This window comes from Myotis myotis, unplaced genomic scaffold, assembly GCF_014108235.1.
Source record: "Myotis myotis isolate mMyoMyo1 unplaced genomic scaffold, mMyoMyo1.p scaffold_m19_p_19, whole genome shotgun sequence".
Taxonomy (NCBI): domain Eukaryota; kingdom Metazoa; phylum Chordata; class Mammalia; order Chiroptera; family Vespertilionidae; genus Myotis; species Myotis myotis.
In genome coordinates this window covers 30768069-31027840 of record NW_023416323.1, presented here as the reverse complement: position 1 = coordinate 31027840, position 259772 = coordinate 30768069, and the positions used below count along the sequence as shown (strand labels likewise).

The 259772-nt window shown below is 48.8% G+C and overlaps 13 protein-coding genes, 2 long non-coding RNA genes, 1 other non-coding gene and 1 pseudogene across 44 annotated transcripts; 10 read left to right on the top strand and 7 right to left on the bottom strand.

Annotated features, from left to right (window-relative positions):
* Positions 1-19713: 19713 nt before the first annotated feature.
* Positions 19714-36948, top strand: RIPOR1 (RHO family interacting cell polarization regulator 1). 6 transcript variants are annotated; one of them, XM_036346510.1, is made up of 23 exons: positions 19714-19857; positions 28204-28330; positions 28449-28601; positions 28745-28823; positions 29991-30014; positions 30111-30164; positions 30303-30455; positions 30557-30620; positions 30716-30759; positions 30838-30963; positions 31376-31524; positions 31599-31728; positions 31810-32838; positions 32889-33518; positions 33603-33724; positions 34468-34600; positions 34836-34971; positions 35095-35256; positions 35524-35682; positions 35821-36017; positions 36106-36189; positions 36301-36391; positions 36529-36948. In XM_036346510.1, the coding sequence occupies exons 2-23, from the start codon at positions 28227-28229 to the stop codon at positions 36624-36626; spliced, it is 3921 nt and encodes a 1306-aa protein (XP_036202403.1). In that variant the 5' UTR covers positions 19714-19857; positions 28204-28226; the 3' UTR covers positions 36627-36948. The 6 variants fall into 6 exon arrangements, with proteins under 6 accessions (XP_036202403.1, XP_036202406.1, XP_036202409.1 ...); XM_036346516.1 differs by lacking the exon at positions 19714-19857 and adding an exon at positions 26401-27379 and having other exon boundaries at positions 31810-32706; positions 32847-33518; XM_036346511.1 differs by lacking the exon at positions 19714-19857 and adding an exon at positions 26401-27379.
* LOC118674570 lies at positions 24818-39566 on the bottom strand. 2 transcript variants are annotated; one of them, XR_004973667.1, is made up of 3 exons: positions 39528-39566; positions 38153-38483; positions 24818-25611 (listed from the first exon to the last, which is right to left on the bottom strand). It is a non-coding gene; the product is annotated as an uncharacterized LOC118674570 (long non-coding RNA). The 2 variants fall into 2 exon arrangements; XR_004973668.1 differs by lacking the exons at positions 38153-38483; positions 39528-39566 and adding an exon at positions 27687-28206.
* LOC118674571 lies at positions 39562-40114 on the top strand. The gene is made up of 2 exons (XR_004973669.1): positions 39562-39666; positions 39774-40114. It is a non-coding gene; the product is annotated as an uncharacterized LOC118674571 (long non-coding RNA).
* A 13503-nt stretch (positions 40115-53617) lies between these two features.
* CTCF (CCCTC-binding factor) lies at positions 53618-96971 on the top strand. Of its 5 annotated transcripts, none has more exons than XM_036346521.1 (13): positions 53618-53815; positions 57864-57980; positions 59494-59605; positions 76367-77156; positions 77445-77615; positions 80622-80755; positions 83260-83380; positions 84449-84598; positions 88329-88489; positions 88997-89179; positions 89828-89963; positions 94148-94309; positions 95463-96971. In XM_036346521.1, exons 4-13 carry the CDS (start codon positions 76376-76378, stop codon positions 95639-95641), a joined length of 2178 nt encoding a protein of 725 aa, XP_036202414.1. In that variant the 5' UTR covers positions 53618-53815; positions 57864-57980; positions 59494-59605; positions 76367-76375; the 3' UTR covers positions 95642-96971. The 5 variants fall into 5 exon arrangements, with proteins under 5 accessions (XP_036202414.1, XP_036202413.1, XP_036202412.1 ...); XM_036346520.1 differs by having other exon boundaries at positions 94145-94309; XM_036346519.1 differs by having other exon boundaries at positions 53619-53815; positions 95457-96971.
* A 3637-nt stretch (positions 96972-100608) lies between these two features.
* CARMIL2 (capping protein regulator and myosin 1 linker 2) lies at positions 100609-113206 on the top strand. Of its 2 annotated transcripts, XM_036346060.1 has the most exons (39): positions 100609-100759; positions 101018-101112; positions 101203-101253; positions 101495-101557; positions 101667-101791; positions 101903-101994; positions 102182-102252; positions 102366-102439; positions 102577-102652; positions 102731-102819; positions 102924-103018; positions 103096-103182; positions 103261-103373; positions 103493-103570; positions 103723-103799; positions 103912-104016; positions 104213-104282; positions 104397-104478; positions 104578-104674; positions 104764-104821; positions 104961-105133; positions 105301-105463; positions 105545-105646; positions 107214-107342; positions 107426-107539; positions 107709-107869; positions 107940-108027; positions 108194-108343; positions 108458-108524; positions 108992-109221; positions 110085-110185; positions 110272-110635; positions 110719-110841; positions 111770-111806; positions 111935-112006; positions 112101-112316; positions 112474-112554; positions 112865-112942; positions 113028-113206. In XM_036346060.1, exons 1-39 carry the CDS (start codon positions 100720-100722, stop codon positions 113171-113173), a joined length of 4233 nt encoding a protein of 1410 aa, XP_036201953.1. In that variant the 5' UTR covers positions 100609-100719; the 3' UTR covers positions 113174-113206. The 2 variants fall into 2 exon arrangements, with proteins under 2 accessions (XP_036201953.1, XP_036201954.1); XM_036346061.1 differs by lacking the exon at positions 112474-112554.
* On the bottom strand, positions 113150-116569 carry ACD (ACD shelterin complex subunit and telomerase recruitment factor). 3 transcript variants are annotated; one of them, XM_036346052.1, is made up of 13 exons: positions 116448-116569; positions 116133-116293; positions 115909-116051; positions 115694-115787; positions 115532-115608; positions 115114-115158; positions 114972-115006; positions 114685-114836; positions 114511-114607; positions 114353-114436; positions 113820-114199; positions 113594-113685; positions 113150-113341 (listed from the first exon to the last, which is right to left on the bottom strand). In XM_036346052.1, the coding sequence occupies exons 2-13, from the start codon at positions 116229-116231 to the stop codon at positions 113263-113265; spliced, it is 1377 nt and encodes a 458-aa protein (XP_036201945.1). In that variant the 5' UTR covers positions 116232-116293; positions 116448-116569; the 3' UTR covers positions 113150-113262. The 3 variants fall into 3 exon arrangements, with proteins under 3 accessions (XP_036201945.1, XP_036201944.1, XP_036201946.1); XM_036346051.1 differs by having other exon boundaries at positions 114685-115006; XM_036346053.1 differs by lacking the exon at positions 116448-116569 and having other exon boundaries at positions 116133-116390.
* A 380-nt stretch (positions 116570-116949) lies between these two features.
* PARD6A (par-6 family cell polarity regulator alpha) lies at positions 116950-118770 on the top strand. Its single transcript, XM_036346059.1, has 3 exons — positions 116950-117078; positions 117463-117685; positions 117911-118770. Exons 1-3 carry the CDS (start codon positions 117016-117018, stop codon positions 118660-118662), a joined length of 1038 nt encoding a protein of 345 aa, XP_036201952.1. The 5' UTR covers positions 116950-117015; the 3' UTR covers positions 118663-118770.
* A 182-nt stretch (positions 118771-118952) lies between these two features.
* On the bottom strand, positions 118953-122425 carry ENKD1 (enkurin domain containing 1). 3 transcript variants are annotated; one of them, XM_036346055.1, is made up of 8 exons: positions 122262-122425; positions 121984-122158; positions 121693-121887; positions 120967-121139; positions 119907-120032; positions 119644-119807; positions 119408-119544; positions 119170-119330 (listed from the first exon to the last, which is right to left on the bottom strand). In XM_036346055.1, exons 2-8 carry the CDS (start codon positions 122066-122068, stop codon positions 119170-119172), a joined length of 1041 nt encoding a protein of 346 aa, XP_036201948.1. In that variant the 5' UTR covers positions 122069-122158; positions 122262-122425. The 3 variants fall into 3 exon arrangements, with proteins under 3 accessions (XP_036201947.1, XP_036201948.1, XP_036201949.1); XM_036346056.1 differs by having other exon boundaries at positions 121984-122083; XM_036346054.1 differs by having other exon boundaries at positions 118953-119330; positions 121984-122425.
* On the top strand, positions 122413-124446 carry CUNH16orf86 (chromosome unknown C16orf86 homolog). Its single transcript, XM_036346062.1, is given in 4 exon segments — positions 122413-122638; positions 122845-123074; positions 123344-123594; positions 123717-124446. Coding segments are annotated over 4 exon segments (996 nt in total). The 5' UTR covers positions 122413-122533; the 3' UTR covers positions 124127-124446.
* A 4453-nt stretch (positions 124447-128899) lies between these two features.
* Positions 128900-170885, bottom strand: GFOD2 (glucose-fructose oxidoreductase domain containing 2). Of its 2 annotated transcripts, none has more exons than XM_036346242.1 (2): positions 170706-170885; positions 128900-130475 (listed from the first exon to the last, which is right to left on the bottom strand). In XM_036346242.1, the coding sequence occupies exon 2, from the start codon at positions 130417-130419 to the stop codon at positions 129577-129579; it is 843 nt and encodes a 280-aa protein (XP_036202135.1). In that variant the 5' UTR covers positions 130420-130475; positions 170706-170885; the 3' UTR covers positions 128900-129576. The 2 variants fall into 2 exon arrangements, with proteins under 2 accessions (XP_036202135.1, XP_036202134.1); XM_036346241.1 differs by lacking the exon at positions 170706-170885 and adding an exon at positions 143624-143913.
* On the top strand, positions 136586-137039 carry LOC118674433 (40S ribosomal protein S20-like). Its single transcript, XM_036346243.1, has one exon. It carries the CDS (start codon positions 136586-136588, stop codon positions 136925-136927), a length of 342 nt encoding a protein of 113 aa, XP_036202136.1. The 3' UTR covers positions 136928-137039.
* Positions 143847-228974, bottom strand: RANBP10 (RAN binding protein 10). 9 transcript variants are annotated; one of them, XM_036346231.1, is made up of 14 exons: positions 228629-228973; positions 227730-227841; positions 209733-209785; positions 191894-192061; positions 186221-186243; positions 184431-184615; positions 181360-181472; positions 179802-179910; positions 179543-179691; positions 179141-179348; positions 178328-178449; positions 177686-177831; positions 177290-177401; positions 173335-176823 (listed from the first exon to the last, which is right to left on the bottom strand). In XM_036346231.1, exons 1-14 carry the CDS (start codon positions 228861-228863, stop codon positions 176693-176695), a joined length of 1866 nt encoding a protein of 621 aa, XP_036202124.1. In that variant the 5' UTR covers positions 228864-228973; the 3' UTR covers positions 173335-176692. The 9 variants fall into 9 exon arrangements, with proteins under 9 accessions (XP_036202126.1, XP_036202124.1, XP_036202125.1 ...); XM_036346232.1 differs by lacking the exon at positions 228629-228973 and adding an exon at positions 228017-228114; XM_036346236.1 differs by lacking the exons at positions 227730-227841; positions 228629-228973 and adding exons at positions 207020-207136; positions 222174-222638.
* LOC118674908 lies at positions 147129-147234 on the bottom strand. The gene has a single exon (XR_004973752.1). It is a non-coding gene; the product is annotated as a U6 spliceosomal RNA (small nuclear RNA).
* Positions 228975-228999: 25 nt separating the features above from the next.
* On the top strand, positions 229000-242992 carry TSNAXIP1 (translin associated factor X interacting protein 1). Its single transcript, XM_036346230.1, has 16 exons — positions 229000-229520; positions 232695-232794; positions 236656-236771; positions 236919-237045; positions 238228-238321; positions 239062-239258; positions 239887-240022; positions 240446-240615; positions 240695-240854; positions 240941-241071; positions 241233-241361; positions 241510-241659; positions 241756-241865; positions 242063-242189; positions 242295-242401; positions 242610-242992. Exons 1-16 carry the CDS (start codon positions 229474-229476, stop codon positions 242848-242850), a joined length of 2142 nt encoding a protein of 713 aa, XP_036202123.1. The 5' UTR covers positions 229000-229473; the 3' UTR covers positions 242851-242992.
* A 40-nt stretch (positions 242993-243032) lies between these two features.
* CENPT (centromere protein T) lies at positions 243033-249771 on the bottom strand. Of its 5 annotated transcripts, none has more exons than XM_036346748.1 (13): positions 249423-249770; positions 248300-248390; positions 248093-248180; positions 247887-247983; positions 247621-247757; positions 247458-247506; positions 247112-247260; positions 246297-246479; positions 245054-245380; positions 244476-244566; positions 243717-243929; positions 243528-243632; positions 243033-243446 (listed from the first exon to the last, which is right to left on the bottom strand). In XM_036346748.1, the coding sequence occupies exons 1-13, from the start codon at positions 249533-249535 to the stop codon at positions 243323-243325; spliced, it is 1767 nt and encodes a 588-aa protein (XP_036202641.1). In that variant the 5' UTR covers positions 249536-249770; the 3' UTR covers positions 243033-243322. The 5 variants fall into 5 exon arrangements, with proteins under 5 accessions (XP_036202641.1, XP_036202643.1, XP_036202642.1 ...); XM_036346750.1 differs by having other exon boundaries at positions 243717-243893; XM_036346749.1 differs by having other exon boundaries at positions 245063-245380; positions 249423-249769.
* Positions 249772-250175: 404 nt separating this feature from the next.
* LOC118674854 lies at positions 250176-250698 on the top strand (annotated as a pseudogene).
* A 6046-nt stretch (positions 250699-256744) lies between these two features.
* On the top strand, positions 256745-258619 carry THAP11 (THAP domain containing 11). Its single transcript, XM_036345807.1, has one exon. The coding sequence runs from the start codon at positions 257019-257021 to the stop codon at positions 257922-257924; it is 906 nt and encodes a 301-aa protein (XP_036201700.1). The 5' UTR covers positions 256745-257018; the 3' UTR covers positions 257925-258619.
* The last annotated feature ends 1153 nt before the right edge of the window (positions 258620-259772 follow it).

The window sequence follows — 259772 nt, the reverse complement described above, 5'->3', positions numbered from 1 at the left end:
ACGCTGTAGAGCTTCCCACCCATTCGTAGCCAGTGTGGTGTTGCAGTGCTTGTGTTCGAGTAACCCTTATTTTATTTAATTATGGTCCAAAGCGCAATACTAGGTGTACCGGTTAATAATGCGGATTTTGTAATCCAAGAAAACATGATAATTTCAAGAGAAACATCAAAACTGTTTTCTTCAAATTAAAGTCCATCGCTACCTACACATTTCCCTCATCTTTCAGGTAATTTGTGGATACCGTCCCAATAGAGCTTTTCTTGTTTTGAGGCAGACCGTTCAGAGACCCAATTTTCCACTTCTTTGTACATTTTGAAGTGCTGCTCAGAAAGTGCGTGTGCCATCGATAGGAACAAGTGGTAATCTGAAGGAGCAAGGTCTGGTGAACACAGGGGTGGGTTAATACTTCGCAGGCAAGATCTTTTAACGTGTCTTTAACTGGTTTTGAAGTGTGTGATGGTGCGTCATCATGAAGCAAAACTACTTTGCCGTGTCTTCTGGCACATTCTGGTCGCTTTACAATCAAAGCGTGGTTCAAATTGATTATTTGTTGTTAGTAGCGATCAGTGTTAATGGTTTCACCTGGTTTTAGAAGCTCATAATACACCACACCTTCCTGATCCCACCAAACGCAGAGCATTGTCTTCTTTCTGAAGCGATTTGGCCTCGCAGTTGATGGTTGACCTGGATCAACCCATGATTTTGTGCATTTGGGATTCTCAAAATAAATCCACTTTTCATCGCCAGTCACAACTCAATGCAAAAAAGACTTTTCTTCGTGCCGTTGAAGCAATACTTTACTGATGACTTTTCGGTTTTCCATTTGTCTTTGGTTCAATTGATGTGGCACCCATTTTCCTTCCTTTAAAATCTTTCCCATTGCTTGTGAACGATCAGAAATTGTTTGCTGAGCAACGTGTAATCTTTCTGCAAGTTGTTTTTTAGTTTGACACGCGTAATGCTTGTAATTGTTGGTCTTCAAACTTTTTCGGTTGACCTGGATGTTCTTTGTCTTTCACATCGAAATCATCACTTATTTTTATTTTTATTTTTTTAATATATTTCATTGATTTTCCACAGAGAGGAAGAGAGAGGGATAGAGAGCTAGAAACATCGATCAGCTGCCTCTTGCACACCTCCCCACTGGGGATGCGCCCGCAAGCAAGGTACGTGCCCTTGGCCAGAATCGAACCTGGGACCTTTCAGTCCGCAGGCCGATGCTCTATCCACCGAGCCAAACCAGTCAGGGCAATCATCACTTTTAAAGCATGTAAACCAGCGTTCACAAGTATCTTGAGATGGAGCATGTTCACCATAAGCTTCCCAAAGTATACGATAACTTTCAGCAGCACTTTTCTTCAAAATAATGAATTAAAACTTCCCGCAAATTCTTTTTCTGGCACGAAATTTGACATTTTTAAACATAAAAATATCTATGATGTTAACACCTTCAGAAAATTTGACATATGAAGTTTTGAAGCTTGTTGTCAATACAACAAAATAGTGCCCTAACTGGTTTTGCTCAGTGGATAGAGCGTCGGCCTGCGGACTCAAGGGTCCCAGGTTCGATTCCGGTCAAGGGCATGTACCTTGGTTGGGGGCACATCCCCAGTAGCAGGTGTGCAGGAGGCAGCTGATCGATGTTTCTCTCTCATCAATGTTTCTAACTCTCTATTCCTCTCTCTTCCTCTCTGTAAAAAATCAATAATATATATATATTTTTTAAAAAAAATACAACAAAATAGCATACACATCAAATCGCATATATATCAACTTATGTGTAACTCCATCTAGTGAAAAAAATCCACATTATTAACCGGTACACCTAGTAGTAGTGATGCTGACAATTGGTAATCGGAGAAGCTGTAAAGTGCTTCCTGTAAGTGAAAAGGTGAGTACAGTAGAATAAGATGTTTTGAGATGGAGAAACCACATTCACTTTTATTACAATACTAGAGGCCCGTGCACCGGTGGGGTCCCTCAGCCTGGCCTGCACCCTCTCACAGTCTGGGACCCCTGGGGGGATGTTGGAGAGCCAGTTTTGGCCCTATCCCCACAGGCCAGGCCGAGGGACCCCATCAGTGCACGAATCTGTGCACTGAGCCTCTATTATGCATATAAGATCTTTGGTTAATCTCTTCCCACCCTCCCCCTTACCCCCTCCCCTCTGAGATTCATCAGTCTGTTCCATGTGTCCGTGCCTGTGCGTTGAGCAACTGCCCCCCGGTGGTCATTGCACATCATAGCTACCAAACAACGGCCGGTTGCTTAAGCTTTTATATATATAGATATTGTTATAATTGTTCTATTTTATTAGTTATTGTTGTTAATCTCTTACTGTGCCTAATTTATAAATTAAACTTTATCATAGGTATGTATGTATAGGAAAAAAACAGCATGTGTAGGGTTCGGTACTGTCCCTGGTTTCAGGCATCCACTGGGGGGGTCTTAGAACCTATCCCCCATGAATAAGCGGGAACCACTGTATCTTGATCTGGGTGGTGGTTGCACTAGTTTCCTTTCTATTGTGGGTTTTTTCCTGAATGTGGACTTTGGCATGACTCTGATTCATACTTGAACCTTTCTCATTGCACCTTTCCTCAAAATAGCTCTTGTGTTATTTGAAAAGAGTTCTTCAGACCATAGACCAAAAATCACCCCCTTGAGGTGGTGGCAGTGGGTGTCAGGACAAAAAGGGTACCTATTGTCTGGGTCAGTGGCATTGAAAATGGTCTTCTCCCCAGCTTGCTGTCCTTATCTTTGCTTGACTATCTCTTTCACTTTTTAAAATATATTTTTATTGATTTCAGAGAAGAAGGGAGGGGGAAAGAGAGATAGAAACATCAATGATGAAAGAGAGTCATTGATCAGCTGCCTCCTGCACACCCCTTCCTGGGGATTGAGCCTGAAACCCGGGCATGTGCCCTAACCAGGAATCAAACTGTGACCTCCTGGCACAGGTCAGTGCTTAACCACTGAGCCACACTGGCCAGGCTTGTCTGTCTCTTGTGACAACTTGTTTTTCTTCCCTGTTCCTGGGGATTGTCTTTAGGCTGTTGACTTCCGGGATTTGAGATTTCACAATGTGGTACTAGTTTTTTGTCTCTAGGTTATTTCTCCAGGGAAAAGGCAATAATTTCCTAAAATCTATACAAATGTGAAGAGAAGCAGTGTGTTAACGGTGTTGGTTTTTTTATAGTGCATAATAAAAATAGTAAAAGGAAAAACAGATGGTACCAGTGAAATGATGTCAGTTGTAATGAACAGAAAGTTTGGTTCAAATTATATTAAATTAGAAAAATAATGTATCACCTCATGCAATTCAAAAATTCAGAAGTAGGGTTGGTTTCAGTGCCTCTTGATTTTATAAGGACTTGGTGTGCCAGACATCATCATTTGTACCTTACTGACCAATAAGAGCAGTCAGGATGCATGATTCCAAGATCAACCAAAGGACTTGTATGCATGCATATAAGCATAACCAATGGACATAAGACACTGGGGGATAGGGGAGGCTAGGGGACTGTCAAGGGCGGGGGGAAAAAAAGGACACATATGTAATACCCTTTGTAATACTTTAAGCAATAAAAAATAATAATAATAAAAATAAAATAAAAAGATAATAATAATAATAAAAAAAAAAAGGATGCATGATTTCAACCAATCAAGCCAGTGCTATTTGGACCAAACTGTACAGATTTGGGTTCCTCATTTGCATAGAAATGGACCAATCAGAGACCAGGGTGGGAACTTTCTCTATAAAAGTGGGCCTTCCCTTTGTCTCTGTGGAGAGCACTTTCAGTTTCCTCTGGGAGGCTGTCTTCTGTTTGCAAACTGTTTACCTGAATAAAATTTCTCCTTTTACTGCACCCCAGATTGGGAACTCCTATTGGCATTAGATTGGTGACAGCAGCCTTTTGTTGACACTGGCAGAGGCGCCTCCCCTTTTTCTGCTGCTTTTCCCTTTGAGTTCCTGCCCAGAATGTGATTATACGCCTAGAGCTGCAATAGCCAACTTGTGACCATGAGGAAATAGTCTTGGGGTGGACTAACTTGCTAAGGGTGGCAGACAGGAAAAGCACAAAGCCTTCACGATATTGTAAAGCAGCTGCACCAACCCGGTCTGCCCACCTCCTGAAACTGTATTGGATGAGACAAACATGAAACAAAAATGTGTTTAAGCTATTATTAGGTTTTCTCTTACTTGCAGCTAAACACACACTCAACTGATAATTTCTGGTTTTTTACATCTCTTGTGCACATCGTCGTGTGATACATGCTTCCTTCCCAGGCTTGTTCCCCTTGTAGACCCAAACTGCCTCTGTAACTTGTTTCCTGAGCCTACACAGCCCAGCTGGCTCACTTCTACTACCTCTGTAACTTCCTAAATAAACTTTCTCTTATAAAAAAAAAATGGGGGGGGGAGGGGGCTCAAAAAGAAATGCTTGGAGAACAGGAGTGATTTCTTCCTTCCCGCAGTCCTGTTAGATTTCCTGAAGGAGGTGGTATCTAAGAGGGGGGTTCCTAAAGGTGGAGGGAGCTTCCTGAAAGGAGGAAGGTAGGGAGTGACTTCCAATACAGCCTTTGCACAGTTGTTCACCACAGGAATGCTACCCGCCCTGCCATTTCCAGCCTCACAACCCCCTGACCCCCACTGGCCCATACCCTCAGCTTCCTGGGTTCCAGGTTCGAGGGACTCTGCCCACTTCTGTCCTCTAGTTTTCTTCCTGGGAACCAGGGAACAGCAGAAACCCAGAAGTCCTTCCAGCTTCTCTGTGATAGCAAAGGGAATCCCAGCTCTTGGGGCCTTCCCCTTGACCCTTGAAGGTGGGGCAGCAAAGAGGAGGGAGGAGGGCCTGAGGATTCCCCTGGGGAGAGGCATCCTCCCCAGGCTAACCCTACTTTTCAGAAAGGCTAAGCCACCCAGGGTGGCACCTGCATGCCACACGTGGGTGGGTGGGGTGTGGGAGGCTGCACCTGCGCTGTCTCCTGCACTGCATGATCATGCAAGTCCAACATCACTAATAGCACAGGCACCTCACATTACGGGCTTCCTGGTGTGATGCAATAATCACCAGTGTCCTGTTCTTGCCAAAAATGTGTAACATGAGTCTAATCTTGAGGAAGCAATCAGATAAATCCAGAATAATATGATGCTATAAAATTGGCCTGAACTAAAAAAAAAAAAAAAAAAAAAGATACAAACAAAAAAGGCTGAATGTGGGACAGAGTTACTCTTCTATATCAAAAGCTACTAAAGAGATATAACCAAATGCAATACATGAACCTTGCCTTATGAACTAAATTTTAAATGCTAGAACGACATTCTTGAGACAAGTGAGAATGATACTTGAATTACTGTTGATTTCCTTAGATGTGCTAATGGTCCTATAATTGTGTAAAGAGGGTTTCTCAACCTCAACACTTAACCTTTTCGGCCAAATAATTCTGGGATTTTAGCAGCATTTCTGGCCTCTGTCCACTAATGTCAGGAGCCCCACCCCTTCAAGTGCAATAAGCAAAATATTTTAGACAGTAATAATGGTTGTATCCTGTTATTAATATACAAAAAAAAAAAACAAAAACCACTGGCCGGTACATTTTAAAATGATTAAAATTATGAGTTTTATATTGCGTTAATTTTGTCTCAATAAAAATGTAATTTAAAACGGTTGACATACTCAAATGTTCCCTGGGGGACAAAATCATCCCCAGGGGTGAACCACTGGTACAGAGAGTACACTGGGCGAGGGAGTGGGGGGAGGGAGCATGCAGGCTGAAGGATTTGGGAGAGAAATGTCTTGTTTGTAACTTACTTTCAAATGTGGCAAATTATTAACCATTAGTGAAACTAGGTGACAGGTATGTGGGTTGTTTATTTTACTACTCTGTCAACTTTTAATAGATTTATTTTTTTCAAAAGCAAAAGGAAAGAACTCAATTTCAAGTTTTCTATTTACAGCAACCCAAGGAACCCATGGCAGGTACCAACTGTGCCGCCTCCTTTCAGATGAGATTAATGTGTCTTCATTGAGTTGCTCGGAGCCCTTCGGCCTTCAAGGGAAGATTCCTGTTTCTCATCCCCTCCCTCACTCCTCTCTATCTCACTCCAAGACTGCCCAGAACACATTGGTCCAGTGCTACCCACGGACCTATGGAGAGAAGGCATTCTGTGGACCATCATTCACCCAGACTGGGTGCAGATGATGAGCTATATCAATTCCATTTTGTGAGTATTATCTCCTGTGGAGGCTTTAAAACATGGTCACAAAATTATTTAACACTTGTCCCAAGAGATGGGGCCTATGACCCCTCTCCTTGAATATGGACTCTTAATCAGGAGAATATGGTAGAAGTGACACTGTCCCAGTATCCAGATCCAGGGCTGTGAAAAACTAGCATCTGCTGTTTCCTGTCTCTTTTAAGATCCTTGCTCTTGGGACCCAGCCGCCATGCTGTGAGGAAGCCCAAGTCACCCTATGGAGAGGCACATGTGGAAAGAAGCAGCACACAGCACCCACTCGAAAGCCATGTGAGTGAGTCATCTTGGAAGTGGGTTCTCCAGCCCCAGCTGATGCTATGTGGAGCAGAGACAAGCTGTCCCTGCTGAGCTCTGCCCATTTTTCAGATTGGTGGGCACACAACATGACTGCTGTTGTTTTAAGTCATTAACTTTTAGAGTGGTTTGTCGGCAACGATAGATAACTGATGCATCCCCATCCCCCAAACTGGGGGCCCTAGGCTTGAACGGCAGGAAGTGGGCCAGCTCTTGATCCCTGGAGCTAGGACCTAGGTCAGCACTTATCCCTTTAACAGGCATTTACTGAGTCCCAAACACTCTACCAGAGGTTGAGGAATTAGCAGTGAATGAGATAGACCACCCTGCCTGGCGGGCCCAACTCAGGCACAGTAATGAGAGGACTGGGACTGTAGCCTCAGCCTGAGGGAGGGGAGAGAGAACTGTCTTCCTGAGGGAGGCTATTTCCAAGCTGAGACCTGACTCAGGAAAAGGAACTAACCAGGCAGAGTCGCAGGGAATGGACAGATGGAACACCATGTGCTAGTTCTGGGCAAGGTTGCCAGATTTGGCAAATGAAAAAAAAAATGTAACACCCAGTTAAATTTGAACTTCAGATAAACAATGAATATATTTAAAAAATATATATCCCTAGCCGGTTTGGCTCAGTGGATAGAGTGTCAGCCTGTGGACTGAAGGGTTCAGGGTTTGATTCCAGTCAAGGGCACATGCCCAGGTTTGCAGGCTCAATCCCCAGTAGGGGGTGTGCAGGAGGCAGCCAATCAATGATTCTCTCTCATCATTGATGTTTCTATCTCTCTCTCCCTCTCCCTTCCTCTCTGAAGTCAATAAAAAATATATACCTATGTCTGTCCCGTGCAACACTGGAGACATCCTAAAAAGTTATTCATGATTTCTCTGAAATTAAAGTTTAACGGGAGTTCTACATTTTATCTGGCAACCCCAGTGCTAGGGCAAAAAAGAGAGAGAGAGAAACTGTGTGATCTCAAGGGACAGTTCAGGAAGCTGGATGCAACACAGGGGCAAACAGGGCATAATGTGAGAGGTAAAGGTGAAGAGAGCAAGACCTATCATGTGGGTGCTCAGCAAGCTAATGGAAGGGGAGAAAGCCCACACCTAGTTGAAGGATGCTTTGTCTTGGTATGAAGGAGACAGAATGAACTGCTCTTTGCTACACCCCCAGCCTTGGGGGGAATCTTCCCAACGGACAAAAGTTTGAGCAATGAGCCTAGTTACTCAGAGGTGAAAGCAGGGCCTGAGAGCTGTGCAGTGACACAGGGCTCCCTGTTCAAAAGTGTTCCATGGTTCCATGGATGCTCCACTGTAGCCATCTTGAGACTCACAATAATTTTGGACAGAGTTCTACATTTTATTTTGCACTGAATACCACAAGTTATGTCCTGGGTAAAAGATTTCCAGCCCAGGGCAGAGTAGAGGACCCACAGGACGTAAGACTGCCTTGACTAGCACCTGCCATGTGTGTGTATCTATGCACGTGGGTAGCTGTGTCCGGTACATATTAAGTCCTCAAAAATGATGGCTGTTGTCACTGTCTATCATTGATGATGGTGATGATGATGATATCATTAGCCTCATCCAGCTTTTTTTCAGACTTCATTTAAAAGCCTTGTTATTTCACTACCAGCCATCCTTCTGCTTTGTTTTACTGATCCATTTGCAAAGCACTTCATAAAATATATATATTTTTTATTGATTTCAAAGACGAAAGTGGGGGGAGAGAGAGGGAGGCAAAGAGAGAGAAAGAAACATCAATGATGTGAATCATTGATTGGCTGCCTCCTGCATGCCCCCTACTGGGAGTAGGGCCTGCAACCCGGGCATGTGTGCCCTGACCGGGAATTGAACTGTGACCTCCTGGTTCATAGGTCAACACTCAACCGGCCAGGCTGCAGAGCACTTTTAATTCAAGCAATGCCTATGACAACCCTGAGGAACTTAACACAAATACATACCTAGCCTTTCAAACACCCACTGAGATATTGCACACCTTGGTTTGGTTGATACCCGCATTCATTCAGTTGTATCAATTGTCCAAAAAATCCCACACACTCCCAACCCAGCTGCCTGATTCTCTCCAAGTTCACATGGACACACACTCACCCACTCACACACTGGCTGAGTGTGGTGAGGTCTGCACAATTCCCCTCCTGTTAGACATGAAAACCTCCTGCCAGGGACAGCTGATATGAAGGCTACGCATGTGCAGGCTGCAGACTCTAATTTGTTTTTGAATTTTTAAAAATTATTAAAATAGAAAAGATGTGCATGTGTGATATCTGGTGACTAGGAAGGATGAGAAGGTGTGGCATCTTAAAAGTGCATTAGAGTCTGGAAGTGTGGCTCAGTGATTGAGCGTTGACCTACGAACCAGGAGGTCATAGTCCGATTCCCAGTCGATTCCCGGTCAGGGCACATGACCGGGTTGCGGGCTTGATCCCCAGTAGGGGTTGTGCAGGAGGCAGCTGATCAGTGATTCTCATCATTGATGTTTCTATCTCTTTCTCCCTCTCCTTTCCTCTCTGAAATCAATAAAAATATATTAAAAGTGCATTAGATATAGTTTTCTAGATTTCCAAGGAGAGCAGAAGTTGTCATTGTGTGGAAGCTTAGCAAGAAAACAAAGGTGATTTTTGTGTCCTTGCCGGAATCTAGGGGTTGGGGTGAGCCCCTGGGGGTAGAAGGGCCCTGGTTTAATGAGGATTAGCTATGTCAAAGGGAAAACCAGTAACTTCCTAGCCTCTCATGACACAACAAATCTGGGATTTTAGATAAGAAAAGCCAGGACAGGAGGGGGAGGGGGTGAAAGTGATGTCACCTGCTCCTCTCATGTTTCCTGCAAGCAATCACTGCAGGAAAGACTCCTGGCTTAGTAAATGAGTCACTGGCTTTATAAGCCAAGAGAGATGGAAAGCAGATTCCAGGAAATAAGCAAGGAAGAATCTTAGAGGAAGTTCTCGGCTTTAGTGTGAAACTGTCAAGCCTCTGTGCTCTTGGGGGACGGAGGAGAGAACTAACAGTGAGAAAGGCTAGAGAAATAGCAAGGAACCAGAGGGAGCGCAAGATAGAACCCGTGCCCTTGGGCGGTTTTGAATAACCAACTGAGATGGCGCTGGCTCAGAAAACCACGACGCTGCTTCCGAAAGGGAGGAAATATCCCAGTGTTGCAAGGTCTGCAGTCATTCATAATTCAGCAGATACTTAGATATTTATTGAGCATCCTTCAAGTTCCTGTGGTGGGCGGGGTGTGGGTATGGAGTAGTGAATGAGGCACCATTGTCCCTGGCCTTACAGAGCTCACAGCCATTGAGCAAGTAGTGATCACACTTTGCTAAGTGACAAGGAAGAAGTTGAGGGGTAAGGCCACTGTGGGGATCCTAGAGGGCTTTTAAAAATATATATATTTTTTATTGATTTCAGAGAGGAAGGAAGAGGGAGAGAGAGATAGAAACATCAATGATGAGAGAGAATCATTGATGGGCTGCCTCCTGCACAAACCACACTGGGGATGGAGCCCGCAACTCGGACACGTGCCCTGATTGTAAATCAAACTGTGACCTCCTGGCTCATAGGTCGATGCTCAACCACTGAGCCACAATGGCCAGGCCTAGAGAGCTTCTTAACACCTAGGGTAGGATTGTCTAGACCAGTGGTCGGCAAACTCATTAGTCAACAGAGCCAAATATCAATAGTACAACGATTGAAATATCTTTTGAGAGCCAAAGTTTTTAAACTTAAACTATATAGGTAGGTACATTGTTATTAACTTACTTAGGGTACTCCTAAGGCTTAGGAAGAGCTACACTCAAGGGGCCAAAGAGCCACATGTGGCTCTTGAGCCGCAGTTTGCCAACCACGGGTCTAGACACAAAGAAGGACAGGCTAGTGCCAGGCCTGGAACAGAGGAAGCGAGGCTGTTTGGAAGGAGTGAGAGGAGTGCAGTTTTGGGAACATGGGCACAAAAAAAGACTGGATGGGTCCTTTCTCTTCTTCAATTTTGGGTTATTTGTTTGCTTAGCAATTGGGGAGGCGCATCTCCGAAATGTCAGGCAGCCTGTTCGGCACTTTTTGTTTATTTATAGAGCAATTCAATTCGCCAGTGTTTACTAAACTCCCTGAGCAAGTGAGCCGGGCCCAGCCATAGAGCAGGCAGAGGTCACAGCAAGAGCAAGGACCCAAAGGTGGGACCCCATGGAGCAGTCTCAGGGGAGAGTCAGGGGTCCCTTGGGCTGGAGTCGGGTGAGGGACCTGAGGCCTGAAGGAATGCCCAGTGGATCTGCCAACCTCAGTCTGGTGGGGATCAGGACAGTCCTGGAGAGACCCGCGCTCTGAGAGGCCGAGGCCAGGTCTGGGAGGTCCCACCTCAGCACATTCTCTTCTGTGTGACGTGGGAGATAATTAACTGGGACCCTAACAGCTGCCACCACCACCCTTCAGGAATTCTGGCCCTCCCTGCATGCCATCTAGGCTGCACAGCTCTGTGGGAGAAGGAACTCCCATTAATCCTTTCTTCAGATGTGCTGGCCCGGGTCACCCACATACCGGTCCCTTTGCTGAGAAAGTCTCTGCCAGATCCCTGGGCTCTCAAGAGCCCGAGCTGATGGGGGCCTTCCCCACAGGCCAAGAGCCTGCCAACTCTCTGCCGGTCAAGGTCCTTTGGGCGCTCAAGGATCCTGACTCAGCTGACAATGGCATCCGGGGGAACAGGTGAACCCTGGAGGGGAAGGTAAGAGTCCTGGGTCCCACCCCAGCCTGGGCACTGTGGTGACCTGTGGGCATGGCCTTGCTCTCTCCACACTCAATAACTTTTGAGATTCAGGACCTCTGAGGCTGAGAATCAGGCACAGTGACTCAACCTGGATCTGGCCTTGGTGTGTGGAGCCCTGGACAAGAGTGGGTGGCCCTGCCCTAACTGGTTTGGCTCAGTGGATAGAGCGTCGGCCTGCGGACTGAAGGGTCCCAGATTCGATTCCGGTCAAGGGCATGTACCTTGGTTGAGGGCACATCCCCAGTATGAGGCGTGCAGGAAGCAGCTGATTGATGTTTCTCTCTCATCAATGTTTCTAACTCTATCCCTCTCCCTTCCTCTCTATGAAAAAATCAATAAAACATATTTTTTTAAAAAAGAGTGGGTGGCCCTTTCAGAAGGGGTTGCAGACAAAGGCTATGATGCGAGAAGCAGAGGACATTGTGAAAGCAAAGAAGAGGCTCCTGACCTAGCCTGGGTTCCAGGGAAGATATCTCACAGAAGTGGTGTCTAAGCTGATGCCTAAAGGGTAGGCAGGCGTTAGCCAGGTGAAGGAAAGAGGGAAAAGATGCCCAGAACAGCCTGTGCAAGATGTGAAGGCTTGGGAAAGCAGGTGTATTCAGGGAACACAGAAGTTCTGTCTGGCCCTGGCCAGTGTGGCTCAGTTGGTTGAGTGTCATCCTGTGCACTGAAAGGTCACTGGTTCAGTTCCTGGTCAGGGCACATACCCAGGTTTTGGGTTCAATCCTTCGGTCGGTTCGTATACAGGAGGCAGCCAATCAATGTGTCTCACATCAGTGTTTCTCTCCCTCTCCCTTCCTCTCTCTCTAAAATCAATAGAAAACATTTTTTTTAAAAAAAAAAGAAGTTCAGTCTGGCTGGAGCTAGGACCTCCTGGGGAGTAACTGGCCAGAGATAAAGGGCCAAGGGGAAACTGAGAAGGGACAGGGTCAGATGTGCAGAGCCCAGCCTGCTGCCTGTGCAAGATGGACCAGTCCAGGTGGAACCGAGGACCCTAAGAGGCCGGACAGAAGGTGCAGGTGGTACCGTGGCCAAGGATGGGATGGTGGGGCTGGGGAGGACAGGGCAGACCTGGTGGCTGAAGGAGGTTGAGGGGAAATGCCACCCAGACCAACTTGAGGGAACATTCTTGTGGGGAACAGTTCTGAGGAGAGGAGATGGGGTCGACTTTACACAATGAGTTTGGGGTGCCCAGGGGTCATTTTAAGGGGGAATGAAGTGAGAGATAGTGGGCTGAGACGCAAGCATCCCTCTGGGGATGAAAACAAAACCTTGGGAGTTGTCAAGATGGTTTGGAGAAAAGTGTCAAGGTTGAGGGAAGGGGCCCAACACCCCGAGGAGCCGACGAGGGGCATGAAGAGAGCCAGAGGAGCAGGTAGAAGTGTAAGAGGAGCAGCCAGAGAAGCCAGAGGGAGTTTCGGAAGAGGGAACGGCTCTGCCTCTGCATCCAACACTCCTGCAACAGGCAGAGGAGGGGAGGGCTGAGAAGCGGAGGTCAGGGAGTATTTACAAAAAGGCTTGAGTGTGGAGGTTTTAATGGTGGTGATGGGATCCGCCACCGGGAATGAGTGTGAGCAGGGCTGTCACACAGGGCTGAACAGGTTGTGCACTGCACACTCCAGTGACCATCCATTAAGGGAAAAACGGCGTGGGGCCAGGGCACAACCCCTGGAGCGGGGGTATTTTGTGAAGCCTGTAACTGCAGTGTGGATACTGCACACACGGTGGCGCCAAATGCCAACGCTGTACTGGGGCTTGGCTGAGGCAGGGCTGGGGCCAGTTTGGGGATCCTCTGCCCCAGGGTCACCATTGGGTGGTGGAGGGTATTGGCAGATGCCCTTGGCTAGAACCCTCCCCACCACAATGCCTTCCAAATCTCTGTCAGAACAGTTCTCCTAGCGGTAGGAACTCAGAAATAAATCACACACCACACACTGTAGCCTTTGTCAGGAGGCCCCTCCCCCATTCTGAAAAGGTCCCAGGGGAGCAGCTCATCCCATGACCTGGGAGGGGCACCAACGTCCCTCCCACTTGTCCCTTAGGAGAAAGGAGTCAGGAAGGAAGGAAGGACGCCTGGCCCAGCCCGTGGGACACAGTCACCCCACACCAGCACCGCCCTGCTCAAAGGTCCCCCTGGAGGCCAAAGCTGGATCAGTCGGGGCCAAGGAACAGGCCCAGCCCAGCCTGGGGCAGAGTCCCCAGGGAAGTCACCTGTTGAGCCTGTCGACCCTGGACCAGTGCAGGGACCAGCCTGGAAATGCCTGAATAAGTCCGTAACGGCCATGTTGTCTTTGAAGACAATGACATGTTCATTGCAAACCACTCTTTAGTGTAAGTAAACACAAAGAAGAAAACAAAACCAGGTGAAATGACAGTGCTCAGAGCTGGCCACTGCTGGCCCGGGGATCAGCCTCCTGACAGCTCTCAGGGTCAGACGATGCAGATCTGACCTGAGGAGACTCCTGCTACAGAACAGGCAGCCCTTCGGGTGTGTTCTCCTCTCTGTCTCTACTGTGTTGAGCACCTTCCCCCACTCAGATATAAAACCCTCTCTCCCTACCCTACCTGACCGGACCCTGCCACCCCTGAGACCTCCTTTCTTTCCACATGACTCAGACACAGCAAGCTCATCTTCGAGATGTTGTCCCCTGCCCTTGCTGTTCCCTCTGCCCCTGCTGTTCTGGATTATTCAGTGACCGTTTCCTTCTTGTTATTCAGGTCTCAGCTCCAATATCACCGTCTCAAAGAGGCCTGCCCTGCCCACCCTGACTAAAGTGGCTCCTCAGCCCCATCACTCCACGTCACATCACCCGGCTTATTTTCTCCACAGCTCTTCCTCTCTCTGAAGACATCTTACTAATATGTTAACGTGATTATCTGTCTCCTTTGGCTGCAGTGTGAACTCCTCAAGAGTAACCTTGCCTGTCTAGCCTGCTTCTGTGACCCCGGCACGCAGAATGATGCCAGGCAGGCACAGAGTAGGGGCTCAGTCCATGCCTGCCATCCATTTTCAGTGCTCACAGAGCATCTCAGGGTATGCACGAACCTCCTTCAGCCCTCTGTCTCCCGCTGATGGTCACGAGGGTTGTCATCCCTTGATCCCCGATTAAACAAGCCAATAGTCAACACCCTCAAACACAGATCTTTTCTTGCCTGTCTAACTTTTTGGAATAAATTTCTTGAAGTGGAACTGAAGGGTGAAAGGGGAGTTTGCACTTGACATCCTGAAAATACTACATTTATTTATTTATTTATTTATTTATTTATTTATTTTTAATCCTCACCTGAGGATTTTTTTTCCCCGTTGCTTTTTCAGAGAGAGTAGAAGGGAGAGAGGTAGAGGGAGGGAAAGAGAAAGAAACATTGATGTGAGAGAGACACATCGACGGGTTGCCTCCCACACATGCCAGTGGTTAGAGCATCAGCCCCATGCACCAAAGGGTTGATTTCCAGTCAAGGGCATGTACCTCGTTTGCAGGTTTGATCCCTGGCACCAGTCAGCACGTGTGTGGGAAGAGGACCCACATGTCCAGCTGCCTTCTGGACACCTCATCCTAGATGGATGGTCCCCAGCCCCCTCAGATACCACCTGCCCAAACTGACCACTCACCTTCCCCTAACTTGATCCTCCAGACCTCCCCACATCATTGAAAAACACCAGCATCCGCCTGGCTGGTGTAGCTCAGTGGTTAAGCGTTGACCTATGAATCAGGAGGTCAGGGTTCAATTCCCAACACAGCATATGCCCGGGTTGCGGGCTCAATCCTCAGGGGCATGCAGAAGACAGTCGATCAGTGATTCTCTCTCATCATTGATGCTTCTATCTCTCTGTCCCTCTCCCTTCCTCTCTGAAATCAATAAAAATACATTAAAAGAAAGAAAGAAAACCGAGGCCGGTTTGGCTCAGTGGATGGAGCGTCGGCCTGCGGACTGAAAGGTCCCAGGTTCGATTCCGGTCAAGGGCATGTACCTGGGTTGCGGGCACATCCCCAGTGGGAAATGTGCAGGAGGCACTGATCGATGTTTCTCTCTCATCGATGTTTCTAACTCTCTGTCTCTCTCCCTTCCTCTCTGTAAAAAATCAATAAAATATATTTAAAAAAGAAAGAAAGAAAGAAAAACAACATACACCCATCACCCAGGCCCCAAACCTTGGCATCATTTGGGCTGCCTCCCACTCCAGACCCCACATCCCATCAGTCACCCAGCCCTCCATCTGCCTCCTGGACATCTCTTAAATGTCTCCTCTCTCCATTCCCTCTCCAAGGCCACCATGACCTTGGCTGGAAAATAATAGCAGCCTTTTTCTGCCCTACCTGCCCCCTCCATGCACTGCCTGAGTGACCCTTGCAAAGCACACATGTGACCATAAAATTCCCCAGCTTAAAGCCCAGGTTCCTCATCACCGAGGGTAAAATTCATGTTCCTCAGCCAATTCCCAGGGCCTCTCGTGACTGGCTGCATCCCCAACACAGACTCGCACAATTCTCCAGCCACAGTGAGCTCTTGTTCCTGCCAGCAAGAGAGGCTGCTGCTCGCTCCCATGCCTTAAACTCTACTGCACTCTCTGCCCCAGACACTCCTCCAAAAATCTATCCTCTGACTGCCTATGGTGCCCCAACAACTTGCCATGTTAAGGGCTCCTTCCCTACAAAGCCTTCCTAACCAGCACACTCACTCTCTCACACACACACAAACGTGCACGCAGACACAATCATGATCTCACACACACTCATTCGGTGATACAGGAGGTGCAGAGACTCTGGGAGGTACCTGTCTTGATCAGTGAGCCCCCATGGGCAGGGTCCAGGTGGCCTCACCTCTGTCCTCCCACTTCTGATCCCCTCAAGACTAAGCAAACAGCAGGTTCCTCAAATGCTTGCTGAATACCTGGTGAATGAACGAATGAATCCTGCACACTCTATCTGAGGCATGGGCCGCAGGCACAATAAGGGGCAGGCTTTATTCTCTCCCCTCACAGAAAGCTGGGGGTGAAGTTGCATAGCAGAGGGCTGTAGCCACAGGGCCTATGGGTGGGGTGTGGGAGGCCTCCATTTTTTGGGGATTTGGGACTTGAACTGCATTACTTCCAAAAATAGAACTAGTTGTGCCATAGATGAGGACCCAGGGTTCTCTATGGTTCTCACCACCCTCTGCCATCTAATAGAGGAGTTTTTTTCAGGCCAGAGCCTATCCCTTCAAGAATATGAACTGCTCGAGGTAGGAATGGTGATGACTGGAGGTCTGCCCCAGTTCCCAGCCCAGCGTCAGGCGGGCTATGTGCTCAGGGAGTGATGCCTGGCTCAGAGCTCAGCTGTTTAGGACTCAGTGAGCTGAGGAGCTCAGACACCACCCCTTCCTAATGACAAGACCATGGAAAGGCCCTCCCTTCCCTGAGCCTCAGGTGACTGTTCTGTGAAATGGGTCTCAGCTATGTCCTCCCTCGCCTGCCTCATAGGTTGTTGGGGAGAGGCCTGGAAGGTCTCCAGCACCCTGTGGGCCTCAGAGGCTGTCCCTCACTCAAGGCCTCTGGGGAGGCAGAGAGGTAAAGGCTCAGGTGTCCCATCTGCTCACTGCAGCCCCATCCATGCCTGGCCCTGGTGTCACAGGTTGGGGAGCCTGGCCTGGTTACAGAGAAGGACAATAGGCAGCAATGGGTGCTCAGAAGGGGTGAGTGGGAAGTCAGAGGACACAGGTCTTTTTTAAAAATATATATATATATTTTTTTTATTGATTTCAGAAAGAAATGAAGAGGGAGAGATAGAAACATCCACGATGAGAGAGAATCATCAATTGGCTGCCTCCTGCACGCCCCCCACTGGGGATCGAACCCGCAACCCAGGCATGTGCCCCGACCGGGAGACGGGGAGTCTAACCATGACCTCCTGGTTCATGGGCTGACGTTCAACCACTTAGCCACACCGGACGCCTCTACGTCCTTCTTTTCCCCATGAAGCCCAGTGACTCCCACTCAGGCCCAGGTATTCGTTGTGACAATGCAGAGACGTGGCCAGACACAGGACAGAGTGATTAATTGACTATGAAAGGTGAGGGAAGCATCCATTAAAAGTGGGAATTTTCTGGAAGTACAATCCTGGAATTCCAGACTGAGAAAGAGTTCCACAGTCAGCACAGGGATGGCACGGGGACAGCTATGCCACAGCAGGGGCCAGCATGCTGCCCAGCCCTGAGTGCTCAGTGGCTATTTGTAAATAAATTAATAAACAACAGAGTACTGGTAGTGGGAGGTGAAGGGGGGAGGGAATGAATTTGAAACATATTAAGGAGGCTGGATCAACAGAACTAGGAGGCTGAAGGAATGTGAGGGTCAGGGAGGAGGACATCATGCATTTACTCATACAACTCACTCATTCAAAAAATATTTATGTTTTAATTGAGAAAGAGGAAGAGAGGGAGGGAGAGAGGAAGGGAGAGAAGAAGAGAGAGAGAGAGAGAAACATAGATTTGCTGTTCCACGTATTTATGCATTCATTGGTTGATTCTTGTATGTGCCCTGACTGGGGATGGAACCTGAAACCTTGGCATATAGGGACCATGCTCTAACCAACTGAGCTACCCGGCCAGGGCAAAATATTGCTTAAACTCCCATTGTGAGCCAGAAACAGTGGTGACTGGGATGTCCATTGCTGTTGCCCCCGCACAGCTTAGAGACCTGCAGGGAGGTAGGTTTAGGCATGTGAGCACACATGGGCATGCATGCTGCCTGGTGGTAATGACTGACACGAAGGCGTGAGTCCACAGGACATGGGGACAGATCATAACAAGGAGAGGCTGTCTTCAGAGACAGTGGTGAGAGGATGCCTTGCTGAGATGATTTTAGAGATGGCAGGAGCCAATGGGTGTCAGTTCGGGCAGCTCTGGAGAGGTCCAGTATGTGGCTCAGCAGTGCTTTGTAGACATGAGGACAAAGGAAGAAGAGTCTTCTGGGGAAGGTCATGAGATCCAGTGGGTCATCCAGAAGCTCTGGAACAGAAGAAGGCTCTTGGGCACACAGGAAAGCTTTGGGTGGATGGAAGCCCTGAGACTGGATTATACTAGTATCTTGCGGGCGGGGGGGTGGAGGAGGGGGAAGAGATAAAGAATCCAGTCCCTGGAAGCAATCAATCCCCAGGCTTAAGACTACAGGGAAGGGAGTGCTGACAAGGGAAAAGAGGAGGAGGGCCTGAGAGCTGGGAGAAGGTGAAGTGTGTCTCTGGTAAGAACTGGTGAGGGAGAGGATCAGTGCTGAGGGCCTCTGAGGTCTCCCCCTGCCCCCACCTCTCAGGAGTATATTCAGGAACCTCTTTTTTCTTTTTAAAGGATAGTTTATTCATTTTTAAAAAGAGGGAGAAGAGAGAAACATCCCACACACCTGCCACCAGGGATCGAACCCACAACCCAGACATGAGCCCTGACTGGGAATCAAACCAGCAACCTTTGGTGCATGGGACAAAGCCCAATCAACGGAGCCACACCAGCCAGGCTATTCAGGAACCTGTTAAAGTCCCTCAAACCACTCCTGGGTGTGTCTGTGCTGCCTCTGAAGGTGAAGGACTACAGAAGTAAAGCCTGAGTGGTCCAGGGGCCCAGCCCAGAGCATCCAGGTTGAAGAGGGCCGGTGGTGTCTGATCGATGGGAGGGGTGGGGGAGTGGAGCTGGCCCTCTGACACCAGTGTGGGTCAGCTCTCAGCTCCACCTCAGCCCGCTCTGGTGGACAGCCATCAGTGTTGCACACCCCTCATGGGAAAGGACTGGGCTCTGGCCCCAGTGGCCAACATGTGCCCCAAGCCCGGATAACTCATCCATGCTAAGAGCAAGACCTAAGACTCCCTAGATGTCTTACCCAATGAAGGGTGACTGCCTGGCTTGGCTCAGAGCCCAGATGGCGGCAACCTGCCTCCACAGCAGGGAAACCGAGGCTGGCCCAGAAGGCATGGCTGAAGGGGTCCAAGGCTAGGATTCAGGCCTCCCTGTTCCCCTTTTGAAATTGGCCCTGATTCCTTCCTCTAACCAACCCAACCCAACAGCAGCCGCCCCAGGAACTGTTTCAGGCGGCCACAGATTGGGGGTTGGGGGTGGGGAGAAGAGGTGCTGAAAAGTCTCTAGAGGCCATGGAATCTGAGGCGGGGACCAGCAAGTGGGGCTCTCGGACGAACCCGGTTTGGGGGTATGAGTGGGAAGCAATGGGACTGCCTTGGCCAGCGGTGCCCGAAGAGCCGCCCTGTTCCCGCCGATCCCGAGCGCTCTCGCCACCCTGACGTCCGCCAGGGTCCCGCCTACCCGCAGGCTGGTGGACTCCGCGGGCCACCGGCTGCCCCGTTAGCCCAGAGGGCGGAGCCAGCAGCGGGCGCCTTCGGGGGTGCCCGAGCTGCGGGAGCGCAGTGGGTGGGGCCCAACGGGCCGGGGGAGGAGCGGGGCTGCAGGGCGGCGGGTGCTGGGAGAGGCGGGCGCCGGCCGCGGCGACAGCGGCAGCTGCGGTGCGACCAGGCCAGGCAGCGGAGAGCGCGAGGTCCGCGTAGCCCAGCTCCGCCATGTGAGTGTCCCCGCCGTTTCCGGGAGCCGTGGTCCGGGTGGGGGCTGGAGCAGCGGGTCCGATGCCCTCCCTCCTCTTGCCCCCCAGTCCCCAGCCAGCGCCGTCCCGTAGGTCCCGGATCTATTGCCCTGGCTGCGGCCCTGTTCCCCATACCCGGGCCCCGGGCCGCTTGGTGTCTTTCCTCCCCTCCCCCTGGGCGCGGAGGACGCAGCTTCACCCCACAAAAGCCGTCGCCTGCGGCCCTACCGCGCCCGGAGCTGCCTCCTTCCAACCCACAGCAAGTCCCAGGCGGCCGGTGCCCCGGGCTCTGGAGTGGGCCAGGCCTGAGGGCGGGCCCTCGGCGCCAGCCTGGGCCCTGGCATGGTCGCTTCCCGGGAGCCCCGCTGCCTTCGCCACTGGAGAGGCTGAGCTAGGAATGGGGAGGAGGCGAAAAGGGGTCCAAGTCGGCCTCCAAGATGAGCTCATCTTCCCGGCCCCACCGACCGACCTAAGCCGCTTTGGGGCCTGGCCCGAGGTGTCCGAGCCTGGCCTGGGCTTTCCGCCCAAACCCGGTGCGGCTGAAGCCGGAGAGGATCGCCCCTGCGCGGTGGGAGAACAGACCCTGTCCCTGGGAATTGGAGGCTGGTGTGGGGTCTCTGCAAGCAGCCAGGCCTGAACACCCTGCAGAACTGGTTTGGGGAAGGGGCTGCTCACCAGGGATGAGTTTGGTCTCAGCACCCTCCTCTCCCGGTGAGGCCTGAGTGCAACTTCTGGGATTGACCCTTCCAGGCCAGTTCTACCGGTTGCTCCTAAAGGATGATCAGGCTGGCTGGTGAGCACATTCTAGGTGCAGTCTCATATAACAATAACGGTGCCCCAGGCACCATCAGTGGGGCCTGGCCCGGGGTCTGTAGTATTCAGCGCCCCCACAGCCTTCTTGGAGGGTTCTGGCAATCTGGCAGATGCAGAAACAGGCCCAGAGAGGTTAAGTAGCATTCTCAAGGTCACACAGCTGGTTTGGAGAAGTGGGAATTAAAATTCTTGCCTCTGCATGTACTATCCACCTCCGTGGCAAGGAGGGGGAGAAGGGGAGGAGGGAGGAGGATGAGAACCAGAGAGTGAAGTACAAAATACTCCAGCAAGACACTAGGAGGCTTGACTTAGCTCCCACTTCAACCCTCACTCTGAGTCCTGGATCCTGTTGGGGCAACAGCCAGAGAGCTGGGAGCCTGAACTTGAGTGGGGGAGGGAGGAACACGCAGGGTGCCAGGATGGTTCCTCCCGGGTGGAAACGCTGGCGGGTAGGGTGCCGCTGAGTCAGGGCAACCCCTCGCAGAGCCTGGGACTCCACGCCGCTGGCCCCAGGAAGCCGCTAGGCTTCCAGCATGAAGCCTGCCGGCTGGGGAATGTGACCAGCTGACTAGGGAGGGGGCCGGCAGGAAGTGAGGCCACCGGGCTGCCTCCGCCTGGTTCCGGGGTGGGGGGTCCCAGGCCGTGCTGCGCCCCTCTCCCTCCCTGCTCCAGCAGTTTGGCATGACGTCAGCAACCGGGTTTGGGGCATTGCCATGGAGACCGGGGCAGGCCCAGGAGGGACCCCATTCTCCCTTACAGCCCCCCTCGCCCCGGGTTATTTTTAGCTTCTGTTTACCTCAATCGGGGCTGTCGTGGCTGGGCAGTGGGGCGGGGCTGGACTGGGACTTCCAAAGAGGCGATTGGCCTGGTTTGATTGGCTTGGCAAACCGCTGAGCTGAGCCCTGCAGGTGGTGAGACCTCCTGTCTCACACAAGTGCACCAGTTTGGGTGTGTAGAGGGCATTGGGGGTCGCAGGATCTGGAGTCACGAAGGTGGCCAGAGCTCCACTGCAGGCCCTGTCACCTTTGGGACCTGGGTTCTTTCCCACGTCCAGAGCAGACTTCAGGGCTGGTGTGAGTCCAGAGAATCCACTGGCTCTTGTCAGCCAACCCCCAGCTCAAGGGATTCAGTTCTTTCCTTTCCCCGCAGCAGAGGGAGATCCTGCCAATCCACCCCATGAAATGGTCACTCAGATGGATATGCCGATAGTCACTTGGGAGGAGTCTGGACCAACAGTAATACATCCTGGTCCCTGTGGGACGACAGGGTTGGGTTGGTGGCAGCAAAGCCCGAGTCAGAGAAAGAAAATCGATGGGACATTCAGCATGCTCTGATCCAGCCCACCCACTCAGTTCCAGAATTCCAGGGGACCCCTACCTTGCCCCATCCCAGGGAGTAGAAACTTACTTGCTGATATGAGAAAGTGGGGAAGGGACAGGGAAACTTGTATGTGGGGTATGGGAGTTAGGGTAGGCCAGACTTGAAATCTACCCCTCCAATAGCTCAGGATCTGCTGTTCCTGTGTCTCGGCAGCTCAGTTCACTCAGCCCCTCCCCCCACCCCACCCCCCACTCAGCTCCCTGCCTCCTTCAGGCCCAGAGGGTACTGCAGTGAGCCAAACCGACAGGCCCCAATCTCCAGAGTTCACAGTCTGGTTGGAAGACAGACTCTAAAGGAGAAATGAAGACCTAGTTATGTGGCCTCAGGGATCAGAGGGAGAAGTTATGAGATACCTAAAAGGGGAACCAACCCCGGGCAGACTTCCTGGAGGAAGAAGTCATAGGGTAAGACTTGAAAAAGGAGAGGGAAATTGGTCAGGGCGAAAGTAATTGGAAGAGCGTATAGGAGCAATGGGGGATGCTGCTCAAATGCTGAAGAGCCTTGCAGGTATTGAGAGAGAATCTCAGTAGCTGGAACAGAAAGACTGTGGGGGGAGCAGGGGACTGTGAGGGGAGGAGTGATTGAAGGTATCTGAGGAAAGTGTCAGTCTTGTGGGTCATATTAGAGAGTTTGACTTTATCTTTGGAGCAGGAAGTTACCCATGGATATTTCACAAGAGTCAGAATAGAGGGACATTAAAGATTTAGAGTCCTGCGGTCTGGCCTCCTGAGTTTGAATCCTGGCCCTGCCATTTACCAGCTGTGTAATCTTGGGCAGGTTAATAATTGTTAATAACAACAATATTTGTGTGTTTTCAGTGTGGCAGTGTGTCCACCCCAATTTCCCTACCTCACATGCAATTCTGCCTTCCCCAAGCACCCCTTATGGAGGAAAGTATATCATTTCATTCCCCCAATAGCCCTGTGACAGAGCTGTTGTTATTATTATTGTTACCCTCGTTTAACAGAGGGGTATCCGAAGACCAAAGAGGTGAAGGAATGTCTTGCCCATAGCCAGTTAGCCTCAGGTTTCTCATCTATGAAATGGGACTAATAAGACATACCCCATAAGGTTGGTGCTAGAGCCCTAGCCGGTTTGGCTCAGTGAATAGAGCGTCGGCCTGCGGACTGAAGGGTCCCGGGTTCAATTCCGGTCAAGGGCATGTACCTTGGTTGCAGGCACATCCCCAGTAGGGGGTGTGCAGGAGGCAGCTGATTGATGTTTCTCTCTCATCGATGTTTCTAACTCTCTATCCCTCTCCCTTCCTCTCTGCAAAAAATCAATAAAATAAAAAAAAAAAGGTTGGTGCTAGAATTAAATGAAATTATGTTTGTCAATTACGGTGTAGTGCAGTGATGGCGAACCTATGACATGTGTGTCAGAGGTGACATGCGAACTCATTTTTTTGGTTGATTTTTCTTTGTTAAATGGCATTTAAATATATAAAATAAATATCAAAAATATAAATCTTTGTTTTACTATGGTTGCAAATATCAAAAAATTTCTATATGTGACACAGCACCAGAGTTAAGTTAGGGTTTTTCAAAATGCTGACACGCCGAGCTCAAAAGGTTCGCCATCACTGGTGTAGTGCCTGGCCTATAGAAAGCACTAGGTAAAGCACTGTTTTTGGCATTGTCAGGTGACTGGAATTTTAAGGAGAGCACTATTGTTATTGAATAAAGAATAGATCAACTTGGCCCATGTGACTAAGTGGTTAGAGCGCTGGCCTGTGCACCCAAGGGTCACAGGTTTGATTCCCTGTCAAGGGCGTGTACATTGGTTGTAGGTTCACTCCCTGCCCCTGGTTGGGGCACTTGCGGTAGGCAACCAGTTGATGTGAGAGAGACACATCAATGTTTCTCTCCCTCCCTCTTATCTGCTCTCTCTGAAAAGGAATGGATCATTACGGGTAAGAGTGGAGACGGGGAGTTCATTAAGATGCTGCAGTAGGGTTCTAGGTGAGAGTTGGTGTAGCTTGGACCTGAATTCTACCTGTTGGGGTAGAGGAGAGGGGGCAGGATCCAGAGATGGCAGAAGGTGGTGGCTTGGTGGATGTGGAGGGTAACAGAAACTGAGGCATCCAGAATGACTCCTAGTTTCTGTCTCATGGAACTGGATCAATAGACAGTGGAGGGAAGTGGTGAATTCAGTTTGGGAACTACCAAGTCAGCACATCCCTATAAGCCCACTCCGCACTGTCATTCAGCTTCGGGGAGACAACAGGCAGGCAGTTGGAAACACAGGCCTGAGGCTCAGAAGAGCAGTTTGGACAAAGAAGAGATAAGGAAGCTGGCAACATTTAGATGGCATTGAACTGTGGGAGGTGTACACAGCCCAAGGGTGGGAAGAATGGGCCCCAGTTGGGGATGGGGAGAAAGACAGATCCTCTGTGGGAAAATAAGATGTGCAGCCAGAGAGCGGTGGTAGACCAGGGGCATGTTGCCTCTTGAAATTCAAGGGAAGGAAGGGCTTATGGAAGAGGAGGAGAGCCACAGAGTGAAAAGCTTTGCGGAGATCAAGCAGAATAAGGACTAAACATTGGACACTGGATTCAGCAGCAGGGAGGCACTGGTGACCTCGCCCAGACCAGTCAGGGAGTGGTGGGTACAGAAGGCGGTCCAGGACGAGAAGAGGAGGGGGTGGTGTGGAGAGGGAATGGAAGCATACATCTCTTCCGAAAACTTGGCTCTGAAAGGGGGTGAGGGGTGTGGTTGCTAGAAAAAAAATCATGGGTCCACAGAGGGTCTCATTTCTTTGGGTAGTTATTTATTTAAAGACAGCTTGATTTGAAATATAATATGCATACAGAACGGGCACATTCAGTGGTACAGCTTGATACATTTTCACAAGGGAACACAACTACATAGGATTAGGAAATAGAACCCAGATTAGGAAATTGAACATCAGCACCTCCCTGGAAGCCCTCAAGGGTAACTACTATTCTCAAGGGTAACTACTATTCTGATTTCTATAACCATAGATGAGTTTGGCCCATTTCTGAACTTCGCATCAGAGGAATCATACCTATATCCTCTCTCGTGGTCTTGCTTCTTTCACTCAGCATCACATCATGTCTGTAAGATTCATCCATATTGTTGCATGTAGTTTATTCTTTTTGTTGTAGAGCATTCCGTTATCAACTGATGGCCATTTGGGTAGTTGCCAGGGTTGTTTTCATTTTTTATGTGGGAGTGACTTGCATTTGTTTGAGGCCTGTGGAGAACCATCTGAAACACTCCTATGAGAAGGGAGAGAGTTGACTAGGATTTCTCCAGCGGGAAATGAGAGCCCGGCCGAGGTTGAGAATTGCTCTGTAGTTCCAGCTCGGCTGCTGGGCCAAGGCCTCTGGCAGCTCCTGCCAGCCTGTGTGCAGGTGCAGAGAAGTCAGGGAGTCAGGTTGTCCAGGGTTGGCTTCTGCCAGGTAGGAAGAAGCACAGAGTGCTGGGGATATTAGCAGCAGGCGAGTGACGAGTCATGGCTGTGGATTCAGGCTGGGAGAAGGGTGTGCAGGGAAGGTAGGGAAGAGAAGGTAGGAGGGAGCTGGCAGAGGGAAAGAAAGCAGAGGCGGATTGTGAGCTCTGTGCAGGGTGGTGTCTGTGCAATTCCGGCTGTATCTCCAGTTACTGGCACATGCTGGAGTCATGTGGGCCTTCTTCCCTGGGTCGGGGGCAGTGCCCAGGGTTGTCATTCAGTGAATAGTTGAATAAATCAGCTGAGAGCCCCAGAGGTCTCAGGTAGAAGCAGGTGAGGTGGGGGTGACGGAGAGTCTGAAGGTTGTAGTCAGTGTGGTTGTGATTTAGGAAAGGGGCCTTCCGGAGCCAGGTGATAAGGCTGGGGTGTTCCCGTGGCTGGGGAGCGGGGAGCTGAAGGATGCAGAGGCCAATGTTGGACAGGCAGTTCACTGAGTGCATATTTGCCGATGTAGGGTGCATAGCACCCATTTTTCAAGAAGGGAATAGGCAATAGCATTTCTCAAACTGGGGTCCTTGGACATCTGGCATCTGAATCTATAGAGGGCTGGTGGGCTTTTTGGAAATGTAGATGCCTGAGTCCACCCTAGCTTCTTGGGGAGAAAGGAAGCCCAGTGCAACAGAACTAAGCATCAAGGAGCAAGAATGTTTGAGATGGAAGAGCACCTGCCCCTCTGAGGACATGGGATGCCCAGTGGACCCTAGGCATGGTGGCCTCTATCCTGGTTGGAGGTGGACAAGGGGTTTTCTTTTTTTTTTTTAATTATTTTTTAAAATTGATTTTATAGAGAAAGTGAGAGGGAAAGAGAGAGATAGAAGTATCAATGATGAGAGAGAATCATTGATTGGCTGCCTGCAACCTGGGCATATGCCCTGACCAGGAACTGAACTGTGACCTCCTGGTTCATAGGTCAGTGCTCAACCACTGAGCTACCACCTCTAGGCAACAAGGGGTTTTCAAAGAAGAGTTACTGGACCAGGAAAGGGCTGGGGATTTGGCCCATGGGAGCTGGAGGCCAGAAGGACCGGGCTCCGCCCTAGGAAGCAGCTTCTGTTAGACAGGAGGCCCTGGCTGGACAGTGGGTTCTCTTGCCTGGGACCTGGGGTGGTGGGGAGGGAGAGTGCCCAGACTGAGCACCCCCTCTGTGGGTGATGGGCAGGGGTTGGGGTGCATGGGGCTGTACCCAGTTCTTTCTCTGCTTCCTTCTCAGGGCAGCAACACAGAATATCCCACACTTTTAGCTCCTTTGCCTTCTCAGCCTCTCTGACCCCTCATGGTCAGCGCCTAACTGTATGCCCTCCATCGGCACAGCCCCTCCACGCAGCTGCCACTCTCTAGCCTTCACACTCAGAACCCCAACTCTCAGCCCTCTGTGTGTTCAGCCCTTTTTCAACACGCCTCAACAGCCACGCTGTGAGCCCGCTATGCCAAACTGCGCTCAATGCAGCGCACTCAGTGTCCTCATTCTATTTATCCTTCCATATTCACGGCTTAACTCCCTTTACCCACACTGCTGATCCCACCCGTGAAGATCCCCGCCAGTCCCCTCTCGGAGGGGAACCTCCAGTCACCCCTCCCAGAGGCGGGGCAGGCCGAGGCCCGGGTGCCCCCCTGGTCCGCCCGTCCCGCCCCATCCCGGCGGGCTGAGTCAGGCGGCAGGAACTGGGCGGGGGGCGGCGCCGAGAAGAGCTGAAGCCCGAGCCAGTCACTGGGAGCGAGCGCGCAGCCCAGCCTGGCGGGCGACGAGTGGCCCTGGTCCGGCGGGGACGCGGGGCGTGGGAACAAGCGCGGGGCGTGGGGGGCTGTCCCGGACCCACCATGAACACCAAGAAGAAAGGTAGGACCCGGCCTGGGGTTGCGAAGGCTCAGGAGCTAGCTCCACGGGGTGTGGGCCGGATTCTGGGGGCTAGGGGTGCGTGTTTCTCCGGAGAGGGGTGGGGGTCCATGGCAGATCTCTTCCTGCTAAGGGCGCGGTCGAAAGCGTCTGTGACTCAGTTTCCAGGTCGGAGTCGCTGGAAAGTGAAGGGGGCGGGGCACTTCTCGGCACTGCCCCCCACTCTGGGAATCCCCCGGCTTTGGGCGCCGGGAGGGCCCTGGCGTCTGGGCGCCTGGGAACCGATGGGGGCTGGAAGGGAGCAGCTTACCCGGAGCGGGCGGGTCGCAGGAGCCAAACCCGCGCCGGCCGGGCCTGTCGGGCAGCTCCGCTGGGCTCAAAGCGTGCACCCCGCCCCGCCAGGTGACCTCCAGCGGCCTTACTGGGTGCGGGCGCGGAGCTCCTGGTCCACTTTGGGGGGAGACCAGGGGCAGGGCTGCGGAGTCTGCCCCGCCCCCGGGTAAACAGGCGCTTCCGCACATTCTTCGCGCGCCCCGCCCCTTTCCTGCCCCTTCCCAGCCGGGGGAGGGTCCCCGCGCGACCCCCCTTCCTGCCCCCTGCGGCGGGCGGAGCCTGCACCTCTGCAGGAAGTGGGGGCCGAGCCGAGGCCACGCAGAGTCCAAGGCCGAGACGCCCGAGGCAGCCCTGTCATTAGCGCAGTGGCCGGCGGGGTTGCTGGACTCCCGTCGTCAGGCCGTGTCCGGCAACAATAGGATACGAAGGACGGGCCGCGGGGTGGGGGTTCAAGGGCCCGATTGGCGCTGGACACCCGCCCTCGCCACCCCCAGGGAGCCCCGCGCGGACTCATTCCATGATGTCCCTGTCGGTGCGGCCGCAGCGCCGCCTGCTCAGCGCCCGGGTCAATAGGAGCCAGTCCTTCGCAGGCGTCCTCGGCAGCCACGAGCGGGGCCCCAGGTACGCAGCAGAGGGGGGCTGATGGGGTCAAGAGGGTCGGACTGGGTTGGAGCTGAGTGTGCAGTGAGGGTTTGGGGGATTCCTTCCTGGCCCTTTCTGAGTGCAGCCTCTTCTTCAGGAGCTTCCCGGCCTTCAGTCCCCCAGGGCCCCCGCGGAAGGCCCCTGCGCTCTCTCGAGTGTCCAGGATGTTTGCAGTGGCGCACCCAGCCCCCAAGGTCCCGCAGCCAGAGCGGCTGGACCTGGTGTACGCTGCGCTCAAGCGGGGCCTGACGTAAGCTACTCCCTCCCTAGCCCCCGTCCTCTTTCTGCTAGTGGGAACCTTCCCCAGCCTCACGCCCTCTCCCCACTGCCCGCACCCTGGGCAGCTGGAGGCTGTAGAGGTAAGCTAATTTTTGTTGTCACCCCTTTCCCCAGGGCCTATTTGGAAGTACACCAGCAGGAGCAGGAGAAACTCCAAGTGCAGATAAAGGAATCCAAGAGGAATTCCCGCCTGGTGAGTGAAGGGTTGGTGAGGATGCCCTGGACTACTGATGCTTTTTGCCCTTGTAGTGGTGGTGGGGGAGGGGGGGGACGGGGGACTGGGCAGGGCCAGCCCTGGGTGACATCAAGGCTGTTTTCTGGTTTGACTTGGTCTAGGTGTGACTAGAAAAGGGGATATTAAGAAAGGTTGGGGGCCGAAACCGGTTTGGTTCAGTGGATAGAGCATCAGCCTGCAGACTGAAGGGTCCCAGGTTTGATTCCGGTTAAGGGCATGTAACTGGGTTGCTGGCACATCCCCAATGGGGGATGTGGCGGCTGATCGATGTTTCTCTCTCATCGATGTTTCTGACTCTATCTCTCTCCCTTTCTCCCTTCCCCTCTAAGAAAGGTTGGGGAAGTTTCTATCCCCACATTCCCCAGACTGTGCACTTTCTGCCTGGGACCCAGTGCCTGCCCATGTGAGCTTCCAGTGGGGTGGGTGGACCCCCACAGACATGAATAACAGGAGATTATATTGTAGTGGTATTGAGGGAGAGCCATGGTTCTTCCTAGGGAACAGCTCAGGGCTTCCCAAAGGAGGAGACACTTCTGCTGGGTTTTGAAGGATGAATAGGAGTTCCCTGGTAGAGGGAACCACGCATGAGGCACAGAGCTCCCTTCCTAGGGGTTGCAGGGAAGGGAGTGGGCTAAGGGAGGGACCCCAGGGAAGAAATGGGGGGAAGGGTGCTGGAGGGGTCTTGGGGACCATATCTTTGTCACCAGTACCCAGCAAAGTTCAGGCATGTGGAAAGGTTGGTCAATTCCTGCTTTGACTGGAGTGGCTGTGGATTATGGTGTGAGGGGGAGGAAGGCTGTAAAGGAGAGGAGCTAGCCTGCCAGCCCTAGCCAGTTTGGCTCAGTGAATAGAGCATTGGCCTGTTCCCTGAAGGGTCCCAGGTTCGATTCCAGTCAAGGGCACATGCCTGGGTTGCAGGCTCGATCCCCAGTAGGGGCTGTGCAAGAGATAGCCATTCAGTGATTCTCTCTCATCATTGATGTTTCTATCTCTCTCTCCCTCCCTCTTCTTCTCTTAAAAAAAAAAAAAAAAAAAAGGAGAGGAGCTAGATGGGTTTGAATAGCAGGTGCCCTGCTGGAACACATACTATACCTTCTAAGTGCTCCCTCTCATCTTTCCCTGCAGGGCTTCCTGTATGACTTAGACAAGGTGAGTATATAGAGAATGGTGTTGGAAGAAGTTGGCTCATGGGGGAGGATAAAGGGCCCTGGGCTTCAGGCTCCTCCTGACACACCTCTCCCCCAGCAAGTCAAGTCCATTGAACGCTTCATGCGACGGCTGGAGTTCCATGCCAGCAAGGTACATATGCAGCATGCATGAATACATGTGCGGGTTTTGGGGTTGGGTGTTTTAGGGAAATGGGGGTACTAGGCCCTGGGTGAGCAACGCCAGTAGTGAGTCTCAATCCCCCCACTGCCACTCCACTCACCTGCCCAGATCGACGAGCTATATGAGGCATACTGTGTCCAGCGGCGTCTCCGGGATGGTGCCTACAACATGGTCCGTGCCTACACCACCGGGTCCCCAGGGAGCCGTGAGGCCCGGGACAGCTTGGCCGAGGCCACGCGTGGGCATCGAGAGTACACAGAGGTGAGGGATGGGTGCCCAGAAGGCAGAGGCTCAGGGTATGGCAGAGCTGGTGAGAGGGGACTTATTGTTGACCCTCTCCTGTCCTTGCCTGTCCCTCCCAGAGCATGTGTCTGCTGGAGAGTGAGCTGGAGGCACAGCTGGGAGAGTTCCATCTCCGGATGAAAGGTACTGAGTGGTGGGGGCAGACCGGTAGCAGGGAGAGGGAAGTGTGTGCCTGAGACCCCTCCCTCAACATGGCTCTTCTTTTCCTCCACTCCCAGGACTGGCTGGCTTCGCCAGGCTGTGTGTGGGTGATCAGTATGAGGTATGAGGATGTGCAGGGAAGGGCTGGGATGGCAGGGTCACAACACCAAGGGCTGCCTCATCCTGCTTGTTCCCTTAGATCTGCATGAAATACGGGCGTCAGCGCTGGAAACTACGGGGCCGCATTGAGGGTAGTGGAAAGCAGGTGTGGGACAGTGAGGAAACCGTCTTTCTTCCTCTGCTCACGGAATTCCTGTCCATCAAGGTTAATGTCTCTGCCCAGGACCACAGGACACATGATCCTGTAACTCCAGGACCCTGTGAACCCCTTTTGACCCTTACAACCCTGTGACCCACCCCTCCTGGCTCCATGGCCCTGTGAATATGTGATGCCATGATCTTCTGACCCTGTGCCTACTTGACCCCTAAGTCCCCATGAGGCTGTGATCCTCATGACCTCAATGACTACAAGGTTAGACCTCTCTGATCCCCATGCTCACAATGTGTTTCAGGCTTCCATGGCTCCATTACCCAGAGAACTCCCATCCCTGTAACCTCCTCATGACTCCATGACCCCGTGACCATTGCAAAACCTCTATGCAAATTCAGACTTTTGATGTCCCATGATCTCATGACCTCTACACTCTTGTGACCCTATGATGCATTCTTGGCTATAGGTGACAGAGCTGAAGGGCCTGGCCAACCACGTGGTTGTAGGCAGCGTCTCCTGCGAGACCAAGGACTTGTTTGCCGCCCTGCCCCAGGTTGTGGCTGTGGACATCAATGACCTCGGCACCATCAAACTCAGCCTGGAAGTCACATGGAGGTTGGTGGGGTTGAGGAGCTTGGGGACAGGGACAGGAGCCAATGGCATCTGCTAACAGCCTCTTTCCTCCCCAGCCCCTTCGACAAAGATGACCAGCCCTCAGCTGCTTCTACTGTCAACAAGGCCTCCACAGTCACCAAGCGCTTCTCCACCTATAGCCAGAGCCCACCAGACACTCCCTCGCTTCGGGAACAGGCCTTCTATGTGAGTCACAACCCAGGCTCAGGACCCACCATCCCCCAGGGGTCTGAAAATGGTCCTGAAATGCCCTTTCCTCTCTCCCAGAATATGCTGAGGCGGCAGGAGGAGCTGGAGAATGGGACAGCATGGTCCCTGTCATCCGAATCTTCGGACGATTCATCCAGTCCGCAGCTCTCGGGCACTGCCCGCCACTCCTCAGCCCCAAAGCCCCTGGTGCAGCAGCCTGAGCCTCTGCCCATCCAAGTTGCCTTCCGTAGGCCTCAGACCCCCACCTCCGGGCCCACGGATGAGGAGGGAGCCATGGCCCCAGTCCTGGCCAATGGGCATGCCCCCTACAGCCGGACTCTCAGCCACATCAGTGAGGCCAGTGTGGATGCTGCCTTGGCTGAAGCTTCAGTAGAGGCTGAGGGCCTAGAAAGCCAGGGACCTAACCCACCTGCACACCCAGATCCCACCCATAGGGAGCATCCTGGTCCCAACCCTCTTGCCCTGGACCCTGGACATTCTGCCACAAGCCCCACTCTCAGTGCAATAGGCCCTGCTCACACATCTACAGACCCTGTCCCATCTGTATATCTAAACTCTCTCCACAAGACTCCAGACTCTAGCTCTCCTGAACTTCCAGGTCCCGCCCACACCACTTCAAGCTCTACCTGTAGTGCCATAAGCCCTACCAGCAGTGCTCCAAGCGTCACTCACCCTGCCACAGGCTCTACCCACAAGCCCAAGTCCTCTACCCTCACTGCTACAGGCCCTACCCCCATTGCCATGGGCTCAGGCCAGACCACAAGTCCCACCCACAAGTCAGTGCTTTCTACCCTCACTATTGCAGGTCCTAGCCCCAACACTACAGGCCCAGTCCAGACCACAAGCCCCAGCCACACTGTCACAAACCTGACAAATATTGTCACAAGCCCCACCATCAAGCCCATACTCTCTACCCCTACTATAACAGGCCCTAGCCCCAACACTACAAGCTCAGTCCAGACCACAAGCCCTAGCCACACTGTCACAAACCTGACAAATATTGTCACAAGCCCCACCGTCAAGCCCATACTCTCTACCCCCACTACTCCAGGCCCTACACCAAGTGCCCAGAGCCCAGCCCAGCCTACCACAAGCCCACCACACCACAAGCCCCCACCACAAGCCCCACCCACACCACCACAAGCCCCACCCACACCACCACAAGCCCCACCCATACCACCACAAGCTCCACCCACACTACCGCAAGCCCTACTCACAAAGCCAGTATGTCAACTCACACTACTGTAAGTCCAACCACCGATGCTAAGGACCCAGTCCAGACCACCAGGAGTCCCACCCAACCTGTCACAAGCCCCACCCTTATAACTGTAAACCCTTCCACTTCTCTAGACCTTGCCACGCTCCCCAGCCCCTCTGCACACACAGACCCCAACCCACTGTCCCATAGCCATCCAGCTTCCACTCCCTGCACTCAGGCAGATCCCATAGCCCCAAGCCCCTCCCACCCAAGCCCTGCCTGCTCCAGTTTGGAACCCCTTACATGCCCTTCCCCAGACCCCCCAGAGCCCATCCTTCAGAACCCAAGCCCCCCTCCCTCACCCTTAACCGTTGGGCCCCAGCATTCAGACTTTAGCCCGGCCACGACTGCCCAGGCCCCAGTTCCAGGAGCAACGGGAGGAGCAGGAGACAGGAGGCTGGAGGAGGCACTGGGGGCCCTAATGGCTGCTCTGGATGACTATCGTGGCCAGTTCCCAGAGCTGCAGGGCCTAGAGCAGGAGGTGATCCGCCTGGAGAGTCTGCTTATGGTAAGGAGGGCCGGGTTGGGCTGTGGCAGCACAGGAAGGGCAGCCAGGCTGTGGCAACAGCTCTGACTCCCTTCACAACCGCAGCAGAGACAAGGCCTGACTCGCAGCCGGGCCTCCAGTCTTAGCATCACTGTGGAGCATGCCCTGGAGAGCTTCAGCTTCCTCAATGAGGATGAAGATGAAGACAACGATGGTCCTGGAGACAGGTGACGGGGGCTAAGTGAGATGGGGTTAGGTGAGGGGGAATAAGTGAGGTGAGTCCAGGTGAAGGAGTAAGGCAAGAAAGGAGAAAGGTGAGGTGGGGCCAGGTGGAGCATATGAGTAGTGCAGCCAGACTGGAAGTGGACAGGAGGGGTGGACTTGCTTGTGGGTGCATCTGTTTATCCCTCCCATGTACGCCTCATGTGTCCTTGATGCCCTGTTTCTAACCCCATCTATCCCTAGTGCTTCTGACCACCCTGCAATGTCTGCTTCCCTCACCAGTCCCCATCCGCTCGTGAGCCCTTTCAGGCGCTCCCCACGGCTGTCCTGGAGAGCCCGGCCCCTCAGCTCTCTGTGACCAAGTGGCCTTTGAAAATTCCAAGTTGAGGGTCATGCCCAGCCCCTCCTCCATCTGCTGCTGCCCAGGTCACAGCCCTGTGCCCTGAGCCCCTTGGGCCACAACCCCTTGCATTTCACATTGCATAGACCATCCCCTTGCAACCCCACAGTCCTAGCTGGATGTGGCACAGGGCAGATGGACTCTGAACACCACTGCTACCACCTGCTGGTCCCAGCCCCTTTCTCCTGGAAGTTCTCCGTGAACTTACCCATTGTCTGTCTGTTGTCTGTGCATCTGTTCTTCCCTTCTGGGATGGAGGGGGGGGGGGGGGGAGGGCTTAATGAAAATACAGTGGTGACCAGATGGTGATATGTACTCCTAAGATGGTTGCCACAATTTTTCTCTCAGGCCCCCAAGCAGCCTGGAGCCTAAGGCTGAAGACGGCCTCAACTCACCCAGTGCCCGCCCCCTCAGCACGGAGTGTCCAGCTCTGGACACTGCCTTGGTCCAGCACCTGTACTACTGCAGCCGCCTCCTGCTGGTGAGACTAGTGGCATCCCCCCTACACTCCTTTTACCTCAGGGAACTCTCCACACCTGCTCTGAGTTCCATCCCCAATGCCCCAGGTCCCTGGCATCTGGCTCTTACTGAATACCTCCCACACTCTGGCTCCCTCTAATCTCTCCTAATGCATGCTGGGACTTGTAGTCTCTGGGCTTCACTCTCCCCAAGTTCTACCTTGAGATCTGAGCTACTTGGCCACCCCTATTCTCCAGAAACTGGGCACATTTGGGCCCCTACGCTGTCAGGAGGCATGGGCCCTGGAGCGACTGCTGCGGGAGGCCCGAGTGCTCGAGGTTGTATGCGAGCTAAGCAGGCGATGGGAAATCCCTGCTACTTCTGCTCAGGAAGGTAAAGGCCCTGTGGGTTCTGGCTTGGTGACTGCCCTGAAGCTCCTTCCTTGTTCTACGCCACCTACACTTGTCTGCCCACCTGCCTACTCGGTTGCTGACGGTCTCTTGCACCTCCTCACAGTGGTGCAGTTCTCAGCCTCTCGGCCTGGCTTCCTGACCTTCTGGGACCAGTGCACAGAGGGACTTAGCCCCTTCATCTGCCCTGTGAAGCAGGTGCTCCTCACCTTCTGCAATCAGTATGGTGCCCGGCTCTCCCTGCGCCAGCCAGGCTTAGCTGAGGCTGGTAAGTAGGCTGCCTACCTGCCCCCTCTGCCCTCCCTTCTCAGATCCCCAGTGATGGGACCACAGGGAAAGCCAGGTCAGCTCACACAGACGTGCTGAGCTGAGCATTGAGAAGAAATAGCAAAGGCTTGTGCCTTGGTGCAAGAGGACCCAGATGGGTAGGGTTTGGACAAGGGGCCCCTGGAGCTGAGCCTGGGGTGGGAGCACTCTTTCCTCTAAGGGCTTGGGTCCATCCAAACCCTGAGGTCTTTGGCACTGCTTCCCACAGTGTGTGTCAAGTTTCTGGAGGATATGCTGGGGCAGAAGCTGCCCAGGAGGCCCCAGCCAGGCCCTGGAGAGCAGCTCACTGTCTTCCAGTTCTGGAGTTATGTGGAAACCTTGGACAGCCCCTCTATGGAGGCCTATGTGACGGAGACCGCTGAGGAAGGTGAGGCAGTAGCCCTGATCACCAAGTGCCCAACACTATGTGTGGGCCTTGAGGTCTGGATGAGGACATGAATGTACAGAAGATCCCACCCCAGGAAGCTCCTTGCCCTGCTACATTGTTCCAAGGTCCTTCTTTCAGTGTTACTGGTGCAGAACCTGAACTCAGATGATCAGGCTGTTGTGCTCAAGGCCCTGAGGTTGGCACCTGAGGGGCGGCTACGAAGGGACGGGCTTCGGGCCCTCAGCACCCTGCTCGTCCATGGCAACAACAAGGTCATGGCTGCTGTCAGCACCCAGCTCCGGAGCCTGTCACTAGGCCCAGCCTTCCGGGAAAGGGTGAGAGTGGGGCAGGGCTCCCTTGAAGGCAAAGGCTGGGGTCCCAGGCTCCCAGTGTCTGGCTAAGTGCCCTCCTACCCCTACCCAGGCCCTACTGTGCTTCCTGAACCAACTCGAGGATGAGGACGTGCAGACAAGAGTGGCTGGCTGCCTGGCCTTAGGCTGCATCAAGGTGATCCCTGCCAACCAACCCCTTTATTTCCCCTGGGGACCCCCCAACCCTGGGCCTTGGGCTTTTTCATCTGCTCCAGGGGGCCCACCTCCGTGCTTCCTCCTCTGATAGGCTCCCGAGGGCATTGAGCCCCTGGTGTACCTGTGCCAAACGGACACAGAAGTTGTGAGGGAAGCTGCTCGGCAGAGCCTGCAACAGTGTGGTGAGGCTGGGGGCTGGGAGATAAAGGTCAAGTAGAGTTCTGGGACATTTTGGCTGATGGGGGTAGGGGTGAGATGGGGTCAAGGGTGGGAGGACCAAGGCTAGGGCTACTCCTGATTCCATCCTTACTCATTGCAGGGGAAGAGGGACAGTCTGCCCACCGACGGCTAGAAGAGTCGCTGGATGCCCTGCCCCGCATCTTCGGACCCGGCAGCATGGCCAGCACAGCCTTCTAAACTCCCCACACACTGGCTCTCAGTGCCACATCCCCCCACTTTCAGGGCTCACCAGGTGGCAGGGAGGGTGAGGGCTGGTTCCAGACACCCCTCCCCCAAGTATTCCTATCCAAGAAAATCTAATATATTCTTCAGTTGCCCTTGGGGTTGGTAGAGTCAGTGCCTGCAGTCAAGTGCCTCCCAGCCTCAGCTCAGCACACTTGTCACAGATCAGTGCCCCGGGCCTGGCCATCCTGCCTCTGCCCCATCACCTCCCTTGGTTTTGTATTTTATTTACAGAGTTTTACAGAAAATAAAAAAGCAAAATGCCTTTCCTACATGGCCTGACCTAGTGTACTCCTGATCTTCTGGTTCCAGCACCCTTTGGCTGTGGCCTTCCTGACATGCCCACTCTCCAACTGTGACAATGACATGTGCTTTTGCCCTGGAAATCTGGGTGGAAGAGAGCCCAGGGGCTGGAAGTGGGCTTGAAGAAGAGGGCAGAGAAAGAGGGTGGTAGCGTGTTGCTGAGGATCAGCCTGCTGGCTGGGCATGCTCTGGGCCTGGAAGCTAGGGGCCCAGGCTGGAGCCAAACCACGGAGTTGGTCTAGAGAAGGCCCAGAGTGCCAGTCCTGGGAATGGCTCCCCAGCGGCTAGCACCCTGCTGCCAGGAGGCAAAGGGGAAAAAGCAGGCAGAGAAAAAAGGCGTGGTGGTGGCTGGAGCTCCTGGCCACCAGGGGGCAGCAGAACCCTGTCCGAGAATGCCAGGCTTCTAGATTTCCCCTCAGCCCTGGCAGCTTCCTACAGAGGGCACTGAGCACTAGGAGCTCCTTGAGGGCTGGGTAGTAGAGAGCAGATCCTTGCAGAGGGGAAGAGCTAGGGCCTGCGCGGCAGGAGACCAGGATGGCTGCCCAGTGACCCTAAATAACAAGTCCCTCCTCTACCCAAGCCACCTCCTCTCTGTAATAACAAACCTGACTGAACCCCGTGGTCCTCCGCAGCCAGCTGACCTGTTTTGCTTTGGGAAGCAGGGCTCCAGGGAGGGTTCATCTCCTCCCCAGAGGTGCCGCATGTTAAGTGTGTTAACCCCAGAAGGCAAAGAGCTCTATGGGAGGAACTGGAGGGTGGGGTGGGATTTCAGGATGGCAGGCCTGTTCTAAGGAGGGCCTGAGGGAGGCCCACACCCAAGGCTGGAGAAACTGGCCCTCCACCCTTCCCTTCTCACTCCAGAGCTTTCATTATCCAGGGGCAAGGGAGACGGTGCACAGGCAGGGCCTTCCCCAATCCTGGAGTCCACCGTGACACACGGGGGAAAGTGTGCACCTGCACTCAGGCAGAGCTAATGAGGTGCCAACAGTCCCTCCTTGTGAGGGGCGGGGGGGGGGGGGGGGGTGACCCAGATCCCCAGGGAGCCCCGCCCCCCATGTTTTGGAGCTGTGTATAAGAGGTTTGGCTGGCCCTTAACCACCTGCTGGGGAAGCCACGCTGAGCAGCAGAAAAAAAAAAAAAAAGAAAGAAACGGCAACAGGAAGGAGCACAGGAAACACCTGTGTGTGGATGCAGGTGGCTCATTCCAGTCGAGTGGGGTTGCGGGCGGGCAGACAGCCCTCAGCACTTAGGCACAGCTCCGTGCTCCCTCTGTAACTGTGAAGGGTGTCATGGGAGGGATGGTGTGTAGTTCAGCTTTTTGGGGTGGTAGCCTGGCTGGGATGGCAGAGGGTAGAGAAGGCAAACAAGTGGTAGAGACCAAGCCAGCGCCCAGAGCCGGCCACAGCTTGGGCCTGCTTCAAGGTCCCCTGCAGGAGGGTTGCAGTCCAAGAACCAACCCTGTGGCCCCACTGGTAGGGCAGGACTGTCCACTTGCATCCAAAGCACAGCCTGTGTGGTGGGGAAAGAGGAAGTAAACACTGGCTGACTGGGTTCTGGGAAAGTGCAGATGGCTGACTGGGCCGGCAGGAGTGCACACAGCTCAACCCACAGGAGAGGACAGCCTCGTCGAGAAATGTAGGGTGGAAAAATCATCCCAGTTGAGGGTCGTCTGGAACTGTCACAGTGGCCCTAGATCACTGCTTGCCAATGCTAGAAATGGATAGGGCTCTTAAGTTTCTATCCCCTATACGGAGAGTCCTCAGGCCACAGCCTAGCATCCAACCCTAGCCAAGGGTCAGGGCAGGTACTGTGAGCATAGCCAGGTACAGGTAAAGGACTGTCAAAGCCAAGACAAAAAAGAGCCTTAATCCTTTGCCCCATCAAGCCTACCTAGTTTAGAGCAGTGTGGATCAACTGCTCAATCCCTCTCCACCAGCAACCTGAAGTCAGACTGGATGGCCTCCTGCATCCAGGCCCATGCCCAGGTCTGCAAGGTGACAGAGGGCAGGGAGAGTCCCTGTCCACCCTCCTGTACAACATCCCCTCCCTCAACACACACAGCTTCACAGGTGCCTCCCACAGGGCAAAGCTGCTGCTTCAGGACTCCTCACTCCCCACCCTGCTGTCATACGGGTTCAGGGAGGCATTCATTCCTACTGCCCCACACTCCTTAGCGTCAGGAGCCTTCTGCCAGCTGATGGGAGGTTGATGATACCATCTGAGTCAAAGGCAGCTGGGTAGGGAAAGTCTGTGCCCGCCTGTTCTGTGTAAGCCTCTGTGGGGTGAACAGAAGGAAGTGGGCCTCCCAGGCCTCTGACACCCTCCCAGGACCCCATCAATCAAGTCCATCAAGGCCACAGCCATGCCTTGGCTGTCATCATTGGACTCTTCCTGGGAGGAAACTGATAAGAGTGCACTGTAGAAAAAAGGGGCCAGGCTGAGGTAGTCCAGGATCTGATTTATTGTGTTGGTGGTCACTGGAGGCTCACCCCCGCTCCCCACCCCACCCCACCGCCACTCTCCTCCTTTCCTCTTGTCCTCTTCCAACCTTACCTTTCCTCCTGTCTCCCACTCTTCTTCCTCATGTATTCAAAGCTGCAGAGAACCAAAAAGAAGAAGAAAAAAAGGCATGTTTGTGAAGGCAAAGCAGATGGGAAGAGGACTGCTGCTTAGTCTCACCCACAGAGCGGGGGTGATTTTCTTGTGTTTCTATGCCTGGTGTGTGGGTACAATTTGCTGAACCCTCAGCATATGACATGTTCCCTCCTTTCCTTCCTTATGCCTTCTGCCCCCTGACAGCCTTGAAGTATCCGGTTCAGGCCATACACCCACCATGGACAGAAGGCTTGACTGCTAGACCTGGGTCTTTTGGGCCTGGTTAATACAGGAGGGTGACCTTGGGAGGCACTCCAGGGCCTGTAAAAGTGCTAAGGAAGGACAATCTATCAGTAAGAAAATAAGACGGTCAGCGGCCTACAAGAAAGGGGCCTCTTGTTTCAGAAGACTGTACTGGGGTGATGGCCATGGTTTAAGTTTGATGTCAACAGTTAAGTCTCACTTGTCTCTGAATGCACCCAGGACATATGGAACCTCAATAAATGCTGACTTACAGCAGCTGAGTAAGCAGATGAATTGCTATAGCTAACACCTACGTTTCTGGTTATTTCCTCTGAGTCTCCTTAAAACCTCCTCCTCCTCAAGCATCATTATACAAACATCACTCCACCGGATTCCATTCTAGGCCCTTTTCTCCTTGCTCTTGAAACACACTCCCTGAACCACCTTCTCCATCCCCCTGCCTGCCATCTCTAAGCTGAGGCCAGTGATTGACATGGCACTCTCCTCCCCTCCAGACCCCCATATCTCCAAGTGCTGACGGACTAGACACTCCTTTTGAACAGCATGCTCCAAATCACTCAACATCTCAAACTCGTTTTCTCCTCCAGGGCTCTTGGGGTTACCAACTGCTCAGATATCCAAGCAACACAACTGAGCCTCATCCTTGACTTTTTCTTCTGTCCCCTCATTTCAGCCACTGGAATCCTCTCAATTAAATGCCCTAAATATTACTAAATTCTACCCACTTCTCTTTCTCGTCATTGACACCACTCAGATCCAGGACACGATGGCCTCTCATGTAGACACTAAAACTGCCCCCCTCACAGGCTTCCTGCCCCTGGTCTTGCCCCTCTTCCATGCATTCTCCATAGTGCAGTCAGAGTGACTTCTAAGACATAAACCACCACTACGGGCTCTCCGTTAGGGAAAATTCCAACACCCTCGACCTGGCTCACAAAGCCCTTTGAGTCTATTCCCCTCTCCAGCCTCACTTCTACCACCTAACTTCTCGCTCTGCACTGAAGACTCAGGGCAGGGCTTGCTTGCCCCATCGTGGTACACTCTTCCTGCTCCTCATCTTGCCTTGTTAATAAGCCTGTTCACTTGAAAGGCTTCAACCTAGACATCCCAGATTTCTCCAGGAAGCCGCCCCTCCCTGTGCTCTTGTCACAGGAGCCTGTGCTTCCCCAGTAGGATACTAATTCCACCCCACTGCAATTGCTCATTTACTTTGTATTTGCCAATGTACAGGGTGGGGCAAAACTAGGTTTACAGTTGTGAGTACGTGAAACAGTTTATCCTTGTATTATTAACTAGAGGCCCGGTGCACAAAAATTTGTGCACTCGGGGGGAGGGGGAGGTCCCTCAGCCCGGCCTGTGCCCTCTCGCAGTCTGGGACCCCTCGGGAGATAACGACCTGCTGGCTTAGGCCTGCTCCCGGGTGGCAGAGGGCAGGCCCAATCCCTAGGTGCAGCCCCTGGTCGGGCTCAGAGCAGGGCCGATTGGGGAGTTGGGGCGCCGCCCCCGTCATGCACAGAGCAGGGAGATTGGGAGGTTGTGATGCCACCCTCAGTCACGATCAGGGTAGGGCCGATTGGGGGGTTGGGGCACCGTCCCGTCACACTCAAGGCAGGGTTGATGGGGAGGTTGCAGTGCCACCCCGTCATGCACAGAGCAGGGCCGATCAGGGGGTTGGGGCACTGCCCCCTGTCACTCACAGAGCAGGGCCCATCAGGAGGGTTGGGGCTCTGTACCCTGTCACGCACAGAGCAGGGCTAATCAGGGGGTTGGGGTGCTGCCCCCGTCACCCACAGAGCAGGGCCCATCAGGGGGTTGGGGCACCACCCTCTATCACCCACAGAGCAGGGCCGATCAGGGGGTTGGGGCGCCACCACTCTCACACTCAGGGCAGGGCCGATGGGGAGGTTATGGCTCTACCCCGTCACACACAGAGCAGGGCCCATGGGGGGGGGGGTGCTGGGGAGCTCCCCCCTATCAGGCACAGAGCAGGGCTGATCAGGGGGTTGGGGCGCCTTCCCCTGTCACAAACAGAGCAGGGTGGATAGGGAGGTTGTGGCCCCGCCCCCTGTCACACACAGAGCCGCAGGGCGATCAGGGGGTTTGGGCGCTGCCCCCTGTCACGCTTATCCTGTGCTGGGAGGCCTCATGGCTCCGCTGATCCCGGTGCTGGGAGGCATATTACCCTTTTACTATATAGGATAGAGGCCTGGTGCATGGGTGGGGCCAGCTGGTTTGCCCTGAAGGGTGTCCTGGATCAGGGTGGGGGTCCCCACTGGGGTGCCTGGCCAGCCTGGGTGAGGGGATGATGGCTGTTTGCAGCTAGTCACACATCCTTCAGGGTGGGGGTCCCCACTGGGGTGCCTGGCCAGTCTGGGTGAGGGGCTGAGGGCTGTTTTCAGGCTGGGGGTGACTGAAGCTCCCAACTGCTCCTTTTTTTCTTTTTTTTTTTTTTTAAATATATTTTATTGATTTTTTACAGAGAGGAAGGGAGAGAGATAGAGAGTTAGAAACATCGATGAGAGAGAAACATCGATCAGCTGCCTCCTGCACATCTCCTACCGGGGATATGCCCGCAACCCAGGTACATGTCCTTGACCGGAATTGAACCTGGGACCTTTCAGTCTGCAGGCCGACGCTCTATCCACTGAGCCAAACCGGTTTCGGCTTCTTTTCTTTTTTTTTATTCTGGGCCAGCTTTAGCTTTGCGGCTTGGCTCCAGCTCTTAGGCCTCCGTGGCTGAAAGTAGGTTTCTGGCCTTTGCTTACAATGTTGCGAATCTGCTGGCTGAAGTCCAGCGGTATTTGTTACAACGTTTCTTAAACTGCCAGCTCAGAGGCCTGCAGCAGCAGGCAGGGAATGTTGGTTTCCTCCAACGATCCTCCTCCGTCACTGAGGCAAGCAAACCTCATGTTAGTTTCAAGCTGCCTGGCTGCTGGCCGCCATCTTGGCTGACAGTTAATTTGCATATCTCGCTGATTAGCCAATGAAAAGGGTAGCGGTCGTACGCCAATGACCATGTTTCTCTTTTATTAGTGTAGATTGTTGTATTACAAACAACTGTAAAACTACTTCCCCCCTATTCTGTATATATCCATAAGTATTTGCTGACTCTTCTACTAGATAACAGGCACCACCTAAGTCCCTTATGGAGGTTGGTCCAAGTTTTTTGTTTTACTTGTTTTTAAACAGCTTTATTAAGATTTAGTTGCCGAAACCGGTGTGGCTCAGTGGATAGAGCGTCTGCCTGCGGACTGAAAGGTCCCAGGTTCGATTCCGGTCAAGGGCATGTACCTAGGTTGTGGGCATATCCCCAGTAGGAGATGTGCGGGAGGCAGCTGATCAATGTTTCTCTCTCATTGATGTTTCTAACTCTCTATCTCTCTCCCTTCCTCTCTGTGAAAAATCAATAAAGTGTATATATATATATATATATATATAAAAGATTTAGTCCACATACCATGCAATTCACCCATTTAAAGCCTACAGTTCAATGGCTTTTAATGTAGTCACAGAATTGAGCAATCATCACCACAATCGATTTTAGAGCATTTTCATCAACCCCCAAAAGAAACTGCACCCCTTAGCTATAATCCCTTGGGCCTTCACATCCCCCTATCCCCATCCCCACCCTGAAGCAACCACTAATCCAGTGATGGTGAACCTTTTGAGCCCGGCGTGTCAGCATTTTGAAAAACTCTAACTTAACTCTGGCGCCGTGTCACATATAGAAATTTTTTGATATTTGGAACCATAGTAAAACAAAGACATATTTTTGATATTTATTTTATATATTTAAATGCCATTTAACAAAGGAAAATCAACCAAAAAAATGAGTTCGAGTGTCACCTTTGACACGCGTGTCATAGGTTCGCCATCACTGCACTAATCTATACCTATACAGATTTGCCTATTCTGGATATTCTTTTTTAAAATATATTTTTATTGATTTCAGAGAGGAAGGGAGAGGGAGAAAAAGAAACATCAACAATGAGAGAGAATCATTGATCAGCTGCCTCCTGCACGCCCCACAACGGAATCAAGCCCACAACTTGGACATGTGCCCTTGACTGGAATCGAACCTGGGACCCTTCAGTCCACAGGCTGACACTCTATCCACTGAGCTAAATCAGCTAGGGCTATTCTGAATATTCTTATAAATGAAATAAGGTTAGGTCTTTCCAACTTACCCAGTTCTAAGATTCACCTGAGAACTGTCCTGGAGATTCAAATTCAGAGGTCTGGGGTGGGGTCAGGGAATCTGTATTTTTAAAAAAATGTATTTTATTGATTTTTTCAGAGAGGAAGGGAGAGGGATAGAGAGGTATAAACACTGATGAGAGAGAAACATCAATTCAGCTGCCTCCTGCACACTCCCTACTGGGGATGTGCCCGCAACCAAGGTATATGCCCTTGACCAGAATCGAACCTGGGACCCTTAAGTCCACAGGCCGACACTCTATCCACTGAGGGAATCTGTATTTTTAAAAAATATATATATTTCTTTATTGATTTCAGAGAGAAAGGGAGGAGAGAGAGATAGAAACATCAATGATGAGAGAGAATCATTGATCGGCTGCCTCCTGCACATCCCCCACTGGGGATGGAGCCCGCAACCCAGGCATGTGCCCTTGGCCAGAATTGAACCTGGGACCCTTCGGTCCGCAGGCTAATGCTTTATCCACTAAGCCAAGCCAGAAAGGGCGGGAACCTATATTTTTAACACATGTTCCAGGAAATTCTCTATTTAATTAGGTTGCATCTGTCTTTACTATCCCCAGCAACCAAGGTCAAATACAGATAGATGATCAAGATTAGCTTTTGATGAATACCTCTAACACTTGTATCTAGCGCTTGGCTCCCTATATCAAGGCTTCCTAAGTGATGTCTTGGTCTTATCTCAAACACAACCTCAAAACATTTCAAGTATGTTCAATGCAGAATAAGCCTGGACACTCAAAACATTCCCCATGGTCCCCCATAAAACACAGCTCTTTAGAATGCGCTGTTACCACCCCATCCCAATTAAGGAATGGAAGGGAAGCCTGATCAGGGGACAACATAGAGGGAGAGCTGTGAGACTGGTGGAGGAAGTAAGCAAACTGAATTCATAGGAGCCAGAGGGGGTAGAGTTAAAGAGGTAAGCAGGGGCTTAGTCACCCAGGCCTTCTGGAGTAGTTGAGGAGTTTGAAATTTACCCCCAGGGCACTGGGGAGCAATCCTAGGGCTTGAAGCAGGGGAATTTTGAGATCCTATCTCTGCTTTCCAAAGGTCACTCAGGCAGTCATGTGGAGGCAAGAAGTTGTGATGACTCCGAAGCTGTGGTCAGAAATGATAGGGGCCCTGGCTGGTTTGGCTCAGTGGATAGAGCGTCAGCCTGCGGACTGAGGGGTCCTGGGTTCGATTCCAGTCAAGGGCACATGCCCAGGTTGCAGGCTCAATCCCCAGTGGGGGGCATGCAGGAGGCAGCCAATGAATGATTCTCATCAATGATGTTTCTATCTCTCTCTCTTTCTTCCTTCCACTCTGAAATCAATAAAAATATATTAAAAAAAAGAAAAAGAAAAAAAAAGAAATGATAGGGACGTGGGCCAGGATGGAGGCAGTGGGGATGGAGAGCTTAGCATGAAGAGATGTTTTGAAGGCAGAATAGACAGGATCTGGAGATTGACAGGATGTGGGAGATGAAAGAATGAAGCCCAGGTTTCTGGCCTGGGTGATGGATGGATGGTAGTATCTTTTATTGAAAATGGGGCGCCCCAGAGAACCAGGTTGGGAGGAGAGTAATAAGGCCCATAAGGGTGGCGTGGGAGCCGTCCAGGAGGAAGTATCCAGAAAGAAGCAAGAAGAGAAGGCTGTAAGCTAGAGGCAGAAGCTTCAAAGTCATCTATGTTTTACTGTGAAGTCTCGTATGCCTACTGTACAGTGACCAATTTTTGTTCCTCCCACACCTGTAGTCCATATCCTTTACTTGCCTCTCCACCCTTAATTTTAACCTACTAATGCTCATGAGGTTTAGTGTGGCCTCCCCAGACTAATATACGGCACTTACTAAGCACATTACCTATCTCTGGTATTATCTTGCCTCAAGCATAGACCTGGTGTCAGTTTTTTCAGGACATACTTACAGATTGTCATCACTCCAAATACCTCTGCTATCTGCCCCTCAAGTGCCTGAAATTTCCATCATTAAAGCCCATCCTTTGGGTTAAGACAGTAGTGTCCAACTTGTTTTAGGGATAGAAACCTTTTTTCTCCCTAAATAAATCACATAAAATTTGGAGAAGTAGGGAAAGATGGGTGAGCAGAGGCCTGGAGCCTGTCTGCTATACCTCCCTTCCCTTCCTTTTCCAAAGCAGCCCCTGAGCTAAAGAACCATCTCCAGAGGATGGCTAGAAACGTATTTGACAGAGTGAGGACCTCTGACCAGCCAGGTGGGGCCAAGAAGGTCTATATTCATTCTGGTTTTGCCAACAAGTTACTGGATGACTCTGAGCAAGTATTCATTTCTTGAGTTTGGGACAAAACTGTCTGGCTCTTCAAATAATGTTGTGAGCATCAATTAAAAGGACAGGCATGGCTCAGTGGTTTGGCTCAGTGGATAGAGCATTGGCCTGCGAACTGAAAGGTCCCAGGTTTGATTCCCGTCAAGGGCACATTCCCTGGGTTGTGGGCTTGATCCCCAGTGGGGGACTTGCAGGAGGCAGCCGATCCATGAATCTCTCTCATCATGGATGTTTCTATCTCTCTCTCCCTCTTCCTTCCTCTCTGAAATCAATAAAAATATATTTTTAAAAAAGGGCAGGCATCGCCGAAACCGGTTTGGCTCAGTGGATAGAGCGTCGGCTTGCGGACTGAAAGGTCCCAGGTTCGATTCCGGTCAAGGGCATGTACCTTGGTTGCGGGCACATCCCCAGTGGGAGATGTGCAGGAGGCAGCTGATCGATGTTTCTCTCTCATCGATGTTTCTAACTCTCTGTCTCTCTCCCTTCCTCTCTGAAAAAAATCAATAAAATATATTTAAAAAAATAAATAAAATAAAAAGGGCAGGCATGAAAAGGTGTTTTGCAAAATAAGATAAAGAATAATCAACGCATATCTGAAAAATGTAGATAAGAGCACACACAACAAAAGTAACCTACTTCCCAAATGTGGAATATAGGTGTAGGTAAAATCCTTTAAACTTTAGAAAGCAGTTATCTGAGCTGAGAGGTAAAAAATAAATACGACTTTTACAGGGGTCTGAAGAAAGCAGACATCAGTAAGGAAAAAAAATTCCTGTGATCTGGGTAGGAGATGATGTAGAAGGGCAGGTCTTTAAAGTGGTTGGCCTTGCCCTAGCCAGTTTGCTCAGTGGTTAGAGTGTTGACTGCCGGGTCACCAGTCAACAGGCATGTACCTCAGTTGCAGGCTTGATCCCTGGCCCTGGTCGGGATACGTGCAGGAAACAATCAATCAATGTGTCTCTCTCACATTGATATTTCTCTCTCTCTGTCTCTCCCCCTCCCTTCCACTCTCTCAAAATCAATGGAAAAATATCCTCAGTGAGGATTAACAACAAAAATAATAATAAAATGGTTGGCCTTAACAGTTGATAATGAAAGCTTTCCAAATGTCTCATGAGGTTTAGTACCAATACTCTGCAGACTCGTCAAATGCTGTGGGATGACTTGCTTTCCCCCTAATACTCTTGTGTCCTTTTATGCCCTTGATTATGACTTCACCTTATATGCCATCCAGCTGAAATGAGATAGTCCTAGGGAATGAATTGCTCCTTTATCTATGAGTCCATTTTACCCCATTATAACTATTGCATTACATTTTTTTGTTGTTTTCTAACCATTTAAACTTTGAGTTCAAGGGCAGAAAACACATCTTGGGTCATCTTTATATCCCCAGGGCCTAGAACAGGGAGAACACAGTAGGTGCTCAATAAATGCTGAGTTAAATTCTACCTCACACATGTCCCCATGAGATACAGAGGCATCGGGCATATTGAGGTGTCACTTTAGGTCTTTTCCCCAAAGTGGGCAGGAAGATTCCAGCCCACTATTACTTCATCTCTCCTTCATTTGATTCTCTTGCTTAAAGAGTTACAAAGAAACCCACAAACGATTATGATTATTGCAAGCTTTATGGGGCAACTTGTGGGAGCCAAGGAAGGCCTTGGAAATAGAATTGTTCTCCTGAGAATTTTAGCACAAAGTACACCTTCCCCAGAAAGAATGGCTCCCAGGCCAAGGAAAGCCTGTCAGTAACTAATTCTATTAATGAATCTAGAAAGATCATATCTTTCAGAAGTGGATTTGGGAGTGAAGGTAGATAAGAAGCATAAAAATAAAATAAATAATAATCATAGTGTACATTTACTGTATGATTACTGGTGCCTAGGTCTATACAAAAAGCTTTACTTGCATTGTCTCATTTAATTCTTACCACTGTGTGAAATACAATTCTCATCCTACCATATAGAGAAGAAACCTGCAGTTGAGTTGTTACTAATTCACCCAAGATCACACAGCTAATAAGAATCCAAGCCCTAGCTGGTTTGGCTCAGTGGATAGAGCGTCAGCCTGCAGACTGAAGGGTGCCAGGTTTGATTCCGGTCAAGGGCACATGCCTGAGTTATGGGCTCGATCCCCAGCAGGGGGCGTGCAGGAAGCAGCGAATCAATGATACTCATCATTAATGTTTCTCTCTCTCTCTCCCTCTTCCTTCCTCTCTGAAATCAAAAAACTTTTTTTTTTTTTTTAAAAAAAAGGAGCCAAGACCAGACTCCAATGCCTGACAATCTGGCTCCAGCATCCAGAGAGGGTGATATTAAACATTTCAGTTATATAACGAACATCTCTTAATCTAATTAACCATTCATCAACGCTTTCTAGTAACATGGCTTCCCAGTAGGCTTTCCAGTAGAGAGAGAACACCCCTTTTGCCAGCACAAAATCACTAGTCCACTCGCCAGTAAAATGGCACTCTGCTCTTTCACCAAGCTCCTGTAAACCTGACAAGTCCCTGAGGAAGGAACCCACTTCCAGGATACAGCCTACATTTCTGGTCCTAACTGTGAGGCTGAAGATCCTGGAAGGTGGTGACTGCCCCAGTGCCATGCGATCAGCTGACAGCCTTCTGCTGATAATGCCCTGAACTCCTGTGGACTACAAACCTACGAGACAGTCCATAGGAAGAACATATCCTTAGGTCACCACGGGGTTGTAAGTCACCCAAGTTCTCACTGGTGCAGCAGTCTGGTGTGGTACTGCAGGAAACAAACCTGTCCTTATTTTTATCATCCTGTTTTGCAGGTTCCATCACATTACTTTTCCCTCTCAGCTTGTTTCTGTCCAGCCTGAAACATCCTATCCTTCCAGTTTGGCTTTCTGTTCCTTGGTGATTCCTATAGGACACATCACAATTTCTTACAAGGTGAAGAAAACATTTCCTTTTGTTCCTTCCTAGTGATCCTCAGCATTTTCTCAACCCTGTGTCAGAGTAGCACATGGGATCTGTGTGTTCAGAAAGCAGGCTCCAAGGCCACTTAAACCCCATTCCTGGCTTCTAAGTGATGACTCAGAGGTCATATAGATGTAATTATAGTTGATATAATATAAATATAGTTGTCCTAGTTGCTATAACAAAATACCACTGACTGGGTGCATTGTAAACAACAGAAACTTATTGCTTATAGTTCTGGAGGCTGGGAAGACCGAGATCAAAGCACCAACATAGCTCTGGCCGGTGTGTACAGTGGTTAGAGCGTCGGCCCACATGCCAAAGGGTCTCAGGTTCAAGTTCTGGTCAAGGGCACATACCTGAGTTGCAGGTTGTTTCCCCGGCCCCAGTCAGAATGAGTGCGGGAGGCAACCAATGGATGTGCCTCTCTCACATCAATGTTTCTCTCTCCCTCTCACCCCTTCCATCCCTCCCTTCCACTCTTTCCAAAAATCAACGGAAAAATGTCCTTGGGTGAGGATTAAAAAAAAAAAAAAAAAAAGGCACCAACATAGTCATGTAGGCAATGATGAGAGAGAATCACTAATCAGCTGCCTCCTGCACGCTCCACACTGGGGATTGAGCCCACAACCCTGGCATGTGCCCTTGACCGGAATTGAAACCGGGACCCTTCAGTCTGCAGGGTGATGTTCTATCCAACTTAGCCAAACCAGCTAGGGCTCCATTGATTTTGAGAGAGAGTGGAAGGGAGGGGAAGATACACATAGAAACATCAATGTGAGAGAGACACATTGATTGGCTGCCTCCCGCACGCACTGACCAGGGCTGGGGATCGAGCCTGCAACCAAAGTACGTGCCCTTGACTGGAATCGAACCTGGGACCCTTCAGTCCGCAGGCTAACACTCCATCCAGTGAGCCAAACCGGCTAGGGCCAAGGATATTTTTTCTATTGCTTTCCAGAGAGTGGAAGGGAGGGAGGAGGCAGGGGGAAAGAGAGAAACATAGATGTGAGAGATATATTAATTCATTGCCTCCTGCACACACCCCAAACAAGGCTGGGGAACCTGCAACCCAGGTACATGCCTTTGACGGGGAATCAAACCTGTGACCCTTTGGTCTACAGGCCAATGCTCTAACCACTTAGCACCCCGGCCAGGGCTGTTTTTGTTTTTAATCCTCATCCAACAATATTTTCCCATTGACTTATTATTATTTTTTAAAAGCACCATCTCCCTTTATTTTATTATTTTTATTTTTGTTAATCCTTATCCAAGGATATTTTTCCATTGATTTTTAGATAGAGTGGAAGAGAGAGGGAAAGACAGAAACATCAATGTGAGAGAAACACATCAATTGCTTGCCTCCTGCACAAGCCCTGACCAGCGCTGGGGCCGGGGCCAGGACCAGGGCCAGGGCCGGGGAGGAGCCTGCAACCAAGGTATGTGCCCTTGACTGGAATCGAACCCAGGACCCTTTGGTCCACAGGCCAACCCTTTATCCACTAAGCCAAACCAGCTAGGGCTCCACTGATTTTTAGAGAGTGAAAGGAAGGCAGGAGGGAGGAGGGGGGGGGGGGGAAGAAAGAAAAACATTAATGTGATAGACACATCCACTGGTTGCCTCCTAATCCCCTACTAGGGGCCAGGGCCAGGGATTGAACCTGCAACCCAGGTAGTGCCCTTGACCGGGAATTGAACCTGTGACCCTTGGATGTGTGGGCCAGTGCTCTAACCACTTAGCACCACCGGCCAGAGCTATGTTTGAGCCTTAAGGTGTGTACATAAAAAGACAAATAGAGCCGAAACCGGTTTGGCTCAGTGGATAGAGCGTCGGCCTGGGGACTGAAAGGTCCCAGGTTCGATTCCGGTTAAGGGCATGTACCTGGGTTGCAGGCACATCCCCAGTGGGAGATGTGCAGGAGGCAGCTGATCGATGTTTCTCTCTCATCGATGTTTCTAAATCTCTATCTCTCTCCCTTCCTCTCTGTAAAAAATCAATAAAATATATTAAAAAAAAAAAAAAAGACAAACAGAACCACTTAGTTCCTAGAAAAGGGGTCACATGTAAATTCTCACAATACTTCACACATTTCTAGAATAGTAGCTAATCACAAAAGGCAAGTGCCTGAGATGAGGAATCAAAAAAATTGGGTCCTGGTGTTGAGAAACCAAATTATCCCTCTTTATGTCTGAACCCAAGCAGCTGAATGTTGCCGGAGAAAAACCACCTATTAGGCCAACTAGTTTATCTTTAAACTCATGATCATAAACTTCAAATGGGTACCCAATCCTGCCAAGGCTGTCCTACTAGCAAAGCTGTAAGTTTGCTTTCCCTCTCCCTTGCATTTGCATCATCTTCATCTTCATCAGTTACGCTGATTATCACAGTGGAAGCATCCTGCTCCTACCCAAGGTTAATCCTTCCAGTTTCCTTATATCCTCCCATGGATTTCACTCCTACACAGGTCAAGTAAACCTTCTCTCTACTGTATCACTCCCAATGGCACAAAAACATACTCTAGAACCCCACCATCTTTTAAACATCTCCTTTGCACCGGCTGGATAGCTCGATTGGTTAGAGTATGGCCTCCAATACTCCAAGGTTGAAAGTTCCATCCCCGGTCAGGGCACATACAAAATCAACTAATGAATGCATCAATAAGTGGAACAACAAATTGGTGTTTCTCTCCCTTCCTTTCTCTCTGGAATCAACAGATAAAAGAAACAAACATCTCTCGGATCCCCTATGCCTCCTAGTTATGCCTAAATTCATTTGCTCCCTTCACAGCAAAACTTCTCTCGTGTTGACTACATGTAGTCGGTATTTCCTAACTTTCCCGTCCGCTCTTCAACTCATTATAATCATATCCACATTTCTGATTTACCAACATGAATCAAGCCAGGGCCACCAATAATACTCTCCTCTGATCTCCAAGGCGACTGACTCAAACCATACCTCCAGCCCAAGTACAACGCTTGGCAGCACTACACACAGTTGACCACGTCCCTCCTACCTGAAACCTTTCCTGCCCGTAGATTTCGCAACTCAACATCGTGAATTTCCTTCTGCCCTCCTGGCCGCTCCCTCTCCGTCTCCACTACCCTGTCTCTAAAGGCCGGAGTGCCTTTCCTTTAAAGTCAGGTTAAACCACACGTATGGTTTCATCAGCGCATGCAGTTTAAAAACGCTTGATTTAGTTGCTAACGACTAAACATCTGGAAATTTTACATTTTAAATCATCCAAATTTCTGATTCCCTTAAAAAAAAAACACACACCACACACTCGGATTTGTCAATACCGTTGGTAGCATTCTCTTAATTAAAAGAACAAATGCAGCAGAAGCTGTTTGTTATCCACATCTAAGGGAGTTGAGAATATAATCCTGAGTCCGATTCCCAAAAAGCACCAAAAACTCTCTTCCCGGAGCCGCCGGAATATCCAGGCGGCCTTGCGTCAACTTGACGGCTGGTTGGTTAGGTCACGCCCGCAGGTGCGCCCTGGGGAGGGGGAGGGCGACTCCGGCACTCCGCCCGCCCCGAGAATGGAACAGCCCTCGGGGCAGAGACCAGAAGCGCACGTTTTGAAACGCAGAAGCACACCGCGCCAAAAACAGAAAGTCCTTTCGGCACCGGACTGCCACGATCCCGCAAAAGCGTCAAGTCTCGTTTCCCGCTGGCTTTCCCGGGCCGAGGTGACCTAGGGACAAGAGCAAGCCCTCTTCGAGGGCGGAGAGACTCCCCAAAGCCGCCGGGAAGAGACAGCTCTCCTCGCGGTCGCTGGATTGTTTGAGAGGAGAACGCGCCGGGACCGCACCGGCCTAACTCCCCGGCGGGATGCGGTGCGGCGCTAGGCAGGCGGGTCGGGCAAGGCTGAGGGTGGAGACTGGGGCGGGGCCTGCCCCAAGAAACGCCTCAGACCCTCCACCGAGCCCCGCACAGGCTTCTTCCCAGCACCCTCACCCCCTTCACGGGTTCAGGGCGGGAGGCTGCGGCTCAGGAACTAGGTTAAGCGGGCCCGTGATCGCGGACCGCCCAGAGGCGGTGACCTCCGCCCAAGAAACCCCACCCAGCGGGAGCCCGGACTTCACGGCGCCCGCGGAGCCCACGCGCGACCGGGCGAGAGCGCGGGAGGGCGCGTGCGGCGTGACGTGCCTCGCAGCGCGTCCCGTTACGCCATCGCGCCCGCTTTTGAAAGTTGGCGCCCGGGGCCGCCTCCCATGCTGCCCTGCGCCAACCCCTCCCCTCACCTTTCCTCCCCCGCCCTCCACTCGTCGCCGGGCCAGCCCCCCCACCCGTCCCTTCCCTTATCAGCACCCGCGGCCCCGGCAGCGCCGACGCAGGCGCACTGCACCACGCGGCCGCCATTTTGTGTCCGAGCCTGTGGAGCGATTAAACCGTGCGCGGAGCTGCTTCTTTGGCGGCAGCGGCGGCGCGGTGGCCGGTGCGGGTGCGCGGAGCTAGCCGGGGACGCCAGGTGGCCGGAGCGGTGGAGCGGCGGCGGAGCGGGCGCTGCGGGGGGTGTGGCGCGGAGGTAAGGGGGCCCCGGGTGGAGGAGGTTTCGCGGGCCGCCTCTAGGTGTCACGATGGGGCCGCTCCGGTCGGCGCTGGCTGCTGCCCGGCGCCAGCGCCGCCGCCGGGGGGTGTTTGTCTCCCTCTACCGTCCCTGCTGCGGCGCGGCCGCCGCCATTGCCCGTCGCCGCCACAGCCCGGCCGGCCCCCCCCAACACACACCCGCCCGCTAGGCCTCCCTCCTGGCGGCGCGCTAGGCCTCCGGCGGCGACGGCGACAGAGGCCCGCGCGCCGGCGACTCCATTTTCCTTCCTTTGTCTCTGCCCTCGAGACCGGCTCTTGGCTCGACCGATCACCCGGCCGCGGCCCGCCCTGTGCCCTCTGCCACTTCCGAGGCGGGTAGCCGCAGCCGACAGGCTAGCTCCTTGCCTCGGCTGCCGCGCCCGCTGGTCTAGGGGCTCCCGGCTCTGCCGCCTCGCGCGCAGCCGGGTCTCCGTGCGGTATGGGTGTCGGGCCCTGGCCAACGCCTCTCGGGCTGCCCATCCTCCAGCCCGCCCGGTCCCCGGAACCTACCCGGCTGCCAGGCTCGGCTGCTCGGCGGTCGCTGCCAGTCCGCGCGTCGCCGCCGCTGGTCTCCGTCTCCACCGAGTGGCGCAGGCGGCGCTGCTGCGAGCAGAGGGACCCCAGAGCTGCCGAGAGCTCCCTCTGCAAGGCTGGCTGAGCTACTCGCGCCTCGACGCCGCCCGAGCGGGCGGGGGGACGCGCGCTCGCCGCCCCCGCCGGGCCCCGCTGCGCCCCTAACCTAGCGCCCGGGCTCTTGGCGGAGCCCTGTCGGTGCGGCCCCCCACGGCGGGCGGAAAAGACAGGAGTTCTGAACCAAGTCGTTTTTCGGGAGCCAGGGTCCGACTCCCCTTGCAGGGAGCGATAGCCTGATCTTGTGCGCCCAGAGATCTCAAAGGGATTAAAACTGATCTCAAGTGATAGGACAAGTTCCCGAGTTCTGGATGATGGGCTGGCCGACTCCGGCGGGCGACCCTTGCGTTTCCCTCGCTCTTTCAAATGTCCTGACGCCAACTTAGGACAGTGTTTAGTACTTGGGGCTCTAGCACTAGGCGAAAGCGGTTCTGAGTTCGGCAACACGAACTAGAGCTCCAGTGTCCAGTGTACGGCAGAATGAATTATTTTGACTTGGCTGGTAATTTGCCCCTACGCTGAAATCTGAGGGTTGATGTTGTAATTGAATCTTGGGTCACTAGCTGCAGTTGGTTTATAAATATCTACGCCTAATGTAACTACTCTTTAGTAGCAGACTTCCTGTAGCCCCGAGTTCAGAATTAAGTAAACATTTCCGTACGTAATCTTGATGCTTTCTTCCGAATTTACATCAACTAGTCAAGTTAATTCCACTACCCTATAGGCTGCAAAAGAAGTCAAACGGGGCACGTATATGACTATACTACATTTACTCCGTCCTTAAGCCGTCTTGCATCGTAAAAAAGCTTTCTGTTGAATTGTCTTTTTGCTCTTCGCTCAAATATTCTAGTGCCTTAATATAGTATGGTCCGGCAGTTGATGTAATAATAACTCCGCCTGATTTGGAGAGAAGAAAGTCTTGGTTAACTTTTTTTTTTTTTTTTTAAGAAAAGTTACGTTAAGTTTATGAGGAAATTAAAACATCCTGGTGCTAAGCAAATTTGTCAGTCCACTGTGTGTAATCTCAATCTGTAGGCTTTTGCAGCGTTCTGCCTCCATAGGGGAGTCTTTCAACATCCCTTTTTGAACTCTACAAAATGTTCCTTCTCCCCCTCCTTCACAATAAAATTGCACTAACTAACTAAATGCAGTAGCATTGATGGAGTGTCAAGTTTGGGAATAGGACCACACTTAATTGTCTAATTTTGTGTAATTTTTTGCACTCTTGTGATTTTGGGTATTATTTTCCTTTTGAAATTCTGGATGTCAGGTGGCATGTTTTACTTATTAAATAAGCTCCATATGCATTAAAAATTAAAATCCAGCAGGTCTGTAATTGAGCCAGGAGTAAAGCTTCCCCCCCCCCCCCCATGCTCGCATTGTGCTCCACAAACCATATTTTGCTTCTTAATTCAGTTGTGCATATGCAGTCATTAACTTCTAAATCTTACACATCATTTATGCTGTTTTAATGATATAGAGCTTATCCACAGAGTTGCTATCCTTTGTGATTTCCCAAATGCCAGGATTCATGCTTTGTTTTTATTGGAAAGGAGATCTACAGAGAAGATAAATTGAGGATATAAGGTTACCCAAAGGAACTTATTATTTGAATCAGTGGTATGAGGAAGATTACAACAGAACTGTTTGTCCACATAGGAAAGTGCTGCTTATTTAAAAGTAGTTGTAAAAGTCATCTTAGAGATTTGTTCAACCAGCATAAAATGTAGGAGCTGTAAAAGTTATCCTTAAGATGCATTCAAATTCTACAGCCTTTAGGATTTTGCTTTAGAGAACACACAAAAATGAGGACACCCACCTAAGACTTAAGAGAGGCTTGGGGAGTTGCGGAGGCCATCTGTGGCTGACAAGTGCCCTGAGGAGGAATCCTGTGGCAGAGCCTTGCACCATGGTGCCTGCTGACAGAAATTCACCTCTAGAGACTTTTTTTGCTTCAGAGATGTTGCTGGTATTAAATTCACTCCATATCATCTACTTTATAAGCTCCATTTTATTTTTAAAACCAGAAACCTAGTTAACCACTTATCTACCTTACTTATCTATCTTGATTCCAGATGACTTTAGGCTCTTTTGCCAAAAATTAGGTCCTCCTTCAAACAACTAAGAATTGTCATAATTTAGTATTTGAAAAAGAGCATACAGGTTTAAGAAGTAATAATGGCAAGTAACGATGACTTTGCAGACCATGAATCATAACTATATATATAGATTTGGCATGCCATATTTCAAACATCCCTAAACTTGATCTTCCCTGGCAGTATCTTTTTTATTGTTGTTGTTAGTCCTCACATGATATTTTTCCTCCATTGATTTTTTAGGGAGAGGGGAAGAGAGAGAGAAACATTGATGTGAGAGACCCATCAGTTGGTTGCCCACACCAGGACTGGTGCTGGAGATGGAACCTGCAACCCTTTGGTGTACAGGCTGATACCCTAACCACTGAACCACACCAGCCAGGCTCCCTGGCAGTGTCTTTGTGCATTTTCTCAGTGATTAGTATTTGGGTGCAAAAATGTGGTATGGTATACAGACTGCTGACATATATCTCAAGAACAGTGATTTTTTTCCACACACAGTCTTCATTTTTTGTTGCCCTTAGAATATTCAGGGGCATAAATCCTCATTCCCTTTGACAGTGTATGGACTCCAATACAAAAGTTTCTTAAACTAAAAACACTAGTCCTCTATGTTTTAAATTCCTTCTCAACAGAGAAGACTTCAGGTTCATCTAAGAAAGATTATATCAGCCTAGTTTTGTGGGCTGTAGTTAATTATGAGTTGGAATCCCTCGGTTATACCTCTTATGCTAAGTTCTTTGAAAACTGTTCATTCAAATTTAGCTCTTTTCATTTCACTTGGGAATCCCCCCAAACCCCTTTCCCCTTGAAGGTAAATTCCACTCTACCACTGCCTGAAGCTTTTCTTTTTTATTTTTAAATATATTTTTATTGATTTCAGAGAGGAAGGGAGAGGGAGAGAGATAAAAACATCAATGATGAGAGTTGATCAGCTGCCTCCTGCTGGGGGGTCGAGCCTGCAACCCAGGCATGTGCCCTTGACCAAAATCAAACCCAGGATCCTTGAGTCCACAGTCTGACGCTCTATCCACTGAGCCAAACCAGCTAGGGCTGAGGTGTTATTTTGATAACCACAAATTTTTAGTCCTTTATATATTTTAGCAAATGTCTAAAAAACACTGAGTGTTTTATTATTGGCTTAAGATATTTATGGAATGGGCCAATTAATAAGGAGACATATTTTATCAGTCTTCATCTTGTCCTAAGTTTGTTTTTCATATTGTATGTGCATTTGTGTGTATTTAGTATTCATAAAAATGACTTATGCTTCTGTTTTAGAATGGTCACGGACCCGGGGCCAAAGAACAAGATGCACTAGTGGACAGACTGCTGACCAAGGGCTTGAGAGCTGGATTCTGTTTTTCCTTTTCAAACTGACTTTGCAGCCACGGAGAGGTATACTTCCATTTCTTGGTCTTAAAAATAGAAGTAATAAAACCGTCCTTGGGTTGGAGGATTTGCTGGACCATTCTTGGGTATTGGAGATACAAGAGGGTGAGTGGTTGAGGGCGTACAGGCTTTATGGTCAGAAAGTCCTCAGTTTGAAACTCTGTACTACCATATACTAGCTGGATGACACTGGGCAAGTTACTTAACCTTTCTATGCCTACAGCCCTCACTTGTGAGAGAATAACATTAATTACAGGATATTCTCAGAGTTGAGAATGTGGTAAAGCATTAAGTATCATTTTGGGACTACATAGAAAAAAGAACAGGAAATGGTGGCTGCTTTGCTGTAGAAAACTTCGGAATATATATATATATATATATATATATATATATATATATATATATATATATTATTGATTTTTTACAGAGAGGAAGGGAGAGAGATAGAGCGTTAGAAACATTGATGAGAGAGAAACATCGATCAGCTGCCTCCTGCACATCTCCTACTGGGGATGTGCCCGCAACCCAGGTACATGCCCTTGACCGGAATCGAACCTGGGACCTTTCAGTCCGCAGGCCGATGCTCTATCTACTGAGCCAAACCGGTTTCGGCGGAATATATATTTTTTGACAGTATTAGTTGAAGTCTTGGTAAATGACTTCAAGAGTCTGTTGTGGAAATTTGTAATTTTGAAGAGGAACAAACAGATGGAATCCTGTTCTTGGGGAATTTGATATCCTGGATAAAAATCGTCCTAATTGAGTTAGCCTAGCTAATGACCCATGCTTACATCAGAGTATTAGTTATAGTTGTTACCAATTTTTTCCTTAAAATTTGAAAGGGTCACTTAAAATTTATTGCGGCCTACACTTTCTGCTATAAAATATAATAGACATCAGAGGGAACTTAAAACAGGCTTCTCACAAATGTCAGGATCTACTAGGCTTTGGATCTCATAAACCATAAAGGTAAGGTATTGGGTGTGAAAATTCTATCTTCTCAGGCTACCAGAAAGCACTTCTTTCTTATCCCCTAGAAAATGTGAAAATTGTTTAATTTCACTTATGTAGTGGCAAAAGGAGTGTAGAGGTGGAAATTACAAATGCTGAGATTAGGTGAACATATGAATAAATCATCTAAGTGACTACTAAGATTTTTCTTACAAACTATGCCTGAAGCATATAGAGAGGAAGAAGGGGATGAAAGCTCTACTATTCTTCAGCTCTCTATTTTCCAAGTGGGCGTCTTGGTACGTCCATAAGATGGGAAGGACAAGGTCTTTGTGCTGGTTTTCTGTCGTTCCAGAAGTAACTTATACTCTACAGGTTCCTTTAGAAGTGTTGATACAAAATACACACTAATGAACTGCTGAAAAGAAAACAAGACTGATTTGAAAAGCTATTGAGAAAACTAAACTAAATAGTTTGGGGAATGGGGTTGTAGAAACATGTTGGTCACTTTTAAGTGCTGTGACTAGTTTGATCCCTGTTTCTCAAACTGGGATATAAATACCCTTAGGGTACAAAGTGTATGATTCCTCGTTACTTGAAGCTACAAGATAAGCATGACCCGTCTTCTTGGAGCTTCAGTTGTGCTCATTGAGGGGCCGGTGAGTTGAGTAATTTAATTGGTAAGTAATTAAAATATTTTTTACATTGAAATAGGTATATATTTTAGGAACAGATATGCACTCTGTAAGACTTGTCTAAGATTACACAGGTCATCAAAATGGGGCATGAATGGCTGGTGGTGGGAAGTGTTCTTTGTATAGGTACTACAGTAGAAACCTTTGAGAAGCAATACTTTTGAGCTATAGAACAGCTCTATCATCCAGCTCTTTAATTTTCCCCATAGCATCCTACTGTGAAATGTAGATGTTAAATTATATTAAATGGTGCTTGTTCGCTTGCATGCGTGTTCCTACACATGTGCGACATGCGCAAGAGCTCAGCACAGTTGATAGGCAGTTCTGGATAGCTAGACCAAGTCAGAAATATTGTCAAAAGAAAAGAGGAAGAATGAACAAAATCAGGTCTAAAACTATAAAATAAATTCTATAAAATTTTGAAAACATAACAGGTTAACTCAAGCATAATTAACAATTTATATAGATACCCCCTCCCCCCACTTTGATAAGTAAAATAAAAATAAAATGGCTAAATTCTAAGCTATGGACCTTGCAGTTCCTAAGATTATTCAGCAGCATCTATTCTTAACTTTTATGTATTTTGCTAATGTTACTTATGTTCCTCTTAATGTAAGTGGTATTTAAAAATTACATGATCTATAGTGATAATGCCTACTCTTTGAATATAGGTTTTATATTTGAACCTAATTGGTTCTAGACATACCAAAGTGACTTTCTCTGAAATGATGTGAGTTGGATCAATCCAGATATTTAGATATCTGCAGTACTTACTGAACACTTGTAATGTGTTTGATCATACTTTGAGAGGTTTTTTAAAAAATGCAATACAAAAAAAGAAATTGTTAAGGAATAAAAGTAAAGAAAAACCCAAACAAAAACCTGGCACATAGCAAGAGCTCAATAAGTTTGAATGAATGAATGAATGCCTAGGGCAGTGATGGCGAACCTCTGACACACATGTCAGAGGTGACACGCGAACTCATTTTTTTGGTTGATTTTTCTTTGTTAAATGGCATTTAAATATATCAAATAAATATCAAAAATATAAGTCTTTGTTTTACTATGGTTGCAAATATCAAAAAATTTCTATATGACATGGCACCAGAGTTAAGTTAGGGTTTTTGTTTTTTTTCAAAATGCTGACACGCCGAGCTCAAAAGGTTCGCCATCACTGGCCTAGGGAATAAAATTAAACATTAAAACAGTAGTCAGAACAAAATGAAAAAACTAGTATTGGTAGGGTGGTTAGGTTTGGGGTGACTTTTCTTCATTTTCTATAGTTTGTATAATGTAATTATTTTATAAATGCAAATAAATGCCCCCCCCCCTTTTAATTAGATAAAGCAGAATTACCAAAAATTGGGAATAACAATATTGGGCCATAGGGGACTGATTAAATTGATACATCTATATAATAGGTTGTGATACAACCATTATATTATGCTTAGATATATTATGTATAGGAATACATAAAGCAGCCCTAGCTGGTTTGGTTCAGTGGATAGAGTGTTGACCTGCTAACTGAAAGGTCCCAGGTTCGATTCTGGTCAAGAGCACATGCCCAGGTTGTGGGCTTAATCCCCAGTGGGGGGACTTGCAGGAGGCAGCCGATCAATGATTCTCTCTCATCATGGATGTTTCTATCTCTCCCCCTTCCTTCCTTTCTGAAATCAATAAAAATATATATTTTTTAAAAAAACATAAAGCAGATTGCCAAATAGTATGCACACTGTGTTCTCCCATGTGAGAGTAAATATGTGTGTGTATACAGGGTGTCCCCAAAAAATGTACACACACTTTTTCCCTGATAGCTCACTTGATGTTTCTTTTTAGATTTAACCCACTGGAATTAATAATATTCAAGTGTGTATACATTTTGGGGAGACACCCTGTATAGGGAGGGGACCATAGGTATAAATCAGAATGCTTATATAAAACCTATAGGTTTATATTCTGGCTTATCTGAGTTTTCTCCTATTATCTGTATTGTATTTTTTTTTCCTTGTTTGGGGGAGGATAATTGTAGCTGAGAACCAAGATATACATTGCTGCCTGAATTAATCTAAAAACTTTTAGCTGACGCAATATTATTGAAAGCCTGTATTTTCATTGGAAGAGCCAAGTTTTTGGTTTTATAGTTGTTGTTTTTTGGGAGGGGGGAGTACAAATTAATTCAGTAGGTTAAATAGGGAATGCTACATGCAGAGAGGGAAGATCAAGTACAAAAGCAAAAAAATAGATAGCAGAATGTGACCATAAGGAAAGAGCTAGACCATGATTCCTCTTGTGTATTTTGTTGTTGTTATTTTTAAATATATTTTTATTGATTTCAGAGAGGAAGGGAGAGGGAGAAAGAGATAGAAACACCAATGATGAGAGAGAATCATTGATTGGCTGCCTCCTGCAAGTCCCCCCACTGGGGATCGAGCCCACAACCCAGACATGTACCCTGACCTGGAATCGAACTGTGACCTCCTGGTTCATAGGTCAACACTCAACCACTGAGTCATGTCAGCTGGGCTATTTCCTCTCGTTTTTGGTACATCACAAAAGAAGGGCTCATGGCATACTTATTTTTTAAATTTTTTATTTTAATTCTTCTTTTACCAATATTTGTCATCTATTTGTTATTTGCTCAAACCCAGTATACATGTATAGTGGTATCAAAATTGTTAACCTGAACTCCATGGGAAACAACTTTATTAATTATAATACAATGCTTATCTGTAGTTCTTTAGGCCTTAATCTTATAATTTCTATTCATTTCCAAGTTATTTAGGTACAGTTTACCTCTCTCTCTCTCTAATGAAGATATATATCTGTAACAGTGAGATTCTTTTTATTTTTATTTATTGCTGACAGTATTATATTATTTTTATTTATTTATTTAAATATGTTTTTATTTATTTCAGAGAGGGAGAGAGAGATAGAAACATCAAATGATGAGAGAGAATCCTGCATGCCCCCTACTTGGGATTGACCCTGCAACCCGGGCATGTGCCCTTGACCGGTATTGAACCCGGGACCCTCGGTCCAGACTGACGTTCTATCCACCAAGCCAAACAGCTAGGGCTATCCTATATAATAAAAGGGTAATATGCAAATAGACTGAATGGCAGAACAACTGAACAACAAATCAAAGTGTAATATGCTAAGACTCAACCACTTGCTATGACATGCACTGACCACCAGGGAGGCAGACCACTGGTTGACCAGTCACTATGATGTGCACTGACCACCTGGGGGCAGATGCTCTGACCGGTAGGTTAGCTTGCTGCTGGGGTCCCACTGATTGGGACTGAACGAGATGGGCCAGACATGCCCTGGAGCCCTCCCGTGGTCACTCCCTGGCCCAGTTGTGTACTGGTGGGGTCCCTCAGCCTGGCCTGCACCCTCTTGCAATCCAGGACCCCTTGGGGGATGTTGGAGAGCCGGTTTCAGCCTGATCCCGCAGGCTACTTCCCTTGGGAGGGTGCCAGACAAAGGGCTCATGGCTAGCGAGCACTGCTGTGGCAGCGTGAGCCTCTCCCAGTTGGGACTAATTGGTTGTGGGGCCAGGATGAGCAGGAGCAGCAGGTAGGAGCTGCAGGTGGCATTGGACTGCGGGTTTCGGCCCAATCCCTGCAGGCCACCCTGAGGGACCCCACCCATGCACGAATTCGTGCACTGGGCCTCTAGTATTCTTTTTAAAAGAAAATAAATTTATACCTCCTTCACCTATTTCTCCCACTCCCTATGCCCCATCTCTGGCAACAACCAATTTTTCTTTCTTTTTTTTAAAAAAATATATTTTATTGATTTTTTACAGAGAGGAAGGGAGAGAGATAGAGAGTTAGAAACATCGATGAGAGAGAAACATCAATCAGCTGCCTCCTGCACATCTCCTACTGGGGATGTGCCCGCAACCCAGGTACATGCCCTTGACCGGAATCGAACCTGGGACCTTTCAGTCCGCAGGCCGACGCTCTATCCACTGAGCCAAACCGGTTTCGGCGGATTCAGTTTTTTAGATCTTTTGACAGAGAAACATATCAGTATATGTTTAGAAAACATATATCTTTAGAAAAACGTGGAGATTGTACTTTACTGCTCTCAAATATAGTACACCTGTTCACTGGCACACATTGGGTTTTTTGTATGTATTTGTCAGAATTTTTTTTTTAATGCCGTCACCAACTTTAAAGTTTATCCATGTATAATGCATTACTAGACTCTAGCAGTCGCTAATATTAAAGCTTGGAATCTAATACCAAGGCTGTTAGGACTTTGAGCTTATTCATCTCTTTCTGGATAACCCAGGACTTTTTCAGAATCCTTTAGTAATTTCCCTGGGATAAGAACAGACCATCCTTGGGAGGGCTGGTGTTGGTTAGCACCTCTATTTTTAGTGTAGTCCAGTTGGACCTCTGAAATGTCAAAATTATTTCAGCCCACTACTTTTTATTTGTTTACATAAACTCTGGTATAACAAAACTCTGGTATAGCATAGTTACAATCACATATGGTAAAGCAGGTACAAACTACATTCACAGAGATATGGTATGGTGCAGAACTATTCTATAACAATAGGATACTCTAATTGTTTTTAATATATCTTGTGTTTCTGTTTTGTACTTGTAACTTTCTACTATTTAACATTTTTGTTATAAGTATATGTTGAGACTGTAAAGTAATAGTGACTTGGTTTCCTCTTGGGAATAAATTTTTAAAATAATTTTTTTGTCTTTTTGGTCTCTTGTTAGACAGGATCTTTGCTGCTTCTCCTCTCCTTGTGTCTTTTAGGTATTTATAAATATGTAATTTGCCTGTACCCTCCCCCCCAATTTCTTGGTTAAGCTATTACCTATGTTTCCTTTTTTCCTATATTTGTTTTCATATTTCTAAGGAGCAGCCAAGTTGGCAGATTGTTTCCATAATTTGAACTTTGTTCAAAGGCATTATATTGACATTTATTATTACCCATATTATGCCTTTGGTACACGTGTGCATTGTTGAATTTAAGCTGTTAGCTTCTAATTTAAGATTGACCTTATAGGGGACCCCATTTACCAAATAAAAATGATTTGGTTTTTACCAAGTAGCCTTCGTGAGTGAGTACTGGGTTATAGAAATACTAGAGCAGCGGCCACATGGTCATTGATACACATTGCAAACCATGAGTTCACTTGGTTATTATGTATGTCCATTTCTCTCTTTTTCTTTTTTACCTTCTGTGATGCATTGACCTTGTCCCGTACAATCTAGAGAGATCTTTTGATACTGATAGTACACATAATAGAGGTTAAACCTTAGAACTGCCTTATTAAATTATACATTTCATTTTTGCTTATATGGGAATCATTTATATTTCTAAATAAATAAAACAGTTCTTTGTATTAAAGAATGAATCAAACATTCTCATAGTAGAAAACAGTGCATATTTGAGTAGCTTATATTTTTGTAGACCTGCATTTAGGATGAATAACTATTCTAAGTCACTTCCAAGCCATAGTCAGCAGAGATTCTATATCAGAATCTCTTGAGGACTTTTTTTTAATATGTATTTTTATTGATTTCAGAGAGTAAGGGAGAGGGAAAGAGAGAGAGAAACATCCACGATGAGAGAGAATCACAGGTTGGCTGCCTCTTGCACTTCCCCTACTTGGGATAGAGCCCACAACCCAGGCATGTGCCCTTGACTGGAACCGAACCCAGGATCCTTCGGTCCCCAGGCCATTGCTCTATCCACTGAGCCAAGCCTGCTAGGGCTCTTGAGGACTTTTTAAAAGGTCTCATCCAGCCCGGCTGGTGTGGCTCAGTGGATGAGCACCTACCTAGGAACCAGGAGGTCATGGTTCAATTCCCAGTCAGGGCACATGCCCAGGTTATGGGCTTGATCCCCAGTAGGGGACATGCTGGAGGCAGCCACTCAGTGACTCTCTCATCATTGATGTTTCCATCTCTCTTTCCTTCTCCCTTCCTCTCTGAAATCAATAAATATATATATATATATATATTTTTTTTTTTTTTTTAAAGTCTCTTCTACACCAGAGCTACTGAATCAGAATCTCTGGGATCTATGTATTTTAAAGTTCACCAGGTGATTCTGTTACCAACCAGGTTTGGGAAACAGTGCTTAGGTAGAATGTGCCCCAAAATCCATGGCGGTGCCTGTTAGATGTTCTATAAATTTTCTCTGTGTGTAATTTATTCCATTTTATAGCATTCATTCAAGATGATAGATTTGCCACAGATTCCCACCCTTTTCTCCTGTTTCCAGTAATGGAAAACTGGAACTGCTCCAAAGATAGTATAACTGAGCTGCTTTCAGGGATATGGGCCTGGAGCAGGGCAAGGAGGGATTTGGTGGTCACTCTTGAGAGAGCAAAAAGAAGTGAGACATTAGGTTGCTGTGTGCCAGCAAAAGTGTGATCCAGGCTGTAGAAAGTAGAGAGGGACAGCATGTGTGTGGGAGGCAGCCTCCAGTCGGTACTGTGGCATAGCATGTTGACTCTCAGGTAAGTTTTGTCTTTTGTTTTAAATGTTCAATAAATGAAATAAACAGGCTACCCTTAATGTGGGGCTAGAACATGGCCTCTGTAACCAGGTTACAATAATAACTTTGAGATGGTTTAGCACATTTCCATGTTATGTTGAATATTTTTGCACAAAGTTGGTCTAATTCCTTACATATTTAAATTTCCCCATATGCTATATCCCTGCTAGAATGCTCCTCTCTTACTGTAGTTTGCCTGGCAGGATCCTCTCACCCTTGAAAATCCAGCTTTAATAATAATTCTCCTTAAAGCCCTCCTTCACTCATTTAAGCCATCCTTTGTGCCAGGGTATGGGAAGTCTGTTAACCCCTGTTACAGCAGCCATCACACTGTATAGCTGCTATTTGTTTTATCTGTCTCCCTGCCAGATGAGCTTCCTGAGAACTAAGCCCTGTGCAGTTAGGACCTCCACTACAGTACCAAGTAATTAAAAGGGAAATTCATATCTGTGTGACTAGCATCAGGCACCTTTTGATGAAGAATTACTAAATTTTAATGTCTTAAAAAATTAGTGTATTCAATTAGCTTTTATTTTTACGTGGCAGGATTTTTAATATATTTTTAAATTTTTTTTAAAAACTGGTTTCAGCTGAAACCGGTTTGGCTCAGTGGATAGAGCGTCAGCCTGCGGACTGAAAGGTCCCAGGTTCGATTCCGGTCAAGGGCATGTACCTTGGTTGCGGGCACATCCCCAGTAGGAGATGTGCAGGAGGCAGCTGATCGATGTTTCTCTCTCATCGATGTTTCTAACTCTATCTCTCTCCCTTCCTCTCTGTAAAAAATCAATAAAATATATTTAAAAAGAAAAAGAAAAACTGATTTCAGGGAGAGGAACAGAGAGGGAGAGAGAAATAGAAACAAACAAACAAAACCACCACCACCCCCCGAAAAAAAAAACCCAAAACACCCAGAACAGCTTCCCACGCTGGTCTCTTACTAGTTTACTCTGTCCGGTATATTGCTGCCAGACTAACTCTTGAAATGAGGCGCAAAAAACACGTGGTTGAGGCTTACTAAATCAACTCCCCGGCTTTGCTCCCAGACTTCTGTACAATCTGTTCCCATACTTTCCACCTACCCACCCTCACCTTTGGGGCATCTTCCACACAATAGCCAACTCCGTTGTCCCCCACCCTCTCAGCTCAAGTCATCCCCTAAACCAATGATGAGAGAATCATTGATTGGCTGCCTCCTACATGTCCCCTACTGGGGGTCGAGCCTGCAACCCGCGGCATGTGCCCTTGAGCAGAATCAAATCCAGGACCCTTCTGTCTGCAGGCCGATGCTCTATCCACTGAGCCAAACCATCTATGGATTTTTTTTTTAATCTAACCTACAATTGTGTTAGGACTTCTTTTTCTGCTTAATAAATGACATAAACATAGCAAAAAAAAATAAGCTCATACAATAGAGCTTCTACTTAGCACACAATGTTTGTTTTTCCATGTGTTCTTCCTGCTCTTGTCATGTGCAAGAACCATTTGTGCATGTTTCATATGACATTGGCACCAATGTTGAGTGTCTGCTGTTTATCTAACACTTTTATATTCATTGCTGCATAAATAAAAGACATAGTTCCTGCCCTTACCATTAAGCTAAAAGTCTATTTGGGGAAAAGACACAGACATAGAACAATTGACTACATTGAAAACCAAAAAAACAAACTTGAAGTCAGCAGTCAAGGTTGAGAAGACTACTGATTTAGGTTAGCAATTTTCAACCTTTTTCATCTCATAGCACACACTAATTACTAAAATTCTTCACACCAAAAAAAATACATGTATTTTGCCTATCTGACAAAAAATAGGTATAATTTTGACTCATTCACACCGGACGACTATTGTTTTGTTGACTTGTCGTTTTTTTATTTGATGACTTAAGGGAAAAGTGGGGTTGCATGTTTTACAAATTCTTGTGGCACACCACTGTGCTGCAGCACACAGGTTGAAAATCGCTGGTTTAGGGGATGACTTGAGCTGAGAGGGTGGGGGACAACGGAGTTGGCTATTGTGTGGAAGATGCCCCAAAGGTGAGGGTGGGTAGGTGGAAAGTATGGGAACAGATTGTACAGAAGTCTGGGAGCAAAGCCGGGGAGTTGATTTAGTAAGCCTCAACCACGTGTTTTTTGCGCCTCATTTCAAGAGTTAGTCTGGCAGCAATATACCGGACAGAGTAAACTAGTAAGAGACCAGCGTGGGAAGCTGTTCTGGGTGTTTTGGGTTTTTTTTTCGGGGGGTGGTGGTGGTTTTGTTTGTTTGTTTTGCTCTTAAGTTTTCTCTTCCATTCCTGGATTTGGTCAGTCACCAGGTTCTGTTAACTGGTTGCAGCCTTTATTCTACAGAAATTCAGTAGTTTGTATCAAATAAGTCATTTTTGTGGTGGGGAAAATTTATCTAGGGCTTGTGATTAGAATTGTAGGAAACAAACATCATATATTTTTGTTTAGCTAACATGTATTTATTGCCTTTGGTGGGGCGGGAAGGGGGTACAGAGAAGCACAGTTGCCAGGCTCTGTGCACACATTGTTTTATTTAATCTTAATGACAACCTATGAGGTGGATAACATTATTCCTGTTTTGTACACAAGAAAATGGAGGCACAGAGGGGTAGCATATCTCACTCTAGATCAGTGATGGCGAACCTATGACACGCGTGTCAGAGGTGACATGCGAACTCATTTTTTTTGGTTGATTTTTCTTTGTTAAATGGCATTTAAATATATAAAATAAATATCAAAAATATAAGTCTTTGTTTTACTGTGGTTGCAAATATCAAAAAATTTCTATATGTGACACGGCACCGGAGTTAAGTTAGGGGTGTTTTTTTTTCCAAAAGGCTGACATGAAGAGCTCAAAAGGTTTGCCATCACTGCAGCATACTGCTAGTAAATAAAAGAACCAGAATTGGACTGTAGGTCTCTGGCTGGAGAGTCTAAGCTCTGGACTATTCCATTCTGCTTGTCCTGCCTTTTTAAAAAGAAAATTACTATTCTTTTTTTTGGTTCTTGGTGCTTTTAATGTGGAACAAGAGTTTTCTTCATGTTATTACATTAAAACACGATTTTTAATGTCTGCATAGTATTCCATTTAGTGGACGTATCATTATTTACTAGATTTAACTATTCCCCTGTGGCTTTACTTTTAGGTTGTTTATCATTATTTGCTTTAATAATGTTTTAAATTTTCTGTGATAGTGACAGTACTAGATTATATCATTGTGGCTTTATAATATGTTAATATTTGGTTATAGGAGATTGCCTTCATTTTTCAGAAATTTTATTGCTATCAATATCTTGTTTATTTCAGACAGATTTTGAAAATTATTGTATATAAAAAGTAGAAAGAGCCCTGACCGGTTTGGCTCAGTGGATAGAGCGTTGGCCTGCGAACTGAAGGGTCCCAGGTTCGATTCCAGTCAAGGGCATGTACCTTGGTTGCGGGCATATCCCCAGTAGGGGGTGTGCAGGAGGCAGCTGATCGATGTTTCTCTCTCATCCATGTTTCTAACTCTCTGTCCCTCTCCCTTCCTGTCTGTAAAAAAAATCAATAAAATATATTTAAAAAAAAAAAAAGTAGAAAGAATGTCTTTACAATGTTTGGTCTTTCTGATCATGGATACAGATAGTACTGTCCCTATTTAGTGAGGTGTTTTTTTATGCCTCCTAGAAGAGTTTTGTAATCTTTAGATAACAAATGCACATTTTGAGTTGAGGTTATTTTTTTTTTTTTAAATATATTTTATTGAATTCTACAGAGAAGAAGGGAGAGGGACAGAGAGTTAGAAATATCGATGAGAGAGATCGACCAGCTGCATCCTGCACGCCCCCCAGTGGGGACGTGCCCACAACCAAGGTACATGCCCTTGACCGGAATCGAACCCGGGACCCTTGAGTCCGCAGGCCGACGCTCCATCCACTGAGCCAAACCGGTACGGCTGAGTTGAGGTTATTTTTATTTTGATAAGAATAGTATAACTTTCTATGTTTCTGTATTGTTTTTCTGTACTTTCTATTTATTGAATATGTATGTATACTCTATACAATTTCATGAATAGTCCATCTCATTTGAAGAAATACATAGAAAGTACAAATAGTAAATGATATAAAGTCAAACCTGCAGAAAATACCAATTAGAATAGAATAATTGGTACATAATTTGAGAGGAAAATAATTGATCAGTGTGTGGCAACTTAAAAAAAAAGTAATATTCTATTACATAGGTTTCTCAGTGAAAGAAATAATTCTTTAAAGAAAAACTTTTCCACGTATGTGATTCCAAATGAAGTTTCTCCCACGTATCCTTTAGTGTAAGCCAAGGGCATAATGCCAAAACAAAACTTGATGAAAGCAGTTCTTTAGGGGATAAGATCCTATGACCCAAGTATACCCAGTTTTCTGATGTTCTGGGCATATAATTCTGGGATAAAGACTAGAATAGAATGCTGAATTCCACTGAGGTGGAATAAGGACAGAAAAGTCTCTTTCTTTTTTTAATCCTCACCCAAGGATATGTTTTTATTGATATTTTTAGAGAGGAAGAGGGAGGGAGAGAGAAAGAAACAGCAATGGGTTGCCCCACCCCAATCAGAATCGAACTTGTAACGTTTGGTGACACTCCAACCAAATGAGCCACCTGGCCAGGGTAGAAAAGGCTCTTGAATTTACCTGTTAAAGGCCATTCCTGGCTTCAGAGCAATTCAATAATTGAGAAACAGAAACCAGACTGGTAAACCAAAGGGTGGAAGAGAAAGGAGTGAAGACAGCCAGTGTGGAGTTGAACATGGGGAGGGAATATAGAGATAGTAGATGCTAAATTGTCAGGGGGAGTTAAAGGGAGTTTTAAGATGGGAAAGATTTGAGCAACTTAGAGCTGGCAGACAAGAGGCTGAGGCAAGAGGGAGAGAGCTGATCTAGAAGACTCCCCAAGGATGCTGGCAAGGCGCCTTGGGTGGCCTGTGAGCAAGCGCAGACCTCAGAGCCCTTTGTGTCCTAGTCTAGGCCTCTGTATCTTCCCACTCCACAAGTCAGCAGAGCCAAGGGAGGTGCTCAGCTGCCAGTTTTCCTCTCTTCCAGCCTCTTCACCCCCAGGTACCAGGATCGTCCTGCCTTAGCCTGAGGGAACCTCCTGCCTACCCTCTACCCAGATGTTGATTTGAATGATTTTTTTTTTAATGTTTCTAAGCTTTACTTTTTCACCAATATGATAGAAAATACAGGAAGGATCTGGTCTTCAGAGTTCCATTTTATGTGTGATATTGTGTCCCAGGGGACTAACCTGCTTTGCCAGGCTCTTTTGATTGGTTAGTAATGGATTAGGGACTAGAGTCCAGGTTTCTTTACTTCTTAGGTGATAACCAAACATCCACATAGATGACCTTTAGGTAGTAAAACTGAGAGTGCAGATGTGGATTTTAAAGATCTCTGTGTAGAGACAGCAGAAGTAAAAAGGTTAGCAAATGGAGTGGCTACAGAGAAAGGAACAGAGCCTTAATGTGCTAAGAGGGAGGAGCTCTAAGAGACAAGGGAAGGCAGGAGCCAAGGGAGAAAAGAGGCCCTGATGAAGGAAGAATATCAGTTTCATACTGTTAGATGCCAGAGAAACTAAGGTTGAGGATGAAGGAAAGGACTTTGGGTTGGCTGGTGTGGTTTTTGGTGAATGGTGCTTATGGACCAAATAGAAGGACCACAGAGTAGGCTAAGAAGCAATGGAGTCCTTTATTTAAAAAATAGAGCATGGTTTATCTATTGATCGGTTTTTGTTTGTTTTGTTTTGTTTAAGGGAGAGAGAGAGAAAGAAACAAACATGGATCAGTTGCCTTCTACACAAGCCCCAGACAGATCAAACCCGCAACCTGGGTCTGTGCCCTGACGGGGAAGGAGCCCCTCCATCACCTTTTGGTATACAGGCTCATGCTCCAATCAGTGGAGCCACCCAGCCAGGGCTGGAGTCCTTTTTCATAAGGACAAGTTCTTAAAATAGAGCAAAGCCATGCCCTGGCTTAGTGGTTATACTGTTGGCCTGTGCACCAAAGAGCCCTTGGTTCAATTCCTGGTCAAGGATAGGTACTTCGGTTGCCAGTTCCTTCCCCACCCCTTGTCCAGGCACCTGCAGGAGGCAACCAGTTGATGTGTCTCTCTCACGTCAATGTTTCTCTCCCTCTTCCTCTCTCTCCCCTCTCCCTCCCTCCCTTCTACTTTCTGAAAACCAATGAGAAAAAATATCCTCAGGTGAGGATTAAAAATAAAAAATAAATAAATAGAGCAAAGCCATATACAGTAGTATGCAAATTAATCTTTTATGTGCTTCATTTTTCAGATTTCAATAAGCTAACATACTTTGATAATCAGAAAAAAAGTTGTGTCCTGGAATAAATGTAAATCCCTTTTTAGTAGTGGTGATCCACAAAAAGATTTTACAAAACCCAGAAAGCATGGCCAACCCAAGCAAGGAGACTGGCAAAGAATATGAGAGAGAAAATGTCCATTCCCCCACCCCCCTCAGTGGGCAGAGCTGAATCCATAAAGAGAGAAGATGGATCAGAACTACTGAGGGGGGAGAGGGAGTGGTGAACATAGCTAGGAGAACACAGTCAGTCTCCTGGGAGTGGGGAGAGACCTGGTCCAGCCTCTAAAGTTTATTATTGATTTCAGAGGAGAGACTCCCTTCTGGAGAAAGTTAGGTAAAGGAATCCAATGCCTGAGGGGATTTCTAAGCAGTGTATGGGAGAGACTCTTTTTTCTCTGTCGAAATAAAAGCTGCTGCTTTAAGACCCTGAGTAGATTGTTCATGGACCTAATACTCTGTCAGCTCGACTCCCTGGCAACACAGTTGGTTTCAATTTGTGCTCCTTTGTACCAGTTATTTTTCTACCTGGTCTTTTAGGTTGGACTTGGTTATTTACAAGCAATTTCTAACATTTTAAGTTCTCAAGATGGACAAGAGGGATTTTTCTGGTTTTTTTTTCCTTCAAATTATTGTATGCTACAAAAACCTACAGAGCTCAGAGATTAAATGCTTTTCCTCCACCAGTTTTATTACAAAGGATATCTAAATAGCTGGGATTATGTAGTGATTTTCTGGCAGGGCCAGCAATAGCATCTGCAGTTTGTGAAATGTTATTTTTTGTCCTTTTGTTATTTTCTCAAGAATGTCACCAACGTAGATGGGGTTTGTTCTCTGTTCCCTAAATCCAGCATTTGGAGTTACCATCTTTGCCGAGGTCCCAATTTTGAGACCTTCGTGGTCTGGAAAAATATTTCTTAAAATGTGTGAAAGTAATATTATAAAGTAGTACTTCTTTTTTTTTTTTTTTTTTTTAAATACATTTTTATTGATTTTTCACAGAGAGGAAGGGAGAGAGATAGAGAGTCAGAAACATTGATGAGAGAGAAACATCGATCAGCTGCCTCCTGCACATCTCCCACTGGGGATGTGCCCGCAACCCAGGTACATGCCCTTGACCGGAATCGAACCTGGGACCTTTCAGTCCGCAGGCCGACGCTCTATCCACTGAGCCAAACCGGTTTCGGCAAGTAGTACTTCTTTTATGAAACCACGTAGGGATCCATTAAGTTGCAAATTCTGATACTATGGGTCAAGGGTGAGGCCTAAGTTTGTGTTTCCAATGAGTTCCAAGGTTACGCCAGTGCTGCTGGTTCTTAGACTGTACTCTGAGCAACAACGGCATAAAGTTGTGCTGTCCAGTACACTATAGCCCCTGGCCACATGGGGCTGTTGAGAACCTACAGTGACTAGTTCAAATTGAGGTGTACTATAAATGTAAAATATATACCAGATTCCAAAGGTTTATTATGAAAAAAAGAATATAAAATATCTTATTAATGTTTTTGTTGGTTGCATCTTTTATTTTTTAATATATTTTTATTAATTTTAGATAGGAAGGGGGAGGGAGAGATAGAAACATCAATGATGAGAGAGAATCATTTATCGGCTGCTCCTGCACGCCCCCTACAGGTTATTGAGCCTGTAACCAGGCATGTGCCCTTGACCGGAATCGAACGTAAGACCTTTCAGTCTGCAGGCAAATGCTCTATCCACTGAGCCAATCCGGCTAGGGCTATTGGTTACATCTTAAAGTAATAATATTTGGGACATGCTAGTTTAAATAAAATTACTAAAATTAATTTCACCTGTTTCTTTTTACTTTTTCAATATGACACTAGAAAATTACATCTATGTGACTCACATTTGTGGCCTCTATTATATTTCTAGTCTAGAGCATTCATTCCTATCCTAAGAATAATCTATCTGAACAATATTGGTTTTATAAAAGAAATTACAGTTAGGATCATGCTTAAAGTGGTCTTTTATCAGAAATAGGAGACCTTATAATAAAAAGCTAGCACATTGATGCTTGAACATATTTATAGGGAAATTATAAAGCATTCTACAAATGTTCCTTGATCCTCACCTTATGTAGTAACATTTTATATTTGTCCCCATTTTTAATGGAACAGCTAGTAAGAGGTCTTTGCATTGAGCATTGTAGTGTTTTTCTCTTTGTTGTTGAGAACGAGGGACTAATGAAAGTAGGTGATGGCAGAACAAATCAGACTGACAACCAGCAACCCACAATGTTTTCCATCAGCCTGGGTTATGTTCCGTGCAGATGGTAGGATTTGCTGAATCTACCAAAAAAATGTAGGTTGCTTCAAGCCTGGCTTTTGCCCTCAAAGAGATTTCACAAGCCAGCTGGGAAAATGGATCATTTGAGAAAAATTTAAGCACAAAATAGTGTGGTTATTTTATCAGCAGACACATTCAAAGAAAGTAATGGCTACAGAGCAACAAGTCATAAATCTGAATAGGTTATCTGTGGTTAGATAGTAAGAGGCCTTGAAAGCCATGCATCTCTCCCTTTTGCCAATAAGGGGATACACTTTGTTGTAGAAATCAAGCACTGTTTTTGTGAACCAAGTAAGTCTTAACTTCCCCTGCCAGAAAGCACATGTAGTTTCCCAGTACCATATGCATATAATCTTCTTATTTTGTGTCAGGCAAGACTATCCAAAGCTATTCAACCAACATAGCTTTCTCCTGTCTCTCATACCTGAATAGCCTCCAAACCTACCTACTTTTACGTAAAACCATTGTACCTGTTCTGTCCCTCATGTTAGACAGTAACTCCTACAATGCAGAACCAGGTCTTGCCCACCCCTCTGTAGTCTTTGTACTCCTTTGCAGGTGGTTCTGGCTTAAGAAGAACCTTCCCTGACTGTTAGCATGGATACAGCATTAAGGTGCCTGGACAGAGAATTAAAGAAATGTACCTCTGATAGAAGTAGCAAAAGCTTTGTTTGAGACTGAGGGAAGAATGCAAAACACTTGAAATTTTTTAATTTTTAATTAGCCTTGTATATACTTGCAGGTTTTAAGTCGTTACTTTCAGTTAGATGATTGTTCAGACTCATTTTACTCTTGGGTATCTGGGTACTCTGAGTATTCACGAGACTTAAGAGCCAGAAGCTATGAATTGGCTGATTTCCCCCCCCTGGTTTTGTTAATAATTCTTTAATATAAACTATCTAGAGTAGAATTTAACTGTCTCATGTTATATATTTCTTAACCATTTGTTGTTTTGAATCAGGACCAAAGAAGATCCATACGCAGTGATTGATTGCTGCATTTTTTTAAGTCTCTTTTATCAGGGTTTTTCAAATTCAGCACTATTGCTATTCGTTGTTGTGGAGGACTGACTTGTGCATATAGCAAGGTTTTTAGTAATATCTGTGGCCTCTCTGCCCACTGAATGCTAAGTAGCATACCCACTCTAGAAGTGATAACCAAAAATGTCTCCAGACCTTGCCAAATGTCACCTGGAGGCAAAGTCACCCCACTACTGATCTGTAGGTTCTCTCTCTATCCTTCCCATTTTTTTCTTCTGGTGATTTATTTGCAAAAGAAACTGCAGTTTCCTTCTGTCTAGATTTCACCCCTGTAGTGTAACTTAACATCCTGTCACCAGTTTCCTATTAATTGGTAGTTGAATTGAGAAGCTATATTAGTTTAAATGTTTTTGTTTTGTTTGACAAGACTGCTTCATGGGTAATGTTTTGTCCTTCTGTCAGGAGGCACATGGTGTGTGTTATTTTCTTCAGGGATCTTTTTTATTTTAAAATGTATTATATATATTTTCATGTAGATATAAACTTTATTTAAATAACAATCTGTGTTCTCTCTTAATAAAGGAAGAGGAAATGGAAGGTGAGGCGGTTGAAGCCATTGTGGAGGAATCTGAAACTTTCATTAAAGGAAAGGAGAGAAAGACTTACCAGAGACGCCGGGAAGGGGGCCAGGAAGAGGACGCTTGCCACCTACCCCAGAACCAGACTGATGGGGGTGAGGTGGTTCAGGATGTCAATAGTAGTGTGCAGATGGTCATGATGGAACAACTGGATCCTACCCTTCTTCAGATGAAGACCGAAGTAATGGAGGGTACGGTCGCTCCAGAAGCAGAGGCTGCTGTGGACGATACCCAGATCATAACCTTGCAGGTTGTAAATATGGAGGAACAGCCCATAAACATAGGAGAGCTTCAGCTTGTTGAAGTCCCCGTTCCCGTGACTGTACCTGTTGCTACCACTTCAGTAGATGAACTCCACGGGGCTTATGAGAATGAAGTGTCTAAAGAGGGCCTTGCAGAAAATGAACCCATGATCTGTCACACCTTACCTTTGCCCGAAGGGTTTCAAGTGGTGAAAGTGGGGGCCAATGGAGAGGTGGAGACGCTAGAGCAAGGGGAACTTCCACCTCAGGAAGATCCTATTTGGCAAAAAGACCCAGACTATCAGCCACCAGCCAAAAAAACAAAGAAAACCAAAAAGAGCAAACTTCGCTACACAGAGGAGGGCAAAGATGTGGATGTTTCCGTCTATGACTTTGAGGAAGAGCAACAAGAGGGTCTGCTATCAGAGGTTAATGCAGAGAAAGTGGTTGGTAACATGAAGCCTCCAAAACCAACAAAAATTAAGAAGAAAGGTAAAATGATTTTATCCCTTCGATTCGCATAAAACCAATTTGGAATGAAGTACATAACGATATATATATATGCAGGTTATTTTATATTAAATTAACTTATTTTTTAAGATCATGATGTGAGTGCTAGTCTTTTTAGCCAGTCTAAAATAAGTTTTTAAGTCCTGAAGATAAAGAAGTAAATCTATTAGTGGCAAAAAAATAATTATGATATTTATAGAAATTTAAGATTGGGATTAATCTTAACATTTTTTAACCCTACAACAAGTAAGTGTTTTATTTTGCATATAGGTGTAAAGAAGACATTCCAGTGTGAGCTTTGCAGTTACACGTGTCCACGGCGTTCAAATTTGGATCGTCACATGAAAAGTCACACTGATGAGAGACCACACAAGTGCCATCTCTGTGGCAGGGCATTCAGGACAGTCACCCTCCTGAGGAATCACCTTAACACACACACAGGTGCTGGATAAGAATGTTGGGAACTACAGCATAGCTACGATTAAAACTTGGACTTTGTAAGGATGGTGATCCAGAGAAAGATTATCTGTGGTAGATAACCTGTCGTATTTCCTAAAGACATCACCATTGTGTTGCTAAGGTTTTAACAACTACTAAAAATGACCCCCAAAATTCCTAGGCAAAAATTGCCAGACACTTTGTTGAAGAATGTTAGAAATAGTAGTGAAATCCTACCTTTGTAAAAACCATGCTTTCTGGTTGTTTTACCTCAAGGAAGATAAGTAATTCATAATCTCAGAATGGAAAGTGTAAGGCATCATTCTAACAGTTCAAACATTTATTCATTCACACTCCATGCATACTTCAGCATTCTAACATTAGCTTCACCTTGACTGTGGTCAGGTCTTGGGGGTCACTAAAGTGGAGGACTGTGCACTGGAGCTCTCTTTTAGGCTCTCTTCCGGGCTCTTGGCATTTTAGTGTTGGCTTTGGCTCTAAGTGCTAACAATGAAACTTCTTTCACCTAGTTCTTTATGCAGAGTAGCTCTTCTCTATCCAGATTCTCCACATAATTTTATATGATGACTCTTGTTTTTATTTGATGTGCTGATTGTCCAATGAGTGTGATTAAGTGGGGGTTGGCCTATAAGCAGTATGCTGTGTATTTGTATTTTTTTGCTGATGTGACTTAGTCACTTTTTTTTTTTTTTTTAATATATTTTATTGATTTTTTACAGAGAGGAAGGGCAAGAGATAGAGAGTCAGAAACATCGATGAGAGAGAAACATTGATCAGCTGCCTCATGCACATCTCCCACTGGGGATGTGCCTGCAACCCAGATACATGCCCTTGACCGGAATCGAACCTGGGACCTTTCAGTCTGCAGGCCGACGCTCTATCCACTGAGCCAAACCGGTTTTGGCGACTTAGTCACTTTTTAAAAAATATTTTTTTATTGATTTCAGAGAAGAGAGAGGGAGAGAGAGAGAGAGAAACATTGATCAGCTGCCTCCTGTATGCCCCCCACTGGGGATCAAGCCTGCAACCCAGACATGTGCCCTTGGTCAGATTCAAACCCGGGACCCTTCAGTCTGCAGGCTGACGCTCTATCCACTGAGCCAAACCAGCTATGGCTGACTTAGTCACTTTTCGCCATCTTCCTAGTTTCTACTCAGACACTTGATATGTTTTATTTGGCAGTTTGAAGACATTATAAAAGCAGCATATCTATAATAATAAAAGCGTAATATGCTAATTAGACCGGACAGCTGGATGACCTGGACGAAGCCAAGCTGCGAGGGCTGAGCCCTTGCATGAATTTTGTGCATCAGGCCTCTACTGACTAGATAAAAGTAGCTGGCCCCAGAAAGTCAGTTTATGCTGAGGAATAACATCTTTGCATTTTCTAGATGTAGTTGTATTGCATTCTAGGGTACACCCTTGCCTGTGTCAAAATGCTGTAGCAATTGAAGCGTGACTTGGTGAGCGTGGATCTTGAGCAGAGGGACATATGTGGTCTTGTGGTGCAACCCGATGAAAATCTGCCCCACAGCAGAGATTCTTTTTTTTTTTTTTTTTTTAAATATATTTTATTGATTTTTTACAGAGAGGAAGGGAGAGAGATAGAGAGTTAGAAACATCGATGAGAGAGAATCATCGATCAGCTGCCTCCTGCACACCTCCTACTGGGGATGTGCCCGCAACCCAGGTACATGCCCTTGACCGGAATCGAACCTGGGACCTCTCAGTCCGCAGGCCGACGCTCTATCCACTGAGCCAAACCGGTTTCGGCCAGAGATTCTTCCTTAATTGCCATTCTTATGTCTACCAGACCAGGGGTGGGGAGTGTCTGGCCCGTGGATCATATAAGGCCCAAGAAATCATTTAGTCTGGCCTTACCAAAGCCTTAAGGGTGAGTTAATTAAATGTTTGACCAAATATAGCAGAGCTAAATTTTAAATTGATAATTTTGTATGGCCTGCAAATGATGTTATAAATATCCAAGTGGCCCTTGGCAACAAAAAGTTTCCCCACCCCTGCTCTAGACGGTACTAGGTGAGTGTTGGAGATTCTTGGTTTTCAGTTTGCCTTTTTAGAAGTGGATGCTGCTTTCCTTCTCTTATTAACTGTTATTTTACTTATATCTCTATACCACCAGACTATACATTTTTCATAGACAAGACTCTGTCCTTCACTCCTATATCCTCTGGTATTAAAGGAGCAAATTGAGCAAATAAACATTCATTGGAATTTCTTAGTTAATGATCATATTCCAATCACACTTCCCTCTCCATGGTCCTCTCAATCTCTGGGAGAATCATTTTTGTAATGGCTGCCTCCATTCATTACATTGGAGCTCTTCCTAATTCCATTCTCGGAGGTAGCCTTCCTTGGGTTTTGGTGTTTGGGATTACCTTGCTGTCCCCATTTACCTGCAGCCCATAATTAAAGATGATCCCTAGTTTCTGAATAATAGTCTGTAAAAACAGCACTCTGTTCTTCTGTCAGCTTTATCACCTCATTGTCATTACCTGGGCATTTCTTTCCAATGCAATATTCAGAATATAAAGTGGCTAAAAAAGGTTTACTAAAGTAATATGGGACATATTGAAAGCAATAAGATTCTTTCAATGACGGGGGGAAAAAACAAGAAATGTATTGGCTGTGTATATTATTAGTTTATAGAAATGTTCAAATATTCCTGAGTTGACATGCAGATCATAGAATGTTAGACATGGATATTGGAAAGTGTTGAAAGTGATCTGTATAAAGGCAGTCGTACTTGGTAAAACCTTTGATAAATCTCTAGAATTCTTTATCAAATGGGTAATTAAGAGAAACTAAATGTTTAGCACATTTTCTAATAGTTTAGGGTTAGTGTTGTAAAGTCTGCCAGTCCTTCTTATAGTTTTTTGAGCTACTTAATGAAATAACCAGGGTCCATTCTCATGAATCATTAACTGTGCCCTTGATCTTGTCTTCCTGTTATATCCTCTTTTCTCTTAGGTACACGTCCTCACAAGTGCCCAGACTGTGACATGGCCTTTGTGACTAGTGGAGAATTGGTGCGGCATCGTCGTTACAAACACACCCATGAGAAGCCATTCAAGTGTTCCATGTGCGATTACGCCAGCGTAGAAGTGAGTATTCAGCTTGTTGGCTACTCTTAAGATCATGATACCAGTATGAGGATGTAAGCTACCCAAACTGACTTAAGATGAGGTAGAAAATCTAATTAGATTATTAACACCCCCACTCCCCATCACCAAAGGAAACTTTAATGAGTATGAAAGATTTACCCTATAAAAAAGCACTAGTTCCACGTGTCATTATAGGCAACTTCCACCAAACTTCACAGAAACAAATAACTATATCCAGAGTATTTAAAAATGAGTTTTATCACCTTTATTATTTTAGACTACCCTGTTATCAAAACTGGATAAGGATACTACCTTATTCTCACAGAAAAGCAAATATTCTAAGTAAAATTAGTTTTTAAATCAAAAATAGTAATATATTTTTAAAAATAAGTGATTACTGCTCTGGCCAGTGTTGCTCTATGGTTAGTGCGTTGGCCCATGCACAGGTTTGTGCACATACCTGGGTTGCAGGTTCAATCCCTGGGCCTGGTTGGGGCGTGTGAAGGAGGAACAAATCCATCTCTCTCATTCCCCCCTACCCCTTTGTTCCACTCTCTCTAAAAACATCCTGGGGAGAAGATTAGCAAGACAAAAAAAAGTGATTACTAGAGTATATTTAAAATGCAAGGACAGTTCAACATTAGGAATTTATTAGTGTGAACGAAATTGAGAGATTTTTAAAAACCATATGATCATTTGTATAGATTATTGAAAAACTAAATTTCAATACTCAGTTACTGTCTAGTGGAAGGAAATGTCTTTACTATAAGGAGTGTATACCAGAAATCCATAGTAAACTCTAACTCTGAAATATTGGAAGTATTCCCATTAAAATTGGAACAAGACATCTATCTATTTTTTTTTTTTAATATATTTTATTGATTTTTTACAGAGAGGAAGGGAGAGAGAGAGTTAGAAACATCGATGAGAGAGAAACATCGATCAGCTGCCCCCTGCACATCCCCCACTGGGGATGTGCCCACAACCCAGATACACGCCCTTGACCGGAATCGAACCCGGGACCCCTCAGTCCACAGGCCGACGCTCTATCCACTGAGCCAAACCGGTTTCGGCAAGACATCTATCTTATTGTTCAGCATTGTATTGGAAATCCTAGCTAATAGAATAAAATAAGAAATGAATGAAAAATAGAAAAAAACAAAATTGTCATTTCTTTCAGACATATTTCCTTATAGAAAATTCAAGAGTATTAGCTAAAAAAAAGAGTAGTAAGTGTTCAGTTGGGTGACCAGATATAAGTTAAGTACACAGAAATCAGTGACTTACCTTATACCAATTGTTCTCAACCTTCTGGCCCTTTAAATACAGTTCCTCATGTTGTGACCCAACCATAAAATTATTTTCATTGCTACTTCATGACTGTAATGTTGCTACTGTTATGAATTGTAATGTAAATATCTGATATGCAGGATGGTCTTAGGCGACCCCTGTGAAAGGGTCGTTCGACCACCAAAGGGGTCGCGACCCACAGGTTGAGAAGCACTACCTTATACTATCAATAGTAGGAAACAGTTTCAAATTCTAGCAAGCAATATAATGATTTAGAGATAAACTGAACAATAAAAAACATCTGATACCTATGTGAAGAAAACTTGATTTTTCTGAAGGACATTAATAAATGAAGAGACACTTCAAGTTCCAAATTCAACTGGAAGAATAAATATGAATGACTAAGAAAATTTGACAAAAGAAAGGGGGGGTTGTGCAATTGGATGTTGTAAAAACCATATAGTAATAAATGAAGACAATGTGATACTGGAGCAGAAATAAACAAAAAGCTTGTTGGGACCGAATAGAGTCTTGTGCACATAGGAATTTAATGTGTGATAAGGAGGCAAATCTTGGAAAGAGAATTAATCAGTAATGCTGTTGGGACCATTGTTAAACCACTCACAGTCTGAAAATTTGCTATGAGTGCAAGGGGATTAATAAGTATGTTTAAAGCACTTAGAATCAAGTTTGAAAGTCACTATTTTTTTGAAAAGGTACCCATAGAAGACGAAGATCATAGTTAGTAGTGAGGAACGTAAGTGACAGGCCCCTGAAGCCTGGCCTGTCTGGGAAGTGTTGATGATGGGAAGAGAGGACGAGGGGAATTAAAACGTGCTTATTAATTCGGATTCAAATTTTGGAAGAAAATTGATGAGCACGGATTATTTTTAAACTATTACGGAAAAATTCAAAAATATAAAAGTAGATAGAATGATATATAATATACCCCCATGTCCCTATTATCCAGCTTAAAGTTATTAGTGACCAATCTTGACTATGTATGCCCCTGTTTATTTACTCTCTTCCTTTAGATTACAGTATGGATTTGAGAAGTGAAGATTACAAAGAATGAGGAAGAGATGCTATCTTTTAGACTTTTTCTGTACTCTGACCTTCAGTGCCCAAAAGCTAACTTTTGTGCCTACCCCACAGCACTCACGTTACAATATGTTAATTAAAGTGTAAGAGGTTTGGTTGCTTTCATGTTTCAGGTCAGCAAATTAAAACGTCACATTCGTTCTCATACTGGAGAGCGTCCGTTCCAGTGCAGCTTGTGCAGTTATGCCAGCAGGGACACATACAAGCTGAAAAGGCACATGAGAACCCATTCAGGTAGGACTTCTCCCCTCGTTGTATCACTGAACTGCTTTTCAGTGGGTTCTGTGGCACCCTGTGAACCACCACATGCCCCCTCCATTACCTGAATGGAAGTATATCATTGATGAGCGCCTTTCTGGCATATCTGCTGAATTCATTGTTCTGAATATACATTGAAGAAAAGAAAGTTTTTACTGTTGGAAATCTGGGTAGACTAACCCAGCTCTTTCAGTTTTCCTAAAAGAAACATCTACCTGTAGGTCCTCTTGTCATCCCATGTGCTTTCCCCAAAAGGTAAGCATTGTTGTGGGAACTCTCTTCTTTGTTTCTTTTTCATTTTGGAAATATTTTTCAATTCTTTTATTATTTTTTTAACAAATGGCCCCAGGGATAGGAGACCAGGGGAGCAGGGAGGAGGGGAAGCGAGGCCCCAGCCCCACAACCCTTCCCACCCACCGCTTTTCCCCTTATATGTTTATAATCTATATACAAGGCCTGGGGTTGGGGGGAGGGGGGGTTAGAGGCAAGGGGAACTTCCTCAGCAGGGTGGAGGCTCCTTGTCCCCTTGGAACCCAGGCTCTTCTGCCTGTTGGGAAGACTATTCTCAGGAAGGTGGCCCTGTCGGCTCCCAAGCTTTGGCATCTAGCATAAGGCATCAGGTGGGGAGGCCTGGGGGGCAGGCACATGTGGAAGAGGAAGTAGAGCTCCATTCATACTGGGCAGCTTGGGATGGTAACATGAGAATTCAGACTTGGGGTTATGGGGGTTTCTTCCTCACCTGCTGGTGAGGTCAATGTGTTGGGTGCGGAAGGACCCGCTATAGGTGGAGGGTGGGGCTTTGAGATGGGAACTGAGTCCTACTCTTTTTCTAATATGTACAACTCTGTGGCAGCAGCAGTTTAGGGCTTGTTTGCCATCTCTCAAGATAAGCATGAGCCAGTTAGTGGGCCTGAGCCTCAGCCTTCCTGAGTAAGACCTAAAGATTCTCTGTGGCTTTATATATCTGCCACCTGAGTTGCCCTCCAATTAAATGATGTATTTAGTCATTTCATCTAATGTGTTCATTCTGTATTTCCTTTTTAGGGGAAAAACCTTATGAATGTTATATTTGTCATGCGCGATTTACCCAAAGTGGTACCATGAAGATGCACATCTTACAGAAGCACACAGAAAATGTGGCCAAATTTCACTGTCCCCACTGTGACACTGTCATAGCCCGAAAAAGTGATTTGGGTAAGTAAGTTAGTGGCAACTGAGAAAAAAAATATTTTGAAGGATTTGGGAAAGTATGAAGATCATAAATAACTTCTTTTTTAAAAAATATTTTATTGATTTCAGAGAGGAAGGGAGAGGGGGAGAGATATATCAATGAGGAGAGAGAATCATTGATTGGCTGCCTCCTGCACGCCCCCTACTGGGGATCGAGCCCACAACCCAGGCATGTGCTCTACCAGAATCGAACCTGGGACCCCTCAGTCCCCAGGCTGACACTCTATCCACTGAGCCAAACCAACCAGGGCCATAAATAACTTCTTTATCTGACTTGTGTAAGTTTGTGTATGTGGATGGTTTACCACTTAATAAAAGCTATTGTTTAGCTGCTATTTTTTTTTCTATCTCTTCTTTCTCTTACTGCATATAGCTCATCTATAAATTAATGGAGCTGTAATGAGAAGAAACCTTTAATTAGTAGCCAGAATGTTTAAGTCCCCAAATAGACAAGTGACATAGTATGAGTCAAACTTAAGGTCAGTTCAAGTCAGATTTTTCAAAAACATTTATGCTTTCTCTGGATTAGTGTACTGTTTCATTGGTAACTGATAACTACAATCCTGTGCATAATTAATCTAGAGTTCATATAGAGGCAGAGTTTAGCGGTAGAAATTTTAGTATGTCATACTTAGCGATATGGTCACTTGGAATTATCAGTTTGTTTTTCTTATTTAAAAAAAAAAATACTGTCCCTAAAAGTAATTCTTGTAAACATTTTTGACATTTAGATAATTATTTTACAAATTGCTTATGAGCTGTCACATAGTAGTTTTTGCTTTTTGACCCTTTTGATCTTTACAACAACCATATTAAATAATCAAGGAATGTATTCTCGCTTTATAGGCTAGACAGATGTCTTCACCAAAAGCTACACAACACACCTCATGAGTAACAGAGCTGGACTTGAGTCCTCTTTAGTTGTCTCTTGCATTGGGGACAATATATAAGTACCCAGGTTGCATCAGGAACATAGATTTAAAGGCACTGTTCTCTGATAGTTTTACTGTTCTTATATAGAAACTAAAATCTAAACCAATAATACCTCATGGCAGTGTGTGAGCTATTAGGCCACTGTCTGGATATTCAAGTTTATCTCCCAAAATTAATCCCAGAGAAGTATGTGTTTCTTCTTTAAAGCAGGCCTGATTTCACTCTTCTATGCAGTAAATAAAATTATTCACTTTGTGACACAGGAAAACTTGGGCTTTGTAGACAGACCTACTAGAATCAAGATTCACTTCCAGATACTTAATTACTATGAGCCTTCTCCCCCCCACCCCCTCAACTGATGTATAGGAATAATACCTATCTTACAGGACTGTTATTACAAGTATTTAATAAGAATATATGAAAGAGTGGTAGGCCTCTGTCAGAGGACCAGAAGGGGAAAGTTGAGGCCTAAAAATTATTCGAAATATATACGTGTATATATATAAGGCCTTAAGCCCTAGCCTGTTTCGCTCAGTGGATAGAGCACCGGCCTGCAGACCAAAGGGTCCTGGGTTCAGTTCCAGTCAAGGGCGCATACCTTGATTGCCTGGGCCCTGGTTGGTTTCTTTCACATTGATGTTTCTCTGTCTTTCCCTCTCTCTTTCACTCTTTCTAAAAAATCAATGGAAAAATATCCTTGAGTGAGGATTAGTAATAAGTAGTCTTCATATAATGAACATGTATAGCCAACCCTTCCCTTACTCATTTCCATTCCCCAGAGTTGGCCCTCGGTAAGTTTGATATATTGCCTTGATTGAATCAGTTTGGTAGAACCATAAATTCATGATCCCAAATGCAGCTGACAGGGCTCATTGCTGCTGGACAGTCCAACTATTTATCCTTGTCAGGTGTGCTCCCAATCTCCTCAGTGAGTTTGTTCATTGATTCAATCCACAAATGTTTGGGTGCCTGCTGTGTGGGAGGCACTGTGCCAGTTAGGTAAATCACTTTCTTTAAGCCTCTAATCTTCCCTTTTCTGTCTCCCTGGTGTCAGTGAGTGACCTCTTTTTCTACTTAAAAATAAAATTAAGGCAGCAGGTTGAAACTCCAGACTTTCTGTTATTAAACCTACCTATGTCTATATTCATCCTCCCTTGTCCATCTTGTCTGAGGTCTGCCCCTTTGTGTTTGCCTTGATCCCACTCTCCTGTCATGGCAGCCTTTAGCACCATTAATATTGCCTCAATAACTTAAGTTCACATTCTCACTCCTTGATGTTCCCCTCAACTCTAAGCATGCTTGTGCCTCTTCTGTCTATTTTTATTTTTTATTATTGATTTGAGAGAGAGAGAGAGAGAGAGAGAAACATCAGTGTGAGAGACATCAATCACTTGCCTCCTGTACACACCCTGACCCGGAACTGAGCCCACTACCTTTTGGAGTACGGGACACTCCAACCAACTGGGTGGCACCAGCCAGGGCTTCCTCTCCTGTCTTTAAAAACTATTTCCCCCCGAAACCGGTTTGGCTCAGTGGATGGAGCGTCGGCCTGCGGACTGAAAGGTCCCGGGTTCGATCCCGGTCAAGGGCATGTACCTGGGTTGCGGGCACATCCCCGGTGGGGGATGTGCAGGAGGCAGCTGATCGATGTTTCTCTCTCATCGATGTTTCTAACTATCTCTCTCCCTTTCTCTCTGTAAAAAATCAATAAAATATATTTTTAAAAAACTATTTTCCCTTCCAGGTTTAACTTTTATCTCCTTCCTAGCCAACCCTCATGAAGAATTAGGTCCCTCGCATTCTCTGTTCCACAGCTCCTAATTTCCCTCTCATCTGGAGTATGCCCCCTCACTCTGTGAAGAGACTTGCTAAAATCACTAATAACCCCGTGTGGTAGAGCGTAGGGAACATGGCTCTTCCTGTTTCCCTTGCTCTCTTAGCACCATTTTTTGTAGTGGTCTGTGCCCTCCTCTTTCTTTTGTTGTTTTGTTTTTTGTGTTGGGGTTTTTTGCCTCCTCCTTAAAACACTTTTTTCCCTTGGCTTTCATGGCACTGCAATCTGTTGGCTTGGGCTTGTTTCTCTGACCATTCTCAAACTTCTCTTATTTTAACCCTTTTCCTCTTACTGGCATTAACTTTTAGATTTCTTAAAATATGACTCATGCTCTTCTTTTCCATCTTTACTTTTTGCGTAGTGATTTCATCAGCTCCCATGGTCTCACTCAAATTCTAACAACTCTTAAATTTATGTTCCTATGAGTTGGGCTTATATAACCATCTGTACCTTGCCGTCCCTCTCCCTACTTGGATATTGTTGGCATTCCAAATGCAACATGTCAAAACTGAATCCTTAAAACTCCCTTGACCAGCCCTCTTCCACTCTTCCTTGTCTCAGTAAATGACCCCACCATCTACGTGGTTTTCTGAGCCAGAAACCAGGTAATTGTCCCTAACACCCACCTTCCTCTTCTGCACTCTATCACTAAGTCCTACTGATTCAACTTCCTAGATTTCTCATCATTTCTCCCCCTTCTTCCCATATCCCTTGGTATCTTCCTTATCCAAGCCACCATCTTCTCTCACCTATCCTGTTTCCGCATTGTAACTGGTCTCCTCACATCTGTAGTTATTCCTCCTTTTACTTAATTTTCTGTGTAACAGTGTAATCCTTTTAAGAAACAGAAACAAATGTATTATTAACTTGTTGAAATGCTTGTTTATGTTTTCACAAGTTAAACTGAGCTCTATATTTTGCTTTCAGGTGTCCACTTGCGAAAGCAGCATTCCTATATTGAGCAAGGCAAGAAGTGCCGATACTGCGATGCTGTGTTTCATGAGCGCTATGCCCTCATTCAGCATCAGAAGTCACACAAGAATGAGAAGCGCTTTAAGTGTGACCAGTGTGATTACGCTTGCAGACAGGTAGAGACTCATGTTTACAGAGCAGTTGATGCCTCGTGGGTGTCAGGTTTCATCAAAGGGTTCTTACCAACCTTGTATGGTGGCTATTTTTAATATGTTCAAGCTATGATTTGTGAGGAATATCTTCAAAGTTTCTGTTGATTGTATCTCAATCTCCAGCTGATGTTTTATTCAGTCACAGCTTACCCACTTCACCCCCACCTCAGGCAGACTACTGACTTCTTTCTCGGAACTCTGGATATTAAGTTCAGGACTTGAAAGAAGGGAAGAATTTGGTCCTGGAGCCTGATGCTGGGGAATGATCTAAAGAAGCAGCCTGGCAGGAGTGGGCATATCTGCCTGGGATTTATTGGAAGTAGTTCACCCCAGTAAAGATCAGTTTATCCTTCCAACAAGCCTAGATCCTTGGGAGAGAGAAGCCTGTCAGCCATATGCACACAGGTGGTAGCTGGGTAGCAGCGCTCTGACTGACAGGCTCTGAAGCCTCTGCCCCGCCCACTCTTTCAGGAGAGGCACATGATCATGCACAAGCGCACCCACACCGGCGAGAAGCCTTACGCCTGCAGCCACTGCGACAAGACCTTCCGCCAGAAACAGCTCCTCGACATGCACTTCAAACGCTATCACGACCCCAACTTTGTCCCTGCGGCCTTTGTCTGTTCTAAGTGTGGGAAAACGTTCACACGGCGGGTAAGAAAGAGTCAGAGCTTTACATCCTCTATTTTGGTTCTTTTTTCTTTTAAATTTATTGGGGTTACATGGTTAATAAAATTGTATAGGTTTCAGCTACACAATTGTATGATACATCATCTGTATATTGTATTGTGTGTTCACCACCCTAAGTCAAATTATAATGGTTCTTAATTTTGTGTCTTGGTCTTCCACTGCAAAGCACGACAGTGCTTCCCACTGAGGTAATAGACACAGAGGTCTTGTGTCCATGTGTGAACCCTCTGCTGGCAGGGAGTCCCCAGTCGGTCTGTCCTGGGTCTTCATCTGGGACCATGTTAGTCAGGCCTGCACAGGACACGGGGCTGGTCTGATCCTCCCCAGTTCCTTTTGCCTCAAGCTGCTGAGCTCTCCGCTCAGGGGACCCAGCTTCATCTTCTGAAGGACTCCTCTTTCTCTCCCTCCCTTCTCTCTCCCTTTTGTCCCCCTCCAAATGGAGATCATTTCCCTGAATGCGGAGAGCATATTTTAGGACGTGCTTTAGCAGACATTCAGACTTAATATAGATACTCATTTTATTTATTTATTTATGTAACTAAAATAAAGAGAACTTCCAGTCTCATCTTTACTTGGTCAGTGATGTGAAAGAGGGTTTGTTCCTTTTGTTAGAATACCATGGCAAGGCATGCTGATAATTGTGCTGGTCCAGATGGTGTAGAAGGAGAAAATGGAGGAGAAACGAAGAAAAGTAAGCGTGGAAGAAAAAGAAAGATGCGCTCTAAAAAAGAAGACTCCTCTGACAGTGGTAAGTGGCTTGTTTCTTGGTTTAGTTGAACATGGCAGATTTTGGTACCCAGTTTATGTACGGATATGCTGGGAGATAGAAGTAGGCCAGTGCTTGCTTTAAACCTCTAATCTTCGTAGTGAGTGTATGTATATATTTACAACAGCAGTTAGTTTGTTTCTGGGGCAACTTTTTTTCTTTTTTTTCTAATGGCGTTCTAGAAATTGCTTAATAATACCTTATACGTTATGTTCATTTAAAGCCAAAGCAAAATTAATATATTTACACAGTTTACTCAAATTAGTGATATTTTAAGGCCAGCAGAGTTTCCTTTCTATGTTCGTAACTTCCACATTTAGGAAGCTGGTCTAGATTTGAGCAATGAATCTAATGGGCATGAAGAAGGTTGCTTAAAGCATCTTGACCAACTTCTGGTTTGACTGCCTCTGTCAGCTTAGCCTTGATCAAGTTTGTTGAAGGTCAGCCTTTCTTTTCCTTCCTTAATCTCTCCATTTATGTTTTAAAACTTGGCCTATTTTCCTACCATTGATGCTCTTTGGGGTGTTTTTGCCTTTCTAGTCATGAAATCCAGGCAGAAGGTATGCTTTGAGGTATTAGACTCATGAAGAGCGAGGGAGAACAAGAATGTTGGTAACGTAGGAGTCACATTTGAGGATACAAATTTGTTCCAAAGTGTTAGGTTATAATGTGGACACTTGGGCTGCTGGCACCCAGGTGAGAAGGCATATCTGTGACTACAGGTTTAAGCTTTTTATGGAAAAGAATGTAGAGAAGTTTTGTTTTGGGGAATGCACTTTCCCAGAAGCACCATCAGACTGGAGAGATTACAGGTGGTGCCTAATTGCTATTTCTAAGGATTCCTCATTTTGTTTTTTGTGTTATTTGTTAGTAGAAGTAGTGGGAAGGGAACAGAGTTTTTGAAAATTAAATAAAAACCTTCAGTTATTTTATTAGTTTTACTGTTTTTTATATGTAGATCTAAAAGAAGGTCCCTTTAGTTTTTATTTATTTAGTTTAGTTTTTTATTTATTCACTTTTCTATTCAGAACTTTAGCTTCTTCTAGGAGCAATTTATTTTATTATTTTTTAATATTTTTTTTTATTGATTTCAGAGAGGAAGGGAGAGGGAGAAAGAGATAGAAACATCAATGATGAGAGAGAATCACCGATTGGCTGCCTCCTGCATGCCCTCTACTGGGGATTGTGCCCTTGACCGGAATCAAACCCAGGACGCAGGCCGACACTCTATCCACTGACCCAAACCAGTTGGGGCTGGGAGCAATTTATTTTTGCTGCCTTTTTTAGTGCAAAGTGTATTTTAAGCAGTATCTTGTTTAGCTTCAAAGTTTTAAGTGAATTGCCTCCTTTAAAATGTCAGTGTGCTGCCCTGGCCGGTTTGGCTCAGTGGATAGAGGGTCGGCCTGCGGACTAAAGGATCCCTGGTTCAATTCCAGTCAAGGGCACATGCCCAGGTTGCAGGCTCGATCTCCAGTAGGGGGCGTGCAGGAGGCAGCTGATCAATGATTCTCTCTCATCATTGATGTTTCTAACTCTCTCTCCCTCCCTCTCTGAAAGCAATAAAAATATATTTATTAAAAAAAAATGTCAGTATGCTTGCTTTTTAGAAAAGAACACATGACTCTACTAAGTATCTTTAAGAAAATGTGTGGACTATTAGGGAGGTGCCAAGGAATATTTGGGGTCAGAAGGCCCCAAATATCGCCAGAGACCCACAGATAATCCTGACCTTGAAGTCCCAGGAGTTGCTCTTAGTTGCGGAGCTTTGTGCTGCCACAGATATCCCTTCTTTCCCGTGGTACTGCCCTGCTCGTTTCTGTGGGTCAGTCCCTAATTGTACTTCACCAGAAGCGTGTTTTAGCTGAAGAATTCTAGTTTGTAGAACACAGTTTGGTTCTGGGCCTCATACCTAATACTAGTCTCTCCCCACCCCCCAGTCTGGGTTTTCTATCCCACTGCTTACAAAGCAGTTATGTATCCCCTCCCAGGAGCTCTGCCTGGCCATCTGCAGAGATGGTACAGCAGAGTCTACTGCTATTTTTCAAGGGTTTTTTGCCAAATTTCTCCAAGCCAATAAGCTTTTGACCCTATTAACCCTTTTTGTATGTTTCTTTTCCCCCCCCCTCCCCCCCCCCATTTCTGACTGAATTTATTTCGTTTTCTAGGCATTGGGCTAACTTAGGCCATAGGGGGTGTGAATAAGCTCAACAGGGAAGTTCTTGACACACTGCCACATAAAACTACGTTTCCCACATTTCACTTAAGATGTCAGTCACTTGATAAATAAGTTGTTTTGTCCCGAAGATCAGGCATTTACTCACAGATGTCTAAATTTAAACATTTGGTTCCAGAGGAAGAGAAAGTGATTGCAACCTGTGCTTCTTGGAGGAAGGCAGGCAGTGTGCATTTTGTGGCACGGCAGTGAGGGAGGGGTAACAAGACGTCTTTGGCTGCCTGCAGGGGTGAGCAGCAGAACAGCCCCAAATTGAGGATAGAGGTTGGATTTCCACCTGCTGTGGCTTAGCTGTGCCTTACAAATCACTTAGCTTCTCACTTTTTCTATAAAATAGGGATAACATCTCTTACTAAGTAATGAGTGGAATAATGGAGACATTTTAAATCGTGGTGTACAGTGTCAATACAGCTGTGTTTGTGTAGTAGATTGTAAGCTACAGAGCATGATTTACATGTGTTATCTCAACCCTTTTGATACTCAAATCACTAGTAAGTAGATTGAGAGCTCTAAAAATTACACAAGGAAACTGAGGTCCAGTGTGGTCAGTGTCTTAGTTCTCATACCTAGTAAGAAATCCAGGGCTCAAAGCCATATGTTATCAGGCTCCTCATCAGTATTTGTTCTACAATAGTTCCCTCTCCTTTTATGGGATTACTAGAGACCCTGTGCATGCATTTGTGCACAGGTGGGGTCCAGCCTGCCTGGCTCCAATTGGGGCAGGAGGTTGGCTGGCCAGGCCCTCCCCGTATTGGGATGGGGGGGGGCAATCAGGGGCGGAGCTGGCCAGGGGAGGGGTGGTGGGCCGATCAAGGACGGGGTTGGGTGGGAGGAGTTGGCTGGCGCCCCACCCTTAATTGGGGTGGGAGAGGCTGATCAGGGCCAGCTGGGGGGAGGGGCCACGGGAAGTTGGCTGGCTGGCCCCACCCCCCATCAGGCAGGTTCACTGGCCTCAGAGGGCATCATAGTGACCGGTTGTTATGGCATTATGGTTACTGGCTTTTTATATATATAGATGGCATTAGAGACAAAGTAAGGGATTAAGGATGACCCTTTGGGCCTGATACTGATACTAAGCTGGGAAGAAGAAAGTGATTGCAACCTGTGCCTCTTGGCTTTTAACTCTAAAAACTTGGCCTGTTTAAAGCCCATCAATAGTACTCCTAAAAGAACTCTTGCTACTTATCCTGGTAAATAAGACCTCACAATGCATCAGGAGCTTCTGTCTTGCTTCCTCACACACACACACCCTTCACCCACTCAGATGAGCAGGACCACATCTTTACGGGTCCATTTCAGGTTTATGTCCTTTATCCTCGTAGAGTAGGTTGAGGGAATATTTGTTTTATTTTCAACCTAAACGCTATTTGTGGTTTTGTTATGACTGACATAAGGTGAAGTTGCCTCTAAGAATTTAAACTCAATATTTTCTGATGTTGAAAGCTAAAGAAAAAAATATCTAGTCCATGTAAAATATGATTAATAGTAGTCAAGTTCCTTTGCTTATTAATTCTGCCACAATACCAGTTTACTCTGCTTTGACTGATAGCAATAATTTCAGCAAAAGCATTTTTTAAAAATATATTTTTATTGATTTCAGAGAAGAGGGAGGGAGGGAAGGAGAGAGAGAGAGAGAGAAAGAGAGAGAGAGAAACATCAATGAGAGAGAGCCATTGATCGGCTGCCTCATGCATGCCCCCTACTGGGAATCAAGCCTGCAACCCGAGCATGTGCCCTGACTGGGAATTGAACCGTAACCGCCTGGTTCTTAGGTCAATGCTCAACCACTGAGCCACACTGACTGGGCAGCAAAAGCATTTTTAAAATGGGCTTTTTAACAGTGAAATTAAATACATAACTAAACTTCACAGAGTATATTATTATTTGTGTTATTTTTTCTTCCACCACCTGTTCTCCCTGATTTAATAAGAAGAAAATGCTGAGCCAGACCTGGATGACAATGACGATGAAGAGGAGCCTGCTATGGAAATTGAACCTGAGCCAGAGCCTCAGCCTGTGACCCCAGCCCCACCACCTGCCAAGAAGCGGAGAGGACGCCCCCCTGGCAGAACCAACCAACCCAAACAGACCCAGCGTAAGTCTCCCCTCAGTTACTGGCTGGCATCCTCTCCCAGCACGTGGGGGAGCTATGCAGGTCCGTGTTCTTGGGGAAGATGAGAACTAAGCCATGAGAACAAGTTAGGGTTGTGCCAGGAACAAACTCAGGAAGCGATTTTTTACTTTTTACTGGGGACCATCAGGCCTGTTACATTTCAGTGAATAAAAGTTTAGCGTAGAAGGGTGCTTATGTTCTACCCGATGGGTGCTGTTAATGTGGGAGGTTTTACAAAACAACCACGGTCAGTCAGCTGGCAGAATTGATGTGGTAGTGAATGTAAAGGAGCCAAACTTTAAAGGATGGAGAAAGAAAGCAGTTTCTGTGAGTAGGTTGGTCCTCCTATTAAGAATCCCAGGCCTGTGGATTTAGTTGCTGGCCTTCTGATTTCTGAGCAGACACCGAGGAGGTGGTCACCCTCCACTTCACACCACATATGACAGTGGGTAGCAGTCCTATACTAGACACAGCCCTAGGAGAGCAGACTCTAGGGAACTCAGGTCTCTATTCTATTTATGTGTTGTTCTAGATCTCCTAAAAGCTGGTGTGTTTTGTTTTGTTCCTTTAACAAATGCAGGGTTTAATCTACTTTTTAAATGTGTTTACTGAGCCTCATGTATAGACGTATATCACAGTGGGGTGATTATAGATCCTGGGAACCGTTTCACCTGCACACACATGAATAAACGAACTGGTGGGAGGGCCCTGGGTGTGGAAGAGCTAGAATCAAATGTCAGGTTCTTGCTGTAGGTGACCCATCTCTAAAACAGACCTACATCACACATCCTGTGATCCTGGTCATGCTGTCCACATCTTTTGCCTGTCTCAGACTATTATTGCAAGGCCAAATTTATGACATAAAGGAAAAATAAGGCTTTTAATATGTAGTTTGGGAGGCATATGAAGGTAACTGCCAGCATTTTGTTCTTTGATAGTTTCTAGAGTGTTTGGGCTTTATGTGTGGCCATGTTTAGATCATTCCGTCTTTTTTTTACCGACTTGCTCTGTATAACTACGAAGACTTTCCTGAATTGCTAATACCATTTAGTGTCAAGTCTGGAAGGACCTTTGCCATCTTTGAGGGCTTTAATGGAGCATGTGTTTTGTTCGTGCCCCTTTTCACCAGCAACAGCTATCATCCAGGTTGAAGATCAGAATACAGGTGCAATTGAGAACATTATAGTTCAAGTAAAAAAGGAGCCAGATGCAGAGCCCGTGGAGGGGGAGGAAGAGGAGGCCCAGCCTGCTGCCACAGATGCCCCCAACGGAGACCTCACCCCTGAGATGATCCTCAGCATGATGGACCGGTGATGGCAGGGCCTTGTCTTCACCAGGACTGCTCAGGGCTGTGTTTAAACGGCCTGCATCTTAATTTTTCTCCCTTTTTCTTCTTTTGGCTTTGGGAAAAGCACCGTTTTACACCGTTTTACCAAACATACTGAGAACTAAAACTTCAAGGATGATGTTAGGAAAATGTGATTTAACTAGAACTTGCCATTTGATGTTAGCAAATCATGGAATGTTCCGAGTCCCTGAGGGTTTACCAGGAAGTGCTGAGGACAGTGTTGACGCCTAACTGGTTTCTTAGATGGAAACAGAGACATTGGACCCTCCTCCTTGCTATGGTAAACCACTCCAGAACAGCCACCGGGTTGCCCAGAGTTCTACGGTCTTCTTCCCAGGAGAGTTTTTAATTGTAAATGCAGACTTGGGAAGGACTTAGACTTTTAAACTGGTTTTTGCTTTTGCTTTTTCCCTGACTCCCTTTGCTTGGAGTCGGCTGCACACCAATAATATGGCATGCTACGATCGGTTTTTGTCCTGAAGGCTTTGCCTCTTTCTTGGCAAAGTTTCTGGTATGGTCAAGCTTGTAAATAACTTTTTTTACATTTTAATCTTTTCCATTAATTAAGAGGTTGAAAAGAAGTGCAGTGTAAGAAAACCCAGCATTTTAATTACCTGCAAATTAAGTTACCACAGACTGTAGTGTGTAAATGTTGACAAGGAATTGGATTGCAATCATGTAGCAGAACGGCACCCAGACTGCTGCCCACTAGAGACGGACGCCCATGTAGAAGATCGTGATTTCCAGCCCATGGAGCCAGCATTTGAACCTTGTACAATTAACTTTCAGTTATAATTTCCCATCCACATTTTCTTTGCTCTGTTTGTAGCTGAATTTTCTGTTTTATAAATCCTCTGTTAAAGCAGAAGGGTGATTATGAGCCGGTCACAGCAGTCCCTTAAAAGCTGGGCCAGAAATTTTCATTAGGTCAGTAATTTAAACTTTGGATCTTCAAAAAAAAAAGGGGTGGGGGGCGGTTAATGATGTGAAGTGAAACCAACTATAAATGATTCTTGCACATGAACTGTCACGTTTAAAATGTGTTTTTTAGAGAGCCTCAGTCTTGTTGATTTCAAACACTTTTCTCTTCTGTGTATTGCTTTTAAGAGAGCCATCAGTTAGCTGTCAGACTCTAGGTTGATACATTTTGTACTTAGCTGTACTGTGTGATATTTTTCATTATTTTAGGACACCAACATGAGACCTGTAATAAAATACGTAATGGGGTTGAAAGCTGGGGAGGAGGATCTACTGCTGTACAGCTAATAAATCATAACGGATTAACAATGCTTCAAACACTGTCTTGCGTGATTCCTGTCTAATGAGAAGCCCAAAGGGGTCCACATGTGTGGCCTCAGGTGGTACAGGCCTGAGGTACAGGCAGGCTGTGTGGCCACTTCCTCTTTAGCAGATGGGAGGTGATCTTGGCAGATGATGGGATACCAAGTGCATCTGTTCCAAGTTTTAACTCCCTGGAAGTGTGTGTGTGTGAGTGGATGGACATCTGCCATTCTCCAGGATCCACTTTAGGGAGTGGGTCCCCATGGCCACGGGGGTGGGCCACAGAGCCTAGAGTAGAAGGGGCTGATGGGGAAGCTCTGTCCTCAGGATCTCCGCTCAGAAAGGGTTAGGATCAGTACCTCAAGCTCTGCCAACTACAGGGGAACAGAGGGAAGCTGGCCAGTCTGTTTGATGGGAGACAGAACAAAGCAGGAGAGACACCTGGATAGCACAGCTGCTTATTAGCACCACAGGAAGCAGGAGGCAAAGGGAGTTGTGTTAGGAAGTTTACACATTAGTGGAAGGACATCTTGCTTCTGGCTGTCCATTTCTGGGCAGACTGCTTTGGCAAGGTGAAAGCTTCAGCCAATGATTTTAGGGGTTTTTAACGAATTTCAACTTTCCAGTTTTCAGTGAGAGGTAACACAAAGGACAAGATGTGTGTAGCCTTTGGCTGGCTTGTGCTGTCCCTGCAGTCAGATCTCCAGGAAAATATATCATCTGGGGCCTCAAGACTATACCAGGCAGTCAGTATTTCATCTCCATCCTACCCATGGGCTATCCCCCACAGGGACCAGAGTACCCCCTACTAGAATTCTTTCACTGAGCACATAGCTTTTAATAATTGTTAGGTATTTATAATAGAAAACCTCTGCAGAACAGTGAGATGTTTATCTTCAGCAGAGCTTTTCATTGTATACACTCGTGTTTAAAAGTTTAAATGTGGATTTGTTTTAGAGGAAGTGCAAGAAAAGTGACGTGCTCATGGGAGTTGGAGCTGAAAAGGGATTCTCCATTGATAATCCTATGTGACTTCATTAAAACTCTGCCCAGCTGGTGTGGCATTGACCCATGAACCTGGAGGTCACAGTTGGATTCCCGGTCAAGAGCACATGCCTGGGTTGCAGGCTCCATCACCAGTAGGGGGTGTGCAGGAAGCAGCCAATCAGTGATTCTCATAATTTGTTTCTATCCTCCCTTCTCTGAAATCAAAAATATTTTTAAAAAATAAATACATAGCCCTACCCGGAATGGCTCAGTGGATAGAGCATCGGCCTGTGGACTGAAGGGTCCCAGGTTCAATTCCAGTCAAGGGCATGTACCTTGGTTGCGGGCACATCCCCAGTAGGGGGTGTGCAAGGGGCAGCTGACTGATGTTTCTAACTCTCTATCCCTCTCCCTCTCTGTAAAGAATAAACAAAATATATTTTAAAATAAATACATACATACATAAAGCCTTCAGCAAAAAACAGTTCTCATTATTACTCCACACCTGAGAACTTACGGGGAAGTTCCCTGGCCTGTCTACAGCACTCTTCCCCACTGTTAAACTGTGGTAGGTACTGGAGTGAGGAAATGGTTACGTCTAAGTGGTGTTGCCCGTCCACTGCTGCCCAGCTCTTGTCTTTTAAAACCATCTGAGGGAGCCTTGTGGCAGCGCCGGGAGGTGCAGCCTGGCTGTCAGCCTGTGCTCCTGGAGCAGGCGGGGCTGATTCCTCATTAGGACGTTTTAGCATTTCCTGAGCGCCCACGGAGTGTCATGCTGTCTGGAACAGGAGCCGCTTGAACAAGCTAAGGCCTCCCCCTCTCACTGAGTCACTCACTGCTTGTTGGAGCGGAGTCCCCTGCGTTTACTTGGTCTGTTTGTTTTGTCTCTGTCACCCTGAGTGCCAGCAGTTAATGAGGGTTTGTGGCTAGCCCAGCACCCCTGGTCTGATCTACATGCTGATCCCGGTTTCCTTCTCCGTAGCCCCCTGCGTTCCCTGCCAGCACTCACTGGACCATAATGACTGAGGCCCCCAGAGTCCCCACCTAGGGAACCGCTCCAGCCCTTTGGCAGTCATTCCCTCTTTTAGTTCTCATCCTTGTTATTCTAAACAGGAAAAGCCTAATGAGGTGGCGTTTTTGTGGTTATGCTTTGGAGTCCTAGGGTTGCCATGGTAGACTTGGCAAATGTGAGTGTTCACTGAGTGCCAGGCACTGTTGTGAGCACATCTCTTAATATTGAATCCATACAAGCAGCACTCTGAGATAAGTTAATAGCTCCAGCTGGAACTGGAACTGGAAGCCCAGAAAGGTTAAGTAACAATGTCAAACAGCTGGTAAGAGATGGAGTCAGGGCTTGAATTCAGGCAGTCTGCCTTTAGACCTTGCATTCTTGACCACTCGGCCGTTGTGAGTTCTCACCCTACAAGCAGTTTGTGGGTTCTATGTGGTCTTCAAGAGAGTTCGATCTTAACCAGCTCTTGACTCCTTTCAAGTTGAAAGGCAGCGGAACAGGACCTCCTCTTGCCTCTGTTGGCAGGAATTCCTAGCTCCCTCTCCAGCTGAGTCCTCCCGTCCTCCGGGCAGCTCTCAACTCTCACACCATGAGCCTGTTGCTTGAGGGGAGAGATGGCTGCCCCCAAGTTGTAAATATTCAGTTTCTGCTTTCCACTTTGCCCCAGTCCTTGGTGGACCTCAACAAAGGCAGATGAGAAGGTGCTCGCACTGGCTCTGAGCCCCAAATTGAGGAGGGGTAGCTGGAGGTGGGAAAGAAAAACCAAGATTTCTGCCCAATTTCGCTCACCTACTCATGGTTATTTCACCTGTGCCTAGCTGAGCTGTGAGCAGGGCAGAAAATGTTCTTTATCCATAAGCAATGGAAGGGGAAAAATTAATCCCCTCCTGTGAACCTTCCAAAATCTAGGTCCTTGGTCTTTCATAAGCCAGCGTGCTTCTCAGGGCTGACCTTCTGATCCCTCCTAGCCCTGAAGGCAGTAGCTTTCCTCTCTCCTAGTGGTCCCCCCTCCCCAAATCCAGGTCAGGGAGCATGCATACCCAGAGGAGGACCCCACCCCCGTGTGCCTGGCCGCCTTTCGTATTCACTCCGTCCCTCCCTGAAGCCTCTGGTTTCAGGTTTTAGTCCAAGCTGCCCCCTGAGCGCACACACGTGGACTTTCTCGCCTGACCCAGCCTGAGCCTGATGAAAGCCGCGGAACCTCTGCCACAGAGAAGGGCGTCACAGCCTCCAGGTTAGAAGTTGGGAGACATTCCACACCCCTGCTGAACAGATGCCCTTCCTTCCCACCCCCGTGTTCACCTCTCCAGCTGGGCTTTTCAGGGTACTAACCAGGGTGAGCCGGGGAGGGAATCCCCGGGCGGACAGCACCCCCTGGTGCTCGCTGCAGGGACTGCGGTCTGGGGTAGAAGTAGGGGGCTAGAGACCGCTAGAGGTCCGGACGCCTGCGCGACCCTGCAGGCCTCACCAGTCCCACCCGCCCGGCCTGACGGATTAGCTCCTGCGCGACGGGGTGGACGGGCAGTGGGGACTCTGCCTTCCTTCCGCACCCACGTAACCGGGCGACCTCTCCAGGCCCGCCGAGGCGAGGGCGGGGAGGAGCCGGGCTGGGGGCGGCCTGGCAGGAAGCAGCGCGTACCTTCCGCTGCGAGAGGAGCAGGTGGCTGCAGTGCGGCCCGGGGCCCCAGGCTTCCTGTGCGCGCCTGCCAGCTGCAGTTTCTCCTCGGAGCTCCTTGGGCCGCCCCCGCCGCCTGGCGCGGCCCCATGGCTCAGACCCCCGACGGCATATCCTGTGAGCTGCGAGGTAAGCGCCTGCCCCGTCTTTGCCTGCTTATCTGGGAGGAAGCAGTGCGGGCCCCAAAACCAGGCCGACCCGGAGCCCTGGGGATGCCGGGCAAGCGCTTCTCTCTGCTCCTTCGGAGGGCTTGCTACCCCAAGATCCACTCCACTCCTTCCTTGCTGGCTCATAGATGAGCTCAGGCCCCTAGCCTGGTATAGACCATGGGCATGTATTGACCTCCACGGGAGGACTAGAGTCATCCAGCAGGTTGCCCTCCCGCAGGCGAGATCACCAGGTTCCTGTGGCCCAAGGAGGCAGACCTGCTGCTGAAAACCTGGCTACCAGAGCGGGAGGGTGCTGAGCAAGGCCACGTCCTGGTATGGCAGGGGTCAGCCTAGGAGGGTGCCATGGCCCAAGCAGAAAGACCTTTTGCCTTGAACAGGGTGCCAGGCACTCTCTCCCCACAGGCGCTGCTGCGATGGAGAGCCTACCTGCTGCACACCTGCCTCCCATTAAGGGTGAGTCCCTCCCAGGCCAGCCACCACCCACCCTGCCCTCCAGCAGCTTCCTTGACAAGACGGCTGCAGCACTGTTCGTCTTGTCCTGTGGGCTCTGCCCTTCCAACAGCACTGGGCTCAGGCAGCAGGCTGGACTGGAGTGTAGGCCCATCAGGCTCTGAGCTCCAGGCTGCACAAAGGACTGGGCTCCCAGGAGGGTGGGGCTCCGGCCTTGGTCCCGGCTGACCCAGGCCCTCCACAGGTGGACTGCACATTCAGCTACCTGGAGGTCCAGGCCATGGCACTGCAGGAGACACCCCCTCAGGTGAAAACCTTAGTACCCGCCTATCAGGGTCTGCCTTCCCCTCCCCCTGCCCTTTCCCTCCCCCACACATGGAGCCCAGCCAGCCCAGCCCACCACCTGCTCTCCCCAGGTCACTTTTGAGCTGGAGTCCCTGCCTGAGCTGGTCCTGGAGTTCCCTGGTGTGGCTGCTCTGGAACAGTTGGCCCAGCACATCGCTGCGGCCATCAAGAAGGTCTTCCCTCACTCCACCCTGGGGTGAGGCCCAGCACCTGCAAGGGACTGGCAGGGAAGGGGGTTGGCAGTGGGCAGGTTCATACCCCAGAGGCTGGAAGCACCTTTTCCCTTCTCCTTTCTCCCCCTCCTCAGGAAGCTGTTCCGGAAGCCCACGCCCCCCTCCATGCTGGTTCGTCTGGAGAGAAGCAGCCCCTCAGAGGCTACCGCACCCAGTAGCCCCTGTGGTAAGGGCCACGGGGGGGCTTCCAGCCCACCCCTTCCTGCAGCCCCAGCCCCCCAGGTTTGGAGGTCTCCCAAACTGAACAGAGCCACTTGAGGTACAGCCACCTCCCAGCTTGGGTCTGATCTTCACCATCTTTTGTCTCTCTCCTCCCCCCACCTGACCCTGTCATACCCCTGGCACCTCCCCAGGTGGCTTCTTGGAGACGTACGAGGCTCTGTGTGACTACAATGGCTTCCCTTTCCGAGAGGAGATTCAGTGGGTGAGGGTAGGGCCCTCTCTGGGGGGCTCTGGAGACATCTCCTCCCCATGTGCATTGAGTCCCTCCCTGCTCCTGGTGGCCCCAAGCCAGCTGGAGACACTTTCTTCCTCCAGGACGTGGACACCATCTACCATCGTCAGGGCTGCCGCCATTTCAGCCTCGGAGACTTCAGCCACTTGGGCAGTCGGTGTGTGGCCTGCCAGGACTGGGAAGGGAGGAGGATGCCATGACCCACTTTCCTGAGCCTCTCCATGGAGCGGGATGCTGGGCTTGAGATCTGGCCGGAGGACCCTGAGCCCTGCCCCTGCCCCTTCTCCCACCCAGGGACCTGGCACTGAGTGTGGCTGCCCTGTCCTACAACCTGTGGTTCCGGTGTCTCTCCTGTGTGGACGTGAAGCTGGTGCGAGTGTAGGAGCAAGGAGGGGGCGAGGGTGTGGGGACCAGGGTGCAGCCACTGAGCCTCCCCTCTGGTTCCCAGAGCCTTGAGGTCTTGGAACAGATTCTGCACATGATGAGTCAGTCGGCCCACCTGGAGGAGCTGGTGCTGGAGACCTGTGGCCTGAGGGGGTAAGGGAGACAGGAAGGGCTTGAGGAGGGGAGTCCAGGCAGTTGGGATTGGGAGGAGTTGGGAACCCAGAGTCAGAGTGTCAAGCCTGGGGTCTGGTCCCCAGAGACTTTGTCCGGCGACTGGCCCAGGCGCTGGCAGGCCACTCGAGCTCCGGGCTTCGGGAACTCAGCCTGGCGGGGAACCTGCTGGATGACCGAGGTATGGCTGAGCCTGGGGAAGGGCCCGGGGTGCGAGCTGGAGAAGGGGGGACCCACAAGGTTTGCCCCTACCCCCAGGCGTGGTTGCACTCAGCAGATACCTGGAGCATCGTCCTGGAGCCCTGAGGAGACTCAGCCTAGCACAGACGGGGTTGACACCTCGAGGTAAGTGGAGCCAACGATAGGGTAGGGCTGGTGGAGCAAGTGTGGGTGGGCCTGAGCCACCCCCTCCTCCACCACCAGGAATGAAAGCTCTAGGCCGGGCACTGGCTTCCAATGCCGCCTTTGACTCGGCCCTGACCCACCTGGATCTTTCGGGAAACCCCGGGGCACTGGGGGCCTCGGAGGACAACGGGGTGAGTGGCTGTCTTTTAGGGGCAGTGACTGGGGGCGCTGCGGGTAGTGGGGTGTCAGAACGCGCTGGGCGAGGCGATCCCTGGCTCCTTTCCTCTCTGCCATCCCATCCTGCCACCAGGGCCTCTACAGTTTCCTGAGCCGCCCTAACGTCCTGACGGTCCTGAATCTCGCCGGCACCGACACCGCCCTGGACATTGTGAGGAGGTGGTCAGGGGGCGGGCGGGGGATGGTGGAGGGATGATCAATAGGGCTGGTCGCCGGCTGTGAGGCCCGTGGGTAGACTGGAGGGCAAGGCTGGCGGGAGGGTTCAGTCCTCTGGCCGGTGCAGCCCACACCCTCCTCCCGCAGCTCTTCGCCGCGCTGTCCCGCGGCTGCTGCGCCAGCCTCACCCACCTCGACGCTTCCAGGAATGTCTTCTCCCGCACGTAAGGAGGGCGGGCGTGGTCAGGGGTGCAGGGGGGGGGGGGGGGGAGGGGGTCAGACTGCTGGGAGCCGCCTCCTGCGCCCGGAAGCCCACTGCTCCCGCTCTCCCACCAGGAAGTCCCGGGCCGCGCCCGCCTCGCTGCAGCTCTTCCTCAGCCGCGCGGGGGCGCTGCGGCACCTGGCCCTTGCGGGCTGCAAGCTGCCCCCGGACGCGCTCAGGTGAGTGTCGCTGCCCGTGGCCACGCCCCCTACCTGTGCGGCCATCAGCCAAGCCAGGCTTCCAGCACTTCACCCCACTCCGCTCCTACCGGACCCATAACCTTCCCAGCACCCTGGCCCTCCCTTCTTGGTATTTGTTCGCGACCTGGGGGGCCCTGTCCCAGCTCCCGCCACCCCCTGCGACATCCCCTCCCAGGGCCCTTTTGGAAGGTCTCGCGCTCAACACGCATATGGGCGACCTGCACCTGGACCTCAGCGCTTGTGAGGTGAGCGCGGAGCCCCAGCGCCGGGAGTGGGGCTGCGGGAGCGCGGGGCCCTTGGCCGCCCGAGCCTCCCCACCTGCGGCCTGTTTGCCTGAGACGCTCCGCTTCCACCCTCAGCTGCGCTCGGCGGGCGCCCAGGTGATCCAGGACTTAGTGTGCGATGCTGGCGCAGTGAGCTCCCTGGATCTGTCGGATAATGGTGAGGCCGCCCGGAAACCCGTCCTCCCACTATCCCCCCAATGCCCACTCCACCCGCATTCCCGCAACATCGCCCATGCGTGACCCCAACCGCCCCCAGGCTTCGGCTCAGACATGGTGACTCTGGTGCTGGCCATCGGGAGGAGTCGGTCCCTGCGACACGTGGCCCTTGGAAGGAACTTCAACGTCCGGTGCAAGTGAGCCCCCATCGCACTCTTGGGCCTCCCAGACAGCACCCCCCCCCCGACCCCCCACTCCCCACCCCAACTGTGGCCCATGCCCACAGGGAGACCCTGGACGACGTCCTGCACCGGATTGTCCAGCTCATGCAGGATGACGACTGTGTGAGTTCACGGGACCAAGTGGGATTCTCAATCAATGGGCCCCTGTGACCCCCCCCCCCCCCAATCCGGCTCCCTCAGACCTTGTGACCTGCCCTCCTTGCTGACCCCTGAGTGACAAATGGCTTTCTCTTAACCCCAGCCTCTGCAGTCTCTGTCTGTGGCCGAGTCGAGGCTGAAGCTGGGCGCCAGCGTTCTGCTTCGGGCCCTGGCCACCAATCCTAACCTGACAGCCCTGGATATCAGCGGCAACGCCATGGGAGACATGGGTGCCAAGATGCTGGCCAAGGCGCTCCGAGTTAACACCCGACTCCGGTGGGCGGGGTCAGAGGGGTGGGGCCAATGGGGAGGAGGGCGTGGCTTGGAGGAGTTTGCTGGGCTAAGGGGTGGGGCTGAATGGAAGGGGATGAACCGGGTCCTTTGATTGGGTGTGGCCTGAAGGAGCTCCGCCCCCGGCTGAAGCCCCGCCCCTCCCGGCCCAGGTCTGTGGTCTGGGACCGGAATCACACATCTGCTCTGGGCCTGCTGGACGTGGCTCAGGCTCTGGAGCAGAACCGAAGTCTGAAGGCCATGCCTCTGCCACTGACCGACGTGGCCCAGGCGCAGCGAAGCCGCCCGGAAATGACAGCACGTGCAGTGCATCAGGTGTGGGGGGTCCCTTCTCTGCTGCTCTGCTCTCCGCGGTCGCCCTCCTCCCCACCACTTACCAACATCCCTTGTCCCTAGATCCAAGCCTGTCTCTTGAGGAACAACCACACAGACCAGGCCTCTCCTGCCAGCACCTCATGCCAGCAGCCACTAGGTCGGGTCTCTAATCCCTCTGAGCAGGTCAGTGTCCCTTCCCTAAACCTTGAGTACAAACATAAGATAGAGAGATGGGAGAGCTGTGGCACCTGGGAGCCTCCATGGGTCTGAAGGGCTGGCTTTCTGGGGGCCAGGTGTCTAAAGTCCATTGTTCCAGACAGTTCCCTCTCCTTGGTCTAGAGAGGAACCAATCATTCCTGAAGTAGTTCCCCCAAATAATACCACTGGCAGCCTTTTTATTTTTTATTTTTTCTTTCTTTCTTAAGGTATTACACGTGTCCTTATCCCCCCATTCCTCCCCGCCCCCCGTAGCCTTTAAAAAGCATTTAATTAGGCTCTCCTGTTAAAGATGGGAGGCGTTTAAAAATCTCCCCTCAATTCCCCCCGCCCATTGTAGCCCCACATGTGACTTCCCATTTACAGGTCTTCCTTCCCCTCTTCACTGACCTGTTGTGGCCAACCCAGTGACCTTTCTTCTGGCTTCATCTCCCTCCACTACCTTCCCTTCGTGAGAAATGTTCCCACCTCTCCATTCCCAAATCCCACTTCTCTCCCAAGCTCCAGAGCCCAGGCACCTCGACCCAGACATCCTACAGGGGCTTCCCACGCTATATATTTTCAAGTGATCGCATTATCTCCCACAAACTCTTCTCTCTACCCTGGGCCCAGTCTCCCTGGTGCCCAACCCCATGAAGTACTGTGGACAGAGGTTTGAACCGGGTCTCTCCTGCCCACATTGGAGCCAGCACAGACCTCTTCACCCCATCCCAGCTCTCCCTTGCTCCCCTCCCTAGTTCTTCCTCTATGGTGCCTCACTCCCCTTTCTTCCCACCTCTCAGTCTATTCTCCAGGTGGGTGGTGAACAAACGGAGCTTCTAAAACACAGACATGACTAACCGCTCCTTTCTTTCTATTCTGTACACTTAGGAAGTATATATAAGGTCCCTGCAATGAACCAAAGGAGGCACTGCTCTCCCTCCTTGAACAGATAGGCTGGGCCTGGTGGTATTGGCTTCAGGACCTCACACCCTGTTGGAGACCGTGGGAAGGAGGCAGTCAGGGCTTGGGGGACTGGAAGGGACCAGACTGAGACTGACTCTTTTTTTTTTTTTAAATACATTTTTATTGATTTCACAGAGGAAGGGAGAGGGAAAGAGAGATGGAAACATCAATGATGAGAGAGAATCATTGACTCGCTGCCTCTTGCATGCCCCCTATTGGGGATTGAGCCTGCAACCCAGGCTTGTGCCCTTGACCAGAATCGAACCTGGGACCTTTCAGTCCACAGGCTGACGCTCTAGCCACTGAGCCAAACCAGCTAGGGCTGAGACTGATTCTTTTTTTTTTTTTTTTAAATATATTTTATTGATTTTCTACAGAGAGGAAGGGAGAGAGATAAAGAGTTAGAAACATCAATGAGAGAGAAACATTGATCAGCTGCCTCCTGCACATCTCCCACTGGGGATGTGCCCGCAACCCAGGTACATGCCCTTGACCGGAATCGAACCTGGGACCCTTCAGTCCGTAGGCCGACGCTCCATCCACTGAGCCAAACCGGCTTCGGCTGAGACTGATTCTTGATGCTCCTCAGGAAGTGAATGAACTTTGCCAGTCGGTGCAGGAGCTGGTGGAGCTGCTGGGCTGTGGTGCTGGGCCTCAGGGTGAAGCCGCTGTGCACCAGGCCGAGGATGCCATCCAAAATGCCAACTTCTCTCTCAGTGTGAGCACACCCTCCCATTATGAGGACCCTTCTCCTCTTCGCTAGGCGTCACCTTGCAACTCCTGTTCCTCCTTGATCTCCAGATTCTCCCCATTCTATATGAGGCAGGAAGCTCCCCAAGCCATCAGTGGCAGCTGCGGCAAAAGCTGGAGGGCCTCCTGGGGCAGGTGGGCGAGGTCTGCCGCCACGACATTCAGGTGAGATGGCATCCTTGCCCGAGCCCCACCTCCATGTGTAGGCTTGACCCCACCCCATAGGCTTGACTGGGTTAATATTCCCTGAGTTAATATTCTGTGGGGGTCAGAGCCTCAAGCCATCCAGTCTAGGCCCTAGTCACACCCTCACCATGCTCTGACCTTTGCCCAGGACTTCACTCAGGCCACACTGGACACAACAAGGAGCCTCTGCCCACAGATGCTGCAGGGACCCAGGTGGAGGGAGCAGCTAGAGGGGGTCCTGGTGGGCTCAAGGGGCCTCCCAGAGCTGCTCCCAGAGCACCTGCTGCAAGATGCCTTCACTAGACTCAGGTAAGCTGGATGGGGCTGGGCTGGGCTGGGCAGAGACAGCACACTGATCCTTACCCTTTCTTGCCCTCAGGGACATGCGGCTGTCAGTCACAGGGTCCTTAGCAGAGAGCATTGTGGCTCAAGCTCTGGCGGGTCTGAGTGCAGCACAGGATCGGCTGGTGAGGGGAAACTGCGCTTACACACACATACACACACACTACCTGGTAGGGACTTTTAATGTCTTCTGGGGTCATAAACCCCAGGGATATTTTAGGGTTCCCTAGGTACTGATGGGACTATGGCTGGGGCCCTACCTACCCATCTCTGGGGTGCCTGGTATTGCAGGTGGCGAGTCTGGCTCAGCAGACAACAGTGGCAATGCCCTCTGCCACACTGGCCCTGGAAGAAGGCCAGCCCACCCCCTTTGGGCCTGGGAAATTGGAAGGCCTTTTCTTCCCTGAGGAGAAGGAAAGGGAGGATGAAGAGGAGTGGAAGGTAGGTGCTGCCAGAACTCTGGGCCTGGAACCCTAGATCTTCCCATCTTGTTCTGGAGTGTGGAAGGTGGGGAGGCTCGCTTGCCCCAGGCCTAGTTTGTGCCCTCCCCAACAGAACGACAGTCCTCCACGGAAATGGCCTGAGTCCAGCCCCTGTCTTCACCTGGTTCCCTCCGCTCACAGTAAGTCAGGCCTTGGGGAAAGGGGAGTTACTCAGTTGGGCTGAAGCTCCATTAGACCTGAACACCTGGACACAGTCATTCAGCCCTGTTGTCCTGGAAACTCACCGTTGCCTGGACCAGGCCAGGACCCCCGTGCACCCTGCAACGTTGGGGTTTGTTGTGGTCAGTCAGCATGGAGCAGGACCTGGGCAGAACAGGGCCTAGACACTGTCTCCACTCGCGCCAACCGCCCCCCCCCCCCCGCCCCCGTTTCCCTACCCCCAGTACGCGCATGACGCGCTGCTCGCTCGGGGCCGCGCTCAGCACCATGGACAGCGGCAGGGAGGGGCTGGCAGGGGGGAGGGGAGCGGGCGGCGTTGCCGGGCCCCTCCCCGCGCCCTGGGCGGGTCCCCTGCCGCCTTAGCGCCGCCACTGCCACCTCCCCGAGCTCCTCCGTGCTCTGTGCTTTTCTGGTGCTCTCCCCTCAGGTGCTGCTGAGGAATCGGAGCCCGAGCTGGCGGCTCCTGGAGAGGATGCGGAGCCGCAGGCAGGCCCATCTGCACGCGGCTCTCCGAGCCCTGCCGCTCCCGGGGCCATCGCCGGCCCGCTGCCTCGCATGGACCTGCCACCCTCCGGGCAGCCTCTGCGCCATCCGACCAGGGCCCGGCCACGGCCCAGGCGCCAGCACCACCACCGCCCGCCGCCTGGGGGCCCTCAGGTGAGTGTCCTCCCCCTCCAGAGGTGGTGGATTGGGGGTCGCGGGTGGCCTGCTTGCTTCTCAGACGATGATGGGCAAGGAGGTGGGTTGTGGAGGCCCAGAATCACCTGGTCATGTGGCTACATCCTGGATTCTTCCTGGCCACCCCCCACCCCAGGCCATACCCATGTGGGGTCATGGGTGTTTGGGCTTTGTTAAGGGTGTACCTGGGTGTAGAACCAACCCTGCCTCAGGTTGGCCTGCTGTATGGGTGGATGTGCAAGAAAGGGTGGCTCTCTTATCCAACATCCCTCAGGGTTACTGAGAGGTACTGGGCTCCCTGACTACAGGGACAATCCTGTGTCTCCTGCACATCTGGATGGTGTGTGTGTGGGGAGGTTTGTTTGTGGACCGGGTACTGGCTGGGTAGTGGGCACAGGGCACTGGAGCTGGCTTGAGGCCCCCCAGAGGGTCTGACGCAGCAGGCCTGAGCTGCTGAGCAGCAGCAGGCCGGGTGGGGTGGGGGTGGGGGATGCTGCAGGAAGCTGTTTGGAGTAGAGGGGGTGGCAGGTGAGAACGTGTGACCCAGGGGATGCGTGGGCTCCAGCCTGCTAGTGACTGGGTGGTTCAGAAAGTGTAGGACACTCCCTGGGACAAGAATAGGTGTGGGCGGGTGTGTGTCCAGGGCCAGCTGTGGGTGAGGTATGTGAAATCAGTGTATTTGCCCACCAGCTGGACAGGGAGAGAGCTTGCATGTCAGCAGCCCCCTAGAGTCATCCCAGCTCCCAGCTCCTGGAATTGCCCAGAGCAGACGTTGGACACGGGAGATGGAAAGAACTCACAGTTGCACTCAGCCTGACACCTGACTGTGTGATGTCCCCCAGGTGCCCCCAGCGTTGCCGCAGGAAGGAAATGGGCTCAGTGCCCGAGTGGATGAGGGTGTGGAAGAATTCTTCTCCAAAAGGCTGATCCAGCAGGATCGCCTGTGAGTGAGGGGCAGTTGCAGGGGGTGGGAGCGGGTGGGCTGTTGCATGGGCCTTCCTGCTTACTGTTTGTTGGCTGTTCCCACAGCTGGGCCCCTGAGGAGGACCCAGCCACCGAGGGTGGTACCACCCCTGTCCCCCGTACACTGCGAAAGAAGCTGGGCACCCTCTTTGCCTTCAAGAAGCCTCGTTCAACACGGGGGCCACGGCCTGATCTAGAGACCAGCCCTGGGGCAGCTGCCCGCACTCGAAAAACCACACTTGGGGACCTACTGCGGCCACCAGCCCGCCCTGGCCGTGGGGAGGAGCCTGGTGGGGCTGAAGGGGGCACCGGCAGCCCTGACCCTGCTCGCAGGAGCCGGCCTCGCTACACTCGGGAAAGCAAGGCCTACTCAATGATACTGCTGCCTGCTGAGGAGGAGGAGGCAGCATTGGGTGCCAGACCTGACAAGGTGAGGCCTGGTGACAGGGGCGAGGGCTCTGCTGGAACTGAGGGCACTGGGCTCTCTCCCCACTTTGGCATCTCTGACCCCAGAGGCGGCCTCTGGAGCGAGGAGACACAGAACTGACCCCATCCTTTGAACAGAGGGTACAAGTGATGCTGCAGAGGATTGGCGTGAGCAGAGGCAGCGGGAGTGCCGAAGGGAAGAGGAAACAGGTGAGTTTGGGGAGGACACAAGTGTGAAGTCAGGGGGCCGGTGCCATGTGGCTGTTGTGGGTGACGTGTGTGACCAGGAGGAGATTCATGACACAGGTCTGTTCCACCCCCTCCTTCTCAAAATAGTGAACCATTCTTCCCTCTTGGCTTTGGCCCAGGCCACTGCTATCTCCTCCTTGGAGGTATGACAGTCCTTTCGCTGCAGATCTAACAGCAATCTGACCTTGTTACCTACATTTGTAACAGCAAGTCATCTAGGGGCTTCCTCTTAAGCCTCTGCCCTGACTCCTAACTCTGCCTCAAGGGCCTGTGGGGTCTCAGCCCTGGTCACTGCTTTTCTCACTGCTCTCCTCCCCTGGTTGCACCTCCCGAACCAGCTCATCACCACCCATGGGTTGGTTATACAGGCTCCTCTCCATCCATCCCTGCATTTCCCTGCGAGGCTTCCCTGACTCTTTCCCATCGCTATCTGGCTAATGCCACTCTGATCAGTCCCTAATAAGAACTACATTATAGAAAGTGAATCAGAGAATTAAGAAATCACATTGTGTGTGTCTGTGTTCCACCATCCCCGACTTTGAACTCTAAGAAGGCCAGGACTGAGTTTGCATGTTGCCCACGTTTATTTTTTTAAATATATTTTATTGGTATTTTTACAGAGAGGAAGGGAGAGGGATAGTTAGAAACATTGATGAGAGAGAAACATCGATCAGCTGCCTCCTGCACACTCCCTACTGGGGATGTGCCCACAACCAAGGTACATGCCCTTGACTGGAATCGAACCTGGGACCCTGGAGTCCACAGGCCGATGCTCTATTCACTGAGCCAAACCGGTTAGGGCATGTTGCCCACATTTAGTGGTAGTTATAAGAACAAGGCTAGGGTAAGGGTGGTGCACAGCTGAGCTTGACTTCCCTATTTCCTACAGAGCAAAGATGGAGAGATCAAGAAAGCTGGCTCAGATGGTGAGATCCTGGGCTAGGGCAGTACATTTTGGGGGAGGAGGATGTTCTGGGAGAGGGGTGGGGAAGCCATGTTTTCCTTCTCCTCACCCCCAAGGCCTGGTGCCTGAGCCCCCCGACCTACTTTGCAGGGGACATTATGGACAGTTCCTCGGAGGCCCCTCCCATCTCTATCAAGTCCCGCACCCACTCCGTGTCTGCTGGTGAGTGAGGGCCACTGTGTGGTGGGGGAATATGCAGGTCAAGCTCACTTCCAATGCCTGGCCTAGGTCTTGGCTAAAACTCTTCTCCTTGCAGACCCCTCATGCAGACCTGGGCCAGGGGGCCAGGGGCCCGAGTCTACCACCTGGAAGACACTGGGGCAGCAGCTGAATGCAGAGCTTAGGAGCCGTGGTTGGGGCCCACACGATGGTCCAGGACCCCCTTCCCCTTGTCTCAGCCCACGAAAAGCCAGTCCCTCCCCAGACAGCCTGGGCCTCCCAGAGGATCCTTGCTTGGGCCCCAGAAATGAAGGTAAACGGGCATGCTAGCCCCCACCCCAATACTGGACTGGGGGCCGGAGGAGTCCCGGCTGGGAATTTAGCTCCTCTGGGGACCCTGAAGGTAGGGGACAAGGGCTGGAGTGGTGGCAGCTGCCGGGACCATACCCTGATACCCTGGCCTCCCCCAGATGGCCAGCTGAGGCCGAGGCCTCTCTCGGCAGGGCGACGAGCAGTGTCTGTGCATGAGGACCAGCTCCAGGCCCCTGTTGGTGAGGGGACACGTCCATGTGTGCTTGAGTGCAGGAGGGTGGGCTCGGGTCTCCCTTCATGGCTCTGGTGAGGGGGCCCCTGGTGGTGTGAGGGGTGAGAAACCAGGGAGCAAGGGTCTGACAGCCCTTCCAATGAGCCCAGGTTCCAACTCCAAAAGAGCAACCTCTGCTGGGGTAGGAGGACACAGGGGAAGGGGAAGCTCTGAAGCAACGTGTGCGTGCATGTGTGTGCACTGGCACACACTGGGGGCGGAGGGGTGGGGGCAAGCAGCAAGCACTTAACCTGCCACAGCCTTTCTGTGTCCCTCAGAACGGCCTTTAAGGCTGCAGCGGTCCCCTGTCCTCAAGCGAAGGCCAAAGCTTGAGGCACCCCCGTCACCAAGCCTAGGTAAGAAGGGGCTGGGCTGGTTGTTAGGGTGGCAGGACCGCTCAGTCCAATTCTGACCTTCCTCTCTCCCCACCTCCTTTTGCAGGATCTGGCCTTGAAGCCGAGCCTCTGCTCCCACAGTATACAGAGCCCTCCAGCCCTGAGCGGAGTCCACCCTCCCCAACCACAGACCAAAGAGGCGGCCCAACCCCTGATCCTCTCCTTTCCTGCCGCATGAGATTATTTTATTAAAAAACTCAAAGCAGAGTGTGGAGCACTGTTTGTCCACCCAGAGGCATAGACCTATATGCACACATTCTCCTACGTGGTCACATGACCCCTCACACCTGGGTTTGCTCAGATTCCGGCTGTGGCTCCATCAGAAAATGCAAGGCCCAGGCCAGGAGCTGGGGAGGGAGCCTGGGAAGAGAACCAAGGCTGTAGGTGAGGGTTTGGGGAACCTTTTTTCTACCAAGGCCATTTGGATATTTATAACATCATTCTCAGGCCTTACAAAATTATAAACCTAAAAACTAGCCTGCTATAATTGGCCAGACATTTACTTAATTCACCCCTAAGGCCTTGGCAGGGCCAGACCAAATGATTTTGAGGCCCTCATACGGCCCCTGGGCCGGACATTTCCCACAGAGCAGGACAGCCCCAGGCACTCACCTGGCAGCTTGGACCTGGGCACAGAGGGACGTGCAGGGTGGAGCGTACTTATATTGGAAGGTGGAACCATCACGATGCTTCTTTGGTGGGTCCTAAAGAGGATGTGGTGTCTGGAGAGGGGCCAAGAAGGACCCCTAACCCCATCCAAGGCTACCCCAGCTCTCCTCCCAGCTCTATCCAAGGTTCACCCCATTCTACCCTCCAGTTGTAGGGGGACTATGCTCACCCAGACAGGACTGGACTCCAGGACTCCCTCGGTGGTTCTTATCCTTGGAGAATGCTGCCAGTTCTTGGGGGGCAACCCTAGTTCCTTGAACTCCAGTCTATGTTTCTGGGGCTGGGGCCTGGTCACATCAGCCTGATGTGAATTGGGGATGTGACCAAGAGGTGACAGACTTGGGGTACAACTCAGGAGTGGGGAGTTGGTTATATGGCTGGTATGTGGGGAGCTAGGGGGCAGGGGGTGGGGGGTTGAGCAGATGGCTGGCTGGGACTGGGAGCTGCCCTTCTGCCCTGTGTCTGGAGCAGCCAAGGATAGGGCAGGCAGAAGGCTGACGCTGGCACTGCTTTCCTGTGATAACATGTGGCTGCATAAGGCAGGGTTTCCTGGGGAAGAAGGGACTCACTGTGAGCATAGCCCTCTCAGCTCAGACCAGCTGAGTGACCTATGACCTTAGGCAGGTCTCCAGGGGCCATGTTCGTCCCTTTCATAGCTTCCTGCGTAGCCCGGGCAGTGTTTTGGCTTTAGCACCACCTTACCTGAGGAACTGAGTGAGGAAAGCGAGGAGGACAGGGTCAGCGACAGGTCCTGAAGAGCAGGGTCTGGTGGGGGCAGCTCAGGGCCTAGGAGAAAGGCTTATCAGCACTGTGGGGACCAGACCCCCAGATATTCCCCTCTGGACCTCTCCAGTCCTTACCCTGTGTCCTCTGATCTGCGCCCAGAGAGTTCAGGACTTGCTGGTCATCTTCAGAGATGTGTAGCCATAGGCTGGGGACAGTGTACACAGCTTCTCCCTGTGGAAGTGAACTGTCAGCCTGGCCCTTGCCAAACTCCTCACCCTGACATTTCCCAAGGGAGGCCCTAGACTGACCATGGCCAAGTGGCTGGAGGTGGCCCAGCGGGTGAGCGGGGGTGCTGTGCAAGGGCCTGACAGCATCAGACAGCTCTCAGCCAGGCGCACTAGTGCCCCCTGATGCGCCTCTTCTTCCTGCACCTCATCCAGAAGTTGGGTCAGTGAAAGGCCTAGAGTCAGGGGGGCAGGGTTGGGCTGAAGTTTGAAGATAAGAGTAGGGTGGGTGGGGAAGAGGCTTACTAAAGGACCAGGAGGTGATAGCTGGAAAGTCACTCTACAGAGAGTTAGGATCAACCCCCACTTACCTGCATTGGAGGAGGCCGACTCTGAAAGGTGCTCCCTGCAGAAAGAGGGGGGACAGGCCTGAGGAACGACCCTGAGGCCTGTCAACATGTTTGTCATCATCTGACCAAGTCACACCTGGCCCAAACCCAATTCTAGACTCACTCGAGGCAGTCTTTGAGCTTCTTCTGCACATCTGGGTCCTGGTTGCTAGGAAAAAGATGGTGATAGGCAGTCAATGTTACTAAGGACCCATGCCCTCTCACCCAAAAGGCCTAGGCCAGAGGTGGGGGAACATTTGGCCCGCGGGCCATATAAGACCAACAAAATCATTTGATCTGGCCCTATCAAGGCACTAGGGGTGAGTTAATTAAATGTCAGATCAAAAAAAAAAGGGGGGAAAAAAATGTCCGATCAAATATAGCAGGCTAATTTTTAAGTTGATAATTTTGTATGGACTTCGAATGATATTATAAATATCCAAATGGCCCTTGGCAGAAAAAAGGTTCTCCACTCCTGGCCTATGCCCACGCCAGCCAGGCCTGGATAGGGAGAACAGCTGGAGGGTGGAGGCATCACTTACCAACCAATCACCCAATCCCGGGGCTGCTCCGTGGGCATTAGGCTGAAGCGGTGCACCTGCAGGTAGAACTCCGCGGGCTAGAGGGGTGAAATCAGGGATGGGTCTCAGGGGCTGTCACGGAGTCAGGCCAAGTAACCCGCCCAAGCCAGCCTCACCACTCACCGCGCTGCCCTCTGCCACTTGGACTCGGACCTCGCAGTCTTGCAGCAGCAGCAGCCGGCCTTCAGCCCCTCGGAAACCAAACTCCTTCTCTTCCCTGCGGAGAGCTCGACCCTCACAGCCCAGCCGGCGGAAACTGAGTCCCGCCCGCCTGGGGCCCGCCCACCTCGAGCCCAGCTGGGTTCAAATCCTCTACGGTCCTGTGGCGCCTTTCTCACCAGTCCGCGGCGTCCAGAGTTTCCCGCGTCACCAGGCACCGGACGCTGTGGGTCCCGTCGGACACAAGCAGCGCGGCCCCAACATCAGACGTGTCAGGGGCGCAGGACGGGCCTGGGGCATCGGCTTCTGCCTCCTGAAGCACCTGACGACAGCAACGGGCGTCAATTCCACCGCCCTGGGGACCCACCCCAGTCTCCGGGCCCTAAGGGGTTGGGGGGCTCACCTGAAGCAGCTGCCCGGCCCGTGGGCTTGAGAGTCTCTCTAAGCCCAGGACCAGCTCTCGAATCCACGGCCGCAGGACCACGCTCCTCAACCTTGCCATCCCCGCAGCTGAATTTAACGCAGCACCGCTCACCCAGGTTTCCCGCGGGCGCCCGGTCCCGCCTTTCAACGGAAGAGGAAATGCATGACCGCTGGGCGGGACCTGAGATCGAGGCCCCGCCCATGTGCGTGCCCGCGCGTGCGCACGAGCGCATACTGTTAGGGAATTTGCGCGCAGATTCCTGTCGGCTCGACTAGATCCTTCCCTGCTTGTTACCTCTCTGAGCAACAAAGCCGGAGACTCTTCTGGGCCGTCCGCCAAAACTCCCTTGGCACCGGGCAGGAAGGGGTCCAGGGCTGTTTCAGATGGAGAGGGAGGAACCTGGGGCCTGAGGCTGCGGCCTAGGGTAGTCCGAGGGAATTGGCTCGAAGCCACTTCAACGCCGTGTGACCCCAAAGGACTCCGTAAATATTATAACTCAGTTTCTCATCTACAAAATTAGTCTTGTAAGGCCAGAGAAATATGACACACAACAATAGGTATCACGCTCCCCTCGGATTGGCCGAGCACCGCCCGCGCCGCTCCCCAGGCTCCGGAACGCGGGACGAACAGTAGCGTCATGACGTAAGAGCACACGAAGACGTCTCTAGCCCCACCACCGTTGCCTAGGAAACGTCGACTCCGCGTTCCACGCTCCGTAGCTGGCCCCTTGACGTCACGGTCTGGATGGGAGGGCGGGGCGAGTGCTACCGCCAGGGGCGGGGCGGCGCGGGCCGGCCGGGCGGCCGGGCTGTGCACCTGCGGGGCCGCCTGGCGCAGGGTCCCGGGCCCGCCCGGCCCCGCCATGGCCAGGCCACAGAGAACCCCGGCGCGCAGTCCGGACAGCATCGTGGAGGTGAAGAGCAAAGTAAGGGCCCCTCCAGTCCTACCTAGCTCCGGCTTCGGCTCTAGGTGCTTCCAATTCCCTCATTCTCCCCTCCCTGGCTCCTTGGTCCCACCACCTTTTTCTCTCCACTATCCTTCACATCCCATTCTCTGGCTTTTCTCGCTTTCCCGCGCCCATCCTTCTTCCTTTCCCGGCCGGCCTCTGGAGTCCCTCTGTGGCCTGGGTTACCTGGAGGGCGGGGAGAAGACCTTGGACAGCGTCCCTTGTACTGGAGCTGAGGTCTGGGCACAAAGCTGCAGCTGTTGCCGCAGCCCGCTTTCTCACCCCTGCCACCCCTCGACCTGTGGTGAGAAAGGACGCAGGCTCCCTCCTGACCCCTCCTCTCCCCCCACTCCCTGCCTCTAGTTTGACGCTGAGTTCCGACGCTTCGCGCTGCCCCGCGCTTCTGTGAGCGGCTTCCAGGAGTTCTCGAGGTTACTGCGTGCAGTGCATCAGATCCCGGGGCTGGACGTGCTGCTTGGCTATACAGATGCTCACGGCGACCTATTGCCTCTCACCAACGACGACAGCCTGCACCGGGCCCTGACCAGTGGGCCCCAGCCGCTGCGCCTGCTAGTGCAGAAGCGGGGTGAGGAGAATGGGGTACAGTGGGCAGCCTCTGTGGGGTAGGGTGACAGGGCAGGTCTACAGGGATTAAGTTCATGCCCAGGGTGTTCAGGCTTCACCTTCAGCGACCCCTGCCCTTGGGCTGACCTCCAGGTGGTAGGAAATAGTTAGAGTGTCCCCTGCCCCCTGTCTGGGCCTGATGGGAAAGGGAGAACAGGGTCTCTGATCTCAGTGTCTCCCTCTCCAGAAGCTGACTCCAGCGTCCTAGCCTTTGCCTCCAACTCTCTGCAGCGGCGTAAGAAGGGGCTCCTACTTCGGCCAGTGGCACCTCTGCGCACCCGGCCACCCCTCCTAATCAGCCTGCCCCAAGATTTCCGCCAGGTTTCTTCAGTCATAGATGTGGACCTACTGCCCGAGACCCACCGGCGTGTGCGGCTGCACAAGCACGGTTCTGACCGCCCACTAGGTTTCTACATCCGAGACGGCATGAGCGTTCGTGTAGCTCCCCAGGGCCTGGAACGTGTCCCAGGCATCTTCATCTCTCGCCTGGTACGAGGGGGCCTGGCTGAGAGCACAGGGCTGCTGGCAGTCAGTGATGAGATCCTCGAAGTCAATGGCATTGAGGTGGCTGGGAAGACCCTGGACCAAGTGACAGATATGATGGTCGCCAACAGCCACAACCTCATCGTCACTGTCAAGCCAGCCAATCAGCGCAATAATGTGGTGCGTGGGGCATCTGGGCGTCTGACAGGGCCTCCCTCTGTTGGGCCTGGGCCTACTGAGCCGGAAAGCGATGATGACAGTAGTGATCTGGTCGTTGAGAACCGCCAGCCTCCCTGTTCCAATGGGCTGTCTCAGGGCTCTCCATGCTGGGACCTGCACCCAGGCCACCTACGTCCAAGTGCCCGCAGCTCTCTGCCATCCCTGGACAATCAGGAGCAAGCCAGCTCTGGCTGGGGGAGTAGCATGCGAGGAGATGGTAGTGGCTTCAGCCTCTGACACACGAGGAAGCAGTCCTTGCCACTCCAGGGGACTCCTCAGTGGGGTTTTAGCTTGTTCACAGGGCCCTCTCAGTATGGGGAACATTAAAGTTTTTCTACAAATGCAGTGACGGTCCTTCTGTGTCCCAGCCCCAGCCTCCTCCCTGATCCCACAGCCTTGCCTTCTGCCCTGGACATGAGGCCAGAGTGGTAAGGGCAGCAGAGAGACCTTCCTGCAGTTGAGCAGCAGGAGGGCCACCACGGTTACAATTTACAGGGTAAGAAAAGCTCTTAAGGAAACCAACCCCACTGTGTACAAAAAAATTTAATTTTGACAAAGGGGTAAAGAGGCTGGGCTAGGATGGCCCTTCTGCAGCCACCAGTGGCTAGGAAAAGTGCTCTGGGGATACCTCCTAGCCCCCCCACACTACTCCTGTCTTTAGACTTGGTGATGGGGCCTGACCCTGTCCTTTGCAACCATGCAATGATCCTCAGCTAGGAGCCGTCACTACCCCTGTAAAAGGGCTCAAGCATCCATCTTCACGAAGACCTTGGGGCGGGAAAAGATCTTGATGGCCTCCTCTACCTGTACCAGCTTCCGGTCCAGCTCAGCACGGTGGCCCTGGGCCCTCAGTGAGTCTGCCCCGGCAGGCAGCAGCACCAGCTCACGCAGCAGCTGGCTCTGGCCTACAGGGGGCCCAGAAACAGTATTAGGCAGGAATGCAAGGTCCTCAGTGCGTTCCTCATCCAGTCCATGTACTCACTCTGGAGCAGATTGCTCAGTGTCTCCAGACGCTGGTTCTCAGGCATACGTGTGTGACCAGGGGGCATGGCAGGGTCCGGCTGGCTAAGTTGGCGGGCCTCAGCCTCCCGACGCCACAAATCCCTACGCTCCAACAAGCTGTGGATGCACAGATTCAGGTTGATAATCCCAGGGCTGATGTTGGCTCCCACCTGCCACAGGCATCCCTCACCCTGGGTGTTGGGCAGTGGGACCTACTAATGGGGCACGTGGCCCTTCTGTGTGGCGTTGTAGTGCTCCTGGGCTTGCCGTTGCTGTTCCAGCACCTGTGCCAGGACCTGCAGCGAGCGGGAATGCCGCCTGGGGGCCCTCTTGGCCGTGCGGGCATTGTGGCTAATGAAGTCCACACCTACGCCTGGCTCCTGCAGGACATGGCAAACATGATAGGCAAACAGCACTGAGTTGTTCCCCTGGGACCCCCAGGATCCCTGTCCCACCTTCTATCCCACACATACTCTCACCTTGGCATTGGGATCTGGTGGGGTTAGCTGGGGACTGGGGACACGGGGTGGTGGGAGCCCCGGACCGCAGCGAGAGTGAGCCCGCAGGAAGTGCACAGTCTCTGTCCCAGAGGCAGGGCCAGGCTCCTGGAGGGCAAGGCATAGAAAAGGGATCAGTCAGGCTGTGGTCAAGGTCTCAAAACCGAGCCTCTATCCCCGGCCCTCTGGGCCTCCTCCCTCTTAAAAAAGCACTTCTCATCAGCCTTTAAACATGTGTGTCTCTCACATCCTTAACAACAAACCACCCCTCCTACCTCAGTTCTGGCTCCAGCTACCATTCTTTTCTCTCCTTCCTAGCCAAGCTTCCTGGATATGTCCCCACCAAGGTCATTGGCAGCTGGCTTCCAAGCCCGCAAATGCAGGGTCATTTCCCTGGTCTCATCGTCCTCAGCCTGATCCTCAATAACGCCTAGGTCTCACTCCTGAGATCCAGACCTGATTCTCCATCTGCTGCTTCCTGGACACACTCCCACCCCCTGGGAGTTTCACAAATGCTCCAGCTTCAACACATCCCCAGATAACCTTATTGTCTTTTCTCTCAATCCTGACCTTCCCCTTGATAGAGAAATGGTGCCACCATCTACTCAAGACAGAATCCCACCACCCTATCTCTGTCCCTGACCTTCCCACTGCCCGTAGAAATAAAGGTTGAAAAGTGGATTATGGGGCTCTTCATATGGGCCCAGCTGATTTCTTAGCCTACCCTCATGCTCTTATCCCCTCGCAGTAAAGTGTACACAGCATCCCCATGCCCACACTCCCTCTAATCTCAGGACTTCTACCTGTGAGGTTTCACCTATAAAGAATGTTCTCTTCCATTCGCCCCTTGCCTAATTCCTACTTGCCCCTCAGGAACACCCAGCCATCACCACTTCTGAGAAACCGCTGCAACAGAGCCAGCTATTTCTTAGTCTCCTGTTACCTTAGTCCTGGGACTTTCCTCCCTCCCCATAACTCAGATCAGGGTATAAGTGACTCCTGGCAAATAAGATGGATGCTTCTGGCTCCCTGAGGCAGTTACCTGCAGCTGGGCCTTGACTCGGGACTCAACTTTCTCATACTTGGGCGAGCGCCAAAGAGCCTTCAGGGGCCTGGGCTGGCCCTGCTCCCGGCTGCGCTCCTGCTCACGGAAGCGCCTCTGGATCTCCTTGATCCTCCTCAGATTCTCCTTCTCATGGTCTTTAGGGTCCTTCCCTGGGAAAAAGATGTTACCAGGCTCTGCCCTGCATATAGCCCATGAAATCCAACATACCAGTTCACACACAGGTCTGACCGCTCCAAGTTAGACCCTATACAGGTACTCCATCCCCCTCACCATCTGATTTCCTTCCTGACGTGGTCATTTATCTTCTATCCCTGATTATTTTCTACATTTTTAGTGTGAAGTATACCGTTAATCATCTTATATATAACATTAGTCTTACTTGTCTATTGTCTCCCACTTTGACTCAATAATGGCCCATGCTTGTCTTCAACCTGTTTCATAGCACCTACTGGGCCTGGCAAACAGTAGGCACTAAGCAACAACCATTTAACTGATATGTGAATTCCTGCAGCTGAACTACCTCATTCAGCCCTCTTCGGTGAGAAGGAAAAGGTAGTGCATTTCTCCCTCCTTTTACAGTCGGGGAAATGGACACTCAGAGAGGCAAAGCCTGAACCCAGGTCAGGGCAGGAGAAGCACCGGTTTTTGACCTCAGGTTTTGCTCTCAGATTTGCCTCGCTGCCCGTTCTGCCCAGAACTTACTCTTGGGACAGGCCCGGGGGCCTAGGGAAATCCCCGCGAGCTGCAGCAGCATGCCCCCCACGCCGCATCGGCCTCGCTCCAGGATCGCTCTGCCCTCAGGACGAATGCGGGGGCCGCGGGGCGGGGTGGCGTCCAGGTCCGGGTCCGGGGTCAACAGGTCCAACTTCAGCGCGTTTCCCTCAAGGCGCCCTTGGGCTGAGGGGTCCGACAGAGCGGAGTGCGGGGTTCAGTGGTGGAGCCGGACCCGGGCCTAGCTCGGGCCTTCCTGGGCCGCGACACCCCCCAACTCACCGGAGGCGGGCCGCCGGTAGTAGTCAGGACAGAGCGTAGGGTCTGGGGGGATGGGCCCCGAAATGCGGGACGGGCCCTCGCACATGCCGCCGTCGTAGCCCTGTAACGGTGCACCGAGGCCTGCCAGGCTGCGTCCCTGGGGTCCCGACCTCCGTCCTCAGCCCCGTGCCATTCCCTGGACGGGACCCCGGCCCGGCCTGCATTAGCCGCCTGCGCTCCTCGCCCACTTCCCTCATTCGTTCGCGCCCCTCCCCCTCGACACCCAGGCAGGGGCTCACCAGAGCAGTTTTTTGCAGCCCGCCGCTGAAACCCGACGGGTTTGCTGTTGCTTAGCAACAATAGTTTCCGCCTCTGGGGTCAGGGGCCAATGCCCCTGGCGCAAAGTCTTCTGGGGTTTGTAGTTCCAGTTCAGGGTAGAGCTGATCGATCGCCAGTCCCTTTTCCCACCCCGGCTCTCGCCTCCGAGCCAGTCTTCCGGGTACAGCAGTGAAAAGGGCCCGTCTTCGCCTTCCCTCCCAACTCCCAGCAGATGTGCTGACTCCGCGCAGCTATGACCGCAGCAGGGACCGAGAGGCGACCAGGAGCCCAAGAGGGGACGGCGGAAGGGCCTGCACAGCTCTCGGAGGCACCCCGTGGCCACGTTCAGAGCTCTGAGGTGAACATCGGGGCTGTCTAGCCTTTACTGTTGGCCTCGGCGCTCTCTAGGAGGCCAAACTCTGTACGTTGACCCCCTAACTGGCAGGACCGGCTTCACAGACAGACAGGGGCAGGGGCTGGCGCCCTTCATCCGCATTTGGTGTCTAATGACTGATCCCTGTATCCTTTGGCTATGGTGACCAGGTACCTCTGTGTCACCTCTAGTGTCCAGTAATGGGAAACCAGGGCCTGGTGTCAGCCCATGAGGCCTGTGGGACCCAGGGTGAAGACAGGCGTCCAACAGGACCAGTCTCAGAGCCGGAGCTCCAGGAGGAACGACTCAAGCTGGAGGAAGAGCGGCTCAAGCCAGAGGTGGAGGCACTGGAGGAGAGAGGCCCCAGGCCTATGGCCTCTGTTGTGAGGTCCAGTCATGGTCCCAAGAGGAAGCTAGTCAAGTGAGGGGGCTTTCAGAGGGAAGGAACAATAGTGTTGGTGGGGTGGGGGGTATCACACCCCAGTAGGATTCCAAATTCCTGCACTCCTGCAGGGTGCATCCTTCTCCCCTGCCACCACCATCACTCCTCACCCCTTCTGTCCCTAAGAGAGGGAGTCTCAAGGCCTTGTTCAGGACTGAACTCACATGAGCTCTTAGCCCTTATCCAGTTCGGGGCCTCATTGACCAGGAAAGGGACAAGAATCTGGGCCTGAAGTGGTAGGCATGCAGGGCTATTCCCTCCTGAAGCCTCCTGTCCCCCAGCCTCCCAGGGCCTAGTCACCAAGCCCATCCTAGGGCTGAAGCTGAGCTGCCCCAGGGACTGCCGCTGCAGAGAGAGGACCTGGAAGGTAGCCAGAGCGAGCCTTCGCCATCTACCAAACAGCACAAAAAAGCCAAGAAACGCAAGAGTCTGGGCGCCCCAGTACTCCCAGCTGTGGCCAGCACAGCGTCTGCACCCTCAGAGACCTTGGGGCTAGAGCGTGAGTGGCAGTCCCTGGCCCTTCTCTCTGTCCGCCCCCCCCCCCCCACCTCCCTGCCTGCTGGCCTCCTGACATGGCACAGTATGGTGCTCCAGCCCCTGCTCTGCCCCGGGTCCTTGCAGGAAAGGCCCAACGCTTACGGCCCCTGTACCAGTACATCAACTATTGCAACCCTGAGCTGAACGAGGCAGGGGAAGCGGAGAGGGAGGCTGAGGCCGAGGTGGAACCTGAGTCGGACCCAACCCTGGTCCCCAAGGAGGCATGTGTGGAACAACTGCCAGCCTCGCTGCCAGTGGCAGGTGAGCTGGGTTCAGGCCGCACTTTGCCCTGCCCCAGTATGTTCGTGTCTCCCACCCATGCTCTGGTTCCCCTTGGAGAGGAGGCTGCAGAGGAGCCTGGGGGTTTGCCCGGCTTGGGGGTCAGTGGCCTCCTCAAGACCGAGATGGATAAGTCAACTCAGGTGGACATCAGCAAGATGCTAAGTGTCTGCGCTGCCCCACTTGTACCCCCACTGTCTCCTCAGTACAAGTGACTGTCCCATCCCAGGGGTTGCTCCTCTGTTCCCAAGCCAGGGCCAGAGCACAGCCTGTGGGCTTCAGCCCTCAGGTGAAAGGGGGAATTCTGCCCTGCCTCAACTTGGGACCTTGAACTTGCTGAAAATAAATGTTTTTCCTTTTTCTCAGACTTCGACTTCCCAAATAAGACACCTGAAGTGGGAGAGCCTGGGAAGGGTGGAGGATTCCCCAGGGCAGGGTTTGAAGCCTGACTGGTCATCTGGATCGCCCAGGAGTCTGACAAAAGTATAGATTCGTGGGCACTACCTCAGGTCTAACTGAATCAATCTGCAGGGGTGGGACCTGGTTCTGTGCGTTTAAAGCGGCGGTTCTCAACCTGTGGGTCGCGAACAATGAAAATACACCCTGCATATCAGATATTTACATTACGATTCGTAACAGTAGCAAAATTACAGTTATGAAGTAGCAACGAAAATAATTTTATGGTTGGGGGTCACCACAACATGAGGAACTGTATTAAAGGGTCGCGGCATTAGGAAGGTTGAGAACCACTGATTTAAAGGCTCCTCAAGTAAACCTGAGGATCAGACAGGATATAGTGAGGATGGGGAGGGATGTGATGAGGAACAGGGGGCAGAGAAAGGAAAGGGACTGTCAGGTCACGGAAGCAGGTGCGTGGCCTTGTTCCCTGTCTCCCAGGAAGGGGCTTGCATTTAGTCTGACCTTGAGGGGACACTCCCTCACTTGGGATACTCCCTCTGAAGTGGCAGTTTGTTTGCCTGCCCCAAGACCGGCAGCTTTGGGAGGCTCTGTTAAATCACAGCTGGACCAGACTTTGCCCCCATAATGGCCCCTAGTGACAGAGGATCAGGGCCTTTTTACTGGTAGGCAGGGGTGGTGGTGGAGGTGAATGGTCTCCCTGGAGTCTGACAGTCAAGCCACCAGATGACCACTGCCTCTCACCCATAAGACTCTCTGGGAAGAGGTGGCCAGTGCTGGCCATTTTGAAAACCCTCATATCCAACTGTTTCCTGGTCCTCCTGCATGTCCCTCTGACACCATAAACACAGGGAATTTCAAACGAATAATTTCTCCTCCCTACAACCTGCTTTTCCTCCTGTATCTCATCTGCACAATGTTCAAGCCCAAATCCTTCACCCCTTCACTTGGCTAGTTCACATGGACCTTTGAGAAACTCAGGGCACCTTCTTTCCTGGCAAGCCAGCGTTGCCCTGCATTGTAGCACCCACATAGCACTGCCCTGTGTTTATTAACTGTCTTCAGGACTAGACTGTGAACTCCCCAAAGGCCTTTGTCATTGTGTCATAACTACTGAGCAGAGGACCCCCATAAAAGGTATCAAGAAGCCCGGCCGGCATGGCTCAGTGGTTGAGCCTCAACCTATGAACCAGGAGGTTGCTGTTTGATTCCCGGTCAGGGCACATGCCCAGATTGTAGGCTCAATCCCCAGTGTGGGGCATGCAGGAGGCAGCCAATCAATGATTCTCATCATCAATGTTTCTAACTCTCCCTCTCCCTTTCTCTCTGAAATAAAAGTGTATATATATATACACACATATATATTATACACATATACTAGAGGCCCAATGCACGAAATTTGTGTGAGTAGGCCTTCCTTCCCCAGATGCCTGCACTGGCTTCCCTCTGGCACCTAGGACCCGGGCTTCCCTTGCAGCCCCAGCTTCGTGCGGAAGGTCGTCCAGAAGGATATCTGGTCTAATTAGCATATTACACTTTTATTATTATAGATATACATATACATACATACATATGTTTAAAAGGTACCTATGCTTTTCCTGGGATAATGATCTGACTACCCAGGAAATACTGTCCAGAGGGACCATGCAAAATGAATACTTCCCATAGGGATGAACAGAGGTTCTCAGAGGTAGAGGGCCCCTCAAGGTAAATGAGCTTGACCCCCTCACATTATGGTTGAAGCCTGGAGAGAAATGGCCTTTTATGAGACCACATCTGGGCCTCAAGGAAGCTCCACCCTTTCGTGAGCCCTGCAGGTCTGAGTACCCTGGGGCTCTCTGGCTAAGGCCTGACACAGGAAGGCCAAGCATCTACTTTCCCTGTGTGGTCTCCAGGGCTGGAGGTATGGACCAACACTGATAAGGAAGCTCTGTTCCTTTCTTCCAACAGGTGAGGTAGGAAATACTCAGTAACCATAGAAGTTACCTGACAGGTGTGTCTAGGCACAGAAAGGAACAAGTCACCACTCCTAGAAGCTCACTCTAAGGGAGAAATGCAGAAGCAGCACGATGCAAGCAGACACATGCTATGGAAGAGCTGAGGACAAAGACTGTGGGACCACAGGCGGCGGGGGTGACGGTCACGATGCCTAGGAAATAGTGAAGAGGCAGCCCTCCAGCCGATTCCTGGAGAGTTGGGTGGCCTTCCAGGCAGAGGCTATGCCAGGGATGAAGCCTTGCTAGTACGGAAGATGCCAGCTGCATGCAGGAGGGCCACTTGGCACAGCTGAAGCAGAGCCTGGCCATCAGGAGGCCAGGGTGGGTGAGTCTGAGAGTGATGAGGGGTGTAGGCAAGGAAGGCTCTGGGCCTGACATTTTGGAGAGGTTCTTAGGGCAGCTGAGTGAAGGACAGAGCGAGAAAGGGAGAGGCGGGACACTGGGTGGGAGACTGTTGTCACGGTCCGGGTCTGAGGCCTAGTTTTGGCTGGGGGTTGGAAAATAAGCAACAGGTATTTTGGGAGTTCGCTTCTGGTTGCTGGAACAGGGAGGAAAAAGTTGACTGCACTTTCAATGGCTTGGAAGAACTACTTTGACTCAAAGAAGATCCTGAGTTTGGGACACAGGTTCTGGGAGGTGATGCTGCCTCCCTCCAGGAGGGGGCGGTGCAGGACAAGCCTGGAACCTGCTGCAGGCTGTTACCCCCGGGGACCAAAACACTGCTGGCTTCCTTGACCACAGGCATCTAGCTACTTCAAGGTTCATATCCTCCCTGGGGCCAACCCAAGAGATATGACAGTTAAAGAAGTTTAAGGGGTGGCCATGGACTCTGGGAGTGCCAACAAAGGATCTGAGATCTTTCTCAAAGCAGCTCTGCACTCAGCCCACTGCAGTCTGCCCGGGACTTCTGGGACTACATCTTTGTAAACAAGGGGTTTGCTGCTGAGCCCTATAAAACCTAAGCAGTGCCACTGAGTCAGCAATGTGACCCTTTCTTAAGTAGGAGCATCTGAGTTGGGCAGAGTAGATGCATGTGCGTTCTTGGTCAATTCCCAAATTTAGGATGGATCTCAACATGCTAGTAACGCAGAGGGACTGATCTGGAGCCGAGCTGGTGGTCCCTGGGAGGAAGGGGGGTGGGGGCAGCCTCTTTCAGCTCTACTAGTGTCCTGCCTGGCGGGGCTCTCTCTGCAGTCCACCTCCTCGTTCAGGCCAGGCTGAGATTCTTACTGCAGGGAGGGGGCAGTAATCTGGATGGGGATCTAAGAGAGGAGGGGCCAACCCACAAAATATATGATGTTAAAGGGCACTGGGAGTCTGAGAAGCCACAAGTCCTGGGGAAAGAGTAGTTCAGGGTCAGGCTGCAGTCAAATGACCCTGACTAGGCTCCTGACTACGTCACTTATAACTTACAGGAGGCAAGTAACTTTGCTCCTCTCTGCCTCAGTTTTCTGATCTGAATATGACAATATTAATATTAGCACCTTAGAGTGATTTGGATATTAAATAAAATAATATGCATAAAACATCTACCCTAGGGGGCCCAGCATGCAAAAAACATCTTCAAGTCCTGGCCAGTGTTGCCAAGTGGTTAGAGTGCAGCCCTTTGCATCGAAGGGTCACAGGTTTGATCCCTGGCCACCAATTGATGTGTCTCTCTCATATCAATGGTTCTCTCTCCCTCCCTCCCATTCCCTCCCACTCTTCTACTCTCTGATAAGCAATGGAAAAACTATCCTTGGGTGAGGATTAACAAAAACAAACAAAAGCATACTCCAACACTAGCCATTGTGATTTCAACTCACAAAGTCAAGGTATAAAACCAGGGCAATAGAGGAAACAGGCCAGATGACTTTTATGAGGGGTGCCATGAGGAAGATGGAGCCCACCCTCGGTCTTCCTCTTTCTGGCAAGGAGCCCAGGGCAGGGCAGGGACGGTTAGAAAAGGGAAAAGTCTGGTCCAGGCATAATTCTGGCAGGCTGGCAGTGGACACAAAGCACATGTCCCTCCCGGCACCCTCACCGCAGACTGACATGGCTAAAAGGCCGTCCCTGTGCAGAAGTTGTTAAATGCATGTTTGGTGCCTGGCGGGCTGGCCAGCCAGTGTTTGGCCATACCCACTTCAAGGGGAAGCGTGTGGGGCCCCCTCCTCAAGTTCAGCCCGTCCAGCCACTCGGGACCGTTCCTCACCTCCCCTCCCCAGGGTTCCCCTGGAGCCAACTTCACGGTCTTAAGAACAGAACCCCTCCGGACCTGCAGCCCAGGAAGGCCCCACACTCCCCAGGATCTCCCTGGACCAGCAGGCCTGACAGCTCCCCATTAGGAAGTCTTGAGTCCCGTTTTCTGAGCAAAGACTTTGCTCTGGAGGCTCCTGGGATGTGGGGACGAGGGAAGAAGCTGGGAGGTGAGGGCAGGTGGTGGCAGGAGCCTGTGTGGCCCACCAGACAGCGATGGATCTGAGGTCAGGGCTGCTGTGGAGACACCAGAAACGATGAAAATAGAAACAATCTACAGCAATAAACAGGCCTTTCATTACTAAAGAAACCTAACCTACCAAACAGCCAACAACCATGTGCCGTAGTGTCAGAGTTTGATTTATTAACATTTATCAGATGTTCCAGAGTTCTCCCTTGTCTTCTCTCTGCCAAACCAAGGGCCCTCTGCTCTAGTCAACAGCCCCTGAGAGCTCTCCTAATGAATATCCCCTCCACCCACCAGGGAAGGGGCAGTCTGAAATCTGGAAGGGCCTAGTCACGTGGGAGAAAGGGCGGTGCGGATCCCTGAGGGATGCCTTGCTGTCCTCGCCATTCCTGAGATGCCCCAAGCCCAAGAAGGGCATGGAAACAAGGCTTTTTGTCATTTTCCTCAGGACGGAGGAATCAGCCAAACTGGCTCCTGGCTAGGCCTTCACATCCAGTTAGGACCACAGATATGCTGAAGAAGCCCCCAAGTCAAGCTTGTGCTCGCCTTGCTCACCAGCACTAACTACACAGAGACCTGGCAGCTCTGCCCCTGGCACACTGTGCTAGCCCACAGGCCATGCAACAGGAGCATCACCGTCCTGCAGCTCTGAGGAGTGAGCACGTGCTGGAGGGGCGTTCTACTGGGGCCACCTTGGGCTCCCCCTGGGCCCTACCCATGTTGACTTGTTACATGAATGACACCGTCTATGCTATAGCCAAGCCCTGCCATCCTGCTCCTGGTCCCTCCCTGGCCCCTTGGCCCCACGGCAGGGAGCCCATGTACAGGCTCACAGGTTATTCCGCTGGAGTGCCTCACACAGGTTCTGGTTGGCATCGGGTTCCTCCGTCAGCACCTCTACAGCCTCCCATTCCCCGGTTCGGCTGGACCTTTTGATGGCGTCCACCACACTCTGCATGTACAACCCATCCTCAAATGAGGCGGCCATGGAGACGGGGGTGTGGTCCCAGGTGCGGCGGTCCCCCTGCCCCTGGAAGGACTCCCGCAGGGCCTGCACCATGTACACCATGCCCTTCAGGTAGAGCAGCGGGACATCCTGGGGCCCCTGCTCGGGCAGCCCTGCGCCCACAGCCAGTGAGTCCCTCAGCAGCAGCTCCTCCTGTGTGGCAGAGTTCTTCTGCCCGTAGAGGTCAGCTCCCCGGGCAACAAGGCGTCCTGCAGAGCCCACCACCATGACCTCATGCACAAAGGCACCTGGCATGTTGAAGTTGAGTGTTACTGTGCTGCACACCCCCCCGCCCATGAGCATCTGGAAGAAACAGAAGTCATCGCTGGTGACATGCCGGATGCCACGAATGGCCGCATTCTGCCTCACAAAGGTCTTGAGGAGCCCGTGGACCTTCTCCGCTCTTTGGCCAGTCAGGTGGGTCAGCAGGTCCACAATGTAGGTGCCCATGGTGTGCAGGCCTCCTCCGCCCATGAGCTCGTCGCAGATCCAGCCGTAGTTGGGGCTGAGCAGGCTGCCTGAGTAGACGCGGGCATCGCAGATCATCACCGCACCCACATAGTGCTCGGCAATCAGCTGCTTCATGCGCACGAAGGCAGGCAGGAAGCGCAGCACGTTCCCCACCAGGCTCATCAGCTGCGGGTAGTAGCGAGAGGCTGTCACCATCCGGAAGGCATCCACCGAGGTTGCTGCCTTCTCACAAACCACATTCTTCCCAATACCTGGGAATAAAACACAATAGGAAATCTCAAAGTTCCAAGGGGTTTACACTGGGGGGAAGGAGAGGGGAATGTATTTCTCGAAGGCAGATGGACTCAGGAAAGCCTCTTACGAGACCAGATGATGGCGTCGGACAAGAGGAAACACGACTTCAGCTTGGATGAAAATGGTACCCAGTGTCTGGGACTGGAGAAAGTGTTATGAGCTGGAGAAAGAGGAGTAAGTTCTTAAGGGAAAATGAAAGGAGTAGAGACACAAGGCATAAACCAGGAGGGGGAAGCAGAGGTGGTGCGATGGTAATTTTATGTGTCAACTTGGCGAGGCTATGGCGCCCATCAAATACCTCTGGACATTGCTGGGAAGGTATGTGATTGATATTTAAACCAGTAGACTTTGAATAGAGTAGATTACCCGCCATAATGTAGGTGGGCCTCACCCAATCAGTTGTAGAGCTTAAGAAAAAAAGACTGAGGTTTCCTGAAGTGGAAGAAATTCTGCTTCCAGACTCAAGTCTGCAACATCAACTTTTGCTGGGATTTCCATATTGTTGTCCTGCCCTGTAGATTTCAGATTTGTCAGCTCCTACAATCACATGAGCCAATTCCTTAAACTAAATCTCTATCCACACCCCTCCCCCCAATATATCTTACTGGTTCTGTTTCTCTGGAGAACACTGCCTCATATAAGTGTGCTGGAGAGGTAGACATACTTCTTGGACATGCTCATGTAGTTTTTAAAAATATATATATTTTATTGATTTCAGAGAGGAAGGGAGATGGGGAGAGAGGTAGAAACATCAATGATGAGAGAGAATCACTGATCAGCTGCCTCCTGGGCAACCTGGGCATGTACCCTTGACCGGAATCGAACCCGGGACCCTCCAGTCTGCAGGCCGAAACTCTATCCACTGAGCCAACAGGCCAGGGCATGCTTATGCACTTTTATGCATTTATTAGATCACCAGCTTTGGCAAGAGAATCTATATTTTAGGGGATGGGCTTTGCACTGTCAGGTGTAACTGCAGAAAGGGCTCTAAGATTCCCTGCAGACTGTTCTTTGGAAACACTGGTTCAGTAAGTTAGTATAGTCAAAGGCCAGAAAATGCTCGGCTCCAATAGGTGGGGAAAGGGAGTTTGAAAACATCTACTCTGCCCTCATGCCCATTCTGAGTCCACTGAAGCTGGAAGGCACTCCGAGAGGAAAACAAAGCTAGATGAAACCCAAGGAGAGCCTGAGACTGAGCAGCTTACTTCCATGTGAGGAAACAGAGAAGACCAGCATTCCTCCGTGTTTTAAAATGCAAGTTCATGAGGGTATGAGCAGCCGTAAGACACCAACACCTGGGGTACGCCTGTGAGCATGGGGTGGTTCAATTAAAAGGTAGTCCTATGCTATTACCCAATAAAAAACTTACAAAGCCCAAGAAGTCGTATGGACTAGACCAGGGGTGGGCAAACTTTTTGACTCGAAGGCCACAATGGGTTCTTAAACTGGACCGGAGGGCTGGAACAAAAGCATGGATGGAGTGTTTGTGTGAACTAATATAAATTCAAAGTAAACATCATTACATAAAAGGGTACGGTCTTTTTTTTCAATAGTTTTATTCATTTCAAACGGGCCAGATCCGGCCCGCGGGCCGGAGTTTGCCCACGGCTGGACTAGACGCACACACAGGTGCAGATGGCAGGATCAGAGGAGGCTTCACAGGGGAGTGAGGTTCTAGGGAGTATAAGGGGGAAAAGGCATCCAGACAGAGGAAACTACATGTGCAAAGGCACTGAGGTAAGGAAGGGCCAAGAGTTAAGATTCCTGCCCTGACCGGTTTGGCTCAGTGGATAGAGCATAGGCCTGCAGACTGAGGGGTCCCGGGTTCAATTCCGGTCAAGGGCATGTGCCTTGGTTGCGGGCATATCCCCAGTGGGAGATGTGCAGGAGGCAGCTGATCAATGTTTCTCTCTCATTGATGTTTCTAACTCTCTGTGCCTCTCCCTTCCTCTCTGTAAAAAATCAATAAAATATATTTTTTAAAAAAGTTAAGATTCCTAAAGGCCTGTGTGTACACCAGGAACTTGGCTGAAGGGGCTACACAGGGCCTATAAGCCACGTGGGAAATTGAATAGTCAGTTGTATCACTCACAGAGACAGTCAAGGGAGAGGGGTAAGTTTGGGGGTGGAATCCAAAATTGAGCTCTTAATACTCCCGTCCCCAAGTCTTCCCCATCTCAGTCAATAGCAACTCCATTCACCCAGTTTCTCAAGCCAAAGACTTGAGAGTCATCTCTCACATCCCATTTGTTTTTGTTTTTTTTTTTTAGAGAGAGGAAGAGGATGGGGAGGAGCACCAATGTAAGAGAGCAACATCGATCAGTTGCCTCCCACATGCACCCCAACTGGGGATCAAACACGCAACCGGGGTATGTGCCCTGACCAGGGATCAAACCTGCCACCTTTCAGTTATGGGACGATGCTCAACCAATGCTTCCTCACACTTGTAGGACTTTAGGATTAGGGACAGGAGAATCACCACATTGGGTGAGAATTTGGCCACTTGGCTGCGGAACACATGACTGCCCAGGAAAGCAATGAGGATATTAGATCCTCATACACAAGCACCCCATCTGAGAGCTGTAGCTCTGGCCACACCAGAGGCTTCTTGCTGGAACTATTCACTTCAGTGGGTGGACACTGCAGTGTGGGGAGAAGAGGTGGGTGCGAAGGAAGAGGACTTCTGAGAGTTTGGTGGTGATAAAACTAGGATAAGTAATCTCCGTTTCATGCCAGGAGAGGTCAGGGAAGGGGGAGAGACCTTCCTTCTTGAGCCCCAAACAATAGAGAGCTCTTGAACTCAGGAACCAGCAGTATTATCAGTGTGGGAGGAGCTAAAGGCCATTTTTAAAAATATATATATTTTTAATTGATTTCAGAGAGGGAGGGAAGGAGAGAGATAGAAACATTGATGAGAGAGAATCACTGATTGGCTGCCTCCTGCAGGCCCCCTACTAGGGGGGATGTAGCTTGCAACCCGGGCATATGCCCTTGGCAGGAATCGAACCTGGGACCCTTTAGTCTGCAGGCCTATGCTCTATCCACTGAGCCAAACCTGCTAGGGCTAAAAGCCATTTTGAGTTAAATAAGCTCCTGCAGGCCAGCTACATAGGGTCATACCTTTAGGAAGACTTGGGTGGCCTGAAAGACTTGCTTACTTAAGTTTCTCTAGCGTTCCTGCTAGCAAGTCAAAGGTTTAGCGAAGCCGAAAACTGCTCTCTGTCTCCTGGGAATGGGGAAAGCGTGGATGTTGAGTGCCTATTAGCTCTGATCTCCTGTGGGGTGAACAAGTTTCATGCTGCAAGCCTCTCTGCAGCCATAATTCCCAGAATAGTTAGGAGTGAAGTGTCCTTGAGCACCAGAGGCCCAAGAAGCTGCCTGACCACCATTTCCCTCTCTAGTAACGCACCACAGGTTCACAGCTTTGGGACCACACACCTCTGTGCCCCTGCCTAGAGGTGTGGGACTAGATCAATGACTTCAAACAGCAGGGTAGAGAAGCAGCCCAGGAAAAGCAACACTTTTGTGTTTTTTATAAAATCCAGGGAATATCTCTATGTATTTTAAAACATAAAAGGTACTGCTTCTAGAGAAATAACTTGGAAAGCACTAGACTGAGTCACTCTTGCTCACGGCCCTTCTACACCCTTTCCTGGGTCACAGTCCCATGTCGGCTCCATGGGTCACACCAGCAGACTGGCTCCCATGGGTAGAATTTGTGACTGTCTTCATTCATCCACTGTGCTAGGCCTTGTGTCAAACTCTGGGCACACAACATCGGGCATAGTCTCTACCTTCAGACAACTTACAATTTAGTAGAGAGAGAGTCATTGACCAAATTATCATATAAATACACGTAGAACTGCATCTGTGATAAATGCCATGAATGATATAAATGGTAATATGAAAGCATATAGCAGGGATGTGACCTGGACTGGGGCTCAGGGAAGGTATCTCAAGGGACTGGTGTTCTTGGGATTAAATTATCTGGGTCACACTGCTTGAGGAATGATCTCTTGTTATCTCAAGAGCCTGTGGGGAAAGAGTTGGCAAACTCAGTGTTTTTCTAATGAAGCATATAAGTGCCAAGAACTGGGCACAGAAACTTACCTTTTAGTGACAGTTTCAAGAAAACATTCAACATTCAAAGATGTTAGGAAACTTTGCACATTAAAATATAGTTTTCTGAACTGAGAAATAAAACATGTCAGGATCCCACCCTCTCCTTTAAGGAATTTATGGGAAAGATTCAAGGATAAAATTTGTAGAAGAAATGAAAAAAGGTAAAACAAAAACCGAAAATCAGATGCCACAGAGAGAGTTGTGATATGAAAAGAACACCAATGCAGGATCAGTCCACAAATTAATTTTAGGAAAAACTAATAAAAATGAGGGCAAAAAGCAATCTTTATGGCCTCAGAAGTCAGGCAAAAATATAATGATCTAACAAGCAGAGGAAAATGAAATTCTGCCTACAGCATTAAGACTTAGTAAGAAGTCGCAAATCAATAAACACGATACATCACATAAACAAATTGAAAGGGAAAAATCACGATTGTATCAATAGACACAGAAAAATCATTTGACAAAATCCAACACCCATATTCTTATTTATTTACTTTTTAAATCGATTTCAGAGAGGAAGGGAGAGGGAGAGATAGAAACATCAATGATGAGAGAGAATCATTGATTGGCTACCTTCTACCTGCCCCCTATTGGGGACCAAGCCTGCAACCTGGTCATGTGCCCTTGACCAGAATCGAACACGGGACCCTTCAGTTCGCAGGCTGATGCCCTATCCACTGAGCCAAACCAGCTGGGACCCAATACCAATTTTTGATAAAAACTCTCAGCAAAGTGGGAATAGTGGGAGCATATCTCAACATGATAAAGGCCATATATTACAAACCTACATCAACATCACACTCAATGGGCAAAAACTGAAAGCATTTCCCCTAAGAACAGGAACGAGATAGGAAGTCCGCTTTCACCACTTATTCAGCATAGTACTGGAAATCCTAGCCACAGCGATTAGACAAGAAATAAAAGGCATCCAAATTGGAAAGGAGGAAACTCTCATTATTCACAGATGACAAGATATTGTATATAGAAAACCCTAAAGACTCCAACAAAAAACTACTAGATTTAATAAATGAATCTGGCAATGTATTAGGATACAAAAATCAACACCCAAAAATTGATGGCTTTTTTTTCCCTTTTAATATTTTTATTGATTTCAGAGAGGAAGGGAGAGGGAGACAGAGATAGGAACATCAATGATGAAAGAGAGTCATTGATCAGCTGCCTCCTGCATGCCCCACACTGGGGATCGAGCCCACAACCTGTGCATGTGCCCTAACCAGGAATCGAACTGTGACCTCTTGGTTCATAGGTCGATGCTCAACCACTGAGCCATGCAGGCGGGGCTCAATGGCTTTTTTATACACCAATAATGAATTCTCAGAAAGAGAAACTAAACAAACAATCCCATTTATCATTGCAACAAAAAAAATTAAGATACTTAGGAATAAACTTAAGGAGGCAAAAGACCTATACTCAAAAAACTACACGACGTTGAAAAAAGAGATAGAGGAAGATATAAACAAGTGGAAGAATATACCGTGTTCATGGATTGGTAGAATCAACATCATTAAAATGTCCATACTACCCAAAGCAATGTACAGATCAATGCAATCCCTAGTAAAATGCCAACAGCATATTTCACAGAGCTAGAACAAATACTCCAAAAATTTATATGAAGTAAAAAAGACCCGGTTGGCTGCAGCAATCTTCAGAAAGAAAAACAAAGTTGGAGGACTCACAATACCAGATTTCAAGTTATACTACAAAGCCACCATAATCAAAACAGCCTGGTACTGGCACAAGAACAGGCATGTCGATCAATGGAATAGAACAGAAATTGACCCAAGTCATACGCTCAATTAATATTTGACAAAGAGGAGGAAGACGTGGCTGCTGTAGTGCAGCTCCGTCCCTCCCGCCTGCTCCTGACTCACGCTGCTCGCTCTGCCGAGGAACAAGTCGGTCAGGAAGCCGGGCTGCAGCCATGCCTTTTAAAGATACCTGGAAGACACCCGTGGAGCTGGAGATGGCGATTCACCGAATCAGAATCACGCTAACCAGCCGCAACGTCAAGCCCCTGGAGAAGGTGTGTGCTGACTTGATCAGAAGCGCAAAGGAAAAGAACCTCAAGGTGAAGGGGCCCGTGCAGATGCCGACCAAGACGCTGAGAATCACCACAAGGAAGACTCCCTGTGGGGACCGGTTCCAGGTGCGGATCCACAGGCGGCTCGTCGATCTGCACAGCCCTTCTGAGATCGCCAAGCAGATCACTTCCATCAGCATTGAGCTGGGGGTGGAGGTCGAGGTCACCATTGCAGATGCGTAAATCCGGCTTTTTAATAAATTGGCTATCAGTTTAAAAAAAAATTTGACAAAGAAGGCAAGAACACACAATGGAGTCAAGACAGTCTCTTTAATAAATGGTGTTGGGCCTAGCCGGTTTGGCTCAGAGAATAGAGTGTCGACCTGTGGACTGAAGGGTCCCAGGTTCGATTCCAGTCTAGGGCACATGTCTGGGTTGCGGACTGGATCCCCGATGGGGGGCGTGCAGGAGGCACCCGATCCATGATTCTCTCATCATTGATGTTTCTCTCTCTCCCTCTCCCTTCCTCTCTGAAATCAATAAAAATGTGTTGTTTTTTTAAAAAAATAATAAAATAAATGGTGTTGGGAAAATTGGACAGATATAGGCAAAAAAATGAAACTAGACCACCAATTTACACCATACACAAGAATAAACTCAAAATGTATAAAAGGCTTAAATGTAAGTCATGAAACCATAAAAATCCTAGAAGAAACCATAGGCAGCAAAATCTCAGACACCTCTAGTAGCAATATGTTTACAGATACATCTCCTAAGGCAAAGGAAACTAAGGAGAAAATGAACAAATGGCACTACATCAAAATACAAGGCTTCTGCACAGCAAAAGAAACCATCAACAAAAGGAAAAGAGAGCCCACTGTGTGGGAGAACAAAGTTGGCAATGATACATCTGATAAAGGGTAAATATCCAAAATATACAAGGAACTCATACAACTTAACAAAAGGAAGATATTAAAAAATGGGCAAAGGACCTAAATAGACACTTCTCCAAAGAGGACATACAGAAGGCCAAGAGACATATGAAAAAATGCTCAAAGTCAATAATCATCTAGAGATGCAAATCAAAACGACAATGAGGTACCATCTCACACCTGTCAGAATGGTACACGGCTTTGCTGGCACACATGCACTCTTTTGTTGAAATTTTCTATGACCAAAATGCGGCTGCTCAGGCAATAACAGTTAACGGTGCTCGCTATCGCGACATGATAATCCAGTTTTTTGTGCCGTGGAGGCCATTTACCCGATATGCTATTCCATACATAACCCTATACTGTATACTTTATGAATCAATAAAAAATTTACAATTTTTAATTATAAACCTGTGTTTTCTATCAAAATTACTTCTTGCGTGAATTTTGGGACACCCTTTATGTACCTCTATGTTCATAGCAGCACAATTTACAACAGCTAAGATCTCAAAACAGCCGAAGTGCCCATCAGTAGATGAGTGGATAAAAAAAAGCTGTGGTACATTTATACCATGGAATACAATGCAGCAGTAAAAAAGAAGAATCTATTACCCTTTGCTGAGACAGCATGGAGGGACCTGGAGAGTATCATGCTAATTTAAATAAGTCAGTTAGAGAAAGACAAGCATCACATGGTTGCACTCATATGTGGAATCTAAGTAACAAAATAAACAGATGAATGGAGTGGATCCAGAGGCATGGAAGCATGGAACAGAGTGGGGAATCTCAGAGGGAAGGTGGGGGAGGGTGGGTGGGAGGTAATCAACCAAAGCCCTTGAATGCATATATGCATAACCCATGGACACAGACAATAGGGTGCTGAAGGCCTGGGGCGGGAGAGGGGTGTGGGGGCGGGCTGGAGGGGGCCAATGGGGGGGAAAGGGGATATATGTAATACTTTCAACAATAAGGAATTATAATAAAAAGACTTAGTGAGAAGTAAACTTAACATTCCTGGACCTCAGTTTCTGTAACTGAAAATGAAGACAGTGGATTAGATCAGCGTCTCTCCATCCTTAGTGTGCATCAGAATTGAAGGATTGTTTAACAGATTCTCAGGCCTCACCCTAGATTTAGAAGGTCTGGGATGGGGCCCGAGAATCTGGATGTATAACAAGTTCCCAGGTCATGCTCATACTGTTGGTTCAGGGACCACACTCTGAGAACCAGTGGATTAAACATTTTTCCATGGCCGCTGCTGGCCCATGAGTTCCAGAAGAAAATACAGTTCTACAACTATTATGAAAGTTTTAGGAAAATCTTAATCTATGTCATATATATCCCTACTAGAGGCCCGGTGCACGGAATTTGTGTACTGGTGTGTGTGTGGGGGGGGGCATGGCCTGTGAGGATCGGCGCACTATGGGAGGGCCACTCCTCCTGGTCAGCAGAGTGGCTGTGGACCCGCCCTCTGAGGGAGTGCACTGACCACCAGGGGGCAGCTCCTGAGTTGAGCGTCTGCCTCCCAGTGGTCAGTGCCTGTCATAGCGACTGGTCATTCCACCATTCAATCGATTTGTATATTAGGCTTTTATTATACAGGATAGGCACATATCTGTATCAGTGCTGTATGCCTCACATTACTGCTTGTTAAGTCTCCGCGACTTAACGTTTACAAAGACTTATCTTTTACAATGCTTAGCATAGCACAATGACAGAGGATTCCTAACTAAATAGAGGCTTTAGATCAGTGGTTCCAACCTTCCTAATCCCGTGATCCTTTAATACAGTTCCTCATGTTGTGGTGACCCCCAATTTCATTGTTACAAATTGAACATAATTAAAGCATAGTGATTAATCACAAAAACAATATGTAATTATATGTATGTTTTCTGATGGTCTTAAGCGACCCCTGTGAAAGGGTTGTTTGACCCCCAAAGGGGTCGCGACCCACAGGTTGAGAACCACTGCTTTAGATGCATATGATAAACTTTTCACTGGTTCAAGATCTGAAAGAGCTAATCTAAAATTAGAGTACTTCAATAGCTGTAGTGCTAAATATGTTTTTAAAAAAATATATATTTTATTGATTTTTTTACAGAGAGGAAGGGAGAGGGATAGAGAGTTAGAAACATTGATGAGAGAGAAACATTGATCAGCTGCCTCCCGCACACTCCTCACGGGGGATGTGCCCGCAACCAAGGCACATGCCCTTGACTGGAATCGAACCTGGGACCCTTGAGTCCACAGGCTGACGCTCCATCCACTGAGCCAAACCAGTCAGGGCTAAATATTTTTTAAAATATATCTTATTGATTTTTCACAGAGAGGAAGGGAGAGGGATAGAGAGCCAGAAACATCAATGAGAGAGAAACATTGATCAGCTGCCTCCTGCACGCCCCCCACTGGGGATGTGCCTGCAACCAAGGTACATGCCCTTGACTGGAATCGAACCCGGGACCCTTGAGTCTGCAGGCCGACGCTCTATCCACTGAGCCAAACCGGTTCTGGCAACTCTAAATATTTTTTTTTTTTTTTAAGGTTGCATTTTGATTTTTTTTTTTTTAATATATTTTATTGATTTTCCACAGAGAGGAAGGGAGAGAGACAGAGAGCCAGAAACATCGATGAGAGAGAAACATCGACCAGCCGCCTCCCGCACATCCCCCACTGGGGACGTGCCCACAACCCAGGTACATGCCCCCGACCAGAATCGAACCCGGGACCCCTTAGTCCGCAGGCCGACGCTCCATCCACCGAGCCAAACCAGCTTCGGCCTAAATATGTTTTTTAAAAAAATTATTTTATTATTTATCTGTTTGTTTTTCAACATCATTTTTTTTTTTTAAATCTTCATCCAAGGGTATTTTTCCATTGATTTTTAGAGAGATTGGAAGAGAGAGGGAAAGACAGAAATACCGATGTGAGAGAAACATCGATTGGTTGCCTCCTGCACTCGCTCTGGAGCCTGCAACCAAGGTACATGCCCTTGACCAGAATCGAACCCGGGGACCCTTCAGTCCGCAGGCCGACGCTCTACCCACTGAGCGAAACTGGCCAGGGCTAAATACGTTATTTTTTTAAGCTCTAAAAAGATTGAGGATCTAAGGTTTAGACAGCCCTAATAACAGAAAGGAAAAAAGAGAGACATATGTGGTAAAAGCACAGAAAATATACTCTCGTGTGTGTGTGTGTGTGTGTGTGTGTGTATGTATATATGTAGATTCATACATGGGGGCACACAGGTGGAATGGCAGTGAGGGTCTTTTGGGATATTGGCTCTGAGGACCTTTAAATACATTGTACAGGAGACTTGACTTCCCCTCATATTGTGATGCCAGTGTCTTTCTTGGTCAGCATTTGTAGGAAGTCATGTACATGCTGGAAAGGCTGAATGATGCCCCTATTTTACCCTCATTTCACAGTGGCCCACAGAGATTGAGAGGGACAGAAATAGGACCAGAAGTGGGGTCTGATGTCATGGTCAGTTTGGTGTTCTGCGTACAGCAGTTCATATAACTACACCGTCCTTTGGGAACACTAGAGGAGTTCTTCTGGCCTCTTCCATATATGTTAAAGTGAAGTCAGAATTCTCACTTAAAAAAAAAGGGAAAGCATTGCTTTCACAACAGTCTTAGTGATTCCTTTGGGGCCTGAGTGGGCAATGCCTGAGGGACATGGGCTCTCCCAGGCCCACCAACTCCTAGGATCATGTACCACCAAGGATACTCATTCACACTTCTTCCTGATAACAGAGACATGGAGAGAAGGCTAATGACCCTGTTTCACCAAGGGCTGGGACACAAGATTCTAGAAGTTTCCAATCATTCCTGTACTTCCTGTACATTCCTGTTTATATTAAACTAGAGGCCCAAAGCATGAAAATTCATGCACTGGAGGGGGGGTCCCTCAGCCCAGCCTGCGCCCTCTTGCAGTCCGGGAGCCCTCAGGGGATGTCTGACTGACAGCCCTTTGCGAGAGGCTACAGGTGGGTGGAGGGATGGTGCTGGCTAGCGAGTGGCCAGCCCTGCCCTCCATCACCCCACTGCTGCAGCTGCCATTGGCCTCCCTCTGCGGGAGGTGACCTGGTGGGCTGATCATGGGACCCCCATCCTCCTCCACCACCGCTGGTTGCCCTCTCCCCGCCACTTCCGTCCCCTCCCTCTGCCGGCTGGCACACGATTTAGCTGGCCTGGCACCGCCTGCCCAGCTGGCCCTGCCCCCCCACCATCATTCTGCAGTTCAGTCGATTTGCATATTATGCTTTTATTATATAGGATGGCCTAAAGTCAGCCTTTTCCCATACCAGGAACCTGAAAATAGCAGCCTTGTGGCCAAAGAATCCTGGGATTTTGCCTTTCTTCCTACAGAGCTTGGAAAGGGTTTCTGTGGGGACCCTAAAATTCAAGAAGCCTCTAGAACTCTGCCTCTTGACATACCTGGCCTCACCAACCTGCATTCATGCCACAAAGGATGGCAAAAAGTCAAGCGGCCATGGTAGCTTGATTCTCTTGAAATAGCCCTCTGTTAAAGTGTTGGCTTAGGTCTACTTTTAAACTCAATCTGGGAGCCATTCATTATCTGCTTTCCTAAGAATCAGAGCCAATGAACAGCTCCAATGTTACATATATCCTGAGAGAGAGAAAGAGAGCTCTTTGGAAAAGAAAGCCAGCCACCTATAATTTTTGGTCAAAACTTACATGCCTCAAATCAACAACTAGACAGACTCATGTTCTTGCTCATTCAATGAACATATATCCTTCCCTACCAAATGGGCCAAAAGTGACAAACACCCTCTAACCTGAGAACAAGGAAAAAACAAAAAAACAGAGCCTTGGACCTTCCACCATGGTAGTGGCCAGAAGGTGTGGTGGTCAGCCAAGACAGAGGGACCTTCGACTGCATTCGAGAAACACTTGGTTCCTATCAAATTATAATATTCAGTCAATTAATTATATGCTACCTGAATTATTACTTGTCTTTTCTCATTTATCTTGTAATGTGCGTTATTTCTAGGCTCTTCAATTGGACTGTGAAATCTGAAGGTAAGGAGAGCTCTCTGATCCAACCCCACTTTGAATGTCCAGAATAATATCAGGACAGTACCTGGCACACAGAAGGCATTTAAAAAATTGTGTATGGCCTGGCCGGTGTGGCTCATCGACTTATGAACCACGAGTTCATGGCTCATTTTCTGGTTAGGGCTTGCGGGCTTGATTCCGTGTGGGGCATGCAGGAGGCAGCCAATTAATGATTCTCTCTCATCATTGACGTTTCTATCTCTTTCTCCCTCTCCCTTCCTCTCTGAAATCAATAGAAACATATATATTTGAAAAACCGCTGGATGAATGTTTACTGATTTGTTTTCCTATTAAAGTAGATTCTGGCTTATATAAGACAGAGAGAAGAATTTTTCTAGTTGACAGGAAAGAAGCCTAACAGGAACTGTAGGAAAATGGCTTAGCAAGCTACGCCCAGCCAGGGGCAGGAGGTTGCTGAGCCAACTGCTTCCCGAGGGAACAGAGATGTGAGCAGGCTGCCCTGCGGATCCTGTCGGGGCAGCCCAGTGCTGTAGAGCGCCTTCCTGCCCTCTGGCATACAAGACTGCCAAGTCTGGCAGGAAGGGTGTGTGCTCAAACTAGTCAAGGCCTAACAAAACATTGAAGTGGCAGCCTCGCTACACACCCTCCCCTCCCTTTCTGTGGTGATGCATGGCACAGAAATGGAAGAACAAATCTGTCCATTCCCCAGTGCCCAGGTCTTTGAACTCTGACTTCATAGAGAGAAACTTTTTACATTGCCTGGAATGTAATACTCCCTCGTCCCTGTGACAAGCCAACTCTTGAGGCATTGGCTTAATTTCTTCTCAGAGATTTACTTACGGGAGGCGGGGAAGGCTGCCTTCCCCAGCATTAGAGCACTGCCCCAGAGAACCAGCCCCTGCAGACTCGAGCCCAAAAAGGACCACCCAGAGGGAGGCACAATCTGCCTGTCTGCCCGTCCGTACCTAGAGCCTTCACAGATATTTGCCGGGTGAGCGGAGGGGGGATATTGATGCACACCAGATCCACGTCTTGGTGCAGTAAGACATCGTCCGTCTGGCTGGTGTAGAAGGTGATGTTCATCTCCTCTGCAAGCTGTTTCGCCTCCTCCTCAGTCTTCCCCCACAGTGCCTCCACGGTGAACCCTTCTGCCCTCAGCAGTGGGACCAGAACCCGGGCGGAGCTGCCAGTCCCAAACACGCCCACTCCTGGGAGCATCTTCATGCCGGATTCTCTGTTCACCAACTCATCTCCTCACAAGAGCCTCCAACATGAAGACGACCGTCCCACAGTCCTGGTCAAACATGGCTCCTGGAACAGCAAGAGTACACTGGCTATTAGTGAAGGCACACTCAGTTGAGGCTCTCTGGCTTATTCGGAAGCAAAAAGTTCTCAAAAGCACAAAGGAAACACTCCTCCGAAATGAAAAGCTGCATAAGCTTCTCGCAGGGAGACTAAAGGATATTAGCAAAATCCATCTCCTGGAAGAGGGGAAAATAAAAATATGAGCAAAGCTGGGTTCAAATCCCTATTCTGTTACTTAATTTCCTCTGTGACTCTGGTCAACACATTATACTTTCAGGGCCTAATGGTAAAAGTTCATGAAGAGTAGGAAACAAAAACCAGTAAAAGATGAAAGAGGAGCTATACAGATTATAATTTTTAAAAAGTTTATGGTAGCAGCCCTTGCTGGCTAGCTCAGTTGGCTGAGCATCATCCAGATACGCCAAGATTGCAGGTTTTATCCCTGATCTGGGCACATGTAAGAGTCAACCAATGAATGCATAAATACTACCTGAGATGATATTTTTTGTATACAGATATTCACACCAACACTGACTATGGTAGTGAAAAACTGGGAAACAATCTAGATGTTCAATAACAGTAATGCAGGTTTGTTTTTTTTGTTTGTGTTTTTTTTTTTTTTTGGTTAATCTTCACCCAAGGACATATTTTTCCATTGATTTCTAGAGAGAATGGGAGACAGAGAGGAACATCGATATGAGACAGACACATGGATTGGCTGCCTACCACAAGTGTCCCCACTGGGGCTGGGGAACCTGTAATTGAGGTATGTGCCATTAACTAGGACTCGAACCCATGACCCTCTGGTCCACAGGCCGAGGCTCTATCCACTGAGCCAGCAACTAGCAGCTCTATTGCTCTGAGAGAATGGAAGGGATGGAGGGAGGGAGGGAGGGAGGGAGAAAAAGATTGATGTGAAAGACACATCAACTGGTTGCCTCCTGCATGGGTCCCCGGCCCCGTGAGGATCAAACCTACAACCCAGATATGTGCCCTTGACCGGAAATCGAACCCATGGCCCTTCAGTGTTTGGGATGATGCTCTAACCATTGGGGAACACTGGCCAGAGCAGTAATGCGTTTGACAAATAACACTACAGGCCCTCAATAACCTGAAAGACATCACCATATATTCCTTAAAAAGTGGGAAAACAAAACATTGTGTGCAGTATGACATCAATTTTGTTTTTGTTTAAAGCATAAGATATATATATGTATATATATATGAAAATATTCAAGGATATCTATAACGTATCTCTAAACATATTACACATAACAGTAGAAGGACCAGAATACACCTGAATTTCATAATGATTACTCAGGCTGATGGGATTCAGGGTGATTTTTGTTTTTTAAACATTGCCAAATTTTCTACAATGGATATGTTAACTTATTTTTCCTTCTGAACACAAGGGTTACAAAATGAAACAAAGAACAAAGCTAAACAGAATTCTGCTTTGAAGTAAAGATGAGATTTAGGTGTGCTCAGGGTATCAGGTTTCCCCATAGGGCACCCTTCCCCCAGCTAAACCAGCGGTCCCCACTCTGGCTGTGTATTAGGGTCACTGGTCCCAGACCCACTGAATCAAACTGCAGGATGAGCCATGTCACCATTATTTTTATTGTCTTTATGTTTCGTTTTGCGGTAAAATACACAGAAAACTTAGCATCTTAACCCAGAACACATAGTTATTCTATTTTTAATATACTTTTATTGATTTCAGAGAGGAAGGGAGGAGAGAGATAGAAGTATCAATGATGAGAGGGAATCATTGATTGGCTGCCTTTTTTACCTCCATATTGGGCATCAAGCCCGAAACCTGGGCATGTGCCCTGACTGGGAATCGAACCATGACCTCCTGGTTCAAAGGTCAATGCTCAACCACTGAGCCAGACTCAGGAAATTATCATAAACCTTCCCTCCGATAATTTCTTCCTATATTCTCTGTCTCATGGAATGTTATCATTGTCAACTCAGAAAGCTAGCACCAGCATCTGCAACCTCTCTATTTCCTTACCAGTACAGGCAACTCAACATCAAGTCTGGTTAATCCTAGCTCTTTGTTATCTCTCTCTTTTAAAAAAAAAATTTTTTTTTATTGATTTTTTACAGAGAGGAAGGGAGAGGGATAGAGAGTGAGAAACATCCATGAGAGAGAAACATCAATCAGCTGCCTCCTGCACACCCTTCTCTGGGGATGTGCCCGCAACCAAGATACATGCCCTTGACCAGAATCAAACCTGGGACCTTTCAGTTGGCAGGCTGACGCTCTATCCACTGAGCCAAACCGGTTAGGACTCTGTGTTATCTCTTAAATCCACGCCTTCTTTGTCATCCTTTCTGCCACTTCCCATTGGACTCAGAATGACTTACAAGTCCCTGCATGACCCATAAATCTCAAGATAAGTCTAGCTTTGTGCAGTCACTTTCAAGGATTATTTCCAAGAGAGATGAGTTTTAAAACACATACTTAGATAACCCAGTAAGAAGAATGCTGTGTGAAATTATTAGCTATAAACCAGTTAAAAGTTGGGGGTACAGTTACTCAAAATGACAACAATGGCTTCAGAGTTACTGATGATGTGTTTTTCTTTCCGAGAGAATTAAATATCTAGTGGGGAACAGTTGTTTACTGAGATTCTTTCAGATCATATTAATACCATATCATCTCACAAAAACTCATACAAGAATGTTCATAGGAGCCCTAACCAGTTTAGCTCAGTGGACAGAGCACTGGCCTGAGGACTAAGGGTCCCGGGTTCGATTCTGGTCAAGGGCACATGCCCAGGTTGTGGGCTCCATCCCCAGTAGAGGGATGTGCAGGAGGCAGCCGATCAAGGATTCTCTCTCATCACTAATGTTTCTATCTCTCTCTCCCTCTCCCTTCCTCTCTGGAATCAATAAAAATATTTTTTTAAAAGAAAAGAATGTTCATAGGAGAATTATTATTATTATTATTATTATTATTACTAGAGGCCCGGTGCACGAATTCGTTCATGGGTGGGGTCTGCCCGCCCTGATCAGGGCTGATTGGGCTGGGCTGGACAGCAGGAGGGGCTCTGGATGGTTGGTGGGCCAGCCCCGCCTTCTGGTTGAACTCAGGTGGAACTCCCAGTAGAGGGGACAATTTGCATATTATCCTTTTATTATATAAGATTATTATTTTTAAATATAGAACGTTCATGAATTTGCATGTTATCCTTGTGCAGGGGCCATGCTAATCTTCTCTATATCATTCCAATTTTAGTATATGTGTTGCTGAAGCAAGCACAGGAGAATTATTTGTAATAGCCAAAAGGTGGAAACAACCCAATTGGTTCATCAACTGCTGAAAGGATAAACAAAATTCGGTATTATCCATACAATGTAGTATTTCAGCCACAAAAAGTAACGGAAGTACTGATACAAACTACAATATGGATGAACCTTGAAAACATGCCAAATGAAGAAGCTAGTCACAAAAGTATATGATTCTATTTATACAAAATGTTCACATTAGGCAAATCCATGGAGACAGCAAATCAGCAGCAAGGGATGGGGGAGGGAGTAACTGGAAGATACAGGGACCCAACTTTATTCTTTTGCAAGTGGTTATCCAGTTGTTCCAGCACCATTTGTTGAAGAGGCTATTCTTTCCTCTGGAATGACCTTGGCACCTTTGTTGAAAATCAGTTGACCATAAATACATAGGTTTATTTTGGACTCTCCATTTTATTCCATTGATCTATATGTCTATCTTATGCCAGTACCACCTGTATTAATTATTTTAGCTTTATAGTAAGCTCTGAAATCAGTGTGAGTCTTCCAACCTTGCTCTTTTTCAATCTTGTTTTGGCTATTCTGGGTCCCTTATATTTTCCTATGAATTTTAGAATCAGATTGTCAATACTGGATTTTGACAGAGACTGCTATGAATCTATAGATCAACTTGAGGAAAATTATCATAATAATATAGAATTTTCTGATCCATGAACATAGGATGTCTTTCCATTTATTCAGGTTGTCTTTTTAAAAAATATGTTTTTATTGATTTTTTTAGAGAGAGAGAGTAAGGGAGAGGGAGAAAGAGAAAGACATCATTCAGTTGTCTCCCACATGCACCCCAACTGGGGTTCAAACCTGCAACCTGGCTGATGTGCCCTGACCAGGAATCAATCGGAGACCTTTCTGTGCACAGAATGATGCTCAACCCACTGAGCAACACTGGTTGGGCTATTTAGGTCTTCTTTAATTTCTCTTAATGTTTTATAGTTTTCAGAGTATAAATTACACTTTTTTTAAAAAAAATATATTTTATTGATTTTTTACAGAGAGGAAGGGAGAGAGATAGAGAGTTAGAAACATCGATGAGAGAGAAACATCGATCAGCTGCCTCCTGCACAACCCCTACTGGGGATGTGCCCGCAACCCAGGTACATGCCCTTGACCGGAATCGAACCTGGGACCCTTCAGTCTGCAGGCCGACGCTCTATCCACTGAGCCAAACCGGTTTTGGCTACACTTTTGTTAAATTTATTTCTAAGCATTTAATTTTGTTTGATGCTATTGAAAATGGAATTTTTTTCTTAATTTCATTTTCAGATCCAGCATCTTTTTTTTTTTTTTTTTGGTATAGCAAAGGTGAAGATTTATTGAAGAACAAGTACAGACTCCCACATGGGGAGAGGGAAAGAGTCCCAAGAATGGACTCCCATGTGGGGAGGGGGAAAGGGTCCCACTGAGTTCCTTTTCCCAATGGCTTATATAAAGGCTGCAGATCCTGGTGCCTTGATATCCCCTCTGATTGGTCACTATTTCCTTAGACTGGTTACTATAGTAACTCCTGGGCTCAAAGGTCAACCTCACATGGGACATGTGAGGCTCTACCCCGCTCCTTCCTTAATGTTTTCCTATTCCCTTTGGGCTTTCTTCTTCTCCTTCTGGATGAAGGGCTTCCTTCTCTTTATTTTATAAATATAGACCTTTTGCTGTTCCCAGCTTCCCTATTCTATGGAAATGTACCATCTGCTGCTCTGAAACCCCGTGCTTCCTCCATGGTCCCCTTAATTTCCAAAATTTCTTAAAACCTGTCTTTTTCACCCCTAAAAATTCCTGTATCAGTCCCCCCTCTGATTAGGAAACCCCAACTGCCATTGGAGACAATGGACGCCAATCTGTCTGTCTGCTTCCTGCTGGCAAAGAGGTAGTCCTTTGGGGGCGGCAGTCAGGGTCCCGTTGGAAGTGGGCTACTAAGGGTCCATGGACGATGGTTGTAGCAGCCTTCAGCCTTCGTCTGTGGTTTCATGCGGAGGATCAGTTGTAGCTTTAGGGCTTCAGAGTATGTTACTTATTTGGTACTTATTGACTCTTCAGGATCCCTTCGAAAGAGAAGTTTCAGGTCCTTTAGAGGCTCATATGAGTAGAAATCTGGTGATCTAGTTGATGGCAATGCAGCTTTGTTCTTCTCCTATGCTGGCATTCAAGGCTCACTCGAGACAGACAGATTTAGGAGTTGATGTCACTGACAATTTGATGTGAAGAGGGTAGATGGATTTATGGAGAAATCCCCGGCGATGCACCAATTGAAAAGGAATTTTTGGACTGGAACCCGGATTCTTTGTCCACCAGAATCAAAGAATGAATCCACAGACAGAAAGTGGTATAGCAAAGGTGGAGATTTCTCGAACAACAAGTACAGACTTCCACATGGGGAGAGGGAAAGAGTCCCACAGAATGGACTCCATGTGGGGAGGGGGAAAAGGGTCCCCCAGCATCTCTTTTACTTTCAAGGTAGATATGAGTGTACTGTGCAAAGTACATGTCTATGTTAGGGGTTGTCTCACCAGTATAGCCTAGTACAGCATCCTATACTACTAGATCCTACATGAAAGACACCTGTGCCTGTGTGAAATACTGAAAGAAGCATGGCTTGGGCTGCCTCTAACTCCAGACCCCTCTCAGCTTCCTGCCTCCTGTGGTCTCTACTGTCTAGGGCTGTGCAGCTTGGCTTGTCCCCTGAACTCTACCATTGGGTTTTATCTTAACCATCTTTCTTTCTGTCTGATGGTGAATGTCTGTGGCCTCAGCCACTCCTCCTTCCTCTTTGCTGATAATTTTCCTGCCCTTACAGCCTCCCTTCTAATTAGAAGACAGGTTAGTCACATAGAATCTTCTAAAATTTTCATGTCCTGACTCCCTTGAGCAATTTTGGTCACTTTCTGCATTTACAGGCTCTTTTTGGTTACTGACAGGTCATGGATATCCTGAGAACTTGAGTGTCAAATTTGTTGTACTAGGTAAGTGAGATTCTGCTTAACTTCTATGGGTCATTAATTACCAGCTAAAAGGGCCAGGGGAATGAGACACAGCCACCATAAGCAAGGATATCCATGGCCCCTCTAAATTCACGTCCAGGGCACACTTCCTCCCCTCTAGCACTGCATTCCTTCATGCTCTAGTTATGTTTGGCTTTACGTTTGCATCTGTGGCTTAAAACAACGAAGTGGATTAAAATAAATTTTAATAACCTCTGTTTTACTGACACTGACTCAAAGGGCAGCTTTATCAACATCCATAAAGGGGCATTAGCTGGACTGAGGAAGCCAGGTGGCATGAAGCTGGGCAGGCTGGATGACTAGGTATTTCCTGCTCAAGCAGGCAGTGCTGGTTTTCCTCATTTATTTCAGTGACTATCCTTTCTCACCCCTAACGTTTCCCTTCTACTTGCCCCTAATATCCTTCCATATACCTTTTATGTGCCTACAAAGATCTCTATAAACCCAGGCCTACTTTCCATGCCGGTCAAGAATGAACGGTGGAGCCCAGCTGCTGTGGGTCAGTGGTTGTGGTTCCATTCCTGGTCAGGGCACATGCCCAGGTTGTGGGCTTGATCCCCAGTGGGAGGTGTGCAGAAGGCAGTTGATCAAGGATGCTCTGTCATCATTGATGTTTCTAGGTCTCCCTCTCCTTTCCTATCTGAAATCAATATATAATAAAATAAAAGAATAAATGGTGGAAAGTGCCTTGACAGGACTGGCTATACATACTTTGACAAGGCTATAGGTTATGGGAAAGGCAGCACAGAGATTAGAGGCATGGAATCTGCAGCTAACCTTGCCTGGGTTCAAGGCCGGTAACCCCAGGTAAATTTCTTAATCATTCTGTGCCTCTGTTTTCTCATCTGTAAAATGGGAATAATTGTGTCTACCTCTTAGGGGAGTTAGGATTAAATGATTAATATTTGTAAAGCATTTATAACAGGACCTGACCCATAATAAATCACTACATAAGTCTCTTATTATTTTTTAAATATGTTTTTATTGATTTTAGAGAGAGGAAGAGGGATAGAGGGATAGAGAGATAGAAACATCGGTGAGAGAGAAACATCAACTGGCTGCCTCCTGCACGCCCCCTACTGAGGACTGAGCCCGCAACCCAGGCATGTGCCCTGACCGGGAATCGAACCAGTGACCTCTTGGTTCATGGGTCGGTGTTCAACCACTGAGCAACACTGGCTGGGCTACATACGTCTTTTTTAAAAAGATATATGTATGACTGACTTAAATATCTCGCCTTCAAAAGCTGAGTAGGAATATGAAGATAATATTCTGAGCTAATGTGCAGTGAGTGCAATAGGTCAGGCAGTGTTCAGTATAATATATAGTACATCTCTAAGTCCATGCAACCCTTTCTTACAGATGGAGAAAACAGCTCAGAGAGGCTAGGTAACTTTTCCAGGGTTCCACAGCTGGCTGTGTGGACAAAAAAGGGGCTCTACAGAAAGCAACCTCACAGGATGATCTGATCATAGATTCCTAGCCAGGCAGGTCATGGTGGGTACTCATGCCCCGAGCATAAAGCTTCTTTTGTAAAAGGCGTATTTTTACCTTAAGCAAGACTTGTCCATTGTTTCTGTGCATCTAGGTTAATACACGTTTGAAATTTCTGTCTTTCAAAGTAACCACCCTCACGGGAGCACATAATTGAGTTACCTATCCTCTATTCCAATCCCTGCCTTGTTTTTTACTACTTTCATGTAATCTTCCTTACCTTCCCTCCTTAATTACAAATGCATAAGAGAAGCTACAAACTACTATTCTCTGTAGGCAATTTTTCTCAGTCTGTTGAACTCTTGCTTTCAGGCATATCCTGTTTGGCTCAAGTAAAATTTTATTAAAATTCTCTACAGGTTTGGACGTTCTTACATCGATAGCTGTGTGTGCCAGACCTGCCACAACCAGCTGTAAAACCCTGGGCAGATTATTTAGCTTCTCTGAACCTCTATAAAAACAGAGGCTTGTATGTGTGAAACAACTCCTTCATTCTTAGTGATGAGTGTGAGAGGGAAAAGTTCATTCTGTTGTCTGGCTTGGCAACTGCCTGCCTCAGCCCCACCACTCAAACCAACATTGACATGTTCATACAGCATGCCTTTACTGAGGGCCTACCCGAGAGGCTTTGGGAGAGAAAAAGATGAAAAGACACAGTCCCAATGTGCAACAAGTCAGAAAGGGAGTAGAAGCCAGAGCTGGTGGCAACAACTGCTAATCTAAGGAGTTTAACTTTGATTGGTGGGTGTGCTCTGTACTCTGGGTCTGCCCAACCTTCCCCACCAAATCCCTCTCTGCCCTGTTCTGTCTCTCAGGAGTCAGAATGCTAATCTCTAAGGACTACATCACCTAGGCTCCAGGCCATCTGGTTTCCACCTGATTCAGCCAATGGGGAAGCACCAGGAAGAGATCAGGAGCAAGAAGAAAGGTCAAGGTATTTATTCTCTGGCTCTCTCCCTACCAGGATGTGCTTCTGACAGGGGAAGTGTTCTTTGCCCAAGGTCACAGTATTCCTCTCCCACAGGAGAGATAAGTCCAGTAATTTCTCCCTTCCCTCATCATGCCTGTGGTAGTGACTCTACCAGCTGTAGCCAGCCCCTGCCAGTCCCTGTGGTGCTCCAGCAGTGTAGGTTTCCCTCACAACTCACACCATTGTAAATAATCCCATCATTAAAGGATTTTCAATTAACCCTTTGAATGTGCTGGCTGTTTCCTGTTTGGGCCCTGACTAATACAGTAAGCAATGAGAACCTTTGAATTTCTGAAGTTAAATGTAGGTGGAATAGAGTTTAGGAGACACTAGACACAGAAAACCAATTAGGATATCAAGTAAAAGAAAAGGAAGGTCTGTTGGAGGGAATGAAATGGAGCAGACAGCTATGAGTAAGATTTGGGAAGAGCACAAAATGACACTGAACTGTAGAACTCATGAGCATAGGCACAAAATCCCCCAACAAAATATTAGCAAACTAAATCCAGCAATGTGTTAGAAAGACAATACATCACCCTAGCAGGTTTGGCTCAGTGGATAGAGTGTCAGCCTGCAGACTGACGGGTGCCAGATTCGATTCCAGTCAAGGGCACATGTCCAGGTTTTGGGCTCAATCCCCAGTAAAGGGCTTGCAGGAGATAGCTGATCAATGATGCTCTCCCATCACTGATGTTTCTATCTCTCTCCCTCTCAAAAAAAAAAAAAAAAAAAAAAAAAAAGACAATACATCATGACCAAGAGGGTTTAATCCCAGGAAAGTAAGGTTGCTTCAACATTCTAAATCAGTGGTTCTCAACCTTCCTAATGCCGCGACCCTTTAATACAGTTCCTCATGTTATGGTGACCCCTAACCATAAAATTATTTTCATTGCTACTTCATAACTGTAATTTTGCTACTGTTATAAATCGTAATGTAAATATCTGATATGCAGGATGTATTTTCATTGTTACAAATTGAACATAATTAAAGCATAGTGATTAATCACAAAAACAATATGTAATTATACATGTGTTTTCCGATGGTCTTAGGCGACTCCTGTGAAAGGGTCGTTCGACCCCAAGGTTGAGAACCGCTGTTCTAAATCAATTACTACAATTCATGATATCAATAGTCATTAGGTTAGTTATTAGATTAATTAAAAATGCAATTTAAAATTTATTTATTAAAACTACACACCTATTAGAATGTCTGAAATTCAGAAATTTAAAAAAAAAGGTTTTTTAGAGGGAGGGAGAGAGAAACATCAAAGTGAGAGCAAAACACTGAAACATCGATCGCTGCCTCCTGCATGAGTTTGTACTTTGCCCAGGCTTGCTCTTTCCATCCAGGTCTTTGATAAGAGGAGAAATATAAAAGACACATTGAGTAGCCATGTTTTCTCTGTCATGTTATCCTTTATTCACCTCTCAGTATATCTTTAAGAATATTTTTGATCGACGGCAGGTTTTTTCAAGTGTCATTACTTGTTCTGGGATTGTGTCTTCCTGATCCTATTAAAAGCATCAAGCTCTCCAGAAGCTTACAGACGGATGGAGCCTGGGTGGTTGCAGCCAAGATATTTAAAAATGTATCTATAATAGTTTGCTCTGTAACTATACTTTTTAAAATTACAAATCATGCTTTCTATTTTTCAGTGCCAGGCTTCAAAAAGGGCCATTAGGGATTTCTAGAGACAAAATTATTGCCTTGTAATACTATCCATTACTCTGCAAGCCACACAAATATAGTCAATTGATTTTCAGGCAAAGCATTAAATCAACTCAATGGGGGGGAAACTCTTTTAAAGAAATGGTGTTGAAATAATTGAATATCCATATGGCAAACTGAGAACTTTGACCCCTCTTCTCTCACTGCATATACAAAAATTAATTTGAGATCAAAGACCTAAATGTAAAAGCCAGAATCATAAAGCTTCTAGAAAAAAACATACTAGAGAATATTTCAAAACTATGGGGTAGATAAGGATTTCTTGGCCAGGGCACAAAAAGCACTAATCCATTGATACACTGGATTTCAAAATCTAAAAAAAAAATTGTAGAACTCCTACAAATCAATAATAAAACAATGAATGACCCAATGTTTAAAAATATCAGAAGACACAGTCACTTCACACCAAAGATACAAGAATGGACAAAGGCACATGAAAAAGTGCTCCTATCACTAGTCACCAGGGACATGCAAATTCAAAGTACACTGAGAGCCCAGCCAGTGTTGCTCAGTGGTTGAACGCTGACCTATGAACCAAGAGGTCCCCAGTTCGATTCTGGGTCAGGGCCACTGCCCAGGTTGCAGGCTCGATCCCCAGTAGGGAGTGTGCAGGAGGCAGCCAATCGATGTCTCTCTCATTGATGTTTCTATCTATCTCTTTCCCTTCCTTGCTAAAATCAATTAAAAAATATTATTTTAAAAAGTACACTGATATACCCACTAGATTAGCAAAAATAAAAAAAAGATTGACTGACAATCACAAAGTTTGAAGAGGATATGAAGCAAATGGAACTCTCATACACTGTTGGTAGAAGTGTAAAACAGTACGATCACTTTGGAAAACTGACATTTTCTTATGAAGTTAAACATCAACCCAATGACACAGCAACTCCACTCACAAAATGTTCATAGCATCCTTATTCATCATAGCCCCAAATCGGAAACAAACTGAAATGGTCATGAATAGGACATTGGATAAACAACAAATTATGGTATAGTCATACAACAGAATACAGTAAAGCAGTAAAAATAAGTGAACTATTAATACATGCAACATATGTGAATCTTAAAAAACATTACGTTGAATGAAAGATAACAGACAACCCCTCAACCCTCCAAAAAAACAAACAAACTAACACCCACACTATAGGATTCCATTTATTTGAAGTACAGGAACAGGCAAACCTTACTGATAGTGACAGTAGTCAGAAGGTGGTAGTGGTAGTGGTTGAGTTGGGCAATGGGTGGCTGACTGGAAAGGGGCACAAGGAAATATTCTATGTAATGGAAATGTTCTGTACCTTGTGTTGCACTGTGGTTATATGGTGATTCAATTGTCATAACTCACCAAACTGAATACCTCAGGTCTGTGCATTTAATTGCATATAAATTATACCTTTAGTTGTGTCTAAAGGTACAGAACAACCTATTCACAGCTTACAGATTCAGGTCCATAATCAAACTAAATGGATATGTGTGAATTAAAAGTCTCTTTCCTTTAAAACAAAAACCTTGTAAGCTTACTTTTGCGGTATCACCAGTATAGAGACAATGGCTGAAGCCAAGAGAATAAATAAGCTTCCTGAGGAAGTAACTTCAAGCTAAGGCCCAATGATCTAGTCACTCTCAGCACTTGTTGAGTGTATCTGAAGATGGTACTTTTCCCTAGCCAACATCATACTGGGCAAGCTACTTAGCTGCAAATCCTCACCACTCATGAACAAGTCATACTAAGGAAGGGAGGGCTCAAAATGAGTTTTCCTACAGAACTGTAAGCAAGCAAAGTTCATGATGGCTGTGCATGAGAAACTGTATTAACAGTTTGTGGTTGCAGCTATACAGGCTGGGCACTGAGGCTAGGAACACCACAGGGGTGGGAAGTCCTTGCTTGGTACATACCCCCCACTGTCAAGAACTGTACATTCTTAGGGCAGCCTCTCCCTCTTCTGAGGTGCCTCCGCAGACACTGCTATAGACTTCTGTCCTCTCAAACACATTCCTAAGAGCGAGGGTCAGGGGCCTGTTTGGGAATTAGATTTTTTCTATGGGTAACCCCTCCCACCCAGTAATTGTTAAAATATACTAAAATAAAGCACTGTGGCGAGATGCGGTCATGACCCCAGTTATTAAGTGAGATGGGGGCCCTCAACCTAATTTTAAAACAGATTGTGACATTAGCTGTGTTTATTTTTTAAAAATTGGTTTTTATTGGTTTTAGAGAGTGGAAGGGAGAGGAATAAAGAGAAACATCGATTGACTGACCTGCACACCCCCTACGGGGGATCGAGCCCACAACCCAGAGGTGTGCTCTGACCAGGAATTGAACCATGACCTTCTGGCTCATAGGTCGACACGCAACACCGGCTGGGCATCATTAGCTGCATTTTATAGTCTGTGTTTCAGGTGCTTATGTATAAATGACACCTGTAATTTATGCAGATTAATTCATTAATAAATACTTATTAAGTATCATCTATTATGGGCCAGGTCTAGGCAAAGCACAGGATACACTGATGACCAAAACAGATAGAGCTTCTGCCTTCACAGACTTTACAGTCCAGTAGGAGAGATAAGACAATCAAATCATCATTTAAACATGTCATTACAATTTGAGAAAAGTGTTATACTGAAAAAGAACAGGGTGGTATGAGAGCAGTCTGAAGGGTATGAATTAACTTATTTAAAGAAGTGTTGCCGAAACCGGTTTGGCTCAGTGGATAGAGCGTCGGCCTGTGGACTGAAAGGTCCCGGGTTCGATTCCGGTCAAGGGCATGTACCTGGGTTGCGGGCACATCCCCAGTGGGAGATGTGCAGGAGGCAGCTGATCGATGTTTCTCTCTCATCGATGTTTCTAACTCTCTATCTCTCTCCCTTCCTCTCTGTAAAAAATCAATAAAATATAAAAAAAAAAGAAGAAGAAGAAGTGTTAAATGATATACCTGTAACACACTTTAGGTTCCATGTGAAAAAGTCACTATCCACACTCAAAGACTGAGTTATAATAAAAACACTGACATATGGGTAGTTCAGTAAAGAAATAAGCACAGCCCTAACCGGTTTGGCTCAGTGGATAGAGCGTCGGCCTGCGGACAAAAGGGTCCCAGGTTCGATTCTGGTCAAGGGTATGTACCTTGGTTGCAGGCACATACCCAGTAGGGAGTGTGCAGGAGGCAGCTGATTGGTGTTTCTCTCTCATCGATGTTTCTAACTCTCTATCCCTCTCCCTTCCTCTCTGTAAAAAATCAATAAAATATATTAAAAACACACACAAACAAGCAAGCACAGCAGTCTAATGGCATTAAAAGGCCAGTATGTGATTGGCAGACAGTGCCTTCCCCCAGAGCAGTGTTTAAGCCTCTACCCAACAGCATTTCTTCATATAAAATGGGTCCAAAGAAAGTAGGAGCAAAGTGATCAGAACTTCAATTACCCAACGATCTTATGATCTGTTTTCAGGCATCACAGCTGACAACCAAGGAGTACTGGTTTAAATACTCCAGCCCTCTGGATACTTCATCTCTCTTAGAATAAAAGCCAAGTCTCCTCCAATGACCTACAGGGCCCCACATAATCTGTCTGTACCCCCCTCCTCTTTCTGACCTTATAGCCTCTTTCTCTTTCCCTCACGCACTCTGCTCCAGCCACAGTGGTTCACTGTTAATGTATCTCAAACGTACCAGGTGCATTCCTGTCTCGGGGCCTTTGTACTTGCAGTTCTATTGTACAGATATCCATCCACTTGGCTTACTTGCTCCCCTGCTTCCTTCAGGGTTCAAGTGCTGTCTTACCAGAAGCCGGTTTATTTTCCTACTGTCGCCCCCTCCCACCTCTGCTAGAACGGACGCTCCTGCAGGACATGGAATTTTTTGTCTATTTTTTGTTCAGTGCTGTATCCCAAGTGCCTAGAACAAGGCCTGATATAGTAGGTGCTTAATATTTGCTGAAAAACTGTAAACTTTCAGAGCTTGTTCCTGCATAGTTAGCTAATCAATAAATCAAGACACATACTGAACTCATCAAAACTGCATATAATTCAGTAGTGTCTTGGAATACGTTCACAAATTTAATAGAAATTACTCATGTCGCCGAAACCGGTTTGGCTCAGTGGATAGAGCGTCGGCCTGCGGACTGAAAGGTCCCAGGTTCGATTCCGGTCAGGGGCATGTACCTGGGTTGCGGGCACATCCCCAATAGGAGATGTGCAGGAGGCAGCTGATCGATGTTTCTCTCTCATCGATGTTTCTAACTCTCTCTATCTCTCTCCCTTCCTCTCTGTAAAAAATCAATAAAATATATTTAAAAAAAAAAAAAAAAGAAATTACTCATGTCACTAACCTAATTAGTTTGAGGCACAATTTGGTTTAATGATTCAGGAAAGAAAACAAACGCCATATGATAACAGAACAGCTCTGCCGGCCACTTGGGATTAGGAAAATGAGCTGCTGCTCTCAGCCTTAAGCTACAGTTTGGCCTGTCAAGAGGATGCTTCACTCAGAACTGCCTCTCCAACCACCACATGACAGGACTCATGCCTGTCAGTCAGCTCAGTCCCCTTGTAGTCAAGTGTCCTCTCTCTTAAAGAAGCGCACTGTACGTCAAGCCTTGCAGGACGGACCACAATGAACCAGCACTCAGGGGCTATGTTAAGTCAAATGCCAACAGACAACCACGAAGGAAAGACATGTGGTTGTGATTTAAACCTAACCAGTTCTAAGGAAACACTGGCTGTAGAAAAACCTTTCTGACTCCATAGTCAGTCCATCGTTACATCCCAACAATTGTACATTGTAATGCCTTTTTAAAAAACACACGTTTTTATTTACTCCAGAGAGAGGGAGAGGGAAAGAGAGAAACATCCATGCGAGAGCAAAGCATCGATTGGCTGCCTCCTGTACACCCCCTACTGGGGATCAAGCCCACAACCCATGACCGGGAATCACACCGTGACCTCCTAGTTCACGGGTTGACACTCAACCACTGAGGCACACCAGCCAGGCTGTAATACCTCTTGAATTCATCCACTGCTCTGGTTCCCCGAACAGATGCCTGCAGTTATCCTGGTCCTAACCTTTTCATTCCCAGCCTTTAAGTGTCCCTAGGATAAATGCCAAATCTCCCCAGTTTGGGTTAGACCCTTCCTCACCTTTCCACCTTAGCGCTTTCGCCTTACACTGCACTCTACATGCTAGCAGCTACCAAATCCAATTCTTCAGTCCTGCTCAGAGATTTTGGTCCAAACTGTTTGCTCTGCCGGGGATAACACTTCTTCTTACTTCCTCAGACTAACTCCTTCTCAGGAGATCTGTTAGAGAGGCTGTGCCTATGCTGGGTTAAGTGATTCTGCTCACAGTTACCAAGCATCCTGGGCTCTGGCTTTCACAGTACCCCTCATACTTCATTGGAATCACCTATTTAGTTTCTGTCATGATGGCAGGACCTTGCCTATCCCAGGAGCCTGTTGGAGAAATAATCAGGAATGCCTTTCATGTGACCTTCAAATCAATCCTGTACCAAGAATTAATTAGGAAGGTGTGTCTAATTGTCCTCCAGCCCTCCTTTTAGCCCTCCAATATCTAGAATAGAGCCCATGTGGCAGATAGGCCACCAATGCCTGGATAGCAGAGCTGGACCCAAAGAGGAAAGCCAACCACACCTCATCAACAGAGCCTGAGCAGGAGCTGGGGAAAGTATGCAGCTTGAGTTTTAAACTACATGTCCATAGCAGAGCAACTACCAGCAGTCCAGTTACAGTTCCCCACTAACCAACTTGTTCTTAGTCTGAAACAATAACATGAGGCTATTTTCAGACAGATGTGTTTCTTTACCAGCATTTATGTTCCCATTGAAAAAGAAAAGCCAAACTAAAGAAACAGGTATTGAGTTTACAAACTAATTATGATAAATGCTTTGGTCCCTTCTCTATGGAGGTTTAGTTTTCCTATGACTTGTTCAAGTGCCTATACTGACTCAATGACATGGTCACAGACTGCTGCCTTCTCATTGACAGAAAACACACAAACAGGACGAAGGAAAGAAATGCTATTCCTTCAGCTCCACAAGCTGACATAGGGGACAAAACTGTTAGGCAGCCACCAGGAAATCAGAGAGCATACCTAGCCCTGGCCAAAGATACCTCCCCCTTCTACCCTCCCCCGCCTTCATCCACACACAGTGTCCCAGGAAAGACACTAATGAAAGGCCTAACGACCTGTCCAATGAGGCGTAACTACCCAATGTACAATAGGGTCAGCTAAATCAAGTCATAAAGGAGAAGTAAACTTAACACCCACAGAGGTAGCTGGATCACTATTAGGGCTAAAAGTTAACTTTAGCTGATGATGACAGTAGGAAAAAGTGCTCATCTACCAGCTATAGTAATTCTTTTTTTTTTTTTTTTTTTTTTTGAGAGAGAGAGAAACATCAATTCACTATTCACTGTTCCACTTACTTATGTATTCATTGGTTGATTCTTGTATGTGCCCTGACAGAGAATCGAACCAGCAACCTTAGCATATCAGGATGACGCTCTAGTCAACTGAACTACCTGGACAGGGGCTTACATATTAATTCTTTATTGTCTGAAAATCTGACAATAACCAGAAGATTATTTTTTCTGAGATTGCTTTAAGAATGAGTTTCAGATTGACATTAACCTGAAAATTCCATTGTCAGCTCTACTCTCTCCCAGGGCAATTTAATCTAATTCTTCAACTTCACCATGACCTCCCTGCGAAGATAAAGATTCTTAACTTCCCATTTCCAGCCTTGACAACTTGCTCTGACTCTGATCCTATACTTTTAAGTGTCTACTGGAAATTCCACCCAAGTGACTTACCAACTTCTCCCAACCCAAATCTTTCCTGTCAAACATGAACCTCCTCCTGTGCTCCCCGCCCCTTTTAATGACACAATATCCAGTCACCAGAGCCCCTTCCTCATTCATTCTCCAATATTTTTTAAATGTTTTATTTATAGATTTTTTTTTTTAAGAGGAAGGGAGAAGGAGAGGGAGAGAAAGAAACATCAATGATGAGAGAGAATCATTGATCGAATGCCTCCTGCACGCTCCACACTGGGGATCAAGCCCGCAACCAGGGCACATGGCCTGACCGGGAATTGAACCGTGACCTCCTGGTTCATAGGTTGACACTCAACCACTGAGCCACGCCAGCTGGCCAGGCCTCCGATATTTTTAAGCACCGCAATGAGTTAGGCATTATGCCAGGAGCTGAGCACCTAGCAGTTATCAGACAGGTCAGGTTCCTGGAGGTTAGTTTCCATTTCTTGTTACACTCATGGCTGAATATCAAGGACTGATTTGATGCAGGAACATAATGAGAGTTCAAAGGTCATTCCCTGTGGCAGGTAAGTGGGAAAAAAACCCTCTGCCTTTGCCTTTAAATCACTGAGGTAAAGCACACTTGGCCATGATGCCTGTGAAACAGCCAACCCTAGAGAGAGGTATATTACATACTTTGTCTTTACCTGTGGTCCCAAGAGGATGAGGTTTTAATTATAATAATAAACATTTTTCACTGTGCAAACTTAAGTTTTCTTAGTGTTTTCCACCTCCTATATGGACACAAGTATTCTAGTCCAGTGAAAACTGCTATTTCTATGGCAGCAAGAGACACTTGAGAGAGTCACCTATCTGCCTACCTTCTTGATTTCGAGTATTGGACATTCTTAGGGCACCTCAGAGCATAGCAACTTTGACCAGCTTTCTCTAACTCTGTGTTACATGGCCTCTGGTCACCAGGAAGGTTAAGTAGTTCTCCACTGACTTGAATGCCCAGTGTCTTCACAAATATCTCCTACTTGTATGCAGAAAACTGCTTACTAACTAGGCCATGACCATGCTCAACTATAATTTAACAATCTTCTGTTAAAAGTGAGATGTAAAATAAGCTAAGCTCAGGACAGTCTGCCATAGGAACCTTTTTTTCTTTTAGGTTAATGTGTAATGAAGAAGGCTGGTTATAAAATACAGCATGTATATGCCTACCTGAAAATAAACATTCATTTCAGTATTTTAGAATTTTCTAATTATTGTTTAAATGATGCACAATGTCTTATCTCACTATTGAGACTCTAAGCTCTTTCAGAACCAAGATTGGGCTGTTATATGATATTAAGGAGAAAACAGGTCCCTGAAACGTAACACTTCAAGGTATCTTAGTAACATTCCTATAATGACTTAGAAATTACTAAAAGGCACTTAAATGTCCTTTGTGCAACATTAATTTAGTATGCCAGCAATATTAAAAACTGACATAAGGCCCTGGCCAGCGTGGCTCAGTGGTTGAGTGTGTTGGCCTGCAGACCAGAGAGTTAAGGGTTCGATTCCCAGTCAAAGGCATGTACCTGGGTTGAGGTTGGATCTGGTGTGTGTGCAGGAGGCAACCAATCGATGTGTCTTTCTCACAATGATGTTTCTCTCTCTCCCCTTTTCCCTCTCCCTCCCTTCCAATCTCTAAAAAAATCAATGGAAAAAAATATCCTCAGGGTGGGGATTAAGAAACAAACAAACATAAAGAATTGAAGGAGAAACAAAGACAATACATTTATTTATTTATTCATTTATTTTAATATATTTTATTGATTTTTTACAGAGAGAAAGGGAGAGGGATAGAGAGTTAGAAACATCCATGCGAGAGAAACATCAACCAGCTGCCTCCTGCACACTCCCTACTGGGGATGTGCTCACAACCAAGGTACATGCCCTTTACCGGAATCGAACCTGGGACCTTTCAGTCCGCAGGCCGACGCTCTATCCACTGAGCCAAACCGGTTAGGGCAAAGACAATACATTTAAAAGAATAACCAGGATCTGGGGAACTTGAATAAGCCCAGGACTGGGGAACTGAATGAAACAGCCATGTACTAGTAAGCACAATGATTTACTTTTGAAAACAACATTAGATAAGAAGTACTATGTTGAATCATTGTTCCAAGATTCAAGCTACGTCTGTCCTCTTAGGCCCTGGCACAAGAATATGAATTCAAAAGGCTGAAAAGTAATAGGAGGTATGGCTGATCTCTCTACCATCCCACATCTCCAGGAAAATCAGAGGATGCCTGACATGACAAACACACCGTCTCACATACCACCCTCAGAGAGTCTCTTCAGAGATGAAAACTATTTCCTAGTGGGAACCGTCATCGGACTGCAGAAACCACTAATCACATGGAACTTCCTATAATATGCTTTGGGACACTGTTGCTACAAGCACCCAAGAGACCATAAGGGTCAAAACTATCCATCAACAAGCACCAAAGAAATAATAGTTTTAGAAAGCAGCACAAGATCTGTAATTCACCTTTCAATTATACACATGTAATTCATTATCTAGGTAACCACATTACTGTTTGGTTCACTGACACCTTAGATAAGAAGAAATGTCAGTGCTGCCCAGACCCTGCCATTGTTACCCCCTTCCTCTCTGCTTAAAAAATATCTATATATTATAAAAACCCAGTGGTCCTAATGCCGTAAAGACCAAAGACCAGCGTGGGTGGGCGGGGCTACACGATTTCCTGCGCTGGGCTTCTAGTATAATAATAAAAGCACAACATGCTAATTAGACCGGACAGCTGAACGACCTTCTGGGCATCCTTCCTGATGAAGCCCGGGCTGTGAGGGCCAAGCCCCTTGCAGGAATTTCGTGCATCAGGCCTCTAGTACGTATATATTTATTGTTGTTTTAATCCTCACTCAAGAACATGCTTAGAGAGAGGAAGTGGAGGAGAGAGAAAAACTGATGGGCCACGCTCCCTCTCACAGTCCAGGACCCCTTGCTCCTTACTGCCTCCCTGCTCGCTGCTCCTTACCCCTTACCGCTCGCCTCACTGCTCCTTAGAGCTGCCGCGGAGGCAGGAGAGGCTCTTGCTACCACCACTGTGCTTGCCAGCCATGAGTCCAGCTTCTGGATGAGTGGCACTCCCCCTGTGGGAGTGCACTGACCACCAGGAGGCAGCTCCTGCATTGAGCGCCTGCCCCCTGGTGGTCAGTGCGCATCATAGCAACTGGTCGTTCTGCTGTTCAGTCGATTAGCATATTAGCGTTTTATTATATAGGATTGTAAAAGTAAATAATAAAGACTTTGAGGTTATACAGTGATATGGTAAATCTCAAAGCCAAGTAGAAGTGCTTCTCATTCTATTTTGGGGTTATCTCCTCTCATGAAAAATTGAAGGCTGACAGTTTGAGAATAACACAGTTATCCCAGGCCAGAAAGGAAGACTGTGCTCAGTACTCAGTTCCCATTCCTCACAGCCTTCCTTCTTAATCATTCTGAAGGACGAACAGAAACAGAAGAAGCTTTTGTAAACAACTTGGAGAGGTGTGGAGGAGAGTGAGCTATCCCCTTAGCATTCCTGGCTATTCTGGGTCCCAAAGAGTGCAGCATTTTTGTTATTGACCACCTACAGAACTGACAGTACCTAGGACAAAAGCACTACTTGCTACACCCCTTCTAAGAGCAGGAACTAAAGAACAAGTATTTAAGATAGAGCTTGAGTGTCTTTAAGTAATGGAGGAATATTTATCTCTTCCTTCTGAATGTTTAATGCTTATTTTCTAAGTGTTCATTTTCATCATCATGAGGTGGAAATATTTACTCCATCTTCTTTGTCTCAGTTTAAAGAAGGAACACTTTATTGAGCTCATTCAAGACCTAATGGCTAATTCATAAGTGTTAGAGTATAGGGAAGTCTCACTGCTTTCGTGTTTTTCTCAGAATTGCTTAAACATCACTGGAAGCAAAAATGACAAAACTTCAAGTTGTTCTACTCTGGTCCTATCATGAGAAGGCAGGGTTCTGTGGAAAAGTCAAGAATGCTGGGAGGAGAACCAAGATGGCGGCATAGGTTAACGCCGGAGTTTGCTGCTTTGAACAACTACTTCAAAAGTGAAACTAAAAGACAGAACGGACATCACCAAGAACCACAGGAACGCTGGCTGAGTGGAAGTCCCACAACTAGGAGGAAAGAGAAACGCATACGGACACTCAGAGGAGGCGCAGTGCTGAAGTCAAATTCTGAGGTGCGGAGTGCGCGGAGCGGGCTGGCGGCGGAGGGCGCGGTTGGCGTTTTCAATCGGGAGGGAGTCGCAGACTCTGAGCTCCAGATACGGGCGAGTCTCTAGGGACCCAGACTCAAACGGGAGAAGCGGGACTGTCTGGCTTCGGTCAGAGCGAGTGCAGCTTTCTCTCCGAGCTTTGCAGCGGGTGCTGGGACTCAGAGAGGCAGAGCCCCTGGGGACAGGACTGAGAGCCGCCATAACTGCTCTCTCCGGCCCACCCTGTTGATCCTGTGCGACCCGCCCCGCCCAAGCCCTGCACAGAGGCATTTGCCGGATAGCCTCAGGCAAAGGCTAGATTAGCACCTCCCTAGAGGACAGAAGTTCTCTCACTGCTGACACAGCTGATTCTCATAGCCAATTGGCCTGGAGGTCAAACCCTCCCTGGTATTAGCTACAACAAGGTTTAACTATAAGACTTCGCACAAAGACCACTAGGGGGTGCACCAAGGAAGCATAACAAAATGCGGAGACAAAGAAACAGGACAAAACTGTCAATGGAGGATATTGAGTTCAGAACCACACTTTTAAGGTCTCTCAAGAACTGTCTAGAAGCCGCCGATAAATGTAGTGAGATCCTCAAGAAATCTAATGAGACCCTCGATGTTGTGATAAAGAACCAATTAGAAATTAAGCATACACTGACTGAAATAAAGGATATTATACAGACTCCCGACAGCAGACCAGAGGAGCGCAAGAATCAAGTCAATGATTTGAAATGCGAGGAAGCAAAAAACACCCAACTGGAAAAGCAAAATGAAAAAAGAATCCAAAAATGCGAGAATAGTGTAAGGAGCCTCTGGGACAGCTTCAAGCGTACCAACATCAGAATTATAGGGGTGCCAGAAGATGAGAGAGAGCAAGATATTGGAAACCTATTTGAAGAAATAATGACAGAAAACTTCCCCCACCTGGTGAAAGAAATAGACTTACAGGTCCAAGAATCGCGGAGAACCCCAAACAAAAGGAATCCAAAGAGGACCACACCAAGACACATCATAATTAAAATGCCAAGAGCAAAAGATAAAGAGAGAATCTTAAAAACAGCAAGAGAAAGAAACTCAGTTACCTACAAGGGAATACCCATACGACTGTCAGCTGATTTCTCAACAGAAACTTTGCAGGCCAGAAGGGAATGGCAAGAAATATTCAGAGTGATGAATACCAAGAACCTACAACCAAGATTACTTTATCCAGCAAAGCTATCATTCAGAATTGAAGGTCAGATAAAGAGCTTCACAGATAAGGAAAAGCTAAAGGAGTTCATCACCACCAAACCAGGATTATATGAAATGCTGAAAGGTACCCTTTAAGAAGAGGAAGAGGAAGAAAAAGGTAAAGATACAAATTATGAACAACAAATATGCATCTATCAACAAGTGAATCTAAGAATCAAGTGAATAAATAATCTGATGAACAGAATGAACTGGTGATTATAATAGAATCAGGGACATAGAAAGGGAATGGACTGACTATGCTTGGGGGGGAAAGGGGTGTGGGAGATGCGGGAAGAGACTGGACAAAAATCGTGCACCTATGGATGAGGACAGTGGGTGGGGAGTGAGGGCGGAGAGTGGGGTGGGAACCGGGAGGAGGGGAGTTATGGGGGGAAAAAAGAGGAACAAATGTGATAATCTGAACAATAAAGATTTAATTAAAATTAAAAAAAAAAATAAAAGATAGAAAAATGAAAAAAATAAATAAATAAATAAATAAAAAAAAAAAAAAAAAAAAAAAAAAAGAATGCTGGGAAAAATATAAGGCAGCAGGAAAAAAGGAAGACCCAATATGAGATGGACTGACTCCATAAAAGAAGCCATAGGCATGAGTCTACAGGAGCTGAGCAAGGCTGCTGAGGACGGAACACTGTGTACATCATTCATTCATAGGGTCGCCAGGCATCGGAGCCAACGCAATGGCATGTAACATACACACTTAAAATGACTTTCTTGAGTCTAAGCCTATTTCAAGTATCTTTAATTTCCCACTTTTTAAAACACCCGACACCTAAATTTGCAAGTAATTTGGACTTTTAGATTCTCTTGAAGTGTTCTTTTTTTTGTTATTTCTCACTAGAGGATATTTTCCACTGATTTTTAGGGAGAGTGGAAGGGATGGGGGAGGGGATGGGGAGGAGAAAGGGGGAGAGAGAGAGAGAGAGAGAGAGAGAGGGAGAGAGAAACATCGACGTGAGAGAGCCACATCAACTGATTGCCTCCTGCATGCATCCCAACCGGGGTAGGGAACCTGGAACCCAGGTACGTGTCCTTGACCCGAATTGAACCCGCAACCCTTTGGTTTGAAGGCTGATACTCTAACCACGGAATCACGCTGGCCGGGGCCTCTCTTGAAGTTTTCTAAATACAAAGCTGTTATTCTTATATGTAAGAAAAATAACGTCCCATTACCATACTTTATACACATTTTCAAAAAGAGCAAAATCTACAATTTTTTCCTAGATATTTTCCAATTCCAATGGTGGATTTGTTCTAGAATTAGATCTTTTACTATAAATATGCATGAGTTGACAGGCATCAGAAAGGCACTTCCAAGTTCTATTTCAGCGGTCGTCAACCTTTCGGACCTCACGGATCACCGGTTGGCGACCGCTGCTTTATTTGACTCCTAATCTTCTGAACACTGACGTCTATATTTTGACAATTTCTTACATCAGACGGCACTGCACTGCCATTTAATTTCTCCTCTTACTGTATAACTAGAAAATCAGTTCAGTGAAAGCAAACCCTGTTGGCATTACTGGTTTATCTGGTACCTTGGCCTATTAAGTACTGTTGATTACTTTATTACAGGCCAGATTTGATAACTTCCCTCAGCTGCCCCAGAAAGTAGAGTGGATGGTAAGTAATTATCTGTCCAAGGTTTCATTGCCACAGCAAACAAGAAACACCTTGAGAGTGTGTAAGTCCATCTTTCTCCTCTGAAAACAAGTGTCTTTCTGATTGTAGGAGCTCAAAAATATGCACACAAATCCATGAGGCACATTCATTACATGTAAGCAGTATCTTCTCAAACTGGTCATTCAAGCTAGTATTTGCACTTACATTCAAAGCATGCTCCCACAGCCCATCCAGCTCTGCTGATGGTAACTGCTTGCTCCCCCATCAACCTTACCTTGATTTTGGCTTATTTGTTTGTCTTCTATCTGGGCTAATGATAAATTAATGAGAATACAATAACTTTCATAAAACTTCTCTGACAGGATTTGGGTAACAGTGCCAATTTCCCCCACAGATTACATATCCTTCTGATCATACCCCATTATACCTCTTGAGGTATTTATACAAAATATTTCCACAGATGCAAGAAAAGTCAATAAAATGCATAGCCATGCAATACTGAATAACTATGGTATACACCTGAAATTAATATAATATAATAAATTAACTATATTTTAAATAAAATAAATTTACAGCTGAATATCCATAGTTATGGTCTGGCATTGATTTGTGAACCTAAAGCATTCTTCTTAAAATATGACCTATCAACATTATCACACTTTCAATGTATCTCCACTCTGGCAGCGAGAAAAAAACACACCAAAACTGTTGCAAAGTTGAATATACACTGAAAATTAGTTTTATCAAGCTAGCAATAAATTGACTTTGATGATTAGAATCAGCGACCATCTTTTAAAAACGGCACGCTTCTTCCCCCCATATTACAAACCTTTACGTTTCTTTGGGGGGAGGGGGGATTTTTTTCATGGCTAATCCTACTACTAGTGGGTTCTAGTATTACTTTAGAAATCTTATCTCTGAATTTTCCTAGCGAATAAAAATAATTGATCAGACCCAGATCAATCATTCCATAGGAAAAGTAGTGCAACCAGGTGGTAAGAGAAAGTCTCTCACAACTGAATCTTGGTCCAGGCAGGTAATCTAAACCCCTAGTCCAAAGGCAGTAACTCTTTCACATTTTCTGTAAAATGCATGGCCTTAACACTCTGGTTTCCTGATGTAGCTTTTCAGAAGGAAATGAGCTTCCTTATCAGGAATGACTCTGGCTTCCCCAACTCTTACAGACAGCCATCTTCGCCAGCTCTCTTCAGATCACCCCACAGATTCGAGGGTGGCTGCTCATTGAACCGCTGTCCCCTTCGGATGGAGGGTCACACACTACGGGGTCTCCTTCTGAGACCCCTGGGCCCAGAGGGTACTAAGGTCCTCTGGGGGGTGGCCGGGCCCTGGACCCGGACGCTCACAGGATACCCACCGTCCTCCTGTGTCTTGCCCTCAGCAGGACACTATGGGGACAAAGGACACAAACAGGATGGTCTATCACCTTACGTGGTGTCTCTCCACGGCAGCTGTGGGCTCTTCTATCCCCGTCCCGCTCTTCCCATTCTGCAGTGGTTCGGGAGGTAAACTTCACAGGACCCTTCACTGAGTCTGATCTCCTGCCCGCTCTTCCTTCCTCCCCTTCCTGTGACGGCGCCTCCTCGCGGGGAATACCTCGCCCCCCTCTGTCTCCGCGGGTCCACCTGCTTCCTCCCCGAGCTTCCAAGGGAGGCCGGGGCCCTCGAGACACGGCCAGTGGGCACTCGGCTGGCAGAGCTCCGCGCACCTCCTGAGGCGTCTCTTCTCCCACCTGCCACCTACACTCTTTCTTTCCTTAGGCTTACACACTCTCTCACACACACTCTCACACACACACACTCTCACACACACACACCCGCACACACACACGCTCACACACACACACACACCAGGGAAGTCCATCCCACTCAGAAAGGGGATGGATCAGCCACCTCACGAGCCCTTTGTCTGAGGCGTCCACCCCTCACATCCTCATCCACGAGGCGTCGGTCCGCGCACAGGTAGGTGGGTCCGCCTGCACGGGGCCCGGGGAAGCCCAGGTTTCCACGTCCAATCGAGGGATGGGTTCGGGCCGAGGTCCCTCCGGGAGCCCAAATTTCACAATTTTACGACCAGGTCCAATTTCTGAGGTGGGGAGGGCCAACTCCGGGCCATCCCCAAACTCCGCGCAACCCCCAAACCCCGCGCCAGTGCTCGCAGCTAGAACGGCCCCCGCTCCAGCCCCGACCTCGGACGCCGGGCGGCGGAACAGGCCGGCCGACGCCCGCTGGCAGCCGCGCCATGCCCTCCTCCATCCTCACCCGCGGGCCGCCTCTCACCTGGCACGCTGGCATGGCCCGGCCCGCTCCGCACCGGAGACCTTGGGTCCGGACGGTCTCCGCCGACACCAGCTCCCCGGGAGGGAGGCTGGCAGGGACTCACCGGCCCGGAGTCTAGCGCGCTGCTACCGGGAACGCACCGCCTGGTTTCTAACGAACCGGGGGCTCTGGAAAGGGAGGGGGGTGGGTCAGAGGGAGATCTGCGCATGCTCCCCGACGGGGGTGGAACCCCGCGGGGAGGAGCCGAGACGCGGTGCTGCGCATGCTCGCTCGGTGTTGGCGGGGGCGTGGGGGGGGGCGGGGGCGGGCAGGTTAAATAGCTTGGCTGGAGGCCTTGGTTATTCATTTCCGGCGGTGAAGGGGCTGAGGGATATATTTCCCAGCCTGGGATTCTTTCTAGTTCGCCGCCCGCATCACGAGCTAGAAGGTTCTGGAAACTGGTGGTTTTGGGTTGTTCAGGAATGAAGGAAGGTCTGCTATTGGATACGACCCATCTTTGCAGAACGGCAGTTCCCTCGAACTTCACGGCTTCCTCGATATTCTTTGGTTACTCTTTAGATATTAGTATTCTTGGGACTGCGACCTCAGTCCCCCTGATCTCTCTACTGGAGCATATGCGTGCCCCGCCCCCTTGCCCCCACACCAAATAAATACCATTTTGTAATAAGACTCCTCTTGATTCATCAAACCCGCTAGGACAGTGAAACCTGTAAACCTGTGTCAAACAGGCTGTGCTGGAAATGTGGGATTAGGGGTTATTTCTGCATGGGAAGCCCCCACCCCTGCTCGTCTGACTCTCCTGGGGAGTCTGAACCCGGCTCAGTTGGACCTCTTTCCGGTGCAGCCTGTAATGACAGGAGGTGTCAGTTGAACTGAGGCAGTTGTTTCCACTGAGCTGAGACCAGCTGACCAGCTGACCAGCAGGGCTATCCCGGCTTTGGCAGGAGACAGGACTTCCCACCGCTGTCACCAGCTGTGTGAGCATGGAAGGTTCCAGAGCGATGAAAAGTTGTAACCTCAAAACCTCCTTTTCTGATGGGATTTTATTCCTTTATTCCTGCCCCTGGATTCTGAAGCCAGGTACACAGAAGGCAGAATCAAAGCATGCTTATGTTTGATGTTTGTCTTAGTCATTGTTCAGACTTTCACTCTAGAGCAGGCTTTCTCAGCAGCACTGTTGACATGTTGGGCCTGATAATTCCTTGTTGTGGTGGCTGTCCGTACCTTGTAGGATACTTAGCCGTGTCCCTGACCACCACCCACTAGATACCAGTAACACCCAACCCCAGCTGTGACTACCAAAAATATCTCCAGACATTGCCTAATGTCCCCTTGGCGGCAAAATTGGTCTAGGTTGAGAACCACTAGTCTAGAGGGAAATTAATCCACTATAGCTTTACTTACGGAATCGGGACATTTGTGCTTATTTGTATTTCACTCCTCTCTACACTAGCTTTTCCCTGAGTTCTGCAGAGTAACAGTCCTGTAAAATGCCCACGTGAAGCATCTATAGTACTGTTAAGTTTGGAAAGTGCTCTGTTAAGCTGCACATCTTAACACAGGATTTTTAGAGCTTTTATTATATGGTGTTTACTGTGACCACCCATGACCGATTTCCTTATTTACTGGAACACAGAACCCTTTTCCAGTTCCAGGAAATCTCTCTCAGACGTGGATCCACTTGCTCTCCAGCAAACCTCCCCCACTCCAGTGACTGTTAGCCACCACCTATTCCCTATACTATCTTGGGGCACCATTATCCATCCCTTCATTCCAACCAAAAGACTACATTTATCTTGTCTCTTGCTTCTCCCATCTCTCTTACATCCAGTCACTCATCCTGTTGTGCTAACATCTCCTAAATATTTCTCAAATCTGTCCTCTTGTGTCTGGCCTACTGCAGTAGCCTCATAGCTGATTTCTTTGCCCCAATATGTTTCCAGTCCCGCCTCCAGGTGGACACCAGCCTAAGCTACTCTCTCTCTCCTTTGCATCAAACCCTGATACTTTGGAAACAGAGAAGGCAGAATGAGGCATGAGCAGGCCAGTCACACTAAGGAACATCCTCATGGAGGCAGGGTAGTCGGTTACCTGTACTGCATCCCTATGTGCCAAGCGTGCATTATGCATGCTAGAATCTTCTACCACCATGGGGTAGAAGAAATTACATTTTAAGGATGAGGAAACTGATGTGAGAGTTAATTTTCCAGTTACCTAACAGACCGAACTAGGATTTAGAGCACAAGCATTCTCAGATTGACAGGAGGCTAACCTCAATACCCCTCATCAGAAGAGCTTTTTTTTTTTTTTTTACTGTCTAGTGTTTGTGGTGAACGTATTTGAAATGCATTAAAATCTTATTTTGAGGGTAGGACGTCCTGCGGCCCCAATTTTTTGAAGTTGAATTTGCTTTTTCTTTGTCTCAGATGAAGGCTATTTTGGGGGAGAGAATCAAGTACCTATCCTCTTTGGGGTCTTGAAAATATCCAACGTCTAGAGTCCTTGAGGCACCAGGGGCCTAGGCACTTGAGAGGTGGACTGAGAAAAGGCCAAACCCTCTCTAGGACACGGTATGCCACACAAGGGGTGCCAGCCTCAGTAAGACCCAAAGAGAGACCAGACACTCGTGACTGCTCATGGATGTGTATTTTAATAAAAATAATTCTGTCAAAATACAACAGGAGTTTTTTCATCTCTCAAGTACAATTTAATAGGATGTTTTGTGTTAGAATTCTCTCTAAACCCTCCCACACCCACAAGTTTCATGCTAATGCCAACTATCAACTTGCGAGGACAAAGGCAGAACCAGTGTGCACAATGTGAAGGACATCTGTGTCAGCTGTAGTTACTAATGGAGGAAAACCCTATACAAAAAGGCGGCGCCTCAGGCAGCCAGAATCCACAATCTGGCCACAGGTCCGGGTGCACAGGACTGGTGGTCAAGCAGGGCTCTGCTGCCCAGCCGCCACGCAGCATGCATACCTGAGTTGTGAGCAACCATAGGAACTTTCAGCTCAGACAGTTCTCTGCCTCATCTTCTTTGTGCTTGCTTATGGGGTAGGAAGGCGCTGGGTGGCCAGGCAATCCCCACTTCTCTATCTTACTGACCCCTTTTTGAAGGCCCGCGCCTAGCCACAGACCCATGTGGGTGAGGATCAGGGGTCTGGCTTTCTTTGTGTGGTCTGCCAGTTTTCATCCACTATGGAAGGAGCAATCATTTGGTGGCATGAGGAGAAAAGGCAAGGAAGGAAGGCTGTTCTCTCAGGGCTGGACAACCCAACAGGGCTAAGTCTTCCTCCTGACCCTTTGGGTCAAGTTCGGTTCTTCACCAGGGCTCCTCCCAGCTGCCTCCCCCACTCTCGGCTCCTGGAAGCAGGCTGGTAGGACGGGGTGTGCATAAGGGGCTCCTCTGGCTGGCAGGCAGGCAGGCCTGGACTATCAGCAAGACAGTGGGCTCAAGCAGCTTGGTTTTGGTCCTCTCCGCGGCTTGTGGGGCAAAGGCTTATGTCCCAATGGTAAGCTGTCCAACTGGGACAGAGAGCCCCTCTGGAGAGGAACAGAGTAAACAACTTGGACTCAGCTGAAACAGTGAGATAAGGCACAGAAAATGGGGAGATGGCCATGGGTACTGAGTGCAAGCCAGGCGGACACCCAACCCCAAGCAGCACACAGCTGTCCCGGACCCTCCTGGGCCCTCTCTCAGATGCTCCACAGCCCAAGCCCAGGCACCCATCCCCATCCCTGACACACCCCTGAAAGTACCAGCTGCTCAGACACTGCTGGAGGCCTCCCTAACACTGCTGAGCCTCACCCCTCACCCGCCATTCAGCTTTAGGACTTAACAGTGTTGCCCATCCCAGAGGATGAGATTAGTCCCGACTCTGGAACAAATCTATGTGACTTTGGCCAACTCACTTAACCTCCTGGACCTGTTTCCTTATCTGTAAAAGGAGAGGATTAGTGGATCAGATGTTCTCTGTACCCCATCCCAGCTGCAAAAGCCTCTGGTTTTAATTCCCAAACCTTCTTGGCTCTGGCCATTTTAACAGACTGATATTTCCAACCTCTGGGTTTGGGAGTTAGGCATCCCTAGACCTGCACAGGATGAGTTTCCTTTACAGACAGGACAACTCCCTGATGGGCCATGGTCTGTGGGCCGCCAGCTGCCTTGGTGGGACCAAGAAAAAACAGCAGCCTATAGGATCACATCCCAAGGCAGAACTCTAAGACAGCATAGGGCCAGGGTCCTGACCCACCACCAGCAACTGGTCCAACGCAATCGTTTCTCTTGTTTTCCAACTGTGGGCTCAGCAAGGCCTGAGTGACACTGGGTATCTCAGGCCATCCCAACCATTCCTGTGTCCACCAACAGAGAGCAGCAGCTTGCCCAGGCCAGATCGAGGCAGGGACTGGAAACTCAACTTTGGACCTCGTTCCTTTGCAGGGCTTGCTTGTGTGCTCCCGCCCACTCTGAAGCAGGTGGAGAAATCCCAGTCCCTCCTGGTGCTCCTCTGGGTAGACCTCCTCCCTTTCTTCTCCTCTGGGCTGTCAGTCCTCGCAGCAGATGGCCCACCCACGTCCTGGAAGCCATTGTAGCCCTTCCTTTCCCGATTTCCTGATGACAGTACCAGGATTGTTTTTGCCCCTATCAGCTGTAAGGATCCATCTGATGGGGCTGATGGGACATTTGTAAAGCCCGTGAGGTCCCTTCCTCTGGCCAGCAAATACTCGTAACAGTCTTTCTGAGTGGCTGGGGCCAAACTGCAGGGAGCTTCCTGGCACAGCTGCAGTGAAGCCTGGCCTGAAGGGTCAAAGCTTCTATCCACTCCAGCGACCAGCAGCCCAAGAATCTGCCTCTACAAGGTCCTGGCTTCTCAAGAGAAAGCATGGATTCCATCAGAGCTGTGCAGAGCCAGTGAAGATCCAGGCAGGAAGCAGGCCCTGTACTCAGGGTCTCTGTCCTGGGAATGGAGACTTCTTCCCCGTAGTCTGACACACAGCAGCTCTCAGGTCGAAGGCAGGTAGTTTCCAAGCAATCAATTTAGAGTAAATGACTTATTTGGCCACCTTAACAAGTGAAGGAAGGATGTTGAAAAGGGAAGAGGTGCAAGGAAGGCAGTGAAAGGCAGGGTAAAATGATAGTGTGCTGGTCAAGAACCCTCTACTCCCTTGCTTTGTTGTGAGGCCCTGTGTCAACTCTTCTCTTCTCTGGACCCCTGGCACTCTGCTCAGTCTGATTCTCAGGGCCCTGGGGACCCACACCTCTTAGATTCTGCAGACCAGCTTAGCCTGACCTGCCCACTAAGTGCCACTGTCCGTGCCCCCGTCCCCCCACACAAGCCTAATGCGCTTCCTTAAGCTGCAGCTGGGCCTGTAGCTCAACAAGGGGAAGCCTGAAATAAATCACTTGGCTGAGGTTACAGAGATGATTCTTTTTTAATGAGTTGGACTCAAATAAAAACATATGGTGTCTGGACAGCCTCACCCAAGAGGTGCTGGACCACTAACACTACGATAAATACTGTGTCTTTTTTAATATATATATATTTATATATATATATATATATAATCTCATTTTTTTACTTATGAAAATAATAAGCTATCACCAACTTGGATAGGCTCCATCACTAAATTAGCAGAAACCAGCTCAGCACAAACTCTCCAGAGATAAATACTGGTGGCTCAGTCAGGAGGAAAAAAATAAAGTTTAAAAAACTCCAACCCCTCTCAAAACAAAACCCCCATTTCAAAGTAGGCGCTACAAGAGAGTAACCAGCCAATACTGTGTCATAGGCCGCTGCATGTGGAGGTGGGTGTGGGGGGAGAGAGACTAAAGGTGGGAAAAAGGATGGAAAAGAAGGTGAGGAAGCCAGGCAAGAGTGGACTCTGCCCATGGCTTCCAGGTCCCTGCGCCAGATGCCTATGGAGGGCTGGGCTCCAGCCCTGGGGCCAAGAGAGGGCCAAGTGGGGCCAGCCAGCATGGTCAGCTAGTGCAAGTAGTCGTCGACTCTGGCAAAGGAGCAAGATCCCAGGCCCGCTCGGGCCATAAGCCGTAGACATTCAGATGCCTGGCCCAGGGCGAGCATCAGAGGGGGCTGCTTTGGCAGGTTTTGAGACTCTGTGGAAGAAAGACAAGGCCTGGTCATTGCCCTGCCCAGGGCTTAGGCCCAGATCAAAATTTCCTTGGGAACAGAAGGGTGTATGTGGGGGTAGGGGGGTGGGGGGTGGGGTTTGAACAAAATCTCTTGAAACAGAGTGTTCACGTGTCTGTGTGTGTCCCAGCCACCAGGCCATGACCCTGCAGCCATGCCAGAAACCAGAGGACCTTTGCTTTCTTCAGAGCAATGGGCTGACCTGGGCCCACGGTCACAACCTGGGCCCATCACAATCTACTCAGTTAGGCAGAGGGAGGTAAGGAGTTAGGTTCAGCCATGTCAGCCCAAGAGTCCTGTGGGCCACCAGAGAGCTCCTGGCTAGAGCTCAATGCCCTGATTTGGACAAACATCAGCAATTACTAGGGAGAAGAGGGAGGGGGCCACCCACGTACTCATGGGCAAGTTTCTATTTTTATTAGATCCACTTACCTAAAATAGCACTGTTGAGGGCAGCGCACACAGGCTCCCTCTGGATGGGGTCAAGCTGCTGGCCAACTGGGCAGCTCCAGGGGTCTGAGTATGCCAACAGGCTAAAAGCATCCTAAGGGACAGGGCACTCTTGAGAAGACTGTGGCACACACTATACACACACCTCTGTGACCCTCAGTGAGGGTACAACACACCCCATTGTTGGGTCAGGGAGGGTTGTGGCCTCCCTAGAGCCTAGAGAGGGTGGGATACACCCTGGATGTCCCATTTCCCGTTGCAGACTTGATTGGAGCCCACTCTGTCCTGGTGCTGCTGTCCCGAGGACCCTCCCAGAGTCACCATGCCTCCATTACCGAATGGGGCCCTCTCTGGATGAGGGCCTGACTTGTTCTGTACCTGCAGCATCTCCGTGTGGGCCAAATTCTTGCCATACTCCCTGCCCAGCTGCTCACTCAGTGCCTGCAACTCGCGGCCAAACAGGATTATCCTTTCTGTGGCAGCCTGGTTGCCCCCACAGAGCTGCCGCCGAGGATGCCCATCATCTGCACCCAGAGTCCAGCAGAGAACACATCAGGAGGAGTGAGGAGAGAAAGGGAGGACTTGAGGGAGGACACCAAAGAGAACATGGCAAGAAGGACCTTGGGGTGAGGGGTACAGCTTCTGCCAGAGGCAAGTGAGGGCTGGGAGGAGCAGGTGGACCATCGTAGCTGAGGTGCTTAGTCCACCTAGCACATGCTCTGGGAGTCAGCTCCAAAGCTTTCCCTCTCCCTACCCTGTACAGGTGCAGCGGGGCTCATAAGTGCCCACGCTCACCAACTCCCTCTTGCCCCAAACACAGGGGCCCTGGTCTTGGCAATAGGCCAGGGCCTTCCCACCACAAGCATCCATTAATGACTGGCTAAGGAGGCAGTGAACCAGGTCTAGCTAGAGCCTCTCAAGCTGCCAAAGCCTGCCCTTCCCAACCCCCTCCCAGGGGGAAGGGGCATCTGGACTGAGTGCTGCCGCCCATGGAACACCATGCTGGAGCACGGCCCTCACCCATGCTGGACTCATCGGTCTGCAGGTCCTCATGCTTATAGGCACCATTGACGATGCGCGTGGACATGCTCTCCAGCACACCATTGGGGTAATGCTCCGCCTCCATCTCCATCTCACTGTCGCTGTGGAGAAGGGTTGAGGTGGGAGTTGACCAAGGTGATGTGGTTGCAGCAGCTTGTTTGGGCCTCCTATAGCTGTGCTGTGGGTTAACTGAGGGCTCCTAGGAGCATCAAAGGACAGCTCTGGCTTCCCAGGCTCCAACACTTGGCCCCTCCTGAGATACCAGCCAGAGGTCTGTTATCTGATTCTCACTCTTGTCCCAATGCTGCCTCTGTGGCCCTCCCCTTGCTGACTCTCCTCCGAGTTGGCACACTCCTAATCAGCCCCCCACCCCCAAATGACAGGAGCCTGTGAGGCCCAACAGGCATCTCTTCGGGACCCGAACCCTAAGGCCACTTGTATCTGTAACCTAAAATCCCTGCCTGCCCAACCTGGGTGACCACAAGCCAAGCCCAGTATAAGTGCCTTCAGTATACATTGGGGGTTCTAAGGCCTGGTCTCTCTGGGAGACCACATTCTCAGCCTGGCAGTGCGGGTGCCTCTGGATAAAGAGAGGACAGAGTAAAGTGGCAGTTGAATCATGGTAGGGCCAAAAGCCAGAGCCAGTGCCTGGCGGGTCAGCAGCTACTACTCCAGGTACAGACTGGGATGGAGGTGGAGGAGGAAGTGCAGGGGGCAGCACTCAAAAGACAGGCTGCAGTGGGCCCAGGAGGCACAGAGCAGAAGGCAGGAGGAAGAAGCTAAGACAGGCACCTGGTCTCTTGGTTACTGGTGCTGCTGTGGGGCTGGGACTTGGTGGAATCTGTTGAGTTGGACTCGGAATAATTGACGGAGGATGGGGACGAGGAGGAAGAGGAGGATGCAGAGGAGGACGAGGAGGAGCTGGGCGCGGGGTATTTACTGTGGTTCTGTTTGCTCTTGGAGGATGCGATGCCATTGCTGCAGCTGGGACTATCTGCACCTGTAAGCCAGGGAACATTCAGAAGAGGAGGGGCAACTTGCCATCAAGCAGGGCCCTGGGAATGACTATAGGGGTCCCATCTCCCTTCTCCCAAGTTCAGCAGTGAACCCTAAGCCCAGCCCAGGGAAGGGTATTGTAAGTGGACTTTCTTCTCCACACCAGTATTTCCCAGAGCCCTCTGGAGAGTGGCTGACCTGTGTTGTGCATGTGGGAACTACTGGGGCCGTGTCGGGGGCTGAGGCTGGGGGAGCCAGGGTAGCTGTCCTGGGACTTGGGGCTTCGGGAGCTCAAGCTGCGGACCTCACTGTCAGTCCCATTCACCATCTCCACAAACTGTCGGCACCTGCAGAGGGAGCGGAGCGGCACTGCTCTGGGCTTGGTCCGGGTTGCATGTTCCCACCACCATCTGAGAAGGGCTGGGCTATGGGGGAGCTGGTAGGCCCCAAAACTTACTTGAGCATGAAGAGCAGGTTGGGGTTATGCTCTAGCAGCCCTGGGTAGAAGCGCTGTGTGGTCTCAATGGCCTCACCCACACGGCCCTCCAGTACCAACTTCTGGATCTCTGCAGAGAGCAAGAACATGGCAGTGAGAGGGGCCTACGAACGGTCTTCACAGCTGCAGCCTGCAACTGCCAGCCCTGAGCACAGACCAGCGGCAGTCAGGTGGGCTGGCTCAGAGCGCTATGCCAGTTGAGATGCTCATAGAAGAGGCTGAAGAAAGAACCTAGCCATCCAGCCCCACAATAGACCCTAGTTTTTGCCAAGCGTCGAGAGTCCTCAAAGAATAAGAGGGGAAAACAGAGCAGGGACTCTCAGCCCAGCGACAACAGGGTGAGTTTGGAGGCTTGTCCCTATGAAGTACAGGTCACCAGAGTCTGGGTTGGGGGAGGGGCACTGGCTGTTGGAACATGATGGGGGGATTGGCACCCAAGCAGTTTGGTGACCCTAGGCGCTCCTCTTCAGACAGAGTTCTCTTTTCAGGCCTCACAGAGGAGGGGCAATGGAGGGCACTGGTTTCTGGGCCAGAGCCCATGTCTTGGCAGTCTTCAGGGGCTGCAGCATGCTCCCTGCCGGGAGAGAAGATCCTCCTCCTCACACTGGCATCTCTGACATTGACACCTCTCAGGCATCAGCATCTTGCTCTTGCCCTGGGGCCTGGTGCGTCTTGCTGGAGCGACTTCTGGGTCTGAGACTCTCATTCATAGATCCCAAGTCTGGGATCCCTTTCCGTCTGTCTGGATGGGTGTAGCTTCTCTGGGAGACACAGACACATGCACATACACAGAGATGGCAGGCTCAGAGAGACGCAAGCAGGCACACACAGACACACATGTCCACATATACCCATTCTCCCTCACTCTTCTCTTCTCTTCCTATCTCTTTCCTGGGCCCTGTTCCTCTTTGTATAATACCCTCTTTCCATAAACGAGCCCCATAGCACACAGGCCAGCATGAACACCAGGAAAGCTTCCTCTGGCTCCTGCCTTTGGTTGTCTGCAAAGGGCAGGACCAGAAGTGGGGAACAGAGACGGGTGCTAACACAACAGCCACTGAGCATCAGATTTCACACTGATTCCTTCAGTCCTCTCTATGGCCAGGAGAAGGCAGAACTACTAACGGTGAGTAAATGGTGTGAAAGGAAGGACATTGGTCCATGATGCAAACATACTCTTGTCAGAAGACCATGAACAAGATGCTGAGTAGAAGCCAGGATTCAGGGGGAAGGAAGCACGGGGGGAGTGAGGTCCAGCCAGCCAGGCCAGCAGAGTGTGCATTAGGGAGGTGGCACTGTGACATTCCCATACTGCCAGACTGTCCATCTGGGCAGCGCTGCTTGAAGGAGGGACAGAAGCAAGGCCTGGGGCTGGGTTGGGGCTCTGGGCTGGTTTCCTGGTGGTGAGGACCAGAACTGAATGGAATCCTGGCAGGTTACTCAGGCTGGCATGAGCCAGACAGCGGAGTTAGGGACAGGTGAGGGAGGGAGGGAAAGGGGAGAGGAGAATCAACCTTACTTTGTCTGTTCTTTATGGACGCTTGCTCTTCCTGAATCGGGGTTTCAGTCATTCGGGCAAAAGCTGTGGCTGTGGCACAATACCCATGATGCACCAGGTAAGATGAGACCATGCTAGAAGAAAGGAAATGCTCAGGTGACACTCAAGAATTGCATTTCTCGTAGTTACCAAATAATCACCAGGAGGTTAAAGTACACCATAGGGAACAGAGTCGATAATATTGTAATAACTGTGTATGGTATCAGGTGGGTACTTGAAATGTCAGGGGCACCACATTGTAAAGGATGCGACTGTCTAACCACTATGCTGGACACCGGAAATTATACAAAATAATACTGAACGTAACTGTAATTTTAAAATGTTAAAAAAAAGAACAAAAAGAACTGCATTTCTCACTGACCACCTGATGAGACAATTTCCCTGTAAGGTCTTCCCTAAACACATCTTAGAGGTGCAACTTCCACAGAATGAGAACAAAGGGGTTAAAACAAAAATGAAAACTTCCCCCAGGGCTTATGCAGTCAGGCTGGGCTGGGGCGGGTCACGTCTGTCCTCACGCTTGGAGGAGTGGCTGCAGTTTCTCTGTGATATGCTGCCCACACGTGGGCAAGCACGGTAACAAAAGCACACACACCATCTTAGAGCAGCAGCTGCCTGCTGTGAAATGCGGCAAGTCCAGAGATGGTCAACAGTCTCTGAGGGCTTCCTGGAAAGGCAGCCTGCCAAGCGGGCTGGCAGCTGCCCAGCCAGGGAGAATGCACGCCACGTGCATACCTCCTACCGACACAGGAGCTCCTCTTGGGCTGCCCTACGTGCCTGGCAGGAACACTCTAGCTCACCAGGCAAACCTGGCCCTCAGGGGTGCTGGCTCTAAAGGGTCAAGAGGAGCTAACCCACGAATAAGTTACTCCTCGTAGGTCACAATTCAGGGCCCTGGGAAGCCAAGATAACCCGCAACATGGCCAATCTTTGGAAAATAGTCCTGAGAAGCCCAAGGCCCAGCAGCCGTTTAATCCCACGTGTGCGTGTACACACATGTAGAGAAGAAGGAAGAGTCCTCACATGTGATGTGTAGAGGAGGTGAATCCTTGGCTTGTGCATGTGACAAATGGCACTATTCCAGTTGCCAGGCACATGCCTGAAGGGCTGTCATGAGGAAGGCACAGAAGTTTGTGTGCCCCTTGTGTTTCAGGGGGGTAAATGAGATGATATACATAAAGTGCCCAGCACAAAGTAAGAAGTCAATAAATACAGCCTCTTATTATGAAATTATGTATCTTAATGCTATATTCTAAGTAATAATTCTTTTTAAAAAAATATTTTTTTGATTTCAGAGAGGGAGAGAAAGATAGAAAAATCAATGATGAGAGATAATCATTGATTGGCTGCCTCTTGCACGCCCCACACTGAGGATCAAGCCCGCAACCCAAGCATTTGCCCCAACTGGGAATTGAACCATGACCTCCTGGTTCATACGAAGACGTTCAACCACTGAGCCACGCCAGCTGGGCAGTAATAATTCTTATATTTTATTATAAGCACACCGGCAAAATTTTTTGATGACACATGTTTGGGACGACACTAAAATGTCCAGTCACTTTGATTCAATAATTCCACTACTTGAAAGGGCACCAAGAAAATAACCTTTTTTCTAAAATGATTTTATTGACTTGAGAGAGAGACAGGAAGGGAGAGGAAGAGATAGAAAACAGCAAGGAGAGAGAAACATTGATCCACTGCCTCCTGCATGTCCCCTACTGGGGATGGAGCCACAACCTGGGCATGTGCCCTGACTGGGAATCGAACCATGACCTCCTGGTTCAAGAGTTGACGCTCAACCACCGAGCAACACCAACCAGGCAAAAAAAATCATCTTAATTAAGAAAAACTCAATGTACAAAAGGGTTATCTACACAAGCAAAACACAGAAATTAACCTGAACCTCCTACCAAGGGAAGCCAGTCAAGGAGCTTGAATCAAAATTTGTCTCCTAGATAATATAGCCATTAACAATGTCCATAAAACGAGCACAAGTTATATGCAGGTGTTGGCAAATACTACCTATGAACACACACAGGCACACAGATACACACATGTAAACAAGTACACCCACGTGCTGAGCCCAGGCCCTGTAAGCTGAGAGTATCAGTCCCGCCCCCACACAGCTGGGACAGCTCCACCTCTCCCTTTGCCCATCCCAGCAAGTGTGCTGCAGGGACAGGCACTGAGCTGGCCCTCCGAGGATGAGCTTCCCGTTAGCTCTGGGGGCTGGGAACAAAACGTAGCAGTGCTGCTCTTCCTGAGAAGGGTCTGGCCACCTCGCCCTCCCTCAGCTCTCCCTAGGGCTTGGCTCAATTTCAATCCCTCAAGAAAGGAAAACTACACAAAGAACCCAAGCCAAGGGACCACGGCTAGTGGAAGCCTAGCCCTTCATGGCCTATCCTTGGGAGCCAAGCTAACAAGCCAACCCTCCTCCTGGCAGAGTGGGTACTGGTCATTGCCTCACTCAGGCCTGCAACTGGTAAGTGGAAGAGAGACCCAAACCTGACCTCCCTTGGGATTCTCAGCAAGACTGGCCTCCAGGACAGCCTGGGGATTAATCAGCCAAGAGCTGGCTAGACTGTCTTCCTGCCACCACTGATATGGATGCCTGGGACTTAGCTGGATGCTGACCCTGAAAAGTGACCTCAGGCCAGAATTATGGCATGATAGATACTCCCTAAGGTGAAAATAAATCTACAGAGGAAGAAACCAGATGGCATCCTAGGACATCCTCTGCAGAATCACCCGGGGAGGCAAAACAGCCCTGCTGGTGATATTACATATGGAGCCATGAGATCCAGTTGGGGGGCAGGGGGAAAAAGGTTTAATTAACAGGAGATCTGGAGAACTGAATGAGAGCCACCCATCAGATAAGAGGGAAGCAGAACAGCAGCAGGCAGAGTCATCTGGGAGAGCTTTCAGGAAGGAAACTACCCACTGGAGTTCATAAGAGCAGTACAGGGGCCTACAGGACAGTGAGGCCCCTGGGATGGGGCAGGGGTGGGTAAGGGCAGGAGCAGGGCACTCACTTCTGTAGCACCGCCTGCCACTCGCCAAGCCGGGCACTGATGGGGAAGCAGTGGACAGTGCCCTGGACCTTGGCACGCCACTCCCGCATGTAGTCCTCAATGTCAAACAGGAAGGGCTGCTGCCCAAAGTTGGCGTCCACAATCTCCCCAGGTGTCTGCAGGCCTACGGTGGGGTAGAGGTTGGCCTGAGGAGGAGAATGAAATGTCAGTCAGGCCGTGAGGACAGTGGGGCGGCAGGCCTTGCCTCGCCTCCGGGGCAGAGCAAGAACACTCGGCTTGGCTCCCACAGGCTGCTGCTCTGGCTGTGAGAGAACTGCAGCAAGGCTGGAGGTGGCAGCGCGGAGCCACATTCTGCCCACCTCCCTACCAGACACTAGTCCCCAAAACTTGAGGGATAAAGCAAAAGCAAAGCAAGCCAGGCCCCACATGGAGTCTCCTTCCCTACATCAGAGGCTATGGTGTTCCCCAAAGCCCAACGCCCAAGGCCCCTCTTCGGGACTCAGCCAGGGCACAGCAAGGCAGGTGGGCTCCATGACCCTGAAGATGTGTGTGCCTGTGAAGATCTGCTGCAGGCATGGGTTACAGCTCTTCTCAGAAAGAGCCAGGACCAAGGATCCCTTTGCCACAAAAAACGGGTATATGAGGGGGCAGGAAGAGACAGGGGGAGGCAGGAAAGGAGGGGAGGAAGAGGAGAGCATGGCGAAAGGAGTTAGGTGGTTTAAACCCCCTAACGCTGGCAAAGTGCAAAGAGAAGCCACTGCCCTTCCTGTCAGACTCATAAAGAGGATCTTCAGGCCACTGAGGTTTGGGCATGTCCCTCCATGGGTGTGGGGCTCCCTGCTTTCTATCTATCCCCTTCCATGACCAGCTTCAGCCTGGCCATTCCCTCACCCAGTGCCCCCTGTGGTGCCCCACTACTACTGACCACATTCATGTCTGGCTGTTTCATGTCACGTCTCCACAACTAGACTCTTCCCTAGTCAGGATTCTCCTCCTGTCTATTCACTTTGCCTAGGACCACGGCCCCTTTCTGAGGCCTTCAGGCAGCAGGAAAGGATTCTGATCCATAGACAAGAGGTTCTAACAGGATCCTGGTGCTGCCGTCTGGGCTTCGCAGATCACAAGGCCCCAGGATCCCAAAGCAGCCACCGGAGTCAACAAACCCTTCCGCCTTCCAGAACACGGCCAGGTCAAACAGAGCAGGGAGCCAGGCTCCCAGCATCTGGGTGGAAGTCTGCACAGGATGAGGCCCATGATGACAATTAATAAAGGGTTGCAGGAGGTGAGGATGAGCCCTGAACTGAGCCAGCAGGAAACCTCACCCTTTTCCAAGAAGAGAAAACCCCACAAAGCTCACCTCCCTGGCTGATGCAAGGTAGCAGGTTCAAGTTCCCTAGGGCACTGGCTTTCCTCAGGGATCTCTGATGGGAATTCACAGGGACCTAACAGTTCAGGAATAATTCTCTACACTCTGCACCCCAATCCATTGGCTGTAAGTCACAGAACTGGCTCAGACCATCTGAGCCATGGGGCCGCCCTCATCTCCCACCAATCCCCAGCTGTCTTTGGAAATGCCACAAATCACTGCACCTGGTAAGAGTCATGGAGGAAGACCAGCCCTCGCTACTGGAGAAAGGCAAGCAGGTACCCCCTACTGGTACCCTCAAGTAGACAACACAGTCCATATCCCTGGGTGGGGAAAGGGGAGACTTCACACCCTTCACTTTCTGGTACCACCATAATTAAGCCCCCAAACGCCCAAAGAGGGGCGAACCAATGGTAATACTCACCGGGAGATCTGTGAAGGCTATACCTGTGGAGGGAAAGAAACAGTCATGAGCTCTCAGGCGGTCCATCACAATAGCTGGGGAGGGGGCTGGTCACCACATCTACCCTATGATGGAGGCCAAGCACATGCTAGGGCCTGAGAGTTTTAGACCCTGGCCTTCCCTTTGCTGGATGGCCCAGACAGAAGTGACGTCAAATCGATACTTAAATATTTGGCCTTGGCCAGTCGTCCCATGCACCAAAAGGTCACCAGTTCGATTCCAGATCAGGGCACATATCCAGGTTGTAGTTTCCAGTCAGGGTGTGTACTGGATGGAGGCAACTGATCAATGTTTCTCTCTCTCTCTCTCTCTCCTCTCCCTCCCTCCCCTCCTTCCTCTTTCCAAAATCAATAAAAACATTAAAAAATATTTGTCTACAGTGCTTCCATTCTCTCAGGAAAAGCCCACTAGAAAAGACTAAAACCCAAATTATCTACCCCTGAGGCCTTTCCAGGCCTGATCCTTCTCTTGATCCAACACATATTGATGGAAACCTACTGTATATGCCAGGCCCTTTTTCCATTCATTAACTCATCAGATCCTCATACCAACCCTGGGAAGCAGACTTTCTTATCCTTATTTTACAAATGAGGAAAGAAAACCTCAGAGGCTAAACCAATAGTCATAAAATTAGCAGAAATGGTAGGGCTGAACTCAGTGCTAGTCTGACACTCCAAAATCATCTCTAAGCTGACAGCACTGGAGACAGTGAGGGTGGTGGCTGCCCATTTCCAGCCCACACCCATCCAGAGTCCCCAGAGCTTCCCAAGGCGACAAAGCCCAGCTTAACACTGGCCTGTGTACCCTCTGAACCCTCCTGTCAAGAGAAGAGGTTGTGTTTCCAGGGACCTCAGCCTGAACCAGAAGTGAGGGTGGAGGAGAACAGGACCCCAAATATATGAGCAGGCCTGAGCAGGAGAGGCCTCAGAATATCCACCAGAGCACTCATGTTCTACAGACTGAAAAGCGACAGAGCCAAAGGAGACTGTCCTGAGGACTCATAACCTTCCCATTTTTTTTTAATTTTAGATAAATTCTTACTACCTTTTAGAAACTCCTGAGCTCTTGCCCTGAAAGGTTTTCAAACCACTGACTCCTTAGAAGTCCTAGTCTGCTTTCCCAACAGCACCCAGAAAAGAAACTGAAGCCCCGACAGGTTCTAACCATAGGTCTCCTGGAGCCAGAATACTGCAGGCTAGCCAATGCATATCACATGCTTCCTCTGTGCTGGGCACTGGGCTCAGTGTTTAACAATAAGCCATTTAGGCCTGGCCGGTGTAGCTCAGTTGGTTGGGCATCATCCTGTGGACCGAAAGGTTGCTGGTTCTATTCCGGGTCAGGGCACATGCCTGGGTTGTAGGCTTGATCCCCAGTAGGGGGCATGCTGAAGGCAGCCAACTGATGCTTCGCTCTCACATCGATGTTTCTTTCTTTTCCTTTCCTTTTCTCTCTATCTAAACCATTTACTCCTCAGAACAACCTTGGAAAGTGTACATTCTCTCTGACACTAGTTTACAGATGAAAAAATCAAGGTGCAGAGAGATTGTTTACATTCTTTGTGGGGCTACTTTGCTCTGCAGTGAATGAAGCTCATAAACTCCATGATCTGCCTACGTGAGGCCACTTCTGAGCCCCACAGGCAGAGTGAGCAGTCACAAAGCTGGCAGAATGAAATCTAGGAACTCCTCTGAACCCAGGAGACCTCAACATCCACCTCCCAGGTCTGCATGGGAGCTGCCTGCATGGATCTCAGTATGGCCAGGCTGCTGTTGCTGTACCCCCTGCTCCTGGAGGAGGCCCACAGAACACTGGAAGAAGGGGAAGTTCAGGCTCCATCAGTTATCTGTAGTGTGACCTTTGGCAAACTGAAAAAAAGAGGGTAACACTAATTCTGACACCTCAAGAGAGAAACTGAGATACTTTGTGAAAGCTGCTCATCTGGCCCTAGCCAGTTTGGCTCAGTGGATAAAGCCTAAGTGGGCGGACTGAAGGGTCCCAGATATGTATCTCGTTTTCAGGCTCTTCTCCTGGTCGGAGTGCGTGCAGGAGGCAACCAATCGATGTATTTCTCTCACATCAATATTTCTCTGTTTTTCCCTCTTTCTTCCACTCTCTCTAAAAATCAATGGGAAAATATCCTAGGGTGAGGATTAACAAGAGAAAAACAAACAAACCTGTCTATCCGAAGAAAAGCTGCTTCATGAACTATGAGGTCTGTGTACAATTTGACTGCAGTTGTGCCACCAGGTGAGGCAACTGCCACACTTCTGGGCAAAGAATGGCCTACCCAGGCTTACCCAGCTCTGTCTATGGCACTCAGGAAGGACAAGACCTTGAAGTGCTTCCAGGAGGATGAGGACAGAGGCAACTCCACCCCCTATTACACTGGAAAAGATCTCCGGGAGCCTCTGCAAGGCCACTGTGATGAAAACATCTGGGCTGGCCCACAGGAAGAAGGTCCAAGAAAAGGTCCAGGATACAAACAAGACACTCTAATTTTTTGATGAGAAGTGCCTTGAGACAAACCGACATAGGTCAGGGTTCAATGAGACTGAGGGTATAAAGAACCTGTGAAAGCCCAGCCGGTGTGGATCCCCAGTGCGGGGTAGTGGGGAGCATGCAGGAAACAGCCAATAGGTGATTCTTTCTCATCACTGATGTTTCTATCTCTCTCTCTCCCTTCCCCTTCCTCTCTGAAATCATTACAAGTATATTTTAATTAAAAAAACAACAACAAAACCGATGGGAGAGCACAGAGCTGGATAAAAATGACGCTGCAAGTACTAGTACACCAAACTACTTGTGGATGAGCCATCAGTCTCCTGTCTCCGTTCGCCTGCTGCTCATTCACCCATCTGTCAAGTATCTGCTGAGACCACCCATGAGCTCGGCCTTGTGACAGGCACTAAGAAACCAGCTGCAAGCCTGGCCCTAAAAGTTCTGCAAGAGAGATGGCATGCAACTAATAATTACACAGACAACTGATCAATGCCATAAAGGGAGAGTGCTGTGATAGAGGACAATAAAATAAATGAAATAAAGGGGGAGGCCAGGAAACATCATTCTTCTCTAAAGGGGAAAAGGTTCTGAGGTTAGAGAGCAGTGATTGGTTCATTGATCCTGCGTGAGATTCTGAAGCACATTTATTGATAAGCTGGCTTGTGAAAAGGAAACAAGGTCATTAGAAGAGTCACCAAGTAGTCTATCACTCCAAGTTCATTGCCTTTCTATTAAATTTCATGATCTAGAAAATGCAGGGGACAGGTGATATCATCTTTAGTAAGGTCTCAGTACTATTCTTGTGGACAAGATAGAAAAATATGAGTTTCAAAATAACATAAGGTGATTCTTGAATGGTTGGTGTCTACCCCAAACAAGCTATAGGCTAAAGGGCTCAAGTCTTACCCTTGTTATCTTCCAATTTTTTTAATATCTTAATAAAAATACACATAAACAAATTTATCAAATTTTAGGTTAATGCAATGCTAAAAAGAATTTTTGAGATAGAACAAAATGACCATAGAAGATCTTGACAGGCTGAAAAAATAGACAATATATCCCTAACAACAAGATTATGTGAGGTCTTGCATGGGGTCTATACAAAGCATGCACTAGGAAGATGACTTTTTAAAAACAGTGTGAGGGTTTGGGCTGACATTAAGGTAGCCCTAAACTCCTTATGGGCCCGGGGACCTGACAGACAAAGAGCTCGTGGACCCTGGTACTCATTTAGGGCCCAGAGGGAGGTGCAGATACACAGGAGACAGCAGGGTATACCTCAAAATGTGGTTCCTACAGCCAGGTGGACCAAGGTGTGGACAAGCTGGAAGAATGTAAAGAAGGCAGGAATCCAGAGCAGAAGGGATTGGGCCTGGCTACAGAGGGTGCTCTTTACCCAAGACTGAGAATCCACAGCAATGACCCCTGGGACTGTGACAGCAGAAAAACCAAGAGCCAGAAAATAGCTGAAGTCAGAGAACAAAGTGGGGAGTGAGGAGCCATCTTGAGACCTTGGCCTTCTCCTCCAGCTGCTAGCAGGATATCAGCAACTGTAGCAAGGTGGCCATGAATTTCAGAGGAGGTTCTCTGGTGTGCACCTGAGTCACCTAGGCAGCGCCGGTGCAATGCTCTCGATGCCCACTCTGGACTGTGGCATCTGACTGCCTTGTTGAGGAATGCTGGCTCCTGATCACTCAGCCCAGCCACCAGCAAACCCCATTTCCAACAGGTCCCTTGATTCTGCCTGGGCTCAGCTCCTGGAAAAGCCACAGAAGGGCTGTGGGGAGTGGCAACCCCCTTTTAACTGCCCCTTAAGCCAAGGGAAGTGGTTCTCCTAGGAGTTGAGTTCCAAGTAAAACACCCAACTTTTTTCCTGGCAAGGCCTGTGGCTGGTATGGTTCTGCCAAATCAGAGATCTCTGCAAACCCAGGCAGGAAGGCCCAGACGTCAGGCACCACCGCAGTTCTACTCTGGCCAAGGGCTCCTCTCACTCAGGGCCAAATACCAGTCAGTCCTCGGGCAAGTCATCAGGATAGCCAGCCTCCCTCTCTCTCAAGTTCTAACCCTAAATTTCACACGTGTACAAGATTGCTCTTCCAAGGGACCCTCCGGGGCCCCATCACCCTCCACGGATTGCTGCTCCTCCTGGGTTCCTAATCCCAGTTGATATCACCACGAATCCAGCCACTTTCCCATCTGCCCTTCTTGCTAAGGCACCCCATCTGTCACTAAGACCTGCCAGGCCACCCCTGTTCCCACTTCCTGCACTCATCACCATTGCCTTGCCTCAGGCTACCTGCCTCTTCTGTTGGCCCTTACGCTCATCAGTCCATCCTTCTCAGTTTCACCAAAGGGACCTTTATATTTATTTATTTATTAAATATATTTTTATTGATTTCAGAGAGGAAGGGACAGGGAGAGAGAGATAGAAACATCAATAATGAGAGAATCATTGATCGGCTGCCTCCTGCATGCCCCCTACTGGGGGAATTGAGCCCGCAACCAGGTCATATGCCCTTGACCGGAATCGAACCTGGGAACCTTCAGTTCGCAGGCCGACACTCTATCCACTGAGCCAAACCAGCTAGGGCCAAAAGGACCTTTTTAAATTTAAGTCTGTCCAGGTTGCTATTAACCATAAACAGGTTGAAAGAGACCTGGCCCCATCTGACTCCAGCCTGTCTGTTTACTTCCTGACCCAGAACAGCCCTCAATATTGCCCCACAGCAAACATCGCCCTGAGTGCCAGAAGGGCAGTCCAAAGTCTGGGCCCAGGCCAGGGGCATGCAAACCATTACCAATCAAGTATGTATTTGGGACCCTCAAACTTCTCACCAACCCCAAACCCTGCTCCAACAAATATCACACAGGCCAGGAGCATGACCACGACAATGCTGCTCTCTCAGCCCTGAACCTGGGCTTGATAGATGATCCTAAATGGATGGATTAACAAAGAGAATGCCCATGCTACCCTCCCTTCACCTTGCAGGCTCCAGTGCCTGGAAATGGCTGCAGTTCCCCAGAGCTCAGCAGAGGATCTATAACACTGCTTTGGCTTTAAAGCTTGCCCTTGGGCCTCTCACCAACCAAAGTGGTTCCACAGAGCAAACCTTCCCAAGTCCCCTATGTACCCACCAAGGCTGTGGCCATTCTTGGTGTAGAAGCAGGTGCTGTTGATGAGGTTGACACAGCAGCCAATCACGTCTCCTGTGGTGAATGTGGGACCATAGGGCTGACCAGTCCCCGAGGAGCAGAAAGAATGCCCATCATCTCCATGGTAACCGTAGGAATGTTTATCCCAACCTGTGGGAGAAGAGAGCAGTCACAGCTGAGTAGAGGTACTTGAGAGAAGCAAGACAGCCACAGCAGCTCACCCAGGTCCAAACTTCTCTCCCCAGCCTGCCACCACCGCCTCAGTCAGCATTCTTGGCCTCTCACAGAGCGGCTGTGGACAGGGTCTGGCTGTGCCAAATGAGCAGTGAGTCCAGCAGCTCACTACCCCTGAGGAGCTGAGGCAGCCCTACTGAAGAAGCAGCCCAAGCTGTGGTTAGCAGGAACCACATGAGTGACCTGGAAGGGACTTACTAGAAGTCCGTGCAACAAGAAGATGGGTCAGGGAAATTCTCAAGGAGAGGGCGCTTGAAATGAGCTCTGTGGTGTATCATGGTGGGTTAAAAAAAAATTTTTTTATACTTGACCTTAGCCAAAAGGCTGAGAAGTGATGAAAAAAGTATTTTTTAATTGAAATATAATTTACATATAATGAGATTCTCCCATTTTAACTGACAGTTCAAGTAAGTTTTAACAGATTTTAACAATGTTGACACGTTACCACGACCACTATCAAGACATTTCCATCACTCCAAAAAGTTTCCTCCTACCTCTTTGCAGTCAATCCCCCTCCACCTACCAGCAGTCACTGATTTGTTCCTATAGTCTTGCCTTTCCAGATGTAATAGAAATGAAATCACGGAATATGGAGTACCTTGTGACTAGTTTTTTTCCCATTTAGTATAATGCATTTGAGAGTCATCTACATTGTTAGTTGTACCAGTATTCTGTTTCTCTTTACTGCTGAGTAGTACGCCACTATATGGATATACCACAGTTTGTCTATCCATTCACTAGTTGATGACATCTGAGTCATTTCCAATTTTGGCTATTATGAATAAAACCAATACATATTTTTACATACAGACATATGTTTTTATTTCTCTTGGGTAAATACCCAGAAGTGGCTACTGCTGGGTTATAAGATAAGTACATGTTTAACTTGATAACAAACTGCCGAACTGTTTTCCAAAGTGGCTATACTGGCTTGCTTTCCCACAAGCAATGTAAATGAGTTCCACAATTTCATCAGCACTTGATATTGTCAGTTGTCTTTGTTTTCTTCTTTTTCTTTTAGCCAATTTAATAGGTTTTTAATACCATTTTGGCTTTAATTTGCATTTTCCCAATGACCAAGGATGTTAGGCATTTTTTGATATACTTATTTACCTTTGGTTTATTAGAAAATTATTGAACTGTCTGTTTAAATATTTAACTTTTTAAAAATTATGTTTTCCCCTTGCTGGTTTGGTTTAGTGGATAGAGTGTTGGCCTGCTGACAGAAGGGTCCCGGGTTCAATTTCAGTCAAGGGCACATGCCCAGGTTGCAGGCTCGATTCCCAGTAGGAGTCCTGCAGGAGGCAGCCAACCGGTAATTCTCTCTCTTTCTATCTCTCTCCCCCTCTCCCTTCCTCTCTGAAATCAATAAAAATATATTAAAAATAAATAAATAAATCATATGTCTTCATTGATTTTTTAGAGAGGAAGAAAGATAGAAATATCAATGAGAGAAAAACATCATCCATCGGTTATCTCCTGGCACACCCCTTACTGGGGATCAAGTCCACAACCTGGGCATGCACGACTGGGAATCAAACTAGTGTTGGTTCCTGGATCGATGCTCAACCACTGAGCCACACCAGGCGGGCTAACCTTTTTTTAAAATTGGGTTGTGTACCTTATTGCTGTAAGAATTCTAAATATATCTTGGATATAAATTCTTTTGTGTGTTTTGTAAATATTTTTTCCCAGTCTATGGCCTATCTTTTCATTTTCTGAACAATGTCTCAAATTTCTACTGGGATTTTGACTGGAACTGTGTTGAATCTATAGGTCAATCTGGAGAATAGATAGTTTAATAATATTGATTATTCCAACCCAAGAATATGGCACATCTCTCTACTTACTTAGGTCTTCTTTAATTTCTCTCAACAATGTTTTTTTAAAAATATATATTTTATTGATTTTTTACAGAGAAGAAGGGAGAGGGATAGAGTTAGAAACATCGATGAGAGAGAAACACCGATCAGCTGCCTCCTGCACATCTCCTACTGAGGAAGTGCCTGCAACCAAGGTACATGCCCTTGACCGGAATTAAACCTGGGACCCTTCAGTCTGAAGGACGATGCTCTATCCACTGAGCCAAACCGGCCAGGGCTCTCAACAATGTCTTTTTTTAAAATATATTTTTATTGATTTCAGAGAGGAAGGAAGAGGGAGAGAGAGATAGAAACATCAATGATGAGAGAGAGCCAAAACCGGTTTGGCTCAGTGGATGGAGCGTCGGCCTGCGGACTGAAAGGTCCCAGGTTCGATTCCGGTCAAGGGCATGTACCTGGGTTGCGGGCACATCCCCAGTAGGAGATGTGCAGGAGGCAGCTAATCGATGTTTCTCTCTCATCGATGTTTCTGACTCTCTCTCTCTCTCCCTTCCTCTCTGTAAAAAATCAATAAAATATATTTTTTTAAAAAATGATGAGAGAGGATCATTGATTGGCTGCCTCCTGCACACCCCCCAGTGGGGATTGAGCCCCAGCATGTGCTCTTGACCGGAATCGAACCTGGGACCCTTCAGTCCACAGGCCGATGCTCTATCCACCGAGCCAAACCGGGTAGGGCTCTCAACAATGTTTTGATAAATTTATCTCTAAATACTTCAATTTAGTTTCCAATTGTTTCTTGCTATTATAACAAAATATTCTGGGGGCTGGGGAAATGGGGTCAAGGTTTCTTTCTGGAATAATAAACATGTTCTAAAATTAGATTATGATCATTTGTACAACTCTGAAAACATGCTAAAAACCATTGAATGGTACACTTTAAATGGATGCACTTTATAATATGTAAATTTTATCTCAATAACACTATTAAACACATACACATATTTAATATTTGATATATTCACCTGATGTCCTGCAAACTTTTGAACTCACCAATTAGTACTGGTAGCTTTTATGAAGATTCTTCAGAATATTTTAATACACTGTCTGAGAATAAAGGCAGTTTTATTTCTTCCTTTCCACTCTGCATGCCTTTTATTTCTTTTTCCTGACTTACTGCACTGACCAGGAACTCCAATACAATGCTGAATAGAAATGATGAGAGAAGTGAGACCTCTAATGTGTACCCAGGTTTTATACAGGGGAGAGAATGAAGGAGGTCATTCCAGGAGGGAGAAGTAAAGGTAAAGGTATGAATGCAGGTAGAACAGGAGGATGTGTGCTGCAGGGGCCTACCTGCCTGCTAGGTAAGGAACAGAAATGGAGCCCACAGGGCCCAGGCAAGCCCAGGACCCACACAGGGCAGACAAGCTGAGGCTGGCAGGCAGGTCTTCTCCCCAAGGCAGCCCCTCCCAGTAACCTTCCCAGCCTCTGCTGCCTCCTTAGTGTCCAAGCAGCAGGCCCATGTAAACATGCTTAATGACACCCTGCCCCTCTCAAGTGGCATGGGTAGGAGAAACAAAGTTTGAAGAGTTGTGGGCAGGCTCTAAGCAAAGGTGTCAGGGTGAGAACAGATGCATGATAAGGGTTAGCAAGGGAGGCAGAGAGCGTGACTGAAAAGGTGGAGCTGACCAGACCTTGGAGCCTAAACTCAGCCCTGCATCTGAACCAGTGGGCTCAAGGGCAAGTAGCTCCTCATAATCACAGCATCCATCCCAAGCCTTACGTATCTTAACCCATCATATCCTCAGCCAGGAACCCTCTGGTTAAATGAAGATTCCCCCACAAAGGCCTTTAGTGGAAAACAGGCCACAGTTGAATGGCTCTCACTAATGGGTGCAGAGCCCAAAACCCTGCTGCTCCCCTCCAGGTATCTCCCCAACAAGTCACAAGAAAACTATCATGAGAACTGCTCAGGGCTGGTTTTAAAGTCCCACGGCCTGGACCTGGAGCCAGGCTCTGTTCTCACCTTCCCAATTCCCCAGAGACACTGGGACTGCCTGGGTTAGGGGACATGGTGATGCTCCGGGCATTAACCCAACTTCTACGCTCCTCATATCCAGGAGTGGGAAGGGCTTTATTATTGCTGGTGGGTATGCAAATCTTTTGACCTCAGGAAATGACTCCAGAGCACAGCAATGCCCATTTCCCCACCGATGCCCATTCCCTCATCTAGAGGCAGGCTGATAAGGTTATTTTAGGCAAGGCTTCTCCTCAGGCTTCGGTGCAGAAGGCCCTATGGCTCCTGGTGGAGGCTGCTCCCCAGGTGTATTGAAGGCCATAGATGAAGAATAGCCAGCTCAGCTGTGAGGACCAAAGTGACAACCATCCTTCCAGGTTTGGCTCAGACTGAGCCTGATGTGCCCAAGCATGTCCACCAGCTTCCCCTGACTCATGATCCATATCCACACCGGGCACAGTAGTCCTCCCTTCCCTCCCTTCCTGGATCCTCAGGTGGAGCATGGAGACTTGCCACATGCAACACAGTAACTGACCACAATGTAGCAACTTGTTGGGAAAGCACCAGGATAACCCTAGTGTTTGGCTCAACAAGTACTGCCACTCCACCCACCCACCGCACCAAGAGACTGGGGGCTTGCTCATCAGCCCACACAGCTGAGTAGTGCCAGAGCTGAGATTTGAACCCAAATCTTTATGGTTTTTTTAAAGTATTTTGTTGTTGTTAAATATAGTATATTTTTATCAATTTCAAAGAAAAATGACTCCGGAAATGACTCTGGGGCATAGCATGAAGAAGGGAGAGGGAGAGAGAGACAGAAACATCGATGAGAGAGAATCATTGATCGGCTGCCTCCCCACACTGGGGATCGAGCCTGCAACCTGGGCATATGCCCTAACTAGAAATTGAACCATGACCTCCTAGTTCATAGGTCGACACAATCACTGAGCCATACTGGCCAGGCTGAACCCAAATCTTTAGGTTCCAAACCCATGTTCTTCTTGCCACAGGTACTGTCCCATTTGGGGTAGTGACTACCCTGGCAGTGGAAGCACCCCAATCCCCTGCCCCATCACCATGAGAGTGGTCAGATGCATTGGTTTTAGGGAGCTATGGACCTGGGACCTCTGTCTTGCAGTGAGACAGGGGCCCTGCAGGCCTGCAATGAGGGAAGGCCCAGGCTCAGCCCTAGAGGAAGACACAGGCACTGACTGGTACCTCCTGTCTGAAGGCCACAATTGTCATCTCAGCTCTCTCCAAGGCACACCCACCCTCCTGCCTCACCCAAAGCCACGGCCAGAGACCAGGACACACCTCCACCCAACCCCCAGCCACTTCTTTTTCCCACAAGGATGATCCTGGGTAGCACATCTTTTATGCAGGCTTTAATATCTACCAGGTAGAAGGCTTTCTCAGACGGAAGCAGTAGGTACTCTAGAAAAACGCGTAATAATGTGGCCATTTGATTTATCAAAGCTAGTGAAATAATCCGAAAGAACCATTTCCTACTTAGTGACTCAAGGAAATATGGGAAATATTTTTGTCTCCGTGTATGGGAGCTCAAAAACTTCCACCAAAAACAACAGATGTTTACATTTTCAAAGACCTAAAATAAAAATTGAAGTATTTTGAATACTTTTCTTCAAAAATAAACTATACAATTATTTTGACAAAACTACCATAGACTTTTTAGATTTTTAATTCTAATTATAAATGGTTTAAAAAAATTTTTTAACTGAAGAATTAAAAACCCAAAAAATTTATTTAGAGTCAATTCAGGATTCACCATCACCTCAGTTTCGCTGGAAAATAGATATACTTCCTGTGTGTGTTTTTTCAATTCCCAAATGATTTATCTATTATATAGATTTACCCAAAGGAAGAAAACTCAATCCCTGTAGTACACTGAATAAGGCCTCCCAAAGATGTCCTGTCCTAATCCCCAGAACTGTGATATGCTACTTTACATGGCTAAAAAAAGGGGGCGGGGGGATTTTACATGAGTAAATTAACACTCTTGAAATGGGGAGGTTACCCTAAATTATGGGGGGTGCACAATGCAATCACATGGATCCCTGTAAGAGGCAGGCAGGAAGGTCAAGTCAGAAAAGGCGATGTGATGATAGAAGCCAAGAAAATGGAAGATGCTACACTGCTGGCTTTGAAGATAGAGGATGGAGCCATGAGTCAAGGAATGTAGGTGGATTCTAGAAGCTATAAAAAGGCAACAAAACAAATTCTTCCCTAAAAACTTCAGAAAGAATACCATCCTGCTGATACCTTGATTTTAGGACTTCTGTCCTCCAGAACTGTAAGCCACTACTATTGTTACAGCAGCAATAGGATACTAATACAGTCCCCTATGGCTATAAAAGTTATTGAGCATCTGGAAAGATTTGTGCAGAGAAGCAACACCTCAGCTCCTTGTCTCCTCACAGTGCTATAAAGTTAAAAGCTTTTCCAAGAAAATCAGAGCTGTAATGTATCTTCAGTTGAAACTATCATTTGATAGCCAGTATTTTTCCAAACACAATTAAGTCTGTGTGTAAATAGGTATATTATGTATGTGTGGAAAAGGCAGCTTAGGGTTAAAAACAGAATGTTGTTATACACCTCATTTAGTAACAGTGGCTACAGCAGTAGCTTGGTTTAGGGCCACTATGCTAAATTCCTATCCCTTGGAAAGGAAAAGCATCATCAACTCCAGACCTACTCAATGAGGTTGACAAGAGGGTGTGGTGGGTGGTATGAAGGGAGCAGAGAAAATATAATATACTAGAGGCCTGGTGCAAGAATTCATGCACAATGGGTTCTCCTCCTCCCCCCATCCTCCCGCCTGGCCAGGGATCAAGGCCAATCGGGGCTGGCCGGCCAGGGGAAGGGACAGCGGGAGGTTGGCTGTGGGAGTGCACTGACCACCAGGGGGCAGCTCCTGCGTTGAGCGTCTGCCCCCTGGTGGTCAGTGCATATCATAGCTATGGGCCGGTAGTCCAGTTGTCTAGTCATCAAAGTTGCTTAGGCTTTTATATATATAGATAAGAAAACCCATAAGCAAATAAGAAAATAACTGGTAGGTAAAATGTGCTCTGAAGAAAACAAAGCCAGGTAATGGGCTAGAAATGGGAATGGGGATGAGGACTGACCAGGATAGAGTAGTCAAATTAGCTTCCTGAGTGATGATCCCCAAGAGGTCTGCTTGATGAGAGAATCAGGAGGAAGAACTTTTGGGGTAAAGGAAAAGAGCTCTGCATGTCTGAGAAACAGAAAGGCAGTCACAAGGCTGAAGCTGAGTGACAGGAGAGACTCGAGCAGAGTCAGCAGGACTGGCTGAATGTGGGTGCTAATGAATGAGAGAAACAAGGATGACTCCCAGATTTTTTTCCTGGGCAAATGGGTGGATGCTAGTACCATTTACTGAGAGACAGGAAAGATGGGCTGAAGTAGCAGGCCTTTTAGACACATTAAGTTTAAAATATATGGCCGGTGGCTAAATATAAGGCAGGTGAGAAGACTGTGGCTCATCCCAAAAGTGGCAAAGCTATGATGGGGAACACACTCACTAAATAAACAGTGGTGTGGACAGAATACCTAAAATGAAGTCACTGGAAGATTTTCCTACTGTGTCATCCTGACACAATGGCTTTCTGTTTCTCCTATGGGAGTAAAATTCAGGCTAGTCAAAGATTAGAAAGGTCAGACCAAGCACAAGAGAAAGGCATCAGAAGCCCAAAACAGACGAGATGTTAAAGGGCATGAAGTTACTGTAAATGAATTCAGTCACCCCACCCTCGACAAACCTTCTCTCCACTGCTACTCTTAGAAATTGGGCAAACGGGAGAAAAACCATAAGACCAAGGCCTAGCCACAGTTGCACATTTTGTAGCCAGTTGTTGTCAGTCTCAGGCTAGGGTCCTACAGAGTGGTCTGGCCTCTGTTAGAAAAACACACTGTAGCCCTAAGTGCCAGGGCAGCCAGTGTGGCCTGAAAGTATTGTCCCTCCAAGATGGCAGGCTCTGGGCAGTCACTTACCTCCTCAGACCTTTGGTTCCCTTCTCCACAAAATGAAGGGGTAGCAATTAGACATCACCATCAAAGGGCCATAGGTGTGTACTTGGGAGAAACATTCTGAGTCTCCAAACCAATCAGTAGGTGTGATAACCCCCATCTGAGGGGTGAGGAAACTGAGGCACTGAGAGGCTGCATGAAGCCTGTGGTCTTAGAGATAACACTATTCCGAAGCTCGATTCTCCTTCCTCTGAGGGAGCACCAAGTAGGTAGCACGAGGGTGAAGCGACCACCTCCTTCTTCCTGAGGTGTCCCCCAATCAAAGACACAGGGAAGAGGAAGATGCTCTAAAAGTAGAGCAGCATGGGTTCCTCAAGATGGGCTCCATCAGAAAAAACTTCAGGTACCCCTACAAGGTTTCTGGACCCCAAGCTTGGATGACCTGACCAAGTGTTTGGCTGGGTTCTGTGGACTTTGAGAAGGGACTAGGAACAAAGCCTCCTGGTGCCCTCCCCCAGGTCCACAAGAACAGAGTAGGAGAAGGAGTGCTAGGATTTGTCTGAGATCCCTGCTTCTTTGGGAGATAGCACTCACCTTCTCTTAAGAAGTAGCTCCTCCCTTGCACCCATCCTGTGGCTTCAGTGGGAACTGCTAATCCTAGTAATCCCCCCTCTCTCTCTACCAGGATGGCCCAAGATTGATCAATCACAGATCTTCCTGGAATTTTTCTACAAGGGAAGTAGAAACCTGAGGTAGAAAGCTAGTTTGACAGACGAAAGCTAATATGCATAAAGCAGAGGCAAAAGAGAGATACAGAGAGAGGGACCTGGCTCCTGTTTGCCTGAGGTCTGGTGAAACAGCTGATTATAGATGGGTTTCTCTCCCTTGAAGCAACCAAAGTTCTCTAATGAAAGCGACCACATCGAAGCATCTTTTTGCTCACCTTGCATACCAGCTGACCCACCTTGCATACCTGCTCATTCTCTCATCAAGCAGACCTCTTCTCGGGGATCATCACTCAGGAAGCTAATTTGACTACGCATGAGTAGTAGATGCTCATGAAATGTTTGTTGAAATGAAAAGGGAAAAGTCGCCAAGGGCTGACAAGAAACCAGAAGCACAAGATTGTCAATGTGTCTGACCACATTGTGACACACCATCTGTGGGCAATCCTGGGCTTGACTGTGAGGAATTTTGTTGTCTTTTTTCTTTTTTTTCCAGGAAAAAAGATGCATGCTGTCTGCATGCATCATGCCTCTACTTATACAAACTACTTCGGGGCCCTGGAAAGAGGCCTGTAGCCAGGCTGCAGACCTGGCTCTACCTCTGGGTAAGTATTTAACTTCTCTGGGTCTCAGTTACCTCATCTTGAACAGGACAGGTGACGTAAATATCTCTACCAGCTCTAGAAGAATCCATGTTCTAAGTCTCCCTTCCCATTAAGAGGAGCCAACAACTAAGGTCACTCCCATATCTCTGCGTGGACAAACCTCCCCTCCAGCCCCACCGCCCTCGGCTTCAGAACTGGACCTCCCTTTCTACCCCCCACTCCTACCCTGGAGCCAAAGTCAGCAACTTGCTAAGCGTGGGCCCTGGCAGCATGTGTGGTCACCCCTCTCTGGATGGGCCCCATGTGAGACTGGAATGATGGGCCCAGGAATGAAAACTGTGACCCTCACCACAGGGCCAGGGACAGCTATCTCAGAGGACAGTGGGATGTGAGGGCCAGAAGAAAACAAGGGGACACAGCTGCCAGGGTCAGGCCCTGCAGGGAGTCAGGGCCAAGTGGCTGTGGATCAGATGATGTCTAGAGCTACACGATGGGCACGACACTGACAGAGAGTGCCACCCTACTAACCATTCTTCCCTCTTCAGAGAGAATGGGCCTGTCACTCCCAGAAATAACTCATGTGTAGCCAGCCTGACGCCCCCACAGAAAAGCCTATCCCCTGTCACATCAGATGCCAATGATGCAATAAGAAGCCAAGCCACATTCAGGCCAGAAGACAGGAGGCCCCAGGTGCCCAGTTCAGATGCTCTGGTACCACCCACTTCCCCTTCCATCATCACTCAGAGGGCAAGTCCCAGTCAGAGAAGTGTGGGGGTGGCTGAGGAAATGGTTTTTATCACCTTGGCACTCCCAGATGCCACCCCCAGTTACAGTGTCCTAGAGTAGAAGACTCCCCATGGGGGTGCCAGGGACTCCAGCATGATTGTTCCAGGAGCCCACCCTATGCCACTTCCATCCACCAGGACACATCAAGAGCTTCAGTCCCAGGGCAGCTGGAATAAAGAGGAATCCTACTGCCAAGTGGAAAGATTTCGCATCATCAGCATATTAGCACAGAACACTGGGAGGGAGCCGGTGCTGTGCCTGCCCAATAGTTTATGGTCCTGGCCCACGGCTGACCAGGTCAGAGTCCAACCCATGTCATGTTCATAAAGATAGCCTAACAGTTGCCCCCCAGGCCTCCAAACCAGCCATCTCTCCCCAATAAATAGATCCTGGTCATCAGTGGACTTTGAGGTCAAAGTGACTTGGGTTTGACTCCCCATTCTGTCACTTCTTAGCCCCTATAGTTCTCCTGGCTAAACTCTTTCAGGCTGGTGGGAGGATTAAATAAGAATGGACATGGAACACCAGCCCACAGAAGGCATTCACCTGCGAGTTTTCATTCCCTCTCCATCTCTAACACTAGCTCAGTGATCAAGCCTGGGTTCTACAGACTTCCTTCTCCCCTTTTCCCTGAAGGAGTGGGCACAGGTGGAGCTAGGCATCATCCACCTCTCCTGACAGCCCACCAACAGCAGCCCCAGGCCTGCTCCACTCTTATTGGTTCCCAGTTTTCTGGGGAGGCCACCTGACTCTAGGGCACTTAATAGAGCTCAAGAGCCATGCCCAGTGGCTCTCCGAATGTTACTCTTGAGGCTGGCAATGGAGGAAAGGAGCTGGGCTAGCTTGCTTAGGAGAGAGTGCACATGTCATGGAGGACCTCATGGCAGAGCTGCTTCTCAAGGGTGATTACCCACTCACAGCTCTCTCTCCCCAGAAATCGATCAGATAGATGCCTTTCCCATAACCTCAAGTATCTTTAAAACTCTGACAAGAGCAATGCCTGGAATAGCTCAACAGTGGGTAATGGGAAAGCAAAAGCGAGTGTTTCATTCAGCAAATGCTGTAGGGTGACATCAGGGAAGGCCTATCACAGCACTCACATGGCTGCTACCCCAAGCCATGGGACCAGGATTAACACAATCTTAAAATGATGCTTTGGACAACTCTAGGACAAAGAAGCAGGGGATTCCCTGGATCCTTCTCTTCATGGTGCTCAGAATGAAGGCCATGGTGCTCAGAATGAAGGCCATGGTAAAAAGGGCAGGAGAAAAATGCTGAGGCAGGGAGCTGACACCAGGTGGAGCCTGCCCTCGTAGGGGCACCCAGGCCCTACTCTGACACAGAGCCAGGTGTCAACTTGAAACCTGGGCAGGGTGAGGGACTGCACACCAGCACCTGTACTAGTATATAAAGGGGCCTCCACAAGTCACACTCCTCCCCCGCCGCAAAAGAAACAAATGCCTGACAGCAGAAGAAGCTCAGGGGCAGCCAGATGAGTCTAGCTGGGTCTGGCTAGGACATGGCTCATATGGCATCTGGCACATCTGGCAGGACTACTCGCCTACACCTCAGGTTCCCATAGGACAGGCTGGGTCTGTCATCCATGCTGAATCAGGCTTAGAAAGGGGTGGCCCTATCCCACAGAACTGAGGTGCAACCTCAGCTGCCAGGCTTGGTATGTCTCTTCTGGGGTTGGCTTTGGCTTTTCCTTGTTTACACTGAGCTCCGTGTGAACCTTGGGGAAAGTCAGTGGACAGGTAACTCCCTGGTAATGTAGGAGCCTGTGACTTTGCACATATTGCCAGATCCTGAGAGATGGACATGCACAAAACCCTTCCCAAAAGGAGGCTCAGACATAGTGTTCCATGTTTCCAGGGCCCCTATACAGTCTCCCTCTGCCCCGCACTACGAAGGCAAAGGCATGAGCAGTAACTGGTCCCTACTCAGTTCCACCCTGATGTGGCCCCTGCCTCCAGCCACACAGGACACTTGAGAATCTCTGTTTTCAGAGACTCACAAACTCGGGTTTCAGAACTGGCCCCTCTGCTGTCGATGAAACCTCTTATCTCAAGACTTAACCTGCCCTGAAAAATAGTCTTAAATCCAGAATCTTTATCTCTGTGTATGTGGCAGAAGAAAATAGGATAAGAAACCCCCAAGCCCAGGAGGAGTAATTTCCAGATCTGACTGAGTCGCGTCATTTCAAAAGGCTTCCAAGCAGCCCTGGAATGTTGTGGTAATACAGGTCTCCCTGTAGGTGAGGGAAGCGCCCCACAGGAAAGGAACACGGGCTCGGCTGGCCATAGGGCCAAGGGCACTGCTGGCCCGGGGAGGAGCAGCAGGGGAGCAGAGGGCCTCTTACAAGAAACAAGTTCTGCAGCAGGGGCCACGGCAGGTCCTGCAGCACCGGCACCATTAACCACCATGTGACCCACCAAAGGCTTTGACCAGTTACCTAGTCCTTGGGCCCACCCTCTGTTCTGGACTGACCAGTAGACAGACCCTGTTGCCAGAGATGCAAGGCCTCTCTGGGTGTCGACCCCGTCCAGGTCTCTTCCCAAGGATGTCTCTGACAGAGGAACAAAACGAAAAAGGCAGCAAGGGGTTGGGTAGCCCCAGGCACACATACCCCAACCTATCTTCCCATAGCCCCCGTCCTGGGCAGCTGCCCAGTGGCTTTGGAGAATCTCCTGGCTGCTCCCTTTCGAGGCAGGGCCACCGTGAAACCCCGATAGGCTTGAACTGCAGGGCCATCACCAGTTGGCTTCTTTCCTCCACCAACCTGGCACTCACCTGGGAGGCTTATACAGCACCTACTGTCATTCCAAGGCCTGTTCCCAGGTGCTCTGCCAAGGTCAGGAGGAGGTACACACAGAAGTCCATGGGGGCCCTGATAGCTCAACCCACCCAGCTGGAAAGAAGCATGGCTTCCTTCATGGAGATTGGGACTGAGCAACCCCAGAGAAGACCCCTGCGAAGCACTGTAGATTCTGGGATGAAAGATGCTCCAAGAGAGGCAGTGGTTAAAGGTGGGCACAGAGGGGGCACATCAGCTGTGAGCAACAAGGGTAATCAGCCTACGTGGAGTGGGACAGAAGCAGTACCTGTTTGGTGGGTGCAGACAAAAATAGCATTTCCAGACTACAGGAAACCCACCTACGTCCTAGTAATCCCTAGGACATCTACTACGCAAACCCACCTGCTATTGAGATACCTTACACTGCATGCGCTGTACCCATCAAGGATAGGGAGAAAGGACATGAAACAACACCCTGTTGTTTACTGTCAGTGCCTGCCACACCACCTAGAGGTTACCCTAGGTCCCCGTGACCTTGGCACAGACCCCCACTGTTCTGCCCTGATCTCTGCTATCTGCTGTTGCTCTCCCATGGCACAGGCAGATGTGAAATATCAGCTGTGTGCAGAAGTTGTCCCACCCGGTAGAAGCAGGGCACTCACACAGGGTCATGCTCTTAATAGCCCACTTAGAGCAGGCTTGGTAAAAAAGCTCTAGGGGAAGGAAAAGATGCTCATTTGAGCAGGCTCATACTGTGGAAAGAAGGGAGTCAGTCCTTCTGCCCCAACCCCACCCCAAGGCATGGTTGGCATCTGCTTCAGGGACTATGCCCTTCACTCCTAACCCCCCAGCTGTGGTTCTTACTGCTGCTTCTTTTTCAACAGTTCAAGGAAAGTATACGTCCATGCGCCTGGGTTCTCCTTTGAGGGGTTGTAGTAATTAAAGTAATATATGCCAGTCTGGCCAGTGTGGCTCAGTGGTTGAGCGTCAACCCATAAAGCCAGGAGATTGTGGTTTGATTCCCGGTTTGATCTGGTTAGAGCACATGCCCAGGTTGCAGGCTCAATCCCCAGTAAGGGGTTATGCAGAAGGCAGCCAATCAATGATTCTCTCTCATCATTAATGTTTCTATCTCTCTCTCCCTCTCCCTTCCTCTCTCTGAAATCAATAAAAAACAAAACCTATTTTAAAGTACTATATGCCACAGCAAGAGAACAGCTGCCTCCTCCACAGAAACAGCAAAGGAGAAAGCTACCAGCTGCCCAGCTCTGATGCAGATGGGGCTGCCTATCTACACAGCCTGAGTCTCCCAGAAGGAAGATCTGTCCTACCCTCGCCCCCCTCAATGCACCCAAGCTTGGGAGAAGCCAAAACCCTACTCTCTATCCACACCCCTGACTTTTCCTCCCTGCTTCCCCAATCCAAGGATTCCAGCCGCTGCCATTCACTGCCAGCTCACTGATGGGTGGGGCTGCAGGTACACTCACCTGCCTGCAGATCATCCTGTCCTGCTTCCAAGCCATTTAGCCAAGGGTTCTGACATTCTTACTTAAGGCCACACCTGTTCCTTGGTTTCATGCTTAAGGAGGCCAAAAACACCTTACGAAATGTAAACAATCAAACTTCCACATCTTCCAACAGAAACCTCTGACCGTGCAAGCTAAGACCTGCCCATCGGCTCCCAGGAAAGTCTGAGCACCACAGCCTCACATGAGAGGCACTTTGTTACCATCTGCCCCGCAGCCAGCACAGCAGCCCTCTGCCCCTGACCGCCCTAGAGGCTCCTGCTGAGCCAGTGCAAGAGAACACTTGAGCCCTGACTGGTTTGGCTCGGTGGATAGAGCGTCGGCCTGCGGACTGAAGGGTCCCAGGTTCGAATCCGATCAAGGGCATGTACCTTGGTTGCGGGCAAATCCCCAGGGGGTGTGTAGGAGGCAGCTGATTGATGTTTCTGACTTTCTATCCCTCTCCCTTCCTCTCTGCAAAAAAAATCAATAAAATATATTAAAAAAAAAAAAAAAAGAAAGAAAAAGAAACCCATACCCATTAACAGTGGCCTCCTTTTAAAAAAAAAAAAAAAAAGAGAGAGAACACTTTAAACATCAACCCTTACTTTGGTTGCCATGCTGTCCTTTCTCCATAATTCAACTCCAGCTAACATGTGTCCTCAAATCCAGAAAACATAAGCACTGGAGAGAAAATGTTGGCATTTGACTCCAGGTGAGTGTACCTGATATACAAACATTCATAAAAGAAACTTAAATGTACAGGTACTTCCTTCGTCAGGTAGGAAAAAAATACCTTTCTCAATAACAATAGCTAACATTTATGTACCCTTTGTTTGTATCAGGCCCTATTATAAGCACTATATAGGAATTAATTAATCCTCTAGCCATCCCATATGAGTTAGGTACTATTATCATTTCCATTTTAAAATGGGGAAACTGAGGCACAAAGAAGTAACTTGCTCCAGGTAACACAGCTGCCAGGACGCAAATGCAGACAGCGGGGCTCCACAGTCCGTGTTCTTAACTACTGCTCCACCATAGCCCTAGAGGTCTGTTTCCTCCCGTGACTAAATGTGAGCCAGTAATTGGTTCAATGACAATGAGCCTTCACATACAGAAAAGGGGGGGATAGTCATTCCCCCCTACAGGTAGAAGGTGGTGACAGAGACCTCACACACGTTCAGCACCACAATCCTTAGGGCAGTGTGGGAAGGTTGAGTTTCAAACGAAGGCTTCTGGCTGAGGGCAGGCTGCAAGCCAGTGGGGACCTGACTCAAGATTGGTTCCACCACACTTGGCTTGCTAAAGCCACTGCACTGAGCACAACAAAATGCAGGAATGGCCGCTTCTCACAGCCCAAGTACATCTGTACTCACTCTGGGAGAGTGATGCTAAAAAAGATGTGGTCCAAGTCTGAACAAGCTCACAACCCAGCAAGGACATGGCCGGGTAAATGTAAAAAAGTCACATGAAGCAGGTGACAAGTGTCATCACAAGATGGGATCAGGGCTGAAGGGGTCAGTCAAGGTTGCACAGAGGGTCACAGGCAGGAAGGACACCCCAGGACAAAAAGGGGCAGAGTAGGGAATGTTTGCAGCATGTTTGGGGTTCCACACAGACATGCTGGTATGTGGTGTGTGTGGAGGGCAGAGGTGGCAGAAGAAACTGAGCAGGGCCTGCAGGGTCTGTGTCCTCTGGCCAGAGGGATCAGAGGCACAAAGCAGGCAAGGGGCAGAGAATACCAGGGAGTAGAGAGCAGAGGCCTAAGGTAGTGCTCAATCAGGAGGCCATGGACACAGCCCGGTGGAGGCAATGACAGGAGGAATAGAGAAGGGGGCCAGATTGAAGAGACATTTGGGGAGTGGCAGAACCATGGGACGAGGGAAAGGAAGGCATGGAGATCACTGAGGAGTCACACCTGGGAGCAGGGTAGACAGTGACTTTCAGCAGAGAGGGAACACATGAGGATCTGATTTTTGCAGGAAAATAACCTCAGTTTGGGCCAAGCAGGTTCACAAAGCACTGAGGTTTCTGGAGGTGTGAGCTGCTCAAAGACAGCGTGGAGACAGAGGAGTAAGTTGCCTGAAGGGTCCCCCCAGCTACCCTTTAACTGCACTTGCAGGGCCTGGCAAAGTACACCCAACCATTCACAGGCCAAACTAGAGTCTTCTGGATCCCGCAGGGGAGGTGAGAACTGCCTCCGCCTCCTCCACACCTACTTCACTTCAGCTACTGTCAGTTCTAATCAGGAACAAAACCCAAAAGAAACCAGAGAAACGAGTTTCCCAGGCTGGAGAAGAAAGGAGAGGGGGGCGGGAAGCAGAGAGAGAGAAGAAGGTTATCCCCTATAGTTAAGAAGAACTTGCTTCAGAGAGAAAGGGGTAGAGACTCTCACTCAGGCCGGGCCATCATCTGTTCTTATTGGTTTCACTCAACCAGATCAAGAACCATAAGAAAAGTGGCTTCAGTTCCACACTTGGCCCTCTCCTTCCTCACAAACTTTTCTTCTAAGGACTCCTAAAAGGCAGGACTAAGAGCCCTCTTTGGAAAAAGCCAGCTGCCTTCTCTGTGTCACAGACACAAAAAGTAGAGAGGACCAGGGCAAAAAGACAGGGACTTTGCCTGTCTCCATGACAGTGTGAGGGCAGGTTGCACCATGTACCTTCTGCCGCTCAAGGGACAAATGGACTTAGGACCATCTTCTGGAACCCACCAGCTTCTGCTGGGGGCTTCTCCCCCCTCAACTGAGCTCAGCCCAAGACTGGGTAAGAACCACTGGCAAAAAAATAGCTGAAAGGGTGCCTAAGGGGTGGAGGAGCCCCATCTGCAGGGCCCAGAACCTTCCACAAATCTGAGGCTGCTTTCAACCCAAGTCTCGTGCACATCCTCCCATTTATTACGAAACTGCCTCACCATGTTCCATGTGGGAGGCCACAAAAAGACTTTGATCTTTAACATGGTGAAGTAACAAAGGAGCCAGTGTTGGCAGTAGTCTTACTCCCTGTATATGCCCGAGTGCCAGGCTGGTCAAGCAAAGGCCAATGGGAGTGAAGGCTACTGAGGTGTGTCCCCACTGACAACAAGCTCAGGTCACTGGTTCTGACTGCAAACAGTTCAAATTCCATGAGTGACAATCACTTGTCAATTAATTGTTGGAATGGAAGCCCATACCATCCTGGCCCAATGGCCACCTTTTAGAATCGTCTACCCAATGGCTTGGCTTGCAAAGTCCTCTCCACCCTCTTGGCTGCCACCATGACTCTCAGCACAGAATGGATCAGGAGAGCAGGACAAATGATCTCTTAACCAGTGACTCACCAGGAAGTCTGTTCATGTTGACACCTTGAGCTGAGAGTCCTATTCCCATGTACCTTCAAAAAAGCACACACACAAAAGTTTGGTTAACAGATGATTATGCAATTCCCTTCTCAAATACTTCTTGGTAAAAAAAAATAAAAAATAGAAAAACAGGAAAAAGCAATGAATGTAGAGACTCTTTTAACATACTAGTGGTTCTTGGGGAACCTTTATATTTTGATTTTCCAATGGAAATCATCTCAATGCCTTAAGCAGCTGAAGAATCAGCAGGTAGTACCTGTAACCAGGAACCACTGGCTTCAAGTTTCAAAGGGAAGTTTCCTGAAATCACTGCTTCCATTCCCATTGTTTCTGGCTCGAGCTGAGGTGGCAGAATCTATTCCCCAGACGTGCTCAATCTAGTACAGTGCTTGGCAGAGCAATGCAAGATCCATCCCACAGGGACAAGCCACTGTGCAGCAAGGACCAGGACATGGAAAAAGTACAGCCAGGCCGGGTCTCTACAGGATCTTCAAGACCCTCATACAGAGCTTCTTCTCTAAACTCAATGCCCTCTCACCCCACACATCACTGCTGGCCTCCCCAATCATCCGAAAATAGGGGACGGTGGTGTGTGAGGCCCCTGAGACCCACTTTCTCACTCCTCTCACCCCAGGTGCCTCAACAACTAAGCCACCGACAGCAAGGTAGGGCCCAAGCTGGGCAATTCTGCCAAGGATATCTCAGTGACACTCAGGAGAGCGCAGACCAAAAAAGGAAATAAACAGATTTTTTTAATCTAAATGTTGGTAGTGCACAAAGAAATGGTGAGGTATTTCCCCAAAAACTTAAATAAGAGAAATAAGTCATCAACTTCTAAGAATATAATACAAAATTAACACACAAAAAGTAGTTGTGTTTCTATACACTAACACTGAACAATCTATAAAGAAAATTAGGAAAATAATTTCAGCCCTGGCCAGTGTGGCTCAGCTGGTTGGGCGTCATCCCATGCACCAAAGGGTGCTGGTGTGATTCCCAGTCAGGGCGCACGCCCAGGCTGTGGGCTCCATCCGCAGTAGGGGGTGTGCAGGAGGCAGCTGATCGATGTTCTGCTCTCACCCCAAACCCAAACATCCAAGCACAAGAGATGGAACCTACGTTTACAGGCTCCAACCCTATGTCTTATGCCACAGTGGACAGAACAGATGCAATGTATGCCACCCACCTCAGGATGCGGGGGCTACAGGAAGAAGTCCCAGCCATCAGAGAAAAAGCAGTCACAGCAGTACTGGGCACATGATGGACATTCAACAAATCCCTGAGGTTTGTCCTCTTGTGGGCTGGTGAAGAACCTTATCAGCTAAGTCACAGGCTCTCTCCCAGCCACATTTCAATGGGAACCTCAGTTTCTAGCTGGTATGAGGTCATAACAGAGCTATGGGACAGATAAGTGAGCCCTGAACTCAACTACAACACCCCGCGTACTATTCTCCCCTCTTGCTGCCACTTGCCTGCAGAGCTGTGAGATTAAATGACTTACAACCACAAAGCAAGTGACCACGGGAGGAGCGAAGCTCACTTCTCCATCCACTCAAGAAAAATCTAAGCAGACCTGAAGCTCCTCTCAATCAACAATGGGTAACGTGCTGTGCTTTGCTAAGTTCTGGACCAATGTGGTCCCAGCTCACCAATAGGCTGCCAAGAATGAAGCAAAAGGAAGGGGCATACAAAAGCCCCAAGACAATAAGGAAAGGGCATACAAAAGCCCCAAACCCAAGAATGTTCTCCTGGACATATACAGTAGTACCTCTGCATCTATGGAGCAGAAAGAATGATATCAGGAAGTCACCCTGACACTATCGCTCCTCTGTTAATCTCTGGTGGCACTTGAAAATACATGGGTTGCTGGGTCCTTGCGAAAGTTGAGTAATTCAGTAAAAACAGGTGTGATAGAGACCCTTGCAATCATTCACCCATTCCACAAAGATCCTCTGTGCCCAGTATGCTGCTGGACAGAAGAGTGGAGGCTTGGAGTCAGTCCCTGCTCTCCAAAGGTTTCCAGTGTCAAGTCAGGGGCAGGCCAGAGAATCAGGGCACACTGACCCGGGGATTCCCAGAGGAAGTGAAGACTGAGCCAAAACCTGGTAAAGGAGATGAGAGGAAAAAGAGGAGTGTGTTCCATGCAGAAGCAGCAGAATGTGCTGAGACACGGAGGCAAGAAAGCAGCCCACGGTCAAGGAACTGCAAGAAGTTCAGGGTAGCTGGTCACAGCCTGGGCAGACCGAAAAGAGCCAAAGCTGAAGCAGGAAACAGGCTATTCCCAGCCAGTCTGCATGCTGGCTTAAGGAGTCTGAGTTTCATGGGAGGTCAATGAGAAGCTCAAGTGCTTTAGAAAGGATACAGCTGATCAAATAGCTGATATTTGGAAAATGGATCCAAGAGGCAAAACTGGAGGCTTCCAAAATCATCCACTGGAAGATGACAGGGCTGGACAGGCCAGGCGCAGTGGAATGGAGAGACATGGAAGGGCCAAGTACTCTTGAGAACATGGTGAACTTACTGGATGGGGAAGAAGCTGCCCAGGACACTGCCCAACACAACCAGCCACCAAAGAAAGGGCAATTCTCTGAGACCCGCATGGAAAGTCTAGAGCCCAAGTGCTTAGCCAGTCAGGTGGTAAGTAGCGGCCTTTCTCCAGCTCTGCTCTAGCCCTGGCATTTACACTGTGCACAAACATCTGAACAGGAAACACACCGCATCACAGCAAATGTATCAGACAGACCCAGGTTCAAATCTAACCTCTGCCTCTGAGTTCACCATTTAACCAAGGGCACATCACATGGTCCAGAGAGCCCTCAGTGCAGCCACTGAACGGGATCAGACAAAGGAGCACCTGAGCACAGCTGGAAGGGCTGCTGGTGGATGACTGTCCATTAGCGCATGCACTGGAGGCTCTTCTAGCATCGGAATCTAATAAAGGAAAGCAAGCCATTCCTGAAGGCCTGGATCCTGGAACACCGAAAAACAAATGCCTCACCCTGGCTGGTTTGGCTCAGTGGATAGAGCGTCGGCCTGCAGACTGAAGGGTCCCAGGTTCGATTACGGTCAAGGGCACATGTCTGGGTTGTGGGCTCGATCCCTAGTAGCAGGTGTGCAGGAGGCAGCTGATCAAGGATTCTCTCTCATCATTGATGTTTCTCTCTCTCTCTCCCTCTCCCTTCCTCTCTGAAGTCAATAAAAACATATATATATATATACATATATTTATTTTTTTTTAAATATATTTTATTGATTTTTTACAGAGAGGAAGGGAGAGAGATAGAGAGTTAGAAACATCGATGGGAGAGAAACATCGATCAGCCGCCTCCTGCACATCTCCCACTGGGGATGTGCCCGCAACCCAGGTACATGCCCTTGACCGGAATCGAACCTGGGACCCTTCAGTCCGCAGGCCGACGCTCTATCCACTGAGCCAAACCGGTTTCGGCTCATTGCTTCATTCTTGTATATGCCCTGACTGGGGATTGAACCCACAACCTTGTCTTATCAGAATGATGCCCTAACCAACTGAGCCACCCAGCCAGAGCAGGGCTCACTTTTCAAGCAGCAGGGTATATCTGAGGAGCTGAGGGAGAAAATTATTTACCCCCTCACAAAATGCAGCAATATGGGGAAGAAGAACCACTGGTCAGAGAGGTGAGGCGGCCAGTAAGTATAGAGAGATAACAGATGAGCTCTTCGTGGCAGTGAGGCCATGAGTCGGCTCTACCTTCTCAATTTCGACCCTTCACTGCCCAAACCACAACAAGCCCTAGAGTTAGAAGAGTGACTCTGCCTCTCTGTTGGGCTCCAGAGAGAAGAGGCAGCAAGCGGGTGCTGCACAGGCCAAGTTGGTTTCAGATCCGCCACAGAGCAGCGGAGGAGCAGCAGCAGTTGCAGCAAAGGCCCTTGGCGGACCAAACAGCCAGGTCCACCCTGAGGCTCTCACCATCCACGGCAGCCAGCGGGGCTGAACTGGGGTCCTGGAGAAGAACCTGCCTGGTGGCTTCACACTACCCTCCACCCCCTCTGCTGACTCTCCCACAAAAGCAACTGTCTGCTGAAACCACTGCAGTCATGTGGAGAAATGTGAGCACACTTGTCAGCTTGGATTCTTCTTTTTTTCCCCCTCTTTGGTTTTACAGATTTTCTACAATTAAAACAAATTACTTTGATAGTCATAGAAAAATCATTTCAAGAGTCAGCTGATGGCCGCACACTGAGGTTGTTGGCTCTCACCCATTTCAGAGCCAAAGGGCTACACTGGTGTACCAGGTCTCACGGTCAGCTCCTCAGTTCACCCAGGTCCCTGAGCCTGGACAAGAGGGCGGAAGAGTGAGCCGCAGGAAATGGTCAAAATCCCTGCTCAGTGGAGGAGCTGGCGCTCCAGTTCACATGGCACCTGGAGCGTCCCAAGCACGACCCAGAGCACACACTCAGGGAACCCTGCTGCAATGACACAGGATCAACATTAGCTCCAATTGGCGAGCGATTCTTTCACAACCCAGGCAGGCCTGGTGATGGGCAGAGGACAGGACCTCAGAAACTGGACCTCTGGACTTTCACACCCTCCAGAGACGCAGAACAAGGCAAGGGGGGGAGGAGACCACTGCTTTGCTGTAATTCCCCATCCAGTCCCTCTGGCATTCCCTTCCTGCCCCCTGAAGAGAAGCACCTGAAGAGTTTTCAAGTGACAGCAATACTTTACAGCAGGGGTCTGGGGAGGGTCTGGGGACACCCCAGACTCTGGCCTCAGACACTCCAGCCTAACTCAGTATTGTGGGTCTTGGATGTCACTCCCTATCTCAGGTTCCCTATCAGAAGAGGAAAAACTGGATTAATGGCCTCCTAAGCTCCTTCTCAGCTCTGATCTAGAGACCCCAATTCTTGGCAGAATGTCTGTGTACTGTGCTATATCCAGGTGCCAGCCAAGATGGGGTAGACCTACAACACCAATTAATGCCATCAAGAAGACATTAAAAGGCCCTAGCCCGTTTGGCTCAGTGGATAGAGCATCGGCCTGTGGACTGAAGGGTCCCGGGTTCGATTCCGGCCAAGGACACATGCCTGGGTTGTGGGCTCAATCCCCGGTGGGGGGGCATACAGGAGGTAGCTGATTAATAATTCTCTCTCATCAGTGATGTTTCTATCTCTCTATCCCTCTCCCTTCCTCTCTAAAATCAATAAAAATATATTTTTTTAAAAAGACATTAAAAGAAAAGAGGTGGCTCGGTTGGTGTTGCTCAGTGGTTGAGCGTCAACTTATGAACCAGGAAGTCATGGTTCGATTCCCAGTCAGGGCACATGCCAGGTTGTGGACTCAATCCCCAGTGTGGGGGGCACAGGAGGCAGCCGATCAATGACCTACATCATTGATGTTTCTATCTTTCTCTTCCTCTCCCTTCATCTCTGAAATCAATAGAAATATATTCACAAAAAGAAAAGAGGTGCACTCTCCCTCCTGGGTGCACGCCTGTGCCTTCCCCCCACCCCCAGGCAATTTACCTTTGTCTTTCTTTCTCCTAAGCTCCAAGGGCCCTGCTGCCTCTGTAACTTACTTCCTGAGCATAGGCAGCCCAGCTGGCTCACTTCTACTACCTCTGTAACTTTCTAAATAAACTCTCTTTTATAATTTAAAAAGAAAGAAAGAAAATACAGGCTGTGGTGGGTAGCTCAGTTGGCTAGATTATTGTCCCAAGGTTGCAGGTTGGATCTCTGATCAGGGCACATAAAAGAAGCAACCAATAAAAATATAAATAAGGCCGAAATCGGTTTGGCTCAGTGGATAGAGCGTCGGCCTGCGGACTGAAAGGTCCCGGGTTCGATTCCGGGCAAGGGCATATACCTGGGTTGCGGGCACAACCCCAGTAGGAGATGTGCAGGAGGCAGCTGATAGATGTTTCTCTCTATGTTTCTAACTCTCTATCTCTCTCCCTTCCTCTCTGTAAAAAATCAATAAAATATATTAAAAATATATATATATATATATGTAAAACAACAAATCGGTGTTTCTCTCCCCCCACACCACCCCCCACTTCCTCTCTCTCTAAAATAAAAAAAATTTTTTTAAAGCAGCTGTACTCAGCTTTCTTACAAAAAGAAAGAAAAAAGCCCTAGTCAGTTTGGCTCAGTAGATAGAACATTGGCCTGTGGACAAAAGGGTCCCAGGTTCGATTCTGGTCAAGGGCACATACCCAAGTTGCAGGCTCAATCCCCAGTAAGGGGTGAGTAGGAGGCAGCCAATCAATGATTATCTCTCATCACTGATGTTTCTATCTCTCTCTCCCTCTCCCTTCCTCTCTGAAATCAACAAAAAAATTCTTTTTAAAAAAAGAAAAACAAAAAAAGGAAATTGCAGAACGTGTGCCTTAAGACTAAAGATGCAATAATCCTCAATAAAACAGTAGCAAACAAAATCCAACAACATATTAAAAGGATTACACATCATGACCAAGTGGGTTTTATCCCAGGAAAGCAAGGGTAGTTGATAATAAACCACATTAATAGAACAAGCAAAACAAATCCACATGATCATCACAATGGACACAGAAAAAGCACTTGACAAAATCCCATTACATCCCTTCATGATTAAAACACTCAGAAAACTATGACTAAAAAGGGACTTCCTCAACATGACAAAGGGCATTTATGAGAAACCTGCAGCTTACAATCTCAATGGCAAAAGATTGAAAGCTTTTCCCCTAAAATCAGAGGCAAGACAAGACTTTTCACCACTGATATTCAACACTGTACTGGAAGTTCTAGCCAGAGCAATTGGATAAGAAAAGAAACAAAAGGCATCCAATTGAAAGGAATAAGTAAAATGATCTCTATTTGCAGATGACATGATCCTATATATAGAAAATCCCAAATACAAAGAGAGCCTCCAAGAGCTGGTAAACAAACTCAGTAAAGTCACAGGATACAAGATCAACATACAAAAAACAGTCATGCCCAGCTGGTGTGGCTCAGTGGTTAAACATCGACTCATGCACCTGGTCAGGGCACATGCCTGGGTTTCGGGCTCAGTCCCCTGCACATCCCCAGGGGGCATGCAGGAGGCAGCCGACTGATGTTTTTCTCTTTCTCAAATCAATAAAATCATACTAAGAAAAAAAATATATGTACATATATATTTCCTCAAGTGAGGATAAAAAAATATATAACAAGTATTAGTGAGGATGGAAACAAACTGAAACCTTCATACATTGCTGGTGGAGATGTAAAATGGTGTAGTCACTATGGGAAAAAAGTGGTTTCTCAAAAAGGTAAACATAATTTGTAATACCTTAACTAATAAAAAAAAAAAAAAAAAGTTAAACATAGAAGGATCCAGCAATTCCACTCTTAAGTATACACCCAAAATAACAGAAAGGAAGGACTCAAATGGATACTTGTATGGCAATGTTCTTCACACCATTATTCACAAGAGCCAAAAGATGACAAAAACCTGTGTCCATCAATAGATGAATGAACAAAATGTGGTATTAACATACTGCCATAAAAAGGAATGAAACTCTGATACAAGCCACAACATCAATAAACCCTGAAAACCTTATGCTAAGTGAAATAAAAAGTCAGATGTAAAAGGACAAATATTGTTTGATTCCACTTATATGAATTATACAGGCAAATTCAAAGAGAGAAAGTAAATAAAAGGTTACCAGGGGCTGAGAAGAGGGGGGATGGGGAGTTATTGCTTAGTGAGTACAGAGTTTGTGTTTGGGATGATGGAAAACTTTTGGAAATAGATAGTGGTGGTGGTTGCACAACATTGTGACTGTAATTAATACCACTGGGAAAAAAAATACCACTGAATGAACCACTGAAAAATGGTCACAATAGCATATTTTATGCTATATATAGTTTACCATACACACACACACAAAGAGTCACCAAGAACACCTCTTTGGCTCTGTGTGCCAGCATGAACCTCATCTGGCTTTCCCAGATAAGACGAGTAGGCCTTGGCACAGAACACAGTGCAAAGCATCAGAGCATTCTGGCCTCACATCTGGAGCAGCAAAAACAAGTCCCATGTGGCTCAGCTGGTTAGAGTATTGTCCCACCCACCAAAAGGTGGCGGGTTCCATCCCCAGTTGGAGCACATGCGGAGGCAACTGATTGATGTTTTCTCTCCTCCCTCTCCCTTCCTCTTTCTGAAATCAATTTTTTTTATATATATATTTTTTTTAATATATATTTTATTGATTTTTTTACAGAGAGGAAGGGAGAGGGATGAAGAGTTAGAAACATCAATGAGAGAGAAACATCGATCAGCTGCCTCCTGCACACCCCCTACTGGGGATGTGCCCACAACCAAGGTACATGCCCCTGACCGCAATCGAACCTGGGACCCTTCAGTCCGCAGGCCAACGCTCTATCCACTGAGCCAAACCAGTTAGGGCCTGAAATCAATTTTTTTAAAAAATGAAGTCATCACTACAAGTACACAGCAGTTGACAAGAGTGAAAAACACAGACCTAGCTCCTTTTACTGTCTATCAATTTCTTAGAGGGAAGGTGGATTTTATGGGCTGGCAAGTTCATAGGCACTTTTAATAAATGTTGCATAAGGTATATGAACCAATTACTATGGGACGTAATAATTTTTAATTTAAGCTCTATCAACTGGATGTATCCAGGCCCACAGAGCTCTGGTGGTAGTGACAAAGAGGAGATAGGCAACAAGGTCTTCAGCCTTAGGGCTGGAGGCTTTTGGGGGTTTCAGGAAAGTACCAACTCCGCTGCCATTCTCTGGTGAAAGGGCCAGTCATGAATGCCCCTGCCCCAGACCCCCAAGGAGGTACTGGAATCTCATCTGACAGCTTCATCTTGACATCTAACACCTTAGCCACAGCTCAGCAAGCCGCCAATCTTGTTCCTATCAGAACCTGCCCCAGATAAAGAAATCAACAGCTTCACAACAGAGATCTCAGGGACCATGGTTATAAAAATGGTCCCTCAGAGACATTTCAGGAAAAACACCGACTGACATTTAAGTTTGAAATGAGGGCTATTTGGTGCTGGGGATTCTATTTCATAGTCTGATGGAGCTGCTTAAAGCCACAGTTCACAACACTGGCTACTGTGTGCAAGCTGCTCCTCCAGCAGCCACACCCCCACCCTCACCCTCTGCCAGAAAGCCACCCAGTAACCCACTGAGCCCAACTCTGGTCTCAGAGTATTCTGGCCTCACATCAGGGCCAGAAAAAAGAAGTCCCATATGACTCAGTTGGTTAGAGCATCATCCCATCCACCAAAAGGTAGCAGGCCCACAAAGAGAGGAGGGGCAGAGATGAATGAACTCAGCATGAGCACCATCCAAGGAAGAAGAGGCCTGAAGGCAAAGGGGCTTTGAGTCAGGATATGCTTTGCAGGAAATAAGGCTGTTCTGAATGTGGGTCAGGAGAGCTCATGCATCCACTGTCACCAGCACCATCAAACACCCAGGAGCCCACAGACAGAAAGAAACAGACCAGCCCGCTTGGGTGGCCGTAGGCAGGTTACTCACATACCTGGGTTCTGGCTCCTTCCCTAAAAGGCAGACAGAATCTCAAGTACCAAGCCTTGACTTTCCAGAGGCTGGCTGCCACATTCAAAAACCAAATATGCTGGCCTTAACCAGAGGTAGCCAGTAGGCACACCAGCTTAATGTGAAAGGGGTGCCACCAGATCCCATTTCTAGTAAGCTCTGGCCCCTATCCTCTACCTCTCTGGCTCTGTGTAATTACAGAGCTGGTGCACAGCTGAGTGTGGACATGGTAAATGCTCTTAGCTACTCAGACATTAACCCTTAACTCTCTAGTTACAGGTCTTCATCCAGAAATTGGCTTTGAGTTTGCTGATGTGTAACTTAACACCTTTCATTATTTTCAGCAGAGGGTCTTATTCCAGTAACCTAGCCCACCATTACACGGAAATTCTATTCCAATGATTCTGAAAACATCAAATTCCATGTATTAAATCACTTTCCACTTAAAATATCTGGAATGGTTTCCGTTTTCTGCACTGGCCTTAAATGATACAACATACATAATGGCAATCACCTGTATTTATCTAAACCTCCCTCCCCTCTGTTGTCCATTTTTAATGTAACTATGTCAGGTGTTGAAAGATCCTATGTATTATTTTATAATTAAAAAATTAATCTATAGGTAAAATAAAAATGCATTTTGGCTAAAAAACAAACAAGCAACTATGCCCTGGCTGGTTTAAGTCAGAGGTTAGAGCATCAACCCACATACCAAAGTGTCACAGGTTCAACTCCTGGTCAAGAGCAGGTAGCTCAGTTGTAAGTTGGACCCTTGGCCTAGTAAGGGTGCAAGGGGGAGGCAGCCAATTGAAGTGTTTCTCTCGTGTTCATGTTTCTTTCCCTCTCCACCCTCTTCCACTCTAAAAATCAATGGAAAAAATATCCTTGGGCCCAGCCAGTGTGGCTCAGTGGTTGAGCATGGACCTATGAACCAGGAGATCACGGTTCGATTCCTGGTCAGGGCACAGGCCCCAGTTGTGGGCTCAATCCCCATTGTGGGGTGTGCAGGAGGCAACTGATCAATGATTCCCTCAACACTGATGTTTCTATCTCTCTCCCTCTCCCTTCCTCTCTGAAATCAATAAACATATCTATATATTTTTTAAATATCTCTAGGTGAGGATTAAAAAAATATTTTTAAAGCAACTATAACTACTGATAAACTCCTAGCACAACAGTTAGTAAGAGAGCATTCTAGCCCTAACCGGTTTGGCTCAGTGGATAGAGCTTCGGCCTGCAGACTCAAGGGTCCCAGGTTCGATTCCGGTCAAGGGCATGTACCTTGGTTGTGGGCACATCCCCAGTGGGGAGTGTGCAGGAGGCAGCTGGTCGATGTTTCTCTCTCATCGATGTTTCTGACTCTCTATCCCACTCCCTTCTTCTCTGTAAAAAATCAATAAAATATATTTTTTTTAAAAAAGAGAGCATTCTATAAAATACCGTATGCCAATTTCAGACACATTGTTTTGTAAACTGGGTCACAACCAGTTCTACTCAACAAACCATCCCTCTGCTTCTTTGCTTTTAGTTCAGCTCCACCTCAACAATGTCCTTTAGAAGACGCGAGCGGGGCCCTCAGACCATCTGGGCACAACTGCCCGTCTCCTCTCTCCACCTCTTCTCATCTTCCAACTGCCCCCACCCTGAAGGCCAGTCGGTTTTATCTCAATATGAAACTCTGACCAAAAAATAGCAGCTGCCTGCTGCATTGTGCAGTGAAAAAACTTCTGGGGCTCTTGTCTGGACAAGAATGAATGCTGTGATCAGCAACATTTGCCATGAAAGCTGAGGGGCAGTGGGAGTATTTGAGCCTCACCTGCCATCCAGAACTTAAACTGCCATGGCATCCTAGGCCATCTCTAAGGTCCAAGAGGTCGGAAAGGAAGAGAGCCTTTCAGAGGGGTGCAAGAACCTTACCCAGCCCCTCCCTTACTTCCCTACACTGCCCAGAGCATCTTTTTCTGGCCCTTTCATGACAAATGAATTGGGCTGTGTTCCACCACCAAGTCCCCTAGCCTCATTTCTAGCAATAGAGCCATGATCTTACATTTCAATTACAACCAAATACTGAGGATCCTGGAGCTACAATGATATTTTATGTGAATTTTGAACAGAATTTCTGAAGAGGCAGAGGACAGCCTTGCATTTAGACACCACGTTATCCATCTCTTTCCCAGTCATCAGTCCCTTCTTTCCAACTTGACCCCTGACTACAGGCACTCTGGAGCCCTCATTCCTTCCCAATGACACCGGGATAAGATGGCTCACTGTGCCTGCCATGCAGAGCTGCTGAGTCCATCCTCCTATGCTCCAGCTCCCACTTTCCCTCTAACAGGGAATCTCTCTTACGTGGTGACCCATCTAAAGAAAAGACCAAACATTTCAGAAAACAAACACACACAAAAGAACAAAATGAGAGGCAGGAAAGGGAGGGTGCAGTGTGAAGTGAAATTTAGAAATTTCTCTGGAGACTAATCCTTGACTAAGAAAGTACCCAGTTATAAAGAAAGAAGCCACACACTCCCCACTCTCAGCCTGCAGTTGAAACCAGATGGTGACATACATTGGGCAGGGAGGTTCCAGGGAGGCCCACATATGCTCTAAGCAGGATCAGGTCCTACCAGAAAAATGGATACCACGTGGACTTCAGACCTCTCACCCCATATCCAAATAGACCTGGGCTTTAACCCCCAACACAAGCAGTACAATACTCGAAGATGCCCCAGAGCCCAAATACTCCATGTCTCCAGAACAGTGCAATGTGTTACTAGGGAGAGATGCAGCCACAGCCCGGCATCTGCCCACGATGCCATCAGTGGTCGGGGCAGTCAGGGAGAACAGGCACAACTGCCACCTGTACCTGCCTTAGGCAATGACAGCACTTACTTTTCAGGGCAGACAGGACAAGGCCTTCCCCAGGTCCACAGCTGAGTGCCAAACTTCTCAACAGCACTGGACAATGCAGAGACCAGACATAAGCAAGAGGACCTGAGCCGAAGTGGCTCTCCAAACCAGAATTGTAGCAGGTGAGATCTTCATTGAATGAGTAGCTCTTTGGAAAATCACAGACAGTGTTGTCTTCATTGTTGTCTTGGTAAAACCAAAATACCAGAAAACAGCTGTATAGGAAGTCCTTTCACCTCTGAGAAGCCTCTCTAGCTATCAGTCTTCAACATCCCACCTCTGCAGCTCTCCATGCAAAATAAATGCCAGCCAAGAAAAAGTCATCTGCCGTGGGAAAACCAAGCATGGAGTCAAGGAACCTAAGCCACTGGCCCACCACTGGCCAGGGCTCTCAGCCAGAGGGGCTGCTAACCCAGACCAGAAGAGTCTCTTCTCCCCATTCCACTCTCAAAAGTGTGAACAGATCTAAAGTCCTCATACCCTGCTACTGCACTCAGGATAAAGCCCATGCTGCTTGGCCACAGCACAGAAGGTATCTCTTTTTTTCTTTTCTTTTTTTTAATATATTTTATTGATTTTTTATAGAGAGGAAAGGAAATGGATAGAGAGTTAGAAACATCGATGAGAGAGAAACATTGATCAGCTGCCTCCTGCACACTCCCTACTGGGGATGTGCCCGCAACCAAGATATATGCCCTTGACTGGAATTGAACCTGGGACCCTTGAGTCTGCAGGCTGACGCTCTATCCACTGAGCCAAACCGGTTAGGGCCAGAAGGTATTTCTGATCTGGCCCCTGCCTGCTCATGTTCTGTGTTCCACATCTTTTTATGCACGTTCTTTCTGCCTGAAATATCTGCTTCTCACTTTGTTCATGGCACCCTCTAATCCTTCCAGATGTAGAATCATCACCTTTTCAATGAAGCTTTCCCCAAACTCTCAGGTACAAGAGGATTCCAACCTCTGGGTCACCCCTGGGTATAAAATACCTTGATTGGCCTTTTCTACACCACTTTGTGAGTTCCAGTGTACAGGCACATCTGCCTCCTCTCTAGACAGACCTCATGCCTGGGCTCCTGGGGCCCAAGCCGAGGACTGGAACAAAACAATGGGTGCCTCACTGTGATGTGTAGAATTAATGGATGGATGCACTGCTGCCTGGCCAAAGGAAGTCCCTGCAAGTGCAAGCAAGGGCAGGCTGGCTGTGGCCAGAAGCCCTTCTCAGGGCCTAGGCACCAGCTACAGAGGAGAGTCCCACAACTCTATCCAGTGCTCTAGCCCAGGCTTGCTGTTCTTGAGTAGAGCCACCCATCACATGTCAGAAGGCCACCACCACTGGGATGATGTTACAATCTATTTTGAGGGTCACCCTGGAGCATCTGTCAGCCTGGTCAGCCACACCCTCCATGTGTCATCACTAACTGCTGTGGACACCCAAAGGTCCACAAACTCTGACTGAGCAAGTCATTTCCTCAAGGGACCCTCAGCTTCAGGGCCTCCTTGGCTTCCTAACACGATCAACCCAGATGCCCTTATCTCCTGGCACCACTGGCAGGGCTCTGATGTCTCCTCACCCCACCAGACCTGCTCCTGGGGTTCCCAGCTCCGGTGACTCTGCAAAAAGTATCTGAATTCCATCAGTCTGTGCTAAGCTCTTAGCTCAAACACAGTCCCTCCTTCTCCACTCTCTCTCTATTTGGGGAGTACCCAGAAAGTCCAGAAACCTGACATCAAGCTAGTTACCGACCTAACTCATTTTAGGTCCAAACGTTCTCACCTGCTGGGAAACTCTTACTTGTCCCTCAAGACCATGCCCAGTTTCTGCCTCCTCTTATAGAGTCTTTCAGTCCACTCTCTACTGAGTAGGCCACAGGCTCCCTGAGGACAAGGCTGGCCTGTGCTGGCTTTACCTTTGTTCTCCCTGCAGCTAGCATGGGCCTGGCACACAGTAGGTCTGATTAAATTTTCTATGAAACTTTAAAAAGAAACCTTTCTAATTTGATGAGCTTAGTGTGCAGAGGATGTTTTTCTACAAAAGATATTGCAGAACAAAGGCCGTTCTGGAAAATACTGACACTGACGATTGGGTTCATAAATATCTTTTACAAAAGAAGCCCATACTCAAATCAACAGAAAAACAAGTTTACAGATTCAATGAGGTGTAAGTCAACCAAGCCCAGTCAGAGCATGCCACACTTGTCTGGCACCTTTTAGTTCTGTCCCCTAAGAACACTGTGATCCCCTAAGAATCTAAATGGACATTCTATCACTGTCCTCAGGGAAGGAATGCAATGAGGAAAGGCAGCAGCAACATGGAGACACATGTCTGGGAGCAGGCAAGGACATCTGACAAGTTAAGCTACTCTATTGCACACCCTAAGCCCTGAGGCCAGGAAAGATCACCAAACATCCCAGGGGCTCAGGGCTCATCCACAAAATAGGTACATCATCATCATCAGCTCCACACACTTTCCAGGACACTGTGAGGATCAACTAGATAATACAAAAAAGCTACACCACCAGCCAACACCTGGGTCATGGACCAAACCCGGGTCAGAAACACACCTCCAACATTGACAGGAAACAGGAAGCAAGCTGATAATTGTTCCGTAACTGCACTAGGTCTCCTCGAAACCACACCTAGCCCATACCAACAACCGGCTACACCCTAGCCACAAGGCTTTCAGGAATTCTATAAAGAGACCATGATGGGATGTGCATATATTTGCCATTTGACAGTAGTCAACTGAAGCAGGCTACCAAGGCATACATGACCACCTGCACCTTTTTATTTTTTTATTTTTATTTTTTTAAAGTTTTAAGATTTTTTTTTTTTTAATATATTTTATTGATTTTTTTACAGAGAGGAAGGGAAAGAGATAGAGAGTCAGAAACATCGATGAGAGAGAAACATCGATCAGCTGCCTCCTGCACACCTCCCACTGGGGATGTGCCCGCAACCCAGGCACACGCCCCTGACCGGAATCGAACCTGGGACCCTTCAGTCCGCAGGCCGACGCTCCATCCACTGAGCCAAACCGGTTTCGGCCACCTGCACCTTTTTAAAACTGAGGTTTCGCTCTGGCCAGTTTGGCTCAGTGGATAGAGCGTCGGCCTGTGGACTGAAAGGTCCCGGGTTCGATTCCGGTCAAGGGCATGTACCTGGGTTGCGGGCACATCCCCAGTGGGAGATGTGCAGGAGGCAGCTGATCGGTGTTTCTCTCTCATCGATGTTTCTAACTCTCTATCTCTCTACCTTCCTCTCTGTGAAAAATCAATAAAATATATTTTAAAAAAAACAACAAAAAAAACTGAGGTTTCCTGCCCTGGCCAGTGTACTAAATGGTTAGAGCATCAGCCCTTGCACAGGAGGATCAAGGGTTTAATTCTGGTCAAGGGCATATACTTGGGTAGCAGGTTTGATCCCCAGCCTGGTAGGGGTCAGCTTGAGTTCAGGAGCCAACCAATCAATGTGTCTATCAGATCAATGTTTCTCTCTCTCCCCCTTCCTCCCCCCCAACCCCCTCCTTTCCCCTCTAAAAAATCAATGGGAAAAAAATATCCTCAGGTGAGGATTAACAACAACAAACTGAGGGTTCCAGGTTAGCTCACTGGCTACAGTTACCATATGTAAAAATGCTGAAAACAAAAGCTGAGAAAAGATGTCCAACTCTCTTTCATTTTGTAGCAACACCTAAGTAAGGCAATCTAACAAGACACAGGGCCTTTCCAGCAAGATCTACTTACAACTGAAATGTTAAAGTTAGATGAAGGACTCTAGGTGTCTACGTTTCAACATTCCCCTTCTGAAAAATTTTTCTTTTCTCTCTCTCACTCAGTTACAGAGAAAACAATCCATTTTCCTCCCTACAAGTTTAAAAAATGCTCCTCAGTTTCCTTGGCAATATGAGACTCCAGCACCAACATTTCAGTCTATACTGTAACTGTTTTCGCAGTGTTTTGTGTTTTTTTAAATCCTCACGTGAGGATTTTTCTCTCTCTTTCTCTCTTCTTCTCTTCTCTTCTCCTCTCTCTCTCTCTCTCTCTCTCTCTCTCTCTCTCGTTAATCCTCACCTGAAGATATTTTTCCCATTGATTTTTAGAGGGTAGAAGGGAGGGGAGAGACAGAAACATCGATGTGAGAGACAAATGAAATGGTTGCCTCTCGCACTCGCCCTGCCAAGCCTGCAACTGAGATACGTGCCCTTGACCAGTTTTGAACCTGGGACTCTTCAATGCACGGCCGACGCTCTAACCACTGAGCCGAACCAGCTAATGCTCACAAGTTTGTTTTAAGACACCACTCTCATTCACACTAGTTCAAGCACATAAAATATATGTGCTTTTATCACAGAGTGGGAAGGGAAAATAGAAGCTTTAAAGCCCTCCAATAGTATGTTTCATATCTGTAAAAGCACTAGATGGGAATAAAAGTAAAAAATACAATAGCTTCCCATGATCAGAATTCAGAATCACAGAACTATAGAGTTAGAAGCATCTAAGCTGCTGGCCTACCTCCCCACAGTGCAGACGAGGAAAGCCCCACATTCCACCCACAATCACACAACCCTCTCAGGCAGGGATGTTACGACGTCACCGAGGAAGCAGGCAAAGCTCTGACTGGCCATCCTGTCCCCAGTACAGCCCTTTGGCACCACAAGGGGACAGTTCCTAGGAGAGAGAAAGTATTCTGAATACTCAAAAACACATATTCAGGGTTAGCACAAAGGTCACTGAGGGGGTTGGCAAACTTCCCACACCAGACTTCAGGTCTGATGAGGAAAGCCTTTCCAAGACAGTTGCAATCATGTTATTTCATAACTTAGACACCTGCTTTGTCACAATCACTGGAAAAAAGGGAGACTGGGAGAAGAAAAAGGAAGAAGAAAAATGAAAACTCTTCCTTCTGATGCCTTTTGTCTGCTTAGATCACCATAAAATAGGGAACCTCCCTAATGCTGACTTTAATGAGGGCCTTCCTAAAGCTGGTTCAACTGGTGTTCAAGTCCCTGGACAGAAAAACAAGTTTATGAGCAGCATAAAGTCAGCTGATTCTGACCATGTGCATGCTGTTTACCCTGAGATGACAGGCCAGTCGCTGCCACAGTTTTGATGAATGCGGTAGAGACTCTATTACCCCTTTGAAGGCTACTGGGGCCTCTACATGACTAAATGCCATAAAATGAACCTTGAATGCAGTAAGAGTATGAAAAGGAGGGAAGTCACAAACACCAACCTTCAGTGGGGGGGAACCCCATTTCGAGTGCTGAATGGTTAATGCAAACTTGTTACTTGTTTCTCTGACCTATGAGATAGCTCATCACTAAAGAGAAGTCCCCTCCTCTGCCCGGAATGGATCTAGTTGTCATCAAGGGCTGATGCTTAAACCAGGCGATGCCTAGTCAGGTAACAGAGGCAGCCCAGACCCATGTGGCTCGGAGGTTCACAACATTCACAAGTGTCAGCCAGGAGACTTCGAACTCTGACCACAGGGAACAGCTTGGTGTTGGGGGAAAGAAGGTGGTAAGGAGGGGCTTACCCATCTCTTCCTTTGCTGACAATCTTCACCTCAAAGTAATAAATGCCACAGGCAGCAGGTATGGGATGGGTGGCACGCACTGAGGCTGCATCTTTGTGATTTTTGCCATGACCTAATTAGAGAAGGCAAGGGATAAATTTCAGCGCAAGGAAATGCAAATGGGCAGACACCTCATTCTTCTCTGATCATGGCAACTTCACCACTCCATGGCCAGAGGAGGCTCTGACACAGTCTAAGGAATAATTAGACAACTGAACAAACACATAAACCTCCCACCTTTGGCTCACCTCCTCCTGAGAACAGCAACCCTCCCACACAAACCAAAGGAGGGTACAGGCAATATGGATACATGAGAGAGATTTCCCAAAACTGCCTGCAATCTAGACTCTCCAGAATACAGACAGCCCACCTGGGAGAGCAGGGGAGGAGGCACACACACCCCCCCCCCCCCCCCCCGCCAACTTTAGCACAGAACCCCAGGACCAGTCTGGGAGTCTGGCAGATCAGCAAGCCCATGGGCCTCTGGCTCGGGGAGAAAATGTGACTATCCCTTTACCCCTTTCTTCAGACACTGCTGAAACCAAGCAGTGGTAAGAAGGGCCCAGCTGGAGTTGGAGCTATCCCAGGACAAGCAGGAAGGCCCTCGGGTGGAAGGTCCAACCGTGCACTGGGTCTGGTCACACCTGTTGCAGTTCTTTGACATCGGGTGTTTCAGGGCAGAGCAGACTAGGCACTCCAGCCTCGGCCTGGTCAGCCCCACCACGCTGGACACCCGCAGGGACTAGGGCCTAACTCGGAGCACAGGGCCGGAGAAGGGACGTGATGGGGTAAGGGCTGGGCAGCACAGCCACTGGGCAGACACTCTGGCCTTTTCCTCCCTCTGCCAAACAGGCTAATACCTTTGTAGTGGACGCGGAGGTTACCCTGGGAGAGGCCGATGTAGTTGTACTTGTCCTTGGGGCTCCAGGAGCGCGGCAGCGGCGTCTCGTGCTGGTTGACCGCGGGGTACAGGCGCTGCAGGCGCCGGCTCAGCTCCTGCTCCCCTGGGGACGGCAGCCCGCCCCCAGCGCCCCCGCCGGAGGAGTCGCCAGCCTGCGGGCTCCCAGCTCCCCGGTCCGCCGTCGCCGCCGCCATCTTGGAGGGAGATCAGCTATTGTGTCACTGGAGGCGGGGAGGAGCGGGACCAGATCCGCACCGCTCAGCCAATGATCCGCAAGTCTACCGGAGCCGCAGGGAAACCGAGTCCGAGTCCGGCACTTCTCTTTCAACACGGCCACGCCTCGCCACATTTCGAACTCTATATCCCACAATGCAGAGCTCTACAGAGGCAGTCCGACTCGGGATGGCAAGGAACTTTGGGAAATGTAGTTCAGACTTGTTCAGCCGTAGGCCTGTTCGGCCGAAACTTCGGGACACTGAAAACTACAATTCCCGCTTGCAACGCGGCTCTGGCCTCTCAGTTCAGCTCCCTCCTCCAGGGTCTAATGTTTATCCCCGATTCTCGGGTCTGGTAGCTAGAGTCAAGTATGCTGTAGTGATTGATTCTGAGGGGGTCCCACTCCCGGCTCCTAGACCACTTTTGCTAGTTGGCCTTCCAACCACGGGCAAGAGGCGCGAGGGCATGGCACAGCACTGACCCCGCTCGCGCGGCTCTGCTGCCGGGGCCTGGTCGCCATGGCGACGGGTTGTACACTACCATAGCTTCCCAGGCCGCGGGTGCTAGCTGCCGGGTTGTTGGAAGGTGATGGCCTCCTCTGCGCCACAGAGATCCAGCTTGGCGACCTCGTCGAGGTAGGCGCTGGCCCGGCTGAGGGCAGAGATGAGGGCTTGAGTACAGAAAAAGGAAATGGTACCTGATCCGGACCTCGGAACTTCCCGCCTCTGTTCATTGACTCTAGGGCTCCAGCCCCACAGGATCAGTGGTGCCGAAACAGAATCCCAATGACTTGTCAGCCCAGTGAGGACATTACTTGCTAGCAAAAGGACAGACACACTTCATCATTAGTAACAGCCAGCTTGTTTATACTGAGTGTATATTATATGACAAGTGAGTTATATACTACATTTAACCTTCACAACTCTATGAGGTAGTAATATAACCATTTTATAAATGAAGAAATAGAAGCCTAGAGAGATCATGTGTTTTACACATGTTTGTAAGTGGTGGAACTAGGATTTGAATCCAGCCATGTGGGACTGAACCCAAGCTGTTGGATAAACTGCCTCTTCACCCACGGGCTTGTGACAAAAATGCTTGTCAAATTGCTGGCTGACTCTAATCTGATCGGTGCATTCCACAACCTCAGGGTAACTACTGTCTGTATTTATAGGTGTAGCCTCTAAGCATTGAAAAAAAAAAACAAGCTGTTAGCCAGGAAGGACGCAAAGTATAAGGATTAAAGCAAAAACTTTGGCTAGTTTTTTTTAGATTTGGGACCTCAGAGAAGGTCCTTAAAGTTCCAGACCTCTGCTTCCATATTTCAAACATGGGGATGATGCAGCCCACATCAAACACATCACTGGGGACACATAAGCAGAATAGGTGATGCTCTCATCATAGCTTTTGCATATAATAGGCATTTAGTAAGTGTTGAATGAATGTAGTTTCTCCCTTCTGTTCATTACAAAAGCAAAACACCTGATCTCACCTAAACTCTAATCCTTCAAGGTCTGGCTTCCTTGACAGAGAAAGCCTACGAAAGTCGGGAAATTAAGTGCCAGTGTGATTATTTGTTCCAGAGCTAAAAATGAGTCTACAAGAACCAGACAGTAGGCTTCAGTGTTGTTACCCAGCCAGGAATGATTTAGAAAGCTGCAGCCATGTTTGGAAAGGACATGAAATAGACTCAGAAAGAGCGTCTTGGTTCCTTTTAAGGAAGCATAATGTAATTGTGAGGCTGAATTTGGTGGCAGTACAAAACATCATTCCTTCCTGTCCTGGTTCTTCGTTCACCAATATTTAATGATGTGCATTCAGCCAGGTTCACTGTTTGCCTTAGAGGCACAGTGTAGGGCGCCCTCCTCCACCTCCTCTTAGAGCAGAGTCAGAGTGATGAGGGATAGGCCAGACCTTCGTACTGTGGACATGTCAGGAGGACCCTCTAAAACCACTGGTGGTTCATGAGGTCTGAAAGGTTGGCGACCGCTGCTTTAAAAGGGACCTTTGAATTGTGCACTTCCCTGGGGCTGGTTTCTCGTCCACATTGGCTTTCCCCTTTCATCCTCAAATCCTGGGCACAGTGGCTTGGTGGATGGAACTCAGTGCTTGAGTTCACTCAATACCAGGACATAATTACCCCCTGACAAACCCACTGCCTACCATTAGTTAAGTAACTCTGTTTTATCTACTTTAAAGTAGAAATATAGATCTCTGTTTCCTGTTTTGCCTGAGAAGTGGTGTGAAATATTTAATATAGTACTAAAGGAGCTTGGGGTGGTGAACATACAATATACAGATGGTATATTATAGAATTGTACCTCTGAAACCTATATAATTTTATTAACCAATGTCATCCCAATAAATTCAATAAAAATAAAATATTAAAGAGCATCCTAAGCTTTTTGGATAAGTATATTGTCTCTACCAGGTATTTTTAAAGTTATTATTATTTGCAAGTCTTTTTTGGACTGTTGTCTCCTTTGACATTCAAACTAATATCTGCTACATACTGAGCTTTTCCACTTGGCAGCCTCTCAGGATTTGGAGAGTTCCTCATAATTTTCTTGCTTACCTTGCTTTATGTAGGAACTCCAACAGGAACAAGAACAGAGTCTGGAAAAATTGATTAGTCTTGACAGAAAGGTATTGATTTAACCTAGTGAGCTGAGGGGTTGAGCTGCTGTATCCTGTCTCAAACCCATGAACATCTGGGCAAAACCCTTCCTTTTCCACACCAGCTGCTTACACGACATGGTTTCCTCACACTTGTTTGGTTTAGAGACAACAGAGGACTGAAGTTTAGGGTGTCACTGCTCCATGTAGGGCAGGGTTTCCCAAGTGGGTTCATGTTACTGCTTTCAACTTCTCTGGAGTTTGACTAGTCCTAGTCTCACTTTTATGGACAAAGACACTGAGTTTCAGAGGTTAAACCACACACCCAAGATCATCAGCTAGCAAGAGAAATAAAGACACAAGTCTCTCTGGCAGCATAAATCACCCCCACCATGGATTGCGGGGATTACTTCTTTCTTTAGTTCCACCTAGATCGGCTGTTCACATGCAGCCCTCCCTGTTGACACCTAAGTGCCTGCCTCGCTTGAACAAGGATGGCTCTCCTAAGAGGCCTAGGAGTTAAAAACCTCCTTGGATCTACTTTTCTCCCATCCTGCTGTCAAAAATAACATCTGTACAGCTCCTTGCAGTTTACAGGCTATTTTTACTTATCTCTTTTGCTCTTATTTAAACTTCACAGCAATTTTATGAGATAGGAAAAGCAAGAATTATCTCCATTTCCTTTTGAGGAAACTAGGCTTAGAGAGGTTAAATGACTTGCCCAAGGGAGGTTGTGTTGGAACCACAGAGGTCAGCCCCCAGGTCCTATCAGCCAATAAGTGGAGAATTGAGATTCCAACCCTGGCTTTCAGACTCCAGACCCTGTGCTTCTTGCCCTATTACACCTGCCTTTGGTATCACACCCCCAGAGTGTGCCAGTCACATACATTAAACTGTCATCTCAGCCACAGCTGAACAGAGTGGAAGTATAGGCCCACAGGGTTCCATGGGTTCAAGGTGAGGGTATCCTACCACTGCAGGAGTTGGTGAGACTCTGATGATGAGGTTTCTGGCAATGTAGGAAAATGGTTTGGGCTCAGGACCAGGAGCTTGTTGGCAGCATCTCTGAGAATCTGGAGGCAGCACTGGGAAGACCCAGAGACTGGCTCTGAGGCTGGAGGAGGTCATGTCTTATAGATCTCTCCCCCATCAGGGCGTTGTCACCAACTGCTTTCTTCCCCTTCTCTGTGCAGAATACACCTGCAGTCTTCAAGAGTGACCGTAGATGAGAACTTACTAACAGAAACCTATAATGCCGAGAAACGCAAGCTTTCTCAGAAACGGAAGACACTGGTTAGTGGTGATGTCCTATTGGAACCCCAGATGTCAGACCCCAGATCTTATCTTTTCCCTCTTTGCAATCCAAAAACACCACCCACCTGGAACATGCCCCATCAAATAGCTTCTCCCACCAGGGGATTTCAGTTCACAGAGGCCAGGGCCACCAGGCTCTGGGGTAAGAATGTGCACACTTGCCACACCTCATCCCAGACTCCTCAGCAGAGAGAGACTCAGCCCGTGCCCATAGACACCATCACCTGCAACTCAGCATTCTGGAGTGGACCTCATTTCTTCATCCAGCCTGCCATGTGCCAGGAACTGTGCAGATCTGCCAAGGTCCTTCAGGGCTGTGACTTCTTGTCTTTATGACCCAGGTGCCTGATAAGGTACTTGAGTGGTTGCCATATGTGCTCCAGAAATGCTACAAGGAGGTGTGTGAAGACAGAAGTGAAAGGATGTCCCTCCATTGCATTGTGGGCTCGGGGTTGGAAGTAGAGACTCTATAGAAGCCTCAGAAAACTTCCTTCCTTCATTCCTGTTCTTTAAAGTTTTTATATAAATATGAATGCTGTCTTATTAAGTAATTTAGGGCTTTTGTTGATATGATCATAAGATAGTTATTTAATCAGTAACAGCCATTTTCCAAATCTCACATATTAAAAAAACACATTTGAACGAACTCATAACTCCAGCTCACAGTGGAGCACTGTGGGCTGTGTGGTGTTTTTCCTCCTGTGAGTATATTTTGTGTGGAGGATTTGGGGACACAAGGACCACACACTTTGTGAGGTTGGGGACACCCAACATGAGAACCTTGACTCCAAGGAGGTAAAGGGCGTAATGTGGACCCTTTGGGGAGACCAAGTACAGCCATGGCCCCACAAGACCCAATGACTTAGGATTCCCACTCCCAGTTCCTCCTCAGCTGCCACCTACTCAGTGGACCTGAGGTGGGGCTCTTTGCACTCCTTATCTTCTGTGGGCGGCTGCTACTCTAGGCTCATCCACCAGGGGGCATTGTTCCTTCCTGTATTCCTCTCACCCCCAGGCCGCCCTTCACATTTTCACCTGCAGGGGGAAGCAGAGAGCTTGTAGCACCAGGAACGTCACCTAGCTACCAGCTTGCAGAGGCCTTCCTAGCTGTTAATAACCAGGCCAAGAAGCAGCACATGCCCAGGAATCAAAGTAGGGTGGCCACGTTTTCTCCTGGCAGAAATGTCAGAACACGTGGACTGGCCTATGAAAGTATGAAAAACTTTTTTTAATTGATTTCAGAGAGAAAGGGAGAGGGAGAGAGAGGCAAACATTAATGATGAGAGAGAATCATTGATCGGCTGCCTCCTGCACACCCCACACTGGGGATGGAGCCCACAACCCAGGATTGTGTCCTGACCATGACCTTTTGGTGCACTGGATGATGCTCAACTACCTGAGCCACACCCACACCGACCAGGGCAGAGTATTCTTGACCCACGAAAAGTATGTGTAAACATATATAACCATAGAGCAACAGTTTTGTTTTTATTATGTCTTTCATCCATGCTAAATTATTGTGCTCCCTTATATATTTATTACACAATATTTACTAGTGCACCTTAAGATTGTGAAGAGTGTGACATACCATACCATTGATTCTGGAGATACAGAGATAGATCAATCCAGGCTCCCCCCAGAGGCTGGAGTCCTCCCTGGGAGCTAGCAACATGACTTACTATATACTAGTCTTTCCAAAATTATTTAGGGAAAGAATGAATGATCCCAAGATAAGATAAACATGTAGAACTAATGGAATGCAAGGAAGAGCCCAAGGAGACAGTGGCATTTCCACACTTAGGAGAGTCAGGAGCCAGTTACCATTAGCCTGGAAGGACTCCTAGAACCTGGATATGCTGCGCATGGAAGGTGGGCCTGGCCTCTCCATCCCAGGAGATCCTGGCTGGGCTCAGGGCCACAGAGGGGGCTTTAATATTAAATTCAGCATTGAATTCAATAATTCCATTTTCTTTTAAATTTGAAAGTAATGTATGTACATTGTAGAAAATTTTGAAAAATGTACAGTTATAGACAAATAAGGATCCATAGGCCTGTCATTAGAGAATAATAATGGCTGGTAGCTTTCTGGATTATTTCCTCCATCTTTTTTTGTTTTTTCATTTTTACCTGCTTTTCCCTTGATTGCAGGCCTTAATTAACCTTTAGAGCTATAGCATTATATTTAGTATAGTTCCATTTTTAACCTCTTGGTAAACATTTCATGGCTGCTTAACAATTTTCTATTTTTAGGCACATAGGAGCTTTCTAATTTTGTCACAGTCATAGGAAGGCTTTGAGGACCGCCCTTGTGCATGAAGCTGCTGCTCCATCTCTGTCCTCCTCTGCACTGGCTGCCTCAGCCTCCGCCAGGCTGCTCTAAACTCCTGCTGTTTCCCTGAGAAGTTGGTGCTACCCAGGCAGTTTTTGTGTCGTCCCCCCACCACCACACGCCGTCTCCCAGAGTGGACTCAGCTCTGCCCATGCACTCCTTTAAGCTTTACTGAACATCACTGACATCATCACCTCCTCCTTTAAAATGACTAGCCAGAGGCAGATGCCATTTTAGGTTTCTGCCCATCTGTTCACAGATGCCCTGAATAAATTTTCTTCATACCATCAAAAAATAAAATATGCCCAGCCTACGTGGCTCATTGGTTGAGTGTCAATCTATGAACCAGGAGGTCACAGTTCAATTCCAGGTTGGGGCACATGCCTGGGTTGCGGGCTCCATCCCCAGTGCGGGAGGCAGCCAGTCAATGGTTCTCTCTCATCATTGATGTTTGTCTCTCCATCTACCTTCCTCTCTGAAATCAATACAAATATATTTTTTAAAAAATAATAATATAAATAAATAAATAAAATGACCAGCCACCCCTGGGCCCCTGCATTGGCTTCAGTCACTACCTGCTGACTTGTGATTATCAGCTCACCTGTCACCCCAATCCAATCATACCCTCATTTTTCCTCATGTTCCTAGAACCCAGCAGGGGCTGGCATGTACTATGGACCCAGAAATGTGTGATGGATGACTGGATGAATTCTAGAAGTGGGCTTCACTGGGCCAGAGGTCATTTTTTCCCCTCCTATATTTTGAGTATTTCATGAAAAGTAAAACAAGCCCATATATACTACTATTTCCTCTCCCTACCCCTGCTTAAGGTTCAAAATAAGATACCACTCCTTGAGGGTACTCCCACCACCTTCCCTATCTCCTCCCCCAGGGTATACAGGCCACTCTCCTCCCAGGGTCCACAGCTCACCCTGCTGCCATCTCTGCAATCTTGTTTGTGTCAGTCCAGGCCTGAGGCTGGGCCTGCGCGCGCTCACGCTCTCTCTCTCTCTCTCTCTCTCTCTGTCTCTTTAGCTAGACTGTGTTATGGGGGCACAGGCTGGTCCTGCCCAGTACTCACATCTGTTTTTATAGTGCAGGTGTCCAATACAAACTGACATACCTTCAGAAGAGAATAGCTGACCTTTACTGAGTTCCTAGGAGGCGCCTGAATCTGTAACTCACTCTTCATGCTTTCTCATTGTGTCCTCAAATCAATACAGTGTGATGGGAACTACAACCATCCCCATTTCACAGATGCAGAAACTCACAAGTTAAGCCTGTGGTCACACAGCTAAAAAGGGGTGATCTGGTATTTAAACTAAGCCCCGTATCATTTTATGACCCACCATCATAATTATGAACTATATTAAGAGGTGTTGGGGTATCAATAAAAACATATTTAAAAAAAGATGTTGGGGGAAAATCACAAGTGGACGGAAGAGGATGGAGAGGAGCAGCAGGAAGGGAAGCAATATTGCCATAGTAACCCCACCTGTCCCTTCCTGTAGACCTCTTGTCAGTCCTCCATTTGTGGCTACCTGTCCCCATGGCCCACATACGCCACTGGCCAGACCATTCTGCATAATCGAAAGCCCCGTACGGATGACTACCGGAAGAAAATAGGGTAAGCCAGGGTCAGCCAGATGGTGGATGGGCTGGTACAGACCCCATATTGGGCCCAGAGAGATAGCTCAGGGGAGTGTGCTGCCCCAGACTGAGAATGCAAGGGCCTTGTGCTGGGCCCATTACAATAGCCCACCACCCCCTGTAGTGGCTGGAAGCGGAGTACCCTGGGCACTACCAAGCCGAGGTTCCTGGAGCAGCTAGAGAACTACCTCCGCAAGGAGCTCCTCCTGCTGGATCTGAGCACGGATTCTTCCCAGGAGCTGAGGCTACAGGTCAGAGCCACAGAATTACTGTAGGGAGGGCAGGGAGAGGGGCAGGAAGAAACCTTACTCGCTAGCACTGAGCACTTGAGACCTTCAGGAGAGACCAGCCACTCCCAGTCTTTTGGGTTCCCTTTCCTGGTAAGAGAAACATGTTCTGTGACAAACCCAGTGAGCAGGAAAGGCTGCCTGTATGGAACCAAACCTCTCCTGAGGCTTGAGTTTCACCTGAGTCAGGTGCATGGGTGCTGCCTCCAGTCCCTTCAGCTGTGATCCCCAGTGCCCAGCTTGGGTCATTGGATATCAGTGAATGGAGCTTGAATCCTGACAGTTTGGCAAGCAGGGGTCCTACAGCGTCCACCATTCCAGTGACAACAGCCCCAAGCTCCAGGAACTTAGCCCAGATGCATAAAGAGAAATGTAGATGCAGCCTAGATTCTGGTACGTACTAGGGAGGGAATTGCCAAATCCCTACTAAAACAGGGATGGTGATGGGGAATGCCTCACTTCTGACTTAGTCACTGATGGAAGCATTTGCTGAGCACCATCGGAGTGCCAGGTCCTGGGTGGGGCCTTATATAAGAGCTCACAGGCTGAAAGTAACTTCCCAATGGAAGCAGAAGCTTGGAGAAGCCATATGGTTATGAAGTGGTGGGGATGGGATTCAAACCCAGGGCTGATTTGGGAGCCTGTGCTCATTCCAGTATACAGTGCTGCCTCTAAAATCTTCCTGTGTGTCTAAGGGGGACGGGAAACCACACCTCTACTTGGAGGTCAGAATGCAAGGTCAGAGCCTTTGAATCTTCTCCAGCTCCCACAGGGCTATAAGATGGGGGTGGGTGGGTTCTGATGGGAGTCCAAATGAGGCACAGTGCATGGAGGCTGGCTGGCTGCCTGGAGAGCCAGATAGGGGGCTCGGGTACAGAGGCGGGAGATCCTGACCCAGGTCATCTGCCCCGTCTCAGAGACAGCACCAGGAGAGGCCTCCGGAGAGCAATTGAGAGGAACAGAGCTGCCCCTCAGCTCCCTGGCACGAGGAGAAATTTGGGTGATGCCTGGGGCCTTTACTTGAATGTGGGCCACCCGGCAGCTTCATGCTAGAATTATTCTAAGCCAAGTAAAGAAAAACTCAGGCTCCACTGAGGGTGGCACCTATAGGTCAGGAGGAGGTAACAGGTTCCTTTTTCTTACCAGCCTTACAGAGAGATCTTTGAGTTCTTCATAGAGGACTTCAAAACGTACAAGCCACTGCTCTCCTCCATCAAGAATGCATATGAGATGATGCTGGGTAAGACTGCAGCCTCCCGCCTAGGCCCAGACCGGAAGAGGCAGAGGACTCTGCAGCAGCTCTGGGGCAGCTACTAACTGAGCCTTTTTTTGGTTTTCAGGGAGGAAGGGAGAGGTAGAGAGAGATAGAAACATCAATGATGAGAGAGAATCATTGGTTGACTGCCTTCTGCATGCCCCACACTGGGGACCGAGCCCACAACTCAGGCATGTGCCCTTGACTGGAATCGAACCCGGGAACCTTCAGTCCGAAGGCTGATGCTCTATCCACTGAGCCAAACTAGCAAGGGCCTAACTGAGCCTTGAGGTCACCAAGCCCTGCTTAGCCTTTTTGCTTCCACTGTCCTAAGACAGGGCACCTGGCCATCTCCTATCCTTGGGAAGCATGGAGAGGCAGTATCTGTAGGAAACAGAGCATCTTTCCCATTGAGAGTGATCTCAGGAGGGAGTGAGTGCCTCTGAGAAGTAAGAAGGCTCTCCGACCAGGCTCAGGAGGTGCTAGGCCTGGTGCAGCTGCTGGAGTAAAGGCTGTAGGGGAAAAGGGCATAGGCGAGACCCCAGTCCTCATCTGGACTCTGTCCTGGTTTAAAAGCAAGTGCAAGGTCTTAAGTAGGGGCCACAAGGCATGAGTATACTCCTAGAGTTTTCAAGGGACTTAGCCACTCATTGAGACCTTAGGATTAGTTTCTCCTGGCTGTTCTCCCTGGCCCTAAAGGTTCTCTCCCACCTGCCCCTGCTTAGCCCACCAGAGGGAGGAGATTCGGGCTCTGGAACCCCTGAAGGCCAAGCTTGTTACAGTGAATGAGGACTGCAACGAGAGGATCCTGGCCATGAGGGCTGAAGAGAGATCCGAAATCTCTATGCTGAAGAAAGAGAAGATGGGTCTGCTAAAACTCATTGACAAAAAGAATGAGGAGAAGATCTCATTGCAGAGCGAGGTGAAAGGGAGCACTATGGTGACCAGCTCCCTGAACCCGGCCCCCCCCCCCCCAGGGATGACCCCAGGCCGTGGGGCTGAGGGGACTCCTTAACTCCCTCCACCCTTCTGCCTGGAAGGACACACTGAGCCACCACCTCCTCAGAGCTCCTGCTACCTCCACACTCTGCTTTGGCTCAGCACTAGCTCCGTGTGGCCCCAAATGCCAGCAAAGTTCTGCTCCTTAACTGCCAGACTTTTTCCACAAGAGGACACATCAGCACTTTGCTGATTCTTTTTTTTTTTTTAATATATTTTATTGATTTTTTACAGAGAGGAAGGGAGAGAGATAGAGAGTTAGAAACATCGATGGGAGAGAAACATCGATCAGCCGCCTCCTGCACATCTCCTACTGGGGATATGCCCGCAACCCAGGTACATGCCCTTGACGGGAATCGAACCTGGGACCTTTCAGTCCGCAGGCCAACGCTCTATCCACTAAGCCAAACCGGTTTCGGCGCTTTGCTGATTCTTAAAGTGGCCACTCTTCCTCTAGCTTTCTTGTTCCCAGGCCTTGATGGGGCCACTCAGCACACATCCCATCCCCTGTGGTGACTTAGCCCCTGACCATGCGGCCACCTTCCCAACAGGTGACCAAACTGAGGAAGAGCTTGGCTGAGGAGTACCTGCGCTACCTCACTGAGCGAGATGCCCGCAAGATCCTCATCGCAGACCTGAATGAGCTACGGTACCAGCGGGAAGATATGTCACTAGCCCAGTCCCCAGGTAAACCCAAGGTGGGGTTCTCTCCCCTGAGGAAGTGCTAGAGAGAAGTTGCTCTTATTACTCACTCCCATTCATTCAGCTCTCCTCATATATGCTCAGTGTGTGCCCATTCGTGATGGGAGATGTTCCTGCTGCCATCTTGGTCTATGGATCTTCTGAGCTGGACTGAGGATCAGACTCATTGTTTAAGTGGGATACAATTTCTGGCAGCTGAGGCAGCCTGCGCACGATAGACCTGGTACCCCTTGTCCTGGGTTTCTCCAAGTCCTCAGCTATAGGCTGGTAACACTGTGGGGAAGACCCAGGGATTCCCAAGCATGGAGAGCAGAAGGACCTGGGATATGCCCCAAGGGACACTCTAACCCTGACCTGGGCTATAGGCCCCAGAGCCAGGGTGATTCGAGCTGCCAGGCCTCCTGGCAGGCGTCTGGGGGGAGGACCCCGTGAAGTTAGCACTGGCTCTGAAGATGACCCGGCAAGACCTGGCCCGCACCCAGATGGAGCTCAACACCATGAAGGCCAATTTTGGAGATGTGGTGCCCAGGAGGGATTTTGAAATGCAGGAGAAGACCAACAAGGATCTGCAGGAGCAGGTGCTGGTGGGCAGGCAAGCCAGGCAGGTAGGGCAGGGTCATGCAGGTGGGTAGCAAGGACCAATCACCTTGCCCACAGCTGGAAAGCCTGAGAGATGACTATGAAGAGGTCCGCAAGGAGCATGAGATACTGCTGCAGTTGCACATGACGACACTGAAGGAACGGGACCAGTTTTACACTGAGCTGCAGGAGATCCAGGGCACCTCCACACCACGGCCTGACTGGATCAAGTGCGAAGGTAATGATGGCCACTGAAGGTAATTGGGGTTCCAAGGACTGCTCAAGTGCATGGTCCAGACTCCAGCTTCCTCTCTCCACCTGCAGATGTAGTGGCTGGGGGTCCAGAGCGCTGGCACATGCTGGCTGAGGGCAAGAACAGTGACCAGCTGGTGGATGTGCTCCTGGAGGAGATTGGCGAGGGGCTGCTCCGGGAGAAAGACTTCTTCCAGGGTCTGGTAGGGGAGCCCCAGGGCTCAAGAGACTTGTGGCCAGTCAGGATGGCCAGGCCTTGCTGCTGAGAAGACTTGAGGTTCTGGGGGAACCCTCTGGGACTCTGCCCTGCTTAAGGTTGGGGCCATAGGTGAGCTCAGCGATGGGCTGACTCTCTCTCTTCCAGGGCTATCAGGAATCTATCCTCCCCTCTTTTCTTCGGTTTGATGGCGTTGTGCGGAATAAGAAGCCAACCAAGAAGGATGTGATAAACCTCCTCAAGGATGCCTGGAAGGAACGTCTCACTGAGGAACAGGTCAGATCTCACCAGCCATCTAGCCAGGCATGGCCTCGAGTTATCCTGGGAGGGGTGTGGGGAGGATTCCATCGAGGTGCTAGGAAGCAGGGTGGAGGGCCAACTAACCATGGGACGGGTAACAAAGCAATCTTCCCCTACACTGCAGAAAGATAAGTTCTCAGATTTCTTCTTCAAATTCCTGGAGTCTCGCTTTGGGTCTGATGCCATGGACTGGGCTTACACGATTTTTGAAAATATTAAGCTCTTCCGCTCCAATGAGCTCATGCGTCAGTTCTATGAAATCTTGATGGAAAAGGTGAGCTTGGGTCTGGCCCTCCACCCTTTGTCCCCAGGATAGGCCAGCTCTGTCTTTACCCCTACAAGATGCAAGTTAGTGCTTCCCTCCCTGCAGAAGAGCGAAAGTGTGTATATCAAGCAGAAGGAGACAGTAACACAGCTGCTGAAGGAGTTGACAAATGTTGACAATCAGAACGAGGGGGTACTAACCATGGAGCAGTTAAGGTAAGAGGCCAGCCAGGCCACCTCCAAGTTCTGCCTGACATCCCCGCTGGCCAGGCTCCCAGATGTGCAGGGGAAAGGGATCCTCGTGGGAAGGCCACAGCCTCAGTGCTGGCTACTTTTGAGCACTCGTGGGGCTGGCAAAAGGGTGCAGGGAGATGGATGGGCAGGCCTCAGCCAGGCCCTTGTGTCTCTCACAGCACTGTGCTCAAGAATACCTTCCCCTTAAAGAAGGAAGACAAAATTCAGGAGCTGATGGAGGCAGGGGGCTGGCATATCAACAGCAGCAATGCAGACTTGCTCAACTACCGCTCATTGTTTGTGGAGGTGGGTGGGTAAATAGGGGGGTTGGTATCCAGGAACTTGCCCAGCCCTGCCCTAGTTTGTTAGACTCTAGCCCATGTGCCATCATCCTGTCTTGGCCCCTCCCAGGATGACGAAGGCCAGACTATGCCCTTTGTGCACAAGCTGTGGGACCAGTACATGTCTGAAAAGGATGAGTACCTACAGGAGCTAAAGCAAGAGCTGGGCCTGGAACTGTGAGTGACCCTGGGGCCCTCAGCCATAGACAAGTCCCACAGACTGGGCCACAGGGTGGCATCTCAAGCCCCTGGGTCTCCCTGTGTACTAAGCTTGCTGCCGGACATTATATATATTGCTCAAACCTGGGAGAAAGGCATCCTGAGGTCTTGGGTGTGTGAGAGGGGTGTCAAGGCCTATCTATCTCTCCCTTTTACTATGGGGCAGCCGTGAAGAGGTGACCCTACCCAAATTACGTGAGAGCCTGATGATCATCGATCCCAGCCTGGACAAGCAGACCCTGAACAGCTATCTGAACCAGGCCTTCCAGGTCCCCGTGATAGAAGTGCCAGAGGAGAGTGAGGAGAATCAAGAGAACGTTGTGGCACAGGTCCGGACTGTCCTGGAACGACTTCAAATAATCGACATCAGGCGCAAGGGACCTCGGGAGCAGGAGCCTGCAAGCTAGGACCACTGTGGGCAGCTAACCCCTGACTTTTAGTATAAAATTGTTTGTCTGAACCCATGCTATTCTCTGGGTTATGCTGGGGAGTTAAGGGGAGGAGCTGGTCCCAGGATATTGATCAAAATACAACAGATCCTCTCTGTGACATTTATTTATTTGTTTATTTATTTATTCCTCACCCAAGAATCTTTTTTCCATTGATTTCTAGAGTGTGGAAGGGAGGGAGGAGGGGGAGAGAGATAAACACCAACGTGACAAAGACACATCAATTGGTTGCCTCCTGCACACGCCCCTACCGAGGCTAGGGAACCTGCAAGGGAGGTAAGTGCAAATCCTCCATGGGTCGACACTCTACTGAGAAAACCGGCCAGCGCATGACACTTTATTGATGGTGAGGCATGGTGAGGAGACCTGGAAGAGCATGTGGGGCCAAGGGGCCCCTGGTGGGGACAGGGCAGGTGTTGAAGTCTGACCACTACTGGGCAGGGAAGACGGTATTGCCACTGAATGCACAAGGGATGAGGAGCTGCCGGTACTCCAGGGGCAGGTGCTGCTCCACAAGCACATGCAGGGAGACTCGGTCAGTGACCAGGCCCTGCCTGCAGCAGAAGAGGATGGAGACAGACAGAATCAGTGTCAGCATTTCCACACACACAACCTCCCTGCGTCCACCCACTTACCGTCGCATCAGCAGCTCCAGGTCCTCTAGCCTCACAGTCTTGCGGCCAGCGTGAGCAGCAAATACATCCAGGTCATCGCAAAGACGTTGGAAATACTTGTCCAGGCTGTCAAGGTTGGGGTACAGCAGACTGAACAGACTGTTCATAATGTGAGGAGCTCCTCTCCCCGCCAAAGAGTCCAGGACTCACCATTTCTCCACCATCTCAAGAGCCTTCTTCTCCATGGGCATTTTAGCATAGAAGCTAAAGAGCTTAGCATAGTGGCTCAGTCCCATCTTATAAGGATCTTGTCGGAGTCTGGGGCCAGCAGTTTGGACCCGGGTAGGAAGCCTGGCTGATAGAGGCTCCAGAGGCTCTGAAGATAAGCTGGGGGCAGGAATGATCTGCTGCCTGAAGAGGCCCCTAATCAAAGATAAACCTTGCTGGCTCCTGCTAAGACTGGGCCCTGTGCTCCTTGGCCAGCTTGGACCAACAACTCCAACCATTTGCTGGGGGGTGGGGGGGAATGGGGACAAGAGGCCACGTAGAGGCCTGGTCTTTCCTTGGGGCCCTGATCCTCCACCGTCTGGGAGGATCAATGTCCCTATTTAGCCTCATCATACAAACTGGTACTTGCTCAGGCCCATGACCCTTAGGCCTTGGCATGGACATTCCCTCTTCTCAACACATTGCTGCCTGTCTGATTCTGCTAATCCTCCTCCAGGAAACCGTTTCTGACTATATCCTGACCTGGCCACTTCCCCCTACCCAGGCTCCTCTCAGCCCCTAGAAGCAGGCACCAGGACAGATGTGCTCTCCGTGAGTACCACCCAGCCCACCTAAGGGTGCTCTGCTGGTTAATCACCTGCATACCTGTAGGAAGAGGGATAACCTTGTGGTGCCCAATGCCAACCTCAGTGCCTGTCCCTTCCCAAGAGGCCCATGTGGAACAAGGTCATGGAATCTTACACTGCAGTGCTAGTCGGTGGGGCTGGCTCAAGGAACTCCAGTTGCCTGGCCTGAGGAAACTCCGGGGTGCTGGAGGCCAACTCTGGCCTTGCTGCAGAAAAAGGGCAGAGTTACAAGGAGGGCTCAGGCCTAACTGTCTCACACAACCCTGAAGGCCTACAGCCTCCTTGTCCTGTTCACTGAGGGCCCCATCTAGCTCCAGCCAACCAAGCAAGGGGCACCCCAGAGTCTCCCTAGGCCAATTCTTCCTGTGCTCAGAAAGAGAACTTAGCCTGGTCGGCATGGCTCAGTGGTTGAGCATCAACCTATGAACCAGGTCATGGTTTGATTCCCAGTCAGGCATATGCCTGGGTTGTGGGCTTGATCCCCAGTGTGAGACAGCGTGCAGGAGGCAGCCCATCAGTGACTCATTGATGTTTCTGTCCCCCCTCTCCCTCTCCCTTCCTCTCTGAAATCAATAAAAATGTATTTTTTAAAAAAGAAAAGAAATAGAACCTAGATAAGACTTTCCTCCAAGGCCAGGGGCTGAACACAACTATTACCCCACTTACCCCCCGATCCCTTCACTGGCCCCTTACCTGTCCTACCTTCAGTGTCCTTATCCCCTGAAGATCCTTCTGGCTCCTTTTCCTCAGTAGCCCCCCAGGATCCTTCTGCTTCTGCCACTTCTGTGTGTGCCTCAGGCTCTTCTGCTCTGGCAGATGCTTGTGCTCCTGCTGCTTCCTTCACTTCACTCAAGCTCATGCTTTCTTCCATTCTTTCCTCTACCTCCTCACCAACTCCACCCAATAAGGGCTCTAGTCCATCTTCTCCAGAGGTACTACTGCTGGTGTTCGGGAAGCCCATAGCAAGGGCGTCAACCTCCTCTGCCTTTCCAGCCAGAAGCTGGGCTGGTTTCCTAGGACCTGAATCAAGGGGAGAGAATATAGACTAGAGAAGCAGTAGGTCAAGGCTGTAGCTTTGAAAAGGGTAAATATGGAATAGTAAAACCTGTAGGGAGCAGTTACAGGGTTAAGCTGCGGACTGACCTGTTGGCAAAGCCACAAATAAGTCCCAGCTTAGAGTGCACAGTCCTCTTAGCATAATTAGGCTTGACCTTATGATGGACCTCCCTAGATCTCATCTGGGAAGCTAATGAGCTGTGGGAGGTGCAGCAAGCACTGCCAAAATAAGTGAAACTCACAAGAACATTGTAACTATGGTGACCACTACCTTATTTATCTCTGGCTATAAAATAAAGGCTCAGTTTGCCCTCTGGATCCCTCTCTGTGGCCTTAGCCAGGCACAGGAGATCCACCTAGACCAGGGGTGGGCAAACTTTTTGACTCAAGGGCCACAAGGGTTCTTAAACTGGACCGGAGGGCCGGAACAAAAGCATGGATGGAGTGTTTGTGTGAACTAATATAAATTCAAAGTAAACATCATTACATAAAAGGGTACGGTCTTTTTTTTTCAATAGTTTTATTCATTTCAAACGGGCCGTATCTGGCCCGCAGGCCGTAGTTTGCCCACAGCTGACCTAGACCCAGCTTATTCTCTTTGTCTGTCTTCTAAATCCTTCGCCGCCACCCCTTCAGGCTCACCGAACCCTTGGCTGCGCTGGTCCCGCACGAAAACCCAGCCTAGCCCTCAAGGAGAGAAGGCCAAAGGTAGTGGTTTGGAGTCTCCTGGCCTAACACTGACTCTACCTTTGGATGGAGGAGAGATCAACAGCCATAGGACTCTGACGGGCACACATATGGACCTGAGGAAGGAAAACCACCAGTACCAACTCTTGCCCAAGCTTGGCTTGCCTCCAGGCCACCTGTCCCACATACTCACTGTTGTTCTGCAGCCCAGGCCCACTGCTCCATGTCCTGCGACTGACAGTCCTCTCAGCAGAGAGAGAGGGGGAGGGGATGGAGTGGTGCACACTGGGGGAACAGCCAATCAAAGGCTGGGAGAAAGGCTGGGTGTCCTCCAGCACGGTGTCCGTTGGCAGGGTAGCAACAGGGGTTCTGTCACCTGGAGATCAAGGACCAGATGGCACTCAATGTATTCCAGCCCCACCTGCTGCTACCCAGTCACCACAGCCTGTTCATAAGGGGGCCCCATAAGTCTATCCCAAGTAGCCCTCAGAGAAAGAAGACTACATAGCAGTCTAAGCCTTATCTCCCTAATACAGCTCTCCTTGCTTACCTTCCTGCTCCCTAGTCTGGCACTCCCAGCTCCACTGCTTGCACCCAAACTGCTCATCCATGCCTCCACTCTCTACTTCTTACTCTGCTCCCTCTGCCTGGAACCCTCCTCTTACCCTACTGACCTTGTCTTCTGGAATCAGGTTCCCAGGTGATCCTGAAACCTGGCCCCTTTCAACCTCCCAACAAACTCTAGCCACCCCTTTCCTACCCTCAGCCTTGTAGCTCCTCAAGGACATGGGGACCGGGAAGACCCTGAGGAACGAAGACTAGGTCCCACCACGACAAGAGAACCTTATGGAAGGAAGGCGGAAACTCCGTACACTAGCAGTCCTATTGGCCAGGCTGTTCACTGCCCTTGATCCAATAAAGACGGGAGCAACCTTGGACTCAGCAGCACCTTCTATCTGTCCTGGGGGAAAGCTTTCCCCACAGGCTGCAAGAAGGAAATCGCCTTACCTGGAAGAGCCGTGGCCACAGAAGTATCTTGCAGATCCTGCAAAAATATACCCACATCGACAGCTCGGCGTGTAAGAGGTCTACGGGCCAAGCCAGGCCTCTGCACTGATTGTGGCAGGAGAGGCGTGGCAAAGGTCAGGTTGAGGGAGCTGGTGGGAGAGAGGAGTCACAAAGGAAAGTCAGCTACTGAGGCCTAATTCCTCATTTCTCTACCTGCCCTGGTGCTCTCATCTTCTAGAACACAGCTACCATGCTGTTAATTGGCAGTGAGCAATATGGTCAGAATCTAGTCCGCACCTTTTCCCCCAAGCCTCTCCTCCACCAACCCCCAGGAGGGCAACTGCACCTGCTGAGGGAGGAGGCACCAGTATTCCCAGGAGGCTCTGTAACAGGACCTAAAAAGAAGAAACTGTAAGTTACAGGCTCAAGCTAGCCCTCCCTCAGGCCTCCTATGCCTCTACAGAAAATAGGAGAGAGAGGGTGGCCACAGGTGTTGTCCAGGGCCTCACCTTGGGAGAGAGGCAGCCCCTGGTCCATTCCTTGCTGAAACTCTGACAATCTCAGCCTCTTCTTCCTCCTGCCAGAAGTCAACCGACCTGGAGCCAAGGTTGCGGGGGCGTTGAGCTCAGGAAGTTGCAGTTCCAGACTATAAGAATGGAACTAATCTCAGACAGGCCAGGAGGCCCACATATGGCTTTGAGGACCCCCCCAAGAAGGCTTCCTTATCAGAGCTGCCTAACAGCCTAGCCCCCAAGGTGGGGAATTCACGGTGCACCTGCCAGGACTGCTTTCCCGCCTGGAGAACTGGACCCCCTGCGGTGCTGGCACTGGCTTCACCACTGACTCTGGCATGACCATGGAAGATTCCGGGGCTGTAGAAATAACAAGAAGAGGGTGGGGCTGGGAGGGCAAGCTGTCCTGAATAAGGGGATACCGTGGGACCGGTGCCTAACTCTGCCCAGCAGGCCAGCGCCCACTTACCGGTTAACAGGATATTCTCAAGCAGAGTCCGGGGTGTCTGTTCCTTCAGCTGTCCCCTGGTTTGAGTGTGGGCCAATCTGCCAATAGACTTTAGGCAAAAGCAGGTTGCCTTGGGATTCCCTCCAGGTGGGCTCAAGAGCAGAGCTAGACCTCAGGGGCCCCTGAAGGCAGCACAGCCCTACAGTGGTCAGTGGTTTGGGCACTCACCCTGGCTCTGTGGGGCTGCCGCCCGGCAGTTGTCTTTGTTTGACTCCTCAGCCTCATAGAGAAAGGTGTTCCCAGCGGGGTTCTCTGGACCCTGTATAAAGACCAGCGGCTCTGAGAATTATGTAGTTAAAGGGGAACTAGGCGATTCAGAGACATGCCTTCATCAGGGATCTGAGCCTGCAGACTTCTTCTCTCGGGGCCAGGGGGCCAGAAGCCTCCTGTCCTTCCCACAGCCCGTTCCAAGCTCTATGCCACCAGGGTTGTGGGCGAAAGGGAGCCAACGGGATATGGGAAGGGGGAGAATATGACCCAGTTCAGAGACGGGGGGAGAGGGGGCGGCGGCGAGGAAGGCTTCACAGACGTGACTCTGGCAGAAGGAGGGGTTAGCCACACAGACCAGAGGACTCATTGGAAGAGGATCCATTCCAGCCATGAAAATAACCACCTAAGAAAAAGATGCTTATGTTTAAACTTGCTGGGGACTGACAGCAACCTCCGCGTGGATCACTCTGGCCCTCCTCTCTCCAGTCCAATCTCTCTGATGCCAGAGCCACATAAATGTTCCCAAGGGCACAGCTCGCACCTCAAGGACGCAGGCCTAACACCCGTCCCGAATGGCTTCCCATTGCCCATAAAGGAACTGCACCCTCTGCACCGTGAGGTCAGCTCGACACAGCCGCCACCCGCTGACACCCACCAAGTCAGGCCAAATCCCGGTTCCCGAGCAAAGCACCCTTCCCCGTCCCTGCCTCCCCTCCGCCCGGGACCACCCGGGAAGCAGTGTAGGGCAGACGCCTGGACACACTCGGGGCGGGTTGGGGAGGGAGTGGCCTGGAGAACGGGGCAGGAAGCCGGCTTCCGAGCGCCCATCCTGCACTCCCAGGGGCGGACCGCCCCCAACGCGGGCACCGCTGAACTCTCGGCGGCCTGGAGGCCCGACGGGTGGGGCGCACACAGCGGACCCAAGCCCAGATAAGGGAGTGGAACCGGTTCCCCGAGCCTTGGGCTCCGCAACTCTCTGAGGCTCAGTTTCCTTCTGCAGACTGTGTCAGCGCCGGACGACACCGACACCCCGCTCGCCAGGTCCTGCGGCGGCTCCTGTGCCGGGCAGCGCCTCACGTACCCGGCCCGAGTGCTCTGGCGTCGCCGCGGAGTGCGCGGGGCCTCGGTATCCAGCACGCGCCGCAGCAGCGTTCGCGTCGTAGGCTCATTGTCGGAGATGTCGCTGTCCGCCATCCTCCCGGCAGTCCGCCCGGCTCCCAACCGCTGCCGTAGCCGAGGCCGCCACCTTCCCGCCGCCGCTTTTGAGCCTACTCTCGCGAGACTGCCGCACAGCTCCACGGGAATTGTAGTTCTAGCCTCACTGTCCAGGGGCGAGGGGCGTGTGCAAAGGTGCCGGCAGATTCTGAATTTGGAGGCAGTTTTACCGAGGAGTGATCCTGGACACGTGTGTGCAACCAGTCGAAGCCTGGTTTCCTCATCTGTAAGCTGAGGAGGATACTCACCTTACCACGGGCTTGAAATGATTCAGTGAGATAAAGTTTAACTCGGGATTTGACACTTGTTAAATCAGGCCATCAATAAATGGTGGTCACTTATTATTAGAATCTCTCTCATAACCCCTTCTCCCTCTCGGAAGGTGAGGAGAGACATTTGTAAAGACCACTCTGTCTGTAGGCTCACTATCAAAAGAGGCCAATTTGTAGGCTCCCAGGCTAGCGGGCTGTTTGTGACCCATCAGAGAAGCTTTGATCCCCAAACATGTGCAATTCTGAGATGAACTCAGCTCTCAAAAGCTCTGTCAGTGCTGGAAATTCTATTATCATATTTTTCACTGATTGACAGCCCACTCCCGTTTCTTAAATTTTCATGGGAACTGATATAGAACTTGAGTTCTGAGTCTCCCATGCTGTTTTTTTGCTCCTAGATCAGGTGTATAGTATCAGTTGCTTGGACAGGCATGGGCATATTTGTGCTCGTGTTAAAAAATAAAGCAAAGAGCCTTTCCCTGCCGATAGCACTCTCACAAACATGGTGAACGTTCCTAAAACCCGCCAGACTTTCTGTAAGAAGTGTGGCAAGCATCACCCCACAAAATAACACAGTACAAGAAGGGCAAGGATCCTCTGTATGCGGCAGGGAAAGCAGCGTTATGACAGGAAGCAAAGTGGCTATTGGTGGGCAGACTAAACCGATTTTCCGAAAAACGGCTAAAACTACAAAGAAGATTGTGCCGAGGCTTGAGTGTATTGAGCCCAACTGCAGATCTAAGAGAATGCTGGCTATTAAGAGATGCAAGCATTTTGAACTGGGAGGAGATAAGAAGAGAAAGGGTCAAGTGCTCCAATTCTAAGCTTCGTGTTTTGTTTTATTATATGACAATAAAATCTTGATATGTTCACTTCAAAGAATAAAAGAAAATAAAGCAAAGAGCCCTAGCCGGTTTGGCTCAGTGGATAGAGCATCGGCTGTGGACTGAAGGGTCCCGGGTTCAATTCTGGCCAAGGGCACATGCCTGAGTTGCAAGCTCGATCCCCCAGTACGGGGCGTGCAGGAGGCAGCCAATCAATGGTTCTCTCTCATCATTGATGTTTCTACCTCTCTATCCTCCTCCCTTCCTCTCTGAAATCAATAAAAATATATTTTAATAAATAAATAAAACAAAGAGCCCTGGTTGGTTTGACTCAGTGGATACAGTATAGGCCTGCGGACTGAAGGTCCTGAGTTCTATTCTTATCAAGGGCACATGCCCAGGTTGTGGTCTTGATCCCCAGTAGGGGGCGTGCAGGAGGCAGCCAATCAATGATTCATCGTTGATGTTTCTGTCTCTCTCTTCCTCTCTGAAATCAATAAAAATAGATTTTTAAAAACAGCTTTGAACTGAATAATATGGAAAGACACAAAACTCTTTTCTTTTTTTTTTTAATATATTTTACTGACTTTTTACAGAGAGGTAGAGAGTTAGAAACATCGATGAGAGAGAAACATTGATCAGCTGCCTTCTGCACACCCCCCACTGGGGATGTGCCCGCAACCAAGGCACATGCCCCGACCAGAATTGAACCTGGGACCCCCGAGTTGGCAGGCCGATGCTCTAGCCACTGAGCCAAACCGGCCAGGGCAACTCTTTTCTTTTTAAAAAAATATATTTTTATTTGAGAGAAAGAGAAACCTCAATGAAGAGAATCATTGATCAGCTGCCTCCTGCATGCCCCACATTGGGGTTAGAGCCCACAACCCGGGGACCAGGAATCGAACCATGACCTCCTGGTTCATAGGTTGACGCTCAACCCCTGAGCCAGGCCAGCCAGGCCACAAAACCCTTTTCAAAACAGTTTGAGACACGACTTACTTTTGTATGGTACTATTCTATGTGTGGACGAAAGGGGCCATATGCTGACCTGACAAGCTCAGGAGAGGCCTGCATGGCAGTTTTGCAGACTCGGAGACCTAAAGTAACCACAAAGGATGGTCTGAAATTAAACCTTAACTAAAAGCAGTTATGGTGGGCAGTTACGTCCTAAGCTGATATCTTCACTGATAAGGTCAACGTTTACCTTAACTGAGCCTATCTGTCTTTTTGCATCTATGATAACATACCCTTGAAATGTCTGGGTAACTTGTGATTTCCCTGTATCTGGAGCCCCTGGGGCAGGGCCAGGTGTGCTGGGCCCAGGATAGATGCAGCAGATTCTTTCATTTATCATGTTAATTGTTCCTGCACCCACCTAAGTACATGTCCATCATTTTACTTTTTATCCTATCACAGAGGTCCTCCCCCCCCCCCCCCCCCCCGCTTCGTTTAATCCCACCTCCTTAAATCTGTCACCAATGAATTTCATGTATAAATACGGATGTAACCCTGCCATTCTCCGGAGCACTATCTCAATTCATTGAGGTTCTGCTTCCCGGCATATGTCGACAGTTTGGCTCAAATAAACTCACAAAAATTCTTTACAGGTTTCAATGGTTTTTTTACGTTAACATATGTATTTACATAATTGATTTGTAGACGAAAGGGGCCACATGATAAACTGATAAGCTCAGGGAAGGCCTGCATAGTGGTCTTGCAAACTCAGAGACCTAAAGTAACCACAAAGGATGGTCTGAAATTAAACTTTAATTAAAAGCAGGTATGGTGGGTAGTTACATCCTAGTCCCCTATCTTCACTGACATGGTCAACCTTTACCTTAATTGAGCTTATCTGTCTTTTTTTTAAAATATATTTTTATTGATTTCAGAGAGGGAGAGGAAGAGATAGAAACATCAATGATGAGAGAATCACTGATCGGCTGCCTCCTGCACACCCATCACTGAGGATTGAGCCCGCAACCTGGGCATGTGGCCTTGACAAGAATTGAACCTGGGACCTTTTGGTCCACAGGCTGATGCTCTATCCACTGAGCTAAACTGGCCAGGGCTGTCTTTTTGCATCTATAATAACATATCTTTGAAATGTCTGGGTAACTTGTAACTTCCCTTTTTCCAGACCCCTTGGGGCACAACCTAATGTGCCTGGGCATCAGGAGATACCACAAATCAAATTCCTTCATTGTTATGTTAATTGTTCCTGCACCCACCTAAGTATGTGTCTATCATTTTACTTTTTATCCAATCCCAGGGTTTCCACCTCCCCCCATCCCCCACCCCGATTTTGCTTTCGTCTGCCTCTCTAATCTATCATCAGTGGATTTCATGTAACTCACCTACGTCCCTTCCTTTGACTGCAATGTATAAAAATAGATGAGAAACCGCCATTCTCTGGAGCACCATCCCAATCCGTTGAGATATCGCTTCCCGGCAACTGTCCAGTTTGGCTCAAATAAACTCACAAAAATTCTTTACAGGTTTGAATGTTTTTTTACATTAACAGATCCAACTTTATATTTACTACTTGTTTAAAAAAACACTGGGCTCATGAAGTGAGGGAAGGAGTCAGAGATTGGCAAGGGCTGGACCATGTGAGGTCTCACAGGCTCTGAAAGGAGTCTGGACATTATTCTAAATGCAGTAGGCCACTGGAGGGATTTAAGCAGAGGTATTACATAATCATATTTTCTTTGGCAGAACATGAAGAACAATGCAGGGAGGCACGAATGAAAATAGGGAGCCACGTGACAGGATCTTGCCTTTCTCCAGAAGTGAAAAGATAAAGGGTGAGGTGACAAGATAAAGGAGAGTAGGGAGGGGAGAAAGCCATGCATTCAGATATGTTTTGAAAGTATACAGAAAAAAAAAATAAAAATAAAAATAAAAAAAAAAAGAAAGTATACAGGATTAAGTGTAGATTAGAAGTGATTTTATGACTAGAAGGTAGAGACTTTTTTGTTTTGTTTTTGTTTTGTTAATCCTCACCTAAGGATATTTTTCCATTGATTTTTAGAGAGAGTGGAAGGGACGGGGAGAAACTCACTTCGATTGATTGCCTCCTGAAAACCCTTACTGCTGGGGATCGAGCCTGCAACCTAGATACATGCCCTTGACTAGAATTGAACCTGGGACCCTTCAGTTCTCAGGTGCCGCGCTAGCCACTGAGCCAAATCAGCTAGGGCTAGAAGGTAGAGTTCTATTGAGCATAATATTCAATGCTCTGTGCAAAAGGAAATTATATTAATTTGTCCTCTCACCAATAGTTTTTGAGCAAGGTAGGTATTGAGACAGAAGTAGAAACCTATCAATAACTGTATGACAATGAAAATATGACATATATAATGACCTTTTGCTGAATTTTATCTCTACTGCACATCTACACTAATAAAAGAGAAACATGGTCATTGGCGTACGACTGCTACCCTTTTCATTGGCTAATCATCGAGATATGCAAATTAACTGTCAGCCAAGATGGTGGCCGGCAGCCAGGCAGCTTGAAACTAACATGAGGCTTGCTTGCCTCAGCGAAGGAGGATTGTTGGAGGAAACCAACGTTCCCAGCCTGCGGCTGCAGGCCTCTGAGGGGGCAGTTTAAGAAACATTGTAACTTCAGCCAGCAGATTCGCAACATTGTAAGCAAAGGCCAGAAACCTACTTTCAGCCGCGGAGGCCTAAGAGCTGGAGCCAAGCCTCAAGGTAAAGCTGGCCCAGAATAAAAAAAGAAAAAAGGAAAAAAAGGAGCGGTTGGGAACTTCAGTCACTCCCAGCCTGAAAATAGTCCTCAGTCCCTCACCCAGACTGACCAGGCACCCCAGTGGGGACCCCCACCCTGATCCAGGACACCCCTCAGGGCAACCAGCCGGCCCCACCCATGCACCAGGCCTCTACCCTATATAGTAAAAGGATAATATGCCTCCCCGCACCGGGATCAGCGTGACAGGGGGCAGCGCCCAAACCCCCTGAGCATCCCTGCTCTGTGCCTGATAGGGGGGAGCTCCCCAACACCCCCCCCACACACACAGGCCCTGCTCTGTGTGTGATGGGGTAGAGCCATAACCTCCCCATCGGCCCTGCCCTGAGTGTGAGAGTGGTGGCGCCCCAACCCCCTGATCGGCCCTGCTCTGTGGGTGATAGAGGGAGGTGCCCCAACCCCCTGATGGGCCCTGCTCTGTGTGTGACGGGGTGGCGCCGCAACCTCCCCATTGACCCTGCCTTGAGTGTGACAGGGGACGGTGCCCCAACCCCCCAATCGGCCCTACCCTGAGCGTGACTGAGGGTGGCATCACAACCTCCCAATCTGCCCTGCTCTGTGCATGACTGGGCGGCGCCCCAACTCCCCAATCGGCCCTGCTCTGAGCCCGACCAGGGGCTGCACCTAGGGATTGGGCCTGCCCTCTGCCACCCGGGAGCAGGCCTAAGCCAGCAGGTCGTTATCTCCCGAGGGGTCCCAGACTGCGAGAGGGCACAGGCCGGGCTGAGGGCCCTCCCCCCCCCCCCCCCCCCAGTGCACAAATTTTTGTGCACCGGGCCTCTAGTATTACATAAACATTTAATCATAATAAAGTGTGACCATTTGTTACCATTGTATAAATGATTCACCCAGATGAATGTACATCTTTCACTATGGGCTACACATTCCAGAGAATGTATTTCTGAATTTGAAGGATTCAAGCTGTGGCCATCAGCTGCATAGGCCAGGAGGGATGGGACAGTCTCCTGTAATAGGTCTGTGAAACCCTTTCTCCCCACATTGTCCTGTATTTTCCTACATTTTAAGCAAGGGTCCCTTTTATAATAAAGAACAAAACAATAATAATGATAACAGTAGTAGTAATAACGTTAACTTGGGATGTTATTGTTTTCTTTGGCAAGCTTCTAAATGCCCAATCTGTTTTGTTTTGATAGCAAATGATTACAAATAATATATACTAGGCTTCAATTTCATACCCGTGGTCTGTAATCAGGGAGAGAAAAAAAAAGAGGAGGAAGAGTCAGGATAAAGGTGAAGAAGAGCAAGAAATAGGACAAAGGGGGAACTCAGCAAAGGAGGACTAGCTTGCAGGTAATTCCCCTGGACGACTGCCTGGCCTCCTTCCTGGTTTTCTACAGCTTCTCTTGTCCTTTAGAATATTTCCCCATAGAAGTCGGGGGAGGAGGGAAGTTTCTTTTTACAATGCAAATCCTATCCATCCTTTTCTTTAACACTCTTCAACAGTTCTCAGTCGCTTGCAGAATAAAATCCCAAATCTTTATTTGGCCCAATTTGGTATCTTTGAGCGGCTTCTGCTACTCCGGCCGCCACCTTCCAAGCGCTTTAAAAGCAGAGCCTAGCTGTAGCTGGTTTTGCTCAGTGGATAGAGCGTTGGCCTGCAGACTGAAGGGTCCCAGGTTCGGTTCTGGTCAAGGTTTATTTCTGTGATGAGACATTCATTCGCGTGCATTCACTTCGGTTATCCAAAAGTCAGGCCCTCAACCCCAGCCTGTCTGGTTCTTGCCAGGTTCCCAAATCCCGGCACTGTGACTGGCACACAAAAGGCACCTACTGGTCACTGTTTCAGTCAATAAGTGAGTCAACGCAAGCAGCGGCTGTGTTGGGGGCGAGCCCCAAAGAAGAGAAAAAGGACGCTAAGGTCTCAAGGGGTGTCTCGACCCAGGTCCCACTAACCTACTCCTGCAGGAACGCCGTCGCCTTCGCCTTCGGCAAGCAGCACCACCTCGCCCAAATCCTGGTCTGCAGTAACCCGACCTCTCCTGTGGGCGGCGCTCCAAGCCGCAGCCGCCGAGTTCAAGTAAGGCATTGTGGAACTTGTAGTTTCCGTGGGTATACGCCCAAAGCGCTTGCGCATCGGAGGAGCGCGCGCCTTCCGACTCCCTCCCCCCCATGAGGGTTTCTTGTTTTTTAAAAGAGAGATCCAGGCGACAGCGTTCCAACCGAATACACCTCTTTAGTCCACTCTGATTGAGCCAGCTCTGGGAAGAATCTCCTCTACGGGGGCCGTGGCGGTTCCCTGAAAAGCGGCCGGAATAAGCACACCCCGCCCCGGAAGTAAGAGGTTTCTGGCGCGGTGCATTGTGGGGGGCGTAGTCCTCCTTCTCAGGCGGTCCTTCGCGGCGTCCCCGGGGCCGACTCCCGAGCGCAGGCGGGCGGCCTGGCGGGCTGCGCGGCGCGGGCCGACGGGAAGCGTATTCTGGGCACGGGGTGCCGGGCCAGCCGGCCGCGCCGGACGACAATAGTGGTAAGCCACCCAAGGTCTCGCGCGGCGCCGCCCGTCGAGGGGCGGGCGGCGGCAGACAACCGGGCCGTCGAAGAGTTCAGGAGGCCGGTGGGCCGGGCCGCGCGGCGCAGCCATGCCAGGCTTTACGTGTTGCGTGCCGGGCTGCTACAACAACTCGCATCGGGACAAGGCTCTCCATTTCTACACGTTTCCCAAGGACGCTGAGCTGCGGCGCCTCTGGCTCAAGAACGTGTCTCGTGCCGGCGTCAGTGGATGCTTCTCCACCTTCCAGCCCACCACGGGTCATCGTCTCTGCAGCGTCCACTTCCAGGGCGGCCGCAAGACCTACACGGTGCGCGTCCCCACCATCTTCCCTCTGCGCGGCGTTAACGAGCGCAAAGTAGCACGCAGACCCGCCGGGGCCGCAGCCGCCCGCCGCAGGCAGCAGCAGCAGCAGCAGCAACAGCAGCAGCAGCAACTGCAGCATCCGCCGCCGCCGTCAGCCTCGACTGCCCAGACCGCCCAGCTGCAGCCGAACCTGGTGTCTGCTTCTGCGGCTGTGCTCCTCACTCTTCAGGCGGCTGTGGACAGCAGCCAGGCTCCTGGATCCGTGCAGCAGGCACCCACTGCTCCCACCGGAGATGATGTGAAACCCATCGATCTGACGGTGCAAGTGGAGTTCGCGGCCGCAGAGGGCGCAGCCGCCGCAGCTGCCGCGTCGGAGCTAGAGGCTGCCACCGCCGGGCTGGAGGCTGCCGAGTGTCCGATGGGCCCCCAGTTGGTGGTAGTAGGGGAAGAGGGCTTCCCTGATACGGGCTCCGACCACTCGTACTCGTTGTCATCAGGCACCACGGAGGAGGAGCTCCTGCGCAAGCTGAACGAGCAGCGGGACATCCTGGCGCTGATGGAGGTGAAGATGAAGGAGATGAAGGGCAGCATCCGCCACCTGCGTCTCACCGAGGCCAAGCTGCGCGAAGAGCTCCGAGAGAAGGATCGGCTGCTGGCCATGTCTGTCATCCGCAAGAAGCACGGAATGTGAACGGGTTCCCCTGGGACTCCCCGGGCCCTGCCAGCCCAGGAGGCCTGCAGGCCGCCATTGGGAACTCGCCTATACTCCTGGGACACTGGTTGACTGGACTGAGGCTTAGGGCAGCTGGACTGTTGCTGGTGACCTGACACCCTCTTGTTTCCTCTTGAAGTCTGGGACCTTGGACTCTGCTCTGGTGATACCAGCAATTAATGACTTTGTCTCCCCCACATCCCCATCTCCAGTTCATGTTGTGGGTTCTGGTTAAGCAGAGGCTTAGGAACCACTCAACTTGAAACTTACCCCGTAGGGATGCAGGTGGGATGCCCAAGGACTATGGGTTTGGGAAGACAACACCTTGTGGTTTGCCAGCAATCAGAGACAACTCTTCTGTGTGTAGTGATCAGGGAGCCAAGTGACATCAGTTCTCCTTTTCATGCTTTTCTTTCCCAGGTGCAGCCTGTGATTCTGATGGGAACTGGCAGATCTGTGCCTCTGCCTCCTAGGACCTCCCTCTCTAGGAGGCCATCTACAAGGGGATCTAGGTGACATGCTGATGGAGACCCAGCTTGCCAGGGACTTAGGTTTATCTTGTTATGTTTGCTACTGGTTACAAATTCTATTTTCTGTACATTTAGTCAGACTAAAGTTTTCACTGTGTTTGTTTGGCAAAATGAATTAAACAGAAGGTAAGGTTTTTATTTGGATTTCGCCCTTTTATTTTTATAAGGATTCAGCTAAGTGGCCCTGAAACATGGGGGAAATAGACTGAGGCCTGGTCTCAAGGACCAGGCTGACCCTGGGAGCAGAGACGGTCTCTCCATAAAGGAGTCCTAAGCACACGGACCCTTGCCCCTTAAGGTCCTCACAGACTTCCTGGCTCAGCTCCAGGTTTGGAAACTTGCACAAAATGGTCCCAGATTGTCCATGGGTGAGCAGCCTGTGTTCTTTTAATAGGGAGAAGGAGCAACTGAGAACTAAGCTGAATTGTGACAGTCTACTTCTCCGAGGGTTTTGAATTCCCAGGTTATCAGCTAGGGTTGAATTTTGCCCACTGTTATAGCCCTTAGGCCTAGTACAGTGTCTAATACACATAGGCATTCAATTACTCAAATCAGTGCAGACCACAGTCGGAACCAGCTGTGGCGCCTGCACAGGGCACAAGTACTCTTGTACAAATACCTTTCGCCTCGGTGCTCTCAGTATGAATTACCCATACAAGCTTTAAGGAGTAGGAGTTGGGATTTGTGACTCCTTGACTCATTTTCATGGCTGTTTCCATCTTTCTTAAGATTGGGTATTGTAGGGGTGAGATAACATTTGTATCTATAGCTCCAAGTAATTTTGCTCAAATCCAGTTGGGAAAAGCAAATGCCTTTAAAGCTAGCACTGTTTACTAAGGGTGTTGGGCACAAGTGGACAGTTCTTGAGCTCCATAAAACGTCATTCTCTTCTCTGTTACTTATGGAAAAACCACTTGCCTGGAAACTCCCTTTGGCTGCGAACTGAAAAGACCCTAAAATGTTCCTCAGTCTCTGCTCTTCTCTTTGGCACTGACTTGAGAAACAAGTTTTTGGTGGGGAGGCAGAGTGGGGCATAGGTTGTGTGCGTGCCTGGTTGGGGAAGAGACCGGATCTCTGCCTTCCTAGGTTTTTGGCTAGTAACAAGGTAGTGGAAGCACAGCAGTGCCCTTTGAGGCCAGCTGGAACTGAAACCCTTTGCCTTCAGCTATTGGCCAGTCTCTCATATGCCCCCCTCTTTCACTAGGAGTGAGGGGTTTCCCAGGCTCCGACCATGCTCTGTAGTGGATCCTCTAGCACCATTTGGTTGAAGGGACGGAACACTGTTTCTGCTTTGGCT

Coding starts and splice junctions, on each gene's coding strand:
- PARD6A (XM_036346059.1), top strand. CDS start 117,016: ATGGCCAGGCCACAGAGAACCCCGGCGCGCAGTCCGGACAGCATCGTG. Junction 117,079..117,462: donor TCGTGGAGGTGAAGAGCAAA/GTAAGGGCCCCT, acceptor CCCTGCCTCTAG/TTTGACGCTGAGTTCCGACG. Junction 117,686..117,910: donor CCTGCTAGTGCAGAAGCGGG/GTGAGGAGAATG, acceptor CTCCCTCTCCAG/AAGCTGACTCCAGCGTCCTA.
- RANBP10 (XM_036346231.1), bottom strand. CDS start 228,863: ATGGCGGCGGCGACGGCGGACCGGGGAGCTGGGAGCCCGCAGGCTGGC. Junction 179,349..179,542: donor TTCCCACATGCACAACACAG/GTCAGCCACTCT, acceptor CCTGGCTTACAG/GTGCAGATAGTCCCAGCTGC. Junction 177,402..177,685: donor CCCACACGGAGATGCTGCAG/GTACAGAACAAG, acceptor CCTGTCCCTTAG/GATGCTTTTAGCCTGTTGGC.
- ENKD1 (XM_036346054.1), bottom strand. CDS start 122,068: ATGTGCGAGGGCCCGTCCCGCATTTCGGGGCCCATCCCCCCAGACCCT. Junction 120,033..120,966: donor GAGTCAAGGCCCAGCTGCAG/GTAACTGCCTCA, acceptor CTTGCCCTCCAG/GAGCCTGGCCCTGCCTCTGG. Junction 119,331..119,407: donor ACTGAGCAATCTGCTCCAGA/GTGAGTACATGG, acceptor GGCCCCCTGTAG/GCCAGAGCCAGCTGCTGCGT.
- CENPT (XM_036346748.1), bottom strand. CDS start 249,535: ATGGCGGACAGCGACATCTCCGACAATGAGCCTACGACGCGAACGCTG. Junction 246,480..247,111: donor TGTGGCCACGGCTCTTCCAG/GTAAGGCGATTT, acceptor CTTGATCTCCAG/GTGACAGAACCCCTGTTGCT. Junction 243,633..243,716: donor CTTGAGATGGTGGAGAAATG/GTGAGTCCTGGA, acceptor CAACCTTGACAG/CCTGGACAAGTATTTCCAAC.
- ACD (XM_036346051.1), bottom strand. CDS start 116,231: ATGGCAAGGTTGAGGAGCGTGGTCCTGCGGCCGTGGATTCGAGAGCTG. Junction 115,159..115,531: donor CGGGATTGGGTGATTGGTTG/GTAAGTGATGCC, acceptor TCTTTTTCCTAG/CAACCAGGACCCAGATGTGC. Junction 114,200..114,352: donor TTCCTCACTCAGTTCCTCAG/GTAAGGTGGTGC, acceptor CTTCTTCCCCAG/GAAACCCTGCCTTATGCAGC.
- TSNAXIP1 (XM_036346230.1), top strand. CDS start 229,474: ATGGCCTCCTCTGCGCCACAGAGATCCAGCTTGGCGACCTCGTCGAG. Junction 241,660..241,755: donor ATGAAATCTTGATGGAAAAG/GTGAGCTTGGGT, acceptor CCCTCCCTGCAG/AAGAGCGAAAGTGTGTATAT. Junction 241,866..242,062: donor CTAACCATGGAGCAGTTAAG/GTAAGAGGCCAG, acceptor TGTCTCTCACAG/CACTGTGCTCAAGAATACCT.
- GFOD2 (XM_036346241.1), bottom strand. CDS start 143,882: ATGAAGATGCTCCCAGGAGTGGGCGTGTTTGGGACTGGCAGCTCCGCC. Junction 130,476..143,623: donor AATATCTGTGAAGGCTCTAG/GTACGGACGGGC, acceptor TTTTATTCCCAG/GTATTGGGAAGAATGTGGTT.
- CTCF (XM_036346517.1), top strand. CDS start 76,376: ATGGAAGGTGAGGCGGTTGAAGCCATTGTGGAGGAATCTGAAACTTTC. Junction 77,616..80,621: donor TCACCTTAACACACACACAG/GTGCTGGATAAG, acceptor CTTTTCTCTTAG/GTACACGTCCTCACAAGTGC. Junction 88,490..88,996: donor GTGATTACGCTTGCAGACAG/GTAGAGACTCAT, acceptor CCACTCTTTCAG/GAGAGGCACATGATCATGCA.
- RIPOR1 (XM_036346511.1), top strand. Junction 31,525..31,598: donor AGCCTGGAAGTCACATGGAG/GTTGGTGGGGTT, acceptor TTTCCTCCCCAG/CCCCTTCGACAAAGATGACC. Junction 36,190..36,300: donor TGGCCTTAGGCTGCATCAAG/GTGATCCCTGCC, acceptor CTCCTCTGATAG/GCTCCCGAGGGCATTGAGCC.
- CARMIL2 (XM_036346060.1), top strand. CDS start 100,720: ATGGCTCAGACCCCCGACGGCATATCCTGTGAGCTGCGAG. Junction 102,653..102,730: donor CCTGTGTGGACGTGAAGCTG/GTGCGAGTGTAG, acceptor TCTGGTTCCCAG/AGCCTTGAGGTCTTGGAACA. Junction 105,464..105,544: donor CAGCACGTGCAGTGCATCAG/GTGTGGGGGGTC, acceptor CCTTGTCCCTAG/ATCCAAGCCTGTCTCTTGAG.
- THAP11 (XM_036345807.1), top strand. CDS start 257,019: ATGCCAGGCTTTACGTGTTGCGTGCCGGGCTGCTACAACAACTCGCAT.
- LOC118674433 (XM_036346243.1), top strand. CDS start 136,586: ATGCCTTTTAAAGATACCTGGAAGACACCCGTGGAGCTGGAGATGGCG.